At 37.2% G+C, this 288,358-nt stretch overlaps 3 protein-coding genes across 3 annotated transcripts; all 3 read left to right on the top strand.

The window, feature by feature from the left end:
* The first annotated feature begins 59,931 nt into the window (after positions 1-59,931).
* Positions 59,932-121,295, top strand: ADAM28 (ADAM metallopeptidase domain 28). The gene is made up of 24 exons (XM_067745175.1): positions 59,932-60,051; positions 67,206-67,309; positions 70,849-70,925; positions 72,414-72,492; positions 74,321-74,397; positions 76,025-76,217; positions 77,971-78,042; positions 78,941-79,012; positions 83,654-83,823; positions 86,386-86,470; positions 93,664-93,794; positions 96,858-97,035; positions 98,214-98,303; positions 101,034-101,229; positions 103,918-104,020; positions 106,050-106,209; positions 106,919-106,999; positions 107,321-107,399; positions 113,594-113,702; positions 114,623-114,701; positions 115,460-115,516; positions 115,988-116,050; positions 116,955-117,017; positions 117,562-121,295. Exons 1-24 carry the CDS (start codon positions 60,000-60,002, stop codon positions 117,580-117,582), a joined length of 2,391 nt encoding a protein of 796 aa, XP_067601276.1. The 5' UTR covers positions 59,932-59,999; the 3' UTR covers positions 117,583-121,295.
* A 21,155-nt stretch (positions 121,296-142,450) lies between these two features.
* On the top strand, positions 142,451-162,951 carry ADAMDEC1 (ADAM like decysin 1). The gene is made up of 14 exons (XM_067742458.1): positions 142,451-142,538; positions 142,771-142,889; positions 143,447-143,523; positions 151,572-151,650; positions 153,063-153,139; positions 154,314-154,500; positions 154,678-154,737; positions 155,426-155,497; positions 155,961-156,130; positions 156,495-156,576; positions 157,291-157,421; positions 158,380-158,557; positions 161,602-161,685; positions 162,920-162,951. Exons 1-13 carry the CDS (start codon positions 142,451-142,453, stop codon positions 161,680-161,682), a joined length of 1,401 nt encoding a protein of 466 aa, XP_067598559.1. The 3' UTR covers positions 161,683-161,685; positions 162,920-162,951.
* A 26,817-nt stretch (positions 162,952-189,768) lies between these two features.
* On the top strand, positions 189,769-235,541 carry ADAM7 (ADAM metallopeptidase domain 7). Its single transcript, XM_067745499.1, is given in 22 exon segments — positions 189,769-189,953; positions 200,577-200,694; positions 202,055-202,131; positions 203,169-203,361; positions 204,648-204,701; positions 208,054-208,122; positions 210,899-211,068; positions 213,107-213,198; positions 214,694-214,826; positions 215,670-215,838; positions 217,278-217,367; positions 218,394-218,589; positions 218,996-219,098; positions 220,080-220,266; positions 224,406-224,486; positions 225,619-225,697; positions 226,223-226,308; positions 226,310-226,329; positions 226,918-227,017; positions 233,680-233,773; positions 235,030-235,138; positions 235,397-235,541. Coding segments are annotated over 22 exon segments (2,550 nt in total).
* Positions 235,542-288,358: the final 52,817 nt, after the last annotated feature.

A 288,358-nucleotide genomic window follows, 5' to 3' on the forward strand; every position in this document is an offset into this window, starting at 1 on the left:
GCCAGTTTAGAGGGGGAAATATATATGAGAAAAGCATATAAGGCTTCTTAGGTTAATATTTTTCAAACAAAATTATTTACACGTATTAAAATGCCCGGCAGTCTTCAGTATATTTCTTTCTTTATTTTTATTTTTTAACATCTTTATTGGAGGATAATTGCTTTACAATGGTGTGTTAGTTTCTGCTTTATAACAAAGTGAATCAGCTATACATATATCCCCATAACTCCTACCTCTTGTGTCTCCCTCCCTCCCACCCACCCTACCCCACCCCTCTAGGTGCTCACAAAGCACGGAGCTGATCTCCCTGTGCTATGCAGCTCCTTCCCACCAGCTGTCTGTTTTACAATTGGTAGTGTATATAAGTCCATGCCGCTCTCTCACTTCATCCCAGCTTACCCTTCCCACAGCCCTGTGTCCTCAAGTACACTTTCTACGTCTGCGTCTTTATTCCTGTGCTGCCCTTAGGTTCTTCAGAACCTTTTTGTTTTAGATTCAAAATATATGTGTTAGCATATGGTATTTCTTTTTCTCTTTGACTTACTTCACTGTGTATGACAGACTCTAGGTCCATCCACCTCACTACAAATAACAATTATGTTTCTTTTTATGGCTGAGTAATACCCATTGTATAGATGTGCCACATCTTCTTTATCCATTAATCTCTCAGTGGACACTTAGGTTGCTTGCATGTCCTGGCTATTGTAAATAGAGCTGCAATGAACATTGTGATACATGACTCTTTTTGAATTATGATTTTCTCAGGGTATATGCCCAGTAGTGGAATTGCGGTGTCACATGGTAGTTCTATTTTTAGTTTTTTAAGGAACCTCCATACTGTTCTCCATAGTGGCTGTATCAATTTACATTCGCAACAACACTGCAAGAGGTTTCCCTTTTCTCCACACCCTCTCCAGCATTTATTGTTTGTAGATATTTTGATAGCCATTCTGACTGGTGTGAGGTGATACCTCATTGTAGTTTTGACTCGCATTTCTCTAATGATTAGTGATGTTGAGCATTCTTTCACGTGTTTGTTGGCAGTCTGTATATCTTCTTTGGAGAAATGTCTATTTAGGTTTTTTGCCCATTTTTGGATTGGGTTGTTTGTTTTTGTGATATTGAGCTGCATGACCTGCTTGTAAATTTTGGAGATTATTCCTTTGTCAGTTGCTTCATTTGCAAATATTTTCTCCCATTCTGAAGGTTGTCATTTCATCTTGTTTGGCTTCCTTTGCTGTGCAAAAGCCTTTAAGTTTCATTAGGTCCCATTTGTTTATTTTTATTTCCATTTCTTTAGGAAGTGGGTCAAAAAGGATCTTGCTGTGATTGATGTCATAGAGTGTTCTGCCTATGTTTTCCTCTAAGAGTTTGATAGTGTCTGGCCTAACATTTAGGTCTTTAATCCATTTTGAGTTTATTTTTGTGTATGGTGTTAGGGAGTGTTCTAATTTCATTCTTTTACATGTAGCTGTCCAGTTTTCCTAGCACCACTTATTGAAGAGGATGTCTTTTCTCCATTTTATATTCTTGCCTCCTTTATCAAAAATAAGGTGACCATATGTGCATGGGTTTATCTCTGGGCTTTCTATCCTGTTCCATTGATCTATATTTCTGGTTTTGTGCCAGTGCCATATTACCTTGATTACTGTTGTTTTGTAATATAGTCTAAAGTCAGGGAGCCTGATTCCTCCAGCTCCATTTTTCTTTCTCAAGATTACTTTGGCTACTCAGGGACTTCTGTGTTTCCGTACAAATTGTGAAATTGTTTGTTCTACTTCTGTGGAAAATGCCATTGGTAGTTTGATAGGGATTGCATTGAATCTGTAGATTGCTTTGGGTAGTATAGTCATTTTCACAATATTGATTTTTCCAATCCAAGAACATGGTACATCTCTCCATCTGTTGGTATCACCTTTAATTTCTTTCATCAGTGTCTTATACTTTTCTGCATACAGGTCTTTTGTCTCCTTAGGTAGGTTTATTCCTAGGTATTTTATTCTTTTTGTTGCAATGATAAATGAGAGTGTTTCCTTAATTTCTCTTTCAGATTTTTCATCATTACTGTATAGGAATGCAAGAGATTTCTGTGCATTAATTTTTTATCCTGCTACTTTACAAAATTCATTGATTACCTCTGGTAGTTTTCTGGTAGAGTCTTTAGGATTCTCTATGTATAGTATCATTTCATCTGCAAACAGTGACAGCTTTGCTTCTTCTTTTACGATTTGGATTCCTTTTATTTCTTTTTCTTCTCTGATTGCTTTGGCTAAGGCTTCCAAAATTTTATTGAATAGCAGTGGTGAGAGTGGGCAACCTTGTCTTGTTCCTGATCTTAGTGGAAATGGTTTCAGTTTTCACCATTGAGAATGATGTTGACTGTGGGTTTTTCATATACGGTCTTTATTATGTTGAGGGAAGTTCCTTCTGTGTGTACTTTCTGGAGGGTTTTTATCATAAATGAGTGTTGGATTTTGTTGAAAGCTTTTCCATCAACCGTTGAGATGATCATATGGTTTTTCTCCTTCAATTTGTTACTATGCTTTATCACATTGATTGATTTGCATATATTGAAGAATCCTTGCATTCTTGGGTTAAACCCCACTTGATCATGGTGTATGATCCTTTTAATTTGCTGTTAGATTCTGTTTGCTATTATTTTGTTGAGGAATTTTGCATCTATGTTCATCAGTAATATTGGTCTGTAGTTTTCTTTCTTTGTGACATCTTTGTCTGGTTTTGGTATCAGGGTGATGGTGGTCATGTAGAATGAGTTTGGGAGTGTTCCTTCCTCTGCTATATTTTGGAAGAGTTTGAGAAGAATAGGTGTTAGCTCTTCTCTAAATATCTGATAGAATTTGCCTGTGAAGCCATCTGGTCCTGGGCTTTTGTTTGTTGGAAGATTTTTAATCACAGTCTCAACTTCAGTGCTGTGATTGGTCTGTTTATATTTTCTATTTCTTCCTGGTTCAGCCTCAGAACGTTGTGCTTTTCTAAGAATTTGTCCATTTCTTCCAGGTTGTCCATTTTATTGGCATATAGTTGCTTGTAGTAATCTCTCTTGATCCTTTGTATTTCTGCAGTGTCAGTTGTTACTTCTCCTTTTTCATTTCTAATTCTATTGATTTGAGTCTTCTCCCTTTTTTTCTTGATGAGTCTGGCTAATGGTTTATTAATTTTGTTTATCTTCTCAAAGAACCAGCTTTTAGTCTCATTGATCTTTGCTATTGTTTCCTTCATTTCTTTTTCATTGATTTCTGATCTGATCTCTATGATTTCTTTCCTTCAGCTAACTTTGGGGTTTTTGTTGTTCTTCTTTTTTCTCTAATTGCTTTAGGTGTAAGCTTAGGTTGTTTATTTGAGATGTTCCTTGAGGTAGGATTGTATTACTATAAACTTCCCTCTTAGAGATGCTTTTGCTGCATCCCATAGGTTTTGGGCCATCGTGTTCTCATTGTCATTTGTCTCTAGGTATTTTTTCATTTCATCTTTGATTTCTTCAGTGATCTCTTAGTTACTATTAGTGTATTGTTTAGCCTCCATGTTTTTGTAATTTTTAGAGTTTTTTTCCTTTAATTGATATCTAGTCTCATAGCATTGTGGTCAGAAAAGATACTTGATAAGATTTCAATTTTCTTAAATTTACCAAGGCTCAATTTGTGACCCAAGATATGTTCTATCCTGGAGAATGTTTCATGAGCACTTGAGAAGAAAGTGTATTCTGTTGTTTTTGGATGGAATGTCCTATAAATATCAATTAAGTCCATCTTGCTTAATGTATCATTTAAAGCTTGTGTTTCCTTATTTATTTTCATTTTGGAGAAAGTGGGGTGTTAAAGTCCCCTAGTATGATTGTGTTACTGTCGATTTCCCCTTTTATGGCTGTTAGCATTTGCCTTATGTATTGAGGTGCTCCTATGTTGGGTGCATAAATATTTACAATTGTTATATCTTCTTCTTGGATCGATCCCTTGATCATTATATAGTGTCCTTCTTTGTCTCTTGTAATAGTTTTTATTTTAGTCTTTATTTTAAAGTCTACTTTGTCTGATATGAGAATTGTTACTCCAGCTTTCTTTTGATTTACATTTGCACGGAATATCTTTTTCTGTCCCCTCACTTTCAGTCTGTATGTGTCCCTATGTCTGAAGTGGGTCTCTTGTAGACAGCGTATGTATGGGTCTTGCTTTTGTATCCGTTCAGCAAGGCTGCGTCTTTTGGTTGGAGCATTTAATCCAATCACGTTTAAGGTAATTATCCACATGTATGTTCCTATTACCATTTTCTTAACTGTTTTGGGTTTGTTATGTAGGTCTTTCCCTTCTCCTGTGTTTCCTGCCTAGAGAACTTCCTTTAGCATTTGTTGTAAAGCTGGTATGGTGGTACTGAATTTTCTTAGCTTTTGCTTGTCTGTAAAGGTTTTAATTTCTCCATCGAGTCTGAATGAGATCCTTGCTGGGTAGAGTAATCTTGGTTGTAGGTTTTTCCCTTTCATCATTTTAAATATGTCCTGCCACTCCCTTCTGGCTTGCAGAGTTTCTGCTGAAATATCCACTGTTAACCTTATGGGGATTCTCTTGTATGTTACTTGTTGTTTTTCCGTTGCTGCTTTTAATATTTTTTTCTTGTGTTTAATTTTTGACAGTTTGATTAATATGTGTCTTGGCATGTTTCTCCTTGCATTTACCCTGTATGGGACCCTCTGCGCTTCCTGGGCTTGATTAACCATTTCCTTTCCCATATTAGGGAAGTTTTCAACTATAATCTCTTCAAATATTTTCTCAGTTCCTTTCTTTTCTCTTCTTCTTCTGGGACCCCTATAATTCGAATGTTGGTGTGTTTAATGTTGTCCCAGAGGTCTCTGAGACTGTCCTCAATTCTTTTCATTCTTTTTTTTTAATTCTTCTCTGCAGTAGTTATTTCCACTATTTTATCTTCCTGGTCACTTATCCGTTCTTCTGCCTCAGTTATTCTGCTATTAATTCCTTCTAGAGAATTTTTAATATCATTTATTGAGTTGTTCGTCATTATTTGTTTGCTCTTTAGTTCTTCTAGGTCCTTGTTAAACGTTTCTTGTGTTTTCTCCATTCTATTTCCAATATTTTGGGTCATCTTTACTATCATTATTCTGAATTCTTTTTCAGGTAGACTGCCTATTTGCTCTTCATTAGTTTGGTCTGGTGGGTTTTTACCTTGCTCCTTCATCTGCTGTGTGTTTCTCTGTCTTCTCATTTTTCTTAACTTACTGTGTTTGGGGTTTCCTTCTTGCAGGCTGCAGGTTCATGTTTCCCGTTGTTTTTGGTGTCTGCCCCCAGTGGTTCAGTGGGTTTGGTTCAGTGGGTTGTGTCAGCTTCCTGGTGGAGGGGACTAGTGCCTGTGTTCTGGTGGATGAGGCTGGATCTTGTCTTTCTGGTGGGCAGGACCACATCCGTTGGTGTGTTTTGGGGTGTCTTTGACCTTATTATGATTTTAGGCAGCCTTTCTACTAATGGGTGGGGTTATGTTTCTGTCTTGCTAGTTGTTTGGCATGGGGTGTCCAGTGCTGGAGCTTGTTGGTCGTTGAGTGGAACTGGGTCTTATCGTTGAGCTGGAGATCTCTGGAAGAGCTTTTGCCATTTGATATTACGTGGAGCCGGGAGGTCTCTGGTGGACCAATATCCTGAACTTGGCTGTCCCACCTCAGAGTCACAGGCCTGACACCCAGCCAGATCAGCAAGACCCTGTCAGCCACACGGCTCAGAAAAAAAGGGAGAAAAAAAAGAAAAATAATAAAATAAAGTTATTAAAATAAAAAATTAAGAATAAAAAATTTAGGGCTTCTCTGGTGGCGCAGTGGTTGAGAGTCCGCCTGCCGATGCAGGGGACGCGGGTTCGTGCCCCGGTCCGGGAAGATCCCACATACCGCAGAGCAGCTGGGCCCGTGAGCCATGGCCGCTGAGCCCGCGCGTCCGGAGCCTGTGCTCCGCAAGGGGAGAGGCCACAGCAGTGAGAGGCCCGCATACCGCAAAAAAAAACAAAAAAAAAACAAAAAAAAGAATAAAAAATTTAGAAGTAATAGAAAAAGAAAAAAAAGAAAGAAAGAAGAGAGCAACCAAACCAAAAAACAAATCCACCAATGATAACAAGTGCTAAAAACTAAACTAAAAAAAAAAAAAAATGGATAGACACAACCCTAGGACAAATGGTAAAAAGCAAAGCTATACAGACAGAATCACACAAAGAAGCATACACATACACATTCACAAAAAGAGGAAAAGGGGAAAATATATATATATTGTTGCTCCCAACATCCACCTCCTTAATTTGGGATGATTCGTTGTCTATTCATGTATTCCACAGATGCAGCGTACATGAAGTTGATTGTGGAGCTTTAATGCACTGCTTCTGAGGCTGCTGGGAGAGATTTCCCTTTCTCTTCTTTGTTCGCACAGCTCCTGGGGTTCAGCTTTGGATTTGGCCCCGCCTCTGCATGTAGGTCGTCGGAGGGCTTCTGTTCTTCGCTCAGACAGGACGGGGTTAAAGGAGCCGCTGACTCGGGGGCTCTGGCTCACTCAGGCCGGGGGGTGGGAGGGGTACGGATGCGGGGCGAGCCTGCGGCAGCAGAGGCGTCATGACATTGCACCAGCCTGAGGCACGCCATGCGTTCTCCCGGGGAAGTTGTCCCTGGATCACGAGACCCTGGCAGTGGCGGGCTGCACAGGCTCCCGGGAGGGGAGGTGTGGACAGTGACCTGTGCTCGCACACAGGCTTCCTGTGGCGGCAGCAGCAGCCTGAGCGTTTCATGCCCGTCTCTGGGGTCTGCGCTGATAGCCGCGGCTCGCTCCCGTCTCTGGAGCTCGTTTAGGCGGTGCTCTGAATCCCTTCTCCTCACGCACCCTGAAACAATGGTCTCTTGCCTCTTCAGCAGCTCCAGACTTTTTCCCGGACTTTCTCCCGTCTAGCCATGGCGCACTAGCGCCCTGCAGGCTGTGTTCACGCAGCCAACCCCAGTCCTCTCCCTGTGATCCGAATTCCGAAGCCTGAGCCTCAGCTCGCAGCCCTGCCCGCCCCGGCGGGTGAGCAGACAAGCATCTCGGGCTGGTGAGTGCTGGTCGGCCCCATCCTCTGTGCGGGAATCTCTCCGCTTTGCCCTCCGCACCCCTGTTGCTGCGCTCTCCTCCGCGGCTCCGAAGCTTCCCCCCTCTGCCACCCACAGTCTCCGCCCATGAAGGGCCTTCCCAGTGTGTGGAACTCTTTCCTCCTTCACAGCTCCCTCCCACTGGTGCAGGTCCCATCCCTATTCTTTTGTCTCTGTTTTTTCCTTTTTCTTTTGCCCTACGCAGGTACGTGGGGGGTTTCTTGCCTTTTGGGGAGTCTGAGGTCTTCTGCCAGCGTTCAGTAGGTGTTCTGTAGGAGCTGTTCCACATGTAGATGTATTTCTGATGTATTTGTGGGGAGGAAGGTGATCTCCACGTCTTACTCTTTCGCCATCTTGAAGGTCTCTCCTCAGTCTTCACTATATTTAAAAATAATATTAGTATCTTCTGAGTGCCAAAGTATAGCAACAATAAATTTTTTTCTTAATAATCTAATCACTCAACAGGTTGTTGGGACAAATCTCTCTGTCCCTACACTGAAAGCTGCATTGTGGATACATGAGGGCTTATGGAGGTACTGAGCAGACAATTGGTTCTTCATAAATGTTTCCTGAATCTTTCTCTTGTTTCAAGTCAGCCACTATCAAGCTGGGTGAGGTCAGATAGTTACCTGTCCTAGTTGACCTATAATTTCTTTATTCTTAAAAGATAAGCACTTAACCAAATGAGTGGTTTTTAAAGTTATCTATTGGTTTGATCCTCTGATCCTCTTTTTATAAAAGACATATTCCATACAACTTCAAAATGTCAAATAAATGGGAGTGGGACTATTCTGGCTTAGGCTGTGTTGAAGAGGCTGACTTTTACCTGTTTAGTCTTCTTTTCTTTTTATCCTCACCCCACCCCCAAAGGCCTTGATACACCTTAGAGAATCCCAGAGCTCCAGAGAACACAGTTATAAAATCATAGTACTAATTATCATTATTATTTATTTAAGCTCCAATTTAAAAACTTGTTTCAAAATATTATTTAGTTAATTGCCTTACAGGTTCCTACAATTTTAATTTTTCTATTGTTCTGTAATAAAACTTTTTTTTCACTTCAGTCATCAACATGTGCACAAAGGCAGTAAAGTAGAAAAGATGACTTTTCAAGGTTCATATCTATCCTCATGCTTTGGAGACTTTATGAATCTATAAACAATTCTATTTAATCACACACACTTGAGTATCAGAAACTCAACTTGATGTTGGATTTTGTAAGGATAAAGAAACTGGTTGAGATATCTAATTGACAAAACTTTTGAAAACTATAAAGTACTGTATCATAACTAATTGAATAACACTAAAATATATATGAGTGTTGAAATTCATGTGATAAAGTTGTCTGAATTTTATTGCTGTTCAGAGGAAAGGGAGGCCAGTATATTTTGCCGGAGTCAGAAAAAGGACAAAGTGAGGGCTTCCCTGGTGGCGCAGTGGTTGAGAGTCCGCCTGCCGATGCAGGGGACACGGGTTCGTGCCCCGGTCCGGGAAGATCCCACATGCCACGGAGCGGCTGGGCCCGTGAGCCATGGCTGCTGAGCCTGCGCGTCTGGAGCCTGTGCTCCGCAGTGGGAGAGGCCACAACAGTGAGAGGCCCGCGTACCACAAAAAAAAAGAAAAAGGGCAAAGTGAGATGAGCTGAGTCTAGAAGAAAGCAAGACTTTGGACAGACAGAAGCATCAGAGGTTGATGAGGTTCTTATACAAGTTTGGTGGCAGGACTGAATGCATGGAACCCAGCTTCGTGAGGCTGTGTGGTACACAGGAGGACCAAGAGCTGGGGTGAACAGCTCTGCTGCTGGACCCTGACTTTCCTCCTTAGTCAATGAAAGAATGTTTGTGAAGACACAAACAATATTTGGCACTTAAAACCATTCATTTTTTTCTTCTCTCTTAGAGGGGGATATGAGGAAAAAATTAATCCACTCTGCTCCCACCTATATATTATTTTGACCGTGTAAAAATATTGGAAGAGTACAATATATTTATGGTATAAGTGCATAACTTATACTTTGAAATGTGTTTAAGTTTTGACCTTTAAGCAGAGAATTCATTTTTCATATGTAGATTGGTGATGTTAAGAATTGATATAATATCTTCAAACATGAATATGTATGGTTCTGTGAAATATTTCTTACTGGCAGATAGTCATGCGTAAGGAACTCTGCCTGGTAGGTCAGTGCTGCCCAAAACAGATGGCACAAGTCATGGGGTATCAGCTGTTCTAAGAAGTGGGATATGTTATGTTGGAAATCTAGCTTTTCACATATGAGAGGTGGAATACGACTATAACGAAGGGTGAAATGTCATTTTTAAGGAACAAGCCCCAGATAGATAAGGTAGGATCAACTACTACCATGTTACCTCTTACCATGTCTATCTGGGCCTTATTCCTTAAAAATGACGTTTCATCCTTCATTTGATGATTTTATAAATCATCGTAGATCCTATTTGGTGAAGGAACAATAAAAATCTGCCCCTCCATAGAAGTTGGTGGTGTTTCTCCTCTTAAATTGCTATTATTTTTCTTTTTGCACCCTGGCTCATGGGCTTTCTGGCCCTGAAACAGGTTGAAGCAAAAACAGGAAAACATCATTTCTCCTACTCTGTTTCCTGCCAAGTCAGCACTAGGAAGTGTTAAAGGACCTGGAGGTGTAGACTCAGGTCAGTTCCTGAAATCTTCCTAAATCAGTCTGGTTCATTCCCTGAGAAGGAGACTTACTGTTAATAAGATTGTGACTCCCACCAAGAAAGAACATTGATAGAAAGTCAGTTAACATATTTTATCACATTTATAGGCCGAATGGAAGAAAAATATGATACTCTCAAACAATGCTGGAAAGCTGTTTGAAAAAAGAAACTCAACATCTGTTCACCAATGAAAAATATTTTAGGACACTTGGAATCAAAAGATGTATAATACTAGAATAAATAGGCAATATGTTTTCTAGGGAAAATAATATATAAATAATGGAAAAGAGGACAAAGAATTATTATTATATGTACATGATGCACCAACCAGGAAAATGAACAAATTACTTTGACAACTATTTAGAACCAAGAGATTTTAAGTGCATGATTATAATATTTACATATGAAAATTATTAGATGTTCTCTTTATAGCAATAACAAGTTATAATGTGAATGGGATATATTCCACTTACAATATCAAGAAAAATGAAAACATCATGAATAAAACATACCAAGAAATGTTTTAGAAAAAATTTTGAAGGACATAGTAATAGAAAATGATTTAATGTAGATATAATCTATTGTGTTACTGAAACTTGCAAAGTTTATTTCTTCAGCTGTGGCAGCCTTGGGGTGCAAGAGGTAAGAGATTATAACTATGCTAATATTAGGAAAATTCTCTGCTTTTCAATCTATGCCCTGAGCTGAGAATTCTGGACTTTTAAGTTGTTACTCCCTATCTTTAAGTTGTCAGTCACTCTTAGGAGCCACCAGTTCACCTCCAATCCCTTGAAATTCTCATGCCCTACATATTCTTCCATGCACAGACCACTCAGACTTCCAAGCTTTGCCTGTAATGGGCCGTTTATTACATGTGATCCCAGACAGGCCATGCATGCCTCTAGCTGCCAGAATTCCAGCCCTTAATTGCACCAGGATTTTTCACTGCTCTCAGCACCAACTAGGCCAGTAATACATCCTAAATTTCACCACCTTTCTTGGTGGAATGGTTGTCAGTTGTATTAGTTTAGTTGTAAACATGAGAGTCTAACTTATAATGTTAAGAGTCCAACAAAACCTTGCTATAAGCAAAAGGTTGATGGTTTGTATAGGTAGGAAAGGATTATTAAAAGGATGGTGGTAACTGACAGAATCTCTTAAGGTGCCAGACAAATAGGTGTAGAGGTTACACAGAAAAGAATGCCTCAAATCCTACCCAGTACTCTTCTGCTACTGCTGGGACGTAGGTAGTACATATGATTAAAACTGGACACTAATGCCACTAGAATTGCTGTCACTGCAGCTCTTGGAAACTAGAAGTAGCTGCTGCCTCTGCTACTACCTATCAACACAACGTGAATTTCCAATCACGAAGGGTGTGTGATTGGAAAGGGTGTGAGGAAGGGTGTGTCTGATTGGCATGGCATAAACTGTGTCACCACAACTTGAGCTGTGGAGGCTGGGAATGCAAATACTTTACATTTACAAGTCTTCTAGAGACGCAGCCTTAGCTTCTTCGGGAAAAGGAGTCCCTAAGCATAGGAAGAGGTTCTGTTTCCGGGATGCAAAAACAATGACAAATAGTAAGTAGGGGAAGTTCTTGCTCATGTATTTTCTTTCTGAAAAACATTTCTTCTCAACATTTCTATCTTATTTTTCGTTTTCAAAGGAATCATAGGGTCACATGACACATTTTGAAATAATAGAGTTCCAATTTTCATTAGAGTAGATTTAAATCAATCAGGTAACTTGAAAAAAATTTACATTTTGTGATACCCAGTATTTCCATCTAGGAATATAGCATGACTCAATTGATTTACATATTCATTTATATTTTATAACAAAGTCTGCAAATATCTTCACGTGAAGATAAATTTACTAAATTTATTCCAAGGTAGTTTTTCTGTTTCAAATGAGGTCTTCATATGGTTTTTAAACTGGCGTTTGCCAAAATATAGAGAAGTCATTGATTAGTAAGATTGTTTTATTGAAATATACATTTAGAAAAGTATACATATCACATGAATTTTCATAAATTGAATATATCCTATAATCAGCAACTAGATCAAGAAACAAAAAATTACCAAGCTTGACACCAAAGGCAAAAATCTTAGCATAATTTTCTTGAGCTCTATCCTTGTTGCTTATATGTATCGATAATTCATTTCCTTAGAGCTGAGTAGTATTTCATTGTATATATATATCCCAATATATTTATTTATTCATCTGTTGATGGACATTTGAATTGTTTCTAATTTTTGATTGTTACAGATGAAACTTTTACGAACATTATGTGTAAGTTGTTGTATGGACATATGCTTTCATTTCTGTAGGATAAATATTCTGCCCTAAAAACTTACCTCAGGTTCCCATCCCCGTCTTCATAACTCAGGGAAACTACACACTGAGTCTGCCTTCTTGTGCTTTGTCACGGAAAATCTTTCTAGGCTGGAGCAAATGTAAGGCTTACCTCTGTGTTTCTCATCATTCTGGGATCACTGTCTTTGAATTGCTAAATGTCCAAATTCTTGAAAACTGTTGCTTAATGAATTTTTTCCAGTTTTTTATTTGTGTCTGCTAGGAGGGTTAATGCTACTCCATCTTGGCTTGAAGCTGAAGTCCTAGTAGATTTTTTTTTTTTTTTAATAAATAGCTTTACTGAGAGATACTACACATGCTATAATGTTCACTATTTCAAAGTGCAGAATAATCATTCTGTAGGTTGCCTTTTCATTTTTGAATAGTTCCCTTTGCTATGCAGAATCTTTTTACTTTTAGTTAGTCTCACTTGTTGATTTTTGCTTTGGTTGCTTTTGCTTTTGGTATCAGATTCAAAAAATCATCACCAAGACCTGTGTCAAGTAGTTTACCACCTATATTTCCTTCTAAAAGTTTTATGGTTTTAGGTCTTATAGGCAAGTCCTTAATCCATTTTGAGTTAATTTTTGTGTCTGGTGTAGGATAGTGGTTCAGTTTCATTCTTTTGCATGTGGCTGTCCAGTTTTTCCAATACTATTTATTGATGAGATTGTTCTTCCTCCATTGTATATATTCTTGCCTTCTTTGTCATAAATTAATTGACCATATCTGCGTGGGTTTATTTCTAGGCTCTCTATTTTGTTCTATTAATCTATGTTTTCATGCCAATACCATACTCTTGATTACTGTAGTTTTGTAATATAGTTTGAAATCAAGATGTATAATGCTTGCAGCTTTATTCTTCTTTCTGAAAATTGCTTTAGCTATTTGGGGTGTTTTGTGGTTCCACACAAATTCAGGATTGTTTGTTCTATTTCTGTGAAAAATGCCATTGGAATTTTGATAGGGGTTGTGTTGAATCTGTAGATAGCTTTTGGTACTGTGGACATTTTAACAATATTAATTCTTCCAATGTATGGGCATGGAATATCTTTCTATTTATTCGTGTGTTCTAATTTCTTTCACTAATGTCATAATTTTCAGTGTACTAGTCTTTCACCTTTTTGGTTAAATTTTTTCCTAGGTATTTTACTCTTTTTGATGCAATTGTAAATGGTATTTCTTTTCCTCAATTTTTCTTTCTTGTCATTATTATTACTGTATAGAAACACAACTGATTTTTGTACGATTTTGTTTTCTGCAAGTTTACTGAATTTGTGTGTTAGTTCTAACAGTTTTCTGGTGCCTTTATGGTTTTCTATATATATGATATCATGTTATCTGCAAATAATGACAGTTTTACTTCATCCTTTTTAGGATTAGGATGCCTCTTATTTATTTTCCTTTCCTTGGCTAGGACTTCCAGTACTAAGTTGAGTAAAGGTGGTAAGAGTGGGTATCCTCAGCTTGTTCTGATCTTAGAGGGAAAACGTACACCTTTTCACCATAGAGCATAATTTAATTATGGACTTGTCATATATGGCCTTTATTATGTTAGTGTCCATTCTCTCATACCCACTTTGTTGAGAGTTTTTATCATGAATGAAAGTTGATCAACATAGTCTTATATATTTCTTTGTACATTTGTTTTAAATCAGATAGGAGAAGAAAAGTGGTACAAGCAAAAATACTCATATAAAAGAGTAAATGGATTTCATTTTATTGCTGTTTTTTATTTCTGCAGTCAATCAAATCTAGTATCCTTTAATTTCAGCCTGAAGTACTTTTTTAAGCACCTTGTAGTGCAGGTGTCTTACAAAAGATTTTCTCAATTTTTGTTATCTACAAATGTTTTAATTTCACCATCTTATTTTGGAGGATAGTTTTGTTAGACATAGAATTCTTGGTTAACAGTCTGTTTCTTTCAGCACTTTCAATAGATTATTCCACTGTCTTCTGGCCTCAATAGTGTCTGATGATAAATATTCTGTTAATCTTATGAGGATTCCCTAGTATATAATTAGTCAAAAGTGACCCTTGATGCTGTCAACATCCACTCTTTTTCTTGACTTTTCACAGTTTAACCATGGTGTTTCTAGGTGTGAAACTCTATGAATTTATCCCAGTTAATATTTATTGAGTTTCTCAGATGTTACATAAATGATTTTCCTTAAGCTTGGGAAATTTTTTGGCCATTATTTCTTCAACTATTTTTTTCTACCCAATTCTTTCTCCTTTTCTTCTGGGACTCCAGTTGTGCATACTTTGGTATGATTTTTGGTCCCCACATGTCTTTGAGACTGTATTTTTCTTTATTATTATTTTTTCAGGGAGAAGCCAGACAGGTCAAATAGTGACAATTTCCTGTTGGGTGTTTAATAAAAGTCTGTTATTAACAACAATAGTTAATACTTAAGTTTTATTGTATGTCATGAGAATCGATACCTGAACAATTTTGAGTCTTCCAATACATAAACGTTGTTTATTTCTCAATTCATTTAGCTCCCTTTAATTTCTCTTAGCAATATTTTATAATATTCAATGTATCAACTTTGTACATATTTAAAAAATTTTGTCCCAATTATTTCATGATTTTTGTTGCCATGGTTTATGGTATTTTTAAAATTTCACTTAAATTATTTGTTGATAGTATGTAAATATACAATAAATTTTGTATATTCACCTGTTTGCTACACTCCTCCTTAGTTGTAATACTTTTATTGTAGATTATTGAAGATTTTCTACCTAAATTATTTTGTCCTCTATAAATAAGGACAATTTTACTTCTTCCTTTCCAAACTGTTAGCCTTTTATTTCTTGCCTTATTGCACTGGTTAAAACTTCTAGATAAATGTAGTGAGCAGATATTCTTGGCTTATTCCATATTTTAAGTATAATGTTATCCAGAAGTTTTTCATAAATGTCCTTAATCATGGATATTGAATTTTTTCAAATATTCTTTTTCTTCATCTATTGAGAAAATCACAAAGGTTTTTTCTTCATTCTGTTAATATGATAAATTACACTGATATTTGTGGTAAACCAACATTGCCTTCTTAGAATAAACTATGGTTAGTCGTGACATATTATTCTTTTTATACGTAGCTGGATTAGATTGTTAATAGTTTAAAAAAATTATTTTTGTATTTGTGTTCTTGAGAGAGGTCACACTGAACTTTCGTTTCCTGTGATATCTCTGTCTGACTTTAGATCAAAAGTATTCTGTTCTCATAAAGTGAATCTAGAAGTACTTGTCTCATCTATTTTCTGAAGGAGTTTTTGTAGGGTTGGTCTTATTTCTTCTTTGAACGTTTTGATGGAATTATCAGTGATATCATGTGAGTCACCTAAAATTCTGAGGATAGATACATGTATAGATTATAAATTCAGTTTCTTTAGTAGTTATAGGACTACTGAAATTTTCTTTTTCTTCTTGTATCAATTTTGGTAATGTTTATCTTTCATGGAATTTGTCCATTTCATTTGAGTTTTCAGGTTTATTGGCATAAATTTTTTCTATAATACTCCCTGATTGCCATCTTCATTTCTATGAGACCTATAGTACTGAAATCTATTTGATTCCTGATATTGGTCATTTGTACCTTCTCTCTTTTTTCTTGATCAGTTTAGCTAGAAGTTTATCAATTTTATTGACCATTTCAGTAAAACAGCTTTTGGCTTCATGAATTACTTATTGTTTGTCCATTTTAAATTTTATTTATATCTATTTATTACTTTGTATGTTTCTTCTTACTTGGGTTTAATCAACATTTATTTTTCTAGCTTATTAAGATGGAGACCTAAGATAATTTTATAATTATTATTTATTTTCTAATATAAAATTTAAATTTAACTGTTTCTAACACATTTTGATACACTATGCTCTCATTATCATATAGAAGAGCTTCAAAATAAACAAAAAAACCCTGATATGAAAAGAGAAATAGAAAAATATGTAAGCTACAGCTGTTTTATTATTTGTGTTTGTATAATTCATTTTTCCTATTTTAACTTTAAACTTATTTGTTTCATTAAATTAAAAGTGAATTTCTTAAAGACAGCATATAGTTGGGCTCACATTTTTATTCAGTCTGATAGTCTGAAAGTCTGACTTTTAATTGGAGTATTTAGTTTATTTAAATTAATGTTATTATTGATAGAGTTAGATTTAATGTACCATCTTGATATATAAACTGCTATTTTATTTTTTTCCTCAATTTTATTGTCTTTTTTTGATTAACTAGTTTTCTTAGTGTTCCATTTTATCTCCAATACTGTGTTGTTAGCTAACTCATCTACTTTAAAATGTTAAGCATTTACAATATGTATTTTCAAATTTATTAAATCTTTTTTCAAATAATGTTATTCTAATTCACATATAATTTGGGACCTCTGTAAAAATATACTTTCATTTCGTCCCCACTGCTTTTGTATACAACCAATTTTTAAGGAATAAAAGTTTTTAAGGAATTTGATAATTAAGAACAAGTAAGTTACATTTCCCACATATTTCTGATGCTCTTCATTCCTTTGGACACCATTAGAAAATGAAATGCAAACCTCATTCTGAATTAATTTATTTACAATGTATATATATGACAAGGAAGTAGGACCCTTAATAGATAAAACTCATAAATTAATAACAAGATAAAGCAAATAAAAATGGTCAAAAGATTTGAATTGGCACTTTACTAAAGACGGTCTTGAATGGCTAACATACATGTTGAAAGATGCTCAACATCATTAGTCGCCAGGAAAATATCAAGATGAGACTGTAACAGATATTATATAGCCTCTAGATAGCCTCTAGAATGGTTGTAATCAAGAAGACTGAAAATACCAAGTGTAGGGGATCTTGTGGAAAACTGTCACTTAAACACTGCTGGTGGAAGTATAAAGTGGTAGTAATACTCAGGATACTTTTTGGATATTTCTCATAAAATTAAACATTTTGAGGATAATCATAAAATCCAGCAATTTTACTACTAGGTATTTATCCCAGATAAATAAAAATAGATGTCCATACTTGGTCTTGAACAGGAATGTTCACAGCGATTTTGTTAATAATAGCTTCAAACTGGAAAGTCAAATATATATCAACAGGTGAATGAATAAGCAAATTACGGTGCATACATACATTGGAATTCTACTTATCAATAAAAAGAAACAGTCCACCAATACAGGTATTAACATGGATGACTCAAAATATTTCACAAAGTGAAAGAAGGCAGATGTATAATAATACATACTGTATGATTCCATTGATATGTTCTATATAAAGCAAACTTGATATTAACAGAAATCAGGTCACTAATTATCGGGATTGAGGAAGAGGGATCGCCAGCAAAGGGGCAGGGAGACTTCTTTGTGTTAGGAAACATTCTCTGTCTTGATTGTGATGGTAGTCACATCGGTGTATACATTCTTCCAAACTCATTGATCAATTTAATTAAAGTAGGTGGATTTTATTGTAAGTAAGTTATAACTCAATAATATTGACCTAAAAAACAAGGAATAGAAGTTTGTACTTTAAAGGACCACTGAGAGCTGGTCATTTTGGGAGGAGAGGGTTTTAATAACTTTCACTGTTTCTTCTTTGAAAATCACTATGTTTTTAGTTCCTATGTTTTCTGTAGTCATTTGAGTATATTACATATTTTTAAAATATTTTCCATTTCATTCATATTTTCTAGTTTATTTGCATAGAAAACAAATTTGTCTTCTATGTGTCTACATTTTTCTCTTTTTTGTGGTTATTTTCCATCTTTTTAATTCTTACTTTAGGTAACTTTTCATTCTGTGTTTTTTTTTTTTTACTAGATTTAGATGGTGATTTATTTTCTTACAGAACCATCTTTCTTTGTATTTATTAATTTTACTCTGTTTTCTAGTTGATTTTTGCTTTTATCTATCAGTTTTGCCTTTTGTTTCCCTGTAATGGATTGTTTTTCCTTTTCTACTTCTGAATTTATATGCTTAATTTATTTATTTTCTTTAGTTTTTCTTAATAATGCTATAATTTTTTCTGAGCTATACTTTAACCATAGCCTACAGACTTTCCTATGTATCATCATATCATTATTTTTGGAAAATGTGAAACTTTTGCTTTATTATGTAAATGACGCACAAGTTATTTAAGGTAAAATAATTTTTATCTACAAGCAATAAGAGCTCTTTGTTTTCTTAGTAGTTTCCAGTCTATTACTTGAATCCCTTTTCCCCCTAGGATGTTTTTTTGGTTGTTGTTTTATTTTGTTTTGTTTTTTTGCGGTACGCGGGCCTCTCACTGTTGTGGCCTCTCCCATTGCAGAGCACAGGCTCCAGATGCGCAGGCTCAGTGGCCGTGGCTCACGGGCCCAGCCGCTCCGTGGCATGTGGGATCTTCCCAGACCAGGGCGTGAACCCGTGTCCCCTGCATCGGCAGGCGGACTCTCGACCACTGCGCCACCAGGGAAGCCCCCTCCAGGATGTTTTTGAAGATATTTTGCCATCTACTCCTTTGAAGTGGCTGGAGCAGTTTGGGGGAAACTTGTTGAGAATATCAGTGACATTGCCAGTAAAATTTATTTTAGGGTCCTCTTCATTCTCATTCACACTTTTTCAGAAAAAAAGCAAAGCATGTGAAACTAGACTTTTAAAAAGTTAAGAGTCAGGGACTTCCCTGGTGGCACAGTGGATAAGAGTCCACTCTCCCAGTGCAGGGGGCCCGGGTTTGATCCCTGGTCAGGGAACTAGATCCCACATGCATGCCGTAACTAAGATGCCACAACTAAGGAGCTCACATGCTGCAACTAAGGAGCCCACCTGCCACAGCTAAGACCCAGTGCAAGTAAATAAATAAATAAATGAATAAATGGGGGAATAAGAAATAAGAAAGATAATAGTCAAAAAAAAAAAAGGATAGGGCTTCCCTGGTGGCGCAGTGGTTGAGAGTCTGCCTGCCGATGCAGCGGACACAGGTTCGTGCCTCGGTCCGGGAAGATCCCACATGCCGCGGAGTGGCTAGGCCCGTGAGCCATGGCCGCTGAGCCTGCGCGTCTGGAGCCTGTGCTCCGCAATGGGAGAGGCCACAACAGTGAGAGGCCTGCGTACCGCAAAAAAAAAAAAAAAGGATAGACTCAAATAGGGATTACTAAATGTACTGAAATTGGTTCTAAAGTCAATTCAAAACAAAAAATTCAAGACATTAACTAAGGCAATGGAAGAATATCTTTAGAATAAGTAAAGGAGATAACTTTCAATGGTGAATATTTTGAAAGCAATAACATTCATATGCATCTGCAAACTCTGCATTGTTTAAAAAAATATATTCTCATTGTATCAGTACAGTCTTGTTCAAAATATTACAAATTTGGAGTTAGCTACCTGAGTTGGCATCCTGCCTTAATCAGTCACTAATTGTGTGATCTTGAGCAAGTTCTGTAACTTCACTGAGACTCAGTTTTGTCATAGTTAAGCATATAATAATAATAATGTCTCATAAAGTCATGATGTGAGGGTTATAAATGTAGTTTATTCAAAGCACAAAACCTGCCACAATGAAGACATCCTTCAAGTGGTAGTTATTTCTGTTTGTGCTGTTATCAAAAGAACCGAAGTAAGAGTGGAAGTATAAGAATCCTCATCTCACTCATTATATTGTACTATTTTCAATTTTGTGAATCAATAGTATGCAAGCTTTTTAAGAAATAGGATTTATGCATCTTCCACAGAACCCAGATATATGACTAATGTGGAAGAGTTATCCAATAAATTTATTCATTCCGCGTTATCTTATCGAGCACTTATGCTCACAGAAACATAAAACTGAAAAATAAATTGGGAGTGCTTAGATCCGTCTTGTCTTGGTGTGTCACAGAAAGATTTAACCACGAGGTGGCAGCAACATATAGGGAAAGACACTGACTTTCTCTTGTAGAAGTTAGCTGGTCTGTGTCAGCATAACCAGCGTTTATAGCACTGACACCAGCATAATCAGCTTCCCGGCTGCTGGTAATGGCCTGAGTTACTTCCTAATTGTCACCATGAATCCATTTCGTAGCTGATGCTAATAAAGGAAAGCCATAGGTTCTCTCCTTGACCATCCCAACAGGATTCTCAGAGTGATATTTGGGAATTTCTTTTTGTTTCCAGTGAAAAAAATGACTAAATGAACAATATACTTTAAAAGTGCTCCCATTACACTTGGTACTATCTCTACTTCAGCTCAAATCAGCTTGTCTTCTCTCTGTTACTGTAGCTGTGTCACGAGCCCCTGGTGAGGATATATATTTTTTTACCTTTAGCATATTTAAATTTATATATTATTATCATTCTTCAAATGTAGTTATAATATTCTCTAGGGGCATTTGTTTTAACCAATTAGAACACAGATTGTAGAACTAGCTGTGATTTTTCTAAATTTTATACTTTTTTATTTTGGAATAATTTCAGGTTTATAAGAAAGTTATAAAAATAGTACAAAGAATCCCCAACTATTCTCCCCATGAGGATATTTTAACTCTCTCTGTAACCTTGATGGCTAGTACCATTCCCCATAGTTGAGAAAGAAAATGATTCAATAATAATTACTCCAGAAATAATCTTACTTCTAAAATGTATTGTGTTGGATGATTTTAAGCAAATACCAGAGTCCAGATGAAACTTTCTGTATCTAGTCACCGTCCAGAGAAAGCCAACATCTGATAGCTACCTTTGTTTGCCCAAGGTTTTTTTGGTTTGTTTGTTTTGTTTTGTTTTAATTAATTTAATTTTTGGCTGCATTGGGTCTTCGTTGCTGTGTGTGGGCTCTCTCTAGTTGCTGAGAGCGGGGGCTACTCTTTGTTGCGGAGCACAAGCTCTAGGCGTGCGGGTTTCAGTAGTTGTGGCACATGGGCTCAGCAGTTGCGGCTCACGTGCTCCAGAGCACAGGCTCAGCAGTTGTGGCGCACGGGCCCAGCTGCTCCGCGGCATGTGGGATCTTCCCGGACCAGGGCTCGAACCCGCGTCCCCTGCACCGGCAGGCAGATTCCTAACCACTGCGCCACCAGGGAAGCCCAGCCCAAGGTTTTGAACCAAGTTGTTTCTTATTACCATTTCAAAACTCTATTCGTACCTGCCTGCTTGCATTTTATTCACAATTCTCAAAAGGATTTTCATGTATTTACTCCTTACTGCAATCTTTGTGGGTAGATGAAGCAGGCATTACTGTGTCAACTTTACAGATTTTACAGATCATTTGAGTGACAATTAGGGAGATTAACTACATGGGAACTAAATCAGTGTAGGAATTTATACTGAAGAGTTTGACTCCACTTTACCGTTCTTTCTCCTCTACCTTGCTGCTTTTTCCTCAGTAGAAATATCATGATGCTGTCCTGCAAATACATCTTAATAAGAGGTAAGAATGAATTAGGCTCTAAGGCTTTGAACAGCATTTAATCTGCAGGCTAGACACTTGAAGACAATCTCTCTTACTCTATAGTTTTCAGTAAAATGGCTCAAATTGTCCTGGCAAGAACTATCCCTTATAAATAACCTTTGAGGGCTTAGAGATATAAAAAATTTCTCTTCATCCGACATTCTCACATACCCTTTGTAACAGTCAGAGCCCTTTGATCACAAGTGACAGAAGATCCAGCCTGCCCTGCTTTACACACCAAAGGGATTATATTGATTTCTGACTAAAAGTACAAATGTGGGTCTGACTTCAGAAGAGAATCTGGACACTCCAATCATGTTTTTAAGATTCTATTTTCTCTCTCTCTTTATCCTGCCTTCTGCAGTGTCGACGTCCTCCTCAGGCTCTGTGTGTCCTTGTTCCCGTACCAATCTCCTTGTCCCCAAACAGCTCCATGAGCAAAATGACTGCTGTGGTTCCAGACCCCAGACTCTACCATCTAAAGATGGAGAGAGATCCTCTTCCAGAAGATCCCAAGCAAATCCTGGGATTTATCTTTTCTCTTTGGCCTGAATAGAATATTATGACTATTCCTCAAACCATACAGAGCAGGAGACAGGATTCGCTGATTGGCTTTGACTAACCAGGGTCCCTTCCCATAGCTGGAAAGGAGCTAATCTTCCCAAGTCCCAGGCCGGAGAACGGAGGCAGCCTCGATTCTCCAAAGTCTTTGGGCAGAAGCAGAGGGAGATGGATATTAGGTGGCAATCAGCAAATTATACTCCCTTCACTGTGCCCCTGTTTTTAGGCTTCTTCAACATATTATTTCATGAATTATTACTTCCTCATATTTCCTCACAGTTACTTCCTCTCTTTGAATTGGAATACTTGGAGTGAGATTTATGATAACTGAGATTTTTCTGTAGCATTGGGACCTTTTATCAGGAGTCATATCTTGCTGTTGGCTAAACACCAAAATATTTGGCCATATTTAGATGGTTAGCTCAAGTTTGCTGGATACAAAATTTACTAACCATCTAACTTAACCATCACAAATTCTGAGTCAACAATAAAAATACTTAATTCTTGAGGGATTGAGATAGCAGAGGTTAAAACACCTAGCAGAAAATTGGTTCCCTTTTTTCTCATGAATGACTTGAATGGCTCAACTAGACACTGACCCCTCATCTACCTGAGTTCTAATAGGGCTTGACACTAAAATGCATGTTCCAGAAAGCCCTCCATCCACTTCATCCAGGTGTCCTCAATAATTTTGTCAACCATCTCTCCCCTAGACAGACCAGAAAGGAGGACAGTCTCTGGTTAAGAGTTCACTTGACTTCTAACAAGTGATAATTTTAGTAGTTTCAGTGTGCTAAGAGAATGTCCATTAAGAGACTTTTTGGTCTGTACTAGGTTTATCTCTTGTTATCTTCAAGCCCGAGGAGGGAAATTTTGAAAACTAGAGTATGAAGAAAAATAACTAAAATTACTATTCATAGTAAGGTAAGGTCATAAACCTAGAGCAGTAGTTCTCATCGGGGACAGTTTTGTCCTTCAGGGAACAATCGGCAATGTTTGAAGATATTTTGGGGGGTCCCAAGTGGAGAAAGTTGGTGGTATTGGCATCCAGTGTTTAGAGACCAGAGAAGCTGCTAAACTTTCTATCAGTACAATGCACAGGGCAGCTCCTGACGACAAAGAATTATTCACCTCTGCTCAAAAGTATCATTGTAGAGTATGGGACAGAAAAAATATTGTTTTCCCTTCTTAGTGGATTATATCCTACAATCTGTGAGATTCGATGTGTGTCCTTCAGGAGGTGTGTGTGTGTGTGTGTGTGTGTGTGTGTGTGTGTGTGTGTGTGTGTAGTTTGTGTGTTTGACTGAACAGTTACTTACTGAATAACCAGGAGAATAAAGAGGTGTGTCTAGCTGGGCTAGATTGGACTCAATTTGGATGTCACTGCCTTCCTTATAGAAAAAGTTGAAGATCTAAACCAATACTTTCCTGTGCTTTGCCATTCAAGAATTTCCAAATATAATTGAGACTAGGAAAAATGTACTTCTTGAGAGAGGGACAGGTACTGTGGGCAAAATGGTGAGCCCCAAGTGAAGGTGGAGAGTCACATAGCAGAATTTAGAAGAGACAGACAATTTCACAGAGAAGCACAAACAGAAGGACTATGGATGGGGGGCGCGGCATACATCCCAGGTTCTCAGCAGAGTTCTAATTTACCCCTGTTGTCCAGAGAGCTATTAATAAAGCCCTCTTTCATCCTAATCATGGAGAAAGCTTAGCCCCCAGAGTGAACACATAGAGCCCACACAGGGAAGGATTATATTTCTTGAGCGCTTTGCCATTAGACTAACATAAAAGTACAATTTTAAGTGTTTATCCTTCTCCTATGTTGCAATTCATTTTTTAGTTTTTCCTAACCCTTCAATAAAATCTGATATAAAGTTGTGTCTGGAAAATAAAGAAACAGGCCTGTCTCACCCTCATTAGCAACCAGCAGCCAAGTACAGAGTTCAGTGACCAGAGAGGTCATCAGAAGCAGATCTGGGAGAAGAGGCCAGTGGGGAGAAGCAACCTGGGCAAATCAGAAGGATTTAGTTCTTTTGAATTAAAATTTTTTGACTGGGGACTTGAAAAGCTGATTTGGTTGTCAAAAGTTTTTTTGTACCTCAATCTCATTCTCTGCACACTGCTTGGCTCCATTTTATTTATTTATTCATTCATTCACTCACTCATTTATGCATTTATCATATACTCCTCATTTCCTGTAAAACTCCTATTTATCCTGCCTGAGTATTGGACGCTACGTCTCTCCCCTTGGGTGGATCTGACTGCTTAGTCCTTGCTTGTCAACCAGACATTTCATCCACTCTTTATATATTTCTTGGAATTAAATTTGTTCCATGACATGACTTTTAGGTCATGGAACAAATTTAATAACTTTCACGGTTATTCACCTACTCATGTTTCAACATACTCACATTACTGCTCATGTTTCTCCTTGAGACATAAGAAAATATAAAAGCAGAGCCCTGGCCTTGTGTGGCTGGTATAAGAGAGAAAGTAACAATTAGTTTCTGGATTGGTCCAAGGTCTGAAAAGTGGAGCTGAAAATGGAGGTCCTCCAGGCATTACAAGAAAGGAAACCGGGCTTCCCTGGTGGCGCAGTGGTTGAGAGTCCGCCTGCCGATGCAGGGGACACGGGTTCACGCCCTGGTCTGGGAAGATCCCACATGCCACGGAGCGGCTGGGCCCGTGAGCCACGGCCACTGAGCCTGTGCATCCGGAGCCTGTGCTCTGCAATGGGAGAGGCCACAACAGTGAGAGGCCCACGTATCGCAAAAAAAAAAAAAAAAAAAGAAAGGAAACCAAAACTATGGAAGCCCAAAGAACAAATCTGGGGTGGAAAAGCTTAAGGCAGTATTCTCTCACGCCTGGCAGGTCATCACATTCCCTGTAAAATTTATAACACATAGATGCCATGCCCCACCACAGATATGCTCAATGAAAATCATGCAGATTGGGATCCAAGGATCTGTACTTTTGGAAAGCATCCCAGGTGATTCTGAAGAGCGATCAAGTTTAAGAAATTGGGTTCTGGGGATTTAAGGTGAAGAGCTGCCTTGCAGGTGTGACTGCACTTATGGATCCTGCCATGTCTGGGGACAGGCTTACAGAGTTTCTGAGATGCAACACGTATTGCTGGCCCCTGAGTCCTGCTTGGGCCCAACCTAATTTGCATCATATACCCTCCTGTACTCCAGTCTGGGGGGGGCCAGGTCCTCACTGCCTGTGTTCCTGGCTTTAGGTAGAGCACTGACCCAATATATAGATCCCATCACTTTGTACTGGGCCTTACTCTATTTCCCTTGGCCTATACTCATGGCACAAAAAGAGATGAGAATAATTTTTTGAATTCAAAATTCAAAAAAATTTTTTGAATCCCGTATATATATATATTATATATATATATATATATATAATATATATATATATATATATTATTTTCCATAAAATCTGTGCCACAAGGAAGGAGTGGTTTCCCAGCCTCGGAAGCCTCTTACAGCTGGTGTGTGTGGTTTTGTTACTGAGCTGTCTCTTCTGAGTGGTTTGGAGATTTTTAAGCTACAAAATATTAATTGTATGATTTTCAGGGAAATGGCATAATTCTGTACAATGGAACCTCCTGTTTAAAAAAGACCTTGCTCCCAATCCATATATAATGTCTCCTAATCTTGCACTCATGATTTCTTTTAAAAATTTGAACATGGGCTTCCCTGGTGGCGAGTGGTTGAGAGTCCGCCTGCCGATGCAGGGGACACGGGTTCGTGCCCCGGTCCGGGAGGATCCCACATGCCGCAGAGCGGCTGGGCCCGTGAGCCATGGCCGCTGAGCCTGTGCGTCCGGAGCCTGTGCTCTGCAACGGGAGAGGCCGCAACAGTGAGAGGCCCGCGTACCACAAAAAAAAAAAAAAAAAGAAAATATTTGAACATATTTATTTGTTTTTCTCTTTACCACACTTTCTTGTTTTGTTTTTTTCTTAACTACCCTGTTATTAAGAACACCTTCCCATTATTTAAAAAAAAACAGTGATTACAGTAATGTATGATTTAGAAGTACAGTCTTCCCACAGGACCTTCTGATTTGGTATATTTAATATTCTTAATCTGGGATACTGTTGTATATTAAGTGTAATGCGTACGTATGATTAAATATAAAAACACAGAGGCTCATAATTTGAAAGCATAAAAATAAAAGCTAACCTGGTAAAAAGCAGGCTTGGCGTGTGTATCATTGAATGGATTCTGAGATGACATCTCTATACTAATTATATGAGTCAATGAGCAAAAAGATTAGCTTACCCTCAGCATTTCAGGGTCATATCTTTGGGGTTTGGTATACAAAACTAAAGCTACATGAGGTTAAAATGAAACTCAGGGGATTCCAATAGTATTTTATACTTGGTGAATTAGTGCCTTTATAAAAGAGGCCCCAGAGAGCTTGTGAGGCCCCTTCCACCATATGATGATACACGAAGTCTACGACCTGGAACAGGGCCCTCACCCTACCGTGCTGGTACCCTGACTTCCAGCCTCTAGAACTTTAAGGAATATTTTCTGTTATTTATAAGCAACTCAATCTGCTATTTTGTTATAGTAGCCAAAATGGAGTAAGACACTTAATATAGTGGTCAGTGCCTGGTCCCTATTGAATTTACGATATCATGTCCTTGCTTCAATACCATCCTTAGGTACTCATCGTCCATGGCCCAAAATTAAAATTATCTAGTTTTATATTTCCAATAACTTTCATGATCTGGCTATAATCAATCCTTCAAGCCTCATTTTCACCTAGTTTTCTCTAAGAACCCTCTGTTTCACCCAGACTACACAGTTTCCTCATTCCTAGGTAAAATACCTTTGTGCAGGATTTCCCACTTTTCAGAAAGGGCAACCAAACTTTTTTCCATATATCTGAGTCCTACTTATAATCTAACACCTAGTTTACATTGGCCCCAAACCGAAAAGCCTTTCTTGACCTCCTAAGACCAAAGTGTTCTTTCCCAGAATTTCTGTATCATTGAAGGCCCATTTCATTCTTCTGGCCCTTAACATAAGCTGTCTGCACTGTCAGTGAACTTTAAAGCTATGTTTGTATCTTGTTATCTCAGTTATGTTGAAAGTCCCTAAGGATAGAAATTTGGAGGTTTCGTCTTTGTAATCTTTCATAGCATAAAATAGTGCCTTTCATACCACACTCAAATATGTATTTAATTTTTAGTACACCCAACAGAAGTAGATATAGAGTAAGTATTACACAGTTGAATATCTAACTGTTTGTAACAGTAAGGTATTTTTTAATATATGAAAAAGGTTAGTATTCGTTCCAGTCACTTATTTTTTTATTTTCATATTATCTTTGGATAACATGTGAGTTTCTTTTCCAGTTGTTTTCAACAGTCCCTAATTTTAAATGTTCAAGCACAGTTTTTAAAGATGTTAAATGGTAATTCTGGCTAAAAATAATTCTTATTGAATGGCTCTGATTTGGGACTAAAATTTGAAAAGAAGACAATCAATGTTTTTCCTAGAGCTTCTTATTAAAAGCACAATAAACATTCCCAGAATTGTGGAGAAGTTATAGCACAGTTAAGTTTGTTTGTCCTGGAGCCAAAAATTCAAAGGAACATATGTTTGTCAAGTTAATGGAACGTGAGAAGATGGGTTTAAATAATCACAGGACAAATCTGTTGCTAAGTTTTTCAAGGATTTGAAAGTTTTAGATGAATGTGATTGGGATCAAGGGACCGAGGGAATGAGCAGAGCCTTGTAATTGTGGTCATTTAGTCTGTATTTCTTTACACTTACCATGACTGTGTGCTCCTTCCCCACAGCACACAGATGTTTGCTTTGTAGTGTTCCATTACTCAGTTGGAAAATAAAAAGCTACACATTTCCAGGATTGTTCAGTAACACACTGTGTTAGGGCCAACCATCCTAACTCATTCTGCCTTCAGAGTTAATCATGTCCGTAAGACGATTACATACATCGCTAACTTAATACCCTGACAATAACTGAGGTGGTATTTTCCAACTGCTTGTATTATAACTCACCTAAATATCCTGAGAGGACCAGACAGAAGTAAGGGGACTTGACTTTCCCGTTCAAGACTTCAGAGACTAATTTGGCATTTATTTGTTTCACTCTCAGAATTCAACTCTTTAAAAGAAGAAAAACCCATGTGGTTTTAATTAAAAACAGAGTACAGACTTATACTAGATAATTTGGAAGCAATAAACAAAGATAAAAAAGAAAAAATTTTCTCATATTTCCATCCATCTGTCATGACCCACTATTAGTATTTTGTAGTATTACTGTTTTTTCTTGGAATATATAACATATTTTTAATAAGATCTGAATTACACAATACTGTTTCATAATTTTCTTTTAAATTTAACAATACAATGTGCATGTTATACCATGCTATACATTACTTATCTTTTATAATGTCATTTAAATATTTTTGTAGTATTCCATTATCTCCCTATTCTATATTTTAATTAATATTTTAGTAAGGAATGTTTATGCTTCCATTTGTAACTATTATAAATACTTCCACAGTAAATATCTGTGCCTATTTTTTGTTTCAGTCATTGCAATTTTCTATTATATTCATATTGTATCAGATGAGTTCTTTGTTCCTCTTTGTATTTTTTCTGTGCAAGCACTTTTCTTCTGAATTCAGGACAATTTCTCAAGCTTGTTTTCTAATTCCCTTTCTTATCCAATCTAATATATTCTACCTCCTCTACACTTCAGTAGAGATTATATTTTTCGTCCTACAATTTTCCTTATCTGAGCTTTTTCCCCCCTCATAAAGGCCTGGCCTAATTTCAAGATGTAATATTTTATCAGATAACTTGATGAACAAAGATTAAATATTTACAAACATTTCTTTCATTTCACAATGTATGTGTTTCATTGAGGGCTATTTGTTAATGTCTCAGCTCAACTCCTTTCTTTGAATAGCTGTCCTTTCATGTGCAGCTAATCCTCCCCTACACAATGATCCCATGTAATAAGCCATAAAAAGACACATGGTCTGAAAAAACATTTTAATGCAACTTCTGGGTGACAAAAAGCATGCTAAGAAGTATACCCTAAATGTTAGAATTTCTGGAGTACCTGGAAGATATGTTCTCTACGATGGCAGCTGTGTGTCAAATAGTATTCTGATATTAACGGTTTCCTTCAGAAATGGACAGGATCGAAATTTATTTATAGATGAAATCACTGACATTAACAAAAGGAAGACTTATTGTTAGTGCATGTTACTATTTATGTCAGCAAATTTTGTGCAGCCTTTTACTAACATGGCTTTACAGAAAGAAAGCAAGAAATCCGTTTTATCACGTTAGGAGAATTTTTTCTAGTTTCAGGTCTATCTTGTTGTAATCTCAAGACAGTGCTATTTTTAACAATCTAACTTTAGGTGTAGGGTAAAAAAATCTCTGTTATGGGCTTCCCTGGTGGCGCAGTGGTTGAGAGTCCGCCTGTCGATGCAGGGGACACGGGTTCGTGCCCCGGTCCGGGAGGATCCCACATGCCGCGGAGCGGCTGGGCCCGTGAGCCATGGCCGCTGAGCCTACGCGTCCGGAGCCTGTGCTTCGCAACGGGAGAGGCCACAACAATGAGAGGCCCGCGTACCGCAAAAACAAAACAAAACAAAACAAAACAAAAAAACAAAACAAAAAATTCTCTGTTAATGGCTATTTCTCATTAGCTACAAATTTCTGAGTTGTTTTATGTTTTGGAGGAAAGGGGTCAGGAACATGTGTGTGTGTGCGCGCGCGCGTGTGCGCACGCTCGCACAAGCTTAGGAGGGAGTAAGGGGGAGAGAGAGAAATAGAGAAATGGGGGGGTTGTGAAGTGAAGCTCTAATAAAGAGGATCACTAAGAGACATTTTATACTGAAATCAGCAAGAATGGTACTACCTAAAAAAAGTGAATGAATGACAACAAACACTCATCAAATTATAACCTTTGTGGGAGGGCAGGTTTGATGCCGGCAACTGGAGACGCCTGTCATGCCGAGACGCTAGATGGCTGATATAAGTTTATGACTTAACGATGACAAAATTCTTTTCAACTTCTGTTAAAACTGAGTTGAGAAAAACTAACCGTATCTCTGTATCTTACAGTGGTACTGTGTTATAATGTTGTGAGTTGCTGGGGCAAGGAATAAGATAGCGACTTAGTAAACTGAGAAGATGGTGGATGAGTGTCCCCCAAAACCATCCTGCCTGGATTTGGGTGCTAGTTTCTTTTATAGAACAAAGAGGGGGTGATGAGAAGGTAAAGTAAAAAGAGGATAAGTTGTAGCAGATATTTCCTGGTTCCTGACAGACTTTTGTGGGAATGTGTTCATTTCTTCTTTCTTCCAGCCATTCACGGGTGGGCCTGGTCAGGATGTTTCCTGTGGGCTTGAAGAAAGGTGTTTTAGCTTAACATTTAGGCTTGGGAGGAAGAATTGTCACTGATGGATTATTATGTATACTTTATGCTATGGGCAACATTCCTTCAGTGATTAACTTGTGGTTAACAAAAGGCATAGAATATAAAAGTTAAAGTAAAAGAAACAGACCCAATATGGAGTCAGATTTGTTCTTCCCTATTACAATGATAAGAAATATATATCTTGATCCTGGTCCTTGACTCCTGGCCAGACCTCCTAAAACCCTTGTAATTTCCTAAATAATAAGAGCAAAAGGGGCATCTTCAGTTACATTCCTTTTTTGTCCCTAGTTCCTGAAAATGGCTTTGGAGCTATAAATGTGAAATTTGCATCTTTTCTTATTCATAACAGGCCCATTTCAACCTTTATTATGTTAATAAAGTGACTTTTGGAAAGCCTCTCAGGATGGGGGTGCTGGTTGCCAGGAGAAACGATCATATGATTTAAATAGGGTTAATCACCAATGACCAAAAAAATGGGCAGATGACCTGAATAGACATTTTTCAAGAGAAGACATAAATGGCCAATGGGTGCATAAAAAGTGTTCAATGTCACCAATCATCAAGGAAATGAAAATCAAAACCATAGGGAGATATCACTTCACACCTGTTGAGATGGATATTATCAAAAAGCCAAGAGATAAGTACTAGCAAGGGTATGAAAAAAATGGAAACCTTGTGCACTGTTGGTGGGAATGTAAACTGGTGCAGCCACTATGGAAGACAGTGTGGAGGTTCTTCAAAAAATTAAAAATAAACTACCATATTATCCAGCAATCTCACTTCTGGGAATATATCCAAAGTAAATGAAATAATTATCTTGAAGAGATAGCTGTACTCCCATGTTCATTGCTGTGTTATCCATAATAGCCAAGTTGTGGATGTAGGCTAAGTGATTATCAATGGAAAAAGAAAATTATATATATAATTTAATATATATATGTATTATATATACCTCCAATGGAATATTATTCAGCCTTAAAAAAGAAGGAAATCTAGGGGGCTTCCCTGGTGGCGCAGTGGTTGGGAGTCCACCTGCCGATGCAGGGGACACGGGTTCGTGCTCCGGTCCGGGAAGATCCCACATGCCGCGGAGTGGCTGGGCCCGTGAGCCATGGCTGCTGAGCCTGCGCGTCCGGAGCCTCGCTCTGCAACGGGAGAGGCCACAACAGTGAGAGGCCCGCGTACCGCAAAAAAAAAAAAAAAAAAAAAAGAAGGAAATCTTGTCATTTGTGACAACATGGAAGAAGCTGGAGGACATTATGCTTAGTGAAATAAGCCAGACTGAGAAAGACAAATACTACACGGCATCCCTTACATGTGGAATCTAAACCCCCCAAAAGTGAAACTCATTGCAATAGAGAGTAGAAAAGTGGTTGTCAGGGCTTGAAGGTGGGGGAAATAGGGAGAGGTTAGTAGAAGGTTACAAACTTTCAGTTATAAGATGAATAAGGTCTGAGGGTCTAATGTATAACCTGGTGACTACAGTTGATTGTATAATTGTATTGTATAATTGAAATTTGCTAAAACAGTAGAATTTAAATGTTCTCACCAAAAATAATAATTATAATAATAATGTAAATATGTGGGGTGATGGATAGGTTAATCAACTCAATGAGGGAGGCCTATGGTAAATTAAACTTTAAGGATTGGAATAATCAAAGAAGACACTTTGTTAAATTAAGTATTGACGATATGTGACAAACTGGAGTTTAGAAAATGTTCACCAAAGTGCCTGAAAAATGGCTTAATTTCCTATTCATAGGTTTAATAGGTTTAATTTCCTATTTCCAATGGAAAGATCATTGATGTTAAAAAAAAAAAGAATTACACTCACTGCCAAATGAGTGTTAGAGGCCGTAAGTATTATACAATAGGTGTTCATTAGAGCAGGAAATCAGTGTGGGCTGTGTACGGTCAGGGAATGTGTCTTGGTAAGTACAGGATCTTGAGAGATACAACAATCTCTTTCAAGTATACTGTGAGCTTACTGGAGCATAGTGGATTAAAATCATGTCAAGCTCCATGGTTTTTACCTAACCATATATTTGCAGTGAGAGTTCAAAGATGGGGGCAGAGATAGCACTTGGTCACTACCTGTACTTCCTAACTCTTCTTCTTTTTTATAGGCAATCCTCTGTTTTGTGGGTTTAGTGGTTTCAAAGAAAACAAACCGTTTAAAGCAGAAATCAAGGTGAAATAGATTAGGTTTGAACACGAGAAAATGGTTTTTAAGACTCTACTGAGTTTTGTTTCCCTTCATTCTCTTTAAGGCTCTAAATAAATCTGAAATAGCTTAAGCCATGTCTTTTATGATTACCTGAGATTTTTTTCTCAAAGTGACTAAGTCGACTTTGGAATATACACATAGGTGCCAAATAAATAGTTGTTGTCTAGTAGACTAAACTGTGGTATTAGCTCTTGATGTTGTAGACGTATGTTGTTGATTGGATAGTGTTAGAGAAAGCAACACTTGAATCTTCCTAAATCTTTCTCCCCAATGTGCTAGTAAACTTTTCTTGTAAGACAGCTTATTATTTTTTTCTTTTATTGTAATATAATTGACATATAGCATAATATTAGTTTCAGACACACAATAAAATGATTCACTATATGCGTATATTGGGAAGTGATCATCACAATAAGTTTAGTTACCATCTATCACCACACACTGTTACAATTTTTTTTCTTGTGATGAGAAATTTTAAGATCTACTCTCTTAGCAATTTTCAGATATACAATACAGTATTATAGTCACCATGCTGGGTATTATTTATTTTTTAACTGAAAGTTTGTACCTTTTGATCCCCTTCACTCATTTCACCCACCCCTGATCCCAGCCTCTGGCAACCAACAATCTGTTCTCTCTACCTATGAGTTTGGCTTTTCTTGATACATGTTTATATGTAAGGGAGAGCATATGGTTTTTGTCTTTCTCTGTCTGACTTATTTCACTTAGCATAATGCCACAAGAGCCACCATACAAGTTGTAGCAAATGTCAAGGCTTCCTTCTTTTTTAAGGCTGAATAATATTCCATTGTGTGTGTGTGTGTGTGTGTGTGTGTGTATGTGTATCACATTTTCTTTATCTAGTCACCCTTGGATGGACACTTAGGCTGTTTCCATGTCTTGACTATTGTAAATAATGCTGCAATGAACATGGAGGTACAGATATCTTTTCAAGTTAGTGTTTTCTTTTCCTTTGGATAAATACCCAGGAATTGCTGGATCATATGGTAGTTCTTTTTTTTTTTTTTTTTTCTTTTTTGAGGACCCCTCCATACTGTTTTCCATAGTGGCTGGACCAATTTACATTCCTTCCATCCACATCCTCACCAACACCTGTATTTTTCTTGTCTTTTTGCTATGGCCATTCTAACAGCTGTGAAATGCATATCATCGATATATGATACATATCACTGTGGTTCTGATATATCATTGTGATTCTGATTTGCACTCCCCTCGTGATTAGTGATGTTGAGCACATTTTCATGCACTGCTTGGCCCTCTGTATGTCTTCCTTGGGAAGATGCCTATTCAGATCCTGTGCCCATTTTTTAATAAGATTGTTTGTTTTACTATTGAGTTGTATAAATTTTTACATGTTTTGAATATTAACGCCTTATAAACTTATGATTTGCAAATGATTTCTTCCATTCAGTAGGTTGCTTTTTTTTTTAATGGTTTCCTTTGTTGTGTTGATGCTTTTTTTGTTTGATGTGGTCTCACTTGTTTATTTTTGCTTTTGTTGTCTTTGTTTTGGCATGAAATCTAAAAAAATTCATTGCCAAGACCTATGTCAGGGAGCTTACTGCCTATGTTTTCTTCTAGGAGTTTTATGGTCTCAGGTCTTTACAAGTCTTCAACAGCTTGTTCTTTGTCTACTTTAAATCTGACATTTTAAAATTTTGATTTTCAATTTCCAGTGGATGTGGACAAACTTAAAGAATAGACTTTTACTTTATTTCAAGATACATCAAAACTTAGTCACTTCCTTTTATAAAACTCTTCAGCAATACTTAGGAAAGGAGTCACAATAATAAAATAGGGAAATGAGAACAATTTATTCATGGAGAAGGGAATTTTTACAAAGGGAAGTAACGAGCTAAGACAACCATCCAACCTCTTTACCCAGATATTTTAACCAAGCAGATTTATGGACCAAAAGGCTGAGATTAATGGTTCTTAAGCCTGGCTGAGTGTTACAATCACCTGGGGAGCTTTTAACAAACACCAAAGTCTGGGCCTCACCCCTGGAGTATCTGATTTAATTGGCTTTGGTGATGTCTGGGCATTGGTGCTTCTTAATAGCTCTCCAGGTGATTCTCATGTACAGCCAGGGTTGAGAACCACTGGTCTAGAAACTGTCTCTACTGCCCCTATGAAACATACAGGTAATATAATCAGAAGTGCCTTTCCTTGGTTTTTCTACTCTACCTGTGGAACTTAATCATCTTTAACTCCTTCAGGTTTCAGGAAATGTTGTAGTTAGACATTACACACACACAGGCACAACAGAACACCCGATTGGCTCAGATCTTTAGAGCAACAAAGAGGTACAGACTTTATCATGTCTTTAAATGCTATAGCTCAAAATCTTCAAGTGGCAATACCTGTCACAGTAATAATCACTGGTCTTTAATAAAAATAGAATTTCACAGTTTGTGCCTCTAAGATCAAACATTGAATAAAGCTCTTAACTCTAGTAGTATAGACATGAATTGACAAATTCTTTGGAAGAGGCTGTCCAGCGATCTTTTATTCATTCCCTCTTGGAGGTGAAAGTGATGACACGTGGAGAGTGAAAGTAGCGATGTGGATGGGGGTGCAGTCCTCATCAAAATTTTCTTCCACATTGAGAAACTGCTATAATTCAAAGTAGTTGGGCTGAATGTAGTCAAAGACCCCTGGGAATATGCCCATAAGCTTCACAATTGAAGACCAAAGAGATAGGTAGGAATAGAGTGGCAGGATTCAGCGTGATGAGGAAGGAAGTAGGGTCTCCTTGCTAGAAACATGCAAATATTTTTTGAATAACCATTTATTATTTATTTTTATTAGATTATATTAGTAATTTAACATACTTTCAGAGATTAGTTGGAAGTCAGTGCTGGACAAGAATGAAACATTGACTAGGTAGCAGAGTTGAGGTGAAACATTTTCCACCAATATATTGGAAACCTATATCCGAGTGTTTTCACATAGATTTCTCTTGCCCAAAGATTAACATGAGTGGACTTCCCAGTCCCCTACTCCCCAGATTCTGTTATTGTGACCTAAGCTTACATCCTTTCCTTCTGTACTATCTGAATCCCTCTCGGCCATTGGCAGTGTGCCTATTGGAGATCCCATTAAAATTCTGGCTCATAATACTTATGTGACATTTGTCAACCTCAGTGTGTAAAATGGAAATGATATGACGTCCTATGATTTTTATTAGAGCAAAAATTAGATTAACGTATGAGAAAGTATACTGTAAACTTTTGCTACTCAACCTTAACCAAAGCTGAACCTAGGAAAATTCACGTTGCTTGCTTTCTTTGTTTTTTACTGCCAAAGATCAATGTGGGAAGTATTGCAAATATGCTGATCCTATTGACATATGCAATGTCAGTCTGGACCTCACTGCCGTCCTATAATTCTTTAACTTTTGTGGCCTCTCTGTTGCATTATCTAAAATGGTTGTTTCATACTTTTTTCACTTGCCTCAAATCTCTACTTCTGCCTCATTTCAGCTCCTGTGAGTAGATGGCCTTGGCTCTGTTATCAAGAATGATTGGGTCCATCCAACGGGAGGTCCCTTTAATGTTTTTGCATTTTATCTGGATGTATTTTCCTGGATTGTCATCTTTCCTACCTCTCTTTGCTCCTGCCCAAAATCTCTAGGTCCTAAAGATTAGCTTGACTGAAGCCCATCTTCTCCTGCTCCTATGAAGCCTAAGTCATTATCTTCTCTCTGCTCAGCCTCTTCCCTCACTCCCTACTCATTGACTTGTTGCCTTCAGACATGTTCAGGTCTCACCACCTCCATATAAACTCTCCTTCACCCTGGTTCTACCTTACATTACCATGACATCTCCCTCTTTCCTGGATCCCAAGTCTCTTAAGTGAGTAGTCTTTCCTCATCCCCCTTTCAATATTTAACGTCTCGTTATTTCTCACACCCTATTTCCTGTGACTTTTCAGATGTCCTTCCCATCTTTGTGGCACTAGCATCTTCTTTGGTCTCTGTGACAACGGCTCTCCTCATTTTTGTCTTACATCTCACACTCTTTCACTGACTCCCTTTTCTTTCTTGTCTTCCAAGTAGTTTTACACCAAATCCATTCCACAGCCATCTTTTCATTTTAGAATTTCTCCCTTAAGATTATTAACCATTCTCACAAATTCTAATATGTACATAACACTCAAATTTGGTCAATGCCAGTCTTTTGAATTTTATTCTTGTGTTTCTGATTGTTTGATGGTTACCCCCACCAAACTCATATTTAAAATTGAATTCGTTGTATTTCCCTCAAGCACATTTTCTCCAGTCTTCTTATTTCTATTAATGACATTATCAACTGTATAATAGTGGTGTTTCAATCTCACTCAACCACCGACTCAATCATATTTAGTCTAAATGTCTAAACGTATTAGATTCATATTTAAAATCATGTAATCAGTCTAGCCCATGCAGTGAAAGAAACCTCCTAAATACACACATTTTTCCTCTTTATCATTTATTTTTGTGAATAACATGTAAATATTATGAGTATGAAATTGGTTACTAAGGATAATCTGATTTGATGGCATTGTATTTATTGGAAGAAAGGAATGGATTTATAATAATTGGACATGCGACTATTGTCCAGGAACTAACCGAATCAAATACATATTGTACCATGAATGTCTTTTACAGTAACAAATGCATTCTGCCTTTAGTGTATTTTAAAATGTGTCTTATTTTATATCTTAGGTTGAAATGTTAAGTGATAGCAGAAATTGTGTTCCATTCATCTCTGTTTTATCTGTGGCCCCTAGAACTTGCTCTTGTAAAATAGGTAATCAGTAAACATTCACTAAATTTACAAAGGCATTCACAAAGTTCTTGAGGTATAATGCAAAAAAGCCACCCCAAATGTGGAATGGCTAGTGGAACAATTGCTGACAACAGAGTAGAAGGGTTGCAAAGAGCAATCTTTACTTATTTATGTATTTTTTCCTAGGCCCAGACATTACTGTGGCATCTTCAGTAAGAAACAAGGACATTAACACAAGGAATGCATACATTTCTACCCATAGTAACACTTTGTGTTTTTTATTTTTATATTATTTATTTATTTTAACATCTTTATTGGGGTATAATTGTTTTACAGTGGTGTGTTAGTTTCTGCTTTATAACAAAGTGGCTCAGCTATACGTATACATATATCCCCAAATCTCTTCCCTCTTGCGTCTCCCTCCCTCCCACCCTCCCTATCCCACCCCTCTAGGTGGTCACAAAGCACGGAGCTGGTCTCCCTGTGCTATGTGGCTGCTTCCCACTAGCTATCGGTTTTACATTTGGTAGTGTATATATGCACATGCCACTCTCTCAGTTCGTCCCAGCTTACCCTTCCCCCTCCCCGTGTCCTCAAGGCCACTCTCTAGTAGGTCTGCACTCTGTGTTTTTTATATCCCATCTTTTTCTTTGTCATTGGCAAGCCCTACATATTTAGCTTAATGTTCATCCTGGGTGTCCTCCTAGAAATACCATGAAATTAGCTCACTTATGAAACTTGAGCAATTGTACTACATGATTATCGCCTGTAATAATGATAATGAGTTAATAAAGAGAAACATGGATTCAACAATTCTCAAGACCAACAGAGCTCTATGGAACCATCTGAAGTCCAATTGGAGGCAGTTCTTAAAGAGCCAGTGAGCAAAATCTAGACATTTTATAAAAGCAGCCTGAGCCAAGAATCATGAAAACATAAACCTTAGGGAAACTAACTTCCTCCCATTTCAGTACTCTGTATACATTTCCTCTTTAAGTTTCAAAGTTACCTGTTTAAAAAAAATTACAAAATTCCAGTACTTTCCATTTTAGTTTGGAACTGGATTGTCTCAGAATCAAGCCACCGTTCTTATCTGACTTTTGGTTGGTCTCATACTGCCTTTTTATTAGTTTGACTGGTGTTGGTTCTAAGCGCCATGCCTAAAATTGTGGGCTTGTCAACAAAATCCGGTTTTCTGTTTTCGTTGCCGACATGTTATATATACCCTCATAGAATACTTAGTGGGTAAATGGAATAGTCTCCATTCTTTGTGGCAATAGGAATTATTTTCAAATGAGTCATTTGCTGTAAATGAATGTGGTGGTGTGGGCTACCGCTTATACCAGCAGCGTGTAAAGTTAGAAACATATTCTAAGAAACCTTAGAATATGAAGACGTGATTTAAATCTTGGAAAGTTTTTAAATTGATAGTTTGATATTTGATTTCTTAGACTCACACGTGATGTATGGAATATTTACCAGGGAAGAAATAAGGGAAAAAAAGGAAAAGAAAGGAAAAAAAAAAAACAACCCACAAATACCTTTTCTTTGACTTTTATTTTTTCTTTTAGCCTACACAGATAAAACAAAGTTCAGAATTTACTGCCAAACACTTATTCATGAGTGTAAGTCAAATTAAATGAAGACAAGTTAATAACAGCACTTTGTAAAATGATAAATAGCTAAATAAAAGGAAGGCATTATTATATTGCAGATCATTTAAAGCTATATTGGACAATATGGAGCAGTTGAGGAAAGATTTGAATTTATGACAGATTGTAAGCTCCTCAATGCCAGGAAAGAAGTTCTGCTTCATCTTTGTATCTATTCAGAAAAGCGGTATATTTTAAGTGAAGATATAGATGTGAATGTATTAATATATAATTTTATATTTATATATAAAATATATTAACATATAATTTGCATATATTATATATAAATCTTATATATATATGAAATTTTCAAAGAAGTCGTGCAACCTTAACAAGTTTTTTTTTTAATTACCTTAAGAGTCACCGGTATATGTTTCTATTGTTTTATGGAAACATAAAGAGTTAAATTCAGAAAAGTAAGGGAAAGCAGGGGCCAGGATTCTCCAGTGTGACACACTAGAAATATCCCTACAAAACAGAAATGTCTATGGATTGATGTGTCGTATCTCAAAATATGGCCCTACAAATATAATAGGATGAAGAAAACATCTTGCTGACTCATCTATTTTCAATAGATGCTCTAATGCAGTATTGTAAATGGGAGGTATTCCTGTCCCAAAATAACACACCCAAACCTGTTAAATAAATTCAACTTCATATGTCTGTTTCTCTATAGGAAATGTTAAAGCCAGTTAGTTGTTAACACACTTTGGAGACTTAATAAAGGTTCACCAAAAATACAGAATAGACTTCCTCCCCTGTTCATTAATCCTACCAAACCCTCCAAATCCAGGTCTCACCTTCTCCTGGACACAGCCACACTGCAGAAAGGAAAATTAAAAATCATCTTATCTGGCTGGTATTTCACAGGTGAGAAGATTGAGCTGTTGAGAGGTTATGTGAGTGCCCTAAAGTCACACAGTTGTTCTGAGGCCAGAACTCAGATCTTCAAGTCCAAGTCTACTTCACTTTTGCCACTTCCTCACCATCCCTAGTAAATTTCTCAGGCTTTGAAGATGACCAATAAATGCACTTTAGGGAGGTAGTGTTCTAGGAAATGGGTGAAGTGTTCCGGGACCACCTCCCCACCTCCAGTGGGGTCTTCCTGACAAAGAAAATAGATGTAAGAGGCTTCTTAGAGGTGAAACCTCACTCTTTAGTTTGAGGGGGTGATGTTGGCAGTTACAACAGAGTGGGAACAACCTCCTTGCCAACATTATTATAGCTTACCTTTGATATCAGGAATGAGTGTACGTTCTAGAACACTGGTTTTGAAAACAAATCAATAAATGGAGTTCACAGGCTCAGTACTTCTCATGAAAATCTATGCAGAATTTTCTTAATTTTTTTTTTTTTTTGCATTTATTGGCCAAGTCCAAAGATTTCCTCAAATTATCTAAGGGTTTTATGAACCAAAGAAGACATAAAAATCACAGATCTAGACTGTCAAAGGAAGTAAATCCTGCTCTAAAACTGCAGAGTTGATGCTTTTATGTTTAGTATTTCCAGCCTCTCCTTTCTGTAATATTTTGTCTTCATTAACAATATTCTGTTCCAGTCATTCCCTCCCATTTCAGTACTCCGTTCTGATGGTCTTTTTCTCCCTCTTCAAAGCCTGTCTTCAAGAAAAAAAATATTCAAACCTCTTTCCTCCCCACTGAGATGGATGTGACCCATAAAGCTGTCATTCATCTACTCTCTCCTGTTTAGTTGAGCTGGAGGTTTGAAGGCGTCCAGCCACTTCCCGCTTTGGTCATGAGAGGATGACCTCCACATTCCTTGGCTATTTGCCATCCTCTCTTTCAGACCAACTTTAATGATTCCAGATGGGATATAATTCTTTTCCTGTGTTTATCAACTTCATGTTCTAGAGAACATGCAGTTTTTTTCATGAAATGATTATCACAATCATACTAATTAACAAATCCATCACCTCCCATAGTTATCATTTTGTGTGTGTGTGTGTGTGTGAGAGAGAAAGAGAGAGAGAGAGAGAGAGAGAGAGAGATCTACTATCTTGGCAAGTCTAAAGTGTACAATACATCATTATTAACTCTGGTCACCATGTATAACATGAGGGCTCCAGAATGTATTCATTTTATAACTGACAGTTTGTCCCCTTTGATCAGTATCTCCCCTTTTCCCTTACACCCCCATTCTCTGGTTGCTATCATTCTACTCTCTGCTACTCTGCGTTTGACTTTTTCTTTTTTTAAGATTCCACATATACATGAGAAAAGGACTGCTGGACTAGCCTGAAGAGAAGGGATCTGCTTTGGGAATTATAGGAAGTAAGGCTGAACACCTACGGGAAGATAAGTTATGTAGGGTCTTCTATTCCATGGTGAATTTGAACGGTGTTATCTTTACAGATTTAGGTACAGAACATGGTCTCTTTGCGGGGACTTTTGGAAAAAAAGGATGCTCAAGAAAGTGACTTGGGTGCAAGAGGGACTCTAGAGATGGGTAAAGGGGACAGAATACGATTTGGTAAAGAATTCAGGTGGCCAGCGAATCAGGTATTCAGAACAAAATAGTAGGGAATTTAGGCAAAGATTAGTTTTCAGATTTTGGCGGGAAGGTAAGGAAGTAGTTGTTATTTGTGAAAATTCTTCCTGGATGGCAAGATTCTTCATACTGACTTAGGTCTAGAGCAGAGCTCAAGTCTTGTGGTGGGACTAAGACAGGTGTTGGGATATCTCTCGGTACAAATACACACATGCATGCTCGCACATACATTATCCCAAATCAAAGACACAGGACAGTAGGCTAGGCCACCATTTGGTTAGGTTGGAGGAGGAGTTATATCAGTTGTACAACTTGTATCCAGAACTCTTTTCTGGAAGTACAAAGCTCTGGGTTAGCAAAAGGGACTCAGAGGATAAAGCAGCAACCCAACCGGTACAACTGGACCACCCTACCCCCTTTTTTGGTAGAAACAATTCTTAATATCTAAAAAATTCCAGTGTATCACAGACAGTATTGAAAAAAAACTAGAAAAGCTCTCTGTTTCTACTTGATGTTTTAGACTGTTGCTGAAACATCTCACTAGTGGCTAAATTTATGCTTTTAGGTGCATTGCTACCTTTCTAATTTTGCCAAAAAAAGATTCTGTGCAACTGAATAAAAGCTTTTGCTCCAAGCCATCCGGTGTCCTTTCTGGACCAGTAAAGATCTTCGTTTCAAGAATGGGCTAGACAGTAAAAAAGAATGAAATAATGCCATTTGCAGTAACATGGATGGACCTAGAGATTATCTTACTAAGTGAAGTAAGTCAGACAGGGAAAGACAATTATCATATGATATCACTTATATGTGGAATGTAAAAAAAATGATATAAATGAACTTATTTACAAAACAGAAACAGATTCACAGACTTAGAAAATAAACTTATGGTAACCAAAGGGGAAAGTTGTGGGGGAAGGATAAATTAGGAGGTTGGGATGAACATGCACACACTACTACATATAAAATAGAAAACAGCAAGGACCTGCTGTAGAGCACAGGGACCTCTATTCAATATTCTATAATAATCTATATGGGAAAAGAATCTGAAAAAGAATAGATATATGTGTATGTATAACTGAATCACTTTGCTGGACACTTGAAACTAACACAACATTGTAAATCAACTCTACTCCAATAAAATTTTTAAAAATGATGTGCTAGACAGAACTCAGGGGTGACACCCCAGTTTATTAGGCTGGAATGGAATGAAACTCAGGTTTCTGGGTAGCTTGAGCTCAAATTACCTACCTGATATCTCCTGAGTGCCTTATTCTGATCTACAAGATCATGTTTGCTCAAAATGCCATCTGAAGTTTCCCTGAAGTAAACACTGACAGGCCGAAATGAAGCTAGAGTGACAGTAAGAGCATAGAACCATGGTTAATATGCACGTAGGGCTTTTGGAGAAGACCTGAGTGCTACACCATTTACGCTGGGATCAAGCATTAATGAGATGTGATAAAGAGAAGCAGAAAGTAATCATGACTCACTTTGTCATCTGGTACAAACCACACCCTCTGGTGTGCAAACATGTCCCTCTTTCCCATCCAAAACTGGTGGGAACAGATGGCTTTGGAAAAACTTGTTTTGTAAGATGAACTTCTAAAGGGTCTAGTGTGTTTTTTACATGACCCTTATCTCCAAATACAAGGCCCTCAAATCCTGTATTTTTTCTCACTGTGTGTGTAGGGGGCTGGGGGAGGGAATGCACATTCTCTCAGTCCATGCGAATAAATCTCTTGCCCTGGCCCTGGTCCATTTCTGCCTAAATGAACTCATAAGAAATACTATAATTGGAGCCAAGGTTTGCAGCAAAAAAAAAAAAAAAGAAAAAGAAAAAAAATTTTTTTGACTGAGAGAGAGAACTGACTTTATTTCGTCCTGGGACTTTTTAAAAAGATAACTTAGCCTTGTTGATTCCAGCTTTCTTATCAGGCAAATAAGTAGGTTTGGCTAGAAGGCTCACCTAACTAGTTATTCTGTAACTCAGATCCCTGATACATTCAGCATTTCTGTTGGGGTTAATAATGGTGTATTGTGCAAAGCAAGCTTGATTTTCACAGCTCAGTCTTTCCTTTGCTTGGTTCTGTCTTCTCCCTCTCCTCCAAATTATCTTCTCGCCACGCACATTATGAGTTCACTTTATAGCATCCCCGGCCTTCCTGTCCCTTCAACCTTTCATTAGTTCTGAATTCTAAATGTCTCCTTATTTCCTCACTGGTAACTCTCTCAGCCTTCAATCTTGTACCCAAGTCATGTGCAATCATTACAACTGTTCCCTTTATGTCTTCAGCCTGCTTCTTCCTCCCTAAGTCTTGTTTATTCATTTTTTTTTAATTGGGGTATAGTTGCTTTACAATATTGTGTTAGTTTATACTGTACAGCGAAGTGAATCAGCTATACATATACATTTATCCCCTTTTGTGGATTTCCTTTTCATTTAGGTCACCACAGAGCATTGAGTTTCCCTGTGCTATACAGTAGGTCCTCATTAGTTATCTATTTTATACATAGTATCAATAGTGTGTATATGTCAATCCCAATCTCCCAATTCATCCCAACCCCCCCTTCCCCCTTTGTATCCATATATTTGTTCTCTACATCTGTGTCTGTATTTCTGTTTGTAAATAAGATCGTCTATACCAACTTTTTCAGATTCCACATGTATGTGTTAATATATATTTGTTTTGCTGTTTCTGACTTACTTCACCCTGTATGACAGTCTCTAGGTCCATTCATGTCTCTTCTCTACAAATGACCCAATTTTGTTCCTAAGCCTAGTTTATTCTTATAAGAAGTTTTCTTGCCTGGACAGAAAGAATCAATAAAACATGACCAATGAAAATATTGCCTCTCCTGCACCTTCTCCCATACATAGTGTGTTATTTAATCATTGATTTTATGATATTCAGGTCGCCGGTTCTTGATGATAAATTCTCAGAGAAGAAAAACGTTCTCTACTTGAGCAGTGGGCATGGGCGAACCAAATTCTCGTGCTTATTTTGTTACTTGCTTTGTGATCTTTGGCAAAGGACTGCTGTATGATGTATGCAGATTCATGTTAGTACCTGTCGCATGATCTCAGAGTGTCATCATGGTGCAAATGAGTTGCTTTCTTCCCTTGCTCTATTTTTTTCAAAAATGCTCAGATTAGGAGCTTATGTGAGCCTCTTGAAGGTAGTTTCTTTAGTGTCTGCTGTGTGTATGTGTGTGTGGGGGGGGGAGAGGGAGAGAGAGAGGGAATGTGAGAATATAAAGAAGGTAATGAGTAATCACTTATGGAGTGAATGAATGAAACTGGTTAAAATATATGAAAATCAATGGGGTGTCATTTTCTATTAATAATTAGAACAGAGAAACACATTCACCTACTAATTTATTTATACTTAAGAAAAGCCAAAGTTCTGAAAAATTCAATGAGATTTTTTTTGTAGCTCCCACTTTTCAGATTTATTTCAGAATTTTCCAAACCCCACATCTTCTTAGAAGGTGTATTTAAGGTTTTTAAATGTAAGTAAAATAAATCGTGCTTTCAGGAAAATGTCACCATACTAAGAATTAGTTGATTTCAAATTTTCAGATGACCATGACTATTAATTCTCAGTTGATAGGGACTTTGTGAGCACACTACACTCAATAGCGTGAGATCTGCCAACAACAGGTGTATTTTTGTTTCCAGTGAAAGGTGTTGCCTATTTTGGCAAGAGTGGAACCAATTTATAAATCACTAGTTTACGCTGGTGTTGTGTTTATACACACACACACACACACACACACTTACACACATGTATATTTATATATGCATACACTCTCCCAGCAAACAGCCCAGCTATCCAAGACTGCATTCCAATTTGCCAGTGTCAGTAAAATTGGCTACAATACCAAAAGGTGTTCTAATAAAATTGTGTGTCTATCCCCAAATGGTGAGAGTGTTCACATGCTTCTGCATGAGTATTTTCTGTAATGCTGTGACAATGAAATGTTGGAAGCAATCCCAACAGAAGTGCATTAGTTAAATTGTTGTGCGTCCATCCAGTGGAGCACTGAGCAGCAATACAGATGCTTCAGAACTGTACCTATTCATTTAAGAGATTTTCACAATACATTTCTAAATGTAAAAGAAAGCTATAGAACTTAATATCATGGTCTCATTTTGGAGAAAGTAACCCACATATAGATGTGTTGAAAATTTTCTAAATGAATATACCCTGGTGAGAACTTGTCTCTGATGTGGAGAAATCAGACCCTTTAAAAGCCTTTTTTTCTTTTTTTGCTTGTTGGTACTTTGTGTTCTTCTATACTCAACAAGAGTTAATATGATAATAAGGAAAAACACTTTCAAGATGGCTATTTGGCCATATATGTTAAAGCCCAAGAATCATCATCCCCTCAGCATAAGAAAAATTTTACACTTTGGAATAAGACCCAAGAAAATGATTAGAATGTATACAACGTATCCAAAATATTGGACTAATTTCCCCTTCCTTCAGCAGTGATATCCTTGGCAGTATTAGGCACTATCATTTTAAAAATCTGTGCTAATTTGATGGGTGAAAAATCTGTTTATTTATATTTATATTTTATATATTAATCTTTAATTAATGTGGAATTAGTATATCAGACAGGAATTCTAAGTCGATGTTTTTCTTTTCTATATAATTAGCTAGACTTATTAATTAGTAAACCTACTAATTAATACCATTTATTGAGGACCATAAAGTGGTATGAAAATTTAACCTTATTATACACTAAATTTATAGATATATTATGGTCCATTTCTGTACTATCTAGTCGATCTCATGTATCTGTCTGTTACTCTGCCTGGACAAGACTTTTATTTTTATTTATTTATTTATTTTTTCTTTTGCGGTACGCGGGCCCCTCACTGCTGTGGCCTCTCCCGTTGCGGAGCACAGGCTCCGGACGCGCAGGCTCAGCGGCCATGGCTCACGGGCCCAGCCACTCCGCGGCATATGGAATCTTCCCGGACCGGGGCAGGAACCCGTGTCCGCTGCATCGGCAGGCGGACTCTCAACCACCGCGCCACCAGGGAAGCCCTGGACAAGAATTTTAAATAGTGTAGCTTCATGATTTAACTCTGGTGAAGATTTGCCCCTCCCTGTCCTCACTTTAATGAAGGGGTGTTTACTAAAATGAATAGAGAATTATTAATCAAAGAACTCAAAAGCATGAACAGGACTGTTTGGGGACCCCTTACAAAATTTTGACAGGTAAACGTGTGATGTATTTCTCTAGGTATCTGGATCAGTGATATCATTACGACTTGTCTGCACACGTAGACAGTGTTCACCTGCAGATCAGTATTTCTCCTAATCAGCTTTTCTACTATAAATGTTCTAACTCCTTGCCACCCAGCTTCTTTCCTCGGAACAAGAAATAACAATGTAGAAACTTCAGATAACTCCTTGGGTTCTGTGGGTCATGTTTCATTCTGTTCATCCTGACCCCATTCACGAGGTTGTTCCTGATAAATACCTTTCCTCTATATAGTAAGACACGTGCTGAGGTTTGCACCTAACAACTCTGGTAAGTCAAGCAACCCTGGCAGTGATTCATTAGAGAACTGCATACTGGAGACATCTGAGATTGCTTCTGCAACTCTCTGTGATCTATGAAGATAGTTCAAGACAATATTTGTACATGAAGCTCTCATCTCCCATTTGCATTCTACTTATTCTTCCAAGTATGTTCTCCTAGAGCTGTACCTTTATCTTTTTTTAATTTAATTTTTATTTTATATTGGAGTACAGTTGATTTACAATGTTGTGTTAGTTTCAGGTATACAGCAAAGTGATTCCGTTTTTATATATATATATATATATATATATATATATATATATATATATCCATTCCTTTTCAGATTCTTTTCCCATATGGCTTATTACAGAGTATTGAGTAGAGTTCCCTGTGCTATATATTAGGTCCTTGTTGACTATCGAACTGTTCCTTTTTCTTTCAAGTCCTGCCATTCGTGGTCATCTTCCAGGTGAAAACGACTTTGGTCAATTTTTTTCTATATTCTTGTCTCAAAATTTCTCTGTGCTTCTCGTGCCACCTTGTCACTACACCACTGCTCTCTTTTCAGGCTTTCCATTGAGCCTTCCAGAATGACTGTGGCATTGTTTACAAAACCTGTGTTACTTTTGACATCACTTCACTTCATTCATCTCTAGCAAGGATAATGTACATCTGTAGCTTTTTAGTAGACAGTCCTCATTCTGTTACTTCCTAAGTATGCAGGAAGCAGTGTTCAGTCTTCCTAAGTTTCCCAGCTATTGGTATCTTTCCTCTTCTATATGTGTGCAAATCGTTTTTCCTCTGAAGCTGGGCAGCACTCTATATTTGCTTAGCCTCCCAGCTACTTCTGCATATTCATCTACAAGTTAGCACACTTTTCACAGATTTTCCTCTTTCAAACCCTAGTTTCTACCACCATCCAAGTGAGTACAATGTTCATGTAATCTGATAAAAAAAGCTGAGCTTATCGCTCAGTTCCTTGACATTCTGTTGCATTTATCTTCCCCTTATGTCATTCTCAGAAATAGCTTCATCCTCAACCTGTTCATCACTCTAAAATTCTCCAGTTTTGGAACATTAAAAAAAGTTTTTGATTTCTAATTTATTATATAAAATTAATAATGTTCACTTTAGAAAAATTTTAAGAGAATTTAAATATATAAAGAACATACAACTCACCAGTAAGCCCAGGATATTGATAATTTGTAAGTTATATATCAGTCTACCTCTATATCGATCTATCTATCCATCCATCCATCCATCCATTTATTGTCTATAATGTGCATGTTATCTAGCTAGCTAGCTAGCTATTTACCTATAATTCTCCCTCTCAAAACCCTCAGCCACACACTAACACACATGTACTAATATATAGGTATACATACATCACTTTTTCTATGTCTGCATGAAGTGGCAATTGAAACTCATTCTGGCCCAAATTGCTAGGCATAAACACGTGCCCTGGAACTAAGGCTGTGTAGATGAATTCTCAAAGTTGTAATGTTGAGATCCAAGTAGATTTGAGCAAGAAACACACAGTTTCAGCCTTATTGACTCTCAGCATCTAAACAGAACACCTCTTTAACTGCCTATTGCTCTTGAATAATCATGAATAGTGTGACCAACAGCAGTGCAGCAGCTATCCTGCAAGACATCCAAGTTCCATCATGTTCTGTGTATCTCCAGGGGCCTTGTAGTGTCTGGAGCAGAAAGATTAACTCCCTAGGCTCACATGGCCATCTGACACAGGTGTTCTTTTCCATGTTTTTTTCATTACAGGTAGCTCTCTTTGCACATGTAAGTGTTTTTCCTTCTCATGGCTTTCTTCACCTGTTTATACAGACATTTAAAATATATATACTTTTCAGGGGGCAACATATGACTCCTAAATTGTTTTATATATCTTTTAAAAAATTATTTTAACAAGCATGCTTTTTTTTTTGTGGAAACTTGAGAGCAATACTTCATTGCCTCATTTCTGCATATATTTTTATAGACTTCAAGTTGGTTATTTTATCTATATTCAATTTGAATGGAAAGATATCATTCTAGTTCTGGTGTTTCCTAATATACACGCTGATGGAAACATTTATGAATCCCAATGTCCAACATGCTCCCCCAGTCCCTCACCGAGCCCCTACCCCTTCCTTGTAACACATGACTCTGCTCTTATTTTATGGAGAAAGTACTTTTCATAGTGTGTATACTTCTTCACCAACCTTCAGTCATATTTTTTAGATGTTCCTTTATCTTAACAATTTATAATCCAGAACCTTAGTTTAATCCATTTTTAAACCCTCACATAAATGATCAATTAATATTTGACAAAGGAGCCAAGAGTACTCAATGGAGAAAAGATAGCCTCTGCGATAAATGGTTTTGAGAAAACTGGATAATAACACACCAGAAGAATGCAGTTGGACCCCTATCTTATACCGTACGCAAAAAATAACTCAAAATGGATTAAAGACTTAACTATAAGACCTGAAATCACAAAACTCCTAGAATAAAACATAGGAAAATATATTCTTGACAGTGGTTCTGGCAATGATTGTTTGGATTTGATGCCAAAAACAAAAGGAACAAAAATAAACAAGTAAGACTACATCAAACTAAAACAATAAAAACTAATAAAAGAAAACTGTACAACAGGTAAACAATTGACAAAATGAAAAGACAACCTACAGAATGGAGAAAATATTTGCAAATTATGTATCTGGTAAGGGGTTAATAACCAAAGTATATAGGAACTTATACAACTCAATAACAAAAAAAATACAGTCCAATTAAAAAATGGGCAAAGACCTGAAAAAACATTTTTCCGAAGAAGACATACAGACGGTCAACAGGTACATGAAATGATGTTCAACATCACTAATCATCAGGGAAATGCAGAACAAAACTACAATGAGGTATCACGTCACGCCTGTTAGAATGGCCATTGTCAAAAAAACAATCGATAGAAAGTGCTGGTGAGAATGTGGAGAAAAGGCAACCCTTGTGCACCGTTGGTGAGAATGTTAATTGGTGCAACAACTAAAGAAAACAGTATGATGATCCCTCAAGATATTAAAATTAGAGCTACCATATGATCCAGCAATCCCACTTGTAGGTATTTATCAAAAACAATAGAAATCAAGATCTCGAAGAGATGTCTGTACTCCCCTGTTCAGTGCAGCATTATTCACAATAGCCAAGATATGGAAACAATGTAATGTCCATTGATGGATGAGTGGATTAAAAAAATTTATGCATACAATGAAATATTATTCAAGCTTAAAAAGAAGAAAATCCTATCATTTATGATAACATAGATGGACCAGGAGAAGGTTATGCTAAATGAAATAATCTAGACATGGAAAGACAAATACAGAATGATCTCATTTATATGTGGAATCTAAAATCATCAAATTCATAGAAGCAGGGCTTCCCTGGTGGCGCAGTGGTTGAGAGTCTGCCTGCCGATGCAGGGGACGCGGGTTCATGCCCCGGTCCGGGAAGATCCCACATGCCGCAGAGCGGCTGGGCCCGTGAGCCATGGTCACTGAGCCTGCGCGTCCAGAGTCTGTGCTCCGCAACGGGAGAGGCCACAACAGTGAGAGGCCCACGTACCGCAAAAAAAAAAAAAATTCATAGAAGCAGAGAGTAGAATGGTGGTTATCAGGGGCTGGGGGCGGGGGAAGGGAAATGGGGAGTTTATGGTTAAAGAGTACAAAGTTTCAGTTTTGTGTGGTAAATAAGTTCTAGAAATCTACTGTACAGAACAGTGCCTAGATCTAACAATACTGTATTGTATACTCAAAATTTACTAAGAGGGTAGATCTTATGTTAAGTGTTTTTACCACACAAACTAATAGTAGTAATAAACAGTAATTTACAAAGGAGGTGGGAGGATACTTTAGGAGGACTTGGATATATCTATGGCCTTGATAGTGGTGATGGCTTCACAGGTGTATACTTATCCCCAGACACATCAACTTCTATACTTTGAATATGTACAGCCTTTTACATGTCAGTTATACCTCAATAAAGTGGTTTAAAAAAGAATCTGCTGATTTAAATGTTAATCTCATCAAAAAAACCTTCATAGAAACATCCAGAATAATATTTGAACAAGTATCTGGGTATCATGGCTCAGCCAGGTTGCCACATAATATTAACCATCACATATTTATAAGTTAAATTCTAAATCTTAATTTCTTCAAACTCTTCTCAGTTCCTTGGCATTCAGTTGCACTTCTTTTCTCTTCTTAAGCCACTCTCAGAAATGGCTTTATTCTTGACCTATTAAGAAGATCTGTTCAACACAAAATTAATTTAATTTATGAATAATTGGATGGTTTTAATTCATACTTACAGTGCATAAATGATCACAGATTAATAAGTGCATGGGTTAACAGTTTTGCTTGGTTAAGTCCAGAGAGAAATCAGAAAGGATCACCCAGTCCTATATTCTTATTCTATCAAGCTTACAGAGTACTTCTTCTCAACCCAGAAGCATGTGACACAGAAGGAGAGTTTGTAGAATGACTAAGTTACAAATAAATAAATTTGTTTAATGTGACTCCTGGGACAATGTTCTTCCATACAGTTTGTATAAAAGTAAGGACAATGCCGGCGGACTGCACTTCCAGGTGTTTAAAGTTCATTTTAATTAACCTGTCACAGCTTTGGGCATTATTACTTGTGTGGCTATCCCTTCCTCTCTACAGTGGGCCCAAGATTTGTAATACTGAGTTGATCCTCTTTGTCTGGCAAAGAATCTCTTGGAGGGCCCTCTCTGATATGCAGATGTAGGGCTAGCAGGAACACATTTTTCTAGGATTAGAGAATTAGTGTATAACCAGTTCTTTTTTGTCTTTTTTCAGTGATGAAATAGCTGCAATGTGGAGTACATCTCTGTGGAGAGAGTGACAAATTAAATAAAAAGCCCTGGGCTTTCTGGAAGGAAAGAGTCAAATCCCAATCTATATGCCTAGTGTATGATTAATTTTCTGTGTTAACTTGGCTAGGCTACAGTACTAAGATATTTGGTCAAACGATATCCTGTTCCTGTGAAGATTTCTTTGCAGATGACATTAACATGTAAATCAGTAGACTTCAGCAAAGGAGATTACCCACCTTAATATGTACGGGCCTCATCCAATTACTTGAAGGCTTTAATAGAAAAAAGAATGACCTCCCCTGAGAAAGAGAGCATTATGCCAGTAGCCGGCCTTCAGACTTGAGCTGCAATCTTAACTCTTCTGGGTTTGCAGCCTGCTAGCATACCCTGCAGATTTTGGACTCGCCAGCCTCCACAATTGTGTGGGGCAACTCAGGGAATACTTCAGGATATGAGGACCAAAGACAGAGACCTCTGAATTAAATAGCATGTGGGAAAAGGGACTTTACGCTGGAGAGCGGGCTTTAGACAAGGTTTTAAGTTCGATTGAGAAGAGTTGATTTGAAGCAATATGAAGCTGCCACTTCCTTTAAATCTAGCTATCCTCCCATAGGATAGCAATGTGAGCGATAGCTAACCAAGTCAATGTGAACTAAGAACGTTAGTGCCTTTTTTGAAGCACCATCACTGTCCAGGGAGGGTTCAGAGCCTGTAAAAATACTTCTATATTATGGACCAGTTTTTCCATCCAGTGACAAAACAGTTGCAATAATAGACCAATCAGAATCCAGTTCTCAGTCTCTGCTTAATATCTTGATATCTTGAAAAGGCATGACGTACTTTCAGCTATGTAAATCTGTAAGAGTTTTGAATGATTTGGGGAATGGAAGGGTGTATACAGAGAAATATAATGGGTTTCCTGTTAAGTGAGTAATGGGGGCTCAAGTGGGTTACTAAAAACTTTTCTAAAGTTAAAATATACATCAGAATTTTATGTTAATAGATAAAAGAATTTTTGCTCCAATTTTTTAATTTAAATTCATCCATTTGAAAAACATTAACGAATATTTATTGAGCATTTTCTAAAACATGCACAGCTCTAAGTGTTAGAGCTAACTTATTGAACCATTACTTGCTTCATGGAATTTACATTCAAGGGGAAGAGAGAAAGGCTTTAAAAATGAATAAACACACAAATACATAATGTAGAATGTTGGTGTGTAATAAGTGCAATGGAGAAAAATAAAACAGAAAGGGTATGAGTTGTGCTACAGAAAAGAAAAATGGAAATTTCTGATTGTTACACCTCATTGAGAAGGCAACCTTTTTTTTTTTTTTTTTTTTTTTGTTGCGGTACGCGGGCCTCTCACTGTTGTGGCCTCTCCCGCTGCGGAGCACAGGCTCCGGACACGCAGGCTCAGCGGCCATGGCTCACGGGCCCAGCCGCTCCGCGGCATGTGGGGTCTTCCCGGACCGGGGCACTAACCCACGTCCCCTGCATCGGCAGGCGGACTCTCAACCACTGCGCCACCAAGGAAGCCCGAGAACGCAATCTTTGACCAAGTACTTGAACTAATCATCCAGGTACATATCTGAGGGAAGAGTATTTCAGGCAGAAGGAAGAGTCAAAGCAAACGCTGCGGCAAGCCTGTGCCTGATTATTCAAGGAATATGGAGTCATCCAGTGTGGCTTGATTAGAGTGAGCAAGAAGATGAGCTCAGACCAGAAGGGACTGAGGGGTGAGTGCCGAGTGTCGGAGTACAGGTCCTGTATAGCCTTGAAAGTCATTGTAATGGATGGAGTTGAGTTTAATTAGGGTGGTGAAGATTTTTCAGTCAGTCTGGATTTTCATGTGTAGGAAGACCATGAGGGGACGACCATAAGAAAACTTTCTCTACCTTTGATTGTAAATAAGAGGAATGAGATTTCCCTATGGGAGTTTACATGTGAAATCAACACATAATGAATCCAAACAGATATAAGCAGAATGCCTCCCTGGTCCCTTTGGAAAGGATTACTGTTTGACTAGGGGACCTTATCCATAAAAATAGAGTAGGGAGGGAAATTTGTAGTTAGACCAATCCAGGCTCTCTCTCTCTTTTTTTTTTTTTTTTTTGCCATATCAAAGCACACATATTATTGGATCTTAATTTTAGTTTTTATACCAGATGAAGGGTAGGGGAGAGTGTAGGTCAGCAGTGGAGCACAGAAAAACTAGAAGAATCACAGATATAAAGATGGACAATGTCTATTCTCATTCCACCTGGAAGACAGAGTGTTCTGACAGCCCTATCTGCTTGTTAAGTACATCAGATTATGCAAATGATGCATCAGTTTGATTGGACTCAATAAATCTCTGTGATTAGCTACTGCTTTTTAATTTAGATACTGTGTGATGAGAGGAAAGGTCACTTCATGTTACAAAGAGCCTAATGCAATGTAGCAAGTCTTAAATAATAGCTAGTAATTCAGGGTGATTCAGGGTGAGAGGAGTTATTGGCTGATTATAACAGTAAAACTTAAGGTAAAATCTTATGTAAATATAGTACCTGAAAGGAGATAACAAAAACCTGTTGGCTTTCGTAAGTAAAAATGTATTTACAGAGCTTAAAAGCCAATAGCTTTCTTTCTTTGTGTTACACTATCTACTTACCATAGGTGGGAACATAAGTTAGAAGAGGAAACCTTAAGCTTTACCTTTGTTCTGGTTTTAGAAGACTAACAGCGCTTTTCTCTCTTTTCTTCTAAGACTCAGCTGCTCATGGCTTGTAGTTCAGGGGCTCTGCTTGTTTTTTGAGTGATCCTCCTTCAAATCACTAAATCAATGTGCAAACATATATTCATTAGCTCCTGTTTTCTAAGCACTCTGTTGGGGTCTTGAGGGTGCAATGATGACTAATATGTATCCTCAAGGAGAGCTCAGTTTAGGGGAGAATAGGTCTGTTCTGAAAAAATATTTTGATTTTTGTGTTTACTTTATATAATTTTTAAATTATAAAAATAATAGTAACCACTACTTAAATATTAAGAAATACAGGAAGAAAAGAGGTAAAAACATTCATCTTCCCAGCACATACAGAAACACCTCCCTAAATATTTGGGAAATTTTTTGCTTTTTTTTTTTTTTTTTTACTCCAAATAGGTTTTTGAAATTTTTATGTAGTTGTGACCATTTTGTATATAAATTTGTGGCTTCAGTTTTGTTCCAATATTATAATGTTACAATTTCCCATAATATTAAATTTCATTGTAAGTGGTTTAATATTTTATTGAGTAGGTATGTAGTTGACTATATGCCCATCTTTTTATTTTTGGATATTTAGTTTTAGTTTTATTCCTTATAGATAATGTAATTAACATCTTGATGCATAAAACCCATTTTATATTTCAGACAATTTTCTTAGAGTGATTCTCAGTGGTTGAATTACTTGTTTAAAATAGAAAATATTTAAAAATTTTGATGACCAGTCTGTCTTCCTTTAAACTCTAAGTTTGTATTTTTGTTTGTTCTGTTATAGGGATGTGATCCAATAAATTTTCAACATGTGTACAGTATGTGTATAGAGCAGGCAGAAGGAATGTATTCAGCCGTGTTAACGCCTGAGTTCCTTATGCTCTACAACATATCCTTTAATAGCGTCTCTGGAAGCTATTTAATTTACTCAGTGCCAGCTCTGTGTAGTTCATTTCTGGGCACAGGGAAGACAAAGGTGGTGCCTCAGTATTCACTGACCCCGTAGTGTGTCTTTGGGTTGAAGGAACGTTACCTCTCTGTCTGTTCCAGAAGCAATTTGTAAGAGCATAGCAGTGTAGGAATGTTTTAATTAAATAAAAACATATTGAAGAAAGATCCTACACCCAGTGGTCCCAAGATTTGTCACACATGCTCAGAAAAGATCAATACTGGGACTTCTCTGGGAGTCCAGTTGTTAAGACTCCGCACTTCTGCTGCAGGGGGCGCAGGTTCGATCCTGGTCAGGGAAGTAAGATCCCGCAAGCCGAGCGGCCAAAAAAAAAAAAAAAAGAAAAGATCAATATCAAGTCTTTGATAATTCAATGACACTTCCTTCTCTAGGTTCTAGGTTGTGGTGAAGATGATTCATGTTAATACAAAGCAACTAGCACATTCTAATCACACAGTAAACATTTGCTCCTTTCTCTCTTCCTGCTAAGAAGACTTTGCATCCCCTTGGTCTGAGTAGAGTCAAGTAGGTGGTGACTGAATAATCCTTTTCTCCCAGTTCCAGTACTAACATCATTTGGTCTTTTTTCTACGTGATGTTCCTTGAACTAATCAGAATGGAAAGCAGAAAGAATAGTGAGAATTCCAGGCTGAAAAGAGATTTTTGTGAAGTTCTTTTGAGGAAAAATACAGTCTTCCATGTGTGCTATTTCTCTTCGCCCTTAGTGAATAGGGACAGAGCTATAATGGTCCTGGGAGGTGAAACAGTGACAGTAAGATCTTCCTGGAGCTTCAGTGAGAACCCATCTTGGGCAGAGTTCAAGACCTGATCTCTCATTCAAATGATTTGATGATTCTAAATAATTACTGTTGAAGAAATTTTGAAAGCCTTGAATGACATAAACATACAGAGAACACAGCAGAACGATTATATTTATTAAATCAGATACAATCTATGAGTCTTAGTAACCTACCCATAATTGGGTCCTTTTTTTCCCATGATCCCACTCTCGGTTTTAGGTCCATTTCCTCCTAAGAGGTAAAGATAAGGTGTTTTAAACCTTGAACACCTCCCCTACCCATTTATCTATGTCTGTTTCTCCAGAAGTTTCTTTTCTGAGGTGTGCAGCAGGGAGGAAAACAAGAAGAGAGGGTGTCCTATTGTGGTACAGACACTGCTCCAAGAAACACTTCCCAAAGCATCAATGAAAAGGCAGAGCTCAAGACCAGATCCTCCCTGATACATTACATTGATCCTCATTGCCTGTCTCCTGCTTGGTGCTGTGGGGTCCTTTCACTATCAGCCTTTCCCAGCCAGCATCCCTAAAGGATTTTCTTTTTCTGATAATCATCTCCCAGTGGACTGTGGCCCTGAAGGATGGAGTAGGATCTGAGTAACTCCAACGCTACCAAAAAACAATCCTTCATAAGCTACACACTGCTGAAGTCCCTGCAAAAACTCCCTTAATACATCTGGACCTCAGTTTCTGCATATGTGACTTGGAGTTGTTGATACATACATCGAAAAATTTTAATAGGAACTAGCGACACCACATACAATGAACTTCAAATGGCATCAGGCGTATATTAAAGGGAAGGGGCTTTACAAGTGTCTTATACATTACAATGCATAGGAACTACACAATCTGGAACACCAGTTCAAAGTAGTAATGTTCTTACCTGTAACCAGATCAGATTTCATTCCTCACTATTTTTAATCAAATGATTAAAATGGATCATCTTGTTAGAATCCTCTCTTTAGGTGACATTTAACTAAGAGAAATTTGTGTAGAATAGAGGATAAAGTAAACATTTTACAAGCGCTTTTCAAATATATATTATCATTTGATCCTTATAAAGTCCAGTGAAGTAGAATGCTGGAAGTTATTTGCTACATGACTTTGGAACTTAACTTTCTCCATAATCAAGATTTAAGAGAAAGTTATATTCCCAGTGTAATAAAGCAAGTGGCAGAGTAAGAACTTGAACCTGTATTTTCCCACTCAAGTTCCTGTGCTGATATCACAACAACATCTTCCCATTCCCCCAGACACTCTTTGCTCCAAAAACACCAAAACATTACCAGCCATAAACTAATGTGTTTATCCTCCTCACTACTTCTCACAGTTGGTTCTTCATTGATCTCATTGTTCTTGCCTCCAGGAAGCCTTCCTTGCCCTGATAGGATTTCGGCATAGAGGTCACCTCTGACTTCTGACCGCTATGCCTAAATCTATCACAGCACTAAACACAAGGTACTGTGATATACGGACAGTACTCACTTTGCACAACTTCATGGTAACTGTTCTTGCCTATCTGCCTCACCAGACTGCAAGCATCTCAAAGGAAATGATTGTGTTTTCAGCCACGACCTCAGTGTCCTACGCATAAGATACTAATGAATGTGTACAGAATTAATGGAGAAAAACCATGTAATCATTTAAAAGCAGATGTATTCTTTCTGTTCCCTGAAAAAAACAAACCAGTAGAACTTGGATGGAAGAGACAAGACACCTGTGAGATTCCCAATCCTGATGGCTGAAATGTTCAATAACTAGATTAAAAAAGTCCCTTATGCTTGTTGGCCAATATGTGTATTATCATTTAGAGATATCCCTTTTCATTGCAATCACTAGTATAAGAATGTGCTCAGAATCCGTAAAATGATGCATAATTTTAGTGGACCAGGAATGGGTTTTGTAATAATACTTCAGGGTTTTTTAGTAGGAATTGTATATTTATTTCTCAACAGAAATATAACTGGGTGTATAAATCAACTGCGTAAGTAGGAAGCATTAGAGTCTGTGAGTAGGAGATCAGACAACACCAGGTCCAAATTCCACTCCTACCACTTGCTAGCTAGGTAACTGTGGGCGAGCTGCTTACCCTTTTTATTTTATAAAATGAGGAAAACTGAGTCTTAATCTTCTGAATTTTTTATCTTTTTAAACCCCAGTTTTTTTCATATACAAAATATGGGTAAGATGATATTTATCACACAGGAGTATCGTAAGAATCAATATGATAATTAGTATAAAGGACCTGGAACTTGGTAAGCAGCTCTAATTAATATTAGCTATACTGTGTGATATCTGGGCATGCCAGCTTAGACTCACTACCACCTGTGACAACTCCTGAAATTATCCTGGAAATTACATGTTTTGAGTCTTAAAGGCTTCCCCCTACCCCCTTCTTTTGGTTGTTATTGATGATACAAATACCCTTGGAGAGCTGAAAAACCTTGAGCTTATAGAGTCCTACATTCTTATTTCATGAGAGTTCAAGCTCCCTGAGATCGCCATTGTGGAAGAACAGGCTAAGGATACAAAATAATTGGAAAAGAGAGTTTTATATAATAATGGGATTGGATCAGAAATTGCTTCACTGAACCACATGTATATGTGAGAGGATAACCTTCTCAATAAATTTTTGCCAACATAGCAAATACATATACATGTATTTATTTATTTTGCTTTTTATTTTTATTTATTCATTTTTTTATTGAAGTATAGTTGCTTTACAGTGTTATGTTAGTTTCAGGGATCCGCAAAGTGATTCAGCTACATATATATATATATACTTTTATATATACATGTATTTATGTGTATATATATATTTACAAATATATATATACTTTTTCAGATTCTTTTCCCTTAGAGGTCCTTGCAGAACACTGAGTATAGTTCCCTGTGCTATACAGGAGGTCCTTGCTGGTTACCTGTTTTATATATAGTAGTGTGTACATACACATATATTTATTATACACATAATAAATACACACATTTATCAAGCTACACTGAAGCCGTTATTGCAGTGGCTTATTGGAATATAGTATTTTCCTGGAAATGTACTACTTCTGAGTGGGGAATATGGGGAAGAAAGAAAGAGAAACAACAGCGTGGGATCAAGGGATCTTAGAGCCAGACTGCGGCCAGAACTTCCGCCTGCTGTGCCACTGTCACAGGACCAGAGCCCTGAGGTTGTGCAACACCTCTAGTAAACACTTGCTGAAGCAGAGACAACAATGAACCCTGAGGTTTCATTCTGTCTCACTTGAGAGGAAGGGACAGACCCAGTGCACGTCTGTTTGAGACAGAAGGACAGACACCAGGCTCCTGGGATCACCCAGCATGTGGCCAGGGCTTCTTTTGACAGCCACTCTCCTCCTTTCTCCACTTCCAGGTAGGTGTTTAACTCCTGTTCAGGTTCTGTTAAATACCCAGGGAACTGCTTGCTTTTCATCTTCTCCCAGTATTTTTTTTTTTAACCAATTTTACTAACCAGTTGAGCTGGTTTAATTTGTTGTTTTGGGGGGCGCTGACTGATTTAAACACTCAGTGTAAAGGAGAGGCAAGCAGACTTCTTGAATCAATATTTACACGTCTGATCTGAGAACACTTAGAAATCAGAGGGGACATTTCATTCAGCATCATTTAAACAGTGACTGTGATCTTTGCATCAAAGAATGGAATGCACCCAGATCAACCTTGTCAGTTTTTAGAGCAGTTAAGATGAGGCAGGTTTGACTGGTTATTGTGGTACAGAAGGCTTCAGAAAGTATCTGTTATTATTATTGGGGCCAGTTCGATGCGTCCTATTCCTTTCAATCACATTTTTATATTTAGTCCTTTCATTATTGCTGATGATAAATATGATGAATTAGAAATAAGTAGTGGACCCATTTCATGTTTATAAAGCACTGTGATATTACTTGATCAAAACAATGTTGCCGTTGAACTTATGTTGATCATTCACTTCCATTTTGCTGGTTAGATCAAACATTTGTCGACTGAAAAAAAAGAAAGCACAATGTGAGAGTTGTGAGTGAAGTTTTATTTGGGACAAAATGAGGACTATAGCCTGGGAGACAACTTCTCAGATAACTGTGAGGAACTGTGAGGAAGAAGTAGGGCAGGGAGATCAGTATTATGTGTTTTGGTGAAGGCGGTCCATGGACTCAAGCGTACATTTTGGCAGGAGGTTGCTGCTAGTCACGGTGAGCGGATGTCTCCATTAATAATTTTAGAGCTTTTCTAGATATGAGAAAATGCAAGAAATTGGGTTCATAACATCTTCTCCTAAAAGTATCTAATTATCTGAAGGTCTGTTCTGCCAGTTTATCCCAGAGTACAGAGTGCCTCATTTCTGATCTTTGCCGGCCCTGAACTCCTGTTTCAGGCTGTGTATTGAAGGTCAACTACTGCAGTGGCTAGTGACTTCATTTTTTTTTTTTTTTTTTTTTTTGGCGTACGCGGCTCCGGACACGCAGGCTCAGTGGCCATGGCTCACGGGCCCAGACGCTCCACGGCATGTGGGATCTTCCCGGACCGGGGCATGAACCCGTGTCCCCTGCATCGGCAGGCGGACTCCCAACCACTGCGCCACCAGGGAAGCCCCAAGTGACTTCATTCTTGTAGTGCCAGATGGTGAGCAGCAATTTTTAGTTTAAGAATTCAAAAGTAGAGTAATATTCCTTCCTAATAATCAATTATATCTAGCATATCTCTCCATCTCTGATGAATTCTCCAGTTAGATTTTGGCTAAATTAGATTGGCTAACACATTTCCTTTGTTTATTTCTACTTCGAGAGCTTATTGAAATTCAGCACGTTAGCTTCAGTGCGTGAGACTCCTTCCCTGGTAAACCTTTTCCTGGGCTTTAGAATGTTTGCCGGGACCTAGAAATGGGAACACATTATCAACAAGAAGGATGGGGTTAGGTAGGGAAATATTCTCCTACCCCTTTTGCCCACACAGTACTTTGTCACTAAAAGCGACTTTCCTTTTACGCTGGTTCCTGATTTGTTTTTCAGACTTGGGAAAGTTTTAACTTAACATCTTTTGGTATAGAACTGTGCTAGGAATTTAAATTATTGACTTAAAATTCCTATTTTTTGAGTCAAAGTTAATAGAAATCTTCTTTCCCTACATTCTCCAAAAGTAGGATCACTGAACACTCTCTGGGACACTTTGCTTGGTTGAAACGTAAGAATTGTTTGTGTACTAGCCTTACCCAACAGCATAAAGATCAAGCAGGATCTGTTAACAGAATAACATAGCTACCAGTGCGGTCCACCCACATTATAGCCTTTTCGGTGAATTTGGGCGTACCAATTGATTCTGTTCTTCTGTCTTTGCATTCACATCATTTGCCCCAAGAGACAAAACATTTTTAGAGGTCATGTCTCAAAGTGTGACATCTCTGAATACTTGGTGAGAAGGGGACAGAGGTTCTGAAGTGGCTTTTGTGAGGATGGGGGGATGAACAGAAAGCTGCCCCCTCTTTTTTATTTTCCATTGTGTATTTTCAAGAATGTCTCCGTGAATCCGCCTGCCAATTCAGGGGACACAGGTTCGAGCCCTGGTCCGGTAGATCCCACATGCCGCAGAGCAACTAAGCCTGTGAGCCACAACTACTGAGCCGGTGTGCCGCTACTGAAGCCCACGAGCCTAGAGCCCGTGCCCCGCAACAAGAGAAGCCACGGCAATAAGAAGGCCATGCACCACAATGAAGAGTAGCCCCTGCTCACCACAACTAGAGAAAGCCCGTGTACAGCAACCAAGACCCAACGCAGCCAAAAAAAAAAAAAAAGAATGTCTCCATGGTCCCTGAAATAACCCTGAAATGAAATACCCACTGAAATGTAAGACGTAAAGCAATTTCCATTTTCCCATCTCCTCCTTTTTTTGTTTCTCTGCCCCCATCATCCAGAGAATAAGTATGTGCCCCTCCAACCATGAGTCCTGCCCAGTTCTTACATATGCGAAATTAAAACATGAGGTCAAATCAGGCCAACTGTTTGTAATGAGCTTTACAATCCCCTGAGAAAAATAACTTATAAGATTTCATTGTAGGAAAGGGAAAAAAATTTAAAGAATGTGACAGGTGCTTGGGGGTGAAGAAGTAAGGAAAAATTTCTTTACTTCAGCAGAATATCCAGGGGGTACAGTACTTTTTGAAATTATTTTATTTCAAATTGCCATTTCTTCCTATCTTCATAAGTCGACTGGAAGACCCCAAAGAGTATACGTAATTTGATCTTTAGAGCCAAAGTGATAGACATAATTAGGATGTCTTTTTTCCTGTAGTGTTTGTACTCACTTTTACTGCATGAAGTTTAAAATCACCAGATAGTTTGATGGGGTAGCTTGATGGGGTACAGTGAATCCCAGAACTTAAGTCCATGTCATTGCATAAACCCTGATTCAGGGCTTCACATCATGTGTTTAGTTTGAAAAGACATTGCTTTCAACAGTTTTGAAAAGATTTGAAGAAAAATGGAAATATCAGTATTATGTACAAAGGGGCTAAACTCTAAAATGGCTCCAAACACATTAAAAAATAAAGTAGCCATCCAGACTAATGTCTAGTATATTAATCTTGTCAACAAGATTTAACTTTTCTAAAGACAGAGGGAGGGAGGCAGAGAGAGAAGGAGAGATAGAGGAAGGAAGAAAGAGAAAGAAAGAAAACGGTTGGAAGGAAGGATGAAGGGAGGGTGGAAGGAAGGTGAGAAGGTTCCAGATTAAAAGAGAGTAAAGAGGGCTTCCCTGGTGGCGCAGTGGTTGAGAGTCCACCTGCCGATGCAGGGGACGCGGGTTCGTGCCCCGGTCCGGGAAGATCCCACATGCTGCGGAGCGGCTGGGCCCGTGAGCCATGGCCGCTGAGCCTGCGCGTCCGGAGCCTGTGCTCCGCAACGGGAGAGGCCACAAACATGAAAACTAGATAAAATACCTGACCCTAGAGTGGATTCTGCACTGGAATGGGGAAAATGCTGTAAAGGATATTATTTGGTCAATTGACAAAACTGGAATACTGATGGTAGATTAGATAAAAGTACTGGCTCAGTGTTAAATTTCTTAAATTTGAGAGCTGTGCTATGGCTGTGTAAGAGAATATTCTTGTACTTAGGAAATACTCAAGTTTGTAGGGGTAAAGAACCATGATGTATGTAGTGTAACTCATCCTCAAATGGTTAGAAAACATTGTGTGTATGTGTATGTATATGTATATACATATGTATGTGTATATACACATATGTATATATGTGAGACTGAGAATATTCAAAATCTCAGTGACAACAGCCTCAAAATATTGATGGCTTACAAGAATACTTTGTCACTACATGAACGTGTAGGGTAAATCTGTGAATTAGGTAAATCTGGGTGAAGGATATAAAGACGTTATTTGTACTATTCCTATTCTTGCAATTCTTGTATACATTTGAAATTATTGCCAAATAAAAAGTGTTTAGAAGTACCCCCCCGCAAAGATTTCACTTTTCTAAAACTAATAAACAGTGAAAATAATGATCTAACCCAAAGCCAAATAACAGTTTTCTTTTTCTTGATCCGGTTTTGCTCGTCAAAACTAATCCATCCTGTGAGTTCTGTGGGAGAGAGAAAAGCAAGTATTAAAGTGAATTAGTAGAAACATATTGTGTTTCATCTCAGATTTGTGTAATCCCTGGATGATAGTTAGTTGTGTTTGTTCCACAGGCCTTAAAATGATTAGTGTGCTGTTATACAGCTGGGAGGAGACGGCAGCATCACACCTTAGGATGATGAGCCAAACAACACTTAGGTCTGTTGCCTCTCTTTAACTGCTGTATAATTTGTTGTATCTCAAATCTCATTCTTTCAGGGCCTTCTTGGTTTCAGAAAAAGAAGGCCATTAAGGGAAATTCTATCTGTTTTCTTTAGAGAATGTACCCTGTTGTAAGAATGTGAAAAGCTGGAAATCTGTTCACTTCACACTGAAGAAAGTGAGAGGTTGCTGGAGGCGTTTTAAAAAATATCCTGGTTTAGTTTATTCATTGATTTGTTTTGGTTGCCATTTGGAAGTGCTTGGCCATCAAACAAAGAGTTGGAAAGAAATTTCTCCACTGATTTACATGCTTAGACTCCATATTTCATAGTCAGTTGGGAAACATTAGCATTTAGATACTAACTAGAGGCATGGAGACCAATGTGTATATCAGAGAAAACTTGTGTTGGTTGGATTGGCCTGTCCCCTTCTCACCACTTCTGAAGGGCAGCATGTGAGTGTTATCCCTTTCTGCTTTTATAAAAAGAATTAGTTGGGTAGTTATTATTTTATGAACTGAGGGCAGCTTAGACTAATATTTCCCATCAGAATAATGTGTGTTTCATACAGCATTTTTAGAAGAGTTACTCTGGTTGCAATGTTGGTGAATATATGGCTTCATGAGCTCCATATTAATGGGACTAATTGCACTGATTGAACACAGTCCACCAGACAGCATGTGGGTGCCTTATGGTGTACTTAGAGAGTAACAGGAGACTGTACGGAATTGCTACCATCAGTTAATTTCTGGCAAGAGTAATTTTCTTACTCTTGGCATCTTATTATTTTGAAATAATTATGATAATTAGGAAAATTTTCACTCGATGGAAAGAAAATGACTGATTTACTGTTCCTTTAGGCTTTTGAACCTCGCTTATTGTTTTAAAACTAACATTATTATTTTCCTCTACCAAAAATTAATTAAATAGAAATAAAAGATGCCCAGTGATTAGCTCTATAACAGCAAGAAGTAAGTGACTGAGGGAACTTGTGATGTAATTCTTGAAGTGTGACTATGTAATGAGACATGTTATCACAAGGCTCTGATTAGAACATTATTGAAATGACCGTCACCTATTCAAAGAGATCATTGGAGATTCTGTATTTATTTGCATAAAGTTGTAGACTACTTGAACTGTTCTTCAAGATCATTTAATCTGCCCCCTCTTTTCACAATTAAAAAACCCAAACTAAACCCAAAGTTAATGTAGTCTAGTGTTGACGCCACGGCTTTAAGTGTTTCTGAATTATTTTTAACAGTAAATCTTGAGCCAGTGAAAGAAATGCCATTTCATCTCTTTAACACTCCATTTTTGACCCAGTGAGCTTTTAGCAAATTTAATCACTTTTTCTATTCTTCAAAGTTAGATATGCAAATGGCTCTTGAATGGTCAGAAGAATGAAAGCCATCCTAAAATGATAAAAGAAAATTGACATCACTAGGAATCTTGAAAAGTTTCTACTTTAGTTTCTGAAGAAACTTTGAAAAAATAAGCATTTATTCTCTGGAACATCACTGGGATAAGTGTACATTCATGCAAAGTGACTAATGAAAAATACTGTTTTATTTGCTAAAAGATCAACCCCATCACATAAATTTATGTTATCATAGAATTTAGGTTTGCCTATTTTAATGAGCTAGAATTACCCTCTAGTCATTTAAAGCCTTTCCAGTTCTAGTTAGGAAACTGCTGGGTTGGGGCCATCCTGTGGACCCCTGTTCCCTTGTACCTACATTCTCTGTGGATCTGCAGCCCCTTAACCTCTAAAGAGCTGGTCTGTTGACATTTCCTCAGGCACTTCTTTATACAGAGCAGGGACTGGACCATGTGGGCAAATAAAAAAGAAAATAGAAAATTCAGCATCAGCTTTGGGAAAACTGAATTTCTCTAAAAAAAATAACTTCTAGAAACAACATTGAAATGAGAATTCAAGATGCCAGTAGTAGGTTGAATCTTTCCAATTCTCTTTCAATATAACTGCAGGTTCAGAAGTTTTCCTTCCAGGCCAGTCCTAGTGTTCTAATTGTCTGCTTCTCCAGGTTTCATATTTTTCATGTTTTGTATTCAAAAATGAAGGTATGTCTGTACTGCAAAAGTCAGCCCATTCTATGGAGCTGATATTGGAGCCTTTTCTTACTGATTTCGTTTCTGTCATTACTGTAAAATATTGCTGTTGGAAAACCCAAGAAAAATATATTAGAATCTGAAATGGCATCCATTAGTTATTTCATTTTTATGACACTGTGTAGTTTCAGAGTGCTTCAGTTTGATTATTCTGATACTGATTAGGTTCTTAGAGGATTACTTTGGCTTCTGTTCTCCTGTCCTGGCTTTTGCCTGAACTGTTTGCTACCTTCCCCTAGGGGACACAAAGTGGTAAAGAGAAGCGGGAAAATTCTTAGTGAAGAAATATCTTCACTAAGTGTTTTTGAATTATTTTTATCTTTGAATTATCTTTTATCTTAGTGAAGATATTAAATATCTTCACTAAGCTGAGAAACACCGGTAAACTTTCAGTGGGAAAATATCTGAAGATATAGATTAAAGATCTGAGAGGAAGAGTGGGCTTCTGATTTTGTTGATCTTTTCTGGTGTCTGCACTCTTATAACTCTCTCACATAACTCAGTTAAAGCCCCTGCGTGTGGCATCATTCATCAGAAACGCAATCAACATGACCACTACCGAACAGCATATGTTAGTTCTGCTTAGCTGAATCTTCTCTAACTTTTTTTTTTTTTTTGGCTCAGTAAATTCTATAAAAGAACTCCCTGGAGTGAAAAACTATGAAGTGGTTTATCCCAGAAGACTTCATCCACTGCATAAAAGAGAGGTCAAGGATCCAGGTCAACAGGTACAGCTTTTGATTTAATAAAGAATTTTGAATACACGCACACACACACACACACACATACGCATATATATAACTATATTTAATATGTAGATATATATACATACACACATTTGTGTTTTTTAACCTGTCTTACCTTTATTAATCTTCACGATAACCCAACATTCTATTATTAGCTTTATTTTGATTTTAAAGTTCTGGCAGTTGAGATAAACTAACTGTCCAAGGTCACACAGAGGGTGAACTTTATTTATGGTAATTTATAACTTATTCTGTTACTTCTAAAGAATTTGATGCAACTTCTTTTATCTATCTCTTTATATATCTCTATCATCTATACATACACACATACAAACAAAACCGTGAACACTAAAATTGAAGTAAAAAATAAAATATTGTGGGTGAATAAATGCATATATGTGTAGTAAATTAGGATTAATTCCTGTAATTGAACATAAAATTTACCTCTGTTTTTTCAAGAGTCGGCTATTAAAGTTTGTAGAATTCTTACCACTTGACAAAACACACATTCTCAGTCAGAAGAGGAAAGCTAAAACATGATGATTCATTCCACAGCAATTTTCTAATTACCTACACCTGGAAGTCTTCTGCTGGGAGCCAGGAAAATACAAATAAATGAGACATAAATGACAGCTTCTACATCTACCTATTGTAAGATGAAACTCACTGGAAGCTCATATTCCCCAACTGGACAAAGTTCCTCACAAATTATTTTTTCTAAAGCAAACACATGTATAGCAACAGAACCCAGAGTAGACTCTGTTTCCCAAAATAATTGTCTCTCAACAAAATGTTTCTGCTAAATTTATATAGGACCCATATGCATTGGATTCCCTGTCAATATGGCTTTCTTCAAATGCTTTCTGGCAGTCTCTTAAAAATGCCAACTACATTTTCCACTGAATATTTTGAGGTGAAAGCCAAGTTGCTAGAAATTAACTTTGTGGTTTCTGTGTTGAGACTCTTGGTCTTCCTTGTGCAAATAATTGATTAGCAATTACGTGAAACATTTAGAATTTAGAGTGCATGGGACAGAGGGGATCCCTGTATCTACACAGATCTCAGTCTGGATTGATCACTTCTCAAGGCAGTGAAGAGGAGGACTCTTGTACTTACTGTTACACCACTGTGCCCTCTGCTGGACCAGAGAATTAAGGCACCAACATTACCTGTCAGGTATGCCAAGAGCATGGCCCATCTTTCTGACTTCCTCACACCTGGCCACATTATTTAAGATTTGAGCTAGAATGAAGTAATCCTCTGAAACATTTTCTGGAGGAGGCACTAACAGCCAAGACAGAATCTTAAAGATTTGATTCATGATTGTATTCTTGACTGTATTTTACATACATGGCATAAGGAGACCTGAATAGGCGTTTGTTGAATAAGTGAGCAAATGAGTAAGTAAACAAATAGACAAATGAATGAGTGTAAGTGGAATACATTTCCTATAAACCTGCATAGATGTATAGTCAACACATTCTCAGTCAAGGTCCCTGATGTTGAAACTTACATTCCAAAGGTGGTCACTGTTCTTGCAGTCTTCAGATCACATTACCCAGTGCACCCTCTTTCGTATAGTCTCTGGTTTTCTCCTTTGCTGTTTTCTTTCATCCGTACCCTCTATGATAGTATTGGCTAAAACTCCCATTACCCAATTATCTTTTCTGAAACAACCTCCAAATAATATTTTATCTGAAAATCTACTAAAATCCATTGCTGACAGAAAACAGATATCTGGAAGGCTCTTCTGTATGGACGGTCATATCTGGTATCCTCCTAATATTTTCATTTTATCTGGCCTTTCTTAAGCCTGAACAAGAAGTGGTGACAACAATTCTCCATGACGTTTGTTTTCAACCCTCAGGCTTTTTTCCAGCTCCTGTTATTCATGAAAGTGAACTCAATTAGAGCAGCTTCCCCTCCTCTAGACCCACAGCGTAGGATATTTATAGTCTGAGATTTTTGACACCAGAGACACACTTCAATAACTGAAAATTTAAAGGAAATTTTAGCTGAAATAACTGACCTTGGAGATGGCAAATCCCTGCACAATACTCTGACCAGATGGCTCTAACTTTTTTTTTTTTTTTTTTTTTTTTTTTTGCCGTACGCGGGCCTCTCACTGTTGTGGCCTCTCCCGTTGCGGAGCACAGGCTCCGGACACGCAGGCTCAGCGGCCATGGCTCACGGGCCCAGCCGCTCTGCGGCATGTGGGATCTTCCCGGACTGGGGCACGAACCCGTGTCCCCTGCATCGGCAGGCGGACTCTCAACCACTGCACCACCATGGAAGCCCCTTTCTTTTTTATCAACAATTTTATTTTTAAAAATTTTTATTGGAGTATAGTTGCTTTATAATATTGTGTTTATACTGCACAGCGAAATGAATCAGCTATATGTATACATATATCCCCTCTTATTTGGATTTCCTTCTCATTTGGCTCTAACTTTCTATTGTCCCTGGATGAGGTCAGGTCCTTTTCTCTCTCCTTCAGGAGAGGGAGGAGACAAGAAAGCTTGACCTTAGGTGTAACACAGCAGTGGAAGCGTCACTGAGTCCATAATAACTGGTGCTTTATCACGTTTGCTCTGCCACATTGGATCTCTTTAATAACAACAATGTCCTAGTACTTCCCAGTGAATTGGTAGATATTACATGTCACCATGGCTAATAACCCTGTTTTATAGGACAAAGTCAGAATTCAGTACCTGATAACATCTTCTTTAAAATTCTTCTGTATAGACCTCTCTATCTCCTCCTGTATATATAAATCTAAACTTAAAATAGTTCTCCTTTTCCACACAGTTTACTAGAAGTGACATTTTCTTCTCTTTCTGAACACCCGAGACTATGTTTTCTTCCTGATGACTTCTTCCTGCCTTAGGGTACAGATTCATGTTATTTTGCCCATCTTCTGCCCTCCATGTAGCAGTGAGAAGACCTCTAGACCAAATCATCAGTTGAGAGGCTTGCGGGTCTTTGGGTCTGTGTGCATAGTAGTACTTCTTCTCAAATAACTTCCCCACCCTGTGTCACCTGGCTAATTCATATCTCAGCTGACATGTTCCTTCCTCAGGAAAGTCTTTCCCTGCCCTTAAGACGTGAGACATCCTACCCTGCTTCCAGATTCATACCCCTTATCATATAACTCACTTCTATTGTCTGTCTTTCCACAATATTATAAGCTTTCTGACAGTCAGTACCAATTTTTCCTGCTCAGAGGCCAGTTTCCAGAACTTAGCAGTGCCTGGCATATAACCCACACTCACATCCTCTTTGTAGAATGTGAGGCTGCCTGGATGGATAGATGGGTTTGTATAAAGGTCTCAGATAACTTGTCTATTCAGTTGGCAGCTCGACTTGTTAAAAGAGGCAGAAGCAGACATTTGGAATTACAGAGACCACTGTTAAAGAAAAGCAGGCACTGCTCTCTGATGATGAGACAGATGGACATAGCCAAGTGAATCTGTGTGTGTGTATGTTTTTAATCACCAGTAAGTGTTTGTGCATTTTTGCAGGAAAAATTTGAAACTGAATTGAAGTATGAAATGACAGTTAATGGAAAAATCGCAGTGCTTTACTTGAAGAAAAACAAGTAAGAGTCTTTACTTCTGATACTATCCTCACCAACAGCCAGTTAGCATGTGGCAAGTGTGATAACTGAGTCTGTTACTACTTATGACTCCCACAAACCTTGGCTAATCATCTTTTACTCTCAAGTGACCCAAGGGCTTCCACGAGTATTTGTTTGTACTGAAGTAGCAGAGACACTGAGTAAGGTAACAGTTCACTAGTGTTCTGCCAGTTGAAGTCATAAAACACAATGAACGAGGTGCGAGCAGACGTATATTTTATCAACTTCTATGAAACAGCACATAGATTTTTAAGTCTCCCCCACTGCATTTTGTTATTTTAACACTGAAAGATTAGATATTTAAAAAATTTGCAACTATTTTCATCAGAAAAACAAGACATACATAAGTTAAGTAAACTCTAGGGCCAAAAAACAAGTCAGTGGTAAAAACTGACTCAGGGTCCCCTGATTGCAACACCAATGCTGTTTCTACCCAGCCAACCACTAACCCTCCATTTTCTCATACATTACATTTTCCTGTATTCCTTCATTCTCTTCATTCAGTTCATTGAAATTAAACATTCTTTTTCAAATTTCACTACCTCAGCTCTCACCCAGATCTTGATCATCCTATATCTAGACTATATCCAAAGTAGTTTCTTCCTAATTCTATGCTTTCAAGTTTTTTTAATCCCTCAATTGTTCAGTATAGGGCAACGAGATTTTTTTTTTCCCCTCAAATAGACTATCACCTTTTGCAAAAAGCCACAACTGTCGAGAGTTTGGAAACAGTGTGGTACAATGGAAATAGTATGGCTTTGAATTCAGACAAATCTGGATAGGATTCTTTGCCACTTGAACTGTTTAATCTCATCTGAAAAATAAGGAGAGTAATATTTATCTGGTAGGATTGTTGAAATGATTAAATGATATGTGTAATAGGTCTATCCCAGCAGCCAGGATAGAGATGGTATAGAATACATATTAGTTACTTCCTTTTCTCCTTGCCCTGCCTCTTTTAAAAATATATTCAGACTCCTATTTGCTGGTGGATAATTGAAAGAACTTTAGGAAGCTCAGTGAGAATGCTGAAAGAGCCCAAACTACCAAGTGCAAGTCAATTTTCAATACACTTTCCACTGCTGCAACTGTTAACAGTTACTGGTAACTGACAAGGACTGGGTGAAAAAGGCAGTCATCCTTAGCTGTGGGGAAGAACATTGCTCTTTTCAGTCATTTTTATCAACTTTGCCCTACTCAGTTCTATTTCTTCCTCAAATCTCTCCTCAAACAGGCAGAGTCTGATGAGGAAACAGACATTGTTCCACACTACTCAGGAATGTCCCTGCCCTTCCCACTCTCTCCAGTTTAAGCATCCCTTTCACGCTTGGATTTGCCCTGAGGGGCTAAGAGGTAAAACTTTTCTCCACACCCAGGGAAAGCTCTAGCTTTGATCACTGGACTTTGCAATTAGCATGAGTAAACATGACATTTTCCTCCCACCCTCAGGGGTCTCCTTGCACCAGGCTACACGGAAACATATTATAATTCCACTGGAAAGGAGGTTACCACGAGCCCACAGATCATGGTAAGACAGAGTATCCTAAATTCATTGCTAATTGGCGTGTGACCCACACACTCAGAAGCAGTGTCATTGCCAATTAGTGAAAGTGAAATGGTGTTATGGCAACAATGTTTTTTTCACAGTAGTAATTTCTTTTCTTTAATTTTTATTTTATATTGGAGTATAGTTGATTTACAATATTGTGTCAGTTTCAGGTGTACAGCAAAGTGATTCAGTTATACATGTATATATATCTGTTCTTTTCCAGATTCTTTTCCCATATAGCTTATTATGGAATACTGAGTAGAGTTCCCCATGCTATACAGTAGGTCCTTGTTGATTGATTATCTTATTTTATATATAGTAGTGTATATAAGATGTGGTACCTATATACTATGGAATATTACTCAGTCATAAAAAAGAATGAAAAAAATCCCATTTGCAGCAACATGGATGGACCTAGAGATTATCATACTAAGTGAAGTAAGTCAGACAGAGAAAGACAAATACCATATGATACCACTTACATGTGGAATCTAAAAAAAAAATGATACAAATGAACTTATTTACAAAACAGAAACAGTAGTAATTTCTTAATAGATCCTCTAACATTTTTACAGTTTGACAAGAACAAATGTATTCCTTGACCACCATGGTAACCATTTCCAGACTTTAAGGACTCCTTATAGGAGAGTGGGCAGAAAGGGCTACTTATTTTCATTTGAAAAGTAGAGAATTAAATGTATCTGGTGTTCTTATTCAGTGCCAATCACCTCTCAGGATCATGTAGTCTCTCAAACTCAAGACTATTTCCTCAATGGTAGAATTGTAGAATTCTGTGTTTTCCCTAAATAATTTCCACTCTGGACTCTTATTCAGAGAAGAAGACAGGATGAAGTGGTATGAGGAGTGTTTTATCCTTGCCATCTATTCTGAGGAAGTTTTTCAAGCATTTTCTTCCATAGCAATGCACAGAGGTTTATGTGGGCCAATACCTCACCTGTGCCAAAGTAGAAAGGTGAATTTGACTGAAGTACATCCATGTGAAAAAGTGCTAAGACTGAGCATTTGGCTTCGAGTGGATACAGGGATGTTAAACTAATCTAGTTAGTCTGGTGGCGCTCTTTGGAAAAATCAAGAAATAACAGCACAAACTGAATAATCCATTCATTGGAAAGAGCTCATCAGTGTTAGGAAAATTTACTGAGCAATTAGCCAAGGAAAAGAATGAATGTCTGGTGTTTTGGGGGCTCAGGTTTTAAACTTATACCTGGGAGTTGTTTTTTTCCCAAACTGTATTCATCCCTGTTATCCTTCTTTGGCAACAACAAAATTTACAACAGTGTTTAGTTAATGCCCCCTAAGCATTTGGGATCATTAGCTAAATAGTAAAGATTTTAACCACAAAAGGCTGCTTAAAGAAAATTTTTTTAGGGAGACTTCCCCGGTGGTCCAGTGATAAAGAATCCACCTTCCAATGCAGAGGATGAGGGTTTGATCCCTGGTTGGGGGACTAAGATCCCACATGCCGTGTGGCAACTAAGCCTGCATACCACAACTACTGAGCTCGCATGCCTCAACTAGAGAGCCCACACACCACAACTAGAGAGAAGCCAGCACGCCGCAACGAAAGATCCTTCATGCCTCAACGATGATCCTGCGTGCTGCAACTAAGACCCGATGCAGCCAAAAAAAAAGAAAAGAAATTAAAAAAAAATTTTTTTGTTGTTCAGCATAAAATGATTTGAAAATATTATAGATCTTGTTTCAAGATTTCAAATTCAAATTTAGTAGCGGGTCTAAAGTACATGCACACTTTTCCTTTGTCAAACCCCTTTTCCCTTTTCTCTAGGATGACTGTTATTACCAAGGACACATCATTAATGAAAAAGTTTCTGATGCTAGTATCAGCACATGTAGGGGTCTAAGGTAAGGCTTCATAATGGTTTGTTTGTACCTGTGATGATGGGTGTGTGTGTGTGTGTTAATTACCTAAAGAATCTCAACTATAATAAATTATACTATAGTTGAGTATGAATTCTAAGGACTCAAAAATTTTGAAATTTGAAGGAAACATGGCTTTTCTTGGTAGTAGTTTGTAAATTACACCTCTGAATTGCTTGCAGAGTTGTCTTTGTTTGTTAGCTTGTTTTCAAAATATAGGTTTTTGTGTCCCAGTTTTACAGTCAGAATCTTTAGGGAATGGGAACACCTCTCTTCACTCTAAACTCTCTCTAGTGTGTCCAGTCCATGCCTATGACGTCCATTTCTTTTGGGATGTTAATGACTTGTCTTGTACTTGTCTACAGTAAGATATCTCTTCTGATGCCCAGACTTCATTATCTCACTTCCTCTTCCATATCTCCATCTCTCTCCATATCTGGATATCTTAAGGAAATCTCAATCTTAATATACTCCAAATCAAACTAATGATATTCTCCCTCATGTGGCGTTTTTCCAGTGCTTCCTATCTCAATAAAAGATATAGTCAACCAACCACCTAATACAGAAACCTAGATTCCTTGATGACTTCTTGCCTTTCAAATACGCATTTTCTATCCATTTAACAAGCCCTATTGATTATATGTTCTAAATATTCCCTGAGATTATTCACTACATTCTCTCTCTACTGCCACATCCTAGTCCAAACTGCCATGATCCTTTAGGCAGACTATTGCAATAAGTCACCTAACTTATTTCCCCAATCCACTCTTCTACTTCCACGTATGCTTAGTCCAGTCTCCCTGCTATATATTCTCAGACTTTTTCTTCCTAGCAGTTATCTGCCATAATTGCATGTAGTACGTATACATCATATAATTGTATATATTTGTGGATCAAATGTGATTATTCGATCCACATCCATCTTCCTTATTTGAATATAAGCTCCATGAGATGAGAGACCACGACTCTTTTCCTTTTACCTTCTGCCCTTGCTCCAGTGTCTAATGAATAATGGGTGCTCGCTCCCTAATTCATGGTTAAATGAATCTTAGCTCAGGGCTTTAGCAGAGAGAATCGAGAAGAAATTGATAATATTCATTGATTATGTGCCTTATGTATTATCTCCTTCAATCTTTACGACTATACTATTAGGTAGATATTATTATTCCCATTTCAGAGGTGGAGAACTAAGGCTATGTGAGTTTAAGTCTTTTTCCCATGGTATCATGGATAATAAGTGATAGACTCAGAATTTTAACTCTATCTATAAGACTTCAAAGTCTCTTTTATTGTCGGTGTATCTTTAGAGCAGACCAGGCATGAGAATCGGAAGGACACTTGACTGAGAGTCAGGAATTTTCCATTCTAGCACCGGTTCTGACACAGGTTAGCTATATGACTGCAGTAGTTACTTCTCCCCAACTAGTCCAGTTTCCTCATAGAGAAAATAAGTTTAGGTAATCTCTAAGCGTCTCTTCAGCTATAATGTTATACCATATTTTACTGCCATGAGCTTGGAATGCTTTGGCATTGGTCATTTTTTGAAGTCGACAAGTCTTTAGTGCTCAGAACTGGAATATTTTTAGGAAGCTTAGATTCTTGTGTTTTTCAGGGGTTACTTCAGTCAGGGAGATCAAAAGTACTTCATTGAACCTTTAAGCCCCACAAATCAGGATGAACAGGAACATGCACTCTTCAAGCACGATCCTGATGAACAGAAGACTAACAGCAACTGTGGGATGGATGACATGTTATGGGTACCTGAAATTCATCAGAATGCAGCCCCATCGGCCACCAGTCTTCTTGTATGCCTACTTTTATTTTTTATTTGCGGTGCTCTCATGTATCTCATCCTGGCTGCTCTGGTTTCCAGTCTTAGTAGCTCCAACTGACTGAAACTTTACAGTCATTGTTGAAACTAGTAGGTTAAAGAGACATTAAAACCTTACTGTACATTGACGATTTATTTAATGAGTGTGTAAGGATCAACTATTATTAACAACATGTTGTGTGCAAGGGTTAAAAAGACGCATCGATATAATGCTGGCCTCCTAGAAGCAGACAGCTTTCGCGATGCTACAACATACAACAAAGGTGTAAAGTATTATTACTGCTTTGAGATAAAATACCCTGCCTTCTCCATGAATGAATTTATTCAATAAATCTTTCTTAAAGTACCGCCATACGTGCTGGGGATATAGCAGTGGGCAAAATAAATATCAGATCTTCCCACAGGAACTTAGAATATTCTTTCACACCTGGAATTCAGCTTCTGGTCACAGAAGGAAAATGAATATTGCTTGTGTTTGAAACTATAAAATATATACACAAAAACTTTGTCATTATTACCTTCATTTTCTTTAGGATATGCTTCACATCCAATCATCTCTTCTACTGATACATGTTCTCAGAATGCATAAGCACTGGACAGAATAGGTTTGAATAAAATAGAATCTCTGTTGGATTCAATTTGCTATGGGTTTAAATTCTACCAGCGGTATGATATCTAAGAGTCCAGGAGAATCACTCTGACATATATGTTCCTATGAACGTTGATCTCCTGGTTTAGCTTGGTACAGGCCTCTAGTCTTTCTGTCTCAATTCCTTGGTAACTGTGTGCAAATAACCTCGCTCTCATGACATCTTATTGTTTGGTTTTGCTACTTCTTCTCAGTTCCTCTCACTGTTATCCCGCCTCTGATGGACCACTAAATATTAGAGGCCTCATGTAACTCAATACTGGGTCCCATTCTTTACTTTATCTACACATTCTTCCTAGGTAGTCTCATCCAGTGCTATGTCTTATTTAAATAGGAACTGTTCACTAATTACCATCAAATGTATATCTCCAGCCTTTGCCTTTAGAGGCCAGACCGTTACAAGTAGCTACCTACTTCATGCATCTAACCCTTGTCTGAATTTCTCATCTGGCCTCTTACCAATTTCTACTGATTAAAGAGTTCAAGAACCCAGATCAGTAAAAAATCTACTGTGAAACATGTTTTGTGTTTTTGTTTCATTTTGTGGAGAGAAAGAAACTGAAAATAGGGAGGCTTGGAATGTGGGAAGGAGATCAAGCACTGTCTGAGAAGAAAAGGACAGACTGGCTGCCGCGGTGGCTCTGGACTTTGCACCATTGGTAAAGGAGGGTGTATTCACTGGGATAGGAATAAAAGGCAACCAAAACAAAACAAAACCCTAGGAGGATGCTGAAGTTAACGTGCCTCTATTTCACAGCAGGCTAGTGGAGAAAGTCCACCGTTCAAAAAATATGAAGACTTTGGTTTTATTTTTAGCACTCAGTTGTGTAATCCTTTACACTCTTTGGTAAAAATGAAGGGGCCAGACTAGAATATCACCAATGTCTCTTCTACCTCTGACATTCTGAGCCTTGTCTATAGATGATTCTGGATGGTTAGTTAGAGTCAAAATGGTAATATTGTCTTCCTTCATTCCCAGACCAACCAACTCTTACCAAATTCCTCATTTAAAATTTAAGAATGACTCTTGCAGAGAGAGATGTTGTCTTAGTAATCTTCTTTTTTATGTTTATTATAGAAATCCAAAGACCAGAAGGCTTGGGAACAAAATAAATACATAGAATATTTTTTGGTCCTGGATAATGGTGAGGTAATTATATCAGATAAATGTGTCTTTTAAAATGCTATACTACATAAATTTATTATGCAAGATATTAAATAATGGATAAGTTTTTAAAAATAATGAGTATGAGCTATTCTTTTTTACAAATTGTTTTGAACCTAGGAAATATAACATATAATTAGACTGATATGATCTTACCTTTTAAGGAATGTACACCTAATATGATATGCATAAACTGATTTTTTTGCACTATAATGTGCCTTTCTCATTGTTTGAAGAGCCCCAAACTTATTTTCCAATTAAATTCCTTTGTCACTTTGTCTTCTGTTAAGTAGTTAAATCATTGGTAAATTAAAATTTATGCTCATCAGGGAGTGGTAAATAAAAAAAAAACAAAACTAATGGATAGAATTTTCTGAAAAAGATGATTTGTTGGTAATATTCATTGTTAATCTTCTTTTATAAGAATGCATTTTATAGATTGATTGTTCTAAACCTGAAGTCCACATGTGTGCTCTCAAAAGGAAAATTTTTGTGTTATGATAATGTAAGTTAGTTCAGACCCTAAAATTTTGACCTCTCTTATTATACTAAATTCACTTACTGCTCATATTTTTTGAAATAAGTAGACTATTCCTTGCACTAGCGCTCCTCAGCTTAGGAAACTATGGTATTTAACCGAAAATATGTCTGCAATAGCTCCTTAGAGCTTTACACTGAGCTAGTACTTCAGGGGACAAAACATCATCTCTTCTTCCAGACTGCTTTAATTTAGGTAGAGAAATAAGGAAGTGCTTTGTTTTTAATGTTTAAGTGTTAACTTTTATAACTGATCATTAGTTATAATAAGTAAAATAAAGTGAAATTGCTTTTTCTTACCTTCCAATTATATTCATTTCTATCAATGTCTATATTTTGTCTGTAGTTTAAAAAGTACAATCAAGACCAAGAGGAAATAAGAAAGAGGGTGTTTGACATGGTCAATTACATCAACATGGTATGATATATTTTATTAAGTGTAATTTTAACAATTTGCTAGGTGATGCCATTGGGTGTTTCTATGAATGTTCATGAGGCAGGGAAGAAAAGCCAATAGTCCTAAGACTGATACTGCTTACTGGCTCTTGAAGGGTGACCACAACTTCGGCAACTTAATTGAATATTAATATTACATGATAGAGAAGTATCTCACATACTCACCACACTATTCTCAGGTCCATGAAGGTATAGGAGGTGGTTTTGTTTCATGGTTTTTATTTTTCTAAAACCCAGTAAGAAAATGCTGACACACAAATCCCAATAGAAAACCAATCTAAGGAAGAAAATGGAAAACCAACCCACCAACCAACCAAAAAACAAAATAAGCCAAGCTCTGGTACATAGCAGCTTTCAATACCTAATCTCATTTAATCCTTGAACAACGCTAACATATTATTAAACGTAATTTATAGCTAAGAAATTAGTTTCTAAGATGCAAAATAACTTGCCTAAAATCACAAAGTTAGGAAATGGTAGAGAGAAGATTTCAACTTAGATTGGTTAGATTTCCACGCCTATTTCCATTGTAAAACTGTTGATTTGGTTCTTTAAACGTGATTTTATTATCTAATTTCTAAAAACTTTTAAAAAATGATTTTTATATCATTTCTATTTAAATCTTGTTAGTTTCCTATTAGTTGAACATATGGTTACCTACTTAGTTGAAATGGCTGAGTCACCTGTGGTCCTGCAAATCCTCTGAGGATAGAAATAAAACGAAGGTGGATACAATGACCAAGGTCATATCTCATATTCTCACCACAAAGAGTATGCTGACTCCTCTTAAAGAGCCCCAAGAACTGGCCATATTTATTGAGCACCTACTTTGTGTCGGTACTTTTCTAGATTACGGAAATAAAATGGGGGACAAAACTGACAAATATCCTTTTTTTCAAGGAGTTATCCTTCCCTTCAGGAACTTAGCATCCTTGTTCAAGGAGGCAAACAAACAAGTCAAATAAAGAGTATGTAAGATGGTGATAAGTGCTATACAGAAAAATAAAGCAGAGTTTTTAAAAAGAGAGAGAAAGGGAGAGAGAGAGAGAGAGAGAGGAGAAAGATTGAGATATCTTGGGTGCTGTGTTAGACAGGGAAGTCATTTCTAATAGGGTAACATTTGAGTAGAGACTTGAAGGAAGGGAGAGAAGTCTGACCCTAGGCAGAGCAAAGGACCTGAGGGCAGAACCTAGATTGCCTTGTTTGAGGAATAAGGGGAAGGCCATTGTGGCTGGTCGTAATAAGCCAGGGCTAGGGTGGGAGATGGCATCTAAAGGTAGCAGTGGCCAGAATCTGAAGGCCCTGTGGGTCTGCGTAAGGACTTTGCTATTCTTTTTTTTATTGAAGTATAGTTGATTTACAATGTTATGTTAATTTCTGCTGTACAGCAAAGTGATTCAGTTATACACACACACACATATATATATATATATATATACACATTCTTTTTCATATTCTTTTCCATTATGGTTTATCACAGGATACTGAGTGTAATTCCCTGTGCTATAAGTAGGACCTTGTTGTTTATCCATCCTATATATAATAGTTTTCATCTGCTAATCTCAAACTCCAAACCCTTCCCTCTCCCACCCCCCTCTCCTTTGGCAACCACAAGTCTGTTCTCTATGTGTGTGAGTCGGTTTCTGTTTCGTGGATAGGTTCATTTATGTCATATTTTAGATTCCACATATAAGTGATATCATATGGTATTTAGCACTTTGTTATTCTTAATGAATGAGGAAGGCATTGGAAAGCCTGAGCTGAGGTGTGACATGTTCAGATCTGTGTTCTTAAAAGATTACGTTGGCCATTCTGTTGAAAATAAACTGAAGGAAAGCAAGGGCAGAAACAAGACCAGGTAGGGGAATCGTGTCATAATTCAGGGCAAGAGAAGATGGTGGCTTGAGAAAAGGCAGTGATGGGAGACCTATTGAGAAGATCTGATGTCTGGACAGAGTCAACTGGGTTTACGAGGTGGGTGGAAGATGAGAAGCATAAGAAAAAGAGTGGAGTCAGGTGACACCAAGGGTTTTGACCTAAGCAACTTCAAGAATGGGGAACAATGGTGGGGGATGATGGAAATCTATCAGAGGAAAGATTAGGATTTCCATTTTGGACACAGCAACTTTGAGATATCTCTTTGTATAAAAATTTCTAGGTGGAAATGCTGGAGATACAAGATTGAAGTTCAGGGCAAGAGATGGCAGGTCCAGGTCCATAGATATAAATCTATGACTTTAGCACATATAGATGGCATAAGACACAGGTTAGCAAACTGTAGCCTGTGGACCAACTCTGGCCTATTGCCTTTTTATAAAATAAAGTTTTATTCAAACACAGTCATGCCCATTTGTTTACATTGTTTATGGTTGCTTTCCTGCTACAATAACAAAGGTGGTGAGTAATTGCAACCAAGACCACATGGCCTCAAAGCCTAAAATATTTTCTACCTGGACCTTTGCAGAAAATGTTTGTAAAATCACCAAGGGAATAGGTGTAGATAAGTAGGAAGAGGACACAAAGATATATACTCGAAGTACTTCTCTAAGGAGGAGTAAGAGGGGAAGAGGTGAGAGAGTGGAGGTGAGACCAAGGAGTAGACAGTGAGATAGGAGGAAATCCAGGAGAGGTGGTTATTCTAGAAGCTACTTGAAACAAAAATCTATCAAAGGAAGACATGATCAATGATGTGAAATGTTCTGAGGACCAGGAACTGGCCACTGGATTTAACAAAGTAGAAGTTATTGGTCTCCTGGATGAAGCACGTTCCTGTGGAGTGTAAAAGCATGATTCCAGGGAGTCCAGGAGACAATGAAAGAAGTGGAATTAGAGACAGCAAATACAGAAATTTTGTTATAAATGGAAGCAGAGAAATGGGGCATAAGTCATTGGAGGAAGAATCATAAAGAGAAATTCCGGTCCCGCCACGATGAGGCATCCTTTATATGCTAATGAGAACCACGGCACAAAAGGCTAAACACTGACAGTGAAAAAAAGATGGAATAATTTTTGGAGGAATCTCTTTGATCTGGGGAGAGATGGCAGGTCCAGCGCATGCATGGAGAAGTTGGCCTTGGGCTCACAGTTCATTCATATAGTGAGGAAGGGGAAGCACAGGTTGTTTGAACAGGTGTAGACCAGTGGGTGGACGGGGTGGGAGCTTGTGGAGATTCTCTTCTGGTTGCATCTATGCTCTTCGATGAATGTGGCAGCAGGGACGTCTGCTCAAAGTGAGGTTTTAAAAGAAAGTGGCAGAATTTTTGAGAAAGAAGAGCAAGCATGAAAAAATGTATAGAAGGTTGTGAGAGTGAACGGGTTTCGGAAATGCAGCAGGTTTGCTGGAGGGTGGTTCAGACCACTGGAGGTTAGTGGTCATGGCTTCTAAGCGAAAGCAGCCAACATCATTTGTTTTCCCCTGTCTGTGTTCGGGGCTTGATGGGGGAGAGACAGAAGGGAGAGTTTGTTTTAACCGGGATTGGAGTTTTGTCAGGTGAGTAAGATAAAGAAGAGAGGAATAAGGAAGTTGGAAAAAAATCAAAGGCAAGATTTTAATCTGATTAGATTTTTACTTTGCTTTCGATGATAATTGCATTCCTCAACACTTTTCTTGTTTTCTTGTTTTTTTTGAAAAAATATCTCCTCAGGTTTCTCAGCAGAAAGTTGCCCCAGGAGAAGGCCTGTAACTGTGTAGTTTTTTTCCCCAGCTTTATTGAGATATAATTGGCGTATTACATTGGGCAAATTTAAGGTGTTGTGTTGATCTGATATACTTATATATTGCAAAATGATTAGGTTCGCTCACCTAATAGGTTGGCTAACACCTCCATCACGTCACATGATTCCACCATTTCTTTTTTGCGATGAGAACATTAAAGATCTTCTCTCTTAGCAATTTTGAAGCATAGAATACAGTATTATTAACTTTAGTCACCATGTTGTACATTAGATCCCCAGAACACCAGAAGCTTGTACTCTTTGACCAACACTGTGCAGTTTTATAAACTACAGTAGTAATTTAAGTTTTCATCTTTAGAGTAAGTGTATTGTCTCATAAGCTTAACTAGTTATTTCTAAAGGTTATTCTGTATGCATTGTAGATTATTTGGTTCAGTCCAGTTTCAAGTATTAGAGGTCCCTTACTTTATTGTACTCACATATGCAGGACTTTTTCATGTAGTCTGTTCCTTTTCTGATGTCCAAATCAGCACCGAGTCAGGCTTGCTAATTCTGAAAAATTATGACTCTGAGGAAGTTACATAGCATTTGAGGAAATATATTTATAGTAAAGTCATAGTCATGAACTACTAGCAGGAAATTATAATATTTTTTGAGGTTGCAAACAGGAAAAGTTTGCTTCAATAGATGCTTTGTCCCAAAAAAGGGAGTTTATAGACCTGAAATATCTAAGGGTGTCTGTCTTGCCTACAAATGGGGATGCTAGTGTCTGCCAAAAGAGATGGTAACTTCCATTTCACAAGTATGTTTGGAAAGAAGGTTTTTACAGTGCTGTTGTAAATAAGTTTCAAAATCTAAAGTACATTGAAAAGTTTAAAAGATAACACCATTATGAGTTGTTACTTTGCCATTTATTCTCTTTCAACAGCTTTATAAAAAGCTCAATACTCATGTTGCCTTAGCTGGGATGGAAATTTGGAATGACAAGGATAAGATAAAGATATCCCCCAATGCAAGCCTCACCTTGGAAAATTTTGCTAAATGGAGGGGGGATGTCCTCCTAAGAAGAAAGCGTCATGATGTTGCTCAGTTAATCACGTATGTAGAGATTTTCCCCTTTGTATGTTCTGTGGTATTTGCCATAGACATTTTTCAAAGCCTTGGCAAAGCAAATGGTATCTCAGGTTACAGGTTTACACATAGAGCGTTAAAAGTTTAAAAAGTATTCATTTGGATCTTAGGTTGCATGTGCTCTTACTTTTGTTCCAACGATTTTTCTTTTTTTTTAAGAGAGAGGCTAGTAAGTGAGCAGTGATTCATAACAAGCTTGTTTGTTTTGATTGTGTATAACAGAAAGGAAAGGCGGGTTTAGATAATGGCAAGAGGGATTTAGATTCAGTGTTTTAAAAGAATGGATTAGCTGTACGCACCAATCAGGATAAACTTCTAGGACTGAAGGAAAATTGAACATGATATTCTAATCCCATGCTTCTACCATCCTGACAAAATGACTAATTAGTGACTAATTTAAAAAATAGGGGAAATAAATCCAACAGCTATAAATGACACAAGACTGCTAAGCATATGCCTCAAGACAGTTCTGCCGGATGGTTTGCAGCTGGAATCAGATTGCAACAAAGAGTGACTTAAAATTACTTGAGTTTCACTACCTAAGAAAACAGTGGGTGTCATGGGAAATAAGTGGACTAGGTCCTGTCAGAATTAATTAATATTCTGTGCTGGTTATCTATGACTGCATCAGCACGCAACTTCCAGACTTAAAATAAGTCTTCTTCATTTATATGTCTAGTGCCTTGCCTGGGGTGCCGGTTGGTCATCTCTTTGCATATACAGCTTTTCATGTGGCTAACTTGGACTTCCTCCAATATGGCAGTCTCAGGTTTCTGGATATCTTAACAAGGTGACTAGCTTTCCCCAGAAGAAGCATTCTAAGAGGCCCAGGAGAAAACTTCAAGGCTTGTTATGACTCAGTCTTAGAAATCACACATCACTTCTGGTGTATTCTGTTGGTCAAGAACAAGTCATAGACCTATCCAGTTTTAGGGAAGGTGCTACACAGGATATGAATACCACAAGGCTGGCTCATTGGGTTATCTCTGAAGGCTAGCTGCCACAGTTCCTTAATTTGGAAAGATGAGTTCCAGACTCAGGGGCCCACCACAAGACATAGCTCATTTTGGGGAGTGGTTTGGTGATTTTCCAGGGTCTCGAAGGTAGTGAGTAGTAAGGGAATTCAACTCTTACCAGACTGGTCCCAGGACAAAGCTAAAATGGTAGTTGAATCCAGTATTGTGAAGTAATAGGGTAGAGAAATATAAATTATAGACAAGATGACAGATGTATAGATAAAAAACAGTAATCTAATATCAAGAGTAGATTTCCTGAATAGACCAGAATAAACAAGATAAAAGAACTAAAAAGATAAGGATGGAAGGAAATAATTGCCCTTTCATGTGTAAACTGAAAGCCTTACCATTTACCTGACAAATTAACAAAATATACCTATACCTGGGCATAACCGGGTATGAATCTTAGAGTCCAAATATACTCTATCCACTGAAAAGAGAAACCAAAATAGGTAATCCCATAATGGAGGAAGATTTTATTTTTTATAAATGAGCTAGTAGTAAGAATTAAATCCACAAAAATGTAGACTTAAGTATAAATAATTTCACAATATAATTTTAAAAGAGAATATAAATGCCATAAATCTTTAAAATATCATGTATGATACAAAATATCATTACAGAATAACAGATATTGAAATCTCCGTAGGGAATGGAAAGTGGCAGGAAGTTCTCTAATTTCCTCATTTTTCATGGCAAAATGTGTACTTGCCATTCTTTATGTTGATCGTGGAAAAATATAGGTTCAACTTTTTATGTAAATGCACCTACTATGGGAATTTTTAAAATGATGCCTACTTGCAAATTTCTAGATGCAAACCAGGGTCAGATTCTTAACAGACAATAATAACAGAATAATAATAACAAAAAAAGCACATGGAATTATTAAAAATTGAAAGAAAAAATGAAACAAAACCAAAATAGAAATTAAAATTACTAAAGACCAAATATATCATCTACGTAAATAAATGCAAGTGGTTCAAATGTCACTCCAATAGGACAAATATTGCAAATGCATAAATGCTTCAATAACACAAATACTTATAGAATGAGCCCAAACTTAAATCAAGCTACAGCTAAAACAGTGCTAAAATAAAAGTAAACATATATAAAAATACATGAGGAGAAAATAAATTAAGGTGAAACATGTTTCACCTTAATTTATATATTTATATAAATTTATACATACATATGTATATTATAAAGCAAAACATTTGTTAGAAAAAAAATCCCCCTTTATTTCCTGACAAGAAATGAATTCCACAATGAAAAATATAAGAATCATGAATAAGAGATATAAAATATTAAAGTGATCGCTCCCAGATGCTTGGATTTAGGTGGTATGAAAACCATTGTATTTAAAAAAATGCCTTCTGCAAACTCGCTGAAGGAAATATTTGAGTGATGATTCGCAATGTGAGTTTCTCTGTTAATTAGTAAGGGTTCTGGATGAATTGTCTATAGAAAATATACTTAGAGTCATAAGCTTTATCAATTTCTCTCTTTTTCACAGGGCAAGTGAATTTTCTGGAACAACTGTGGGCCTTGCTTTCATGTCTACAATGTGCTCTCCGTATCATTCTGTTGGCATTGTTCAGGTTTGTTTAAACTGTTGGTTCTACAGCTCAAGCCTGTCAAATGCTGTTCTGCTGCATCTGTTGAGAAGGTCATGTAGTTTTTCTCCTTTGGTCCTTTGGCATGGTAAAAAACAGTGACTGAATTTCAAATGTTGAATCAATCTTGCATATCCAGTATAAACCCAACATAACATGGTCATAATGTATTATTTGTATATATTTCTGGAGTCAACATGGTAACATATGTTGAGGATTTTTGCATCCATATTCATGAGGGATATTAGTCTGTAGTTATCTTATCCTGTAATGTGTTTTTCAGGTTTTGTTATTAGAGCAAGTATCAGGGTGAAGGATGTGCTCCCAACTCTTCGATGTTCTGGAATATTTGAGTAAAATTAGTATTATTCCCTCCTGAAATGTTTGGTATAATTCACTAGTAAAACCATATGGGTCTGGCATGTTTTTGTGGAAAATTTTTAAACTACATTTTCAATTTCCTCAATAGATATTGGACTTCTCAGGTTATTTATCTCTTCTTGAGTGAGCGTTGGTAGTTTGTGTCTTCAAGGAAAGTTGTCCATTTAAGTTGGCATATATTTGTCGATGATACTCCATTACTATCCTTTTAATATCTGTAGGATTTGTAGTGATTTTCCCTCTATCATTCATGATATTAGTAATTTGTGGGGTTTTTTTTCCCCCATTATCAGTCTGGCCAAAGGTATATCAATTTTATTGATCTCAAGGAAACAGTTTTTGCTTTACTGAGGCTTTCCTAGTTTCAATTTCATTGATTTCCGCTCTTGTCTTGATTATTGATTTTTTTCTGCATTCTCTGCATTTAATTTGTTACTCTTTTTCTAGTTACTTAAGGAAGAATTTTAGATTGTGAATTTGAGGGTTTTCTTCTTTTCACATATAATCATTTAATACTATAAATTTCCCACTCTGCACTGCTTTAGCTGCATCCAAGTTTTTTGGATACGTGTGGTTTCATTTTCATTAAGTTAAAAATATTTGCTAATCTTTTTAATAAATTTATTTATTCATTTATTTATTTATTTTTGGCTGCGTTGGGTCTTTGTTGCTGCGTGCAGCCTTTCTGTAGTTGCAGCGAGCAGGGGCTACTCTTCACTGTGGTGCGCGGGCTTCTCATTGCAGTGGCTTATCTTTGTTGCGGAGCACAGGCCCTAGGTTCACGGGCTTCAGTAGTTGTGACACTCAGGCTCAGTAGTTGCGGCACACGGGCTTAGTTGCTCCGCCGTATGTGGGATCTTCCTGGACCAGGGATTGAACCTGTGTCCCCTGCATTGGCAGGTGGATTCTTAACCACTGCACCACCAGGGAAGTCCCCTTAATTTCTTTTTGACTCATGTATTATTTAGATGTGTGTTGTAATAATTTTCATTACTGACTTTTTAGTTTAATTCTGTTATTCTGTCATGGTCTGTGTATTCATTTGTTAGGGCTGCCATAACAAAATACTATCGCCTGTGTGGTTTAAACAACAGAAATTTATTTTCTCACAGTTCTGGAGGCTGGAAATCCAAGATCAAGGTGTCAGTAGCTTTAGGTGACAAGGTGTCTGAGGCCTGTCTCCTTGGCTTGATGATGACCACCTTTTTGCTGTGCCCTCATGTGGCCGTTTTTCTGTGCACACTTATCCCTGGTGTCTCTTCCTCTTCGCATAAGGACATCAGTCTTATTGTATTAGGGCCCCACCCTTATGACCTCATCTAACCTAATTATCCCTTTGACGATTCTATCTCCAAATACAGACATGTTAGGAGTTAGGGCTTCAACATATGAATTAGTGGGCAGGACACAATTTAGTTCACAATAGTCTGGGAATATACTTCGTAGAATTTTGATATTTTAAATTTTTTTGAGGTTTGTTCTTGGTCATTGCCCCATATGAACTTCAAAAAGAATGTGTCCTACTGTTGTTGGAGTGTTCTGTAATTGTCAGTTATGTCAGGTTGACTTACAGTGTTCAATTCTTTTGAATCGTTTATGGAGAGAGTGTTTAAGTATCCAAGCAGAACTGTAGATGTGTCTGTTTCTTCTTTCAGTTCTATAAGTTTCACTTCATGTATTTTGAAGCTCTGTTGTAAAGTGAATACACAGAGTTGTCATGTCTTGTTGGAGAACTGATCCATTTATCATGTTATGTCCCTCTATTTCCCTGAGATATTCCTATTCTGAAGTCTACTTTGTCCAAATTCAGTATAATCACTCCAATATTTTGTGGCTATAGTGTACTTGATACAACCTCTTCCTTACTTTTATTTTTAGCATATGTATTTCTTTACATTTAAAGAAGGTTTCTGCTAGACAGTATATACATGGATTTTATTTTTTATCTAATCTGACAATCTCTGTCTTTTATTTGGTATGTTTAAATAATTTATATGTAATATCATTATTCATATTGTTGGATTAAAATCTTTCATTTTGCTAGATGTTTCCTATGCCATCTCTTCTATTTTTTTCTGCCTTTTTAGGATTGAGTATATAAAAAAAATTTCATTTATCTCCATTATTAGCTTTTTATTGATTTGTTTCTTTTTAATGGTTACCCTGGGGTTTATTATACATCTCTGCTTGTATGTTTTACCTTGAAATGGTATTAACTGGTTCACATATCGTATAAGGACTTTACAAGGAAACACCTCTAATTACTCCCTTCCATCCTTTGTGCTATTTTTATCAAATGTTTAACTTCGCATATACTATAAATACAATATACATTGTTACTAATTTTTCTTTAAAAGTCATCTTGCTGTGCAATTTAAAATGAGAAAAAATTAGTTTTCCGTTTATCTTATCTTTACTGGTGCTTATTTTGGTTACATTCCCAACGTTCTTCCTTTCTTTGCAGAGAGAAAATTTCTATCTGGCATAATATATTTTTTCTTCCATAAGAATTTTTTAAAAATATTTCTTATAAGACAAGTCTCCTGTCCATGAATTCTTTCCATTTTTTTAAGAAGATGACCTTATCTCTCTTTCATTCTTGTATATATATTTCACTGGGTTGACAATTCTGGGTGGATAGTGTTTTTCTTTCAGCACTTTTAGTGACCTCACTGTCTGCTGGAGTTCCTAACGAGAAATCTGCTGTAAACTTTATCTTTGTTCCTCTCTAATGTGTGTGGGTGTTTTTTTTTTTCTGATTTTAAGATTTTTCCTTTGTCCTTAATTTCTTCGATTATAATTATAATTATGTTATAACTAAGGAGTTTTTGTGGGGAGAGGTGATTTATCCTACTTAGTGTTCCTTTGTCCTGGGGCTTGGTATTTGTGATTAATTTTGGAAAATTTTAGGCCATTATGTCTTCAAATATTTCTTCTCTTCCATTCTCATCCTTTTTACTTTCTGGGATTTCAATTATATAAGTAATTGAACATATATGTATGATCATTCTATATTACCCCACAAAACTTGTATCTCCATGTTTGTTTCATTTTGTTTGGGTTTTCCTTTTTATCATTTTTTTCAATTCGTGTTACCATTTGGGTAATTTCTGTTGAAACATTAAATCCACTGATTCTTTCCTCAGCTATTCCGGATCTACTATTAAGGCTATGGAAGGCATTATTCATCTCTGTTACTGTCTTTTTCAATTCTAGTGTTTCCATTTGATTCTCTCTTATGGTGTACAACTCTCTTTTTCCATCCAGTCTTATATGATATTCATCTTTTCCACTGAAGCTTTTAACATATTAATCGTAGTTATTTTAAAGTGCCTCTCCGATAGCACTAATAGTCTGAGTCTGGTTCTGTTGATTGGCAAGGTATTGTTTTTTCTTGTTTTTTTGGGGGGGGGGGATGCCTTATTACTTTTTGTTGAAAGTTAGGCATCTAGTGAAAGGCAATAGTCTGAGGTAAATAATTTTTTTTTTGGCCTGGAAATGATCACTTCTTTCCTTCTTCTAGGACTTCAGTGTGAAGATTGGAATCAATCTAGCAGGAGTTGAGCTGGGTTCGGGATTTTTTGATTGGTATGAACATCCTCAGTGCACCACAGATGTTAAATTCCTTTCACATTATTTTGTGTTTAGAATGAAGGATGGTTTGCCAGAGTTTTTCTCACTGTGTGTTCCACACTCATCTTTAGGGCTTTACTGCATCTCACAGGGAGTCTCTTTAAGCTGTTATCCATCTCCCATCAATAGGTTGTTGTTACTTGTTACTGGATGATTGTTGGACGTTTGGTGGGAGGAGGGCATTTCCTTTTGCTCTCATTAAGCTCAGTCTTAGGCAAGTCCTGCATCTCTTAGTTTCTGGCATGGGTCCTTCTAGCGATTCTGATCCACTGCCAGATGTGACGTAACCTCTAGTGACGTAAACCCAGCAGGCATTCCTGCTCCTTCTGCCCCTCCCCTCCAGTGGTAGAGGTTTTTTGCTTTTGGGTTTTTTATTTCCCTTTCTTTTTCTTTTTCTTTTTCACAGTTGCACTGAGACTTCACCAGTGCGTTAAGGGTGGCAAGATTTGTTGCCCTTCTCTTAGAAGTTTAAGACCTTAGTTAGGGCTAGGACTAGAGTAAGCCAAGTGAGGCACTTAGCTCACCCTGGTGCTGGTCACGTTTGCTCCATTACAGGGATAAGGGAGAAGGATTGTGAAGGGGTTTCATGCCTTTGCTACTGCTGTTCTGCTCCCCCAGGTCAATACCATGATGGAGGATTTCCCAGAACTCTGACTTAGTGACGTCATGTGGAGAAAAATCTGTGAATAGGTGGGAATTTCTCTAATTTCTGAATTCCTCACATTTTGCATATTCTCTTGCTATTCCACAATCAACATTGATCAGTTTTTTGGGGTTTTCTTTTTGGTGTTTCCACCACACTTGTTTTTTTAATAGATCTTTATTGGAGTATAACTGCTTCACAATACCGTTTTAGTTTCTGTTGTACATCAAAGTGTACAACAGAATCAGCCACATACATACATATGTCCCCATATCCCCTCCCTCTTGAGCCTCCCTCCCACCCTCCCTATCCCACCCCTCTAGGTCATCGCAAAGCACCGAGCTGATCCCTGTGCTATGCTGCTGCTTCCCACTAGGTGACAGTTTTACATTTGGTAGTGTATATATGTCGCTGCTACTCTCACTTCACATCAGTTTTTAATGTTTTGTGTGAGTTATTACGGCATCTGGTAGTGTCTGCCCCAGGTAAACAGAAGTTCACGTCCAGCTCTCCCACTAGGTGCCAGCCTGTCTTTCCTTAGATTTCAGCTTTGTTGCCTTGTGACCTCAGCTCTAGGATTGGTTCTAGAAAACTGTGAATCTGACTACAATAAGTTTGGGTGGGATGCTCTGTCCAGCTTTCTGTTATCTGGTGATGAGAAACAGGGGTCAGGGAATTCTCATCTGACTTTGTCTAATTTCAGTTTTCATCAGGCCCTGGGTCTCAGCAGCTAGGCTTTCTCAGTGATCCTGCGTCCTTTCAATGGCAGCAAAACTCTGCTTTCTGACTTTTGCAGATCATTCCTGGAAGAGAGTTTCCTGGCCCTCCTGCAATGGGCAGAAAACCTCACTTGATATCAATATAGGATCCTAGGCTCAGGATTTTTGTCTGCCTCTCTCTCAGGAGTAGAGGTTTTTGTAGTTTTGTGTGTGGGGTGTGTGTGTGTGTGTGTGTGTGTGTGTGTGTGTGTGTGTGTGTGTGTGTGTGTGTGTGTGTTAAACTCATGCCCTATCTGTAACAGGTCGGCAGTTCTGCTATAGGTTGTTGCCACTTCTCCCGTCAGTGAATATGTATATATCTCTCCAATATATCTTATGAGTCTGGGTTTATGATAGGCTTCCTATCATAAACGGAGGAAGTAAAATATGTATTTTAAAACTTGAAAGTGCCTACCATAAAACTGGAAGAGAAACTAGCCCACTTAAAGCAATAGTTAATAATATATGATAGTAACATCCATAAGATGTTATGGAAAAAACCTGAACAAACTTTCTGGCCAACCCAACAGACTTAAAACTGCAGTAGGAATCCAGAGGAGAGGATTGTAGATGAAGAGTAATGTGGTCAGGAAAAGTTGCATTAAAATGAACCTCAGAGCTTGGATTGGATTTAAGGGGAAGAGAGGATGGAGGTAATCCCAGTAGAAAAAAACCATTTAAGTTATGAAAATAATTATTTAAAGGAAGGTACCCTAAATTTGAAGGAACCTCAAATAAGGCAATCTGGAAAGTGTCTATTTAAACACATTTCTTTTTTTCTTAAATTGTTTGGTTTGTTTTTGTCCCCACTGAAGACTCTCCATCTTAATAGATAGTAAGGTTACCAGGTTCACCTCAACAGGATGAAACAATATTGTGAGTGGTAGGTATTAACTTCCTGTCTCACATACGTGTTCCTTGTTTGCCAGCCTTGTACTGTGCCTGATGGACTTCTCTATTTTGCTCTTTGAAATGAAGTACATAAGGGAATCAGTTTTCTGTGGTGGGTGTTATTGGCATATTCCTGTATCCCTACTGGGAAATTACAACCAGCAATAATTCTTTAGTGTTGTTTTATTGCTTCTGGATAACTTGGATGTCCTGGTCCAACACCTTTAATCAGAAACAATCTGGTAATGAAGTTGGCTACTCGCTGAACTTCATGCAATAAGGGAAGTCTGGAGTTGACTGATGTCTAGTCTTGGCAGTAGTAGATTTGAAAAAGGTACCAGTGGTTCTAAAGTTCTAGGTTCATGAGCACTTCTAGATCCCTGTGAACTAAATACATTAAAGACCTCCAATTATTGATAAATTGGAAAGAATTTGAAAAACAATCCAAATGTGAGGGGGGAGGTAAATCAGTTTTCAAAAATTCTAATTTCTTATTATTGTTGAAAAAAAGGTTGTCATTATCCGTCATGGCAGGAAATAACAAAAATTTTCATGATAGGGACCCATTGACAAGAACAGAGAGTAGGCTGTATGCCTTGTGATGGGGATTCAGTACCAAAGGAGTGTGTGTGTTGGGGGGAGAGACAGCAAGAGATACAGAGACAGAGAGACAAAAGGGCAGAGAAAGTCAGGGTGAGAGACAGGAGAGAAGGGAAGAGAAGGAGAGAGGGGAAGAGATGGGTAAGGTGAGGAAACTGAAGCTAAAATCAGACTCTCTACTCCACTTGACTACAGTGAAAATACTTAATTATGTCCTGAGTGATAATTCAATTTGCAAACCAGAGTATCTGTCTCCCTATTCTCATCCTCAGGACCACAATCACAACATGCTTAGCACTGCAGGGACCATGGCCCATGAAATGGGCCATAACTTCGGAATGTTTCATGACACCTATGCTTGCAAGTGCCCTTCTACAGTATGTGTGATGGACAGAGCACTAAGGTGAGCCTTTCTGGGAAGATGCTATTTATCTGTGTTTTGGATTCACTCTGGGCTGTCATCTTCAATGACATGTTCAAACTTTCAAATTATTAAATAGCAGTATCAGGACAAAATCATGGATGTGTATCTATACCAAACTACCTTGTACCTCATCTATGTGTAATGTTTTTCATTAACTGAGACATAGTTTAAACATACTATCTCTTTGCTGTTGGGGTGATGTGTCACTTTATCCTCATCTTAGCTACACAAGATCTGGGTTCATAAACTCATTAGCATTTATCACATTTTCAGTGAATTCAGATTGGGTGGTGGTAATGGAGAAGTTTTAGAAGAAAACTGTAATTAAAGAAGAATGGGGCTTCCCTGGTGGCGCAGTGGTTGAGAGTCCGCCTGCCGATGCAGGGGACATGGGTTCGTGACCCGGTCTGGGAAGAGCCCACATGCCGCGGAGCGTCTAGGCCCATGAGCCATGGCCGCTGAGCCTGCGCGTCCGAAGCCTGTGCTCTGCAACGGGAGAGGCCACAACAGTGAGAGGCTCGTGTACCGCCAAAAAAAAAAAAAAAAAGAAATAAACTCAAAATGGTTTAAAGATCTAAAGGTAAGGCTGGATACTATAAAACTCTGAGAGGAAAACATAGGCAGAACACTCTTTGACATAAAGCACAGCAAGATCTTTTCAATCCACCTCCTAAAGTAATGAAAATAATAACAAAAATAAACAAATGGGACCTAATTAAACTTAAAAGGTTTTGCACAGCAAAGGAAACCATAAACAAAACAAAAAGACAACGCTCAGAATGGGAGAAAATATACGCAAACAAAGCAACCAACAAGGGATTAATCTCCAAAAATATACAAACAGCTCATGTAGCTCAATATCAAAAAAACAAACAAACCAATCAAAAAATGAGAAGATCTAAATAGACATTTTTCCAAAGAAGACATACAGATGACTAAAAAGCACATGAGAAGATGCTCAACATCATTAATTATTAGAGAAATGTAAATCAAAACTACAGTGAGGTATCAACTCACATGGGTCAGAATGGCCATCATCAGAAAATCTACAAACAATAAATGCTGGAGAGGGTGTGGAGAAAAGGGAACCCACCTATACTGTTCGTGGGAATGTAAATTGGTGCAGCCACAATGGAGAACAGTATGGAGGCTCCTTAAAAAACTAAAAATAGAGTTATAATATAGAGTTACCATAGAGTTAACTAACTCTACCGTAGAGTTAACTAACTCTAACTCCATAGAGTTACCATATAATCCCACTCCTGGGCACATATCCAGAGAAAACCATAATTCGAAAAGATACATGCAACCCCAATGTTTATTGCAGCACTATTTACAATAGCCAGGACATGGAAGCAACCTAAATGTCCATCAACAGAGGAATGGATAAAGAAGATGTGGTACATATATACAAAGGAACATTACTCAGCCATAAGAAAGAATGAAATAATGCCATTTGCAGCAACATGGATGGACCTAGAGATTGTCATACAGAGTGAACTGTCAGACAAAGACAAATATATGATACCACTTATATGTGGAATCTAAAAAAAGGGTACAAATGAACTTAGCTACAAAACAGAAATAGATACAGATGTAGAAAACAAACTAATGGTTACCAGGGTGTAAAGGGGGGACAGATAAATTGGGAGACTGGGATTGACATATACACACTACTAGATATAAAATAGATAATAAGGACCTACTGTATCACACAAGGAACTCTATTAAATACTCTGTAACGGCCTATATGGGAAAATAATCTAAAAAAGAGTGGATTTATGTATATGTATAACTGATTCACTTTGCTGTATATGCGAAACTAATACAACATTGTAAAGCAAATATACTCTAATAAAATTTTTTTTCAAAAAAGAAGAATGTTCTCATAGGAAGATGACGAGAGTCTTTGAAAAGAGATTACACATTCCTGCCACACCTTAGGCAAAACTGCCCTGGAATTTTATTTTTAAGAACCCCACAATCCCTTTTATGTGTTCATTTCCTCTTTTTGTATTTCCCTCTCCCAGCTCATTCAAGCTAGGGTTAGTCTCCCATGCCCTTCCACGAAATAGCCTATGGCTGCATGCCAGTTACATAGCTTATGCTATCTCTCACGTATATTACTGTAGTTTAAAAATTTTTTTTAATTTTAAGTATAGTTGATTTACAATGTGTTAATTTCTTCTGTACAGCAAAGTGACTCAGACAGGTAGGCATATATATTCTTTTTCATATTCTTTTCCATTATGGTTTGTCACAGGGTATTGAATATAGTTCCCTGTGCTGTACAGTAGGACCTTGTTGTTTATCCGTCTTATGTATAATAGTTTGCCTCTGCTAATCCCAAACTCCCATTCCTTCCCTCCCCCGCAACCCCCTTGGCTACTGCTTTTTTTTTTTTTTTTCTCGTTACACAGGCCTCTCACTGTTGTGGCCTCTCCCGTTGCGGAGCACAGTCTCCGGACACGCAGGCTCAGCGGCCATGGCTCACGGGCCCAGCCGCTCTGCGGCATGTGGGATCTTCCCGAACCGGGGCACGAACCCGTGTCCCCTGCATCGGCAGGTGGACTGTCAACCACTGCGCCACCAGGGAAGCCCGGCTACTGCTTTTTTAACCTCATTGTTATTTGTGGAATGAAGAGAGGCTGTCAATAGAAATCCCTCTGAAGGAAAATGAATTCTTAAACATGTAAATAAATATAATTTTAGTGCCTTTAAGACTTCAAAACCAAGACAACCGAAGGCTGAATTAGATTATCTGGATAAATTAGAACGATTTTTAGTTTATTAAATAGCAGCCTGGATGTTCTATTTTAAGATGTGACCATACTTGCTTTGTTCATTAAGCTGGAGGTGTTTATACCTGCCCGGGTGGGCTACTTCAGGAGCAAAAATAAGAGCTCATGATTTAGCAGTTGGTGAGTGTCTTCCCTTTGATCTTTTGGGTCACGTTTTGAGTGTATCACACCCAATGTCTGATATTTCCCCTTATCTGCTCAGCGTGACTGTATTCCATTTTCTTTTTCCTTACCTTTACAGCTTCTATATACCTACAGACTTCAGTTCTTGCAGCCGTGTCAGCTATGAAAAATTCTTGGAAGATAAATTATCCAATTGCCTCTTTAACGTTCCGCTGCCTACAGATATCATATCCACCCCAATCTGTGGGAACCAGTTGTTAGAAATGGGAGAAGACTGTGACTGTGGGACCCCCGAGGTACCACCAAGTTCTTTCTAAAATGATCTACTTTGTTTTTCAATTGCTGAGAGATAAACTATCAACGTGCGGTTCACTAAAAAAATCACACTTCTTGTAATTTTGTAAATGTTTGTTTGTAGACATCTGTTAGGCCAACTTTGGGACTCAGGACATTTTACCAGTCGAAGTGCCTGGCTTGGTCCCATCCTCTTGACAGGGCAGCCAGGATTCTGAATGGGACCTTTGCCCCCATCTTATTAATACCTAATGCGAGTACCAGGCCAAGCTCTCAGGGGGTTGGCCTTTCAGTACTTCAAAATAGGATTACACATTTATCCCTTCCGTGAGAAAAAGGAATCTTTCCCAGGTGATGTTTGTTTGAATAAGGGCAAGAGTTTTTTTGGGTTTTTTTGCGGTACGCGGGCCTCTCACTGTTGTGGCCTCTCCCGTTGCGGAGCACAGGCTCGGACACGCAGGCTCAGCGTCCATGGCTCACGGGCCCAGCCACTCCGCGGCATGTGGGATCTTCCTGGACCCGGGCACGAACCCGCGTCCCCTGCATCAGCAGGCAGACTCTCAACAACTGTGCCACCAGGGAAGCCCAGGGCAAGAGTTTTAACCCTAAAAATTGGTAACTGTAAATATCTCACTCTGAGGTTCCCAAAGTAGGAGTTTCCCCAAAGCCTTGTGCAGATGCCTAATTTCTCAGAAGCAAGGTGGGGAGAACAAGACAAAGTATACTGCTTTACAGAGAGCTGAATTAAATGTCAAACTTGAATAAAGAACTATATTTTTAGATTTTCAGTATATGCTCTAGAGATTAAGTTTACTGCTGGATAGATACAAAATTGATGAGCTGAACTAATTATGTTCTGTAACAATTTAGAGGAATTTGATTTTCAAAAACTGTCCCTTTCTTTTGTTTTCTCTCCTATTTCACCAAAAATAGACCATGTTCAGTATTACTATGGGAGATTGGGGGAACTAGAAAAGATATTCAAATAAAAAAATGATGTAAGTAGAATTCAGATAAACTCAGTATTTCTAACGTTAAACTTTTTTTTTTTTTAGTTTTCCCCCAAATCATTTTCAGACTGTATCAAAGGTCTGTGTGATGAATAAATTGTATTATGAATTGTGCCAAAATGAGACCAAAAGGTAATCTTGCATTTGCATTTGTTTCTGGTATTTCTTAGGAATGTACCAACGTTTGCTGTGATGCAAAAACATGTAAAATCAAAGCAAATTTTCAATGTGTGGTAGGGGAATGCTGTGAAAAATGCCAGGTAAGATTATTATTTTATTCTATCTTAATAATTATGATTACTTTGTTTTTTCTGTATTAAAATCTTAGAGATTATGTTAAATGAAATAGGCAAAGTAATATTTTTCTGTCTATAAAATAATGTTACCTACCATCTATCAAGTCCTCACTGAGTACTTTGCAAAGATGGGCTCTTTAATCCTCCAACAGCCCTTTGAAGTATATATTATTATTTAATTTTGTTTTCAAGCAGAGTCTCAGAACAGATAATGTACAAAATAATAACAGCCACTAAATGGCAGAATCCAAGTATGATCAGTTCCAAAACCAATGCTTTGTTATTCCCACCTGCTATTTCTTTTGATGCCGTGTGACCCTCCTGGACCAAATCCAGTAATTGCTTGCATATCCCTTTGTTGGCAAAAAATTAATCAGCCGATCTAAGAAAGAAATGGAAAATTTTATTCTAGCCAAATTGAGGATTATAACCGGGGAAGAGCATCTCAGAAAGCTCTGAAAACTGTTGAGCCAGTTAGAAGTCAAAGCACAGTTGTGTAAGTTTTTTGAGACAGAGGGCTATACGTTAAATGGCATATTATTGATAATTTACACAATCCATATCTAAGCATCACCATGGCCCCTTACAAGATCGAGAAGGAACGTTATCTTTTAAGGAGTTATCTTGTTGATGCTGGGAGTATGTTGGTCTTTATGGTTGAGCAGGTATTTCTGCTGATGGAGGAGGTCTGGTCAATGCCTAATGCACAGTGCACGGTATGGGGAGAGAGGAGGTCAGAGGGAGTGACAATTTCTTATGTTTAAATTTTCCTTGTCTTGCCATAAAATATGAATTTTATTTCACACTTTAATATGGTGTAGTGGAAAAGCTTTTAATTTTAATAATATAGGGGCTCCTCTATCTTCAACCTTTGAAGTCACTTGCGGGTGAAATTCTTAGAAAAAAGACATAAGATGAGGATGCTGTGTCATTTTCTCTGTGGGGCTTTTTTGACTTTCTCTTCCAGTTTGAGTTCAGCATGTTACATTCTACTGTTGCAGAGAATTCTCTATTATGATTATTTGTTTATGTGTCTTCTTAGTTAAACTGATTCTTAATGTCTGGAGTCTGATTCATGCTCAGCTAACACAGAATTGCATTCATTTTAAAAGCCCAATAACCATCTGTAAAAGGAATGTGCAGATGGCATGCCAGGTTATAGGCAGTGTTTGAGATAGGTTATTTTTGTTTGTTTCTTTTTTTTTTTTTAATGTTGGAGGGAGAGGAAAGAAATAAAGGAGGCCAAAATGAAGAAAATTTGAGAACTTAAGTAGTATTCAACAAGTATTTATTAAGTCTTGTTTGTTAGAGATTATGAGTGATAAAGAAAACTAGTATTTGACTTCAAAAAACTTGCTATTTCTTTAGGGTGATGACATACATAACTAAAACAGACGAAAATATGATACATGATTAAATGCTCAGATAGATATTATAATGACAGATGGCCATTATATGGGTAATAGTTTCCACATATATTCTCACTTAATGTTCATAATGACCTTAGAAAGTTAATATTGGATCGGGAAACGGATCTTCAGAGAGATTAAATCCATTTGCTAAGGGTACACATCTAGCCACTGGCAGAGCCAAGATTCAAACCTGTATCTTTCAAATCCAAATTCAGGGCTCTTTTCCTACCACATGTAGAAAAGAGGAACAGTGATTTGCATTGGAGAGGTCAGAGGAGATTTTAGATAAATAGAAAGAAAAAATTCCAAGTGAGCAGGCAGGGAGAAGGAAGAAAGAAAAGAAGATATAAACATGGTTTGTGTGACATCTGGTAAGAAAGCTAGTCTGACTGGAGTAGGGGGGGCTTGAATTTGGAGGGTCTCATATGCTCTGATGAAAATTTGGATTCTTTTAAAAATATTTATTTATTTATTTGGCTGTGCCGGATCTTAGTTTTGGCACATTCTGTCACCAGCGTAAAGATATGGAAAGTCTTTTGATGATATGAGAGCATGCCTTCTCACTTCAACTAGAGAAGGGTATGCTTCCAATATCCACACAGGCCTCTTAGATTTGTATGAATGGCAGAATTTCTTTTCCTAAGGTTTCTCTGAGCTCACAAGAGCAAGACTCGCAGTAATAGATTGCAATGGAATTAACACATGAAATGAATATTTGGTTGTTTCCTCCTTCTGATAAATCATTCCATAGAAAGACATGAGTTGAAAAGAAATATCTGAACATACAATAAAAGGAATTAAGGATTAGGAAACTCTATGCCTGGGGAAGTCTCAGAGCATGCTGATCTGGGCTTATAAACTTATCTTCCTTACTATGGAAGATTTACTTCACCAGTAAATCTCTGAAGCTGCAGATTTAAATCTCCTTGAAAAGCTTGTCGAAGATGCATTCAACAGAGGGAGAAATAACTTCCTTCTTTCCATCTAAGATATTGCTCAGTTTTCTTCTGTGTTTTTTCATTGTTATTTCTCTAACGTTTGCTCTACAAATTCAGAAATATTGATTGCTTAAAGACTCAGGGCTTGGCCAAAGTCAACAGAAGAGAGACTATAGGAGATGGCTTCAGCTTATACAATGAAAACGTGAACTAAAACAGAACGATGCCTCTAACTACGTTGCCAAAAAAAGGCCACAGGGAAAATGTTATTTGAATCAATTTGAGATATTAGGGTTAAGTCAGGTGGGAAAAAAAGCCTTCTCTCCAATTTTATTTCCCTATAGTTTAAAAAGGCTGGTGAGGTGTGCAGACCAGCAAAAGATGAGTGTGACCTGCCCGAAACGTGTGATGGCAAATCTGGTCTCTGCCCGGATGATCGATTCCAAGTCAATGGCTTCCCTTGCCAAAATGGGAAGGGCTACTGCTTGATGGGGATGTGCCCCACCCTGGAGGAGCAGTGCACCAAGCTATGGGGACCAGGTAGGAGGACAAACCCCAGTGATGCTGGCACTACCTTTGTACATACAAAGGAAAATCGTATCACTCCAAGTGACAGTGTTTAATCATGGCCAAAGTAGCATTCTGTCCCTTTCTTCCATCTTAGAGACTGTGCCACTGCTCAAAATCGTAGATAAGTGGAGAATTTTGGTGTTGCTAGATGTAGCAAATAAAAATAAGGACAGTCCAGTTAAATTTGAATTTCAGATTAACAATTTTTTTTTAAGTGTCAGTATGTCTCATGCAATATTTGGGTGAGACTTAGGCTGAAAAAAAGTCTTTATCTGGAATTTAAATTTAACTGGATATCCTGTACTTTATCTGGCAGCTCTAATCAAAATCCTTCCCAGTTAAGCAGACCCTTGGAATTGTGTGTGTGTGTGTGTGTGTGTGTGTGTGTGTTGTATAGGGGTGGAATGCAAAGAAGCAGTGAGGAAAATTGAAAGTTTTTAAAATGTTTATTTTGTCCATAATACCAGAATTTTAAAGGTCATATTCTCTGATTACACCATAAAAAAGAAGTTAAAAATAAAAGCATAACTTAAGACTCTTCAAAAACTTTAAACCCAAATTTAAATTATGCTAAATAACTTGATTAGAAGAGCAATTTTTAAAATATCAATTCGTTGGACTTCCTGGATATGATGTATATTGTGTAGATATATTTAATTTTCATACCATTTTCTGCTACATTTCCAGATTCCTACTTAAATGGCTGAAGGACTATTTTTAACAGGGAAAATACATATTGCTAAAAATATTTGAGGAAGGTTATCATATGCTGGAAACTTTCCATAATTCCTGAAAATATACATAAGACAAGATGAAGGAAAGCAACAAAAATCACTGATTGACAATATACCCAGAAAAAAAGACACCTGGGAAATAAATGGACAGGAACCTAGAAAAACCCCTGAATGAAAGCCTCTGTATCAGGCTAGGGTGAGCTGAGACACAATTTGAGGAGAAAGCTTGATACCATTGGTGCACCAGGAAGTGCTCTGATGGTCTGGAATTCGCTCTGGCTCTCCTCCAGTTTATAGGTAATGCAGATGGACGTGCTAAGTTACAGCTGCAAGCAAAGATGGCTTTGCTGGTTAAAGACCTTGAGCTTCCTTGGCTAACTTCAGTATATGGCAGAAACCTGGGGAAAGGAAATCTTCAGCTCAGAGATGAAGCTCTGAACATCTCCTTTGTTACTTGGCTATAAATCACTGCGATAAAAACTATTACTTTCTTCTTTTTGCCTGACCCTTCAATATCGCCTCCCTTACAAATCTGTAAATTTTCTAGTACCTAGACACTGTTCTGTTCATAGTTGTTATTCCCAGTGTATCCTAGCACAGTGCCTGACTTTAGTAAATGTTCCAAGTGATCTATTGAATTAATGTTGAATATATTTATCCAATATTGGAATAGAGAAGAACTTTTAAATCATATATTTAAAGGTGGCCTTTATAAAAGACCAGAGAAATAGATTTGCCTAAATAAAATTTCAAATTTTACAATTCACAAGGATCACACATTTATTTTAAATTAGTCTTCAAAGTTTGAAAAGTCTTATAACACATATAAGGGGGGAAAATCACTGTCTTTAACCTCCTATAAATCATTTGGAATTCCAAATATTGAAAATGTGACCAAGGAATAAACAGGCAATTCATCATAAAGAAGTACACATGTTTAATAAACATTAAAATCATTTTAACTCACTAGCAAGGAGTATGAAACACTATTATTACATCAGCACATGCACTATATGGTAAGAAATATAAATGAAGACAAGTTAATCTTCTACACTCGTTAAATTGCAAAGCTTTGTTACAGTTAATGCTTAGTGTTGGTGAGGATGTGACAAAACACTTAGTTTAATATGCTCTGGTAAGAGTATGAATTAGTACAGTCTTTTCACAGAGAATTTGGAAAAATGTGTGTGCAACCTAAAAAGAAAATGTGCTCCTTTCCTTAGCAACGGTAGCCAGGTATATTTATTTACAAAGGATTTTCAGCCAGCATTTTCTTTCTGAACCATGTACTACAGACCAGGCCCTCTCCTCAGTGGCTCACATATATTAACTCATTTAATCCTCATAATAACGCTGTGGGGGAGGTACTATCATAGAATCCTCATTTTTACACAGAGCAAACCAAGAGATTAAGGCACTTGCCAAAGATCACACAGCTCTTACTTAACGCCTGAGCTCTCAACCACTGTGTTCTGTTGCCCCAGTTGATGGGGATCTGAGGAAGATTACCTGAGAAATTAAGCATGCGATGCTCATCTCTGTGCCTGGCAGAAGTAGAAGTTTGACTAAGCACAGCAGGTACCTGTCACAGCTGCACCCTCCAGCAGGATAACATTCCAGTATCTGCCTGTGGGCTGCTACTACGATAACTACGGCTCTTCCAGCTAAGTCTTCAATCATCCAGATGTTTCCAAATATTTAGATAGCCATTATTCAAAGATAGGCTATCTAAAAGATTGTTTTAACTCTAGCCATCTCTCTTGATATCAAATTAGTGCAACCTATTTTTCCAACAAGGGTCAAGGGGATGATGCTAAAATCGTATTCCTCATGCTGGTTTTCTGTTTCATGAATCCTTTATGGCACTGAACTATTTATCTCTTTTCTTTTCAACTGTGTGCCTACTGACTATGCCTGGTCCCAGGAACCCAGGTTGCAGATAAGTCATGTTTTAGCAGAAATGAAGGTGGGTCAAGTTACGGGTACTGCCGAAAAGTGGATGACACACGCATTCCCTGTAAAGCAAAGTAAGTGGCCTTGTTATTTGAACCTTCCTGCTCATTTTGACACATTCTGATTTATCCCATTTAAAGAGAAAGTGAATTTGGACATCATTCATTTGATAAACATTCATTGAGTGACTATTATATGATATATTTTAGGCTAGGCACTGAGTTAAAAAGACAAATAGGGAATGATCCACTTTTTCCAGTCTCTCATAATGGATGCTTCAAAGGACACCAAGTACAGCTGTTGTTAAATAGAATGAATGTTTGAGACCGAGCGTGCAATAGTTAAATGGGCCTGGTTGGAAATTTGCACACTGATTCTCCAGTATACTTTAGATGCTTTTCCATCTAGTGTCTTTCATTTTGATTCTAGGGTATAAATATGTATCTACTCAGAGAAATAAGCAATATGATGATTGTACAGTTTTATTTAAACTTGCCATGGCATTCCATAAAGAAAAAATACAGTAAGGGAAAGATGGACAATTTACCTAAAGAATTTGTTGTCCTTTTTATATTGATAGTCTGAAAAAAATGATAGAACACCATAAGCAATGAACTTGAGATTTTTTCTATATATTTTCCTTTGATTCTGCAATTTTAAGATGACTTTTAAAATTCAAATGATAATAGATTAAACTTTATACCTGCTCCAAATTTTATACATACAAACTAATGTGTAACCAGAGATTGAATGAAAAAAATCAGCATTTCTCAAAGATTTTCTATTAAAATAACACTGATTTCTCTCAATGATAGATATTACCAAACAAACTGTATTTTGGACAGAAGGTCATCTCTTGGGGAGTCTAAGCCTCAAAGATAATCATACCCTGTGGGTTCTTCTTTACAGGAAATCATGAAAATTATGTAAAAGGCAATATGTGTGGGAGAGTGGGGTGGGAGTGTGGCAATATTTAGTCTGAGAGGGTGTGACAGGGAAAAGAGACTAGGGTAATTCCATCTTTCCTCTGTAGAGTGTATACACCCTTGTCCTGTAAAACTTTGTGTGAACACTGGATAATTTCTGCAACCAGAGGCACAAGCATTTCATTTCTTCCCACAGGCTGACCTCCTGGTCACTTCTTGATAGTCTTTGGCTGTAGTGGGAAATAAGCCTGAAAGTCCCTGTGTCCTAGAGCCTTCCTCATAAAGCTCTACCTAAATGATTCAAGAAAAACACCCTCTCAAGTCTGGAGAGAATGCGTGCCTTTCTCCACTCCTCAATGGTATTTTCTAAAAGCCTCAGAGACATCAGAAGAATCTGATTCTACCACTCTCCGAAGAGTTTTTCACAGCATTCCTCTAAATTCTGCATAAAGCAATTGATTCCAATTTTGTTGGCGATGACCTTCTTCCCCTTGCTAGTGAAGGCAAGGCTTTAATGAGTGCTGAGCAGTTTCATCTGAATTTGCAGGGGTTCTTCCAGTAACACACGATGCCTTGGAGTGACCACCGAGGCTCAGCCTTATACCGATACAACTACAGTCGAGAGAATTATTCTGCTGCCCTTCATGGCAATAAATAACTTAGCTGAAACAAGACAGAAACTGATTTCCTAGGTGCCCTCCATGATGTTAGACATCCATCCTCCTTATAGCTTCTTGCTCCATCATACGTATGACCTCCTTTCCCAAATGTTTCTCTCAGTCTGTGATGGCTTCTCCAACTCCAACCGTCATATTCCAATAAGCAAAAAGGAGAAAATATTGAGAAGAGGACATATACCCTCACGTAAGGGCACCCTCAAGAATCTGCAGTTAAGATTCTGCTTCCTTCCCATTGGCTAGAATTTAGGCAACTGGCCAAAATTTGGGAATATGAGAGCCATGGGATTTTTCTTTTGAGCAACATTGTGCCTTGCTAATACTCAATGGTTCTATTACTGAAGAATAAGGGGGAAATTGGTATAAAGGAGAACTAGAAGTCTCTGCCGTAGGGGAAAATACCATTAGTTAAATATCGATAGGGAGCTGATTTATATTTGTATAAAACTGCATTTTGGATCCTGCTATTTCAAAGGCAACAAATTTCGGCTTTTCTTCAGTGACGCCCTGTGTGGGAAGTTGTTCTGTAATGGTGGGTCAGATTATCTGCTCTGGAAAGGACATATAATAACGTTCCTGACATGTAAAACATTTGAACCTGAAGACAGCACTCAAGAAATCAGCATAGTAGCAAATGGAACCAAGTGTGGAGAGAATAAGGTACATTGATTAATGGTGGCTTTTACTCAAAATGTTCTGGTTGTTTGTTCATTTTGTTTGCTTGCTTCTCAAGGCCTCCTTGTGTTTCATGGAGCACAGTTTTTCAAAGTAATGTTTATGCCATTCACGTATACATGACTGCATTCTTGCCTTCAGTGTTATTTAATAAGTACCTATTATGTGCTTAGCACTAGGTTGTTAAATTTAGGTAAATTTTATTTCCCCCAAATTGGTATGGTCTCAATAAATGATAGCCATTCTGATGATAATAATGAAAAAAATCGTAACAATACTATTTATTTTTACATAAATGATAATTATCTTAATATTGGAGATGATGTGATATTACCATGTTTTCCATAGTATTTTTGTTTAGGATGCGTACCTTGTACCATGTACAATGCTTAGCTCAGTGCTCTCAGTCTTCAGAGTTGGACTAAAGAGGTGCATTAAAGATGACCCATGAGATATGACGTGAAGTAAGGAAATCTTCTTTAAAGAGGACTTCCTAAATATTTTATTATAAAAATGATCTAGATTCCATATTCCTATTTTCAAAAGGATTTGGTGATTTCCCTAATGAAAAGGCAAGTTTGATAACAATAATAGTAACTAAAAATACAAGGCTAAATACCAAAGAGTCAACAGTTTGCAGAACTGAAACCACTGGACATTCATGTCTACTTTGTGTTTTTCATATCACTTTCAGGTTTGCATTAATGCAGAATGTGTGGATGTCGAAAGAACTTACAGATCGGCCAATTGCTCCTCTAAATGCAAAGGACATGCTGTAAGTCTTGACAGTGTTTCCCCAAGCTTGCTGAATCTTGTGTCATTTTAGGTCAGACAGTTTGGATGATGTTAAAATAATGTTTCAGCGTTGAATGATTAAAATTATTATCTAACTCCTCACTAGTTTTATTCAATGAAAAATTCCTTCAAAGAACCTAGTACTGAAATTACTATTACTGATTCATACATTACGTAGACAGCTGAAAGGCTACAGAGCAGAGGTTATTCTTTTTTTGGAATGGACTTAATTATGGATGAATCAACCCTCGGGTTGGGGATTAGTCCAGTGAGAAAACTAACAGGATCATTGCTCCTCTAGGTGTGTGACCACGAGCTCCAATGTCAGTGTAAAGAAGGATGGGCCCCTCCTGATTGCGGTGATTCTTCCATGGTCTTCAGTAAGTAATACTGCACATCTAATGTGAGAAAATTACTCTCCTCTTCCAAGCTTTTATTTCCTGTTATGTAAGATTTCATTGTCTTTTTTCCACTTCTCTTGGAATTCCTATTCTGTAGATATTGAATCCACAATATTAATCCCCAAAGTTTCTACAGCAACTTTTTAATCATATTTTCCACATTCTTATGTTTTTGTGCTACATACAAAAAGATTTCTTGACATTTTATATTTGTCATTTTATTTTAATTTTCCGAATTTTCTTGCTTTATGATTGTTCCATTTTCATAGCAGCCTTGACTGAATGTGTACTAGATATAATATCCTCATAAAACTCTAAGAATATGACATAATTTTTGCAGGTTCACTTTGTTCTCTAGATTGTTTCTTTTGAGTCGAGTTGTTTTGTTTTTTCACCCTGTCTCTTTTATTTCCCTGGGCTGTTTTTCTTCAGTATGTATGATCCTTCTTTCAATGTGGGATTAGGTTGACTTGCTCTTTATAACTAATAATAATAAAATCTTTTCTTATTTTTTGGCCATTTGGATTTTGTTTTTTGCAAAGCATCTGTTCAAGCCATTTTGTTTATTCTTCTATTGGGTGTCTCCCCTGACCCCTTAATAACTTGTGTAAGTTTTAATATATTCTTGATATAAGCTATTTTTTCAGTTATATATGCTGCAAATAACTCCCTTCATTCTGTGTTTTCTCACTGTCTTCGTGATGTCATGTGATTAAAGAAGCTTTTTTTAATTATTATTATTTTTAAAATCTATTTTTGGCTGCGTTCGGTCTTTGTTGCTGCGTGCGGGCTTTCTCTAGTTGCGGCGAGCAGGGGCCACTCTTCGTTGCCGTGCGTGGGCTTCTCATTGCGGTGGTTTCTCTTGTTGTGGAGCATGGGCTCTAGGCGCGCGGGCTTCAGTAGTTGTGGCTCACGGGCTCTGGAGCACAGGCTCAGTAGTTGTGGTGCACAGGCTTAGTGGCTCCGTGGCATGTGGGATCTTCCCGGACCAGGGCTTCAACCCGTGTCCCCTGCATTGGCAGGAGGATTCTTAACCACTGCACCACCAGGGAAGCCCTAAAGAAGCTTTTAATTGTAATGTAGTCAATTTGTTAATCATTTCCTTGATTATTAGTTTTTTTTCTTTTTGTGTCCTTTTTAAGGACAATTTTCCTATCCTGAAGTTATGAATGTATACCCATATATTATCTTCTAAAAAGGATTTTTGTATTGCCTTTTCAAATTTAAGTCTATAATGTATCTGGAATTATTTTGTGTGTGATGCACACAAAGTGTGCAATTTCATAATAACAAAAGTGTTAATTCACTGGGAAGACATACAATTCTAAACTTTACTGTAGATAAGAGCATGGTCTCAAAATATATAAGTATTGATAGAACCAGAAGTAATAGCCAAATTCAGAGTTATAGTGGGGGATTTTAACACTCTTGACTCAGTCATTGGTACAACAAACAAACGAGGTATCAGTAAGGGTTAATATATTACACACAGTTAACAAACATGGCATTAAAAACATATGGAAAACACTGCACATAAGTGCAGAACACATATTTTTGTGTTCATAGACAAAACACTTACAATATGGGCTTATGCTGGGTCATAGAGCAAGTGTCAACGAAGTGTTCAATTTCGTTTTTATCTCAGCTAGATGCCCAGTTGTCACACCATTATTCATGTCATAAATGACTTTCTAATAAAGCACGTATGTCCATGCACGTGTGTTGTTCTGGGATATCTGTTCTTTGCTGGTGGCCCTATTTGGCTATCCTTATGCCAGTATAACACTCTTTTATTATTGTATCTTTAAAATAATTTTGTTATCTTATAGGAGATCCTTTAACATTGTTCTTCAAGAATGTCTTGGCTATTAGCTTTTGTATTTCCACATATATTTTATAATCAGATTCTCAAGTTACACACACAATTCCTGTTGGGATTTTAATTTAGTGTAAACTACAGCTATACATTTACTTGCAGAAAATGAGCATATATAAAATATTGAATTCCAAACCTATTGACATGAAATATCTATCCATTTACTTAGTCTTCTTTAATTTTGCCCAATAATAGTTAATGGTTTTCACCACAGAAATTTTACATATATTTTGTTTGATTTGTTTTATAAGAAATTAATTTTTATTGTATTTTTAAATGGTATTTTTTGAAAAAATATTTTTCAACTATTACTAGAATATAGGTCAACTAATTTTTGTATATTTATTTTTATATCAAGCACGTCTGCTAACCTCTCTTAATGATCTTAGTAATTTATTTGTAGATTCCATTAGATTTTCTACATATTCAATCATTCTGTTTCAGAAAAATGACAGTTTTGCTTCTTCTCTAATCTTCACCATTTTAATTTCTCATACTTGTTTTCCTTCACTGAGTAGTACTCTTGTGCAATGCTGAATAGAAATAGAGATAGCACGCCTCTTTGTTTCTTTCCCAATCTTAGGAAAGACTTTTAGTATTTTGCCCTGTTATCTGAAGGTATTCTGTACATATTGGATCCTCTTCATTAGATCAAGAAAATTCATTTCTATTTCTAGTTTGCTAAGAATTTTACCAAATACTTTTTATTTATTGGTTAAGATTTTTACCTCTTTACTGTGTTGGTATTGCAAAATAAATTGATTGATATTTGAACATTTATCTAACTGTGCATACTTTGGATAAACCCAACATGGAAATAGCTCTCACGGATACTGATGGATGATGTTTGCTATTATTTCATGTTCATGAGTGATGCCTGTACTTGCTAAATTTGAGTATCATGGTTATGCTAGACATATTAAATAAAGTGGAGCATTTTCATTCATTTAAATTCTCTGGAAGAGTTTGTATAAGAATGGAAGACTCTTTCCTTAAATATCTGGTAGAACTTGTCAGTAAGCCATGTAGGCCTAGAATTCTGGACAATATTTTAGTTAAAGATTCAGTGTCTTTAGTAGCTCTAAGACCCTTCAGGTATTTAATTTCTTCTTATGCAAGTTTTACTATGTTATATTTTTCTTAGACATTTACCTACTTCACCTAAATGTCAATGTTTTGGTTTAAGATTGCTCATAATACTCACTTATCTTTTCAATATCAATAGTATCTGTAGCATTGTTTTTTCTCTTTTTTTATATTATCCTAACAAAATTTTAAAAATTATTCTTTATGATTTGTTTTTTTAACTTTTTTTTGCTATTTCAATTTCTACTTTATACAATTCCATTTCCTTAAGTTTATTTCATCTTTAAAAGAAAAATCTTGAAAGGAATCTTTGGCTCATTAATTTTCAGTTTGTAGACCATATCGTAATTGGTGTTTTCATTATCATTTGTTTCAAATTATTTTCTATTTGCTTTCTTCTTTGGCCCTTGAACTGTTTAGACATCTATTTCTTAACATACATGCATATGGAGATTTTCTAGCTTCTGTTAAATTAATACTTAGCATAATTACATGGGGATCAGAAAACCTACTGTGTTGAGAATATGCTGAAATTTGTTGACACCTGCTCTATGACCCAGCATAAGCCCATATTGTAAGTGTTCTGTCTGTGAACACAAAAATGTGTTCTGTACTTATGTGCAGTGTTTTCCATATGTTTTTAATGCCATGTTTGTTAACTGTGTGTAATATATTAACCCTTACTGATACCTTGTTTGTTTGTTGTACCAATGACTGAGTCAAGAGTGTTAAAATCCCCCACTGTAACTGTGAATTTGGCTATTACTTCTGGTTCTATCAATACCTATATATTTTGAGACCATGCTGTTATCTACAGTAAAGTTTAGAATTGTATGTCTTCCCAGTGAATTAACACTTTTGTTATTATGAAATGCTTTTTTGTATCTCTAGTCTTCTTGCATTTTAAAGTCCACAGTTCCTGGAGAAAAATATAGCTGTACCATATTTCTCTTGGTCTCTTTTGCTTTGGTATAACTTTTTCTTCATACTTTTACTTTCATCCTTTCTGAATCCTCATGTTTTATATCTGTCTCTCATTTTAAAAAATACAGATATATTTTAAAATTTTAGTCTCAATCGTTTTTTAAAAACAGTCCATTCAAGTTAAATGTAATTACTGATATATTTGGGTGTAATCTACAATCTTATTATATGCTTTTTATTTGTCCTGCCTGGTTCCTGTTCCTTTTTCTCTCGATTCTTGTTTTCTTATGGACTTACTGAGGATTTTAATCACTTCATTTTTATTTTTATTAATTTGGAGATTATACATTTATTTTATATTCTTTTCGTGGCCAGCATAAAAATTTCCATTTTATTATTTTTAATAGAGACTTTACTTTTTAGAGCAGTCTTAGGTTCACAGTAAAACTGAGCAGAAAGTACAGCGATTTCCCCTATATCCCTGCCCCACACATGCACAGTCTCCCACCGCTAACACCCCCCAACCAGAGTGGAACATTTGTTACAATTAATGAACCTACATTGACATGTGATTATCATCCAAAGTCCACAGTTTACATTAAGGTTCATTCTTGGTTTATTTACTTTTCATTCCTTTCTGCATTTCTGAGCTTCCTTTTATGATCGTTTTCCTTCCTGTGTTTCTGAGTTCCTGCTTTCTCACTCCAAAGTAATTTTCTCTCACTCCAAAATATTTTCCCCCTATTTCTTCAGCACTTCTGTGCTTTTAGGAAGATTTTTTTTTAATTCATTAGTTGTTTTTAGTGAGAGAGCTAGTCCAAATTTCCTAGACCACCATTTCCAGAAACAGAAAGGGCTGTAATTTTTGTTCAATCACTGACATCTTCAACTGTAAACCTGCTTCCTTTTATAGTACTTTCCATCTGCCTGATGCCCCGGCTTTACCTCTAGACCACATCCTTTCAAACTATGGATGTCTGTGAAGTACTGCCAAGTTCCTCTTTATTTCCTCTGGACCGTGTCACTCGTTTGAAAATAGCTATGATTCTGTTGTTAGTGCAAGTACACTTTTAAAATTCTGAACGCATCTATACTGTTTCTAACACAGATGCTTCAGAACTTTATTTCCTTTGACGTTTTGGGTAGGAATTTTTATGGAGGGTAGAGAGTATTAGGTATTTGAACTGTTATTATCTTACCTAGAATTCTACTTCTGAGGTCTCTATCTCTCTGCACGCATGTGTGCTCACACTTGTGAACTTTTCTTGCATTTATGCAAAAATCATTCTTATTATTCATTTACTGATCTCCGCCATCTGTGTAATAAGAGAGCAGTAGCTGTTTGCATTGCTCTTCAAACTTGTACCTCCTGGTCTTTGTGCTTTCAGATTATTATAAGAGAAATGAATACATGAGATAGCAAAAGATTGAAGTTGCATTCATTAATTAGATTAGTAGGTAAAAAACACCCTATAAATCAAAAAACTTTGTTAGAACCATTCCCCAGTTCACAAGGTCACATAATTTTTTTGTCCATAATAATTCCACTATAGAGCAAATGTCAGCAGGACACTCACTTATGTCCTGTCTATCTATCACTTATCAGTTATCCATCAATTCTCTTTTTCACGTCTCAGCTTCTTACTTGCTACTAAGAGGAATATGATTTCAAGTCTTCAGATTCTTTTCACTGGTTTTATTCCAAGGCTGAATTTTAACAATGTTTCCCTCCTCTTCCGCATCCTCCTTACTTCATATTCTTTCAGCCCTTTGTTTTCAATTTATTACAAACATCATCCCTTCTAAGAATTCCCAGTAGTATGATGCTTTACCTATCTCATGTAAAATGTTCTCCCTAGACATCCTCTTAATTTCTTCTATCTAAATAATATTATAATAATCATTATCAAAATATATTTTCATTTTACTGGCTATGAGAGATGTTCCAGGGACTGCATGTCCTTTGGGGAAAAGGTAGGCGGAGTTTGTGATAAATAAATAAGGGGGCTTCCCTGGTGGCGCAGTGGTTGAGAGTCCACCTGCCAATGCAGGGGACACGGGTTCGTGCCCCAGTCCGGGAAGATCCCACATGCCGCGGAGCGGCTGGGCCCGTGAGCCATGGCCGCTGAGCCTGCGTGTCCAGAGCCTGTGCTCCACAGCGGGAGAGGCCACAGCAGTGAGAGGCCCGCATGCCGCAAAAAAAATAAAATAAAGAAATAAGGACCAGTGTGATGTATACTTGTGAATTTCCCCTATTCTCACGAGGCCCTCGTTCTCCTGGCTGCAGATTTCTCCATCGTGGTTGGGGTGCTGTTCCCTGTGGCTGTCATATTTGTGGTGGTTGCTATAGTAACCCGATACCAAAGCACCAGAGGAAAGCGGAAGGAAGTCCGGAGGTAGGCATTATCTTGCCTTGGGGACGTTTTTGGCCTTTAATTCACTTTAAATGTAAGGACCCAAATTATCCAATTTAATTTTAGTTTACTTCAAATACTCAGAAATAAGTACAGATACATTTTTCTTGGACCAGAGGCTAGTTATTCTTTTCATTGGGAAATTCTTCACAGTAAGATCTCCTTTTTCTCTTCTATTAATCACCGTTTATAATTAATAATAACTCTCATTATTAAAGATGTTTATGCTCATTATCCAAATACAGTATCTAAAATGTATCGCTCATAGCTTTATGACAAGCACTCTGCTTAGCCCTTTTACGTGTGTCATTTAATCTTCATAAGGAAATAATAGTTACTATTATTCCCATTTTATAGATGAAAAGGTGTTATAGATTGATCCTCACAACAGTCCTGCAAGGCCAGGCACTTCACTTTTTTACTGATGTGGAAACAGAAGCTCAGGGAGATAAACTAACATGTTCAGAGTCTTACAAAGTAAGTAATGGAGTCTAGGTTTGCACATAGATCAGTCAGTCAGTCTTTCAAAGATAATCTTGACACTACAGTCTCTTTCTAGCATTTTTTACAAATTGATTTATTCACCCAGAATGGGCTTTTAATAAATACTGAATGAATAAAACAAATCTTTAAGTAAATGGCATAATTTAGATAAAAGTTGGATTCAGCATCTTCATTATTAGGTTTCAGGGATTGGTAGAGAATGGAAAAGAAAATTAGTGGTAATGATTATTAATTACAAGACAAGGAAACCTGCAGGATGCCCTAGGGAGCAGATGAAAACCCAGTCAATTACCAAGTATGAAACAATGGGCAGAGGACACTAGCAGACTTCTCTTGAATCTCCCTCTCACGGGGAAGGAATTTCTAAGTCAGTTTATATGATACGCTTTCACATGCAGGCCACTGTCTACCACTGACACCGGGCCACACAAGCAGAAGAGGAAACCACAGACGGCGAAGGCTGTTCAACCCCAAGAGGTGAACCGTAGTCTGTACTGTGTTTGCCCTGGGTCCCAGTTTGTGATTCTCTCACTCTTGTCCTGACCAGCTAGCTGTCATTTCTACTCAGCAGTGTTTTACAAATCCATCTCACTAGTTAGTATGTAGCAAGGACTGTGGGCTCTGAATTACACATTCAGAAAGTTCACCTTTGCCTTTTGTTCCATGCAAAAGAGTCTCTCTACAATTCAGGGGCTGCTTTGCTGGGGTTCACAAAATGCAAAGAGAATAAAGAGAAAGGGGAGGGCAGATGCCAGCTCTCTCTCCTTTTCTCTCTGTGGGATTCTAGGTTGATTCCTTATTCCTTTTGCAATATCCCAATAATGACAATAATATGTATACTTGTATGACAACACCTGTAATATGTATAATCCTTAATGCCCTAGTTGTGTCCTGCAAGTTTAAAAATTTAAGTGGCAATTGCCTAATGACAATGACATTGGTAATAATGTTTTTGATGGAAACTTACCCATCTCTGATAGCTCTGTACACAGCAGAATGCAGCAGCTGGGCCACTGTGATTTTCCATCCAATCTCTTAGTGTCATCTTAGTTCTGAGCTCACATCAGAAAGGGCTGCTTATTTGGAAGCTGAAATTAGGACACCGATCATTTTTTAAAATTTATTTTTATTGAATGAAGCATTCTTTAAATTCTGTAGTGCTTTACAATTTTCAAAGTTTTCACACACATGATTTCATATAAACCCATTTTAAAATTTTATTTTTTTCTTTTTAGATGAAGCTTGACACACCTGACCTTCTGGCAGAGGAGGATGCGCCTCCAGCTTCTGTTGTGAGTTGGTAACGTCTCTTAAAAATCCCTTCCAATCTAACCTCAGGGGAACGCTAGTGAAAGACATAACCCACAATGCCCAATTATTTCTTCAGGAGAATGTTCAGATCTGTGTGAATATTCATAGAAAATATGGATTCTTCTGCAAAACGTTTTGAAAAGACGAAATACGAGCTTGCCTTTCCATTATACTACTAAATTTAACCCTTCAACCTGAGTTACTGGGTCTGAAAAGCTAATTCATTAAAGAAGAGAACCGATCTGCTTCATAGAATGCCATCTTCATCATATGTCTGTTGGCATTGAGCTTGTTTCTGAACTGCATGTGCGCCCCTTAGTGAAAGCAATTAAATGTACAGGTTTAGAAGATTCCTAGTTCTCCGTTTCTGAAAGTGATTTAAGCCTTTCCGTTAAGCACACCTGTTTTCGAGGCCCCATTTTTTAATTTTTTTTTTTTTACCTTCTTACTAGCTAATTACGAAGCCAGATTTTTCTCCACCGCTGATTCCTACATCTGTGTCATTCTCTTTCCTTGTAAGTATCAGATGGTCACTGGTGGTGTTTTAAATGTCTCTGGTGCCCAATGTGAAGGGTGTCTTCAGATCTCTGGGTTCCCTTTCAGGATACGCTAAGCTAACCTGAGATATCATAGCCCATAGGAATATCTGAGAAAGAAGGCCTACTCACTATCTATCTACAAATTAGAATGGCTATTAATTTTTTTACTGTTAAAAATAGTTCTACTGTTACATGATTGTTAAGAAATGATAAATGGTTCTGCTGCAGAAGTTGAACTGTCTCCTTCACAGGTTAGTTTCTAGACGCTCTTTTTGGAGGATACAAAATTGTATTATAAATTAGACTGTACTTGTTTATTCTAGACAGAATAAGGTCTATATTATTCACAGTGTTCTAGAGGAGGAAGGGTATGAAAAACGGAGCACATGAAGGCACACCCAGAATAAAGGCCAAGCACTCATGAAGCAACAGGTAGAGTCATTCGCTCAAGTGGATCCTGAACATACTCCCCTCATACTTGGTACTTTGTTGTGAGTACATGAGAAGGAATTAAAACTTAAGGTCCTTTTTTTCAATAATTTTTACATTTTTGGTAGGAAAACAAATCATATGCATATGGAGCACTTAACTCCTCATATATTACGTGTGCCAAAGCAGGCAATACTACTGAGAGAAGTATGGCGAGGGGACAATGAATGGGGTAGGAATGGGAAAGTAAGAGGAAGGTCCATTGACTAAGTGGTTGGAATTTGTACTGGACCCTGAGGGTTGGGTGGAAGTTAAAATAAGTGACAAGGAGGTAGGAAGGATTTAAATAAGGAAATAAGTAAGTAATAATGAGGAAATAAATAAGAAATAGCAAAGATGGGAACTGCACAACATTTCTAACGCCCTCCCATTATTTTTGTCCCTAATACAGCATAAAGACATAAAAGGACTTTCCTCTGCTGTTTTCAAGCATAAGCCAATGTCTGCACTTAAAGTAAGAGATCGATAACCAAACTATTCTAATCTTGTAGCCCTCCTAGAATCAAGGACAGAAGTGCTAACCATGTCTTCCTAGAAGATGCTCACTAAGGACCGTGTCTATATGAGTATATTTTGGGTTCTAGTATATGTCTTCCTTCTGAGCTTGGACAAAAACCAAGAGAAAGAAGACGTAAGGGTCTTTGCTAGAAAGTGATGATGACCCCAATAGTCTTTGTTTTCTCAGAAAAATTACCCAGGGATAGTGAGAGGGAGAAAATTCTCCACAGAAAAATTACTCAGCATGGCATAATTCTTCTCCTGATGCCCCACCCTCTACAACTGATAAGTGGCCAGGTGGATAGTTGAATCCCAGTTGTGATGTTTTTCTCTCCTTTCTCTACCCTCTTATGTTTCCACTCCTTCACTGTGAAGTATCAAGCTACAGAATAGCAAGAGTGACTACAGATAAATCATTTTAATTTCTTAATAGTTCAAAGTTATGTAATATCTAAGTTTTTAGGGAAAGTTCATTATTTAAGAGTTCTGTCTTTTTTTAGGGCTCCAATCCAGAAGTCTGAAGTAACAGCTAAACAAGGATTGGTGGGTAAATGATCAACTTAGAAGACTGGACCATCTGGATGGAAGAGAAATGTACTAATATTGCTCTTGACACTCAAGGACGTTACTATTTCTTGATTATACTTTCTTTGAAGACATAAAACTTTCAAGAGAGACATACTCTTGATAATCTTTGTATGAATTAAAATTTTCTGTTCTCTATACTCACGGGAAAGAGGATGGCTCTAAAGAAAGAGTTATAAAGCTGAAATCTCTAATTAGGTGAATTTCCTAACCTTTCCCACCCCTGCTTTTTTACTGTGATGTTGACTAATATTTGTTAAAGGGTTTTGAGCACCTTGATTTCCTCATTCAGTAGGAATTAATTCACCCTCTAATGAAATGAAAACAAAAAACAAGAAATCACAGGAAACTGGGAAGGATGGGAGAAAATTGTATACTCCTCATTGGATGACTAGCAATAGCTTAACTGTTTTAACCCTGAAACTGTCAAATTAGAACCCTCAGTTACAAAGAAAATTATACAGACATTCTCTGGTTTATATTATGTCTTTTTCCTACCCTACATTATCTTCTGGAATTCTTATTAGCTGTGTCATTGGAAGTTTACTACAACTGATTAAGACTTTATTAATTAAATTGTTTTTTCATAGAAATTTGTATAATTCAGTTACTGGTAAGCTTAAAGTGAACATTACTTTCTAAGTAGTTTTAGTAGAAACTTAGTAGTACTTTCTAACTAAGTTTTAGTTAAATAAATTAATAACGTAAACCAGAAGTTGTAAACTGCTGACCAGCAGGATGTGTCTGGACTGCAGATTTATTTTATTTGGCCTCAATGATTTTGGCCAAAAAGTATTTTTTAATGTTTTGAATGTATTGCCAATATTTAAAACTTGGGAGATCCTGCATAAACATCCAGATCTCCAGCATTTTAAAAGTAATCAAATGGTTTGTCAACACTGGAATCACATTGCCCACAGCAACCATCAGCTTAGCTGACTGGTGATGGAACAAACATTGTAGGTTGCCTTACCAAAAACTCCTTTCTTGCTTTTCAGAAGCCGAATTTTGTTCAGTTTTCCATATGCATTTCCATTTTCATGCATGCATGAAGAGATAATCTCTGTAATAACCTATATGGGAAAAGAATCAATCTGAAAAAGAATAGATAAATGAATATGTATAACTAAACACTTTGCTGTACACCTGAAACTAACACAACATTGTAAATCAACTATACTCCAATATAAAATAGAAAATTAATTAAACAAAAAAAGACAATCCTAACTCCATCTCCTGGATACATTTCTATCATCACTCTAAGTCAATCATAATAATCTCATTTCCTTTACCAGTGGTTGATTGATTGATTTAGAGGTAAGTGTATTAACCCACCCTACCGCCATCCCCCCCCTTTTTTGCCAATGGGCAAGACAGGAGATATGCTGGGGAATTTCTAGGAAAGATATCCTTGTCCCTTCTGGCTATTTGGATATCCTATCTGGTACTGTTGCAGCCATGTTGTTGTGATTATGAGGGCATGGCTGATATACTGAATAAGATAGAGCAGAAAAATGAAAAGAATAAAACCTGGTCTTTTAATGATGTCATGAACTGGTAGATTAGTAACTGCCTGCATCACCGTGTACTTTCTTGGGACTTCTGTTGCATGACCAAGAAAATCTTCTTATTGTTTAAGCCATTTCAAGTTAAACGTGCTCTTATTTGTGACAGAAGCCATCCTGACTAATAAAGTAGCTGCTCCTATTATTAGGGCACATGTTCCACTTCACCATCACCGCTATAGATCGCTTCCAGAAAAAGACCTTCCCTTGCCAGTGACAACTTTAGACATCGCTTAGCAATTAGCCCTGGACAGTCTGCTATTCTGCTCAACACTAATACAATATTACTATTCTTAATCTGCTAAATAAGTAATATTGTTATGGAAACTAAGTTCCTAAGCAGAAGAAAATTATGGTATGCTGTTTACTATGAAAGTATCTCCTTGTTAAAATTTAACTCTTTTCTCTCTCACACCTGGTGTTGAAGTCCATACTCTTTTTTATAAAATTAATTTTTAAAAATGTATTGTGGTAAGAACATTTGACATGACATCTGTCCTCTTAACAGATACTTAAATGTACATCAACGTATTGTTACCTGTAAGTACAATATTGGGCAGCAGCTCTCCAGTTCTTATTCATCTTGCATAATTGAAATTTTATACCCATTGATTGGCAACTCCCCATTTTCCCCTCCCAGCCTCTGGCAACCACAATTCTGTTTTTTGCTTCCAAGAGTTTGCCTATTTCAGACATCTCATATAAATGGAATCATGCAATATTTGTCCTTCTATAATTCACTTATTTCATTTAGCATAATGTCCTACAGGTTCACCCATGTTGTTGCATATGACAGGATTTCCTTCCTTTTTAAAGGCCAAATAATATTCCTTTTTACATGTATACCACATTTTAAAAACTCATTCATTCATTGATGTTACATTGTTTCCACATTTGGGGTATTATGAAGAGTGCTGCAATGAACATGGGATTGCAGATAACTCTCTGAGACCCTAATTTTAATTTTTTTATATAAATACCCAGAGGTGGAATTGTTGAATCATATGGTGGTTCCATTTTAAATTTTTTGGAGGAATCTTCATACTGTTTTCCATAGCAGCTGTACCAATTAACACTCCCACGAACAGTGCACAAAGTTTCCCTTTTCTCCACACCTTCACCAACTCTTCTGATCTCTGGCCTTTTTGACACTAGCCATCCTAACAAGTGTGAGGTGATATTTCACTGTAGTTTTGATTTGCATTTCCCTGATGATCAAGGAGGTTGAGCACTTTTTTACATACCTGTTGTCTGTCTTCTTTGGAAAAATGTCTGTTAGGCTCCTTTGCCCATTTTCTTAAACCTGGCTGTTTTTCTGAAAATATAGATAAAAATTTTACCATTTTAACCAATTTTAAGTTTACAATTCAGTGGCATAAGTACATTCACAAGGCTGTGTACCCATCACCATTATCCATTTTCAAAACTTGGTCATCATCCCAAACAGAAATTCTGTACCCGTTAAATACTTCCCATTACTACTTCCCCCAGGCCTGATAACCTTTCTTCACCTTCTGTCCATATGAATTTGCCAATTCTAGGTACCCTAATAAGTGGGATTATACAGTATTTTTTTTCTTTCATGTAACTGGTTTATTTCACTTAGCACAATGTTTTCAAGGTTCATCCATGTTGTAGAATATATCAGAATGTCATTCCTTTGAAAGGCTTAAGAGCCTAATATCATTTTAACCTATTTATTTTCTCCTTAAAACAGCTGGAGGCAGTTTCTGGGGTTCCACTTCCTCATGCACATTATCACTGTTTTCAGGCTTGCTCATTCCCTAACCCACTAATTCTTTTTACACGTGGCTTCTTGGTGAACATACTTTTGAATTGATCATGTTACTCACTGTATTCTTAGTATTTTAGAACGTTGTTTTAAAGCAAGGGTCTTGCTAGCCTCTTCTTAGCAAGAACCATGTCTTAGGTCGCTTTCCTAGCCTTACCAAGCATCCGCATGAGCTGAGTGTTGAAATCCTTAGTGTACAACCCCGATGGGGACCTAAAGGAAGCTGGTAAGTTTGTCTAAGTGAAAAACAGGGTGTAACAACCTGACTATAGATAATGGTCTCCTCCTGATGTCCCAGTAACTTCTGATGAAGGTGATTGCAGCCTCTAACTGCCAAAATTGTTGCATTTTTCATAGAGAAAGCCCCTGATTCAGAGGCCAAGTACATAATGACTCAGTATATAACGTTTTCCCTTCTAAGTCAATGTGTGTCACCTGTTTGGCTTTCTAAACTCCAACTGCTGTGTAGCCCCCTGAGGTTTGTGTGTCTTTGGGGACATGTTATAACCGTAATTAGAATGGAGTCTACAGCAGCCAGTTCTAGGCAGACTCCTTTAGTCCTACTTGTCAATGGCAGGCCAAGCAGACCCAGTGAAAAGCTGAAGTGTCAGATGGGGACCCGGAGAAAGTCAAGAGCAAATTTAATGGAAATGTTCAGAAAAGAATAAGAAAAAGTTTTAAAAAATACGTTATGTGGGGGAAATATACAATACACAGGGATAAAAGCAGAGACAGTTCCCCCAGCTCTTCCATTAACTAGCCTTTTAGACTTAGTAAATAATTTGAACTCTGTGGGCATCTTTAAATTTCCTATGAAATGCAATTAACAATTCATGAATTGCCAATATCTAAAGAGGGTTTTCTAAGAAATGTGTAAAGGTAGTATGAAGAACATAAAAAGAAAAAGAGAAAAGAAGAGAGATGTCCATAGTCTAGAAGGGCAGATAATGTCCATCTGTCATGGATCTACCCATAAGATGCTTCCATTCTTGGATTTGTCAAAGGTGGAGCCCTTCTCTGTACAGGCTACTGTTTCATGCATCTTTGAGCAGGAAGTAGGGCAAAGTTACTTATTATGTGTAGATATCTCATTGGTGAGCCTCTATTTTTCTTAGTGTTTTGTTGCGTCTATAAAGTGCTTTTAGAATTTGTCTCCATACCTTTATTCCTCCCCTTCCATTAAGTCTAAATCTCAGCCAGAACTTCTGGGTCAAATCAAACACTGTTCTAGATTTGGGGCTGCCATGTAAAATGACCTGGAATTGATATTTGAGGGAAATCAACAAGCACTGAATCCACAAAACTATTAGAAAAAAATGAAATCACAACTGATTGTAAATTTGATGATTTTTTTTAAAAGTTAGAATATCATAGGGTAATGATAAAAGTTTACAACTGTAGAGTACCATATGATTTATGCAAGCCTGTGTGTATGTGTGTGCATGTATGTCTTCGCTTAATCCTTACAACAGTGTCCTCATTTTACAGATGAGAAAACAGAGATAAAAATGAGAGTAGGTTATTTTTCTCTAGATTATTCAGCTAGGATGTGTTGAAATAGGGTCTCAAACCCAACTATTCTGACTCCAAGTTTTTAGTTCCTTCTACACAACCACACTGTCTGCAGCAAAACTATTTTGAACAGAAAGGCACATTTAACATTATAGTACTAAGTAGAGAAATTCCCCTTTATCTCCAGCTATAATTTCCTTTCTACAGTGTTACCAGTGAAAATTTATCTGATGTTGGTGTCAAACTTTATGCCCCTTGGCTGTCCACTCCTTCTGAAAATAACTTTTAATTTTTCTCCCCATTCTTGCCGCTATTGATAGCACAGAGCCTGGAAAATGGTAAGTACTCAAAAAGTCCTTAACAAAAGTCTTTGGTCAAGACTCTGGATTTAGCATTATGCAACTTACACTTACCTGGTTGTTTTCTTTTGTTCGTTAATGCAAACATTTGCAAAAATGGCGAGAGAGAGGCATGGACATATATACACTAACAAACGTAAGGTAGATAGCTAGTGGGAAGCAGCCGCATGGTACAGGGATATCAGGCTCGGTGCTTTGTGACCACCTAGAGGGGTGGGATAGGGAGGGTGGGAGGGAGGGAGACGCAAGAGGGAAGAGATGTGGGAACATATGTATATGTATAACTGATTCACTTTGTTATAAAGCAGAAACTAACACACCATTGTAAAGCAATTATACCCCAATAAAGATGTTAAAAAAATGTTAATTTACTATGTTGACCTTTGGGATAGAAAGATTAACCTCTTTCCCTGATGTCCTGGGACACACAGCCTCATTCTAAAGACTGGCGTAAATAAATACAGAAATAAATTTATTGCTAAAATAACAGCACAAGGGAGCATGGGGGAAATATTTATCAAAGGAGGGCATGAGAAATTTCTCAGGGAGGTGCCACTTCAACCTTAAAATAGCAGGTTTGTCAGGCCTATAAAGGAAACAAGAAGAAGGGGGCATTCTGGGGAGATAATGAGATTCAACAATAGCATGTATGAAGTCATGGTTCATCAGGTTTATCGAGGTTAGCCTGAAATGAAGCGTTTTATTTATTTATTTTTTTAAGGAGTCTCTTTATATATTTACATACACCACCCTTCATTAAACATACACACACACTGTGCACACACAAATTGTGGAGGTTTCAAAAAGTATAACAAAAGGAAGAGAAACAGTTAAGAGAATTAGAAAACAAGAAAGCAAGAAAGTTCCAGAAACCATAAAGCCATGGGTAAGATGAGACCAGTGAAATATAAAACATACAGCCCTACAAGTTTGATAAGTATGAGCTCTAAGTTTTACTCCAAACTATCTGAAGACAAAATAGTAAACAAACGAGAAGTAAACAGGATTGATAGGAGATGGATAGCACCCATAAAACAAAAACAAACATACTATCAACAAGGATAATAAAACTACATAAACAGAGCAAAGCCAACCAAACAAATACATAAAAATCAGAAGGAGCACAGCTCTTCCTGTTTCTGAGAGTTTTCATGGTGGTATCGTTATTGGATCAAACTTGAGAACCTGACTTTGCCTTTTTCCTGGGCTTTCACACTGGTATCCCCCAGGTATTTCACAGATACAGATTCTTGACTACTTGCCCTAACCCACGCTATACTCACACCCAGTAGGAAAAGAACCCCAAAAGGGAGGAATGTGTAGGCTTAATTCAGCTCATCGACCCAACCTTTTCACCAGTGACTTTAATCCATTACTTGTCACAGTAATGGAGTAATTTCAAACTAAGCTGTAAACCATGAATTGAGAAATCAGATAATTGATCTTTCTCACACTAATATATCATCACCGAACAAGTGAAATAGATATTTTAACCTGTTTTAAGAGTACTTGCAGCAATATGGATGGACCTAGAGATTATCATATTAGGTGAAGTAAGACAAAGACAAATATCATATGATATCACTTATATGTGGAATCTAAAAAAATGATACAACTGAATTTATTTACAAAATAAAAACAGACTCACAGACCTAGAAAACAAAGGGTTTTCCAAAGTGGAAAAGCAGGGAGAGGGATAAATTAGGAGTTAGGGATTAAAATATACATATTATATTATATATATATATATATATACATATTGTTACATATAAAATAGATAACCAACAAGGTCCTGTGATTGCTGGATTGTAGGGTTACTCCAAATTGTCTTCCAAAGTGGCTGAAACATTTTGCTTTCCCACCAGCAAAGAATGAGTGTTCCTGTTGCTCTGCATCCTCCCCAGCATTTGATACTGTCAGTGCTCTGGATTTTGGCCTTTCTAGCAGGTGTGTAGTGGTATCTTATTGTTGCCTTAATTTGCAATTCCTCATGATATATGATGTTGAGTGTTTTCATATGCTTATTTGCCAAACATACCCTTTGGAACTGATCCAGGAACCTTTTATTTTGTTGCAACTGAAGATAATGTCATAATAAAACTTATATTTGAGTCCTTCTAATATCTCTTGAGATGGTAAATCTTCCATGCAGTGACTCAGATGACATCAAATAATACCTCCATTAGCAACAGGTGGGTCTCACAACTAAAGGTACACAAGCTGTTTGGTTTAGACTTCTGCTTTCTTCTTAAAACACAAAATGGAGAAGTAAAGAGGGAAAAAGGAAGCTAGGCTGATAGAAATAGGTTTTGTAATTAGAAAGGGGTTTTAAAGGACCCATTCAGCTGAATGATCTAATTCTAGGTAAATTTAGTGAGGAAAGAAAACATGTATATCTTGTTTACATTTAAAAATCATCCAGTCATTTCAAGGAAATAAGCTGATGTGGCACATCTGGCTATTTCTTTAGTCCCAGGAGAATTTAAGGAAGCTGGAAGACTTCCCCAGATAATATGGGAGTGGGGGTGGATTTGTTTTTAGATTTCTGTGTGCTGCTTTGGCTTGGAACAGGAGGCAGCTTGGAAATCTGTGAGAGGGTAAAAGAGGAACAGAAGGTATTGAGCTTCTCTGGCTGTTTGCCAGATTTGCCTTGAATACACAGTGTTGTGTATTATATCTGCTCCAACTGGGATTAGTCCTGGTGGACTCAGGAATAAAATCAGGGCAATAGAGAAACCCTGAGCAGTATGATTCCAGAGGAAATGAGACTAACTAATCCTTCACAGTTGCTTTCTCACCTCACCTGCTCTAAACTGACAAAGGAAGTAACATCTAAAGAGTTTATCTTACTAATGCTATTTCTCTAGGGGCAAACGGTGAAGGTCTGAGAGCTGTCTGTGGGTGGGGAGTAATTGACTTGTTTCCTTGTATTTGAGGTTTTCCACCTTGTGAGAGATGCATCAACTTCCCACTTTCTCGCTTTTCTAGCTAACAATATCTGAGGCTGTCCTTCTCTATATGCATGTCTTAGTAGAATAAGCAATAGTGCTGTGTAAAAATGAGGTAGCTGACCCAAAAATAACACATTAGGGAAACAAACATTTCCAAAGACAAGCAATATGTTGGATTACAGATTCCAACCTAGGCAGAAATATTAGAAGAGAGGAGACAAAAATAATAATAAACATACTAATAGGAATAAAGGAAGATAGTTCAAATATGAAACTAAAACAAGAAAACATAAAGAAAGGAACCAAGGGAAAATATGAGACATAAGAAAACTTAATAGTTGAAATATACAGAATAAAATAGAATAAATAATAGAATAGATAGAATTGAGGAACAAATCAGTAAACTGCAGAGACCAAATAAAAAGTTTTTTCCAGAAATAACCAAAAAAATTACGAAGAATTTTTTTTAAAAAAAGGAGAGCCAAAAATTATGGAGGGTAGAAGTAAAAATGCTAAAGTCCAAATAATAGAAATCCCAGAAAAATGATATCTCAAAAAAGGGGAGATAAGTAAATATTTGAATAATGGAGATGAATTTTCCAGACTTAAGAAAGAGAAAAGAGCACCATATGAGAAAAGCCATGGAGAGTCAAAGGGGAAAGGGAAACAAAACATTTAAAAAAAAAAATCTTGCCCTTAGCAAATTTATGACAAATTTAGGAATATCAAAACAAAGAAAAAAATCCAGTGATTCCAAGAGAAATAGCATATCACACAGAAAAAAAATAAAAAGATTTTCATTGACCTCACATTTTCCAACAGCTGTAATAGATTCATGAAGGAAATACAATAGCAATTTTAAAGTTTTGAAGGAAAAACTTAGAACTAGGATTTTATACCCAACCAAACTCTATTTAATTATAAGGAGTTGATTCAACAATATTCTCAAGCATCAGGGGTTACAGAAATTGACTACACAAAGACCCACTTGAAAAGCCTTTTGGATAAATTAATAAATGAGACAAAAAAAAATCCAGAGTACACCACAAGAAATATATGAAGCAGAGATGATTAAACATCTTGATAAAATGTATGTATCCTAAAACAAAATAGTTATAGCCCCCCTCCCCCAAAGTATATCCATAATTGCCCTGATTGGAAAGTCTGGATCAATTCTATTCAAGAAAACTTTGTTATGATGGAAGTATTCTACATCTTCACCCTGTAAATGGTAGCCACTAGCCACATGGCTATTGAATGTTTGAGATATGGCTTCTATGACTTAGGGACTGAATGTTTAAATTGTATTTAATTTTAATTAATGTTAATCTTAATAGACACATGTGGCTAGTGACTACTTTTTGGACAGTATAAGTCTAGATGATATCAATAAAATGTAAGACTTGGGGAAGAGCAAGGAATAAGAAAGCGAGGTGAATTCTTGTCTTATTTGGGGGGAGAAATAGTTACCAACTATTTAAAAAGTAAGAAATAATTTGAAAAGATGAAAACAAGGACAAAAAATACCAATAGTAACAATAAATATAATTAAACTAAACTTACAAGTTAAGAGACAAAGATTGATGAACTGAATAAAAATAAAATGCAGATATGCATAGTTTACAAGTGACACATCTAAAATATAATTTCATGTAAAGTGAAAAGATAGGAATAGAAATATCAGGCAAATATAAGTAAAAAGAAACCTGGGGTATCTAATTATCAGAGAATATATACTTTATGGCAAAAAAGCATTATTAGGGATGGAGAGGGTAGAGAACAAAGAGAGTTATTGTATAATTTTAAAAGGTACAAAGTAAAATGTAGTATTTTATGCATCTGAACACCTAATAAATTTCTAGAACCACAAGGAGAAAGTGATAAACTTGCCTTAATTGTAAGCGATCTCAACATCTTCCTTTTGATTATGAATAGTTCAAACAGATAAAAAATTAAGAAGAATATATAGGTGATGTGGACAATATAATTAACAAGCTAAGACTAATGTAATTATATAAAGGTCTGCATCAAACAAGAAAAAAATCTAAAAAACTATTACAAAGAGATATAGCCAAAAATCCAAATACAGGGACTAAAATGTGACACTAAAAAAATTTGAATACCCAAAAGAAGGCAAGAAAGGAAAAACAAGAGAATAAAAAGCAAATGCATGCAGACTCTGGAGGGGCTCATGCCAGGGAGTGCTTCCTGGGGCTTCTGCTGCCGGTGTCCTTGTCCTCACGGTGGGACAGGGCCAACCCCCGCCTCTGCAGGAGGCCCTTCAACACTAGCAGGCTTTTAAAAGGCTACTGCCAAAAGTTGTTTACATAAAAACTCAAAAGAGAAGAGGAACCAAGATGGCGGAGTAGAAGGACATGCTCTCACTCCCTCCTGTGAGAACACCAGAATCACAACTAGCTGCTGGACAATCATCGACAGGAAGACACTGGAACTCACCAAAAAAGATACCCCACATCCAAAGACAAAGGAGAAGCCACAATGAGATGGTAGGAGGGGCGCAATCATAGTAAAACCAAATCTCATAACTGCTGGGTGGGTGACTCAAAGACTGGAGAACACTTATACCACAGAAGTCCACCCACTGTAGTGAAGGTTCTGAGCCCCATGTCAGGCTTCCCAACTTGGGGGTCCGGCAATGGGAGGAGGAATTCCTAGAGAATCAGACTTACAGAGACTCCACTCTTGGAGGGCACACAAAGTAGTGTGCACATCAGGACCCAGGGGAAGGAGCAGTGACCCCAGGGGAGACTGTACCAGACCCACCTGCTGGTGTTGGAGGGTCTCCTGCGAAGGCGGGGGGTGGCTGTGGCTCGCCGTGGGAATGGGGGCACTGGCGGCGGAGGTTGTGGGAAGGGTTTCTAGGCGTGAGCCCTCCCAGAGTCTGTCATTAGCCCCACCAAAGAGCCCAGGTAGGATCCAGTGTTGGGTTACCTCAGGCCAAACCACCAACAGGGAGGGAACCCAGCACCACCCATCAGCAGTCAAGTGGATTAAAGTTTTACTGAGCTCTGCCCACCAGAGCAACACACAGCTCTACCCACCACCAGTCCCTCCCATCAGGAAACTTGCAAAAGGCTCTTAGATAGCCTCATCCACCAGAGGGTAGAGAGCAGAAGCAAGAACTACAATCCTGCAGCCTGAGGAACAAAAAGCACATTCACAGAAAGTTAGACAAGATGAAAAGGCAGAGGACTATGTACCAGATGAGTGAACAAGATATAACCCCAGAAGAACAACTAAATGAAGTGGAGATAGGCAACAGTCCAGAAAAAGAATTCAGAAAAATGATAGTGAAGAGGATCCAGGACCTCAGAAAAAGAATGGAGGCAAAGATCGAGAAGATGCAAGAAACGTTTAACAAAGACATAGAAGAATTAAAGAACAAACAAACAGAGATGAACAATACAATAACGGAAATGAAAAATACACTAGAAGGAATCAATAGCAGAATAACTGATGCAGCAGAATGGATAAGGGAACTGGAAGACAGAATGGTGGAATTTACTGTTGTGGGACAGAATAAAGAAAAAAGAATGAATAGAAATGAAGACAACATTCATTTCTGGGACATTAAACACAGCAACATTCACATTATAGGGGTCCCAGAAGGAGAAGAGAGAGAGAAAGGACCAGAGAAACTATTTGAAGACATTATAGTCGAAAACTTCCCTAACATGGGAAAGGAAATAGCCACCAAAGTCCAGGAAGCGCAGCGAGTCCCATACAGGATAAACCCAAGGAGAAACATGCCGAGACATATAGTAATCAAACTGGCAAAAATTAAACACAAAGAAAAATTATTGAAAGCAGCAAGGGAAAAATGACAAATAACATACAAGGGAACTCCCATAAGGTTAACAGCTGATTTCTCAGCAGAAACTCTACAAGCAAGAAGGGAGTGGCATGCTATACTTAAAGTGATGAAAGGGTAGAACCTACAACCAAGATTACTCTACCGGCAAGGATCTCATTCAGATTTGATGGAGAAATCAAAAGCTTTACAGACAAGCAAAAGCTAAGAGAATTCAGCACCACCAAACCAGCTCTACAACAAATGCTAAAGGAAATTCTCTAAGTGGGAAACCCAAGAGAAGAAAAGGACCTATGAAAACAATTAAGAAAATGGTCATAGGAACATACATATAGATAATTACCTTAAACGTGAATGGATTAAATGCTCCAACCAAAAGACACAGGCTTGCTGAATGGATACAAAAACAAGACGCATCTATATGCTGTCTACAAGAGACCCACTTCAGACCTAGGGACACATACAGACTGAAAGTGAGGGGATGGACAAAGATATTCCATGCAAATGGAAATCAAAAGAAAGCTGGAGTAGCAATACTCAAATCAGATAAAACAGACTTTAAAATAAAGAATGTTACAAGAGACAAGGAAGGACACTACATTATGATCAAGGGTTCAGTCCAAGAAGAAGATATAATAATTGAAAATATATATGCACCCAACAAGGAGCACCTCAATACATCAGACAACTGTTAACAGCTATAAAAGAGGAAATGGACAGTAACACAATAATAGTAGGGGACTTTAACACCTCACTTACACCAAGGGACAGATCATCCAAAATGAAAATAAGTAAGGAAACAGAAGCTTTAAATGACACAATAGACAGATTTAATTGACATTTATAGGACATTCCATCCAAAAACAGCAGATTACACTTTCTTCTCAAGTGTGCATGGAACATTCTCCAGGAGAGATCACACCTTGGTTCACAAATCTAGCCTCAGTAAATTTAAGAAAACTGAAATCATATCAAGCATCTTTTCGGACAACAACACTATGAGATCAGAAATGAATTAAAGGGAAAAAAAAGTAAAAAACACAAACACATGGAGGCTAAACAATACGTTACTAAATAACCAAGAGATCACTGAAGAAATCAAAGAGGAAATCAAAAAATACCTAGAGACAAATGACAATGAAAACACAATGATCCAAAACCTATGGGATGCAGCAAAAACAGTTCTAAGAGGGAAGTTTATAGCTATACAAGCCTACCTAAAGAAACAAGAAAAATCTCAAATAAACAATCTAACCTTACACTTAAAGTAACTAGAGAAAGAAAAACAAACAAAACCCAAAGTTACTGGAAGGAAAGAAATCATAAAGATCAGAGCAGAAATAAATGAAGTAGAAACAAAGAAAACAATAGCAAAGATCAATAAAACTAAAAGCTGGTTCTTTGAAAAGATAAAGTTGATAAAGCATTAGCTAGACTCATCAGGAAAAAGAGGGAGAGGACTCAAATCAATAAAATTAGAATTGAAAAAGGAAAAGTTACAACAGACACCACAGAAATACAAAGCATCCTAAGAGACTACTACAAGCAACTCTCTGCCAATAAAATAGACAACCTGGAAGAAACAGACAAATTCTTAGAAAGTTATAACCTTCCAAGACTGAACCAGGAAGAAATAGAAAATATGAACAGACCAATCACAAGCACTGAAATTGAAACTGTGATTAAAAATCTTCCAAAAAACAAAAGTCCAGGACCAGATGGCTTCACAGTTGAATTCTATCAAACATTTAGAGAAGAGCTAACACCCATCCTTCTCAAACTCTTCCAAAAAACTGCAGAGGAAGGAAACCTCCCAAACTCGTTCTATGAGGCCACCAACACGCTGATACCAAAACCAGACGAAGATACTACAAAAACAGAAAATTACAGACCAATAGCACTGATGAATATAGATGCAAAAATCCTCAACAAAATACTAGCATACAGAATCCAACAACAAATTAAAAGGATCATACTCCATGATCAAGTGGGATTTATCCCAGGGATGCAAGGATTCTTCAATATACACAAATCAATTGATGTGATACACCATATTAATAAACTGAAGAATAAAAACCATATGATGACCTCAATAGATGCAGAAAAAGCGTCGACAAAATTCAACACGCATTTACAATAAAAACTCTCCAGAAACTGGGCATAGAGGGAACCTACCTCAACATAATAAAGGCCATATGTGACAAACCAACAGCAAACATCATTCTCAATGGTGAAAAACTGAAAGCATTTCCTTTAAGATCAGGAACAAGAAAAGGATGTCCACTCTCACCACTATTATTCAAAATAGTTTTGGAAGTCCTAGCCATGGCAATCAGAGAAGAAAAAGAAATAAAAGGAATACAAATTGGAAAAGAAGTAGTAAAACTGTCACTGTTTGCAGATGACATGGTACTATACATAGAGAATCCTAAAAATGCCACCAGAAAACTACTAGAGCTAATCAATGAATCTGGTAAAGTTTCAGGATACAAAATTAATGCACAGAAATCTCTTGATTCCTATATACTAATGATGAAAAATCTGAAAGAGAAATTAAGGAAACACTCCCATTTACCATAGCAACAGAAAGAATAAAATACCTAGGAATAAACCTACCTAGGGAGACAAAAGACCTGTATGCAGAAAATTATAAGACTGATGAAAGAAATTAAAAGATGATACCAACAGATGGAGAGATATACCATGTTCTTGGATTGGAAGAATCAATATTGTGAAAAATGATTATACTACCCAAAGCAATCTACAGATTCAATGCAATCCCTATCAAGTTACCAATGGCACTTTTTACAGAACTAGAGCAAAAACTCTTAAAATTTGTATGGAGACATAAAAGACCCCAAATAGCCAAAGCCGTTTTGAGGGAAAAAAATGGAGCTGGAGGAATCAGACTCCCTGATTTCAGACTATACTACAAAGCTACAGTAATCACGACAATATTCTACTGGCACAAAAACAGAAACATAGATCAATGGAACAAGATAGAAAGCCCAGAGATAAACCCATGCACCTATGGTCAACTAATGTGACAAAGGAGTGAAGGATATACAATGGAGAAAATACAGTCTTTTCAATAAGTGGTGCTGGGAAAAATGGACAGCTACATATAAAAGAATGAAATTAGAACCCTCCCTAACCCCATACACAAAAATAAACTCAAAATGGATTCGAGACCTAAATTTTATACTGGGCACTATAAAACTCTTAGAGGAAAACATAGGAAGAACATTATTTGACATAAATCACAGCAAGATCTTTTTTGATCCACCTCCTAGAGTAATGGAAATAAAAACAGAAATAAGCAAATGGGACCTAATGAAACTTAAAAGCTTTTGCACAGCAAAGGAAAGCATAAACAGGATGAAAAGACAACCCTCAGAATGGGAGAAAATGTTTGCAAATGAATCAACGGACAAAAGATTAATCTCCAAATATATAAACAGCTCATGCAGCTCAATATTAAAGAAACAAACAATCCAATCCAAAAATGGGCAGAAGACCTAAATAGACATTTCTCCAAAGAAGACTTACAGATGTCCAAGAAGCACATGAAAAGCTGCTCAACATCACTAGTTATTAGAGAAATGCAAATCAAAACTACAATGAGGTATCACCTCACACCAGTTAGAATGGGCATCATAAGAAAATGTACAAACAACAAATGCTGGAGAGGGTGTGGAGAAAAGGGGAGTCTCCTGCACTGCTGGTGGGAATGTAAATTGATACAGCCACTGTGGAGAACAGAATGGAGGTTCTTTAAAAAACTAAAAATAGAATTTCCATATGATCCAGCAATCCCACTACTGGGCATATACCCACAGAAAACCATAATTCAAAAAGACACATGCACCCCAACGTTCATTGCAGCACTATTTACAATAGCCAGGTCCTGGTAGCAACCTCAATGCCCATCGACAGATGAATGGATAAAGAAGATGTGGTACATATATACAATGGAATATTACTCAGCCATAAAAAGGAACGAAATTGGGTCATATGTTGAGATGTGGATGGATCTAGAGACTGTCATACAGAGTGAAGTATGTCAGAAAGAGAAAAACAAATATCGTATATTAACGCATGTATGTGGTTAGAAAAATGTGGCTAGAAAAATATGTGGCTAGAAAAATGGTACAGATGATCCGCTTTGCAGGGCAGAAGTTGAGACACAGACATAGAGAACAAACGTATGGACACCAAGAGGGGAAAGCCGCGGGGGGATGGGGATAGTGGTGTGATGAACTGGGAGATTAGGATTGATATAGATACACTGATGTGTATAAAATTGATGACTAATAGCCTGCTGTATAAAAAAATAAATAAAATTAAATTAAAAAAAAAGAGAAAGGAAACAGAAAAATAGCATATTCTCCCCCAAAAAATAACAATACCTAAAATGAAAATGGGCAAAACACCTAAAATAAAGCAGCCTAAGCAGATATATTAGAAGAGAGGGTCCAAAAATAACAATAAACATATTAATAGGCATAAGAGAAGTTACTCCAAATATAAAACAAGAAAAGATTTTTAAAAAATAAGGAAAAATATTAGGCATGAAAAACTTCATACTTGAAATACAGAATAAAATAGAATAAATTGTGGAATGTATGGAATTGAAGAACAAATCAGTAAATTAAAGAAACGAAGTAGAGAAAATATTTCCAGAAAAAGTTTAAAATTTGATTTACATCCAGAGAGACATATACTCAATAGTACTGTAAAGTAGAACTGACTGTAAAAACACATATCATGTAAACACTCTTTAAGAAAGGCAGTGTGGCTATATAAATATCAGACAAAATAAATTTTATACAGGAAATACAGCTGGAAATAAAAAGGGACATTCATCACAAACATATAATAATCTCAAACGTTGTGCACCAAGTAATAAAGCTTAAAAATACACGAAACATGGGGCTTCCCTGGTGGCACAGTGGTTGAGAGTCTGCCTGCCGATGCAGGGGACATGGGTTCGTGCCCCGGTCCGGGAAGATCCCACATGCCACAGAGCGGCTGGGCCCATGAGCCATGGCTGCCGAGCCTGCATGTCCGGAGCCTGTGCTCCGCAACGGGAGAGGCCACAACAGTGAGAGGCCCGCGTACCACAAAACAAACAAACAAAAATACACAAAACACAAACTAAAAAGCATTAAGGTAGAAATAGGTAAATCCACAATTATGGTAGGTGATTTAAAATACCTCTTTCAGGCATTGATGGAACAACCTGGAAAATTTTAACAGTACAGTTATAGAAGACTTGAACAACACTACCAACTAGACAACTAGTATGACCTAATTAATAATGAGTACAGTATTATATTCATAACCACAGAAAATATATGATTTTTAAGAGAACATGGATTTTTCACTAATATGTTGATGAATGTCTCATATATTTCAAAAGACTGTAATGTTACAAAAATTTTCTCAGAACACAACAGTAATATATTAGAATTTCATTAAAATGAGATATATTGGAAAGCTCCAAATATTTTGCAATTAGGCAGCATCCTTCAAAATCTCATAAATTAATAACAAAAATAAAATTAGGAGATATTTTTAACTGATGTTTTTATCTCTTTCAAATAAAAGAAATAGTGGATAGTGCTGAGAAATGTATAGCTTCCCAATGCTTATGTTAGAAATTTAAAATCAATGATTCAAATAATAAAAAATTAAAAAGAAAATAATTAAAATTAAACTTATAAAAATTAAGAAAAAATGAGGGACTTCCCTGGTGGTCCAATGGTTAAGACTTTGCCTTCCAATGTAGGCAGTGCGGGTTCAATCCCTGGTTGGGGAGCTAAGATCCCACATGCTTCATGGCCAAAAAATCAAAACATAGAACAGAAGCAATATTGTAACAAATTCAATAAAGACTTTAAAAATAGTCCACATCAAAAAAATCTTCAAAAATATAAGAAAAAATGAAATGGCACACAAAATATAATAAAGAAATGAACAAAGGAATAATTTGATTTGAAAAGAGAAATTTGGTAAAGGTTTGATAAACTTTTACCAAACATATCAAGTATAAAGAGAAAGCAGAAATTACTAATATCAAGAATCAGAGTGATTCCATCACAACAGACCCTTTAGATGTTAAAAGGATAATAACAAAGTAGTATGAAAACTTTACAGTAAAAATTCAGCAACTTAGATAAAACAGAAAAATTCCTTTAAAAACAATTTAATTTGGAAGACAGAGTAGGTGTACTTTTCCCTATTTCTCACATGAAGTACAACTAAAAACTGTATGTGGAATATATATAAAATAAACATAATAAGACTCAAAGGTGGAGAGAAGACAGAACATCTAGGACCTTGGGCTGCAAGTAAGGACATAATGGTGAGTTCCCTGGGTTTTCTTTCACCCAGACTGTATCTGAAGAAGCCATCAATTTGGAAATGTCAATGGACACAGACAAGAAAATCCTCAACAGAAGTCTGTTCATTTTAGTCAAACAACCAGGAATAAGACAGGTTAGCAACACAGAAAATTTTAAATGCTCTACTTCGGCCAAACACTACACAAATATTTATGGCTACACTCCAACTACATCAGCAAAAGCTGAATGAACCCTTTGACCACCATACTGGGGTGATGTCAGACAAGGCTAACTGGAGGCCTGCGCTTTTTTCATTCTCACCAGGCGGTAATGATCATGACAGTCCACTCCCCTTGGTCTCAGTGGAAATGAGGTAGAGAGCCTTGATTTCTACCCCTACCTGGGGAAAATGAAGGGCTCCCTCCCCACTCACTGATGCAGGGTTGTCAGAGGAAGCTTAGTGGAGAGTCAAGATTTTCATCACCTCCCGGGTGTAACAAGGCCACCTTCCCTAACCGAGGTGTCAATGGAGACCATGTGGGGAGCAGTAACAAGGTGCTCCTACCTCTCCAGAGAGGGTAGTGTCAGTGGAAACCTAGTGGGGAGCCAGAACCCCCTCTCCTACCCAGGAATGATAAGAAGCATTCCCACCTTTAGGTGTCAGTTGAGTTAGAGTGGAGAATGTGGATTTCTACCTGCAGTAGGTAGTAATGAGGCAGTGTCCCCCTTCTCCTGCCAGAGAGGTGTTAGAAGAAGTCAGCTAAAACAGAAAGTTTAAGTAATATTTAGAGTTTCAGAGCATAATATCTCCAAAGCCCAAGTTTTAGTAAGAAATTACTCATTATACCAAGAACAGTGGGTATCTCAAATTAAGTGATTAAAAAACAAAAACAAAAATCAGCCAGTATAGATGAAAACACTGAGATGACAGAGATTATAGAATCATCTGACAAAGATTTTAAACCAGTCATTAAAAAGATGCATGAAAGAGCAACTATTAACATGCTGGAAACAAAAGCCAGTATTTAAAAATCACATTAATAGACTAAATAAGAAACATCAAATGATGATATCAATCAATGAAGGAAAAATTTAACAAAATTCAACTGTAGTGCATGATTAAACCCTCAGTAAAAAGGAATAGAAGGGAATTTCCTTAATTTGTTAAAGAACTTCTAACAATTTTTAATATTTAATTATATAATATTACATTTAATTGTATTTAATGATGAAAAACTCAGCGTTTTCTCCTAAAACTGGGAACAAGGTGAGGCTATCTGCTCTTGTCACTCTTATTCATCAGTGTAATAGAAGTGCTAGCCAGTGCTACAAGGCAAGTAAGGGGGAAAGAATCAGATCAGAAAAGATAAAATAAAACTTTATTTGCAGATGACATGATGGTCTATATAGAAAATCTCAAGGAATCTACAAAACAATCCTAGAATAAGTAAGTTTCACGAGGTTGCAGGATACGAGATAAAAATAAGTTTTATTTCTCTATATTACTAATGAAAACAAGAAAGCTTAAACTAAAACTACAATCCATTTGCAGTTTCTTAAAAAATTAAACATGTGTGTAAGTCTAACAAACATATATAGGATTTATATGCTGATGAAGTACATCAAAGAAGATTTAAATAAATGGGGAGACCTCCCATATTCATGGTTAGGGAGGCTTAGTATAGTAACATGTCAATTCTTTGCAAATTGATACATGGGTTCAACACAATTCCTATCAAAATCTCATGAGGATTTTTTCTATATACAGACAAGATAACTCTAAAATTTATAGGGAAAGGCATAGAAATTAGTATAGCTAAAACAATACTGAAAAGGAAGAAGTGAAAAGATCAATTTACCTAATTCCAAGACTTATTATTTGGCTATTCTCAAACTCGTTTTAATAGGTTTTATACATTTTTTTCTCTAGCTCATGAACATATTATTAGTGGAGGACTGGTCTGATACAACCTAGTCTGCAACAGTTGGCAGTTTTCTTTGGTTGATACCCAAAATACTCTTCTCTTACCTAATTCTGTATTTTCTTTTCCCTCATGCACCATTCCACTTACTGTTCAGTGTAATTTTCCTCACAATTATACTGTTGAATCTCACCTCCCAAAACCCTTATACAAAGCCTGGAACATAAGCAATTCTAAATATTTGTTGAATGAATGAGCAAACCCAACTGAACCCTCTCTCATTCCTTTTACTTTATTCACCTGAAAATATACATACCCCTTATCTTCAATCTCTTTACCATCTGTCATAACTGAAATCCCACTCTCCATTCAATGACCTCGTTACCTTGCATGCATTTTAGGGATATTTCCAACATATTTCCCACATTAATTGGGAAAACTGCTAGTTCACCAAAGATGGCTTTTAAACGATTGCATTTTCACTTTTACTTCCATTAAGTTTCATGTTGCTCAGCTGTCACCTTCTATTTTTACTTATCTTTGACATCTAACAACTTGATGATAGCTAACAAATATACATTAAAGCTGTGTGATGTAGCTGTTCACCAAACCCATTTCCCTTTCCTCTGGAATCGTGTAGCTGGACTATTGTCCCAGCCTCCCTTACAATTAAATGTGACCCTGTAAGTTCTGGCCAATGGAGTTCCAAAGATGCGATGTTACTTCCAAGCCTAGCTCCATAAATGCTCCACTCTTTCTCTTCCTCCATCTTTCAGATGGATGTTGATGTCCATGGTAACACTGAAAGTTACGTGTTGAAAATGGCGGAGCCTCCATCATCCAGTGTCTCCGAATGACTGTGTGGAGCAGAGCCCCTTGCTGCTGATTGGATTTTAAGTGAACTATATGTTGTGTATAGCCACTGAGATTTAAGATTTACATGTTACTACCCTTAGAATGACCTTTAGTAGTGCACGTGGTACTTCTCTGTATCAATAAAGTCTGCTATAACTTTAGAACTTTTAATATTTAAAGACCCAGAAGCATACTAACATTATAGTTCTTGGATCTTACTGCAAGGCAATACTTTAACTCTAGTGGTATCAAGCCTTACTATCATTTCAGATAACTTAGGTACCTAATCTATTGTCTAATATGAAACTCTTGTACATCTAACTCTTTCTGTGATTTATAACCTTAGTTGTTTCATTAATACTAACTAAACAATCTTTTTACCTTTCCTTAGTCAGCTCCCCTTCCATTGTTTTGAATAATTATTCTGAGTACTTATTTATTTATTCTTATTAAAGTATAGTTGATTTACAATGTTGTGTTAATTTCTGCTGTACAGCAAAGTGATTCCTTTATACATATATATACATTTAATTATTCTAAACCCTCTCTTCTCATCTCAAACCTCTCAGCCAACCCACTAATTCCTATCCTCTCATATTCTTAGAATAGGCTTCTTCCTTGAAGCGATTGAAGCCATCATGGATCCCTCCCACAATAAGATATTTGAAATACTTTAGTTCTCATATCAAGCAACTCTTCTCCTATGTCAGTGACTTAGGAGACATATATTACAGAACTTCTGGATGATTTGAAGTAAGTCTCTGAGTCATCTATAAAACGGGAATCACAATCTTTGAACTGACTACTTAGATCTATTACGATTACCAAATAAAAGAATGTATGTAAAATATTCACATTTTAAGGGATTATTGTAATTTTTATCCATGTTGCTGTTCTATTTTCATTTCTAGTTAGACACTGTTTAAACATCTTCCCCAGTCATCAAGTATACTTTATTATGAAACATTTCAGAATGTTGTTAACTTTTATTGGAACAAAATTCTCTGTGGTCAAGACGTTGGTCATGATTTCTTAGTTTTGTGATCATAAATTAAGTCCTATGTTTAGTAAATCCTTGGATATTGTGTTCATAAGGGTACATGATATGTCATTCCTCATTCCCTCCAGATGCATCAAGTAAACAATCTCTTCACTATTATTTCCACAGTTTTAATTTATAGACTGATATTCAACTATTTAACAAACAGCATTAGTATCTCAGGCAGACAGTTCAGTTTACAAACTTCTTTTTATTGAATGTGAATATTTTTGAACATCTATTATCTCCAAGGTGCTGTGCTCTTGAAAGATACACCAGGAGATATATATCCTGCCTTTAATGGTTATAACTAAAACAGTCTGATCAACTGACCAAATGGGAAGATGTCATCTATAAGATTCATACAGTTGCTCAAACTGCCCCTTAGAACTCATTCCAGATTTTTCTATCTTCCTTAGTTGTTACATCCGATCAATTAGCAAGTGTGACAATTTTATGAGCTAAATATTTCTCAGATAGGTACCATTTTCCTTAAGCCCTTTAACATTTGTCTCTCCATAACTTGGCCCCCTGAATATCTCAAAAGCTTTATGCCGTATACCTATTACTTTTTATGTTATGTTCAAGTCATGGAGAACATATTGTAGTTCTACACACATATGATTTTCTACATATCCATGGCTTTTCTCACATAGTTTTCTCTCACAGAATGCTCATTCCCCTATTTCTTTTCCAGCTAATATTATCTGACTCTCTCTGTGCACCAAATGAGGTATTCTAAAGTCTACCTGAATGTAGTGCACAAGCCTCAATCATAATGTTTACCATTTGTATAAACGGACCTATTTGTAAATTAATCTCTATTATTAGACTTTGTTACGGGACTATCACAATACTAAGGATAGTATCAGGGTCATCTTGAAATGCCCAGAATAGTAGCATTAATTTAATATAAACTCAAATTTAACATGATCTCAATAAATATTTAACTTATCTTGAAATACTAGCTGTATAAGTAACCAAAAATTAATGTGGTGTTTAATAGTCTGAAAGCAGACTTTTCAACAGCAACACTAGTTGTCAAAAAAAAAAAAAAAAAAAAAAAAAAAAAACCCCAGTAAAATAGCTTACAAATGCTGAGACATTAATTGTCATTCTAAAACTGTATTCCGAGCTAAACCACCATTAAAGAATAGGGTGAAATAAATACTCTCAGAAAAAAAATTTTAAAAAAAGTAGTGTTTACTCTAAGAAATGATTTGTCAGAGAATATGTTTTATAAAGACATTAAAAAAAATACTAATACTAAAAGGATCTATGAGCAAAGAAGGTGGTATGATTGTGAGTAATTTCAAATAGTATTATCTGTATAAAACACAAACTAATGATAATGACTAACTTAGGGGTGAAAATCATGGTAGAGCTAAAATACCTGACAACAACATGTAAGATGGCAAGGGGTGAGATGTTGATAAGAGTTACACCATTCCAAAGTCTTGTACTACTTGTGAGAATTACCAGATCAATGTATACCAAGAAGCTCAAATTGTTCTACCTTTTTAACTAAATAATACCATTTCTAGTAAGTTATCCAAAAGAATCAGAAAATCAATCATAGAAATATACACAAATAACGACATATAAAACATTACATGCAAGGCAATATTCTAAAGTCATTAAAATAACATATTAATATACAATAGGATGACAATGTTTATGCTATAATGCTATGCAAAAAATAACAGGTTCCCCAAACCTTTTCTACAGTAAGAACTATAGTTTATAAAGTTTAATTTTCTTTTTTCTTTCCTTTCTTTTACTAGTGCATGGAAGAGAGATGAAAATAAGTTGTCAAAATGTTAACAGTAGTCACTTCTTGATGTTGGGCTGTTGGGTGACCAACTTCTTTCCCTCAGGATACTGATTTGATGCTTATGACCATGAAAATGTATTATTTTTGTAATCAGAAAAAGTTATTTTCCTTCAGTAGAACTCATAGTGCGTTTCAAAAATACTTTATATGCAGTATAATTTGAGGCTAGCACTGTCGTCAAGAGAATTTACATTTGCACATTTCCTTATAGTTTTACGTGTGTGCGTGCATGTGTGTGTGTTACCTTCTATGAACTTTATAAGAAACTTAGAGTAGGTATCATTATCATCATCCCCTTTTCACAGATAAGGAAAGTGAGGGTCAGAGAAATTATAATATCCTAGCTTATAAAACTTTGCCTGGTGCTTGTTTTACAGATTGTTTTCTCTGTGCCAATTTTTCAAAATATGTACAGACTACTGAAATATTTTCTAAAAGTATGGATCAATTTCTATAACACTACCGAATGGCATGAGCAATGGCTGAATTTAATGAATATGTAAACATATGCACACACATCTGTCTCAGTTGGTACTTTCTCACTACTATAGGAGCATCAGGGCCAAGCAGCTGTCCAGATGTGACTCCTTAAGCTGTAACCACAGACACAAACACCTCTCATAAATGAGGAACATTCTCACGATCTTGACACTGCAATTTCTTAGCAACTTCCCAGTGTCATTAGGAAACATTCCTCAATCTCCCAAAGAAGGTTTTAGGTTTTTATTATTTTTTTTCAATTTGTAAAGAGAAGTAGGGGCAGATAAAACTGGACAGCTGGGGAGACCAAATCTTCATGTTGTGTGGGATGTCTCAGCTACCTACAGTAGCCAGCATGTCTTTGGTCCTGCTTTCCACCCTCTGGCTCATCGTTCAAGCTCAAGGTAAGTACTAATATATTGACAGTTCCAAAGAATTGTTTCATCATTGTCACAGCTTTCCAGAATAGGGAGAGAAAACTAAAGAAAAATTCTTTGTTATCAAAGCTGAACTGGAGGAGTAACTTGTTCTTCTCAATGTTTCCCTTCTCAATGGAAATTGTCTTCCACTCAGTTTCAAGAAACCAACCGACAAAAACCTTTAAATATTTTGTCAGTATTACCTCTCTTTTTCTAGCAATAGCCATAAAGCAGACTCCTGAACTAGAGCCCTATGAAGTAGTTCATCCTAAAAAACTACACATTTTACACAAAAGAGAGATACAGAACAACCAGACAGAGAAGCATGGCAAAGAGGTAAGCAATGGGATGACCGTGGGATTTTGCTGTCATCTAAAGAGACAGTAAAGGACCTTTTTACTAGTAGAAGTGATGTCACAGTCAACATCTAGTAGTTCAGTCTTGAAGCCCATTTACACGAATGCTCCCCTTTGCCCAGGAGAGGGCATAGGATTTTTCTAAATGCTTTTACCGTTAAGCAGCAGGAAGGGAGTTAACTCCCACACTGGATCAGAAAAAATAAAACAGTTTGGGTGTTTCTCCAACTCTGTGGGGGGAACAAAAAAAAAAAAGAGGACAGAACGGCAGTATTTCTAGGAGAAGACATTCCTTGCCAAGCCCACCAAATCCATGTCTTCTCCCTACCCTCACCTCCTGACCCCCTGAATTGCCTTTTGTCTATAATAGAGAAATCATATTATCTCATTAATTAACATTTTAAAAATGTATTATAGATATTAACTTTCTGACTATTACATTTGTAATTATTATTCTATACAGCTACCTATATCATTATAATTATTTTAGATAGACTCATAAATATAAATTATCATTATATTATTACATATTTTTAGGAAAGATATGAACATGAACTTCAGTATCAGATGATATTAAATGGAGAAGACGTCATTCTTTGCCTACAAAAAGCCGAGTAAGTTGTATTTCCTGACAGTCTAATCACTGGATTATACCTAAGAGAATGTGGAAAAATAAATCTTCTTTAGACTCTATATACTGTAATTTGACATAGAAGACATGAAGCATATTGAATATTAGATGTTAATAGTTGGTGTTAATATTATCTAAGAAGTTTGATGTTTCCCTAGGAAATTATATGCAAAGAGTAAAACAAAGAGCTGCACGAATGACTTCATTCCCTGCTGCTTTTGGAATTTACTGAAAATATTTTTTACCCAGATAAACTGAAACCTTTGATGTGACTTTCCATTACTTTTTGTTGCTGTTGTTCTGTAAAGCATTTTAATTTTTTTAGCATCTTTATTGGACTATAATTGCCTTACAATGGTGTGATAGTTTCAGCTGTATAACAAAGTGAATCAGCTATATGTATACATATATCCCCATATACCCTCCCTCTTGTGCCTGCCTCCCAACCTCCCTATCCCATTCATCTAGGTGGTCAAAAGCACCGAGCTGATCTCCCTGTGCTATGCGGCTGCTTCCCACTAGCTATCTATTTTACATTTGGTAGAGTATATATGTCCATACCACTCTCTCACTTCGTCCCAGCTTACCCTTCCCCCTCCCCATGTCCTCAAGTCCATTCTCTACGTCTGCATCTTTATTCTTGTCCTGCCCCTAGGATCTTCAGAACCATTATTTATTTATTTATTTATTTTTAGATTCCATATATATGTGTTAGCATATGGTATTTGTTCTTCTCTTTCTGACTTACTTCACTCTGTACGACAGACTCTATGTCCATCCACCTCACTACAAATAACTCAATTTCATTTCTTTTCATGGCTGAGTAATATTCCATTGTATATATGTGCCACATCTTCTTTATCCATTCATCTGTTGATGGACACTTAGGTTGCTTCCGTGTCCTGGTTATTACAAATACTGCTGCAATGAGTATTGTGGTACATAACACTTTTGAATTATGATTTTCTAGGGTGTATGCCCAGTAGTGGGATTGTGGGGTTGTATAGTAGTACTACTCTTAGTTTTTTAAGGAAACTCCATACTGCTCTCCATAGTGGCTGTACCAATTTCCATTCCCACCAACAGTGCAAGAGGGTTCCCTTTTCTCCGCACCCTCTCCAGCATTTATTGTTTGTAGATTTTTTGATGATGGCCACTCTGACCAGTGTGAGGTGATATCTCATTGTAGTTTTGATTTGCATTTCTCTAATCATTAGTGATGTTGAGCATCCTTTCATATGTTGTTGGAAATCTGTATATCTTCATTGGACAAATATCTATTTAGGTCTTCTGCCCATTTTTGGATTGCGTTGTTTTTTTGATATTGAGTTGCATGAGCTGCTTGTATATTTTGGAGATTAACTCTTTGTCAGTTGCTTCGTTTCTAAATATTTTCTCCCATTCTGAGCGTTGTCTTTTCATCTTGTTTATGGTTTCCCTTGCTGTGCAAAAGCTTTTAAGTTTCGTTAGGTCCCATTTGTTTTTGTTTTTATTTCCGTTTCTCTAGGAGGTGGGTCAAAAGGATCTTGCTCTGATTTATATAATAGAGTGTTCTGCCTATGTTTTCCTCCAAGAGTTTGATGGTGTCTGGCCTTACATTTAGGTCTTTAATCCAATTTGAGTTTATTTTTGTGTGTGGTGTTAGGGAGTGTTCTAATTTCATTCTTTTACATGTAGCTGTCCAGTTTTCCCAGCACCACTTATTGAAGGGGCTGTCTTTTCTCCGTTGTATATTCTTGCCTCCTTTACCAAAGAGAAGGTGACCATATGTGCATGAGTTTACCTCTGGGTTTTCTATCCTGTTACATTGATCTATATTTCTTTTTTGTGCCAGTCCCATACTGTCTTGATTATTGTAGCTTTGTAATATAGTCTGAAGTTAGGGAGCCTGATTCCTCCAGCTCCATTTTTCTTTCTTAAGATTGCTTTGGCTACTCAGGGACTTTTGTGTTTCAACACTAATTGTGAAATTTTTTGGTCTAGTTCTGTGAAAAATGCCATTGGTAATTTGATAGGGATTGCATTGAATCTGTAGATTGCTTTGGGTAGTAGAGTCATTTTCACAATGTTGATTCTTCCAATCCAAGAACATGGTATATCTCTCCATCTGTTTGTAACATCTTTAATATGTTTTATCAGTGTCTTATAGTTTTCTGCATACAGGTCTCCTTAGATAGTTTTATTCCTAGGTATTTTATTCTTTTTGTTGCAATGGTAAATGGGCATGTTTCCTTAATTTCTCTTTCAGATTTTTCATAACTAGTGTATAGGAAAGCAAGAGATTTCTGTGCATTAATTTTGGATCCTGCAACTTTACCAAATTCATTGATTAGCTCTAGCAGTTTTCTGGTGGCATCTTTACGATTCTCATTGTATAGTATCATGTCATCTGCAAACAGTGACAGTATTACTTCTTTTCCGATTTGGATTCCTTTTATTTCTTTTTCTTCTCTGATTGCTGTGGCTAAAACTTCCAAAACTATGTTGAATAATAGCGGTGGGAGTGGGCAACCTTGTCTTGTTCCTGATCTTAGTGGAAATGGCTTCAGTTTTTCACCATTGAGAATGACATTGGCTGTGGGTTTGTCATATATGGCCTTTACTTGGTTGAGGTAAGTTCCCTCTATGCCTACTTTCTGGAGGGTTCTTACCATAAACAGGTGTTGAATTTTGTCAAAAGCTGTTTCTACATCTATTAAGAAAATCATATGGTTTTTATTCTTCAATTTTTTAATATGCTGTATCACATTGATTGATTTGCATATATTGAATCCTTGCATTCCTGGGATAAACCGCACTTGATCATGGTGTATGATCCTTTTAATGTGCTGTTGGATTCTGTTTGCTAGTATTTTGTTGAGGATTTTTGCATCTATGTTCATCAGTGATATTGGCCTCTAGTTTTCTTTTTTTGTGATATCTTTGTCTGGTTTGGGTATCAGGGTGATGGTGGCCTCGTAGAATGAGTTTGGGATTGTTAGTTCCTCTGCAGTTTTTTGGAAGAGTTTGAGAAGGATGGGTGTTAGCTCTTCTCTAAATGTTTGATAGAATTCACCTGTGAAGCCATCTGGTCCTGGGTTTTTGTTTGTTGGAAGATTTTTCATCACAGTTTCAATTTCTATGCTTGTGATTGGTCTGTTTATATTTTCTATTTCTTCCTGGTTCAGTCTCAGAAGGTTGTGCTTTTCTAAGAATTTGTCCATTTCTTCCAGGTTGCCCATTTTACTGGCATACAGTTGCTTATAGTAATCCTTCATGATTCATTGTATTTCTGCAGGATCAGTTGTTACTTCTCCTTTTTCATTTCTAATTCTGTTGATCTGAGTCTTCTCCCTTTTTTTCTTGATGAGTCTAGCTAGTGTTTTATCAATTTTGTTTATCTTCTCAAAGAACCAGCTTCTAATTTTATTGAAGTTTGCTGTTGTTTCCTTCTTTCTTTTTCATTTATTTCTCATCTGATCTTTATGATTTCTTTCCTTCTGCGAACTTTGGGGGGATTTTGTTCTTCTTTCTCTAATTGCTTTAGGTGTAACGTTAGGTTGTTTGAGATTTTTCTTATTTCTTGCAGTAGGATTGTATTGCTATAAATTTCCCTCTTAGAACTGCTTTTGCTGCAGTTGGGTGCAGCAAACTGCAGTTGGGTGATCGTGTCTTCATTGTCATTTGTTTCTAGGTGTTCTTTGATTTCCTTTTGATTTCTTCAGTGATCTGTTGGATATTTAGTAGTGCATTGCTTAGCCTCCATGTGTTTGTACTTTTTACAGTTTTCTTCTTGTAATTGGTATCTGGTCTCATAGCATGTGGTTGGAAAACATACTTGATACGATTTCAATTTTCTTAAATTTATCAAGGCTTGATTTGTGGCCCAAGATACGATCTATCCTGGAGAATGTGCCATGAGAACTTGAGAAAAATGTGTATTCTGTTGTTTTTGGATGGAATGTTCTATAAATATCAGTTAAGTCCATCTTGCTTAATGTATCATTTAAAGCTTGGTTTCCTTATTTATTTTCATTTTGGATGACCTGTCCATTGGTGAAAGTGGGGTGTTAAAGTCCCCTACTATGATTGTGTTACTGTCGATTTCCTCTTTTCTGGCTGTTAGCATTTGTCTTATGTTGAGGTGCTCCTATGTTGGGTGCAAAAATATGTACAATTGTTATGTCTTCTTTCTTGGATTGATCCCTTGATTGTTATGTAGTGTCCTTCTTTGTCTCTTCTAATAGTCTTTATTTTAAAGTCTATTTTGTCTGATATGAGAATTGCTACTCCAGCTTTCTTTTGATTTCCATTTACGTGGAATATCTTTTTCCGTCCCTTCACTTTCAGTCAGTATGTGTCCCTAGGTCTGAAGTGGGTCTCCTTCAGACAGCATATATACAAATCTTGTTTTTGTATCGATTCAGCCAGTCGATGTCTTTTGGTTGGAGCATTTAATCAATTTACATTTAAGGTAATTATAGATATGTATATTCCATTTACTATTTTCTTAATTGTTTTCGGTTTGTTTTTGTAGGTCTTTTCATTCTCTTGTGTTTCCTGCCTAGAGAATTCCTTTAGCATTTGTTGTAAAGCTGGTTTGGTGGTGCTGAATTCTCTTAGCTTTTGCTTGCCTGTAAAGATTTTAATTTCTCCATCGAATCTGAATGAGATCCTTTCTGTGGAGAGTAATCTTGGTTATAGGTTTTTCCCTTTCATCACTTCAAATATCTCCTGCCATTCCCTTCTGGCTTGCAGACTTTCTGTTGAAAGATCAGCTGTTAACCTTATGGGTATTCTCGCTTATGGTATTTGTTGCTTCTCCCTTGCTGCTTTTAACATTTTTTCTTTGTATTTAATTTTTTTTTTTTTTTTTTTTTTTTGCGGTACACGGGCCTCTCACTGTTGTGGCCTCTCCTGTTGCAGAGCACAGGCTCCAGACACATAGGCTCAGTGGCCATGGCTCATGGGCCCAGCCGCTCCACGGCATGTGGGATCTTCCTGGACCAGGGCACGAACCCGTGTCCCCTGCATCGGCAGGTGAACCCTCAACCACTGCGCCACCAGTGAAGCCCTGTATTTAATTTTTGATAGTTTGATTAATATGTGTCTTGGCATGTTTCTCCTTGCATTTATCCTGTATGAGTCTCTGCACTTCCTGGACTTGATTAACTATTTCCTTTCCCATATTAGGGAAATTTTCAACTATAATCTCTTCAAATATTTTCTCAGTCTCTTTCTTTTTCTCTTTTTCTTCTGGGACCCCTATAATTTGAATGTTGTGTTTAATGCTGTCCCAGAGGTCTCTGAGACTGTCCTCAATTCTTTTCATTCTTTTTTTTTTATTCTGCTCTGTAGCAGTTATTTCCACTATTTTACTTCCAGCTCACTTATTCGTTCTTCTGCTTTAGTTATTCTGCTATTGATTCCCTCTAGAGGATTTTTAATTCCATTTATTCTGTTGTTCATCATTGTTTGTTTGCTCTTTAGTTCTTTTAGGCCCTTGTTAAATGTTTCTTGTATTTCTCCATTCTATTTCCAATATTTTGGATCATCTTTACTATCATTACTCTGAATTCTTTTTCAGGTAGACTGCCTATTTCCTCTTCATTTGTTAGGTCTGGTGGGTTTTTACCTTGCTCCTTCATCTGCTGTGTATTTCTCTGTCTTCTCATTTTGCTTAACTTACTGTGTTTGGGGTCTCCTTTTCACAGTCTTCAGGTTCGTAGTTCCCATTGTTTTTGGTGTCTGCCCCCAGTGGGTAAGGTTGTTTCAGTGGTTTGTGTAGGCTCTTGGTGGAGGAGACTGGTGCCTGTGCTCTCTGGTCTATAAGGCTGGATCTTTTCTTTCTGGTGGGCAGGACCGCATCCAGTGTTCTGTTTGGGGGTGTCTGTGAATTTATTATTATTTTAGGCAGCCTCTCTGCTAATGGGTGGTGTTGTGTTCCTGTCTTGCCAGTTGTTTGGCATGGGGTGTCCAGTGCTGGACCTCGTTGGTCATTGAGTGGAGCCGGGTCTTAGTGTTGAGATGGAGATCTCTGGGGGAGCTCTCACCAATTGATATTATGAGGAGCCAGGAGGTCTCTGGTGAACTTGTGTCTCCCCCCTCAGGTCTGAGACCCGGCTGGAGCACCAAGACCCTCTCAGCCACATGGCTCAGAAGAAAAGGGAGAAAAGAAAGAAAGAAAGAAAAGAATAAGTAAAATAAAGTTATTAAAAAAAATAAAAAGATAGTATTAAATTTAAAAATTTTCTAATTAAGAAAGAAAAAGACGAGAGCAACCAAACCAATAAACAAATCCACCAATGATAAGAAGCACTAAAAACTATACTAAGATAAACATAAAAATCAGAAACTAGTCAGTCGCATACAGCAAACCCCAATCTACAGTTGCTCTTAAAGACCACCACCTCAATTTTGGAATGATTAGTTGTGTATTCAGGTATTCCACAGATGCAGGGTACATCAAGTTGATTGCGGAGATTTAATACACTGCCCCTGAGGCTGCACAGAGAAATTTCCCTTTCTCTTCTTTGTTCGCACAGCTCCTGGGGTTCAGCTTTGGATTTGTTCCCGCCTCTGCATGTAGGTCGCCCTTTGGCAACAGGTCTTCGTTCAGACAGGAGGGGGTTAAAGAGCAGCTGATTTGGGGGCTCTGGATCACTTAGGTCAGGGGGAGGGAGAGGTATGGAATGCAGGGCAAGCCTGCAGTGGCAGAGTCCAGTGTGACCTTGTACCAGCCTGAGGTGAGTCATATGTTCTCTCGGGGAAATTGTCTCTGGATCACGGGACCCTGGCAGTGGCGGGTTGCACAGGCTCCGAGGAGGGGAGGTGTGGATAGTGACCTATGCTTGCACACAGGCTTCTTGGTGGCAGCAGCAGCAGCCTTAGCATCTCATGCCCATCTCTGGGGTCTGTGCTGATAGCTGTGGCTTGCGCCCATCTCTGAAGGTCATTTAGGTGGTGTTCTGAATTTCCTCTCCTCATGCACCCCGAAACAGTGGTCTCTTGACTCTTAGGCAGCTCCAGACTTTTTCCTGGACAGTTGTGGCACACTAGCCCCCTTCAGGCTGTGTTCACGCAGCCAACTCCAGTCCTCTCCCTTGGGTCTGAACTCTGAAGCTGGAGCCTCAGCTCCCAGCCCTCACCCATCCCGGCGGGTGAGCAGAGAAGCCTCTCAGGCTGGTGAGTGCTGGTCGGCGCCGATCCTCTGTGGGGGAATCTCTCCACTTTGCCCTCTGCACCCTTGTTCCTGCACTCTCCTCTGTGGCTCTGAAGCTTCCCCTCTCTGCCACCCACAGTCTCTGCCTGCAAAGGGACTTCCTAGTATGTGGAAATTTTTCCTCCTTCACAGCTCCCTCCCAGAAGTGCAGGTCCTGTCCCTATTCTTTTGTGTCAGTTTTTTCTTTTGCCCTACCCAGGTACGTGGGGAGTTTCTTGCCTTTTGGGGAGTCTGTGGTCTTCTGCCAGCGTTCAGTAGGTGTTCTGTAGGAGTTGTTCCACATGTAGATGTATTTTTGATGTATTTTGGGGGAGGAAGGTGATCTCCCCATCTTGCTCCTCTGCTATCTTGAAGGTCCTCTCCTCCATTACTTTTATAATAACATATATCTAATGCTCATTCAGGGCATACAAGTTTGAGATAGATCCCAGGGTATGGGGCTCCACCAAGTTCTATAATAGTAAACTTCTCCCTGAATGCAATGGTCCTTCATGTGTATTTACGACCCAACACCCTACAGAGATCCTTTGGAGGCTATATCCTTGGTTCAAAGAATCCCAAAATAATCCATTTGAAGGTAGAAAAATTCCTATGTGATTTTTCTATCAGAAAAGTATTTCAGGGTATTTCTTTCCTCAGATCTAAGAGGTATAACTAATGCTTTGGTTTGCTTCAGGAGCAGACTTCTGATGTTGGAAAAGGACCAGTGGTCAGAATGCCAGCTCTTTCTCACTGTAGACATTATCATTCCTTTAGTACTGATGATCTTACAGGAATATTAGCCTTTACTACCACCATGAGAGTATCATGCAGCTTTCTGCTCTCTACAGGCATCTCCTGGGGCCAGACTACCTTGAAACATATTACTCACCCAGAGGAGAGAAAATCACAACAAGCCCTCAGAACATGGTAGGTTCCGAATGCTTTCTGGGACTCTTACTTGGATCTGCTGCTTACATCGTAAGATTCATAGGTTCAAGGGCAACTTAAAAAAAATTAAAGGACTTGAAAACAGGATGCTCATCTAAGACCAATGAGATAACAGATGAAAAAAATTGTATCTTTTTTAAAAGATAGGAGTAGTAGGAGGCTTCCAAGTGTTGCATTTTTAGAAGCAACCAAAAGTCTGCTTTCCCTTAAACCATCTTATCAATAGGTTAGAAATATTGTCCCCTAGGTACTTGAAAGGTCATGTCGCTGTTTACTGTTTCCTAATGATATATGCATTTATCCTGAGATCAGAAAAGGTATATTATTTAATTAATATAATTTTTTATCTGGTTAAACTACCATCATATGAATAATGCCAAGGTATAGATATCAGACATAGAGAATCAAGGCCAAGGGAAAAACAGGAAGAGAATATAAAAAGACTCATTCATGGAGTATTACCAAGCTAAGCGAGTTTCTCAGAGCCACCCTCCATGGTGCCCCAAATATCTGTTTCTATAAAAAAACAGACAAGACTTATGCCACAGAATGACTCTCCATTCCCTTCTCAAGTCAAGACTCTCATTTCATGGATGTCTGGATTGTTGCTAACATTGACCTCTGGGGAAAATATCTGATAAATTTATTCATGCTCAAGTGTGAATGGCCAGTGATATCTTAATGTGGTACCTTTTCCAAGTCGTCTATAAGAAAATGTTTATGATGACAAGGTTTCTTACAAAGGAAAGAAAGACACAGATGGATTTTCAGACCCTGAGGCAAGTCAGTTTATTCTGAGCAAGAGTTTATTCATTAGCTTTCTTGGATCATTCTACATAAGCGACCCATTACTTTGCTTCTACGAAGCACCAACCATGTGTGAATCTCTAGTTGTAGATAAATTCTCTGGGCTTCGGATGCTGGTAAAGGGATGCCACTAACACACTAGTTAAAATAATGAGTTGGACCAGTTAGTCTGAGGGGCTCAGGAGTGGTGATGTGGCCCCCTGAGGACTCCAGAATCTGGAAAAATGAATACCTCATTTTATTGATATGTGATGCACAGTGGAGCTTACATAAGGGAACTATATTCTCAAAAGTTGACACTCAAATCTGAGAGCTCTTGGGGAGTGCTATAGATCCCATGGGGGAACTGGCTACTTCTCAAATGCAGCATCCACTCTTGCCATGAGTCCATTTAGATTCAAATTCCCCATGGAGTAGTTCATGAAACCGCTGAGGTTCTCCATGTTTTTGTTTCTGGGAGCTGGTCTGGCCACAGCCACTACTTGAAGAACTTTCCTACATATTCAAGATAAGAGTTTTCAACACAACTGTGATATGTTTATTTTTGTAGTTAAAAAAAACAAACACATTTTTTCCAACCTTAGGAACACTGCTACTATAAAGGACACGTCCTAAATGAAAAGGATTCTGTTGCCAGCATTTGTACTTGTGATGGGCTGAGGTGGGTGCCACTTGCAAAAATGTTAAACATCAAGCACCATTTTGTTACACAAGGTTGAGTCTTTCTGAACACCATATCTTCTTACTATCCTGGTAAAATTGTCTCCATTGATAAAATGTTGCATATATGTGGTTAAAGTGAAGAATAATGTATCATCCTTGCACTCATTATCTGCGGTTCTAGTAACAGTTAAAGTTAGCAATTTTTAAACAAGTACTACATTCTGGAGCTTGAGGATATCTGGATCCATTTTCATGTTTATCACCCACTCTACCACTCACTCCCCAAAACCACCTGTTTCATTTTCTTAAAGATTCTACCCTGCAATTGTCATGGTTGAACATAATTTTTAGAAGTTTGTGTGTATGGGTGTGTGTGTCTGTCTGTGTGGTATTTCTGTTTACTAAAATAATTCTTGCCAATTAGGGAAAATTTTTAACGTGTGAGAAAGCACAAATACAAAACTATCCACCATAAAATTTTACCTCTGTGTATCGCTATTATTAATATTTTGTCATGGTTGCTGCCTTTTATGCATATAGACAAATATATCTTTTACATGATTGAAATATGAAATAAAATATACATGATTCTTCTGCCAACCTGGGACATACCACATGACATCATAAGCCTTTTCCCAGATCATAAAATACCTTCATAGATGTAATTTTTAACAGCTGTGTTGGCTTTCTAATATTCCATCATATGGATTTACTTTGTATTTCTGAACTAATTTTCCTTCTAAGAGGAGAAAATCTTTAAGTTAATACTAATTATAAACTGTTCGTCTGGCTGATCTGCTCATCATTCTCTCTCTCTTCTGGGGTTCTTGGTATCTAAACATGCCTTTACTGCATTTTCCATTATATGTCTGGGAACTGCCAAGAAATATTTGCTAAATGTGAAAATAAACTATGGTGTACATTCCAAATTCTTTGGGATAGCTTCACCTTAGTACTTCTTGTTCAGAATTCTCTAGGTAATTAAAATAGGCTCTATTTTAGTACTGACAAATACTGAGTACAACTTAAGTTAGCAAAAGTTAGCTGCAAGGCCTACAAATGAAAACTCTATGTGTGAGTTTGGGATTGAGGGAGAGGTATCCCTCCACACTCTGGTCAGTGGATGTGACTCTAGAAGACAATCTTGAAATATGAGCCTCTGTATCTCGCAGGGGATACTTCACACATCACAATCAGAGATACATGATAAAGCCTTTGAAAAGCACAGACCAAGAAGAACATGCTGTCCTCATATACAACCAGGAGGAGCTAGACCCAGCTAATCACACCTGTGGTGTAAGAAATGTTGGCAGGAAACAGGGCCTTATTCGAACCTCAAGGTCACTCAAAAGGCCAGAGGTGAGTGCAGCTTTCCGACCAACATTCATTTCAGCAGTGATGTATGAAATACTGGTGCACCCAGCAATGACTCGTATGAGTAAAGCCCAACCCTTCTTTACTTATTTAAATCTCTTTGTAAGCTTTTTAATCTCTTAGGTTGAAGATATTAACAATGTTCTTTCACTCTTTGTAAAGAAAGACTTTCTTCAGGCTAAGAAATACATCGATCTCTTTTTGGTGCTGGATAATGCCTTTGTGAGTATGAAATATAAGTACTTTTTGGCCAGTTAAGTCAACTTTTAAGTTTTCTTATCAAGTGGACACAAGCAATAAACTATTCTAGCTGAAAATACAAAGCCTGTCCACCTGATTGTCTTGTCTGTTCTACCTGCTTTGTCAAAAATAGTTTTCATTCATCCCGCCCTTTAAAATCTTCTGCCAAAATATTCAGATATTGGAAATATACTTAATGCCAGATAGCAACAGTAAAACAACCACAATAACTAGAAACATAAAAGAATGGGTTATTAATATCTTTTTAAAGTTCTCACTATAATACATATAGACATAAAACTATCTGTACTTTACAAATTATGTTCATATGCTCAAAAATACTAGAATCTGTGCTTCTCTCAAATACTGCTTTATAACCAAATTTTAATAATATTAGATTCATTTAAAAACACTGAAATTAATTTGATTTATTTAACTTAGTTTGAATTGAAATTTTATATGAATGCCAAATTGTTCTCCTGCCAGAAACGTGTTACATTTGAATTAGAATTTGTTGAAATAGATTCTTATATAAGATAGACGTGGAATGAACAGACATTTATTTACATTGAAACGTGTAATTTTTCTTAGAATGTAAAATCCTGTACCCCATCAGCTTTCTCATTTTAATTTGTGGTTTTAATTACTCTTTGCATTTTCTGTTTTACAGTATAACATGTATAATAGGAATGTAACTTTGATAAGAAGCTTTCTGTTTGATGTGATAAACCTACTCAATGTGGTAAGATATTTGTTCTCTAAACATATATTTCCACACAGGAGCTTAGGGCTTCCCTATGTGTTCACCAAATAAGGAGCTGGGAGAGTCACAATGGCTTAAGGCCAGCAGTTTTGGGAAATTTAGCAGATATGATCAACATCAAGGTAAAATCACATATACTGTAGAAAAGGCAACTTCTAGGTTTTCTATTTTCAAAATTCGGATACATTTATGCATCACTTGTGGTCAGTAAAATATCTAAAATACTAAAGAAATCTCTCCTACTATATAGCACAGGAAACCATATTCAATATCCTGGGATAAACCATAATGGAAAAGCATATGAAAAAGAATATATATATATAACTGAGTCACTTTGCTGTACAACAGAAATTAACACATTGTAAATCAACTATACTTCAATCAAAACTTTTAAAAAAAGAAATCTCAAACATTTTCATGAAGAAAAATGTTCTTTCCACAGATGTATAATACCATAGATGTTCAAGTGGTCTTGATAGGTATGGAAGTCTGGTCTGATGGTGATAAGATAAACGTGGTACCCAACACAGCTGTCACCTTTGAAAACTTTCTGAATTGGCATCGTTCTAACCTGGGGAAGATGAAGATCCATGACCACGCTCAGCTACTCACGTGAGCACACGCTGGACAGGGCCAGGCCTATTTTGGCAGAGAAGAGATAGTTATCCCAAATGTTTCTTGGCAGACATTCCTGTTCAATTATACCTCCCTGATCAGTTGTCAGAGAGCCTAAAGTTCTACTAATAGCAGTTCACCTGTGAGATTATTGGAGACCCATGTCAGAACACTAAAATCGACTCTTGGATGTGGGATAGCCATCTGTGGTCATTATAATGCTATAGAACAGCAGAAGCTTTTCGGGGGCCTCATGAATATGAAAAGGATAGGGGAACTAGGGAAATCTCAAACAGAGTTGAAAAAAGCTGATGGTTCCAAAGATTCAAATTGTGACAATGTACCTGTAACTTTCACACAGTGGAGTTGGCTTCAAAAATCGAATTACAGCACTGGCAGCCTTGAATTCCTTGTGTTCCCCATCGTCTGTTGCCGTTATTGAGGTTTGTAAAAATATAGCTCCATGAGATTCTATAACCTCCAGGAAGACAAGCACAATGTCTTATTCAGAGTTAGCACAATGTACACTTGCTGAGTCAGTAAATAAAAGTAGAAATGAACCTCCTGCTAGATCACTACACTGAAGATTCCTTGGATTATGAAACAGAATATCTCTTTACAGTGACTATCCCAGAGGTTTCATTCTTTAGTTTGTGTTAGGGAATGAGAACAGGAAGACTGGGACATAAAGGGAATCCAGGTGCCCTCTGGGGCCCAAGGCAACTTCAAATTAATCATCCCTAGTATCTATGGCCAGGAAGGTCAGACAAAGTGCATGCTGGTGTCATACGGCCAAACACTACCAATGTCATAGGCATCACGGCAATAGTTTTTGGAGGTCTTTGAGTATATACTATGGTGTATTTTAGTACTGCTTATAAAGAATGGAATTACCGTAATTTAACCATGGTTTATCAAGAATTCATCATTAATTCAGCAAATATTGATTGAGCACTGGCTCAATGGTTAGATTCCCAGGAGGCAATCATTTCAAATGTTTATGCAACAATTTTCAATAACCAATGACAGGGCAAGAAGCTCAATGATTCAATAATTTTCATCTGTCAAACTATTTTTTTGTAACACTGAACATTGGCAAAAATTAACAAATAACTGAATAAAATCAGAAGTAATAGATATTTCTATTCTTTTTCCAGGGTAAGAGAAAGAACAGTGTCTCTCTTGCAGGAGTGATGGCACATGAGTTGGGTCATGCCCTCGGTATGCCTGATGTTCCATATAACACCAAGTGTCTCTCTGGGAGTTGTGTGATGAATGAATATCTGAGGTGAGCCCTTGTCACCCTAGAGAAAAAATATTTCTTAAATCTTAAAAGAATTCAGATGCAGCCTATATAGTTGGATGGAAATTTTTTTTTTTTATGTATGGCTGTTTCCTGCTAATTCACCCTCCAGCTTCTTTTTTCTTTTCTTTTTTTTCTTTTTTTTTTTTGGCCACACCGCACAGCATGTGGGATCTTAGCTCCCCAACCAGGGATCAAACCCGTGCCCCCTGCATTGGAAGTGCAGAGCCTTAACCACTGGACTGCCAGGGAAATCCCCACCCTCCAGCTTCTTGATGTATAGGATTTACCAGCTAGCAGAGTTCATTATTTAAGATCTCCAAATATGCCAAGATAGAGTTTATAAGTATAGTGATGTTATTTTAACTTAAAATAATTTTAGCTTAAAATAATATATTTTCTAAAAATATTTATCTAATTAAGATGATGACAACATCCTTATAAATCCCCATCACCAATCAATTCATTTTTATGTTATTAATATTTGCCTTTTAATTCCAGGCACTTTGCAAGGACCTGGGATAGAAAAATGAAAAAACATACCTTGCTTTTGAAGTGTTCATAAATAGATAAATATGTCCATAGAACCTCTAATTCTGCAATTATTTCCTTTCACTATTCATTGTTATTATCGCCTACCTCTTAGCCCTCGGCGAGATGAGTGAATGATAACAAAAGGCGAGGCTCATCACTGCTGCCCTTTAGGACAGAAGTGAATCCACACGGGAATTTAAATTCTTCCAACTCTACAACTGGGTGTCTAGGAAAAGAATTTTTCAACCAGCAGAGTATGCCTGCTCTATGAAGCTCCACATATAACATGGTTCATTTATACTAAATTTGGAATTTTCATTGAACTACGTAATATCGTTAGACAAGTCAGATTCTCATGTTCACTTATCACTGTGTGTCATGATATGTCTCATTTTTCTTCTGGTTACAGTTCAAAATTCCCAAAGGATTTCAGTACAGTCAGTCGCTCACATTTTAAAAAATATATTTTATCTCAAAAACCAAGCTGCTTGCTGAAAACACGGGTTCCTAAAAATATGATGATAAAACCAGTGTGTGGGAACCAACTTCTGGAAATAGGAGAAGTCTGTGATTGTGGCTCTCCTGAGGTATGAAAATATCCACAGTTTAAAAAATTTACTAAAGAGTTATTGTTGCATAAGAATTATACTGTTTTCTTTTTCTTTTTTTTCCTTTAAAATGTTTTTTTGGAAATTCTTTTTAAAGACAAACTTGACATCTTAGTAAAACGTAGGCTTGCACTTGTTTTCAGTACTGCTTTTAGTAATCTTTTGAAAAGCATTTCAAAGCCAGGATACACTTATGACATGATTGTATGAAGTTCAGTGTAAAGAAGTAAATCATTAACTATAACATGTCACTTATGATCTTTCCTAAATATATTAGTCAGAAATTCCTAAATCACATAAAGTCACAGCTGATCATTTGTTGAGCAATAACAATTAAAAGTCTAGAAGTAAGTTCTCTCCATAGAAAAAGTGCTGGTCTTCTCTCATCAAACCAGTGTGTAAACGAGGAGAAATTAAAACAGAAGGAGAAAAAAGAAAAATCACACAAACCTGTAGAAAATGGGTTAACATAGAACGTCTAAGATAATTACTATACTTCTGCTAATCTTCATAAAAATCTGACCCCTTCAAGGCATCAGTGTACTCTAAAGAATGTCTCTGATAGAATGTTTATTAGCAATCCCAGATTAGGTTTCTAAAAGAAAGCATTCTATTTTCTTAGCAATCTTCTTTTACTTTTAAGATTGAGAAAATGAGTTACTATTTGAAGAGAACTTTTATGTGTCAATCTGCAAAATGCTTTTATAATCACAATCTCCTTATTACTCACAACAAATCTACAAAATAGGTTTGTTATTTTCCCAATTTAGAAAAGAAGTGAGACGCAGAAAATTTAAGTAACTAGATCCAAGGATACAAAGCTAGTAATTGGTGAAGCCTACTGCAGCCCAAGACTTATCCATTACTTTAAGAGGCTCTATGACAATGGGGAAGGCATGTAATCTCTCTATGCCTGAGTTTATTTATTCAGAAATTTTAAGCTATTGAATTATATTAAAAGTTTACATGTGCAACAATCATTTGTAAAGAATATTGCAAATATTCTCTTAATTATAATGAGATACAAAATTTTACAAATGACGTGATACCTTACAATAAGTTAGACTTATGTTTATCTCATTCTTACTTCCTTACATTCCCATATGGTTTCTTGGGTGGAAGATCATTGAAGTTGTTCACAATCCTTACTATTTCTAATTTCAGCAGGTAAATAACGTGTATTCAGTACATACAGACACACCTACAAAAAAAAGAGGGAGAGAAGGGAGGAGGAGAGGAGAGAGAGAAACTACTATATATGATGTATAATATCTAATATTCTTTAAGTATATCATCCAACTGCTATACTTTTTCCATATCTTGTTGATTTTCTTCTTCTACAGTTGAATAAAATCAGAGAGAGGGTTCAAGCTTACAAACAACTGAATTTTTAAACAACTGTTTTCTTACCCAAAAAGTAGTGTATATATACTTCATATAGTATCCTTTAGTGAAAAATCCAGTTTTCCATGATCTTATATGCTATTTTATTATTTTTATGTATATATGCAGGTATTTTTCTGGATTTAAAAAATAATCATTCTATCTATCTGTCTAGATATTATCACACAACTGAAATGCTATTTTAATGACTGTAACTATGTAACACACTTTAATATCTTTAATAGAAAATTTCTTCACTGGCTTTTTTTTTTTTTGGCAGTGTTTACATAGCAATTATCCAGTGTTCATTCTTCTATAAAACTCCCAGTATTTTTTTTTTGTCAACTTGCCCACAAATACAATTGAGATTCTGGTTGAAACGTGTTAAATTCATAATTCACTCTGAAGGCCACTGGCATTTTTACAATATTAAGTATTGTCTTAAAAGACAAGTTGCCTTTGAAGTTTTTCAGGGAAGTTATATAAAATGTTCTTCATGCAGTTCTTGCACATTTTGAAAGTTTATTTTGAAGTATTTTCAATTTTTTCTTTTTGCTATTAATATGTGTAATGTTTTCTTTTTTATTTAGGTTCTAATTTATTAGTGTTCTTGATGTTATTTTTATTGTTATCTTAAACAGCTATCTTAGTGACTCATTCAAAGTTTTTAGAGTTGATCCTCTCTTTTTTTCCTAGGTCAAGAATTGTACCACATATGAATAATGAAAGTGTGATTTTATGTTCCAATTATTATACTTTCATGTATTTTTTCACTCATAGCATTTGTCAGAATTTACATTCAGATATAGCCTATGAGTAATTTTTTTAATTACTTTTTATGGAGTATAGTTGCTTTACATAGCTTATAAATAATTCTTGTCTTATAGTTTATATTATTGAATATATTTTTGCTATTCATCAGATAGATTTTATCATAATGATGCGTAATTCTGTTCATAGTTTACTAATATACGCTTAAATAAGTAAATAATGGCTACCTAATTTGTACTAATTTTTGCCATCTATCACTATAATATTAGTTGTTTTCTCCCCTCAGCCTTTTAATATGATGGATTATATTACTTTATTCTGTAGAGCTGAGTCACTCTTGCATTTTTGGTGACCAAAAAAACCCTGCATAGTTTGTAATAGAGAGTTGTTATATTAATAAGCTAGTGTTTTATTAATATTTTATTCAAGTTTTTGCATTTATATTCATAAATGAGAATAGTATGTATGTGTATATTCATTACCAAATCTCATTATCGAAATTATGCAGGCTTGGTAAAATGAATTGAGGATTAAGAAAATTTTTTTCTCTATCTTCAAGCTGTTTGAATAGTATAGAAATACTGTCCTTTGAGCTTTTAAATTAACTTACATGTAATACCACGTGGGCAAATTTATTTGGGATAATTCTTGGATAATTCTATTTTTGTCCTTTTAGGAGGTAGTTTTCACTACTCAGCATTTTTTCTATTATTAAATTTCCTTGGTCATTTCCATTGGAATTTGTATAGCAGAGTAATTTAGTTTAGAAAGTGAAATTTCACTGTCATCTTGTACCAGAATTCTGTGCACCTAGTCTACAGGAAAAAAAATACTTGAACCCACTTTCGCATTGTGTGTGTGCTTTAAAGGAATGTGCCAATCCTTGCTGTGACGCCATGACCTGTATGTTAAAACCTGAAGCTGACTGTGGAAAAAACAGTAAACCATAACACGTAAGACTTTTTTTTCTTTCTTTGTTTCCAAATATTTTCATACTTCTATGTGATTTAAGAGAGATGTGACACTGAGTTCTACAATACACTAAAACACAATTTATTTTACATTTTTTAAATGACTCAGTTTCAGAAATGAAAAAAGCCATCAATATGAACATAAATAACTCAGAGTTCTGTGTATACTAATATAGTAATGAGAAAAGTGGCTACTTTATCATCTACTAGATCAGGACTGCTGTAATCTGTGCTAAAATTTGTATAAGTTTCTATTGGCTAGTTGTAAGTTTAATATAAAGTAATATGACAGAAAATTTTATTTAAAAATGTCTCAATTGAAGAGCAAATTTTGTTCTTAAGTGCTGATCATTGAAACTTGCAGCGTAGTCAGAAAATAACATTTAAGAACACACTACAAGATTTAGCAATTTTATTCCTTTCAAAATGCCTCAATAATTCATAATTCACTTATTACTTTTGTGTTTTACACACTCCTACATAAGTTATACTAGGAAACCTAATTGTTCTGAATATATTCCTTTCAGTGAAAAACAGTCTCCAAATCTAAAAATGGCAACAAGAACAAAAAGTTATAAATAGGGGAAAGGTTCAGGATAAATTATATTAAAGGAGTTATTCTTACAAATCCCCACCCTTTCCTGAATTTCCTGAATCTTTTCTGGGACGGAAACTGCAGAGAGATTATAAAGTGAATAATTGACTCAAAAACCATTGACTATAACTTCCTCAAGGAAAGGATCAGAGGGGTCATAAGATGAGGAACATCATTAATTCTCTCACCAAGCATCACTGCACTCAGCTGAACCCCTGGTGTGATCCACTCTGCAGGGAATGCTAGACATTAGGCCCATTTTCTTCCTCTGTCACAGTGACCAGAAGCATAGCATCACAGAAAACATCCATTCAACTCTTTAGGGGCTTGGAATGATAGGTGGGCATGCCCCATTACTGGGCAAGATTGGCAATTTAGGATCATGGAAAGAAAATTGGACTTGGACTCAGGAAACTTCAATTCTTTTCTTAGTTCTTCCCCAAACTAGGGACTTTAAGCCAAGTTATTTAATTAGTTTTCTCACCTGTAAAATAAAGCTAATGATATTGCCTTTCAGTAGGGTTGTTAGCATTTTTAAAATTCTATAAATATTTATTATTATTACATAATATTTTATAATTTATAATAACCATGGCTTCTAAACTTTTTTCTTTTGATCAGAGAATGAATCCAAAAATCCACTTCATTGAGATGCTACTTGCCAGAACAAGAATCAAGAAATCTAAACATGCCAGGAATCTTGCATATTCTCACGGTTGCCCTGAGATATATTTTGCTTTTCACTTGTCATTATGCTTCCTATAGTTTTACCACTCCAGCCAACAGGTCAATAAATGTATTTAGAGAAGCTGCATGTTTTCTAAGCCTGATCTTTAGTGTATTTTTAAGGACCCTGAAGCTGTTGTTTAGCTCTGTTCTTTGGAGAACAAAAGAAATTAGCCTTTGACTAAAACACCTCAAAATGTTCTGCTGAATTATGCAGGCTCAATTCAGAATTGTAAACTGTTAAGTGACATGTGTTTTAACCCCACTTTTTTTTTTTTTTTTTTTTTTTTGCGGTACGCGGGCCTCTCACTGTTGTGGCCTCTCCCGTTGTGGAGCACAAGCTCTGGACGCGCAGGCTCAGCGGCCATGGCTCACGGGCCCAGCCACTCCGCAGCATGTGGGATCTTCCCGGACCGGGGCACGAACCCATGCCCCTGCATCGGCAGGCGGACTCTCAACCACTGCGCCACCAGGGAAGCCCCTTATTAATAAGCATTTTTAATTTTATCATGTGTAATCCTTTCGCCATCACATTTAATATTAATTTGAAGAAGTCTGCATTGCTTACACTGGAATTTAGCCACCAAGGAATGCTTCATTCATCTATTGGCTTAATGAACCACAATGTCAATGAATAAAAGCGCAACTTTTTGAGGATTTTCTGTGTGGTCATTTTCAAAAATGAATATTTTCTAGCTTTGCCGTAGGTCTGTGTTAGACGTTAAAGCCTCACATAATTAGTTTTCCCTCTGGTCATTTGACGGCATTGCCACAGAGAGCTGGGCATCGTGATGGAGATGGAAAAGGTCACATCATATTTTAATGCCCGAAATGAAATGACTTGAGGCCAGTCACACAAGACTAGACTTCTTTTTGAAGTTTCTCTAAACCCTTTTTAACAATTAAAATAATTGCCCACATTTCCACTGATGCCTGGGCTGGGAGAACAGGAACTTAAACATACTTCTAAAGATTAGGTTTTGAAACAAGCAGCCTTCCAGAAAACCCTGCTTGCTGGTGTCGGCTGTCTTCCCCTTCCTTGCTTCCATATTATTGGTGGGTTTGTAACTACAAGTGTTACAGTGAAGCTGCACATCTGATGTTGCTGGTAGCCCTGCTGCAGCCAGGACTTGTCAATATCCCCAACTGTCCACTGGTCTGATACAAACTCCCACCCAGATCTTCCAAGGAAAAAGGGTTTCTTTAGGTTTATTTCTCCCCTACCTCATGCTCAGATAGAGGCTTCTTATAGTAAAACTGCTTGACCTACAAGGATTATAACCAGTGGCATGCTGGAGACAGCTAGCATTGGTTGTAAAACACAGCCATTACTAAAAAAGCAACCCATAAAAAATGTATAATTAAATACATTATATTAAAACCTATATTAGAGCTCCCCAGAGAAACACCATACATATTTACATTTATTCACTCTTTATGATAAATATATATATCATATACATTATATCTATTTATCATATACATATGATAAATACATATCTACATCTATATTTATAGATGTCTGTCTATCTATCTACCTACCTATGTAAGAGAGAGAGAAATTGAATTTTGTTGTGAGGAATTCGCTCACACAATTATGAAGGCTGAGAAGTCCCCAGATCTACCATCTGAAGAACCAGGAGAGCTGGTGCTGTAATTCAGTCCCAGGGCAGGAGAAGTTGGGCTGAGGTGTCCCAGCTCGAGCAGGCAGGCAGGAAGAAAAAACAGGACAATTCTTTTTTCTCCACCTTTTGTTCTGTTCAGATCCTCCACAGATTGGATGATGCCCACCAACCTTGAGGAGGAATCTGCTTCACTGAGCCTTACGACACCCCGTGGTGCAGTCACAGAAGCAAAGGACACACTGAAAACTTATCACTTCCTATCATACTACATTTTACTAACCCGTGCTCTTCTTGTTGTCTAGGTCTACCATAATCATGTGATGGAAATCTCATACAGATCTTCCTTGATTTATGATGGGATTATGTCCTAACAAAGCCATCGTTAAGTTGAAAATGCAGTTAATACACCTAACATCGTAGCTTAGCCTCGCCTACCTTAAACGTGCTCAGAACACTTCCATTAGCATACAGTTGGGCAAAATCATCTAATAAAAAGTCTGTTTTACACCAAAGTGTTCAATCTTGCAAGTAGTTCATTGAATACTGTACTGAAAGTGAAAAACAGAATGACTGTCTGGGTACAGAATGGTAATAAGTGTATGGGTTGTTTCCCGTCATGACTGCATGGCTGGCCGGGGGCTTTGCTTCCCTGCCACTGCCCAGCATCTTGAGAGAGGATCATACCGCCTATCACTAGCCCAGGAAAAGATCAAATTTCAAAATTCGAAGGACAGTTTCTACTGAATGGGTATCACTTTTGCACCATCATAAAGTCAAAAAATTGTAAGCTGAACCATCATAAGCCTGGGACTGTCTGTATACCCGTGTGCTACTCTGTGTAGTGTGTACACCTCTACTCTGTGTTCAGTGATGTCACATTAGTAGCTTTGAAATGGACCCTGGTGGGAGAATTTTATTACAGAAATAGGCAAGTGCTATAAATCACTGATTGTTTTGTGCATTGTCTATATTTCAGAAAGTGATGGAGAAGTTTTTTATAATGCAGATTCAACGTAAAAATGAGTCTTTAGGGCTTCCCTGGTGGCGCAGTGGTTGAGGGTCCGCCTGCCGATGCAGGGGACACGGGTTCGTGCCCCAGTCCGGGGGGATCCCACGTGCCGCAGAGCGGCTGGGCCCGTGAGCCATGGCCGCTGGGCTTGCGCGTCTGGAGCCTGTGCTCCGCGGCGGGAGAAGCCACAGCAGTGAGAGGCCCAGGTACAGCAAAAAGAAAAAAGAAAAAAAGAGTCTTTATAGCAATTACAATGTGAATAGCACAAAAAAATTGAGAGACTATTCTTTCAGTATTGGAAAATTATTATCCACTTAAAGTCACTCACATCTTTGACAAATGAGAGAAATTCCAATATATATTTTTGTTGTTTCATTTCTGTTCATTTGCATAAACAAAGATACAAGTTCTGATATTCATATCAGAACTACCCTCATTCATCATTTGCAGCAGCTAGTTTGGCTACAGACACAATTGTTCAACAGAAATCAAAGAAAGCATCCTGTGAGAATCCAAAGGCTGTATGAAATTTACAATAAAGAATACTGTATGCTTTATTATTATTTAAAAATATGACACATCCTTTATATCAGTAAAATTTATAATAAGCATATGTACTTATGTGCAAACATGCCTTTTTTTCCCCGAGAGCCAGTTGTTAAAAATTTACCAAGGTACCACTGATTAGAGCATTTTATATCTAAAATTTTTAAGTCATACTCATGTGACTTAAAATCACTTTGTCCAGGGTATATCAGTGTTATCAGAATGCCCAGGTCATGGGAATGGATTCTAATAGCCCAGAAATATGATCTCCATCCCTTTTCCACTCTCTTCTCACCTACTAAGTCCATATACATAGTCTAGTCCTTTCCTCTTCCTTTCAGTGTTGGTTTTTTTTTCCCTAAAAGATCCCTAGTGTTTTTCTGAAATTTGCCTTGATTAGGGCTGCTCCAGTCTATTGAACATGGGTTTATATCTATAAACCTCAAAGGCAAGAGTCGGGATTTTGATTTTTTTTTCCACCTTAAAAGATTATTCTCCCTCAGTTATTGAGACAGTATATAAATACATGGACTAGAGCTGAAATAGGGAGGACCCCTTCCAATTCTACTTAATAGCGTCTAAGCTCCAAAAGCTGATGTATATTGAGGGGGAGGGGCAACACCTAACTCCAAGTGGCTTCAGGCTGTAAGTCCCAAGCCCTTGCCTAGCTAAAATGTCCTATTACATAATTTAAAATTTCTAAACAACTCCTCATTTTGTAACCAAAAGTGGGGTCTAGTGCTCGCTGCTCAAAAGCCAATAAAGAGGCAAGGTTGGTGGAAAGGAAAGTTTGCTTTATTTTGGATGCCAGCAACCAGGGCGGACACCTGTCCGAAGGCTGACTCCCCGACACTGACAGAGCTTTTATAGGCTGAAGGAGGAGACTACATGCAGAAACAGCACAGTCAGCTCTGACCGTCATCTTGAAATTGGTCATGAGGTAGTCTGACCACTGCCATCTTGATTGTTTTAAGAACAGTTAATCTTCAGTTCTAGGGTTGGTTTGTTCCCATTTCCTTGAGGCCAATTCTTGGAATTGTGGCAGCTTATGTCATGGCTACAGTCTGATTATCATGTAGTTAGCTTCTTCCACCTGGTGAGCGTTTCAGTACCTATAAGACAGCTCACAGGATATGGCTCATAATATTACCTATAGCCCTTGAGTAGGAACTAAGGGTCCTTGACTAATGTTTAATGACTAAACTATTATTATTTGGTCTCCTTTGACCATTTTCCTTTGTTTCTTCATTTTCTCACTTCTCTGATTAAACTTATTCTTTGGCTAAAGTTTTTCCACAGATGAAAGACAGGCAGAGGACTTGGGAGACAAGGACCATAGGGTCCTGCTCCGTTTCTATCTGTCATGAAAACATAGCATCTTCAGAAAAGTGGCTTAGAGATTTGGACAATTTTTAAAGGCTGGGTATAATTGGCATATTACCAAATATCCAATTTAAATAAAAGTTTTCCCATTGAGTTTATCAGGAGTCATCAAACTATTTGGGAAAAAAATTGCTGTGATAAAGACTTAAATACTGTTTTTGGAAATGTTCAGATGATTGGCATGTTGGTAGACCAAACATCTGGATAGTTTGCTTTTGACATTTGGTAATATGCAGATAGTCCAACAGTTAAATGTGATGTGTTTTTAACATCCAGAAATTACTTTTCAAAGGCATAATTTTGTTTCCAACCAAAGCAAAATCAAAACACCACCACACATCTGTTCGACGCTGTAAGTTTTTCAAAGTATTTTTATATTTTTTACTTAGTTTGATTCTTAATGAAATCAATAAGAGATACGCATGAAAAATATTATTATTTTTATTTCATAAGGGAATAATCTGTGGCCAAAGAGGTTGTTTAGTGATTTATCTAGACTTCTGTAGGAAAGTTTGACAGAACTCAAACTCAAGTGCCCTGAGTCCCAATGTCAGATCATTTACAAATAATTTAGATGTTTACCATTTTATCCTCCTTTCTGATGGGATTATCTCTGGAATGGATGAACCTCACATCTTAAAGCATTCAGATGGCATTTATATATTAAACCTTAGAGTGTGTCATAAATCCTAAGAGAACCTAGGATGTTGGAAAATTAATTTGAGCTCAAAGGCCTAACTAATGCCTACAGATAGTGCTCAGTAATCTGCTTTCTACAGACACTGCAGATGTTACTTCTGTTTCCTCCAAAGAGCTTCCTTTTCAAATACATGTTTCAGGAAGTCTTGAAATATTGGAATCAGTTTTTACATTGCCTTTCTCTGTCTTCCTTGTGATCACGTAGTCAACAAATTCTAAGAGGAAATTGAAGGCATAGAAACAGAGGATCAGTAAAAGCTCACCAGGGACTTCCTGGGTGGTCCAGTGGTTAAAACCCCACGCTCCCAATGCAAGGGGCCCGGGTTCGATCCCTGGTCAGGGAACTAGATCCTGCATGCCACAATAAAGGTCCCACATACCGCAACTAAGACCCAGCACAGCCAAATAAATAAATTTTTAAAAAATAGAAGAAGCTCACCAGAAGAGTAAAGGTAAGAGAGAGGGAGCAGAAGGAAAAGAAATCTACTCTCCTCAATGGATATATTAGAAAATACCCTTTCTAGGGGGCTACCACTCGGTACCAGGTGACTGGAAAAATCATTCTTCATCTTGACCATCAAATATCAATACATCAGAACATTAGATAGTTACTCACAGCTATTCAGCTTTGCCTATCCCCAAGTCTACCACCACCTAGGGACAGCCCAAAATTGACAGAGCTTTTAATTTCTGAAATCAAATTAATCGGGATTTTGGGCATCTTCATAGACAAATGACAATCATCAAGAAAAGGTAAACCTGTAAGAGGGAGAGAGTGCCCCTACATATCTTAGGGGTAAAAAGAGAAGTGCTGTTTTCTCAGGTATAATAAGGTCCATGGGATACAAGAAAGCAGTGAGAAATCAGGGTCAAGGGTAGGTAATAATGTTTCTGTGGACAGACAGGAAGAAGCTGAGAGGGAGAATCAAGGTTTGAAAGGTCAGTGCTGTGGCATCAAATTAGAACTACACAGCGAGATCAGCTATATAGAGATTGCTTATAAGGAGACTAATCCATCATACAGGAAACATGTCTAACTCTTCAAATATTCTGGAGCCCCTGACTGTCCTCCTGGACTGGGCTCACTCATTTTCCTTCTGCTGATGCACCACGAAAATTCCCGATATAGCTCTTCCTCAACTGTTATCGACACAAGCCAATCTTAAATAATGAAAAATAATGACTTCTTTCTTGTTTCTCTTAGCAGATCTAACTAAAGTGCTTTTTGAAAAAACTAACTTTACTATAGACTTAATAATAGGAAGAAATAAATAGCAGCATAAAAAGGAAACATAAAAGATAGCCGTCTTCCCATAGTGTGGCTTTTCTGACAAGTGCCAGTCCAAAGGACTGTACATCTTCATGGACTTTGCCCAGGGCCCTTCCTCCTCCTCTTTATTTCCACGGGAGGGATTCCATTTTATTATCTATTAACTTTTCGTCCTGAATTTCTGATCCTTATTAATCCCTAAAAATCCCACTTAAGAACCATCTGCAACGCCCTCCCTGTAAGTTTCCAGGAAAGCCGCTTACTTCCCCGCAGGAGACTCTCTTCCAGGAAGGCTTTGGACAAGGAGCCAAGTTCCGGTGACAGGGAACAGACAGCAGATTTGCTCATCCCAGCGGCCTCAGCGACACAGAGCAGGTGGGAGGGGCTCTCCGAGGCCGGCTGATCTTCAGGACCTCCCAGGAGCAAGGACTTCTTGCCTTTCCCCATCTTTGCATCTCAGTCTAGTCCCCTTTTCTCCCGCATCAGAGGGGCTGTGACCAGTGCGCGTTGTTGAACAGAGTAGAGGACTCCAGGATCAGGGCAGGTGGACTTTAGTCTGAAGTCTGGAAGCTTAGAGAGGGGCTCAGGCAGGGCCAGGATTTGTGGACTCAATGCCGGCTTTTGCAGTTGTGGACACTATTTAGGGTTTTACGCGCCCTCGTGTGGCCACAATATATATAGCAGCAGAGCCCACCTTTACTACCCGTCCAATCTGCATTTCCTTCAAGTCATCTTAACAAAGTTGATCCACTGGGGTTGAAAGCTGCACCCCTGGCCAAGCTTTATCCATTCAGTTCAATACAACAAACTGCTCTCTGGTTAACTGCTGAATGAGGAACTCGGTATCTTGGTTCTACTTGTGTTTTAAGAGTTTCTAAGGACACTCTTCCTTATTCCTTTCAGATTTGACCAGTTTCCCACCTAAGAAGACTCTCTGAAGCTCAGAGGACAGATGGGCATGCATGCTCTGGAAGTGGTCTCCTCCCAGCACTGCTAATGTACTGCACATACACACATATTCACACACCAAGCTGACTGCACTGATTACCTGGGATAATTACCCACGGGGTTTACAGATTCCGCACAGCTGTCACTCAGAGCCTGGGCAGGGGGTATAAACCACAGGGTTATTGTCCCTAGTCAGAAACACAAAAGGAAGGGTCAAATACTGAGGACACTCTGGTTTATTTCCCAGGGATAAAAGGAAAAAAAAAAAAATTGGATCAGAGGAACTCAGAGGTCTGCAGATTGTTCTGGCACATTGCTTCTGCTCCGGCAGAGTGACATACGTCAGAGACTTCAAGCATTTGGGTTTCATTCCCAGACTCGCAGGCCCTAGAGGTAACCTGGTTCATTCAGCCAAGAGGAACCCTGCTAAGCCCTGTTGGGTGGATGTTCCATTTAGTGGGCTTTCAGAAAGATTAGGGCCAAGAGTAAACACTGAATCACTAGGATACATCCTCTATTCTGCCTAAGAATTAAAATTAGTCCAACCATGCTATCTCCTATCCAAGGGTTCATCAAACTTTTCCTTTCCCCTTCTACTCAAAAGGAAAGCTATCTTCTCATTAAATCCTACACAAGCTCCCTCCTTTCTCCTTAACCTTAGCCTGGAGACACAAGATGCAGGATGACCTGCTCCCTTGTTTTTCCTTGTTAATTCTACCTGGGACTTGAGCCTTACCCCTCATTTCTTGCCTGTGGACCACAAATCTCTTGGATTATGGCTATCCATCTACTACCATTTTTGAGTGCTAATATTCTGGACACGAGTCCTTGTCAGATATATGTATTAAAAACATTCAGATAAGTCAGAATATGAATATATATATATATACACCCATTGGGTATAGTGGAACTTGCCTTTTCATTATCTTAATGCTATCTTTCCAAGATTCAAAGTTTTTAATTTTAAGGAAGGCTAATTTATGATTTTTTTAAATGTTTGTTGTTTACTCTATATTCGCACATCCTTCTTCCCTTAGGGTTGTTAATATTTTCTCTTATGTTTTCTACCGGAATTTTTATTATTGTATTGATGCTTTTTACATTTAGCTCTATGATGAATTTCAAGTTAATTTTCATGCGTGGTGTTAGGTAAGGTCCAAAGTTCACTTTTTCCATATATGGCCTGTGGTTCCAGCACCATTTGTTGAAAAAAATTATCAGTTCCTCATTGAGTTTCCTTGATGCATTTGTATAAACAAAAAAATCAATCGTTTATATGTGAGAGCTCGTTTCTGGACTCTTTATTCTGTTTCATTGATCTATGTATCTAATCTATGACCTTGCTCAACTAACTTATTCATTCTAACAGCTTTTTCTCCCCCCTAATTTAAATACTGCCTTTTCTTGTTGTATGTCGTCTAGAGGACTACAAATCCCAAAGCTCTTTATTGATGTGTCACATTATTTAGGATCTAGCGACTATTCCTAAATCAGTTTGTGCAGCCAGTTCAGTGACAGCCATTCAGTCTGGATGTGGCATGTGTGTTCTGTTCCACATCCTGGTGCCTCACTCTTTCCTAATGCTACTATGTGATGACTTCCTGTCCCGTACACCTGGGATTGGGCCTGGGATTGAGTGCAGAGATGTATTATATGAAAAACTAGGGGCTCATTTACTTTTTTTAAAAAAGGGAAATACAAACAAACAATATTCAACAATAAAGTCTTCTCTAAGAATGTGAGCAAAGAAAGATAAAAGCTTCCGCTGAAAACTGGGAGATAACGTTTCTCATGGTCTGCTGCCAGGGTTGGGATGGTCATTGTGTGGAGATTGTTACCTGGTTTATTTTTCTTGTATTTATTGAACTCCTACTGTGGGCCAAGGGGAAAAAAAAGCACGCTCCTATTTCAGGCAGCAGAGAGAATTCTTTATCTCCAAAAATGCAAATGGAAAAGAGGGCACCACCTCCTGTGTCCATCAGCAAATACCAGGGCCCACCACCATCCTTCATCACCCCAGGCCCTGTGGCCTCGAAATTCTGATGATGTATAGCATCATGTTGTTTTCTTAAAGCATCAGCCAGCAGGTGTATTGACACTCGGTTGGCACCCTCCAGAATTAGGTTCTGTGCAAGGGAAACTGAACAGGGCAGATGTCTGGGAAACTGGAAAGCAGTGGCAGGGCTGTGAAACTCACCAGCCACTTGCAAACAGCATGTGGTTAGTGACCATATTTCCTTGGTGCTAAGGGTAACATCCTTTCACATTTTAACATTTATGAAGTTGGGATATTGCTTGTAGTATATATGGATGTATATTTTTACACACACACACACACACATTTGATGAGGTAGTGTTCTGTTTTTCTCTTCAATGACTATAATTAAATCAATGCTGTAGTTTACCAGCATGTTACTTGCCAATGCAGGAAGGCACTCATTACCATGTCAATTCTCACAATGTGCTAATGATACTAGTTGCCTGTTTTTTAAAGCCATATGTCAAAGTGATTAGTGCCTTTCTCTTTTTCATTAAGAAAACTTACAGCATGCTTCTCTTTTATTAGGCAACTGTGACACCTGCTGTCAGAAACAAAGAACTTACTTTCCAATTCCTTGCTGGTCTTTCCTATGGAAAAGAGATAAATATTGCTAGAACATGAAAACTTCTAGGAGAAAATGAGCAAATAACAGTTAATTTTTCCTGACCATTGAAATTCCAGTATTAAGTAGGTAGCATTATGTGTTGAAATATTGTAAGCAGCCCAAAGCATGTCTCTGTGTCTCCCCCTTGTCTTTACTTGAGGATTTGGTGATGAGTGATTTAGTGACCACAGATGGACAAATATTTGCAGACATCTACCCATTCTTTGAGCAGGTAGATAGCACCCTTCTATAGTTTCTAGTTCCTTTTGTATGTTTGTTCCTATGTTTTGTTTTGAGCATTTTCTTTTCTTTTCTTTTAACTTTTATTGGAGTTTAGTTTGCCCATGGGCTCTGTGGGTTAGGATTTCAGCAGGGCACGGTGGGGACAGCCCTTTACTGTCTGGGGTCTCAGCTGGAAGTACTAGGAGTGACTAAATGCCTGGATGTCAGAGCAACTGAGGCGATGTCACCCATGCATCTAGCGGTTGATGCTATGGGCAGAGACCTCTGTGCTCTATAGACTGGGACACTTATCTGCTGCTTCCCCACAGCATGGTGAGTGAGCATTAGCATGCAGCAGGTCCTGGATCCAAAGGCGTCCAGAGCCAGGCAGAAGCTGCACGGCCTTTTCTGACACAGTCCCGGAGGTTGTATAGCATCACGTGTGCTGTACTGTATTGCTTGCAAATGCACCCCTGTGGTCAGTCTAGATTCAAGAGGAGAGGTCCATGTTCAGAGAACCTGTGAACATGTTTTAAAACGACCGCATCTATTTACTTGTGTGCCCTGGCAGTCCATTTCTTACAATCAATTAGCAGAGCACCATTGTATGGCTGTGCCATGCTTAGTGTAATCGATTTAACCTTTCATGGCTATTTAGGTGGTTTCTAGTTTGTGGCTATCATGACTATAACTGCAATAAATATTTGTGTACAAGTCTTTCTATGGACATACATTTTTATCTCTCAGGAAAATACCAAGGATAAAATTACTAGGCCATATGGCAGTGTATATTTAACATGAGAAAGTAACACAATGTTTTCTAGAATATTATGACTTTGTATCCCCATCAGTTTATATGTGAGAATTCAAGTTACTCCACATCTTCACCAACAGTTAGTATCATTCATCTTTTTAAATTTTAGCCATTCTGCTACGTATGCAGCATTATCTCCATGTGATTTTAATTTGCGTGTCCTTATTGACAAATGTTATGAACACACTTTTGTACGCTTATTGGCTATATCTATTTTCTTGTGCAACGTGTGCATTCAGATCACTTGTACATTTTTATTGTGTTGTGTATCCTATTATTGAGTGATAGCAATTGCTTATGTATCTGGACACAAGTTCTTTGTCAGATATACCTATTACAAATACTTCCTCCTAGGCTATCTATCTCTTGCCTTTTCATTTTCTTAAAGATTTCTTTCCAAGATTAAAAGATTGTTGTTTTAGCATATATGTGGAACCTAGAAAAATGGTGATGAACTGGTTTGCAGGGCAAAAATGATGAACTGGTTTGCAGGGCAAAAATAGAGACACAGATGTAGAGAACAAACATATGGACACCAAGGGGGGAAAGTGGCGGGGTAAGGGTGGTGGTGTGATGAATTGGGAGATTGGGATTGACATATATACACTAATATGTGTAAAATGGATAACTAATAAGAACCTGCTGTATAAAAAAATAAATTAAATAAAATTCAAAAATTCCAAAAAAAAAAAAAAAAGGATTGTTGTTTTTAGACTTGTGGTTGCCAAAGGGGACAGAGAGGCAGGGGAGGGCTGGACTGGGGATTAGCAGATGCAAATTATATATAGGATAGATAAACAACAAGGCCCTACTGTAGAGCACAGGGAACTTTATTCACTATCCTGTAATAAACCATAATGGAAAAGAATATGAAAAAGAATAGATATATATGTATAACTGAATCACTCTGCTGTATACCAGAAACCAACACAACATGCTAAATCAACTACACTTCAATAAAAAAAGGGTTTTATTTCTTTTTGTTTTTTTAAGTATTTATTTTTTAGAGCAGTTTTAAGTTCTCAGCAAAATTGAGAAAAAGGGAGATTTTCCACATAGCCCCTGCCCTGACATGCATATGCACATAGTCTCCCCAAAGTCCTAAACCAGAGTGGCATATCTGTTACAGCCGAGGAACCTACACTGACATGTCATTATCAACCAAAATCTACAGTTTACATTAGGGTTCAGTCTTGGTGCTGTACATTCTAAGGGTTCGGACAAATGTATAACGACATGTATGCATCATTATAGTATCTAACAGAGCATTTCCATTGCCTTAAAAATCCTCTGTGCTCTGCAGATCTTTTTCCTCCTTGCCCCAACCCTTGATAACTACTCATCCTTTTAATTGTCTCCATAATTTTGCCTTGTTCCAAATATTGTATATAGAGTTAGAATCATATAGTAAGCACCCCTTTCAGGTTGGCTTCTTCACTTATTAATATTCATTTAAGGTATTTTCATGTCTTGTCATGCTTGAGATCGCATTTCTTTTTGGCACTGAATAATATTCCATTGTCTGGATGTACCACAGTGTATTTATCCATTTACCTACTAAAGAATAACTTGGTTGTTTCCAAGTTTTGGCAATTATGAATAAAAGAGCTATAAACACTCATGCATATAGGTTTTCGTGTGAACCTAAGTCGTCATCAACTTTGGGAAAGTAGTACAGAGGGCAAATGCTGTATTACATGGAAAGAGTATATTTAGTTTAGCAAGAAACCACCAAATCATCTTCTAAAGTGCTTGTACAATTTTGCATTCCCACCAACAATGAGTAACGGTTCCTGGCACTCCACACCCTCAACAGCACTTGGTATTCTCAGTGTTCTGGATTCTGGCCATTCTAATAGTTGTGCAGTGTTATCTCATTGTTGTTTTAACCTGTGTTTCCCTGATATATGGTATGGAGCATCTTTTCATATGCTTTTCTCCCGTCTGTAGATAGTATTTGCTGAAGTGTCTGTTAAGGACTTTGGCCAATTTTTTAATGTGGTCATTTGTTTTCTTACTATTGAATTTTGAGTTCTTTGTATATTTTGGATAGCAGTCCTTTATCAGATGTGTCTTTTGCAAATATTTTTTCCCAGTCTGTGTCTTGTCTTCTCATTCTCTTTACATTGTCTTTTGCAAAACAGAAGTAAAGTTTGAGGTCCAGCCTTACCTTAATACCTCAATGTTTAATCTCCACGTATTTGGGGATTTTCTGGTTATCCTTCTGTTATTGATTTCTAGTTTGTGGTCCATGAGCAGATGTATGATATCTATTCTGTTAAATTTGTTAAGGTGTGGTTTATGGCCCAGAATGCGGTCTATCTTGCTGAATGTTAGGCACAAGCTTGAGAAGAATGTATATTCTGCTGATGTTGGATGCAGTAGTCTATAGATGCCAACTCTATTGTTGATTGATAGTGCTGTTTATTTCAGCTATGTCTTAATTGGTTCTCAACTGCTGGATCTGTCCATTTCTGAGAGAGGAGTGTTGTGCCTCCAACTATCAACTATCAAGTGGATTTATCTATTTCTTCTTGCAGTTCTATCAGCCTTTGCAACACGCTGTTGTTAGGTGCCTACACAGTAGGAATTGGTATACCTTCTTGGAGAATTGACCCCTTTATCATAATGTAATACTCTTTAACTGTGATAACGTTCATTGCTTTGAAGTCTGTTCTGTCTGAAATTAATATGGCTACTCCTGCTTTCTTCTGATTAGTGTTAACATGGTATTTTTTTCTCCATCCATTTACTTTTAAGCTATATATATCTTGTAGATGACAAGTGGATTTCTTGTAAATGACGTATGCTTGGGATTTTTTTTTTTTTTTTTTTTTTTTGCGGTACATGGGCCTCTCACTGTTGTGGCCTCTCCTGTTGCGGAGCACAGGCTCCGGACGCGCAGGCTCAGCGGCCATGGCTCACGGGCCTAGCCGCTCCGCGGCATGTGGGATCTTCCCGGACCGGGGCACGAACCCTGTGTCCTCTGCATCGGCAGGCGGACTCTCAACCACTGCGCCACCAGGGAAGCCCCAGGTAGTGTATTTTATAACAACAAAATAATTCTAATTTCTCACCAGTCCCATCCTGATTACTACCATTCAATTCACACACACACACACACACACACACACACCCTATATCTATCTATCTATATCTATATATCACAACCATTATATGATATATACATAAACATAACATAATTGAATACATTGTTAATATTTTGAACAAGTTGTTATCCACTAGATCAATTAAGAATAAGAACAATAAAACTTTTTATTTACCTTCAATTACTCCGCCTTCAATGCTCTTTCCTTATGTATATCTGAGTTTCTGACTTGATCATTTTCCTTCCTTCTGAAGAATTTCTTTTAACACATTTTGGAAGGCAGGTGTACCAGCAAAAAAGTCCTTCAGTGTTTTTCGTCTGAGAAAGTCTTTATTTCTTCTTCACTTTTAAAAAGTAATTATTCTGGGTACGCAATTCTAGGATAGTTGGTGTTTTCTCTCAATACTTTGAATATTTTACTCTACTCTTTTCTTTCTTGTATAGTTTCTGAGGAGAAGTTAGATGTAATCTTATCTTTGCTCCTCTGTAGGTAAAGGTTTTTTTCCTTTGGCTTCTTGAATTTTTTTTTTTTTTTTTTTTTTATCATTTCCACTTGCTTCAAGGTATTTTTAAATTTTGTTTGTGATTTCTTATTTGATCATTGGTTGTTTAAGATTGGGTTGTTTACTTTTACTTTCCCTCTCTTTATGGGACTAAAATTATATACATATTAGAAATCTTGACTTTTTCCCATAAGCTGTTGAAATTTTGTTTATTTTTCTCAGTATTTTTACACTCTACACTCCATTATAGACATTTTCTATTGTTATATCTTCAGGTTCACTGATCTTTCCTTTTGCATGCCTAATCTACTGTAAATCATAAACAGAAATTTAAATTTTGAGACCAATTTTTTTATTTCTAATAATTCCTTTTTTGTATTCTTTGTATCATTTATCACTTTATTAACTTCGTTTTCTTTTAAATATTTGAATATATTTCATATCAATGTTTTACTATTCTAGTGGGCTAATTCCATTATTTCTGTGATTTCTAGTTCTTTTTTTATTGGTTGATCTTCTCCTGGTACTGGGTAATATTTTTCTTTATCATGTTTAGTAATTTTTATTGGAGGTCAGGCATTGTAGACTTATACTGTTGAATCCTGGGCTTTGTTGTGTTCCTTTAAAGTGTACTGGGATTTGTTTCTGATTTAATTTCTCTTTCTGATTGTTCGTTATTAGTGTATAGGAGTGCCAGAGATTTCTGTGCATTAGTTTTGTATCCTGCAACCTTACCAAATCCATTGATTGGTTCTAGTAGTTTTCTAGTGACATCCTTAGGATTTTCTATGTATAGTATCATGTCATCTGCAAACAGGGACAGTTTTACTTCTTCTTTTCCAATTCCTTTTATTCCTTTTTCTTCTCTGATTGCCGAGGTTAGGACTTCCAAAACTATGTTGAATAAGAGTGACAAGAGTGGACATTCTTGTCTTGTTCCTGATCTTAGTGGAAATGCTTTCAGTTTTTCACCACTGAGAATGTTTGCTGTGGGTTTGTCATATATGGCCTTTATTATGTTGACGTAGGTTCCCTCTATATGCATTTTCTGGAGAGTTTTTATCATAAATGGGTGTTGAATTTTGTCAAAAGCTTTTTGTGCATCTATTCAGATGATCATATGGTTTTTATTCCTTAATTGGTTAATGTAGTATATCACATTAATTGATCTGCATATATTGAAGAATACTTGCATTCCTGGAATAAACCCCACTTGATCATGGTGTATGATCCTTTTAATGTGCTGTTGGATTCTGTTTGCTAGTACTTTGTTCAGGATTTTTGCATCTATGTTCATCAGTGGTATAATACCTAGGAATAAACCTACCTAAGGAGGCAAAAGACTTGTACTCAGAAAACTAAAAACACTGATGAAAGAAATCAAAGATGACATAAACAAAAGAGAAATATACCACGTTCTTGGATTGGAAGAATCAATATTGTGAAAATGACTATACTACCCAGAGCAATCTACAGATTCAATGCAATCCTTATCAAATTACCAATGGCATTCTTCACAGAATTAGAACAAAAAATTTTACAATTTGTATGGAAACACAAAAGACCCCAAATAGAAAAAGCAATCTTGAGAAAGAAAAAAGGAGCTGCAACAATCAGGCTCCCTGACTTCAAACTGTATTACAAAGCTACAGTAATCAAGACAGTATGGTACTGGCACAAAAACAGAAATATAGATCAATGGTGCAGGATAGAAAGCCCAGAGATAAACCCACACACATATGGTCACCTAATTTATGACAAAGGAAGCAAGAACATACAATGGAGAAAAGACAGCCTCTTCAATAAGTGGTGTTGGGAAAACTGGACAGCTACATGTAAAAGAATGAAACTACCTAGCACCATACACAAAAATAAGCTCAAAATGGATTAAAGACCTAAGTATAAGACTGGACACTATAATAAAACTCTTAGAGGAAAACATAGGAAAAACACTCTTTGACATAAACCACAGCAAGATCTTTTTTGACCCACCTCCTAGAGTAATGAAAATAAAAACAAAAATGGGACCTAATGAAACGTAAAAGCTTTTGCACAGCAAAGGAAACCATAAACAAGATGCAAAGACAACCCTCAGAATGGGAGAAAATATTTGCAAATGAAGTAATGGACAAAGGATTAATCTCCAAAATATACAAACAGCTCATGGAGTTCATATCAAAAAAGCAAACAATCCAATTAAAAAATGGTGGAAGACCTAAATAGACATTTCACCAAAGAATACATACAGATGGCCAAGAGGCACATGAAAAGATGCTCAACATCACTCATTATTAGAGAAATGCAAATCAAAACTACAATGAGGTATCACCTCACACCAGTAAGAATGGCCATCATCAAAAAATCTACAAACAATAAATGCTGGAGAGGATGTGGAGAAAAGGGAACACTTTTGCACTGTTGGTGGGAATGTAAATTGATACAGACACTATGGAGAACAGTATGGAGGTTCCTTAAAAAACTAAAAATAGAACTACCATATGACCCAGCAATCCCACTACTGGGCATATACCCTGAGAAAGCCATAATTCAAAAGGACACATGTACCCCAATGTTCATTGCAGCACTATTTACAATAGCCAGGACATAGAAACAACCTATATGTCCAACGATAGATGAATGGATAAAGAAGATGTAGTACATATATACAATGGAATATTACTCAACCATAAAAAGGAATGAAAGAGTGCCATTTACAGAGACATGGATAGACCTAGAGTCTGTTATACAGAGTGAAGTAAGCCAGAAAGAGAAAAACAAATATCGTATATTAACGCATATATGTGGAATCTAGAAAAGTGGTACCGATGAACATATTTGCAGGGCAGGAAGAGAGATGTAGACGTAAAGAATGGACATGTGGACATGGGGGGGAAGGGGAGGGTGGGACGAATTTGGAGATTAGGTTTGACATAAATACACTACCATGTGTAAAATAGATAGCTAGTGGGAACCTGCTGTACAGCTCAGGGAGCTCAGCTCGGTGCTCTGTGATGACCTAGGTGGGTGGGATGGGGGTGTGGGAGGGAGGTCCAAGGGGGAGGAGATGTGGGTGTACATGTGGCTGATTCACTTCACTGTGCAGCAGAAACTAACACAACATTGTAAAGTAATTTTACTCCAATAAAATAAATAAATAAATAAAGTGTACTGGACTTCCCTCTGATAGTCTTTTCAGCATGGACTCTAGAACTTTTAGCATGGATCTAGAGTAGCCTTTTAGAGCATGAATCTAGCACTAGCTTAGCCTTACTACTAAGATGTGATCCCCCCTTACTCTACTGAATGTTCTGAGTGATGAACAAAGTCTCTCCATTCTGGTTCTGAATTTAGCTCGTAGAATTACTAGCTGAGCTTTTGTAACTGTTTGCTTTATTACTCCTCTGTAATTATTCTTTCTTCAGAAGTCACTATTTTCCTGATTCACGAAGTTTTCTGTTACACACATGCACAAATTTTTGTTCATCCATGAACTCTATGGACCCAATGTCAGATTTCTGGAGCACTTTCTCTGCTACACTGATCTACAAATCCTATCTTCCTAAGGATTCTCCCACCCAATTGAACTCTCTCCTCAATTCAGCAGAACCATAGGCTATGTTTGTGTTTCCTCTTCTTGTGCTGCATTTCAGGTTGAAATCAAGGTTACTGTGGGGCTTCCTTGTTTGTTTCCCTTATTTCAGGGAAGCCTATTGTCTAATTTCTAAAAATATCATTACATATAATTTGTTCTGTTTTCTGGTTGTCTATAGTATAAACCCAAATTTCGATACCCCGTAATGAGGAAATTGGAAATATTTGGACCTATTTTTTCTTATTCCATTCATCAGCTATCTGTGGATTTTGGAGAAAAGAACACCTAAGTTTATTTTGTCACCTTAACACCTATAGTTTCAAAGCAGTGAAGAATAACATTTTAACCATAACATATGGTATTTGGATGCAGTTATCCTAACAAAACTTTGTTCTTATTGTAAAATATAAGAAAAATCCAATCCCTTTAAATAAACGCTAAATACAAAGATAAAACGCATCATGAATTTATAAACATAAGTGTACCTCCCACTCACAGAAGCTATTCCATGTACTCCATTTCTCATCACTAGATAAAAGGGCAGGAAGAAACTTATTTTAGAGCACTGTACATCGATCTCATGATTGAAATGCAATCATTTCCAGTTCTTGAAGTTCTTATTCAAACCAGAACTATATGTCTTTTTATTCACAGTGTTTTTCCATTCAATACAGGCATACTGCAGGTTCAGTTCCAGACCACTACAATAAAGTGAATATCAAAATAAAGCAAATCACATGAAGTTTTTGGTTTCCCAATGCATATAAAAGTTATGTTTACACTATACTGTAGTTTATTAAATGTGCAATAGCATTATATCCAAAAAAGTACATACCCTTATTAAAAATACTTTATTGCTGAAAAATGCTAACCATCATCTGAGACTTCAGTGAGTCATAGCAGTAACATCAAAGATCACTGACCACAGACCACCATGACAAATAGAATGAAAATGAAAAAGTTTGAAATATTGAGAGAATTACCAAAATGTGACAAAGAGACACAAAGTGGGCAAATGCTGTTGAAAAAACGGCACTGACAGACTTGCTTTATGCAGGATTGCCACAAGCTTTCAATTTCTAAAAAAACACAATATCTATGAAGTACAATAAAATGAGGTATGCTTGTAAATATTTTTTGTTTGTTTTATGGGAATTCTACACGCCTGGTCTGCATGCCTTGGCCTGGCCACTTATTCTTTCTAAACTTCACTATTCATAGCTTAAGACATAAGGATAATTTCTATTTTACTAGCTTACAAGGTATTACCAGGATCACATGAGATAATCTATGAGGTACCTTTTTTAGATGTATTGAGCTATATATATATCATACACATGTTTGTGGAGTCCCAATGTCCTTGACATAAGGCATTATAATGTATGTGAGAATATTTATTTTACTAAGAAGTTACTTTGATAGTGTATGTCCTGAGTCTCTCTTCCTGAAAAGCATTTGATTTTAACTATATGGAGAATTGGAACATTTGCATGCATTTCATTAAGAAAAGTAATGGGATCTCCAATTAGTATAGTCAAATATTTATTCATTATCCTCAGATTTAAATTAGCTTTTAAAAAATCATATATCTCCCTTAATTGGTAATCCACAGTAAAAAAAACAAAAAGAAAAAAAACTAGTAAATATGAATATCAAGGCTTATTGCCTGGTCTCTCTCTCTCTTCTAATCTATCATCCTATCCATACCAACCTACTTATTCCTACACTGGGTAGTTAAAAAAATTGTTAAGGTAACTAATAATGATACATAATACACGAAGATGAAAACATCAATTTGAAGCAAGCAACAAAAAGTAAACCTCTGGTTTTTTAAATATTCATCTTTATTAATTTTGTCCTCAATGTGAATAAGAGGTGTTCTGGATCAGAGAGAGATTAGTTATTAGTATTTCCATAATAATAGCTGTATTGTTTCCTTTGCTCCACTCTTACCCCAAGACAACACAATGAAAGCCAGATGGGAAAACTTATTTGAGTGGTCAGATACTCCCTAAGCAAGAAATGGAGAAAAATGGATTTTCTCAGCTGTCTCATGGCTGTCTTTCTCTCCAGTCCAAAAAGAAGACACAAAAACCTTTGTTCCTTAGAGACAGGATGGAAAAGTTTCTAAGTTCTTACTCTAATCTTTTGGAATATAAATATATCACTCCAAAGGCCAGAGATGCCCCAGACTTTCAGGCTTCTATGACCTATAGATATACCTCCAAGGTCCCAGGTCTCATTTTCCATTGAAATTTTAACTCATACTTGTACCTATGGAATTAGATAAATGTCACTGGAGTTCTCTCACTCTCTATACTGGTATATTATCTTCTCATGGCTTATTCTTAGGTCAGAGTACAAAATTTCTACAAAATTTATTCAGAAGATCCTTGATCTGCAGAGACACAAAAATATTTTCTCTATATTGCACAGTCATACAATGGCAAGATCATAAAATTTATATGAAGAGCAAAAGTAGGAGAAAGTAGCTCTAGGTTAAGTCCTTGAAATTTCTCTTTTAATAAATCTCAGAAATCAACTAATTTCCTAGTTAAGAGACTCTCTCTTTAGAGTAAAATACATATACATAAGTCCTGTGCATATACACACACAGAAAACAACCAAGCAGAAAAAATATCCATTATTTTCACTCAAAAAAGTGACTATGTTTTGTTTTGTTTTTGTTTTACTTCCACTTGGGAAATTAAAATAAGCTTCACAGAAATTAGAGAACCAAAATATTTTGTTGTAAAATAGAGAGAAAAACTCATTAGGTTGACTTAAATGTTCTTTTGATTTTACTTTTTCAGATAAAGGGCTTTTTGCCCAGGGCATGTTATTGAAGTCAGATTTCCTTATTAGGAACAGAGCACTTTAGAGCTAGAAGAATCCTTCAATATTTAACAACCCTAATGGAATCAGAGCTAATTTTAGAAAATGTATGTCTAGGATACATATTGATTTGTAGTACTGATGAAGTTCGTGTTTCTTCAGAATTATATATTTCCAGTTACCTTTCTATGTTCTTATTACCCAGATGGGCTTTCTAACTGCTTTAAATCATAAATCTTTTAAAATTAGTATATCTTTTTAAAAATTTAATTTATTTTCTATTGGAGTATAGTTGATTTGCCATACTGTGTTAGTTTCACGTGTACAGCAAAGTGATTCAGCTATACATATACATATATCCATTCTTTTTCAGATTTTTTCCCCACATAGATTATTACAGAATATTGAGTACAGTTCCCTGTACTATACAGTAGGTCCTTGTTGATTATCTATTTTATATAAAGTAGTGTGTATATGTTACTCCCAAACTCCTAATTATCCCTCCCCCCACCTTTCCCCTTTGGTAACCATAAGTTTGTTTTTGAAGCCTGTGAGTCTGTTTCTGTTTTGTAAATCATAAATGTTGACAGGAGGTAGATGCTTGGGATTTTTAAAAAAGGTATTGACCTTTATTAGAGTCAGTGTGATATCCTGAAAAGCACTGGCTTTGTAGAATACAGACTTGGTTGGAATCCTTACTCTGCCACTTACCACCTGTATGAAATTGGAAAGTGAGATAGGTTTACTCACCTATGAAATTACCCCCCATTAATACATGAGGACACAGGATGTAGAGGCACTGGATGAAGTATGGTTACATGCTGCAAACTTTTGGCAGTTTAACAGAGATATATAAATTGCTAGCTGTGTGTGTGAGACACAGTAATCACTAAACCCATGGAAAATAATTTTAGTAAATTTCTAAAATAGAAATCATTTTTCTCTTTGTTCAATCTCTGATGGACCATCTAAATATCTCTGACTTTCCATAGCTCTGCCTTCTTCACCAACAGGAGGGTAACTCAAGACACAGTTGGAAAACTTCTTGTGCATCTTTTGAGAACTGCATTCGTTTGCATCACTTATACTGACAAGATCATTTACACACTTTCAACAAAGAGTGGTGCCTCAGTGTCCAGGAAAAGAATGCCTAGAAACTTCATTATGAGATTAAATACTCTAAAAGACAAGTTGGGCTTTCTTTCAACAAAAAAGATAAAGCGTTATGTAACACAGTGAGCAAAACAAATTGTTCCATTTTTGTTTCTTCTTGCTTTTCTGTTTTTTACTATGTGTGTGTGTACATGTCTGTGTGTATATGTGCAGTACTCTGTAACTTAGGCTATTTGAGAGGACTTCTATTCAACTCTTTTCTCCAGATTTCCACTTCAGTTCCTCTTAAGAGCTCTGATCGGTAAAATGTAATGCAGCAACCTCAATACTATTGAATATTTATCTCCTCAGTGGTTCAAAACTTTAAAAACAAACAAAGGAAAAATACACTGACAAAAACAACATTGCCTAAGACACGAGTTGGTATATATTTTCTGTAAGGGACTAGATAGTGAGTATTTTAGGCTTTGTGGGTCATGTGGTCTCTGATGTAACAACTACTTCTCTGCAGTAGCCATAGACAATACATAAACAAAGGGGTGTGGCTAAGTTCCAATAAAATTTTATTTATAAAACTGGTGGCCCACAGACCATCATATCACAACCCCTGGCTCATAAAATACAATGGATGCAATTTTATTTCTTAATTTTGTGGAATATCACAGAGCAACCTTCCAAATAGTGGGTTACAAATCATTACATTTAATATTCCACACTAAATACAGCTGGAATATCCTGTCTCTAGCAAGGAAAACTCCCAGGAATAAAATCCCTCTATCTGAGGGATAGGATTGAAATTTACCAATGTGAGTGAAAACTAAATTAAGATAAAACTGATAAAATTCTCCTTCCTGGTCAGAAGATCTGGTACAATCAACACCATTTTCTCCTTTCTCCACTCCAATCCATCATGCCAGATGTCCTTATCATATGAGAAACAGGTCTGACAACATTTTTTCTGTGTTTAAAATTCTAACAGCTATTGTCTTCAGGATAAAGTATCATTCTGTTACTCTGGCAAACTGACTTCTTCATATTCCATCTTCAACCTACCTGGAAAGCCTTCTTTCATGGCACAATCCACCCCCCCAATCCCATTTAACATGTTCCATTGTTAACATCTCCATTGATCACCCAATCAAAGGATCTGTCAGAATTTTAGATATGAGTTGACTTCATCTACATTGTTTTTAAACAATTTCATTTAACTTCATAGCAATACTCTCCTAGAGAGTTCATACCTTTGAGCAAATCTCATCATTCCATTAATATCCAACTAATTTTTTTTTTTGTCCTGCTTAAAAGACTATTACAGTTTCTACAAGAATATATTACTCAGTTGAAGCAACTGAGAAAGTTCAACAAAGGAATGGCAGAAGCAAAGATTAGAGGGGCTCAAGCCGTAACAACAAACAAAAGAGGAAAACATAACACAAAAACAAAACAAAAGCATACTTCCTCACTTCATAGGAAGAGAATGAGAGTAAATAATTTTCTTGGGTGACGTCTCCTTAAGAATTAGGGAAAAATAAGTATGATTCTTAAAAGAAGAAACCAATGAAAAAAATTAAAACTCTCAATCTCAACTTTCTCTTTCTATTTCTGCTTCTAACCATGGCCACTAGCAGGCAGCAGGACCATCACCAACAAAGCACCATGGAAAGCAAAGGCTCAAAATACTCCATATTTGCATGGCACGTGGCTAGAGTTTGAAACTGGAAGGGAATTTCAAACCTTATGCAGGGGCTGGTTACTTTGAAGGATTAAAAGTATTTTTTTTTTTTGAGATTATCACTACTGTAGGATTTCTCTGTTATGCTCAGAAGTGAGAGAGCAGGATAATGGGAACCTCACACATTGTCTAAGGGACTTGGGCATACACAAAGCTCCACCATTTGCTGATTACCCTTGAATGGGTGAATTTCCTTTTTGAGACTCAGTTTTTTCATCTGTACTAAATTATTATTTAATTTAACTACCACATACTGTTAACACTGAACGAGCAAGTGACTGACAGAGTGAATGCTCAGGGTATAAGTTTTATTTCACCAAGCTTTTAATTTCAAGGCTGAATCAAGACTGTGCATTCTGAGTTAAGGAATATCCAGGTGCCAATACCCCTCCCTCCCTTAATGTTCTCTTTGTGAGGTGACAACTTTGGCCCCATGCGGAGCTTCTGGCACAGGTTTGAGGGCCATTCCCAGCCTCTGCTCCACGATTAATGAAGTGCTGCTGGTACAGTAACATCGAGATCAAGCTGTGCCGGAAGGTATAACTGTGGGTGAAAGCAGTCTACAGAGTTTGAATGGGCAGACTGTAGAGATGGTATCACATTCTTTCCCATTTTCAGAAGAAAGGCACGATCGATATCCAAGTTATTCGAAATATTACTATGACCCTGACTCCTACTACTTGATGGTCCATGAATAGCCCTTAGTCACAGTGATTAGGGCGCTTTTAAGCAGGCTTAGGTTAGCTACACAGAGACCCAAAGAAGCTCCCATTTTCAGGAAAATGAGAATTATTGTGAAATTTTTGTTCAGTCCCAGTGAATCCATAATATTTATCATCTGTTCTATAAAATGAGTGTAGCAATAATGTTATGATAAATTATAATCAAGTTCTTACATTACTATTTATTGAGTACCAACAACATGCAAGGTCTGGTACTGTTAGACTCCGCAGGTGACATGTGAATGCTCGCCGTGGTCTCTGTCTTCAAAGGGCTTGCACATATTTCAGAAGATAAAGTGAAAATTATACTAATAATTTCTATGACTGCGAATATTTGAGAGCAGTGATCGGCAGAGGGTAACTTCAGATATATCACTTTATTAAGAAATAAACAAACTTACTCAATACTGTGGATTCCACTATATCTAGTCTACCATAACAAGCAGAGAAGAAAGACTCACTCAAAGGTACTCACATACCAACATGCAGACTGTAGAGCAGAGCTAGGCAGGGTATCAGGAGTCAGGGGAAGGAAGGAGCAGCGCGTGCTATGCTGGGAATAGGGGTAATAGAAGTATCATGAAGAATGTGGTACTAGATGTGTTGGGTTCAGGGAGGGTAGACAGGGGATGATGGCCCCTCACCCCAGACAGTGATTTATTATATTTGTCAAATTGGAGGCAAAGGGTGGCATAGAATGAAGCATATGATGAAGCCACAAATGACTGACAAGTATACTCTGAGTTCTGTTTAATCAACCTTGAATAAAGATGTTTCAGCTGAAATTGTAGGCAGATGAAAGGAGGGCCAACTGTGTAGAACTCCCACAGGCATGCTGATAAAAGGAGCAGGGGCACCAAGAACTGAACGGGCCAACCAACCAAACGGTCACTTGGCTAAAAGTAAAGTCCTTACACCGTTTTGTTGATAATCTTAAAATATTGTGCAAACAGTGGCTAGATAGGATAACTTATGTCTCCTTACATATGACCATCCATGCTATTAAGAAATCCTCTTCAGAAAGGCATAAGAGGCCAGAATCTCAGTCATTCATTGGTAATACTCAGTTTCTTGAAAAGAAAATATAAGCTATATGGACAATATCCTGAAATAAATGGTTAATTTACACAAAAAAGTTTATTGAGGGTCTGTTAAATGAAAGGAACAAGCCTAAGCATTGGGGGTATAGTACCAAACAGGAAAAAATCTCTACATTACATTTTAGAACAGGCAGAGGATGAAAAATAAATACATGAATAAAAAAAAGTCTTCACTGACCAGGTCCTAAGAAGCCTTCATTCACCAAGTGGGAAGGGGGGTACGGAGTGCTTAGATATTGGTTCAAAGACAGGTGCAATCTAAAATAGAGTGAACAGAGAACGTCTTGGTGAAAAGGTACTGAGGAAAGAGCTAAAAGAGGTGAGGGAGGGAGCCATAGGGATGTTGCCTTGAAGCGACAATGGGCTAGCGTGTCCATCCTGGGTACAGGGAGAAGGACAGAGTAGCTGAAGAGAGCTGAGAAGAGCCAGTGATGAGGTCCAAGAGTCACAGGGCTCCAGACCATGTAGGGACTTGTAAACCTCCACAAGGAATTTAGCTGCCACTCACCATTAGGTGGCAAGCCACTGGAGGATACCAAACACAGGAATTGACGTGGCATTGCTTCCATTTTAAGATGATCACTAACTACTTTTGGAAAAGAGACTACGAGGGAGAGGCAAGGATAGACATGGTGAAACCACTGGTCAGGAGGTTACTGTAGTAACAAACAGACTGTGGATTTGCTCAGAGTGGTAGCAGTGGAGGAGATGAGAAAAGATTAGACGCAGAGTATATTCTGAAAGAAGAGCTTTTGGAGCTTCCTGAGAGATGGTCTATGGAATGTGAGAGAAAGAGAGGTGCCCAGGCCAACATCAAGGTCTTTGGCTTGAGTAGCTATTTTGATTGACAGCATTGTCATTTCCTGAGATGAGCGGGATGTGCGGAGGTGCAGTTTTGGGGATGAAAATCAGGAGTTTTGTTTCTGTGTATACTGGATTTGTTATGCTCACTAGACATCAAAATGGAGATGCCAAACGGACAACTGGAGTCAAGGAAATAATTCTGGGACCTATGAATTTGGCAATCAACAGCAGCGCAATAGTTTTTAAGACATGTGATTTGTTGAGATCTCCAAGGGAATAAGTATAGACAGAAAAGAGAATAAGTTCAAAGAGTGAGACCTGAGACCCTCCAATGTTTAAAGGTCTGGGATATGTGGAGAAATGAGTGAATCAAAGTAAAAAAAAAAGCATCTAACGAGAGAGAAAAAGCAGGGCTTCCTTTCCAGTAAGGATAGTGTATCAAAAAAAAAGAGAGGGTCAAATGACAAATTGAATATGACCAAGAAATGAAATTGGGACTGAAAATTAACCACAAATTTAAAATATGGAGATCATTGGTGACCTTGATGAGTAATTTCAGTACAGTAGTGGGTACAAAAGAGATTGTCTCTTGTACCTGACTGGAGTGGCTTAAAGAGAGAATGAAGAACTGAGAACAGTGATTATAGATAGCTCCTTGAGAAGTTTTTGCTATAAAAGGAAAATAGCAAGGTTTCTGGAAGGGCATGAGAGATCAAGAGAGTTACTATAAATTGTTTAAAAATGAAAATTACAGCTTGTTGAGGAGTGAAGTGAAGGTGTGACATAGTTCTGTAGGAATTGGACTTATGGATAGGATCATGAATGCTATCACTTATGCAACTGGAGAAAATCTAATTGCATTTCATTTCATACCCTGTCACCACTTGGCTTTAAATCTATGTTGTTTAAACATTTTGACCTTACCGAAGTTAGTGTATTCCCTAAAGCTCTTATGAAACAGTTAAATTGAAGGTGAGAAATAATGTCAACCCTTCAACAAAATTGAGAGTCGTATATGTATTATGCACTATTCATTAATTATCTTATTAATCTACACAGTGATCTTGTGTAGGAAGCACTATTATCTTTAATTTGCCACGAGGAAACCAAAACTCTAGGAATATTAAGTAATTTGTTCAATGTCACTAGTTAAGTAATGTGACTTTCAGAATTAAGAGGTGAAATTTCTATGCACTCTTTTTAGTCTGGGTCTGCCATTCCCCAGGAATAACCTTGTCCTTTTGGGTAGCAGAGTGAGTCAATTTTTTTATGGCTCTTGTTGCATTTATAACATGACATTTACTATGCATATTAATTTGTGGAAAGTAGGGTAATGATGAAAAAAAAAACTCCGAACTTGTCATTATTCTATCAAGTCAAAATTTCTACTTACAGTGAAGAGGTCTTGGGAAAGGAGAAAAAAATTCAGTAAAAGCATGGAAACACAGCATCCTGATGTTAAAAAAAAATCTTAAAGATCAAATAATCTGATATTCCCAATTTATAAATAAGGCACTGGGGCCCAGAAAATAAGTGATTTGGCAGAGGTAGCAGAATTAGTCACAGGTGAACACAGAGTTCCTGATTTTGAATCTAGTGTTCTTTTCAATGCACTTAAAACACAATTAATGGGCTGAAACTAGCTTCTACAAAAAGAATTGCAAGTTCCCCTTAATTAACGTGGTTTTGGAGTACTTCATAATGATATTTCTTTTAAAGTCAGACAGAAAACGCTAACCTTTATTCCAGTATTTCTGTGTGAAGTTTTTGCCATTTCTATTGTAATTTGAATAAGATTTTTTTTTTATTCACTTCATTCTCTTCATTCACTTGAATTTACTGCCCCTTTTCTTCATGTTTCTCTTGGCAAAGGACATACAAGAATAAGCATTTTGAGTCTGCAGAGTGCGCCGCCGTTTCTGACTTAGAATATATTCTTTATCATCTGTCATGCTTCCTGGGCCTCCACTATTGTGAATTCACTCTGTTAAGTCCTTAAGAAGGGGGGCTTCCCTGGTGGCGCAGTGGTTGAGAGTCCACCTGCCGTTGCAGGGGACACGGGTTCGTGCCCCGGTCCGGGAAGATCCCACGTGCCGCGGAGCGGCTGGGCCTGTGAGCCATGGCTGCTAACCCTGCGCGTCCGGAGCCTGTGCTCCGCAACGGGAGAGGCCACAACAGTGAGAGGCCCACATACCGCAAAAAAAAAAAAAAGGAAAAAAAAAGAAGGGGTGAGGGATTGCTCTCTAAGTTGCTGGCTAGGAGAGGGGGAGGTGGACTGAGGGAAAGAAAGAGAGAAGGATGCTCAGGACGGCAAGTCTGAAGGGGTACCTGGATTGTGAGGGAGGTCAAAGGGAGAAAGTAGACATGCGCTTCACAAAGCTGGGAAGCCCCCAAGACACATACTGCTTCACTGCTTGTTAAAGGGTGATCCTAGTAATGATAAGGATTGGACACAAGAACGTACAACCTCCAAACCCCTCCCTGAAACCAAGATGGCATTCGATTGGAGAACCTCCTATGAGAGGTTGCTTCACTAATTTGCAGCTAAGATATGAGCGGACAGAACGTTCTCATATTTGTCTAATTTTTAAAATCTGCTTTTGTCTGATAAGCAGACTTCCCAGAGCCACTTTGACAGAAATCTGCTTCAGGGATCACTGTTTGTTTCTAAAGCTTTATATACTTTAGTGATGATGTTAATTTAAACACAGAAAGCTGTGACCTGAGAGTGAGAATAAATTATAAACCAGTTATATTATAATATTGCACTATTCCACACTAGTCACTTGATAGAGCTTTATGAGAAAAAATAAAGTTTCTTTTCCCCTCAAAAAAAGCACTAGTGTATAATAAGAACACAGAGCCATGCAGAAATTTTATCTTAATGTCTGCTTTTCACTTATTGATTATGGGTCATGAAGTAAGTTCCAAAAATTTTTCTTCTTTGAAAGTTGTTGGCTGTTTCACCTGGATTAGCCATGGATAATGTCACATCTCTAATCTTATAGACATGCTAGAAAGTTAGCTCAGCCATAACTAAAGGCATCAGACAAATGCCTTTAAGCCTTATCCTTTAACATGACACCATAAATAATTGGGATTTCACAATTGGTATTTTAAACATTGTTTATTCTAGTTTCCACAATTCAGACTGTAATAAAGGCAAGCTCAATATAGTTCCAACCTATCACCCAATTTAAAATGCTCTCTTTAACTGTCACTGTGAATGAAGCTGCTAAGTTCCATTTGATATGTGGATGAGTATTTGTTTGGTGATGGGTCAGATATGCTGAGTACGCCCATCAGTCTTCAACTATCTCTGGTAATGACCTGAAAGATTATCAGAAACTCTACTGGTAGAGATGCTCATTTGGATTAAAGTTGTTTCAATTACGTTCAAAATTTTTAGAAACACACGTGGATGTAGCCAGATAATAATCATGTTGCAAATTAGGTTTATTTCATTCAACCAATTTATATTGAATACAGTGTGTATATGCAAGGCACTGCTAGATTTGTGGTACCAGAGTAAGAAAAAGCCATTAGTTTGGTTGAGAACCACCTTGTTAGTGACTGTATATAACATTCCAAGAATCGAGCCCTGGATATCTGAGGTATTTAAATACTGAGGAGGGAAGGATGATGCAACAAATGAGACTAAGAAGAAGCAGTGAATAAGCACGGAGGAGATCCACAAATGAGCTAAACTCTTCAAAAGGTGAAAGTCATCAACAGTGTCAAAGGTTGTAAAAGGTCAAGTTAGTGAAGATTGAAAATTGACCACTGGATCTGGCAAAGGTGCAGATCAGCAGTAACATTGACAAGAAGTGTGTCATTGAGTAAAGGATGAAAAGTATGTTTGGAGTAATTTCAAGAGCAAATGGGGAGAGAGGAACTGTACATTCATCTTTCAAGAAGCTGTGCTATTAAAAGAAGTCAGGAAAGCAGTAGTAGCTGGGTGGAAGGTAGGGTGATGTAAAAGAAGAAATGCTTTTTGAAAAGATAAAAATGGCAGCATATTTGTATATATACTAATTGAGAGTATTCAGTCTCGAGAAAGAACTTGCCAGAATGATGATATTGGGGCTAGGGGACAAGAAGAAACGGAATCCAATATATTAATGGTGGGTAGACCTTAGAGGAATGGGCAGTACATTTATAGAAACAAGAGAGAACTAGTCTCTTGTCTTAAGAGACTATTGTCTTAAGACTTAATCCAGACTAATATGAAAATTTCCAATATGAATCTACAAGATGAGCCTGGACAGGGCACGAAATCTACAAAATGAGTTGGGAGCATCTTGTAGTTCTAGAAAGTAAGGAAGCTCTCAAACAAACGAAAAAACAAACCCAAACCCACATTGATGGGAATATGTCAAGAGAACACAGGGGGCCAGCTGAAAGATCTCTCAGTGGCCAAAAGGACAATTTGAGCAACAAAGGCAATAACATGGTTTTGGACCATAACACAAAGTATCAGTTAATATCCATGAGCCCATATTGATATAAATAAAAGACTGAACAAGTAAATTAATGAGGGAGAATAGACAAATCTCCCATAAGGAAGAATCAAAAAATTGATGTAGAAACGTGCCCCCCGTCCCCGCCAGGAGGAGCCCTACCCTTTGAGCATGGGCTGTGCATAGCGATTTCCTTTCAAGGAGTGGACAGAATAATATGGAAGGAGGAAAAAGTATAACTTTACAGTGGAGAAAGCTGACAAATGCTACCTCAGCAAAGCAGTCCATGGTAACATCGGTAATAAGTCATGTTGACAGCATGTACTCTTTATATGATGTGATGAAAAGTGGCACTTGATTTTGTTTTCTATCAAGTCTCCATAACTCCAGTCTAAACATGAGAAAAACATCAGAAAAGCCGAAATTGAGGGAAAGCCTACAAAAAACCTGACCAGTATGCTTCAAAACTGTCAAGGTCATCAAAAATAACAGAAGTCTGAAAAGCTATCACAATCTAGAGGAGCCTAAGGAGAAATGACAACTAAATATAATGTGTCCTGGATGGAATCCTAAAACAGTAAAAGGACATTAGACAAAAACTATGGAAATCTGGATAAATGTAGCCTTTAATTGATAATATCAATCTTGGTTCATTAGTTGTGACAAATATACCAGAGTAATATAAGGTGTTAACAACCGGAAAACCTGAGTTGTGGGGTCCATGGGAATTTTCTATATTGTCTATCCAATGTTTCTCTAAATCTAAAATGCTTCTAAAATTAAAATGAATTCAAAATTAAACAAAAATAAATATAATTCTAAAATAAAAAAAGTGAAAATGTTGTTTACTGACAGCAGAATGACAAGATGAAAAGCAATATTATCACATTTAACAATATTAACAGTTTCATTATATTAGCTAATATAAAATCCATATTCAAGCACTGAAATTTCAAAAGTCCCATTATAACATCTTGTTACACACACACACACACACACACACACACACACACACACCCCTATACATATAGTTATGTCGTAAGATGGGATTCAACCCTTCTTATTTGATTGAGCACCTAGTTTCTTGTCTGGCCATCTATGAATTCTGCATCTTTACAATAAAGTTCTAATTTTATATTAAACTTGTAATCAAAAAAGTCCTAACTAATGCGTTCCTCACATTCAACAAACACAAACCTCCCCTCTTCCTCCCTCAAAGCTGCCCCTCCTTCAAAAGATCCACCTTTCAGTGGTGAAAAAGTTAAACAAACCAGAAACCTGGGGCAACCCTTGACTCTTTTCTTTTGCCTCCTCTATCAAGCAATCACTAAGCCTTGAAGATTCTAGTATGTAAATAGTCTTTGGAATCATCTACTCGTCACTATCCCTGCAGCCACTCCCCTGCTCAAATCACCTGTACACCATCAATAACCTGTAAATTCTTTTTCTGCCTACAGTCGTGATTTCTGCTGATCCATTATCCACAGTAAGCAAGCCATCTAAAATACCAGACCAACTTCTGCATTCTTCTGCCTAAACCTTTTGCTTCTCTTTGCTCTTAGGCTAAAGTCCAAATCCTCTTAAGTGACTTAGTGGGCTGTACATGATTTGACTCCTTCCTAACTTTTCGTTTCTCATTTCTATTCAACTTACACTTGATTTTCTGGCAATATTAAACCTCTCTCTGTCCTTCAAATGTGTCAAGCTTCTTCCTACCTCAGGGCCTTTGCACGTGCTGTTCCTTGCCCCTGACCCCTCTTTTCAATATCTCTCACACAGTCACTGAATTTCTCGTATTATGATGCTTATAATACCCAATTACATTTGCTTGATTTTTTCTTTGCCAAGCTGTGGCTTCCTTGAGGGCAGTGACCTGTATCTTGTGCACCACTGTTGAATAAATGAATAAACATATACCCATAATCCCATCAAGACATACAAATACAAATATGCTCATTAACATTTCACTATATTTATTTTATATCATATTTCTTTGTCTATCCATTCCTCTATCATCCATCCATCTTCCATCTTATTTTTATGCATACCAAATTATATTGCAGACATTAGTATACTTCCCCCTAAGTACTTCAGCAAGCATATCATTAGAGTTTAATATGTGTTGACAGTTTTTCTTTCGATGTAAAATCTTCATGCAATGAAATGCACAACCTCAAGTGTACATGCATTGAATTTTGATGAATGCACATACCTGTGTTACCCAAATTTCTATACAAGTGAATTATAAAAGAACTGTCACTCAGAAAATTTCCTCCTCCTCCTTCCTAGTCAACTTCTCTCAAAACCTGTTCACAGAGATTTTACTCATCATAGATTATTCTGTCCATTCTGGAAGTTTTTATAAATAGATTTACACTGCATGTACCCTTTGTGTAAGGCTTCTTTATTTTAGCATTCCATAGACAGAGATTCATTCATGTAGTTCATGTATCAGAAGTGTGGTTCTTTTCCTTTCTGAGTACTACTCCATGATGTGTATGTATATGTATATATATATATGTGTGTGTGTGTGTGTATATACATATATATATGTATATACACACACACACACACACACACACATATATATATATATATACACATTAGCATTTTTTTATCCATTCTATTGATGGAGACCTTGGCTGTTTCCACACTTGGCTATCATGAGTAAAGCTTGAATGAGCATTCTTGTATAGTCCTTTTATAAATATATGTTTTCATTTCTCCTTGGTGAATGCCAAGGAGTGAAGTTTCTGGATCACAGGGTATGTATATGTTTAGTTTTATAAAAAATTGTCAGATCATTTTCCAAAATACTGTGAACAATGTATGAGAATTCTAGTTGCTCCAAATCCTCTTTGTCATTTTGTGTTCTCGCCCCTTTTTAATTTTAGTTATACTGGTGGGTTTGTGGTGATATTTCATTTTGGATAAGTTTTCAGTTCCCTGTTGAAAACTTTTTTATGTGATTATTTTCCATTTGTATATCTTCTGTAAAGTGTCTGTTTAAATATTTACCCATTTTTAATTGGATTAATTGTCCTTTACTGAGTTGAAGATCTTCATACAATTTGGAGATTAGCCCTTTGTCAGATATATTTCTTGTTAACTGTTTTCTCCATTCTGTTACTTTTTATATTCATTTTCTTAATATTCTTTTAAAAAGTAAAATTTATAATTTTGAAGAAATTTCAATTTACTAAATTTTCTAACGTTTTCAGGGTTTTAGCTTTTAGTTTTGGTCTATTATCATCTTGAATTTGTGTTTGTGTTTGTGTGTGTGTGTGTGTGTGTGTGTAATTTGAAGGTGGGTCAAGGTTCTTGGTTTTGCATATACATAGCCAGCCTTTTGTTGAATTGCCTTTCTTTGGATTGGATAGCTTTTGCACCTTTGACCAAAAGCAAATGACTATTTCTGAGTTCTCTATTTTATTCTGTTCACCTCCTTTTCAATCCCCAAGCTATGACCACATTGTCTTGATTACTGCAGCTTTAAAGTAAGTCTAAAAGCCAATGTGGGTAACTTATATAATTTTGCTCTTCTTTTGCAGAATTAAAAAAAATTCTAGATCCTTAGCATTTCTCTATAAAATTTAGAACTCACTTGTTAATTTTTATTTTTTAAAGAGCCTGCTAGAAGTTTGGTTGTGATTTTACTGAATTTATACATGAATTTAAAAGAATTGATATCAACAATATTGAGTCTTCGTGTTGCATCTCTATATTAATTTAGATCTTTAATTTCTATCAACAATGTTTTGTAGTTTACAGTGTACAGCTCTCAGATGTCTTTGCTTAGATGTATTTCTACATATTTAATGCTTTCAGTGCTCTTGTAAGCAGAATTGTTTTTTATTATTTCATTTTTCTATTGTGAGGTCTTAATCTACGGATTTATCTATTGTTTCATAGATTACTTAGAGATTTTCATCAGCAAGTATTGGCAGTTGTATATCTTTCTTTCTAGTCATTATTCCTTTTATTTCTATGCTTTATTGTAATGGCTAGGAACTCCAGTACAATCTGAGTAGAAATAGAAGAGTTGGCAATATTACAGTATCCCTGATCTTAAGGGAAAAGTGATAAATATTGAATGATTAATATTATATTGCCAATAGACTTGTCATTTGTGTACTTTATGAGATTAAGATAGCTTCCTGAGAAGTTTACTGAAAGCATTTCATCTGTATCCATTGAAATGTCCATATGGTAATTTATACTGATTGATATTTGAATGTTAAACCATACTTGCATCCCTGTGATAAAACTCTCTTTGCTGTATACAGTTCACGAAGATTTTCTTAAGGATTCTGACACCATGTTAACGATAGATATTATTCTGCATTTTTAGTTTTGTGTGTGTGATGTCTTTGTCACATATTTAATATTAAGAGGTGAATTGGGAAGTGTTCTCAAAAATGAATTGGGAAGTGTTCTCTCTTCCTATATTTTCTGAAGAATGTTATTTTTAGATTGTTGAATAGAATTCACGAATGAAACTACCTGTGCCTTGAGGGACTTTTTGTGTGTATGTGTGTGGAGGAGGTTTTATGATTACAAATTCAATTTTATTGAGAGGGTTATTCAGATTTTCTATTTCATTTTATGTCAGTTTTAAATTGTAATTTACAAGGAAAATGTATATTTCATGTATGTTGTCAAATTTTTGGTATAAATTATTTCATAATATTCTCTGATTATTCTTTTAATATCTGTGGTACCTTTAATGATAACCTTTTTATAATTTCTAATACTGGTAATCTGAGTTCTCCCTCTTTTTTTTCTTGACAAATCTAAAGAGGTTTATCAATTTGTTGATCTTTTCAAATAACCACCCTTTGAATTTGTTTATTATTGCTATTATCTGTTTATTTCACTGAATCCATCTATTATCTTTATTATTTAATTTATTCCACTTATTTAGTGTTTACTTTTTTATGCAAACATTTGATCTTTTTGTCATAGTATTTAAAATATTTAAAACCATGACATTTCCTTCAAGCATTAATTTAGATGCAATTCAAACACCTTGACGTCCTTTATTTTTATTATCATTCCTTTCAAAATATTGTCTAATTTCTTTTAAGATTTCTTCTTTGATTCATGGATTATTTAAGAGTGGGTTATTTAATTTCCAATATTTGGTAGTTTTTACATACCCTTTCTCAAGCTTGTATGATATCATTTTTAAAAACATGTATTGCAATTTGTTTTATGGCCAAACCTATGTTCTGATTTGTTAAACATACCTTGAAAAGAATATGTATTTTGCAGTTACTGGGTGAAGTGCTCTATAAACAACAATTAGGACAAAGTGGTTGATAGGATTATTTAGATCTTCTATTTTTACTTATATTACTTGTTTATCTGTTCTGTCAACTGCTGAGGGAGGAATGTCAAGACATTCAATTATGATTTGGAATTGTTTATCTTTTCAATTTTTAAAATATTTTCTTCATGTTTTGGAAGCTTAGCTATTAGGTTATACACATGTACTATTATTTTTTCTTTATGGTGAATTTACTCTTTTATCATTATGCCATTATGGAATGCCCGTCTTTTGGGGAACTGTACTCTACCTGATATCAATACAGCTTAGCTCCGCATTCACATATTTACTGTTTCCATAATATACTATTTTTCATGCCAACCTACCTGTGCCTTAACATTTAAAATGCGTCTCTTGTAAGATGGCAAGTAGTTGGGTTCTGCCTTTTTAGTGGATTCTGACAATCTGATTTCTAATTGGAAAGTTTAATCCATTAACATTTAATGTCATGAATGATATGGTTGTATTTAATATTGAATTTCTGTTTGCCTCTGATTTTGTGCCTCTGGTTTTCTCTTCCTGCCCTTCTTTGGATCTTTGAATTATTTGATTTCTTTTTTACTTTTATCTACTGGCTTTTTGTTTATCGATTGTTTTTATAGCAATATCTCTCTGCTTTAGTTTAAAGCTTTTGTTTTAGAGGTTACAATATTCAGTTAATATTGTATAATTTCACGTAAAATGTAAAAACTTTGCAATCATAGTAAATCCATATCTATGTACATATGATACATATATCTTAATACATATTAACCCAACAGCTGTATATTTAGATAAAATATATATAGTATATATATTTATATATATGATGCATATACATCACAATTTTTTGCATTAATTTTGGCGCTTAAGGCAAGAACATTTTTACTTAGATAATATTTTCTCTAGGTTCTTCTCAAAATGATGCCTTGTTAAAACTGCCAGAATCTTTCACCATCTTTATCAAACCATGAAATCTAGGTAGAAAGGCTTTTCATGTGACTGGGATTGATTTTGCTTATTTGCTTTTAGCATAAGAGGATCTTGCTGAGAAGTGAAAGCAGCCTAGAGCCTTCACTCTCACATAACAGGTTTTATCTGCTAACTTTTTAGAATAAGCGAATCTCACTACCTCTCTGCCCTCTTTTCCAGGCAGTTCCTAGCCTCAGATTACAGTGAGACATACTACTCCACAAAAGGAGAGCAGATCACCAAGCATCCTCAGATCATGGTATCTTATGGGACCTTCCTATGTCTCTTCTCTGAAACTATTGTTTCCTCGTATGATTTTTAAATCCCATCCTAGCTTTACAAGCAGCTTCAGAAAGTGTTACATCAGAAATTACTCCTGCATTGACTACCATCACTGAATGATTCTAGAACAGAAACTATGACATTCTGACCTCTAAAGGAGATTGATCACTGCCTAACAAGCAAATCAATGACTGCTAATGTATTTTCCTTTACCACACTGACTTCTATGTACCCAAAATGGGGTTAAGTCTGGAGGAAGGGTAAAGCAGGACACCAGAGAAGTATAAGGTACCATGATGGAATAGTAATTAAGCTAAAGGATAAAACTTCAAGACATGAAACAAGTTTAAAACTTCCATCTAACTGACCCTTATGGGAGTCAAATCCTCTTGCCCTGTCCTTCTGATGCACCAACACTGAATCCTCTCCTTCATTCTCCAAATGAATCTTTGTTCATTAATCATGAATATTATTCCAATGGATATGAGTTCTATTTTTATATTTATTCCCCTTTACAGAACATGCCCACTGCAGCCTTCTAGCCAAGGATGACTTTATTCTCTTCTATTAAATGTATACTTTTAAACCATATTGCCTCTGTTTAAGGCAGCTATCAACTATGAAATCTCAGTCATAATGCAATCTTTGTAAAATAGAACAGTAAGAAAACTGGGTAACATTCTTTTATACAGTGAGTGGTTGTTCGTCTGTGAGAGTCTGCGGTCCAGGACCATGGAAAGTGTCACACATAGGCAGGAGCTGAACATAAGGAACTGATGGAAAGAGAAATTATTTGGCGGAATCACCATGGATGGAACACCCAGTAGGGAGTAATAAAGATACCAACTTGATCGAAGCAGAGAGGCAGGAGACAAAGCCACGAGGGGACGTGGTTGGAGAGTGAGACCTAATTTCTGCGATCATCAAAAATTTTGACTTTATTTCATAGGCAACTGGGGGAAATTTATAGTAATAGCACAGGAGGGGTAGTCTGATAGGATTTTAAGATGGATTAAAAAAGTACTATTTCAAAGGAAAAGGGTCACATTTCTGAGGTTAGCATCAACTAATAGACTCTTAAATTTGTGAGAGAAGAATTCATACACTGCTTCACACAAAGTAATCATGCAATTAAAATAAAAGGCTTCTAAAGTAGCTTCGAAATTTTCCGATGAAAGAATGCAGTGAATGAATGCATGAGTGAATGCAGAAATGAACATAAGTGTAGTTTGTGAAAATGAAATAATGATGTATTGTGAACATAAAATATGTAGGTATTAATATTTATATAATATCAATACATGTACTTACATCAGTAGCCTCTTCATCTATTTTAGGATCACTGTTTTTACCAAGGATCCATCATACATGAATTTGATTGTGCTGCCAGTATCAGCACATGTAACGGTCTGAGGTATGCACCATATCTTTCTACCTTTATGAGTTTTCCTATGAATTTTCAAAGACATTCACTTCTCTTTTCTTTTTAAGACCTTTAAATAGAAAAATTAATGGAAAAAAGCTACTGTATATTTTCAGCATGAGGATCCACTCCAGCCCATTGTTTATGTTCATTTTTGAAAAAAAGATGTAAAGCACAGCCCTAAGCAAGACAAGTTTTTCAGTATATGATCAAGGGATTCAGAGTTGGAAGGTGACTGGAACTCATCCAGCCTGTCCTCTCATGTTACAGATCAGGATACTGACATCAGAGACTTGCTCCTGAGCATTCATTTTGCTGGTGGTTGAACTCTGTCCAAAAACCAGGCCTCCTAATTTGTAGGCCTGTGAATTCCCACTGCATCACACCACAACGCTTCACAGCTTTTTACTAAATTAGGCAGTGTTTCCAGACTCTGGAAAGTAAAAAATGTCAGAAGTAAAGCCTATATTGTTGTCTCTAGATCTTGGGCTCAAGGACAAAGGAAGAAGATGTGGGGTGGCAAAGAGTAAAGAGCAAGAAACCTGTGTCTTCATTTTTGAGGATTTTACTTGAGTAGGTCCCAGAATTTTAAAGAATGAGAAACCCTTTAATGACACAATTACCACATAATAGTGTCTGTACCTTCATATATTTACTCTGTAATTAATGAATGATGGACATGAAAATTCACAAAATTTTTGCAAGAACTCACACTTGCCAGAGGTCCTCAACCCTGGGTGGGAATTGTTACTCTACCTATGCTTCAAAGGAGAGGTTGGGCTGTTGAACTTCTGAAAATCCAGATGAGCTGACTCTTAGAAAAGTTATTGAGTCAAAGGTTACATGCCATCTCACCTCTTTGTCTCTCAGAATACCTGGCTACATGCTTACCTGAGGCCTTGACTCTGCAGTTTCCCTTCCTTGAAAAGGCAAACTCCATAAAGTGGAACAGAGAAATATGGTGTAAGTAATGTAGCAGTAAAATGAAAGAGATCTTAAAGAGACAATTGTATTCCCAATTTCCACAGGGCGTTCTTCAGGGTGAGTGACCGAAGGTACCTCATTGAACCAGTGAAATATTCAGATGAAGGAGAACATGTGGTGTTCAAATATAAACCCCAGATGCAGCAACCTGCCAATTATTCCTGTACAGAGCTCAATTTTACCAGGACAGCTGTTCCAAATGACAATACTAAATCCATGGAAGACTCCAAAATGGAAGTGAGTGCCTTATTTTTAAATTATCTTTATCCCAAGTCAAATGCCTCTTACTTTCTTACTGATCTCAAGAGAGAGATTATGAGCCCCATTAATGAAGTGTATAGGCTGCCTGAATCTGAATCTTCATTGTTTGAAATCTGAAATGTCAAACTTTTGTTTTTGTTATCTATACAGAAAGTGTTCATTCCCTACAGCAAATCCCAGTTTGTCTCATCAGTTTCTAAGAAGGGGCATATCTACAATCCTACATATAGATTTATAGTATTAGGGCTATAAGTGGTTGGAAAGAATGAAATTTACATCTTGAAATCTCTCTTAGATATTGTCTTTTCTTTCCTTGTCTTTCCTGCCACTTTTTTGGGAGGAGCTGTTGATGATAAGCCAGGTTATCCCCCTTTCATCACGCCAAATATTCTAATTGTTAAGGTGGAATTTCCAGTAGAATGAAGGCACAATGATAGTCCTCCATATTTTAGGCTTTTCTATACTTGTTCATATCAACTTAAATCCCCTCTACATGTTAGCCTTTAAGATGTGTGAGTGTTTATTTTCTTCACATATCCACGGTGTAGACTGTGTCTGAAACTTACTAGATGCCTAATAGATGGGGTTTTTTGACTGAATAAATCAATAAATAAATGATCACTTAGTTCAGAAAAGAATGACAGTCAAATATTTGAACAATATGCCTCTGGTTTATATTCAAGAGCATATGCATGTACCTCAATGCATGACACTGAAAGCTGAAAACTTAGAATTTCTTGGTATTGTGTTTTATAAAATAAAAGATCTATAAATAACAACTTTCGTATCTTTCCTTGGAATTGACACTCCCATAAAGGGAGACTGGGAGATAGAAGAGGAGTAGAAGGAATACAGTCACTCCTGTTGGCCAGTTATATGTCTTGCTCTCAACTGTAAATGGTCCTTTTACATGAGCTTACTTAGTAAGCATTTACTTTGTAAATTAAAAAAAACCCTAAATGTTAAAAACTGGATTCATGATTCTTTGTTTATAATCCTTATTTTACCTGAAAGACTAAACAAAAATAAAAAGGGTAATAAAATATGGAATGTTGTTTCAGGTTTACTAGAATCTGATGCATAGAACCACACGTTTTAATAATATAGTGGGTTTTATTTACCTACATTTCTAGAATTATTAGATATACTCCTGCATGTCAACTTCCAATAATACTAACATTTCTCACCTTGAAAATTTTAGCTTAAAATGTTAAGATAAGAGACATTAACCGTACTTCATTCAATTTTCCATAAATTTCCAGAGTATGGAAAAGGAAAAGTATATTGAACTGTTCATTGTTGCTGATGATAACATGGTAAGTTTTCAGAGAAACATTTGCTCCCCATTCATTCTTATAAAACTATAGTTGTGATTTTTAACAAAGAGAAAGAAGTATTTCAATCAGAATTCCATTCCAGGTTCCATGTTCTGTTTTTAGCTTCCCCAAACAGGCATATATAAGAGATGATAATGTCCTTTGGCAGTACAGCAGACTAAGCCAAAATAGAACCTCCCTCCACATCATGAACATACGGAACTGATGAACAAATTCAAAAAATTGAAAATATGTTCACCATCTATAGTTGAGCTAAAAAAAACACAGAAAATCTCCAAGTGCTAAAAATGAGGCAGAGAATCTCCATCGAAACAGTAACTAAAATTCAAAGGCATGGTGACACAACACACAGTATACAGAATATATTGCATAAGGCCCAGAGCCACAAAGGGCTGTCCCATCTCTGAAAGGAAACTGGAAAAGCTCTCTAGTGAAACTGCAGAGAGAAAGGAAACGTTTTGTTTGTCTGCCTGTAGCAATGGGCAGGGAAAATGTTATGCATGAGAAAACAAAATCCTAAGCCTGTGTCCTGCACTGATGTGGAGCATGACATACTTTTCTTTAGATACAGAAATGCCACGCCAAGCTTTCAACAAAAAAACTGATCAGAAATTCGGTAAACTGCTAGACTCCAAGTCAAAAATGCCCTATAATCATAATCCAAGGTAAAACTAATCACACGAGGAAGAGTCAACCAACATAATGAAAAGAAGAATGAGCTCTCCAAGAACTGCAAATCATCCAACGATATTTCAGATTATACATCTTACAGCAGAGTATAAAAAGATATACAACAACAACAAAAAACATGGTTACAGGGTAAGAAGGGTTGTTTTTTACATCTCTATTAGAAAATTTTAGGCTAAGCAGGGAAAAAATTCAACAAAAATAGAAAAGATCTGAACCACATAAATATAGGTTTGATCTAATCAATTGATGGATGTATACTGCAACCAGAAAAAAGACAATATGTATTCATTTCAAGTTCAAACAAAACATTTTCAAGAATTAAACTGACATTTTGCCACAAAGGAAGTAAAACAGATAGGAAAGATATATATGGAGAAGATCACCGCTTTTTTTTAACCACAACCAAACTGGAAGGTATAACAAAAAAATTGTTAAACTAGACTACAAAACGAAAATTGATTTGGAAACTAAAAGAAAAATACATTGCCAAATATTAATTGACTAAACAAGTCAAATCTGAAAGTATGAAATATTTATAATAGCAAAAAGAAAACATTAGTTGAGATAAATTTTTCTAGATGCAGGTGGCATAACAGTAATTAGAAGGACATTTATAGACAAACATTTATATTAAAAAAGAAAGAAATTTAATGAATTAAGAGTCTAACTGGAAAAGTTAGAACATAAACACAGAATAAAACCAAAAAAGAGAAGGAAAAATAATTTTAAGAATGAGTAAAATTGATAAAAAGCACGAGACAAAAAGAAACAAAGTCAAATGCTAGTCCCTTGGAAAGATAAATGAAATAGAGGAACTTCTGACAATACTTATTAAGACAAAAATAGAAGTACAAATAAAATTAGGAATGAAAGAAAAACATAACTATAAATATAGGAAAGGTTATATGTATATCATTAAAAAATATATGTACAACCTTGTGCCAATAAATTTATGAGTAGAAGAATGTAGTACAATGTTAAGAAGCTGACTTGAGAAGAAATAGGAAACTCCAAAAAGAATGTTACATAGTTTTAAAGTTAAACAAGTAGTCCACAATCTACTGACAAATAACTAGGCTCAGATGAGTTTAAAGACAAATTTTACCAAAATTTATTGTAACAGAAAACCCCATTTTTTATACACTGTTTTCAAGAATAGGAAACATTCTTCACACATTTCATAGTTATTATAACGTTCATATTAGTTATCTACTGCTGTGTAACAAACTACCCAAAACTTAGTGTGGGTCATTTATACAGTTGCAGTAATCTGGTGTTTCCACTGGGCTGGCTGGCTGGTGTAACCTGGCCTTAGCCACTTGTCTGGTACATAGTGTTGGGTTTGGCCCACGTGTCCCAAGTAGACAAGCCCGTTCTTCTGGTATTATAGCTGGGCATCAAAACATCATGAGAGACCAGGCTTCAATGTACAAGAGCTTTTCAAGCTTCTGCTTATAGGACACTTATAAATGTCTTATTAACTAAAGTCATATGGCCAAGTCTAGAATCAATGGTTGAGGGAACCACACATCGGTGCAGATACCCGGAAGAGTGATTCCTTAAGGGTCATTACCATAACAACCTATGATGATACTGATAACAAATCCAGACAAGAAAGTAAAATTATAAGCCAATCTCACTTACAAATACGACTGCAAATACCCTAAAAATATTTGCAAACCCAATCCAGCACATATCAAAAGAAAAAGTGTGCATAACAATGAAGGTTTACTCTAGTAATGCAATGGATTTGATGATTAAGAGGACATTTATGGGCCTATCAGGAATAGTTTCAGTAGAATAGTGGCATTTAAATCAATGAGTAGTAAGTTGAGGAGTGGGTAGGAAATGAAAATTAAAGGGATTCTAATGTAATATCTTTGGGGGTATTCAGATATTTAAGATAACAGGCGAGCAATGGAATGTTAACTATAGGATAATTGCAGCATTCAGAAAAGGCATTTTTAAAATTATTATTATAAAAGAAGCTTGACCACTTGCATGTATCTCTACGGGATACCTTATGTTATTATTAAGTGTATTTTATTAGGTCTAAACTGATAATGTTGAGAACAAGTACAAATAGGGAATCCATTTGTAAGAAGAGAACAACATAGAAAATTAGCTGGAGCAGGAAACTGCTTTGTCTTCTTAGCCTTTTCCTGGAGAGAAAGGAGGGGAAACCACAATTTCTTGTCCCTCTCCATCCTATCCCTGGCTCCAGGTCCTTGATTACATGCTCCTTAGTTTGTAGCCACCATGGATACAGGAGTGCGGACAAAGTTGTTTTTTGCAATATAATGGTTGCTGTGGAGCTTTAGTAAGTTTTGTTATGAATATGGACTCTAAAGCACACTTATCAGTTGGTTTAATAAATCAACGTAATGTAATATATTTAATGTGAAGAGGGAACAGAGTCATAAAGAAAACCTTAAAGTAGTGCCAAGGTGAAGCATGACTTTTGAAACTGCTATATCTAGTTACTTTATATAAAACATGTTATTTCTGCATAAGTTGCCCAGATATTTTAGCCCTCTGGAAGGAAAGCCAATGAATTTTTTTCTTCGAAATATCTCATGATGTTGAATTTTTATTCAACTCCTATGATTAATGAGTATTGATTTGATGTCTATATTTCCAGTATCGCAAGAATAATCACCCTAACAAACTGAGGAATCGAGTTTGGGGAATGGTCAATTTTGTCAACATGGTAAGATTTGATACAGTCTGAATCAAGCCAAAAACACAAATGGAAAGAAACTTTTAGGATAGATCTCTGCTGGATTTTTGTAGTAATACTGATATTAAGACAGCCCAAAACATGACAGTTCACCAAGTAGTCTAGCAAAATTCCATTGAAACAAAAATCACAGCAACAAATGCATCATAGCTCTAAGTTTTTGGTTTTCTAAGTAAATGACACTTAATATTTACATAAGTTTCAAATATTGGTCACTATCACAAAATTTATAAAGCAATGTACAAAGATTTGAATACCCATCATGAGTAGATCAAATCCACTATTTTAAATCACTCTTCCATGACCTCTGCATAGCAAAAAGTCTTTCAAGCTATAATTTATTGCCCATGTTTAGACAGAGAAATCAGGGGAAATATTTCTGTAAAATTCACTAAAATGATTAATTCGTCTAACATGAAATGAACTAGTATCCTGTCAAAGAAGCAAGACTGTGAATTATACACATCTTTTTAAAGCTGACTCCTTCCGACCAGCTCCATTACCAGGATAAAGAGGCCCCAAAGAAAGACACTGTAAGAAATCGCTCCTTTAGATCAGTGGTTTTTGCATTCACCAGCTGAAGGACATTTGATCTTTTTCTAGTTTTTCACTAGGATGTTTGGGGCCTGAATCAGACCTGAGTGCACTGAATTCCCAGGGTAGATGAGGCCACCAGTTTTGCTCCGCAGATGGGGGAAGCCACGGGCTGAACTCTGTTCAAGTTCCGCAGTTGAATGGGCTATGTAGCGTCTCACAGTGAGGGTCCCTGGTCAGACAGGCTGAAGTCTATATTCAGCAATGAGCAGGGCTGCAAATTAAATTCCCTGCTTGGGCACAGCAGGAGAAGCAGCCCTGAAACTGGTAAAGCTCTTTGTTTGCTGCCTTAACTCAAGCTGACCCCAAGTTTCCCAGCTGAATAGGAGTACTGGCTTTGCTTGCAGACTACTGGCTCTGTCTGCCCTTCTCTCAGCTTGAGCACCGCTGGGATGCATATCTTTCAGGTGTTCTCACCAGCCCTTCGGGTCAGATGGGGCTGGAAAACAGTCTCCACAGTGCGCGGGGCTGTCTCAGCCCCCTAGCATGGGCAGGAGGCGGAGGAATTGCTTCAGGGTACTCTCAATTTCCCAAACAGGACTGGAGGGGCTGAGAGCTACCATTAGCCTTGGATATAAATGAATCCCTTTCCTGGGCATAGTGGGGAGCTCCCACACCCAGTACTGGCTTTGCTCTGGGGGTGATCTCAAGTGCTGCTTCTCCTGTTTCTTATATCTTGCAATTGTCTTTATTACTCCTCTAACACTGACCCAAATATAAGACTCTAACTCTCTCCTTGGGGTCCCATCTCCAAGATTGTTGCACATTGCTGAACTTTTACTAAAGATTTTCAGTTCAGACTGGGGGCTCATACCACAAACAATTTAAAGTAGCACAGTCTAAAAGTCCTTGACTCTTCCCGTCATATCTCTTCTTACTGGCCCTTTATCCTCCACACTCATTATTTCACTGCATCCTTTCTCACTTTACTTTCATGTCTTCACCTCTTTTGTCTCAGAAATTCCAAAGTTCTTTCTCAACAACCTTCCAAATATGTATATCCAAACCCATCCAAGCATTCTGTAGATAAAATATGGCTTTATTTTATAGGATATTTTTTCACTAGAAGAGAATACATCCATAGAATAACAAATATTGTTCCCATTTGCACTTGAATCCAGTTTTATGGACCTAAAGCCCACCCACGAATGTAGAGAATTCAAAGGTTAAAAAAATTATCTTGCTTGGTGGGACCTAATTCATAAGGTTTATTCCACAATACGATCAGAGACAAAAGGAATGGACATCTAGTTAGGTTTGAGATCATGATTTAACTAAAGGTCGGCTTGGTGCTTTGTGACAGCCTGGAGGGGTGGGATAGGGAGGGTGGGAGGGAGGGAGACGCAAGAGGGAAGAGATATGGGAACATATGTATATGTATAACTGATTCACTTTGTTATAAAGCAGAAACTAACACACCATTGTAAAGCAATTATACCCCAATAAAGATGTTAAAAAAAAAAAAAGTTTATGAGAACCATAGTTCTCACGGTTATGAAATGACTTAAACTCTTAAACTCTTTTGTCGTGGCATCAAAGTACCTATCAACTAGGTGTTTACAAAAGCAGATGGGAGTAGGGGTGAGAATCCTTGGGCTACAACTATTTCTGTCTGTTTTGAGGCTTTGAGCAATCCCCAATAAGATTTCTTACACAACAAAGTAGTTCCAAAAATCAAACATGGGGAACAAACATGAAAGCTAAGCTATGGGTTTTTGAAAACAATATCAACTTTCTAATCTGCTACAGAACAAACTCATGACCTAAGTAGAGAGATGAATAAAGAACATTCATTCCATTATGTGCCACTGTTCATAAATTCATATTTTCAGGTCAGGTATAATCTCAGAGCTTTAGTAAATTATTTATTTTAGACATATCCTGAGCCCAGTGTATGTAAGGATTATAATAGTTCAAGGAGAATCAGGTGTTTTTGGTCAAGTTTCTTTGTTGGTCACGGCAATTCACCCAGTATTCTGGACGATTCAACTCTACATTCTGCTTCAATACAACTGTTTGTAAAATGAGGTCTAAACTTTTGCTTATGTACTTCACACATTAAAATTACTTTTTTTAATGTAAAGGAATATAGCCATGATAAAGGATCCTTCTGCAACTTGACATTGTGAAAAATTATTTCTCCTTTGAACAGATCTATAAAACCTTGGACATTCAAGTGACATTAGTTGGCCTTGAAATATGGACAAATAGAGACAAAATAGGTATAGATTCTAAAATAGAAACGACCTTATTACGTTTTTCGGCTTGGCAAGAAATAATCCTTTAAAAGAGGAAGAATTTTGATCATGTTATGTTACTCAGGTATGTCGCTGCTCTATTTTCCTGCACATCTTAGGTGGATTATTAAAAAAGAAAACAAAACAAATAAACCAAAATACTTTTTAAAGCAGCTGATTTTTGGATAAAAGCCACAGGAACAAAAACGTTATGTGTAGCTATACAGAACATTTCCAGGTGAGCTTGTAAATAACCTTTCTTCCTAATAATGATTAATATCAGAAATGAAAACCCTGAAATATTCATGTTGCTGGGCAGAGTTGAAAATGTCATTAGGTAAGCAAAGCACCCTTAGAATCCATTTACTTTACTTATCAGCATCCAGTTTGAACTCTCTTCAGCCTTCCACGCCATGCCATTTCAACACTGCACCGAAACCCCCCTTTCTCAGAAAGCACTTCATTTTCTGGACATTTTCCCTCAACAGAGCGTGCGCATCCAGACCAGCTCTTCAAGAGCATCTATACTTAAGATAACAGATTATTAATCTGATAAATTAAACCTGCCACAGCTTTAATGTTCCTAAGTAAAGGGTTGGATTTTTCTGTAATACTAGGTCATTAATTCCTTAAAAGGGGGGCTATTTTTACCACTTTGTCATTCAAAATACCTAGTACACTATTCAGCCTATAGGAAAATGATAAATTATGGTGGAACTGATCTGACATCAACTTTGTGTTTCACATAGTCCTGTCACCATAAGGAATGTTAAATTAGGGAAGAACAAATTTGAAGCAGTGGAGTCTTTTAGCATCTCTTTTGATGTCCTTAAAGCTACTATATAAGAGTGGTATCCACTTTAACTATTTCATCTACCTATATTACCAGTATTTCTCCTAAAGTCTACAAACATAGCCTGCAAATATGCTTTCTATCGTTATCTAAATGTTAACTTTCAGTCTGAACTCAGAACTGTGAAGCTTCCAATGCCCATAGTCAGAGGTCAGGTTCAGCCCTTTGGCAGACTGATGAGTGAACCAGACCTCCAAATATCATTTCTGATTTTCATATCCAGGATGGTCCACAACACATATCTCCAGGGGAGTAGTGGTTGGGTTCAGATATTCACGTACTACTGTGCCCCAAAATTATGGAGATACAGTAAAATATTATCATGACCTTCACAGCAGGCAAGATTAGCTCTATTTGCCTATTCCTTGGATGTATGTCTTAAAATACTTAATAAATTAGCCTAGGAAAATTAACTTGGTATAAGTAGACAATCTTTTACTTCCATGTGTGTCTCTTACTCTGAGCAGTAGCTTCACCACCAATAGTATGTCTACAAATAGAGATATGGGGGAGTGCTACTAAATGACTTTAAAATGTAGGGACAGAAACATATCAGTAGTGAAGAAAGAAATACAGCATATCTCCTTGATCAGAAAAGTTAAACACTGAAAGGGGTCATCTAGCCTGACTAGCTTTCTTGTATTTGAACCGTCTCTATTATACTCTACGTACGGCCCTTCAGCCTATGATAGTTCTTTTTAAAGTGGTCCAACTCTAAATATTCTTCTTGAAAGCATATGAAATTTGGCTCCCTTTAATATACACATGTACATCTGTCTTTTTAGATAACCCAGGAATAGACCTGTTTTCACATGACAAGTGTTTTAAATGTTTGATTATACTTATCAAATCCTCTATGAGTTTCTACGGTTGATTAATTTTTTTGTTTTAATTTTCCACCACGGCAAATTAATCGTGGTGTTGAGTCCATTCACTATGTTGCATTTTACCCTCTGAACACTTTAAACTTTTTTGGTCTTTTAAGTGGTGTTATCCAAAGTTGAGTGTAGGGCAAACTAAAGGCAAGTCAAATGGACTCTGACCTTATTATTATTTTGGGGGGGAAAGTACTCTTTTATGATTTCAACTCAAGACTACATTGACTTTCTCAATGCCTCTAAAATACCACAGGTTTAAAATGAGCTTCATATCAACCAAGGTCATCCTCAATTCCAGAACTCCAGTGCCAAGGCACTAGCATTGGGGGGGTTCACTGCACTTCAGTGTTTGTGTTAACTGAACTACAAGTTTATTTATATCTCGTTCATAGTGGAAAGTGGCTCTAAGCACATGCACAAGGAACTTCCTATTCAGGGGGTATATGCCTGCCCTATTATTCCTCCAGTGTCGTTAAGGTGGGCTGTGTTTTATTTATGTTGTATTACTTAATCAAAATGCTTACCTTAGATTTCTGTAATCTTCTGTGTCCTATTGAAAGGGACCATGTATGCATCCTGTCATACATTCCCACCAAAATGTCATGATGAAACTGTCATGTTTCCGTTATTAAATGGGAAATGTTTTATTAAAAACTATAGATAAATAATGAAGATAAACCAGTGTTTTCCGAGTTTATATGAATGTCATACACAAATTAACCTACAAAGATTAGGAAATCTCTTTTGCATATTAAATATAGTTATTTATAAGGACACGTGATGTACATAAAACTTGATGGCTGGTTTAGCAAGTAAGGATAATTGTTCTTATGTGGAAAATATCATACGTAGATGGCTTTACCATTCACTTTCAAAAAGCCTAAAACCTACATACTGCTGACTCCCCTTGTTTACCTGATCCTTTCCCAAGTCACTACACTTCTAGTAAATGCTGCCCAAATAACACTAAGACATTCTTTAAGATATCAAGGTTTGAAAGGAAAAAAAAAAAAAGGATATGCACAAAGACTATGAAAATACATTACAAAATTTGTTTAAAAAAAAAAAGATATCAAGGTTTGGGTTGATTTCCTATAGTGTCTCTGCCTAATTGTTGTTATGCTTAAGCAAGTCTTGTAAGACCTTGAACTTAAAAGCCAGTACTTATTAAAATGGCTACCTGATTTATTATTCCTATGGTTCTTTTTATGATTACGCCTTTGCCCATGGTATTTTAGAAACAAAATTTTGCATAATAGAGTCAAATTAATCTAATATAGGCTGTCCACTCCAACTATGACAGTATAACCCATCCAGGACACATTTTAAATGTCATATGAGTAAGATGAAATCACCAAATTAGGGGTGTTTTACTTTTACAGTAACCTGATATCCCACCCCTATTTGGAAATTTAATTTTTTTCATTAATATAGAGATTAAAACATGAAATAGAACTAAGAACAGAGATAACTATCAACTCTGTGTTGGATTTTACATTACTGATCTTCTGACTTTTTTCATAGTGGTAACTGCCTCTTCATGATTGTATAACATTATCGCCTAATGTGAGACTATGAATTGGAAACCCAAAACTCACATATTTTTATTTTTACTCCCTTTGAATATCTAATAATAGAAGACAATCAATAATGTTTATTTTATTGTGTAGGATTTTAATTAATAAATTTGACCTATTTGTAAAAATGAGTCTATATAAAACCAACAATGACTGCACCAAAAAAAAAAAAAATTCAAAGTGTTAGTGTTAGAGACATCCAAAAGGTTACTTGTCCAACCTCATTATATAACTGAAGAAACTAAGGTGCAAGAACGGAAGATAACTAAGTCCACGACCTCTTAGATAAAATACTAGTTAACCGGAAGCTAGAAACCAGCTCTCAACCACTAGTTCAAAGCTTTATGTACTGTAGTGTACTATCTTACAGAACTTTCTAATGCACATCTTTTTTGGCATCAGGATCTTTGACCTGTGACGTAAATGCCATTGCAAGCAGAATGGCACATCAGTTGGGGCATGACCTTGGGATGCGGCATGATGATTACCCATGTACCTGTACTTTGGGAAAATGCGTGATGGATAGTGATGGAAGGTGAGGCTTAAACAACATAGAGAATATATTTCAATATTGGGGGAGTGGCTTTGAGTAAAACTCAATATTGTAGGGACATATGGTTATTATCTGGAATTTTCCTGATATCTCCTGGGTAAGAACTCAGTAACTGATATCTAATTTTACATCATTATCTACATAATTAGTAATATTTTGGGGGGACCATAACATCCCACTCAAACGTATCCAAGACTTTAAAAGTCCATCTGTATCCAATCATTGTATCAATAATAATAACAAAGGAGTCAAAACAAAAGGAAGATGGAAGGGAGGCAAGTCTCAGCTTAAAAAGAAATATATCACATTCCTAAGATGTGTAAGAGCGTACTATATATTAATAGTTTGTTTCAGAAAATGTTTATAGAGAACTACTTTGCGCCAGGCACTGTGTTAACTAGTGCTTATTTTTAAAAACTTTGAACACGAGTCAGTCCCTGTATTGAGAAGCTTGTATTCTTGCATGGATGGTAGGCAAATATATAGATTATTTCAAGTGGGGCAAATAAAAAGTGATATGGGAGCAGCAGGCACAATTGGTCGGAACCATGGGCTTCAGGAAGGATATTCTGGAGGATATATAGTCTGAGTATTTTCACTAAAATAGTATGTGTTGGCTGTGTTTCAATAAGACATTTTCTATAATAAAGAGCCCAGCTACTACTCTGCTGTAACAGTGAGACAAGAGTAAAAAAGGTAAATGGACCTTGAGTCTATCATTTACGTATGTTTTTTTGTTCTAAATTCTTCATAGAACTTTCATAGCTGTTCTACCACTATGCATTGATATGATTAATCTTTATTTTTAACTCATCCTATCTCTAGCATTCCTGCACTAAAATTCAGTAAATGCAGCAAAACCCAGCAATATCTCAAGGATTACAAGCCAACATGCATGTTCAATATTCCATTTTCTGATAAGTTAAGTGATTATCCATATTGTGGAAACAAGAGGTTGGACGATGGAGAAGAGTGTGATTGTGGCCCTGTTCAGGTATTTGCAAATGATGTTGCCTTTACATTTACAAAGTGTAACCTCAGCTAGAATCTAGACAGGGATGTAGCCATTAATCAACCATGGTAATTCTTGTAAAGCTTTAAAAACTGTGCTTTAAAAAAAAAAAAGGAAACAAGTTGTTGGTGCAGCCTCAATGCAAGGCTTCTTACCAAGTCATGTAATGATCTTGCTGGAGATTCAAAGCATCACATTAGCCTGGTTTATACATTAATTGGCTCCTCTTGTGAGAAGGGCTCATAGGTGTCGTTAAGTCTGATCTCTCATGCACGGTAGGAATCTGTTCTACAAAATCCCTCACAGTCAGTCAATTGAGTTTTACTCAGGGTCTTATGAGGTTAGTCTATATCCCTGTTGACCAGTTCACATTATTAGAAAAGTTAATTGAGCAGAAACCTTCTAAACTTACACATATTCATTGCAGTCTCTGGTACATTTAGAATAAGCCTTGGAGGCATATTTTAAATTAATTCTTATTCTGCTTTTCTCTAACATAGGAGCTTTTTCTTTCAAGAGGTCATCATATAGGTATGTGTCCTAGATAATGACTTCTCACATTATCAAGTGCTTATAAATCACCTGGGCATGTTGTTAAAGTGTGGATTCTGATTCAGTAGGTCTGGAGTGGAACTGAGATCCTATTCCTACCAACCTGCAAGGCTGTCTAAGGCCGCCGGTCCAAGGACCACATTTTAAGTAGCTGTTTTCTAGACACTGCACAATTCAAAATTCACTCTGGCTATGAAGAGACTCCAAGATCAGAGCGGAGGCAGCGAAGGTCCAGAGGTTACAGCTTCTATTTTTCAAATGTCTCAGATTAAATGGAAAGAGAATCCTAACTTTGGAAAGTGATGCTTTTGCCTATGTGCATTTTTTGGAATAGTCCTACAGTTTCATTCCAACACTTGAAGTACCTTACATGACAGGATGCAGACAATATTTTGCAGTCTTAACTTTGTTTCAGCAGATAGGGTCTAAGTGTCCATCCTGTTATTATTATCTAACGATGCATTTTGTTAAAAGTTCAGCCATAAATATTTAGCATCTTGAGGACAATATAAAATCAGAAGTTGTATTATCTCACACCCAACATTTAGCATGAGAAGCAGCAGGACTCTTCCAGAGAACAGAAGTCATCAGGAGAATGGAAGGTCACAAACTCCGGGCTTTGTATGCTACCAGTGAGAATCATTAGCTGTGGAGTACTGAAGAGCACAAGGGAAGGAAACAAAGTAAAAGTCCCAAACACCAGTTGCACGCAGTAGTCTTTGTATACATATCATAGTCAAGGACCATGTATTGGATTTAACTCTGAAAAACAATTATGGCTAAATTGCATAGAAGCACCACAAATTAACTCTTCAAACAGGAGCCAAACTACAAACTGCTTCTAATTTTTCATTTTTGATTATTGCCAGGAATGCACTAATCCTTGCTGTGAGGCACACAAATGTATGTTGAAGCCAGGATTTAGTTGTGCAGAAGGAGAATGCTGTGAATCTCGACAGGTAAGATCCTTTGCTAGGACTGGGTTTCTCTGTTTTCAGTTTATTAAGTATACATAGAACCAAAGAGTCGTCTGGCCACTGAATGACCTTCCACCACTAATCCCAGATTGGAGCTAAGATTGCTCGTACCCAATACAGCCTCTTCTGAGATGCTCAGACTTCTAAATACTAAGCAGTGTTATGGTCTGGGGAGTGGAGAAGCAGGTAAGCAGTGCTTGGACTTTTAGGAGTGGAGTTATACGGCTAACATGATTCTTGCTTTTTTTGTCGATCATTACCAACCTATTTGACCTCAGCTGAGGGGGAAAATGGCATCCCAACAACAGTGAACTGAAAGGGAAAAGGGTTATCCTGGAATTGGAAAGTGACAGTGACTAGTAGCTGGAGATATATTCCTAGGAAAGATGACCAAAAGTCCAAATGCCTCTGTCTAAGGGTTTATTGACACTTCTTTCACGCCACTAGATTGCGAACTGACAAAGGAAAGGAAGTGTGTTTTATTCGTCTTCAAATTTTTCCAAAACCCAGCACAAATTAAATGCATATTGAATGGCTGAATGAGAGAGAATATTTCCATGTCGTGCCCTCCAGCAGTGAGAGCCTGGGTATGTTTTTAGTTCATCTGAAAAGATCTGATTTATTGGGAGTGGTGATTCCTCATTAGAGTCAGGCGTTCCCAGCTGCGCGTGTACGGTGGGGTGGGGTGTGAGAAAGGCATGTACTAAAGGGATGAAGAAGGCAAGATGAACAAAACATATGCTTCATTTCTCCATTTTATGTCCATTCCAACTCTTCTCAGTGCTGCTCTAATACCAAATTTCAAAAACACCAACTTGTCGTTCCTAAAATCACATAAAAACCAAGAATGCTAATAATTCTCAGTGGAGTGGAGAGGGAAGTCATGATCCATCCTTAAAACTTTTTTAGATAAATTAAATGGGTCAACCTCCTTACTTCCTCCTACTTACTGAACCTTTCCTAACCTATGGATGTCCAAGATTAAATCTATTCATTTTTCTTCAACAGTTGAAAAAAGCAGCGTCTATATGCAGACCAGCAAAAGATGAGTGTGATTTTCCTGAGATGTGTACTGGCCACTCTTCCGGGTGTCCTAAGGACCAATTCCAAATAAATGGATTTCCTTGCAAGAATGCAAAAGGCTACTGCTTCATGGGGAATTGTCCCACCCGGGATGATCAGTGCTCTGAAGTGTTTGATAAAGGCGAGAGACAATTACAGTGAATGATTGATAAAGATAACAGCCGTTATTTCTGTTACTGTCCCTTAGGAATCTGGGGACAAGATTGGAGATAATGCCATTTGTGGCAGATATTACCTGGCACTTTTCTGAATAATACCTTTCATATTCATTGACTTTACCTCTAATATTAATTGACTAGCTCGGTATGTGGGTTAAGGTATGTTTCTTTCTTTTTTATATTCATATTCCTTCCTAAAATATCCTCCCGAGGCAATAGGATAGTTTTTAAGTTATTTAGTTGTCCCATTCTGCTTCACTGCTACATGACACTGAAATTTCAATTATATTAGAAAAGTAAGGCATTTTATGATTTGTCATATTCATGCTTTCAATGTTTTACTTTTATCATACCATTTTTGGGTCCCAGAGGCAAAAGACAGTTCTGATATCTGCTACAAGATGAATAAAATTGGAAATAAATTTGGATACTGCAAACACACGAAACACGTATTAATTCCTTGTGAAGAAAAGTACGTGCCCTCTCAGAGTGTTTTGCAAAATCAGAACAGCTCTTGTTCTGACAGCTGCCAGCCTGTTTTTACTGAGGAGATTAGGAAGAAAGGGAAGCAAGAAGGGAGAGAGCACACATCCCTGATGGAATTAACAGGCATTTATGTTCTGTATTTTGTAACTGAAAGTCATGGAACACAAGGAGGAAAGATGGGAAAGATTTAAGATTCTTAGGAAGAAAGGGAGGAAAAGAAGCTACAAAAAAAAGAGAGAAAGAAGCAAACAGAAGGAGGGCGAAAATAAGTAGAAAAGGGGAGAAGAGGAAAAAAGAAGGAAAGCCATCAGAAGAAAGAAAGGTAGACGCTCAAGTTGAAGACAGAATGGGACAATTGGATGTTAGATCTGATTTTTAAAAAGCATGTGCTGACCCTCACTTCTGGGTTTGTTTCTGACATTTGGCAAGGCTTTCTGTGTGCCCCCAAACAGGATCTGGACTGAAAACAACAATAATAAAAACCTAGAATCAAGTTCAACTTTGCTTCTAAATATAATCCTAAAAATGGGCAGTAGCTTAACTTCTCTCACTTCCAATTGCGGCCTAATCTGTAGGGGGGGGTTATAATGATAGCAACTTCATAGATTTGTTGTGAGAATCAACTGATGTGCTCCACGCAAGAAAGAGTAAGAAGGAAATCTTAATATCCTGATTCAAGTTATGCTAATTCAAATTACTAATAAGAAATATTCTCCTGTAAACTTGAGCTAATATTGCTTTATGAGAATTACATAGATATCATAAAGAAATACAATCATTTTACATCTTTGTCTACTCATCTCAGTTTCCAGGGTCAGGAAACAGGGTCCAACAGTTTACCCAGCCTCTCCTCTCTGACAAGCCTGGTTTAGAAAAACATGACCGGGCCACTTCACTTCCAACCTAGTCTCTAACGTTCTATTGTATTTCTGGTCCCAAGTGTGAGAATACTCTTCCTTTCCTTCAGAGGTATCAAATGTGGAAAGATATTCTGCACAGGTGGGCAGCATTCTTCTGTCCTTGGAGAAGAAAAGATCTATCACCTTAAGAAGGCTCTGAAGCAGAATGCCACTGAATGCAAAACTTTTTTTTTATACCACGATTCTAAGGATTTTGGCCTGGTTGCTCCTGGAACAAAATGTGGAGATGGACTGGTAAGATGAGGGCCCTTTGTTTTATTAAAACTGCTTGTCCAGTCACTTAAAACCTCATTGGATCCTATAAATGGTTCCAGAGGGCTTATATATGGGAACACAGAAAAAAACTCTGCAGTATTTTTTTTAATTGAGCAGAGTAGCAATAACACTATAGTAAATATTCATTTTGCTTAATATTTGTTATACAAATTATGAAAATATTATAAATGTGCTTAATTAGTGTCTTACAGTAGATGCTCAATAAAATTATAGACTGATTTTTTAAAAAAATTCATTTGACTATGAAGTAGCCATAGAATCTTCATTTATTTTATTCATTCAGACATATTTACTGGGCACATACTATGGTGCCAGTGTCTGTGCAGGACACACTTGATGTAAAGATGAGTGTACTTGAGAATTTCGTAGATTAAATTAAGTGTATCACTACAATCTAACTCAACTGTTTTCATGGTGATGTGATCAATGTGCACGAGTCCAAAGGAAGTGACTGACTTTACTTGTAGAACACAGAGTGGCATCTTCTGATGCCATTAAATGAGCAACATTTCACCTTTGACTTTATGAACAACATTTTTCAACACACAGAAGATGAGAAAAGACTTTTTAAAAAGAAATATACCTACATAATACGCAAAGGTACAAGTGTATGGCATAGACAGGTAGCTGACAATTTCAGAGTGACTGGCACTCCGAGTGAAATGGCAAAAAATTAAATTGAACAGGTAGAGTGAAGCCTGATTGGAAAGGCTTTATCACTCCAAGATGAAAACGTGAGAATGTAAACTAAAAACAGTAGCCATCTCATCAAGGTTTATAAACAAAAGAATATTTGAAAAAATATAACGCCGTAGAGAAAATCAGCAATTTTGAAGTTGAGCAGTTTCTGTGATATGCACCACCCCAACACTGCCATCCACAAGCATTACAGTATCATTCATATAATGAGATAGATAAATGAATTGGAAAGTAAAAATTCAGCATGTAAAAGCAGAATCAGAATTTAATAATTTCATAGAGACCTCTATTTCAAGTCCATAGATTTAATTATACAGTTTCCCATTGAAAGACTAAATAAACATAAAAATGGCGAGGAGTTAATAGCTGTGAAAATTTGGGTATGTGTACCAACCACAAACTAGAAAGTTCAAGGACGTTCAGTAAGATAGAGTATATGAGGCATTGGTTTGAAGAAAATATCGAATAATTTTCTACTCACTTCAGGTAAGGAAAATCAGCCAGAGGTACAAAGCAAACGTACAACATCCCTTTCACAGAATGGCAGGAATTAAGCCAAGAAGTTGATAGGGGAGCAGTTATTAAGGAACACTTCGTGATTGTGCAAACACATCACGACCATGTACCACCACATTGAGTGCCTAATTCCTTCTAGAGAAATCTTAGTACAGAAGTGCGCCACTCACAATGGTACCAATTCTTGAACCAATTCCTATTGAGGGAATCTATGCATAGCAAACGCTAGTCTGTAGAGGTATCACAAGGACACTACTGACAGAATTTGTCATTTTCATATTTATTCTGAGATACTATTTTTTAGACTTGAGGAACTTTAAATGCCTAAAAACATTCTAGTTTCTCTTAGTAGTTATTCTTTCTGGGTAAATTTTAATTTGGCATGGGAAAAGAGGACAAACATATCCCATTACCCCTGGGTGCCCTTTTCCTTAGTTATACTATAGAACTTACAACATAGATAAGAAAAAAAGATGAAAAGTAAAAGACGAGAAACAGTAAGAGAGAAAGATAGTAGACTGCAGAGAGAATGAGAGTAGAGGAGAGAAGAGAAGAAAGAGAGGAAATTAGTTATTCTTTCATTCTCTACCAGAGAAGAATTGCTCAAAAACTGTCTCTGTAGTTATCTCTTTATTAAACATACAGAACAGCAAAATCAAAATAAAATACATCTCAGTATTTTCCTTTAGTTGAGCCTGAAATACCTGAAGTGAGGTCTACGTGGGTTTTAAAACAATGTTTCTCACTGTTTAATCATGTATATAGAAAACCCATTCTATAAGCATAAGGAAAGAAGATAAACAACAGACATAAGAGAATTCAGTACAGTGAACAAAGGAGACCAGTCTGAGATATCAAAGATGATAGTCTCCTATGAAACAGATGCATTTTTAAAAAGACGAAAATCCTATAGAAATAAGTTAAATTTATATTTTATACTATTTAGAAGGATATTAAATCTATAAAAATGATATAATTTGAAATCAAGAAGCACTGCCTTCAAAGTGCAAAATGAATCGTGATTGCCTGTTTATATGCAATTTATGCAGTAAGCCATGGAATAGAAACTCCAGGGGAAAAAAAAAAAAGGAAATTGGAAGCTAAACTTCTTAACACAGAAAAATAAGATAAGGAAATTTTTTAAAATAAAAGAAAATGAATAAAAGCAAGAGAAACAGTGCTAAGAAACCTGATACAGTGTTAATAGGAATTCTAGATAAAGGAAACAGAATAGAGGTAAAAAAATGTAATTAAGGAAATAATACTCAACAATGTCCCTGAGCTTAGGAATGAATAAAGTAAAAACTCAGTACCGGGAAAAAATCATAAAAATAAATGAGCATTTAGACTTATCTTCATACCATGAAGTCAACAATAAAGAAAATGTTCTATGAGCACAAAAGAAGGCAAGTATTATTTTTCAATAGGAAAAATTATCAAGTTACCATCGTATGTATCCCCAACAAAAAATGCCGGAAGATAATGCAGCAAAATCCACAGTTTTGGGAAACAGAAATATGGTGACCCTAAAACCATATATATAACCAAGCTATTATTCAGAGTGTAAAGTAACAGAACAACACCCGCACAACCTTATGATTAAGACGATATACAGTAAAATTAGACAGCATTTATTTTCTGAAAAGAAGAATAGTCAAGTACTCCAGCCAACTGGAAAATGAATTTAAATTGAAGTGATATCTGCACTTTCGTATTCACTGCAACATTATTCACAATAGCCAATGGAAACAATTTAAATGTCCTTGGACAGGTGAATGGATAATGAAAATGTGATTATATACACATATATGTGACTTTATATATATATATATATATATATATATATGAATATTATTTAGCCTTAAAAAATAGAAATCCTTTTTAACAACATGGATGAACTTGGATATTTCACTTATGCTAAGCAAAATAAGCCAGACACAGAAAGACAAATACTGTATGATCTCACTTATATGTGGAATCTAAAAAAATTAAAGTCACAGTAGCAGGAAGGAGAATGATGGTTGCTGAGGACGAGGGGTAGGGAAAACAGAGAGACATTGGTTAAAGGATACAAACTCTCTTATAAAATGAATAACTTTTGGAGATCTAATGTAAAGCATGGTGACTATAGTTAATAATACCGTAATGTGTACCTGAAATTTTCTGAGAAGTAGATCTTAGGTGTTATCACAAAAAAAGTAACTATTTGACGTGATGGGTGGGTTAATTAGGTTGTTTGTGGTCATCTCACAATGTATAAGAGTACCTAAAGTCATCACGATATACACTTTAAATATATACAATTTTTAATTGTTAATTATACCTCAATAGAGTTGGAAAAACATTTCCAGATGTAAGCTTTTTTTCTAAAGAAACAGGTAAAACTAAAAATAACAGTTGACAAATAAATGAGCTAAGATAAGCCAGGCAATAACCACAAGCAACACAACAACAGTAATTTGGTCATAAAACCTACCCCCCAAAACGAGCATAATTTAAAACGAAAGTAATAAGTATAAATAAGAAGATTAATTGATTTTGACAAAATGCCCAACCAGCAACTGTGAAATAAACGATCATAGATCCTTATCAAATCAGAAAAAAACCTCATAGAAGGAATAGAAGAAATTGCTGCAATTACAATGGTGGAATCTTTGATAGATTAACATTTGAAGAATTAATAAGGACATAGGCATTATAATAATTAATGTTTGTATACAACAGTATTTGAATGTGCAGTACACATGTCAAATGACCATTGAATATTTATAGAGGATTTCTTCTTCCACAGAAGATTCTACATGTGGTTTTTCACAACAGAACAAATGATGCAAATTCTAAGAGCCAGTAATTCTAATTCATCTTGGTGACTTCATTTCTAGGTGTGCAGCAATGGTGAATGTGTGACTACTGCACAGGCCTACAATTCAACCAACTGCTCCTCTCAGTGCAATGAAAATTCTGTAAGGTTTGACTCCTTTTAAAATTAGTGTCTTACCAGTCATTTATTTACACAAGACTTCATTCCTGAGCCCATGTATAAGTGCAGGTGTGCGCATGAGCGTGTATGTATGTATGTATATACGTACGTATAGTGATTTTTAAATAAAATATGCATTTGGGATCCATTTTTTTCATGTATCATCAATAATATTGATCCAAAAGCCAAACCAAGTATTATACATAGATAATGCCAGTGTTGCAAGTATCTGTCTTATCATTGGACTGGTAATCTAGAAACCCAGGAGCTTACATATGAATGAAGTTTAAACCTGAAGTTTAACATTGGATCTATCATAATTTCACTTACAGTTAAATTACACCAATATCAACATTAGCCTAAAGCTTTTGAGAAAAACAATAAAAGCAATTTTTTTCACTCATTTAACACTGTTCAATACTAGCAGTACCTAGCAGTTTGCATGTGTGGGTAACATCTTTCCTAAGCCAAATTAATCAGTAACACGTATACAGAGTTGTACTCTTTCAATTATTTTACATATACATTAAATTTTAAAAGCTTCATAACAACATTAAAAGATAAGTACTATTTCTATGCCCACTTTTAGAGATGGCGAACCAGTCGCACTGATGGTATGCGCAAGGAAAAGCTGAGAATTCAGGACAGAAAGAGTGTGTGTTCTTAACCATTACACAATGCTCTTTGATGAACTAAACATTATGCCATCACTCTTTTCCCACATTAATATTATCTCACTGTTACTAGGCCTAGTTAGAGTCTCCTCTTTGGCTATGACATGTCCAGCTCTAGCCGGGCTGTTCATTTAATAAGATTTATGGCTTCTGGAAAAATAAGTCAAACTACCTGGCTCATCTGGTTTTGAATTTGTCAGGATCATTCTCTTGTTCCAAGGCCATCTTCAAAGACAGCTGCTCCTTGTATTTTGTTTGCTTATTTTTCCCAACGTTGATTTTGGTATGTTTAGTTAATTAATCAATAAAAAGTTCATGAGTGCGTGGGTGTGTGTGTTTTTGGGTGTGTGTGTTTGATGTAGAGCTGGCACTAAGCTAAATGAGCTTCAAAACACAACTTACCTCAGTCCTTTGATGAATTATGATTTACGGCTCTTCCAGGTGGATGATGGTGAACTTGAGTGCCAGTGTGAGGCAGTACAGGCATCTGCGGAATGGGAGGAAACCTTAAATGTTACCAGTGAGCATCCTAGATTAATATAATATCCTTCATATATCAAAAGCCTCACCAGTGAGAATGCTTTTTGCTTATATTCTAAGTCCACTGCACATATGTTGTATTTCTGTATGGATTTGTATGGTCTTCTTGGTACATTGGATATTTAAATACCCAAGTTTGAATTTACTAAAATTTCTTTTTAGAATGAACGTATCTCCTTCTAGTTAAATTTGGATGAGTTCTTCTAAGAACCCGTAACACAGTAAGGCCTTTTCTATAGTCAATAACTGACAATCCAACTTTTCCTGCTGACTGTGATTCCCTTAAACACAATGGAATCTTGGGTGGAGTGTTAATTGTTAATACAGATAATAATTTGTGCAATGTTTTGGTCTTTTACTTTATTTAAAAAAATAACTGGTGGAGGGAGAATTAAAGCCCTTTAAGGAAGGAATAAGCAGAATTGTAACAGCTCAGTTAAGTGTTAATATTCCATCGTCCTAAAGTTGATGTCCTGGCTGAAGTTCATGTGTCTTAATGTTACAGATATCTCCATCCTGGTGGTTGGGCTCATCCTGGTTATTATTGGTGTTGTGGTTGTCATAGTATTAATTCGTTACAAAAAATGTATTAAAGTTGAAGCAAGTTCAAAGGTATGTCTGTATTCTCTCTGTGTTGAAGGGGACCATGACTGAGACTATGTAAGCTTTATGGCCATAGAGATGGGAGAAAAGTATAAGCCTCTTACTGAAGGCCAAGTAGATTAGTAATAAGTCAGGCTTTTACACACTTTGCTCTCATTGAAATGTTTATCCCAGTGACTCCCAAACTTTGCTGCACACTGGAATCAAAAGGGATTTAGGATTGACATACATATACTACTATGTATAAAATAGATAACTAATGAGAACAGACTGTACAGCACAGAGAACTCTACCCAATGCTCTGTGGTGACCTAAATGGGAAGGAAATCCAAGGAAGAGGGGATATTTCTATACGCGTGGCTGATTCACCTTGCTACACAGCAGAAACTAACACAACACTGTAAAGCAACTATACTCCAATTTTTTTTTAAAAGGAGATTTAAAAAAAATACTAAATTTGATTCCTCCATCAGATTTAATTGTTATAGAGTGTAACATGAGTATCAGTCTTTAAAAAATCTCCAAGATGATTTAATATTAACCACTGGCTTACCTCATACTTTAGCTGGTATCAACATTCAATTCCTTTCTTGACAGCCCACCGAGAGAAACCCTAGGAGTGGAGAATAAAGGATACTTTGGTGATGAGCAGCAGACAAGGACTGAGTCCATCTTACCTGGTATTCACCCCCTACATGTAAGAAAATATCATTCGTACTAGTTAATCAATTTAAAAAGTAGTTGTATGTATGTTTGAAGTGGAACTATCCCTAAGCTAAGTGAGGTGGGAAATGCAGAATGGTCTAACCTGATTCCACACCAATAACCTTCCGTTGACAGGTGGGGAAGGAGAGGACGGCAGGACTCAAACATACCAAGACACTATTTCAGAGCAGAATGGTTAAATAAAATACTAATTTGTGCATGACTGGAAAAATGTACAAGCATAAACCATATTCTGGGATATGAAACAAATCTTAATAAATTTAAAAGAATTGGGGTCATACAAAATATGTTCTCAAAATAAAATTCTATTAGAGATCAGTATGAGAAAAATACTGGGAAAAATCTTTTTCTCGTAAAAAATTTAAAATGTACAAGACTAAATGATAGTGTTAAGAGATAAATATTCGGGGGTAAAAGTATAATCACATGCAAGGAGGAGGTCACTATTATAAGTTGGGAAAGTGGCTAATTTGGGGGGAGGAAGTGGGTGACAGTAATGATAGGAAACTTGAAATGGCAAAGTTTTATTCCTTAATCAGTGCAGTGATTGCAAGGATATTTACCTTAAATGGTTCATTAAGCCATGAATCTGTTTTGTGTGTGTTTTTTATCTGTATTGTATTTTCCCAAGAAATGACTAAAAATGAATAAGGGCAACAATGCCAATTATTAGTGGGGATATAGAGAGTAAAAACTCTCATAAAAGCTAATGAAACTTTAAATGGTACAACCAATAGGTAAAATTCATACTATACCCTAAACGTGATCATACACATTCACTGTAATCCAGCAATTCCTGTCATTATGAACACACCGAACAGAAATATGTACATGTGTATATCGGAAAACATCAACAATAATGTTCCAACAGCATTATTTGCAAAAAGTGAAAATAATACGAATGTCCAATAACGCTACAGAGAAGGAAAAACGAACAAACTACCGACATTTACAACATACTATTGTATGTGATATCTTACTGTCACACACTCTTAGACAACACACCGAACCTAAAAGCAAACTGTATGATTCAACTTATATAAATTCAAACTGACAAAACTACTCTATGGTATTAGAAGTCAGGGTAGTCGTACCACAGGGAAGATTTTCAGAGGGAACGGTTAAAGTTTTATGTTTTGATCTGGGTGGGGTTCGGTTACCCGTAGGTGCTCATTTTTAAAAATTCACCCACCTCATACTTTCTGTTTGTACATTTCTTTGTGTATCTTTTACATTAAAAGAAAAGTTTATTAAAATGACACCCATAGCAATATATGAAAACATAATAAAAAAGCTGACAATCCTGTAAAAGTCCCTGCAAGCAGTGGCTTGTTCAGCACCTTTAACAACAGCTATGATTTCCAAAGCATTTGATTCAGTGGGAAAAAAAAAAAAAAATGTGAGTGCTGGTTAGGAAGCTACAAAAGCATTCCTTTTAAAAAAGTTAACCAGTGAGGAAAGAATTTGCGATAAGATTATACCGATGAAACTGCCCACTAGGACCTAAGTTTTGAAGGAAGTATGAACTGATCCTTGTTAGATGCAAATGCCAATGAAAATATAATGGTGCTAGTATTTTAAAATTAGGATTTTTTTTTTTTTTTTTGGTTAGTGGTAATCTTGCTCCACGTCTCCAGAGATTCTGAATGCTTTACCCCAACTCTTCATGTCCCAAAAGCCCCGTGCTTTTTACTGTACAATATTACAGAACAAGCTCCCACCCTACCCCCAGGAACACATATATGACATTATAGTAGAAAGGCTTTTACTGAACTTCTCTTACTTATGTCTGTATAGTTACCCTTTCTCTGGTAATATGATGCTTGATCATTTTTATCCAATCATACATTTTATTATGCCAGTGGTGACCCAAATCAACAAGTCTACATTGTCCACGCAAATGAAAGGAAAATATTGTGTAATAATTTTTTAAGCTTACACTGAGATTTTCTGATATGAGAACACAGGATGCTAATATCAGGTTTAAATAAGAAACTGAATGTAAATGCACTTAGCACTGTGTCTGGTATATATTTAGCACTTAATATGTGTTAAGTGTCTACTATGCCTCATGCACTGTCACAGTCACTTCCCTAATTACATTTTCTTTAAATTAATGTGCAAAACAGTTGCACTCCCAGAGAACGGATTCAGGTGAAGTTAGCCTGAGCGTATGATCAATGATAGATAGTCATCAGAGGTTCAAATAGAGCCTGGGGCATATTTATATTGAATACAAAATCCTTAAGGACTTTTTGGATTTTTAGTTAAATGGGGGAACTTAGAAGTAGAGCTTAATAAATATTTGTTAAATATATGAACGAATTTAATTAACCATATAGCATAATATATTATAAATACAGATTGTATAGGACAGTTTGGGTCCTTGAATCTCTTGTTTAGGTTTTTTGTATTATTTGTCATAAAATTATATGAATAATAATGATTTAGCTGACTCCTGTCTGATACATTAGTTACCCATCAAAGGCCAGTTCTCAGCAAAATTGTGGTTTGGAAAAGATCTGTGTTTGGTGTCCTTTCCCAGTTACATTAATGATATTTGGTTAGCTTTTCTGTCTGGTACCCAGTGCCTCTCCTAGGTCCTGTTTCCACTGAACCATGCTGCCTGGTTGTATTAATGTCCACGGGGCTGGGGGGGGGGGGGTTAAAAGAAAGCACTTCAAAAAGGGTAACTTCGCAGGGCACATCTGCATTACAATAGTAAGTTCTGGAAATCCTCACAGACCTCCAAGGTCCAAAGGGATGTGCCTGGTTGTGGAATTTCAGGCATGCAGACAATTAGAGACTCTAAGATTTGGAAGTTAACAGACTGACCTTGAACTACTCATATCATAACATGTAAAGAAACTCCCACTCTTATATGTATGCTTGATGTACAGATAAGTTGTTAGACTCATCCATCGCAAGAGAACAACCTAGGCAAGATATGGTCTCTGTGTGTTTCAATATCTGTACATTTACTAGGACTGTATCCTAGAGACGACTAGCAAATGTATTTTGTAGGCTCGGAAAACAGTCATAGTTGTTTGAGCCCTAACTGCAGGTTAAGAGTATCTCTTTTCGTCAGCCAAGAACTGCAGAGTCCTCGGAGAGACGTCAACCAGTTTCTTGAGTCCACACTACATCACGCTGGTATGGTCCCTTGGCTCTTTTCTGTTGGTTGTGCTGGTCTGTGTACATTTCACTAATAATCTTGGTACCTCTTAACCACTCATTGGTCCCTTGAAAATTTCCAACAGTATAACATGGCTCTCTGACTTGAGGCAGAAACAGGAACGTCCTACTTCTCAGCAGGGCTGGGATTAGGGTGATAAAGAGCACAGTGACTCTTGTAAGCACACAGTCAGATACCGTCATTATTTAAAATACTGACTGTGCTTATCATGAATTCTTGGGAATTAGTTCTGATTTTTTTTAAAAAAAACAACACATTAACGTATTATTGATTGTGATCACAGAGTTTGTTTGCACCCCTTAAATGCTGCTCCTGGGACAAATACCTCGCTCACCTCGCCCTGGTCCCAGCCCTGGTTCTCAGGGGTCAAACCCAATGACAGCTTCCAGAGAGGCCCTGATCAGCAGAGGGCTTTCCGCTAACTGAGGAGATGTCTTCCCTGAATAAATATTGATGAGAAAGAAACAAATTAGCTAAATCAGCCCACACATGCACGAGAGACACGGAGCCAAAAAAGAGATATTACCAGGTTTCTAAGAGCCCCTGTACCACTGGAATCTTTATCTACACCTGTATCCTCAAGGTCACACAGAACACTTCCTATTCAGAACTGGACGCTGAAATCACCAAGACTCTCAACTACATCTTTGTAAACTCAGCAATTCTCATTACGCATTGTTCAATGGCCAGAAGGGTGTGATTAAGGTAGTGTTCAGTCTGTGGCTCCACAGAATCTGCCTGTCACACAAAAGGGTCTCAGAACGTGCTGTATAGTCAGGGTGGCATGGAATGAGCATATCTCCCCATGCCCTGCTCCACCAGCACAGTCCCTTTTTATAAATTGGTTTTACTGGGATTTCAACTGAGATGTTTTTTGAAGGAAAGCTCTAGTACTTGAAAAATGTTTGGCAATCTTACCAAATATATTGTTGGAGAGAGTTACAATCAGGATAACAAGGAAACCTGGCTTCTGATAAAACGTCACTTATCCTGAACTATCATTGCCTCACCCCACCCCCATCCCCTCCATTCCCTAGCGATTTACAGTCTTAGGTTTTTCATGGATCAAAAAGAGGTGGTCTGTGTGTATATGTGCTCATGTGTATGTGTGCCTGTGTGTGAAATCTGGGTTGGTTCCTGACACAGATTTTTCAAATGCTAGCCTCCTTTTGTGTTCTTTGTCTACTCATTGATTGGAGAGATCCTCTGTTCTTATCAAAAGATTAGGAAGGTTGAAATTGTTTCCCCTGATATGCTTAAATTTCTAACTGATAATTCAGCAGTGCATGTTTTAGTCCAAGAGTTTTCAACCTGACTGAAGGAGCAAGCTAGAATTCAACAGTGTCAGAGTCTGAATACATTTTAGAAATAACAACAAAAACAAAATTTCTTTCTCAAACTTTTCTTGGATAGAGTATACATACCCATGGGTTCTCATGAGGTATTTTAAAGGACATAACAGTACTGGTAATCATAGAAGAGGTATCCTTTCTAATGGAACAGTTTTTTTCATGATTACTTTGTCCAAGTTTTCACTTACAAATCAATAACTGACTATGCCCCAGGAATGATTTCACTTTTGAATTATTAGGTCTGATATCAGAATATTTATCAAAAAATTGTGATTTTTGCCAAAGGGAGACAAAATGAGCATTCAGAGTTTTTGTTTTCATTCCTTCATTCATCCATTCAGTGACTTTTGTTGAGTCCCTGCAATGTACTGGGTTAATGTGAAGCTTTCCCCAAGAAAGCATTCTTACTAGAACTACTGCCCAATACACTTTCCCTGTTGGGATGGAGAAGACAAGACTTTTCTAATGGTCCCTCCACTCCACAAGGATGAACCTGTCTCATACTGGGGAGTAGAAAGAGATGCTCCTTAGTGCAAGCAAACTGGCTTCTTGTATTGAAAAATAAAATGATTTTCTTTCTTTTGTGATAGGCTTGTTGATTTTATTTTATAATGACGGCTTAATTAGCCATGGCTAAGGCGATCTGGGAGAATGTGAATAAATGAAGTACAACAGAATCCAGAAAGGTTACTGTAATTAGTAGATATAAATGAAATATAACATGCTTATAGATTTTGCAGAAAACAATCTACTTTTAACCATCGCTTTTTATTTAGAGCTTGAAATTGGATATCCAAAACGGCCGTGCAAGGCTAGGCTGAGGATTCCGGATGCAAGATCGTCTTAACCTTCCCTAGATGTTTGCTACACATATTTCTGGTAGTTTTTCCAATGTTTTTTATCCAGACAGAAAACGGTGAAGAGAAACAACATCTTCTGTAATATTTACCTGTAGAATGGCATAGACATAGGCTACCAAAAAAATCTACCATTTTTCAAATGCTCCTTAGCTTAATACAAAAAATAGTCTTCTTGCTCTAGGATTTTCTTACAAAATATTAATCTAATTACTTAAAAAAAAAGAAGAGTCAAAACTTAGAGGATAGTAAATTACAACGCCGAGTCTAAGAAGTAAAACATCTCTTATAACAGGTTATTTCTTTGGGAACATAAAAGTACTTATCTTAATTTGAACCTGACATAATTACCATTAATTATGGCTTAAATAAACTTCTCTCCTGTAGAGATGCCAAGGAAATCTGTGCAGGAAACATCAGATTCCACTAGTTAATTAAAAGGGAAAAGAATAGTCACTTTAACTACAAAAATCCTTCTTAAACTTGTGGTGGCAGCCAAAGAGGACATGAAATGCTCCTGTTAATTCTAAATGACTAGAAGTTAATTCAAAATCCCTTATTTTTTAGAATTCCTTAAGAACGTGACAGAAAAGTCAGAGCATTACAAAAATTTCAGAAAATTGACTCCAGCAGAGAAGAAAGACAATTCCCACGAAGGACTTTTGAGATCCTTACAATATACGGGTTTGAGCACTTCCTGTGCGATTTCTGCACTGTTTCCTTCCCTTCCTGTCAGTTGACGGTGATGCGCGGGATTGTCCTGGGAATGATTTCAGCTCCTTCTTATATGGGGGCTCCTCAAAGTGTTCTCATGGGTTCTCTATTTTCTTTTTTGTTAACTGCTAAAGCTATCTGCAATTATTTTTTCACTTACTGAAATAAAGTTTTCAAGGGCTAACTGCAAATTTTCTGATTCAATGAAATAAAGACTGCAAATCAAAGAAGAAAGCGGATGGTTCTTGGTGAATTTCTGTGGCTCTGCTGACTGGTTGATGGGAGAGTGAGTGAAATCAGCAAAGGACAGCAGTGACTCAGCACTTTGTACCCAGTGTGCTTTCAAAAAGCATCTGTTTTTCTAATCAAAGCTATTCCTTTAAGAAACAAAACTGGCACCTTGGATGGGCAATGAATTCATGCACCGAGGGCATTTACCAGCCTGTGGTAATGAAACAAGGTTTCACAGTATATATTGATAGGTGTTATAGATTTAATTTGTCCCATTTTCCAGAGTGACATGAGTCTGGTCTGGGTAGGAGATACAGAGTCTGCCTCCGTGCTCTGGCCTCCACAAAAGTGCCTGTCTCCTGCGTATCCTCCACAGGGTAAGTCGGACACTTAAAAAAGAGATGATGAATACTTACCTGATTAAAATAAATCTTTATATGTAAAAAGAAAGAAAGAAAAAAACAATACCGATAAAGGCATGCTTAATGCAAAATATACTAATTGAAATATTTTATGTAAATTTTTGAGAAAAGAGAAATTCCATATCATATACACTAGCCTCATTAAAGCAAACAAATAATCCTCATGTCCAAGACAAATATCATATGATATTGCTTATATGTGGAATCTAAAAAAAAAATGGTACAAATGAACTTATTTACAGAACAAAGAGTCACAGATGTAGAAAACAAACTTATGGTTGGCAGGGGAAGCAGGGGGAAGCAGGGGTCAGGGGGAGGGTTAAATTGGGAGACTGGGATTGAGATGCACACACTACTATATATAAAACAGATAACTAATAAGGACCTATTGTATAGCACAGGGAACTCTACTCAATACTCTGTAATGGCCTATATGGGAAAAGAATCTAAAGAAGAGTGGATATATGTATATGTATAAATGATTCACTTTGCTGTACACTTGAAACTAACACAACACTGTAAATCAACTATAAACAATTTTTTTTTAAAAGACAAAATGAAGGGATGTTCACATATCCATATTTGCCTGAACAATACGTGTTGATGAACAATGTACATTTTGGTGATATTCCCCCTTTAATAGAATCATTTTCTTGATTTTTTTTTTTTTTTTTTTTATTGTTCCCATATCTCTTTCAGAAAACTCCCCTCATGGTGTCCTTTCCGAGGACGTCACTCATGTCCTCTGTCTTGGGCTCCACATTCAGCTAACTACCAATTTCTAGTGATTTCTTATTTTTCAAATTTCTTCTCTCCAGTTATAAATATGTCTGGAATTCCCTAAGTCCTCCTGCTTCATTGCTTCCTGCCTAGATAATCACTCTAGTCTTCTAATCTGCTTCCCTGTTTTTCAAATAACCCCAGGGGCCTTCTGACAATCGAGCCTCTTTTTAATTTCAGGTGGTATTCACCATGCTTGCCCATACTACTCAACCTGGGCCTTAGAGACTTTACCTACAGTCCTTTCAAATGCTGCCTCTCTCTGCTCTATTTCTTAGGGATCTTCTTCTTCCAATATTGTCAACAGATTAGGAAGCATTTTCACAGCCATCCCCTACTAGTGGGCCCCTTGTAGGCCCAGTTCTGTCGCTGGTTATGGAGCCAGTTATGATTTCATAGCCTTGATATTTCTAGCTCTTGTCACCTCCCAGGGTTTGAATCCTTTCCCTTGAACCCACAGGCACTGACAGAACTCCTGGTGGGAATGGACGTACCTGCTAGACCTACTGTCCGAGCACCTCTGCCTCCCACCTCAGCCCCGTAAGTGCCTTGCTGCCCTGCCACGAATAAATAACCCTTCCTGATGCTAGTACTTGCCTCAACTTAGACGGAGCTTGCTACGGGTCTGGGATATTGTGTCTTGGGATGCTGGGCTGTGCTTACAGCTGGGTCATGTGCCCTCTGCCCTGGACAGAGGCAGATTTATCGGCAAGCTCATGAAGCTGGGGCTTCAGGGCCCATCACATGCACTGCTCCTTCCAAGACCTTTTATATAACTTTGTATTTACATTTTTTAAGGACATTCAGTGGGCTGGTTTGGGTTGGTGAGCAGGAAGTCAAACGACTGATCAGCAAAAGCGCCGACAGAAAACAAACAGGACAAAGATGCATCTTAGTTAGGCTGAGGTTTAGTCATAGGGAGGGCGAGAGTGGACTGACCTGAAATGGGAAGAGGCGGGTATGGGCATGAGAGAAGCATGGCAGGTTTGACAAGCCCCCAACACCATCCCACCCCCACCTGGGGGGTGAGTACCTGAGAGAGCACCACAGAGGAAAATCCAAGGCATGAGTGAAACCCAGCTGAACTTTGACGATGCTCCCCAGCCCAGGCACAGATCAAGGGCAGAGGGCCAAAGGTATATCGGCTCCCAGAATTTGAGCAAAACTGCTGCCCAAGCCTGTGAGTGATACAGAACCAGGGAAACCCACAGAAATCAGTAAAATATAAAAAGAAGTCAAACTGAGCAGAGACGTGAGTAGCTGTACATTGCAGGGGGTGGAGGGCAGTTGGGGGATAGATTCTGCAGTTTAACTTCACACAAAATCACTTTAAAAAATTCTCCAGGGCTTCCCTGGTGGCGCAGTGGTTGAGAGTCCGCCTGCCGATGCAGGGGACACGGGTTCCTGCCCCGGTCCGGGAAGATCCCACATGCCGCGGAGCAGCTGGGCCCGTGAGCCATGGCCGCTGAGCCTGCGCATCCAGAGCCTGTGCTCCGCAAAGGGAGAGGCCACAACAGTGAGAGGCCCGCGTACCGCAAAAAAAAAAAAAAGTCTCCAAAAAAAATAAATCAGAATCCATATTTGTTATAATATATTGTCTAAATGCTACAGTGCCAAGGAATCTCAAGTATATTTTTACATCATTTCTGCCAGGAATGCAGTGATGGTGACCCAAACGAAAACAAGACAAAACCAGCATTGCCAATAGCATCCATTACAGTCCTGCCTCGGTATCTGTGGAGGATTGGCTCCAGGGCCCCCCAAAGAAAACTCCTCCCAAGCTCAAGTCTCTTACATAAAACGGCAAAGTATCTGCATATAACCTAAGCATATCCTCCCAGTATACTTTAAGTCATTTCTAGATTACTTGTAATACCCAATACAATGAAAATAGTAGCTTTGTAAATAGTTGTAAATAAAATGTAAATGCTATGTAAATAGTGGCTGGGATGTGGCAAGTTCAAGTTTTGCTTTTTGGAAAGTTGTGAATTTTTTAAAAAATATTTTTTCATCCTCGGTTGAATCCCTGCATGCAGAGCTCATGATTACAAAGGGATGACTGTATTCTCAAATATCAACCAGCTCCATATACCCAATTTGCCTCTTTCTCAAAGCATCTGTACTGACACGAGATTGTGGAATTAAAAAAAATCCACACATTTTAGCACACACATGTGCTAAAACTGGGAAATATATTCTAAAGAAAGGTAATAACCTCCTTATAAACATGCATATATATGTGGCAGGTCTGTCTGTACCTGACAACCCATCAATGAAGTTCTTAGAATGGTCACTAGGTGGCGACATAGGAAACTCAATCTCCTGTAAGCGGGCAGCTTGTTGGACCATTTCATCCCTTTGTCAGACAACACCAGGCCGTCAAAATCATGACTTTAAATAAACGTACTAAGAAATGTGTTAAAGTCCTGTTCTTGATTATTAAGGAGGTAACTCTGTGAATTTAGCCAGACGCAACTTCCTGTCTGCCAGGGTCGCGGGTTGAGGTAGAAAAATAGGGATCATTATCACTGAACAAAAGGGGAGCTGGGCTGGCAGCCTGAAAGCTATGATTGGAGATTTTAAATTGGAAAGACAAATACTATTTATTCTCAGTTCTCCAATCCAGTCTTCTTGAAGCTGACCTGTCAATAGTCCCAAATAACCCAGTCTCCTGAAGACTCCTGTGAGGTTTTGCTTTTGTTTTTAAATTTTGTATTATCTGTGTACTTATTTTTTAGAAGGCCGGCAGATTAGCCACTTCTGCCATGGAAACTTGAAGAGCTCCCCCTTTTCCAGGGACACCTAATGGATAGAAAATGTCAGGAAAAGCCACAGCCTGTGTGACATGACTTTTTGGTGGACCCTTGATGACAACTGATCATCACCAAAGACTGAGAAATATTGATTAGACTCCTGAGCTCATTGGAAGCTTCCTGATCACTTTCTAACTGAAGGTCAGGCTTTTAAGAAACTCAAAAGCCGTTCTGTAAGGAAGTGGCTGCCTCATGGCCTTGACAGAATCCATTAACATCTTTCTCCAGGAAAAGCGGTAACCGTGAGCTATACGTAATGGATATTGATTGCTAAGGAAAGAAGATACATATAACTTTAAACCTCAGAGGTCTCCAGGAATGAAAGACATAGAAAAAGATGTCTTCAGCGTCACCCGAGTGCCAGCTCAGAAGAAATTATGCCAGAGCTGTCTTAGAGAATCTTAGATAACTGAATGTAAAACCCAGTGTTCTTGCCATGGATACCAGCAATTTGCTACAAGGAGAGCAAGTACAGCATTTACTGAGTGCACACTCTTTGTTAAGCATTATTCTAAGCACTTCATATGTATAATTTCATTTTAAAATTAAAACAATTCTGAGTGAACTAATATTATTATTCTCATTTTATAGTTTGAGAAAACCAAGGTCAAAAGTCAAATAATCCACCGAAAGAGACACAGCTGATTCAATTACATAGTCAGGACATCAACCCAGGAAGTCTAACTCCAAAGAGTACGCTTTCAATCAATCCCACGCTGCTGGTGTAAATATACTTTTGATTATATTATAGGGAAAACGCAGAGACCTCCTCCAAATTCAGACTCCTGGAAAGGAAATTAAGATATCTCACTCCCATTCTCATTTTCCATCCACCAAACTTCCCACCCTTTGCAGCCTCAGGGACAACGATTCATGGGTTAACACAGCAAGGAAAGAAAAGGGAAGCCAGGCAGCAGAGTCACCTCACGATTTAGCCGATTTACCCTAGTTGAGATGCTGCTGTCCACAGAGAGCTGTGTCTGGGGATACAGCTGAGGCTTTAATACCTTTTGCCGTTCTCCTGGCCACTCCCTAGGGGGTGCTTGTGATCCTGGAATCTTTTCTGTATTTTACAACTACTTCAGGTTCTGGACGATGCTTTCTCAACAGAACGGGGCTCTCCCTGGGTGATGTTTTAGTTCAGTTTAGCATGCCTGGGAAACTGTCTGATGCTGCCTCCACCAACTGTGTTCAGGGAAGGAAAACCAGCAGAATTATTGACACTTAGCAGCTGATGGGTCACGGGGTGGCAGGCATCAATAAAGAGGCAGAACCCTCTGATGAAGCCTTCTTTCTTGCTTTAATAATAATAAAAAAGTGCCCCAGATGAGTGGTCACCTTTCACAGGTAAGGAAAGAGAGGGTATCTGTACTGCACCCTTTCAGACTCCAGGCACCTGCTAGACCTTTACACACTTCTCCTGGGATGTCCACTGCAAAGTTCTGTGACAACTATTATTTTATAGACAAGGAAACTAACAATAAGTGGTCCCCAGACATACAGCTGTAAACGGGCCTCAGACTAAAAAAAGCATGATCTGAACTGTCACCCATTCCAGTTTTGAGGCTGGAGTGGGTAACAGTCAGGCACCAATGTAACAACAACATAACAGGTCGCCGGTGAACGACCTAAGAGTTTATTCCTGGGGAACGTGACTTTGATCTAGAAAGGGGTTGCCCAACGAAGAGCAGTAGGTGGGCCTGGGTTTTGGCCATAAAGCAACAGATATCAATTTCATTTTTTATACCTTCTCCACGTTCTTTGAAGTAATGATTAGAGGGAAGAAAATATTCAAAGGTCTGTCGTCATTCCAAAAGGACTCAAAAAAACGACTTGCTGGATAGAAAAACATGAATGATTTTAGGCAAATCCTCCAGCATTTAAAAATCATTCTCATCCCATATTTAAACTTTTCCATTCCTCACTTTATCAGGATCAGCTTCTTGATATAAAAGTTTATGATGATGGCCCGGGAAAGGTGACATTTTTTTTAAAAAAGAAGAAATCTGAGGTCCTGACTCTGGAACGTGCTTCTTCAGGTCCACCCAGCAAAGTAGCTGGAGATTAGTTTGATCTCAGAAATGTGTGTGATGCTCTCTCTGAAGAGGGACTTAGATTTAGATATCATTATCTTCTGCAGTTTTTAGGCTGCCCAGGAAAGGAAAAGAAATGATCTTCTGAGATTGGTTCAAGATGGCGGAGAAGAAGGACTTACTCTCACTTCCTCTTGCGAGAGCACCCACATCACAGCTAACTGCTGAACAATCAACGACAGGAAGACACTGGAACTCACCAAAAAAGATACCCCACATCCAAAGACAAAGGAGAAACCACAATGGGATGGTAGGAGGGGCACAATCACAATAAAATCAAATCCCATAACCACTGGGTGGGTGACTCACAAACTGGAGAACAATTCCACAGAAGTCCACCCACTGGAGTGAAGGTTCTGAGCCCAATGTCAGGCTTACCAACCTGGGGGTCCAGCAACTGGAGGAGGAATTCCGAGAGAATTAGACTTTGAAGGCTAGCAGGATTTGACTGCAGGACTTTGACAGGACTGAGGGAAACAGAGACTCCACTCTTGGAGGGCACACACAAAGTAGTGTGCACATCGGGACCCAGGGGAACGAGCAGTGACCCCATAGGAGATTGAACCAGACCTACCTGCTAGTGTTGGAGGGTCTCCTGCAGAGGTGGGGGGTAGCTGTGGCTCACCGCAGGGACAAAGACACTGGCAGCAGAAGTTCTGGGAAGTACTCCTTGGTGTGAGGCCTCCCAGAGTCGGCCATTAGCCCCACCGAAGAGCCTGAGGAGGCTCCAGTGTTGGGTCGCCTCAGGCCAAACAACCAACAGGGAGGGAACCCAGCCCCACCCATCAGCAGACAAGTGGATTAAAGTTTTACTGAGCTCTGCCCAACAGAGCAACACCCAGCTCTACCCACCACCACTCCCTCCCATCAGGAAACTTGCACAAGCCTCTTAGATAGCCTCATCCACCAGAGGGCAGACAGCAGAAGCAAGAACTACAATCCTGCAGCCTGTGGAACAAAAACCACATTCACAGAAAGACAGACAAGATGAAAGGGCAGAGGGCTATGTACCAGATGAAGGAACAAGATAAAACCCCAGAAAAACAACTAAATGAAGCAGAGACAGGAAACCTTACAGAAAAATAATTCAGAATAATGGTAGTGAAGATGATCCAGGACCTTGGAAAAAGAATGGAGGCAAAGATCAAGAAGGTGCAAGAAATGTTTAACAAAGACCTAGAAGAATTAAAGAACAAACAAACAAAGAGGAACAATACAGTAACAAATGAAAAATACACTAGAAGGAATCAATAGCAGAAAAACTGAGGCAGAAGAACGGATAAGTGACCTGGAAGACAGAGTGGTGGAGTTCGCTACTGTGGAACGGAATAAAGAAAAAAGAATGAAAAAAAAATGAAGACAGCCTAAGAGCCCTCTGGGACAACACTAAATGCAACAAAATTTGCATTATAGGGGTCCCAGAAGGAGAAGAGAAAGAGAAAGGACCCAAGAAAATATCTGAAGAGATTACAGTCGAAAAATTCCCTAACATGGTAAAGGAAATAGCCAAACAAGTCCAGGAAGCACAGAGAGTCCGATACAGGATAAACCCAAGGAGAAACACACTAAGACACATAGTAATCGAATTGGCAAAAATTAAAGACACAGAAAAATTACTGAAAGCAGCAAGGGAAAAATGACAAATAACATACAAGGGAACTCCCATAAGGTTAACAGCTGATTTCTCTGCAGAAATTCTACAAGCCAGAAAGGAGTGGCATGATATACTTAAAGTGATGAAAGGGAAGAACCTACAACCAAGATTACTCTACCCAGCAAGGATCTCATTCAGATTCGATGGAGAAATCAAAAGCTTTACAGACAAGCAAAAGCTAAGAGAATTCAGCACCACCAAACCAGCTCTACAACAAATGCTAAAGGAAATTCTCTAAGTGGGAAACACAAGAGAAGAAAAGGACCTATGAAAACAAACCCAAAACAATTAAGAAAATGGTCATAGGAACATACATATCGATAATTACCTCAAAGGTGAAAGGATTAAATGCTCCAACTAAAAGACACAGGCTCGCTGAATGGATACAAAAACAAGACTCGTATATATGCTGTCTAAAAGAGACCCACTTCAGACCTAGGGACACATACAGACTGAAAGTGAGGGGATGGAAAAAGATATTCCATGCAAATGGAAATCAAAAGAAAGCTGGAGTAGCAGTACTCATATCAGATAAAATAGACTTTAAAACACAGAATGTTAGAAGAGACAAGGAAGGACACTACATAATGATCAAGGGATCAATCCAAGGAGAAGATATAGCAACTATAAATATATATGCACCCAACATAGGAGCACCTCAGTACATAAGGCAACTGCTAACAGCTATAAAAGAGGAAATCGACAGTAACACAATAATAGTGGGGGACTTTAACACCTCACTTACACCACTGGACAGATCATCCAAAATGAAAATAAATAAAGAAACAAAAGCTTTAAATGACACAACAGACCAGATAGATTTAATTGATATTTATAGGACATTCCATCCAAAAACAGATTACACTTTCTTCTCAAGTGTGCACGACACATTCTCCAAGATAGATCACATCTTGGGACACAAATCAAGCCTCAGTAAATTTAAGAAAACTGAAATCATATCAAGCATCTTTTCTGACCACATCGCTATGAGATTAGAAATGAATTACACGGAAAAAAATGTAAAAAACACAAACACAAGGAGGCTAAACAATACGTTACTAAATAACCAAGAGATCACTGAAGAAATCAAAGAGGAAATCAAAAAATACCTAGAGACAAATGACAATGAAAACACGACAATCCAAAACCTATAGGATGCAGCAAAAGCAGTTCTAAGAGGGAAGTTTATAGCAATACAAGCCTACCTCAAGAAACAAGAAAAATCTCAAGCAAACAATCTAACCTTACACCTAAAGGAACTAGAGAAAGAAAAACAAACAAAACCCAAAGTTAGCAGAAGGAAAGAAATCATACAGATCAGAGCAGAAATAAATGAAATAGAAACAAAGAAAACAACGGCAAGGATCAATAAAACTAAAAGCTGGTTCTTTGAGAAGATAAAATTGATAAACCATTAGCCAGACTCATCAAGCAAAAGAAGCAGAGGACTCAAATCAATAAAATTAGAAATGAAAAAGAAGTTACAACAGACACTGCAGAAATACAAAGCATCCTAAGAGACTACTACAAACAACTATATGCCAATAAAATGGACAATCTGGAAGAAATGGACAAATTCTTAGAAAGCTATAACCTTCTAAGAATGAACCAGGAATAGAAAATATGAATAGACCAATCACAAGTAACGAAATTGAAACTGTGATTTAAAATCGTCCAACAAACAAAAGTCCAGGACCAGATGGCTTCACAGGTGAATTCTATCAAACATTCAGAGAAGAGCTAACACCCATCCTTCTCAAATGCTTCCAAAAAATTGCAGAGAAAGGAAAACTCCCAAACTCATTCTATGTGGCCACCATCACCCTGATACCAAAACCAGACAAAGATACTACAAAAACAGAAAATTACAGACCAATATCACTGATTAATATAGATGCAAAAATCCTCAACAAAATACTAGCAAACAGAATCCAGCAACAAATTAAAAGGATCATACTCCATGATCAAGTGGGATTTATCCCAGAGATTCAAGGATTCTTCAGTATATGAAAATCAATCAATGTGATATACCATATTAACAAATTGAAGGTTAAAAGCCATATGATCATCTCAATAGGTGCAGAAAAAGCTTTAGACAAAATTCAACACCCATTTATGATAAAAGAACTCTCCAGAAACTGGGCATAGAGGGAACCTACCTCAACATAATAAAGGCCATATACAACAAACCCACAGCAAACATCATTCTCAATGGTGAAAAAATGGAAGCATTTCCTCTAAGATCAGGAACAAGACAAGGATGTCCACTCTCACACTACTACTCAACATGGTTTTGGAAGTCCTAGCCATGGCAATCAGAGAAGAAAAAGAAATAAAAGGAATCCAAATAAGAAAAGAAGAAGTAAAGCTGTCACTGTGTGCAGATGACATGATACTATATAGAGAGAATCCTAAAGATGCCACCAGAAAACTACTAGAACTAATCAATGAATTTGGTAAAGTTGCAGGATACAAAATTAATGCACAGAAATCTCTTGCTTTCCTATACACTAGTTATGAAAAATCTTAAAGAGAAATTAAGGAAACAGTCCCATTTACCACTGCAACAAAAAGAATAAAATACCTAGGAATAAACCTACCTAGGGAGACAAAAGACCTGTATGCAGAAAACCATAAGACACTGGTGAAAGAAATTAAAGATGATACAAACAGATGGAGAGATATACCAGGTTCTTGGATTGGAAGAATCAATGTTGTGAAAATGACTATACTACCCAAAGCAATCTACAGATTCAATGCAATCCCTATCAAATTACCAATGGCATTTTTTAGAGAACTAGAACAAAAAATCTTAAAATTTGTATGGAGACACAAAAGATCCTGAATAGTCAAAGCTATCTTGAGGGAGAAAAACAGAACTGAAGGAATCATACTCCCTGACTTCAGACAATACTATAAAGCTACAGTAATCAAGACAATATGGTACTGGCACAAAAACAGAAATATAGATCAATGGAACAGGACAGAAAGCCCATAGATAGGCCCACGTACCTATGGTCAACTAATCTATGACAAAGGAGGCAAGGACATACAATGGAGAAAAGATAGTCTCTTCAATAAATGGTGCTGGGAAAACTGGACAGCTACATGTAAAAGAATGAAATTAGGACACTCCCTAACACCATACACAAAAATAAATTCAAAATGGATTAGAGACCTAAATGTAAGATGGAACACTATAAAACTCTTAGAGGAAAACATAGGAAGAGCACTCTTTGACATAAATCACAGTAAGATTTTTTTTGATCCACCTCCTACAGTAATGGAAATAAAAACAAAACTAAACAAATGGGACCTAATGAAACTTAACAGCTTTTACACAGCAAAGGAAACTACAAATAAGATGAAAAGACAACCCTCAGACTGTGAGAAAATGTTTGCAAATGAATCAATGGACAAAGGATTAATCTCCAAAATATATAAACAGCTCATGCAGCTCAATATTAAAAATACAAACAACCCAATCCAAAAATGGGCAGAATACCTAAACAGACATTTCTCCAAAGAAGACATACAGATGGCCAAGAAGCACATGAAAAGCTGCTCAACATCACTAATTATTAGAGAAATGCAAATCAAAACTGCAGTGAGGTATCACCTCACACCAGTAAGAATGGGCATCATCAGAAAATCTACAAACAACAAATGCTGGAAAGGGTGTGGAGAAAAGGGTAGGGTACCCTCTTGCACTGTTGGTGGGAATGTAAATTGATGCAGCCACTATGGAGAACAGTATGGAGGTTCCTTAAAAAGCTAAAAATAGAACTACCATATGACCCAGCAATCCCACTATTGGGCATATACCCTGAGAAAACCATAACTCAAAAAGAGTCATGTACCCCAATGTTCATTGCAGCACTATTTACAATAGCCAGGACAGGGAAGCAACCTAAGTGCCTATCGACAGATGAATGCATAAAGAAGTTTTGATACATATATACAATGGAATATTACTCAGCCATAAAAAGGAACGAAATTGGGTCATTTGTAGAGACATGGATGGATCTAGGGACTATCATACAGAGTGAAGTAAGTCAGAAGGAGAAAAACAGATATCGTATATTAACGCATATATGTGGAACCTAAAAAAATGGTACAGATGAACCGGTTTGCAGGGCAGAAATTGAGACACAGATGTAGAGAACAAACGTATGGATACAAAGGGGGGAAAGTGGCGGGGGTGGTGGTGGTGGGATGAATTGGGAGATTGGGATTGACATGTATCCACCATTATGTATAAAATGGATAACTAATAAGAACGTGCTATATAAAAATCAATAAAATAAAATTAAAAAAAAAAAGAAATGGTCTTCCATGTAGCACACTGAGCACATCTGATGCCTCAGTACTGAGGCACTGCCAAGCAATTCAGAATAGAAATCAATTCATCCCATCTCATTAGTGATGCTTTGATGTTTTAACAGGTTTCTATGCTGAAAATCTCACCAGCTGGACCCTGTGCCACTCAACATCCCACCTTCAGAACTGAATTATCAGACACAAGGCCAATGTAATGTCATACTCCTGCCTGGGTTCACCTGGATCTTCAACTGAGAGAACGCTCAGAAAGAAGAGTGAGAAATCTAAAAAAGAGTGGATATATCTATATGTACATGGATAACTGACTCACTTTGCTGTACAGCAGAAACTAACAAAATATTGTAAAGCAACTATACTCTAATACAAGTGAATTTTAAAAAAAGGGAAAGATGGGGCTTGCCTGGTGGCGCAGTGGTTGAGAGTCCGCCTGCTGATGCAGGGGACACGGGTTCGTACCCCGGTCAGGGAAGATCCCACATGCCGCGGAGCGGCTGGGCCCGTGAGCCATGGCCGCTGAGCCTGTGCGTCCGGAGCCTGTGCTCTGCAACGGGAGAGGCCACAGCAGTGAGAGGCCTGCGAACCGCAAAAAAAAACAAAAAAAAAAAGGAAAGGAGAGTGATAGAATGAACATCATTTCAGGATCACAGAACAGCCAAAATATGACCTTCTTCACTAGGAACTCCCCCACTCAGTGACACTTCTAAAAGCAAACAAGCAAAAACTAGAAACAGAGACCAATAATCCTTGTAAATTTCAGAGGGGAAAAAAATGGCATAAAAATAACAAAATGAATCACAAATATGGATTGATAGCATTTAGGTTCTTCTTGTTTCATTATCCATTTACTTCATTATTCAATAAGGATTCATTGCACACTTGCTGTGTTGGGGGTATTGTTCTAGGGACATGAAGATATACAGGTAGATAAAGCTCTGCCCTAAGAAACCCAACCCTCACGGGAAAGCAAAACAGGCCTCTAAATGGATGGTCATAAAATAGTGTGATGCAAGGCACAAAGGAGGAAGGCAGTAGATGGGGTTGCCCAGGGGAAGGAAGAGGAGGTGTGTACCATTTGGCAGAGTGGAGAAGCCTTCAAAAAGGCATGTGAGTTTCCAGATAGAAAGTACCCACCTTAAAAGTTACAGTGTAATATAGCTGATTCACTTTGTTATACAGCAGAAACTAACACAACATTGTACAGCAATTATACTCCAATAAAGATGTTACAAAGGACTTCCCTGGTGACGCAGTGGTTAAGAATCCGCCTGCCAATGCAGGGGACGCGGGTTCGAGCCCTGGTCTGGGAAGATCCCACGTGCCACAGACCAACGAAGCCTGTGCACCACAACTACTGAGCCTGCACTCTAGAGCCCACGAGCCGTGATGGTTGAAGCCCGCGTGCTTAGAGCCGTGCTCCACAACAAGAGAAGCCACCGCAATGAGAAGCCCGCGTGCAGCAACGAAGACCTGATGCAGCCAAAAATTAATTAATTAAAAAAAAGTTATAGTGTACTGAAATTTCAAATCACCAGTTTTAAAAAGAAGAACTCAAAACCTCAGAGGCAAGTTATAGGTTATAAAGAGGAATCAAAATCAGGGATATCATTATATTTCTCAATACCGTATAGGAGGTTAGGAGAAAACAGATCAATGCCTTCAAATACTGAGGAAAAATGTTTTTCAAACCGGAAGTCTAAACTCAGCTAAACTTCATAATCAAGTATGAAGGTAGAATAAACATTTTCACCATGCAAGCTTTCAAAATTTTAGCTGTTATTCACCTACTGGAAGTTGGTAGAGGAGGTGCTCCAAAATGTAAGAGAATAAAAGGATAAAGAAGACAAAAGATTTGAGGAACAGATGATTCAACATAGTAGAAAAGTAAAGGAAATTTCCCAGATGTGGGTGGAGGGAGGTCCCAGGATGACTGCTGTCCTAGGGAGTCCCAGAAAGTCGCTGGTCAGATTGCAGACAGGATAGAAAGCTCCAGAAGAGACGTCCTCAAGAGGAGATAAACAAAAACACAATAGTGGACCTGGCTGAGAACAAAGTGTCTTTACCATCCTGAGATGTGGTTTCCAGTTCTTCTAGAGCAGTGGTTCTCAGTGAGGGTGATTTTGTTCTTCAGGAGACATATGACAATGTCTGGAGACATTTTTGGTTGTTCCAACTAGATGGAGGTGTTAGAAGGAGACCAGTGACGCATCTAAATATCCTACAATGCACAAGACAGCCTCCTGCCCTTTACCATCCCATCCAAGAATTATCAGACCAAATTATCAATAGATCCAAGGTAAAAAAAAAAACCCTGTCCTGGAGAGTTTAATACAAAAAAATTTTAATGGGGCTATTTGAAATCCAAGGAAAAAAATGTACAAGGAAAGAAACGTCATCACCTATACTGTGCTGTTCAACTATGAGCGATATTTAAAACAACTGTGCTATACCTATTTTGGAAAGATTAGGAAACAAGTGGTAAGAAGAAGGAGATAAAAGAGTGGTGAGTCTTTATCGTTCTCAGATGGAAGATGGTAGATAATTCCTAAATTGACAAATGTACCAATGGAAACATAAGTGACTTATTTAGAAATATGGAGGTATCTGGTAGTGGAAATAACTTACAGTACTGGCTGTTTAGTGTATAGTGACTGGGAAAGTATGGGGCAGGAGCTCCTATCTTTCATTATAAATCTTGAATATCATTTGATATTTTAAACTATATGTATGTTTCATGAAAAAAAAATACCTTTAATGGACATAAGTTCTCTGTTCATCCTGAGACCCAGTAATCTAATTCAGAAATTAGACTTCTGGTACATGTAAATGAGTAAATAACTTAGACAATTTCGATGAAAATGTAATATTTTAATTTTCTGATTGAGACACCAAAAGATGCAATTTTTCTGATCTTTGCAATATATTTTCCTTTATACTTCAAGTTGGTTTCCCCCAGTGGAGAATTCAGGCTGGGCAGACTAAAGGGAGTGTATAGAGGGGCTGATTCATCAAGCACCAAGATGGTTCCATCAACATCCTGCCAGAGGGTCCATGTAAAATTGTGATTAAGAGACATAATTGAGGCTGACCCAAAGAGACATGTGCAGAGTGGGTCCTTAAACTGCAATACAGGAAGCATCAAGAGCCCACATAGTGAAAATCAACTGGAATTGGAGAGCTTGGCAATTTGGAGAGAACTGGCTGGAGTGAGAAGACTAGGAGGTGTCCTGGAATAACTAGAGGGGTGGGAGCCCATGACCGCCACTAAGGTTGTGCAAATTCTCCATAGACATCAGCATCTGTGAGTTCACCCAGTAAAGAGGAGGGAGCAGAGAAGAATGTCACACTATCTCATGAAAGGAAGACTCAAAAATTGAACAAATACACAAAGGGTAAATTGTTCTTTTACTGTGAAATTCGATGCATGACCTCTGTAAACCACCCTAAATTAATGAAATAGATGAGATTACCAGTCTTCAAGTGATCAAGACAGAACCCTGCTTTGCTGCAATGCTGAAACAGCATCACTGGACGACAGTGTCACTAGAAATCTGATTGACTTCACAAAGCATCCTGCTTTTGACTAAGGAGTCTAGCATTGAGGGCTTGTTTCTTCTGGCTAATGGGTTTACTTACCTCTTTGCTTTAAGGGGCACTGCTAACATAGGCCTGTTATAATCAGGTCTTCAATAATACACAAGGATTTTTTTAAGTGATTTACTATTTTAATTAGATGTGGTGGTGATTAAACTATCTTGCATTACACTACAGTAGTTAGAAGATGACAGTGCAGTTTTCTTCTTATTACTGAGAATAATTTTTATTAGCAGATTCAGAGGATGCACGCATGTATAAGTAGAGATGGCTTTTAAAAGAGGAATAGCTATGTCACAAGAAAAATATTAAAAATCCACTAAGCTAATGATGCTAATACTTGCATTCGTGTGGTTAAAATCCTTGTCTTTTTCTTACCAAATTTTTCAGCTATGCATATTGTTCAGTATATAATTTTTCTCTTAATCACAGGAGGTACAAAGTTGCTCCTTAAGACAATTGCATTTGGGCATGATATTAGAAATAGAAGAACTACAAGTTTGGTTTTAGTTAGTTTTTTATAAAGCCAATGAAAACCAAGGAAATTATGGTATTTCTAATGGCAACCAGAGTAGGGTAGGAAGCTCAAGACATGGTCTGCAGTACACCTTGGTGCTGTGTGGGTTTGGGTTGGTTTGGGAGGTAAGGATATATCTGATAGGAAACAAAAGATAATTTAAATCATCCTTGTTATCAAGTCACTTATATCAGCTTGGGAATAAAGGCTAATTTGTCGAGAAAAAAATCCCGTGTTAAGTGTCAAGCACTCACCTCAGATAGAAGAGGAACACAGTGTGAACTACCTCACGTGTGAACGTCTATGGGTTTGAACCCCAAAGACCTTGCAAAACACTGTCTTTCAGGCTCCAAACTTTGGCCATTGCAGGGAAGAGAAAGTAAAGGAGGCAAGGAAATGAGTAAATTTCTCTCTATACGTTTGCATAATTTACTAGTTAAAAGCAAAGGAGATTACTTTTTGTAATTTAAAAAGAAATAATGTGTTTTTTAAGATAGATAAATGAGTCACGCCTGATTTCCCATCTCCATTCTCAGCATAGAAAATGGCTTGTTGATGTCCTAAACAGAGTCAGAACCAGAACAGATAATCTTCTGTAATAAGGGCATCGCATCCTCGGCCTCTGCTACCACAGAAGGTGGATTGTTAAGTGCATTTTCAGCCCCACTGCCCACCCCTCTCCTAAGTAAAAAGCCACTCAGAGTTCCCCCTCTACCCTGTGTGCTACTGGGGGAGAAGCACTTAGGATGAAGATATTTGGTCATTCTTTACTTCAATGTGGCTTCTATACTGAATAATATGAGAGAGAAATCCTAGTTTTAAAAAAACTTGGGAGGACACTAAGTATACTTTAGATGCTTTACCATCTTTTTTTTTTTAACATATTTTTTGGAGTATAATTGCTTTGCAATGGTGTTTTAGTTTCTGCTTTATAACAAAGTGAATCAGCTACACATATACACATATCCCCATATCTCCTACCATCTTTTTTAGACTCTCCTGAAACCCTAATCACACATTTTTCCAAAATAGCAAATTCTCTTCTTGCTACTCTTTTCATTGACATTCATCAATTACCCACATTGAGTGCGGCATCTGTGATCTGCCTAGACCCTGTTGGCTACAACATCAAAATTCTGCTTAGTTTCACGCAGAGGTGGGGAGAATATTCACCCTTTTTCCTGGTTTGGTGCCACATGCAATTCACATGAGCCCTAAAACAGATCAGTTTCTATACAGTTAAGTCATGAAAATCTCATGAAACTCAGTTTCCTACGATCTTAGGAAACAGGCAAAAAGAAAAAAATTTAATAATTCTCTCCATCCTTCTCATTAGGCCCTGCTCCTATTCACAGCACCCCTGTCAGGCATAAAATATGGATACAAAGAGACATGGCTGACAGGGGCATGAGGAAGGAAGGCTTCGCCTAGAGGGATTGAGTTCCAATACAGAAGCGTGCACGCTGAGGGGGTAGGGAAGGGTGTAAGCGGCAGAGGTAAGAAATTCAAAATTACAAAGGTTGGACTAATCAGAAAAGCTTTGATGGAGAAGATAAAGCCAACTTGACCTTGATAGAGAAGAAGGATTTGGGACTAGAGAGCCTGGAGTGCATTTCAGGGGTGGGTAACATTTATGTAAAGATAACGAGGTAGAACATTAAAAGACTGTGGACAGCAGGTGCTGGGGAGTCAGGGGAGATGGGGTTGAATGGGTCAACAAAGCCATTCAATAGAAGAGCTTGAAAGCTAGTTAGAAATATTTAAATTAAGACTCCACAGAAAGGGTACAAAGGAACTTATCTACAAAACAGAGAGTCACAGATGTAGAAAACAAACTTATGGCTATCAGTGGTAAGGCGGGGAGGGATGAACTGGGAGACTGGCATTGACACATACACACTATGAGATATAAAATAGATAACTAACAAGGACCTACTGTGTAGCACAGGGCACTCTACGCAATACTCTGTAATTGCCTATAAGGGAAAGGAATCTAAAAAAGAGTGGATGTATGTATAGGTGTAACTGATTCCCTTTGTATACACAGGAAACTACCACAACACTGTAAATCAACTAGACTCCCATAGAAATTTTTTTTAAAAAAGAAATATTTGAATTAGATGTAGTCAGCAATAGGAAAACATTAAAGTTATAAACTAAACATGACCAGATCACTGGGAGGAATTGTTTCAGCAATTTGGGTTAATTTAATAGGATTTTGGAGTTGGGAAGGTGCTCTCCTCAGAACCACCACGTTAGACCTTCAGGAAGACGTGGGAACCAATAGAGCCAAGACAATTCTTCTATAATGGCCCATTTGGAAATCCTGAAATCTTTAGTTAAGAGAGTTATGGCATTTTGCTAAATGTCTGCAAGCAGGAGAGGTGATAGATAAATAGGCCTAGGACACAATTCTGAGTTTGGAAACTGCAAAGCTGTCCAAGTGTCCAGAAACTCACCCAAAAGTGACTGCCACACAGGAAAGTTTCCCTAATTTCCATTTCTTAAAAAATGAGTCAATAATTCTTTAGGTTTATGCTACATCTATTATGACACATTGCTTGATTGGCAGTCTAAAAGAAGCAATAGTGTAGAAAAGGGCAAAGAGATGAAAATGACCAGAATTGGCTGCAAGCAAAGTCAATCTATCATGGATGGACTCCAGTAAGATTACAGGTCATAAAATGCCCTATGCTTTTTGATCATCTAAACGGCTGCACATGACTTTTTCTTTATAATCTCATAGAGAAGAATAAGAAATACAAAATTAGTGGAGGGGAATAAAACTAACATGTTTCCGAACATTTAAGAAGGGTCGAGGTCTGTGCTATGTTCTTTGCATTTCCTCATTCACTCTCAGTTTTATTAAGCCTAGGGGTGTTAAGTAGTTTGTTCAGGATCACACAGCACCAGGTTGTAAGTTAGGATGCACCATCTTCAACAATCAGTGACTTCCACGTGCTTCTCACCTGGTATAACTGAGCAGAAGTAGTTTGTTTGAATCTATATATACTCAACCCAATAGATCTGATTTTTTTCTTCCAAGTGTTTTCAACAGGTGTGCTGCAGAGCTAAGACCCTGCCTGCTTGCAATCACTCCTATATCTCTCTGATCTGAATTAAGCCTCTAGTTAAAGAAGATCCACTCTCTATTCCTTTCCTGACACTTTCATTGGGTTTCCTTATTTTTTTTTTTTTTTTTGCTCCTTCATTTTGTGTTTGAAAAAAAAAGATTTGATGTCATTTATTCATTTATATTTTCATATATTTTAGCACCAGCTATATGCAAAACATTCACAAGAACTAAAAGAAAAATAAAACTTCAATCCCTTATTCAAGGAGTTTTTACAAAGACTTAAGGATATATTTTCATATATTTTAGCACCAGCTATATGCAAAACATTCACAAGAACTAAAAGGAAAATAAAACTTCAATCCCTTATTCAAGGAGTTTTTACAAAGACTTAAGGAATGGACAATTGTGGCAAGAAATATTATTGATCCTCTAAAATTGTATATGTATATTGAGTAATGTATGTTGAAAGTGACCCTGGAAAACATATCATGTTGAATTGATAAATTGTATGTTGTGAAGGATCTGAATGCCAGGTTTCAGGAACTTGAAATTTAGGCACTGAAGAGTCATTTTATATTTTTGAGGAGAAAAGTCATTTTAGTATCCCTTAAATCTGTGTCATTTCCAAATACAACTGAGAGATTATCAAGAATCCATGATGTATGCAGAATAAAAATATAGAATTTAGAAATGGAAGATGCTTTTAAAATTACTCTGTTCCACTCTCTCATTTGTCAAAGAAGATGTTCAAGCCAAGAGAGGTTTTTCTTTTCTTTTTTAAAAAAAAATTTTTCACTTTGTTGTAAAATCCCCAAGGTCTGGAATAACTCTATAAATGATACTGGTTAGAAAAATGCTGCTGCATCTACAAGTGACATTTCCCATTTGGAATAAGGTCATTAGTGCTTTACTCTTCAGTGACTGAGCCCACGGCTTTGCCAACAGCCGGTGCTCCAGAGACGGCTGAAACTAAATTTCCATCCTGGAAATGATAGAGGTAGGTTTCTTTCCTGCTCTAAAAGCTTATAGCTCTTCTTTAGCAGCTGGCCTATTTGTTGAGCTGTAGAAAAATCTCTCTTTCATGAAGGAATTTCATTTCACAGATTCAAAAAGTAGTTCAAGGCTATCAAAGGTCATTGGGCCATTTTCCCCATTTTTTTTCAGGTGAGGAAAGTGATACCCACAGAGCCTGGGGGACTGGCTATCTAGCAACCAGGTGGAACTAGATCCCTTCACACCTAGCACGTGTCCAGGATTGCTTCCACTGTACCATGTTTCTTTGATACCTTCTCCAATGTAATTCCACCATCATTAAAGAACTTGCAATGACCCATTATGAAGCAGTTTCAGGAAGAGTTCCATCTACTCATTCAATGTCATTCTGAGTCCCCATCGATTTTTGTTCCAAGCAGAGCAGCTAGGATGAGAAAGAATGAGACTCCATCAGGGTTTCCTCTTCTTTTGTGGCAACTTTATTGAATGCACCACTTGCTAGCCTGTCTTCTACTGAACGCTGTTTGCTCTAGTGATTTAGCATTGAAAACATTAGGAAAATTTGTAAGATAGATATTCTGCTAGACACTCTGCCTGTTATCTCATTCAGTTCTCACATATCTCTGAGGGGCTGTGTGTACGTATGTGTGTGTGTGCATGGGTGTGTGTGATTACCTTTATTATGTAGATTACAAAACTGAAGCTCTGAGAGATTAATCTGTCCAGGTCCCACACCTAGTGCATGGCAAAGCTGGAAGTAAACTCTGGTCTCTCCAAACCCAAATCCATGCTCTTTTCACTGCACCAGTTTCCTCACCGAATGCATCAATTCTGCCCCCTAAATTAAGTAAAAGTAATATTTGCTTCCATGCAAGGTTTACAATGGACAGAACTGCACTTGAATTTATATAGCATTTTGCATTTCCCAAAGGTTTGGCATCCTTTTATATTGCTTGCTCTATGGGGAAAATGTTTATAAGTGATTTTTGCAAGTCATGGTGGTTAAAAAAAAAAAGCAAGGAGTTAGGGCCCTGAGTAGCAATGGTTCTGGCATTCTATGCCGTCAGACTTGAGGAAGGATTACAACTTTTAAAGTTCCCTGGGTTTTGTTAATGTCCTAGATTGATAAGCCCATCAGTTTCAAGTCCGGAATTGGTATAGGATTGATTGCCAGGGCCACTGAGGACTAAAATACCAGGTCTCTCTATTAAAAAGCAAAATGAAAAACATTACAAAGATAGATTTGGGAGTCACAGAGAACTCATGGTTGTGATTTGTGGAAGTCTTGTTACCACCACTGATATATCAATGACTCCATGTAATCTAATGAGCCATCATAAGCCTTAAATCACCTAGCATTACAAATCCACTGGGGTGGGTAAGCAGGAGACGGTGTCACTGTGTCACAACACTTCCATGCAGTGGCCGATACAGTGACTGCTTTCCCACCCATTTCCTTTGGCGCTATTGATTAGGCTGCATGCATTTACATAAACACAACAGAGACAGTAGTCTGGTTTATACTGCAGTGACCTCTACTTAGAAACATCAATTCTCCAGAAACTCTAGCCTCACGGTTCCCAGAACTGAAAACTTGAGAATAGTATATTTAAGTAAAATTGAGGTGCTGTAAGGTTGAACTAAGATGTGGGAGTTAGTCTTCCCACCTACCTCCAGCTACAGAAATAGACTACGCAAGATGATTTAGATCATAAGCGGAAAGAAAACCAAGAAATGGAGTACTGATACAGGGACCTTACCAGCAGGCATGAAAAAGGTGCAGCAACAAATTCTTCTGTGAAACATTGTGGCTAAAATCTCTGGGGCTGGCATTTCCCTGGTGGCGCAATGGTTGAGAATCCGCCTGCCAATGCAGGGGACGCGGGTTTGAGTCCTAGTCTGGGAGGATCCCACATACCGCGGAGCAATGAAGCTGGTGTGCCACAACTACTGAGCCTGTGCTCTAGAGCCTGTGCTCCGCAGCAAGAGAATCCACTGCAATGAGAAGCCCATGAACCGCAAGGAGAAGCCCGTGCACTGCAACGAAGACTGGCCCCGCTCACTGCAACTAGAGAGTGTGCAGCAACGAAGACCCAATGGAGCCAAAAAATAAATCAATACATTTTCAAAAAAAGCTATGGGGCTGCAACTCAAGTCTAAGGCAGGTGCTAGAAAAATCTGAACTTGCTCCTTGTTCTGCACTGATTTTTTTTGGAGTAATATTAGACACAAAATCTGAATTTGGGTTCCTATTTCCACATCTGTAGTTTGGGGCATATACCTTTTTGACGTACTGGCATATCTTATTCATGTAGAGCACAGCAGTATTTAATTCATAGATGACATTAAAGTTAGGTTTATTGAATAACTTAGGATTTGGTCTTCTGATTGCCTGTAGCATGCGACATCATTAAGAGACGGCATAGTTTGGTGGTTAAGTGTATATAGATGGGACTCATAAACCCTGTGTTTGAATCTTAACTACACTGCTTAACACATGTAAACCTGGTCAAGTTCGGAAATCTTTCTGGGTCTGATTTTCCTCAAGCGTAAAATATAACAGTACCCATCTCATGAGGAAAGGAGCTAAAACATGTAAAGAAATTAGGATATATCCTGCACACAGAAAACGTTAGTACATGTCAGCAATATTACCGTGTTAAAAATAGCTTCATTAGCTCTGAGTCCTTTATTCTATTTATAATTTCTATTAAAGGTATTTATGAATACCAAAATGCCCAGTGAAGAGCAAGGGAAAGTGAAGGCAATGAAGAATAATCAAAGAGGAAGAATAAACATCTTACACATCCCAGATTCCCCGGGTTGCTGTCATGTCCTACAGTACAAACAAATCAAAGCATTTTAACAATGTGCTTTCATAAAATACAATGCATTCCTCATGAACTCAGGAATATGAAAATGAAAGGCATCTTCTTACAACTGGGAAAGAGGACGAGAGGGCAGGTTTGCTATCTAATTCCCTTGTTTGAATTCAGTATTATTGTTTGCATTCTTTCTCTGGGCGTAAGATGTTTATCATAAACTTTGTCTTTGAGGCCGTTAATTTGCTGGCTCTTCCTCCACCTGTATACTCACAACAGTCCCACTGGGGAAGCACTGTTTCAGATTCTACATCTTATGCATGACTTAGAGGTTTACACATTCCACTGAATTATTTCCAAAGGAATAAGGCAATAAAATTTCTGATTTTGTCTTTAAAACACATAAGTAATCTATTTACAATGAGACCTCCTTGAAGGAACAGGGTTGAAACCCTTTACGAGATCATGATCCTGAGCCCCTTCTGCCCTAGTCACGCAGTCCTAACTATAGCTCGTGGGCCTATCATGTGAAGACTCTGGGCCAAGTTAGACGAAACCAGAGGGACCTACAAGGAAACAGGCTGCCACTTTGGGGCTCAAGTATTGGTCTTACTTCACCAAGCCCAGGGTCTGTTTTTTCTGTAGTTATTCACAAGCAGCTGCTTGTAAATTGTGCTGCAGTCTTGCATTAACCTCTACTATCAGTTTCCAGACTATGGGCCTGGGCTTCTGTCTCTGTTTCCTGATTTTCACTCCAGTTTCTGATGGCATTGGAAATTGAAGCTGGAGCCCAACTGAAGTATGTAGGACTCTGACACACAACTGAAGCCTCACTGGCATTTACTTTGGGGATTAGATTTGCTTTCTCTACTTCCTTTGTTGGTTTCTATTTTGTTCTAAGGCAAATGGACCACCTGCAATCATAATGTTGATTTCACATGACTAGGTGTATGCCCACTATTTAGAAGTGCTCCTTATTTTGCACCATCCATCAGATCAGATTCTCTTGTGTTTAAATGACAACCCAGATCAAAAGATAATTAATGTTGCTTGTAGATAAACTCATCCAGGTTTATGTATGCTCTCAGAGATTAGCACTACATTTGGGTCTGTTAGTTTTGGCCCAGTGTCTACTTACTCTGCTCCCCACTGAGCTGTAGGTGATTTATCATGCCCCACGGCAGAGCCTCTTGTAGCCATGCTTCATTAAACATTAGAATTAAACACATGTATATGTATATATGTGTCTATGTGTGTGTATGTTTACACATGTAAGTATGTATACACATATGCAGTCTGGGTCACTATTTTCTCATGAATTCATATGCCAAATCCACTTTTAAGTCCTTTACTCATTCAATAAATATTATTTGAGCAACTGCATTATGCCAGGTACTGGAAAATAGAGGAAGAACTAAAGATTAAGGAGATATGGTCCAACACAAGAAGAAACAGAAAATCTGGATAATCTTATGTATCTTAAAATATTAAAACTATAGTTAAAAAAACAACAAATCTTCCCACAAAGCAAACCTCAGGTCCAGAAGCTATACCAATGAGTTCTATCAAATATTTGGTAATTAACTGTGTTAATTCTATACAAATTCTTCCAGTGAATACCAAAATTCTTCCACTGAATAGCAAAATGAAAACTTTTCCCCAGTTTATTTTATGAGAGGAGAATAACCCTGATGCCAAAACTTGAAAAGGACATTAAAAAAATGACAGATCAATCATGAATAAAGTTGCAAAATTCAAAAGCAAAATAGATTCAAATAAAATTAACCCGTATATAAAAAGGATAATACATCACAATAAAGTTGGGTTTATGCCAGAAAGAAAAGTTTGATTTAACATTAAAACAATATAAACCATATTAACAGACTAAAGAAGAAAAATTACACAATCATCTTGATTTATACAGAATATCATTTGATAAATTTAGCATCCATTTATGGCAAAAATTCTTAAAGTACCAATAGAGGATGTTTATTAATCTGATTTAAGGCATCTACAAAAAACCTACAGCAAAATGTATCCTTAATGGTGAGAAATATGAAGCTTTACCTCTGAAATCAGGAATGAGACAAGAATACATCTCATCACTAATTTCATTTAACATTGTATTAGATGTCTTGGCTAGCACATTAAGGCAAGTAAAAAAAACTATATGAAGATAGAGAGGAAGCAATATTATTCATTGGTAATGTGACTTTTTATTGTTGAATAAACAACAAAATCTACAGACTGTTTCAATTGCTAAGTGGATTTAACAAGGTCATGAGATACAAGATCACAGTGCAAATGTAAATTGTATTTCATTATACTATCTAAAAACAATTAGAAAATGAAACTTTGAAAAACCATACCATTTACAATACCATCAAAAATTGTAAACTTAGGAATAAATCTAACAAAATATGTGCAAAAACCTCTACACACAAAAAAAACGATAAAACATTCTTGAGAGAAATTAAGAAAAGTTTAATAAATGGAGACAGAGACGTATCATGTTCATAGTCTTCAAAAAGAAGAATGCATATTTTAAGATATGCATTCTTTCTAAACTGATTTGGAGATCTGATAGAATCCCAGATCCTTGAATGTGTGTGTGTGTGTGTGAGTGTGTGTGTAGAAGTATATGGAAAATAGCAAGCTGATTTTAAGTAGTGTTTTGCATCTGGAAATGCAAAGGATTGAAAATGGCTCAGATCAACTTGAAGAAGAGCAAAATTGGAGAACTTATACTTCCAGGTATTAAGAATTTTATAAACCCACAGTAATTAAGGCAGTGTTAGCAGACATCAAGATTTTTTTATAAAGCTACAAAAATTAAGACAGTCTGTAAATATAGATAAATAGGAAAAAACAGTAATACAAAAAATAAAGGGTTCAGAAGCAGACCCACACATATACTGACACATGCCAGAGCAGTGGCAAAGGGTAGTCTTTCTCTGAATGCTGCTGTCTTTTGATAGCCTTCTGGGAAAAGGTAAACATCTACCTCTATCTCACTCCATATACAAAAATCAATTGTTGGTGGACTGTGACCTAATTTTGAAATAATAGAGAAGATAATGTACAGGAATGTCTTTATAATATTGAGGAAGAGAAAGTTGCCCTTATGCAGGAGACACACACATGCGCGCGCGCGCGCACACACACACACACACACATAATTAATGATAAAGGAAAAGATGGATGAATGGAATAAAATTAGCAATTTCCGGTCATCAAAATATACCATTAGAAATGTCAAAATACAAGCCACAAAATGGGAGAAGATACTTGAAAAACATAAAGTTTAAGAGCACTTGCAGCACAAATTAATAAATGACTCTTACATCAATTAGCATATAGACAGATAATGGGATAGAATATCAGGCAAGAATGCTAAAGAGGCATTCATCAATGAGGATAACCAAATCACCAAACAGCAACAGACACATGCAAAGGTGCTCAACCTCATTAGTCATCAAAGAAATACAAATTGCAACGAAATACCACTTATTCTCCAGAATGACTAATATTAAAAGACTGATATAGACACTGCTGGTGAGAATGTAAATTGGTATAATTATTTTGAAAAACCCTTCGGCAGTCTGCTAAAGATATATCAGTGTGTGTGTGCGTGCGTGTGTGTGTGTGTGTGTGTGTGCATTTTAAGATCCAGAAATAACACTCCCTAGTTTAGGTCTAAGAGAAATACATGCATACATGCATCTGAAAACATGTACAAGGATGTCATAGCAGTATTATTTTTAATTTCAAGTGATTGAATAACAGAATATATTAAATATATTGTGGTGTATTCATACAATAGAATACTACAGAGGAATGAAAAATATGATTTACTGCTACAAGCAGTATTATAGATGGAGTCACAGGCATAATTTTGAGTAAAAGAAGCCAAACACAGAAGAGCGTATGCTACATGATTGTGTTTATGTAAAGGGCAAAACCAGGAAAAACTAAGTGGGAATAGTAGTAAGAGTGCCATCTGGGATGCAGATAATGTTCTATTGCAATTGCTCTGTGAAAAGACATTTTCACATTTAATATCTGTGCATTTATTTGAATGCACATTATGTTGTAATTACCTGTTATTAAAACATTAAAATATGGTCCCTGCAGTTAAGATCCTTGCAAACTTAATGTGGGGACTACAGATTCACAAATAATACATGATCTTTCCCTTGCTCATTTATCCACCTTCATTCTAGTAATATTTTCCTGTGGGTCACTAATGCCAAAATCTGTAGCCGTAGCCCTGACATTGCTACTGTGCTGTCAACCAGACTTGATGTAATGTGACCCCTTGAGCACTTCCTCATCTCATCCCACAATTCCATTCTTTCTAAAATCACTGAGTCCATTTTCTCCTCCCGTGTCTGACAATTCTGCTTGACACCCTCCTGCCTTTTCCTGGACAATTGTAGTGACCACCTAATTGACCTTCACAAAGGCATTTTATATGTATTGTAAATATAATTCCTTCAAGACTATAAATATGATGATGCCATTCTTTGGCTGAAAAATGTCAACATTCTTCAACTGCCTACTGATTGAAACCAAGGCCTCTGAACCACATGGTGTTACTATCTATTTTTGTTTCCTTTGTTCATATTTCTTCTGCCAAGAATGTCTTTCTTACCAACTGCAGAGACCTAAGTTAAAACATTCTACAATGTCCAATTCAAATGCCACCTCTTCCATGAAATTTGTTCCTTAATTCCTTCCTGATTCAACTTCTCCCTCCTTTCCAAGATCATCACTTTACTTCTATAGCTCTGGTGTGCATCTATCAATTTTCGCCTTACATAAAGGGCCGAATTTGCATAAAAATACTAAAAGCGTAATTGGAAAACATGAGTTTGAATGCTACTTTGCCACTTATTAGCTGTGTGATTTGGGGCAAGTCATTTAACTTGAGCCTCCATGTCTTTTTTTGTCAAGATATGAGAGATGCATAAGACTTTCCAAGACCCATCACAATATAACCCTTATCATCAAATAAAAGCCTTTCACATCTCTAGGGAGTCTTGGGAGTCAAATAAAAGACACTTTGTTAGGTGACCTCTAGGGTCTCTCCAAGTTTCATGAACCTCTCCATGTTTTAGAGATACTTGTGTACATTTTCCTACCCTCTGCAGTGCTGCAAGCTCCTAGAAGATGGTGTTTGTGATTTACTCATTTTTACTCCCTTAGCCCAAGTATAGTACCTTATATACTATACATGCTCAAGAAATATTTGAGTAAATCATGCAAAAGAACCATATATTGACAGGATGGTATCTTACATAGAGAGTTAGGTAACTAAGGAATTTGATTCGGAATGGTCAAAGATGCTGTAATCAATGATAACATCACAAACTAAACCCAAGTGTCATGTCTGAGTCCGAGACGATAACAACTCGATAGTTCATCCAATCACAGATAAAATAGTGAAAGGAACTCTAGTGATGATCTAATTCAAGCATGTCATTTTATACGTGAGTTCCCTCAAGTGCTGAAATGCTTTTCCCACTTAATGTAACAAGAAAGTTACAGCTAGAAGCAAGGTTTCCTCTCTTCTCTAGAGATTTCTTCAGCGTTTCACACTGCTTTCCTCTGGAAGTTCTGTTGTTCGGCAACCGTGAGCTCTTTCAACCACTTAAGTTTTAAGTGCATTTTATAAAATCTCTCTGCTTGACAGATCTGAATGATGGTGGAGTTTAGTAGGGAAAAAGAAAAAGCCTGGAAATGGCCAGTTTGTGAGCTTATGGCAGCTAAACCCAATCCATTTCCCCAACTGGCAAGTGGGACTGTCCTGCCTGTTGGGAAAAATGAGCAGGGTAATGGCATTACAACATCAAGCACTCAGCGTCCACACATGCCCTGGGAAAGCTGACTGAAGCACTCACATCTCTTTCAAGGGCAGTGGATGTTAATCTCAGTATGTCCTTCTAGAATACAGATTTTATGTAAAATTCCATTTTTAAATTATTTTCTTTAAGAGGATTTTCACTTGGGATGTTCTGTATTTAATCTGATTTTTATAGCAACTCCAAACAGTACAGAGGCCTTTCTCTCTCACGTGATTATTTTCGACTTCCCCTGGAAAATTGCCCTGGGATCCCTTCTGGCCCACTGCTGAACTCTGGTTCTCTTAGTTTCCTCGGCTGCTTGACCAAGGCAGCAAGGGGAAATTGAAGCTGATTCTATAACTGGATTCAGCACTGCTTCTCCTGTTTGTCTGCAATGCACCACAAAATCTCTTCCAAGCAGAGCTAGCCTTAATTCTGGTAATGTTTTCATTGCTGTATTTTTTAATGTATAATATCCTTCCATTTTGACATGTGGGCCACATATTTAAGAGGAGGCAGTCTGTTGTTCTTCAGAGCCTTGGAAATGATGAACAGATTGTATCCAATTACTACTCTCCTGACAACTCTTTTGGCCAAGAGGCAAACTCTGGACATACGTACTTTCACCAAAAACTGATAATTGTGGGTTTTGTTAAGATCCTAATCCAACCCTGCCAATGAGAAGTCACCTATTAAGTTACAGGTGATAAAAGAGCCAAGGCTATTTTTATACTTAAAAGTGTCCAAGTGCCATATACATTTTATTGAATAAATTCTTGAATCACCTGTAATAAAACATGTTAGAATTACAACTTATAATCATTTAGTTTTATGTAGCACTTTTCAGAATATAAAGTATTTTATTTTTGAAGTTCATAGTGACCCTGTGAGGTAGACAGCTCTGTAAAGGTAAGCATCAGCTGCAGTTTACACAGATGAGAGAACTGAGACTCAGAGAGGTAACAGGACTTGCCCAAAAGCATTCCACGGAAATGCTGGGACCTGAAACCAAGACTTAAAACTTCAAATCCACTACTGTACTAGTAATGCTTCTCTTTGTCAAGAGTCAGTAAACTATACTTACTGAGCTGTTTATCCCATCCTCTGCTTGTTAGAAAGCAGTGATAATTCTAATTATCTAATACTAATACTAAAAGTAGCTAATACTTTTGGAAGCCTGTCACATAGGCCCTATGATTATCCTCTCTTTACTGATGAGAAAACTCAGGCAAAGATAAGTTAAGTAACTTGCCAAATTTCACACACTTAAGAGGGAAAGTGAAGATTCAGACCTAGGCCAGTTGGCGACTCCTAAACACCCCTTGCTTGATGTAACACGTATAAGGCAGCTAGCTAGAAATAAGGGGCAGTGGGGATTATGGAAGCTCACGGGTTCATTTGGGGACCCATCCTGCCACCCCAAGGTCATTATGCTAATACTAAATCCCTGAAAGCTTCAAGCAAAGACGGTGCTAGGTTTATGAAGGAAGAGGCATTGTAAGCTATCAAGACTATGCAGCTAAAGAATATTAAATTCAAGCACTGGAGGTCTGAGAACACAGCTGAAGATGGGGGTAGAGTAGAGGAATGGCCCTTCCACCAAGTGTTGATTGGAACACTTGTCTAGTTTAGAGCACAATCCTGCTCTAAAATATTCCTACATCTTTTTTTTTTTCCCAGTGACATAGTTTGAATAAAACATGGTAGTTAGGATGATCATACATCCCAGTTTGCCCAGGTCATTTCTGTTTTATGTCTTTTCTTTCAGAGAAACTATTAACGGTACGCCTTTCACTCTCAAAAGTTTCCCAATTTGGGTAATACATTATGCGGTAAGAAACTTGTAGTTTCTGAGCTACCAAAGACTTTGACTTAGTGGAAAAACCTATATTTTGTTATAAAATTGACAAGTGTGGTTTCTAGTTACTAGATGTTTTAGTTTGATGAAATTAAGGATGTTATTTCAGTCTCATATCTTTCATTTGCAAAACAGGGATACCAATATAAATCTTGCACAGTTATTATGAGGATTAAGTAATGGAAAATCACTGGCTGCCAGGAGAAGTTTGTTCCCATTCTTCACTTCTGGTATCTTATTCATATTTAACACTTAACTGCATACTGACCATTATATCTTCCCATATATGCTTCTTCTCTTCCAAATTAGAGAAGTTCCTCAGTAGATATAATAAGATGTTAAATCACTGAATGTTCCAAGCACTCAATATGTTTCTGTGTACATTCTCTTTGTGTAATAAATGTTTGTTGATAGTGGATTTGTCTATTAATTGATCTTACTGAAATATTTAAACATCAATAGTATCATGGAATCGATATTGATACCAGAAAGTCATTCATTTAATAGAAGAGAAAACTGACACCCAAAGAAGAACAAATTTTACCCTCTTGGGCATAAGCAAAACAATTTTGACAGTTATAACACTTCTTTCATCTTACTAGGGTATCCCTTAGCAAGCAACTGTAAAAATATTTTACAAGAGTGGGATGCATTGAAGTCTTTTCCCATATATTATCTCTTTTTGATCCTCAACTCAACACTCATTATTTCCATTTTGCACATGAGAAAATAGTACATTCCTCATTAAGGAAGTATAAAGTATAGCATGGCCTTAAAATGAATCAGGCTCTCTGTTAGAGATAATTTCCTTACAGAAACACTGCATTGTATCTTAAGGCACTGACAAGGTTTAACTACAGAGAAAGTCAGTTCCAAATCAAAGTTTGCATAAATATATATTTGCAGAGATCTTAATAAGCCAATATGCATAGAATTCTGGGACTTTTGCCTGTAGAGTTGGGAGGAGAGTAAGACACAGTGGCTAGCTTGAGACAAAATGCCAAAGCCTTACTAGAAGGAGCTGATCTTGCAACTGAGGTCCGCTGAAGAGATAACCAGGCAGCTCCAAGCATAGTGAAATAGTGAAACAAGACTCAATTATGAGTATCTAAGTGATCAGTGTTGAGGAACAGAATCAGGTAGGGAGGACATAGTATGGGGAAATCAAAAGGGAGAGGGGCAGGACTCTTGGAAATCAGGTAAACTGTTGCTGTGATTCTAGGAAATTTCCTCATTGAGCAGAATTCAAGATTGAGCCCCTAGAGGAGACAGGAATTCTGCTTCCCCTATTAGCACTCATTACATTTTATAGTAAGGTCTTGTTAAATACCTATCACCTCAATAGACTGTAAACTCTGTGAAAGTAAGGGAAATCTCACCTTGTTCCTGCTGTAATCCAGTACCTAGCTGACACACTGTAATTATTCAACAAATATTTGTTGCAAAAATGCATGAATTGAAAAGCTACATAGAACAAGAGAATCTTAATTATGGAGACTAAATAGAAAAAAAAAAACACTTTAGCTAGAGACTAACAATTCAGGGAGAGAAAACTCTAACATAGAAATCAAGCTGGGGTCCCAGGGGTCAGCCTGAAATTCTGGTAGTGGTGTGCACTTACCTCCACATACAAAGTCCAAGGTCAACTTGGCAGAAAAAGAGACTCCATGGGACAATTGAAATTCAGACTGAAGTATATGACTCAATCCCAAATCTAACCAGAGAGGAGCAACTGCCATTGACAACCTCTCTTCTTATTAGGGCTGGCTAAGAGAACACAAGGCTGGCTGCCAATGGATCAAGCACTGGAGAGTCACAAAGGCATTAGAGTATTTGTCCTTGCATTAGGTCATTTAAAATAGACACTTCTGGCAGACTCTGTAAAGTCTACATACTGGCTTCACTGTTTATTGCAATTTGATGGAAAGCTGGGTATTGATTTTTTAAATAAAAGCAAGAAATACTTGGAAAGATTTTGATCATTTCCATTAACTTTATTAGGACTATAACAAATCATCCCACTCAAGATTAGAGCATTTGTGTAGAGAAGACAGAGTCCTGCATTATATTTTTGTCCCATGCTCTGCCTCTCACTAGGCAAGTGTAGTATGTTACCTAAAAGTACTTCTAAAGATGTTTCTGTTTCTAACTTGGTATTTTGTTTTAATGTAAATAATTCTACTTAGAAAAGACCATTTGATTATTTGTTTTGAGGTGAATTAAAGACTTCAGGAAATATCCAAACTATTCAATATGCATTTGGATCTGTTAACAACATTTTCTTCATTTCCCATTTGAACATCTTTGTCTATAAATAGTAAAATGTAGCATTTAAGGATAATTCAGGCTCAGCTGACTCGTGTTGGGATAAGTGCAGTATGAGGTGAAGCTGAGACACGGTCAGATCAGGACCAATGGTACTGACTCTGGTATACTTAACTCTGCATCCTAGAACTTAGGGAAGGGTCTGAAGTGGAGTTTACATGCTCAGAAAATGGATGAAAGAATGAATGAAAAAATGAAAGAGTGAATGAATTAACTAATCTTGAAGGATATGTATACTAATTAGCTGCCCAGCGATCCAAAGTAAAGCCCAAACAGATCAAGACAAATAGGTTACTATTAGCCACGATAACATGGAACCAGGTCAAGCCCACGGCTCACAAGAGTCCCCATACTTTGAGCGTAGCACAGCTCATCCTTGAGGAAAGGCAGGTGCCAGCAACAATACCTAGGTTAAAGGTTAAGACTAATTTTATCATGGAACTGCAACAGTTGAACAGGAAGACAAGACATAGCCATTTAGAACAAAGAGGTACACCTAAGAGGTAAAGCTGAAGGCTGTATCCCTGTGACGTTCAGAGGTTCAAGGTTCATCAGAGGTGAAACAGATAAATGACAAGAAATTTAATTCAATATCCATTAATTCAGAAGGACTGGAGGCTGTCAATATACTTCTTTCTGTCTTGATGAGAACTGGTTAGAGACTTAGAGTGTAGTTAATTTAAGCCACGAGTAAAATGTTTCAGGATCTCATGACAGAGCAGGAATGAGTAAAGTAGGAGGTGATACCAGAAAATTCCTGCTAAGAGCAAGATTTTCTTAGTTATCATCCAGAATGAATAAATTTCACCCAGAGTAAACGGGAGACGGTAAAGAAGATGGCAAGGTGGAAGGATCTATGCAACTTCTTGAAATCCGTGTAACTATTTGTGAACTAGGTTCCATTTCTCCTAGTTTTACAGACAAGGAATCTGTAGTTCATGTAATTTAAAGAGCTTATCCAAAATTATAATACAGAAAGTGACAGAGCTAAGAGTCAAATCTAGATCTTTTCCAAGATCATTATACCTTCAGCCATCTTAAAACTCAGAGGAACTAAGTCTGTGACCTGTAAAAGAGACAAAAGACTCATATCTTCTCTTCTGGAGTAAACTTTCTTAATCCAATTAGCTATTAAGAATTATGGTCATTTTCAGGTACTTACTCCCAGGTTCTGACTCAGACCATCACAATATTAACCAGTCTTCAAATGTTTATTGGGCTAGGTTCTGAGTGAGACATAAAAAATTGTAACTCCTACATCTTGACCTCATAGAATTTACAATCTAATTGACAACAGGAGATAAAAATGGTTAGATAACAATGTGCTAGGTCACAATACTAGTATAGAACTGTCATGAAACAGGACAGAAGCACTATGTGAGGGGTCAACATATGAGGTAAGAATAGTTAGAACTGCTTTAAGTAGAAGAAATGGGATTTTACTTTTGCCTAAAGCATCGGTGGGATTAGGAAGAGAGATGATGGGAAAGGCCTTCCTATAACAGAGAAGAGCAAGTATCTGCTCAGGATAAACATGACAGGAGCCTCTTACCCCTGGATCTCTTTAAAGCTGCTCCTATACCTTAGCTGCATTCAACATTCTTTTTCCACATACATAGATTTCTACTCCCCACTCCAGCAACTAAACCAAGAGTAATCCCCAAGTTGCCAAAGATAAATGTATAAGAAAGTATAATCCATGGAAAATACTGGATAGTTTGGAAGCCACGGGGTTTGATACACATAGAAGACCATCCATTTGTGATTCTCTTTGCTCTTTTTTTTTCTAGTGTGCAAATAGAGATATTACGATTCAGCAAAAAAGGAAATTAAGGTTCCTTTTCTTAAATCAAATTGACCATTAGCATTGTGATATGTTTTAAATGGAGATAAGTGGCATTTGCTTCTTTAATCATATGTTATATCACACAGAATGTCTGTAGTATCAAGAGTTAGTTCCAACACTGCATCATGTAGGATTTATAAACACAAGGGTTAAAGTATTAGAAACTATCTTTAAGCAACTTGGAAAGTGAACAGCCAATGAAACATTCTTTGGATGAGGTAATGCTGTTTGCTTGCGCTTCACTGGTTGAGTCTAAAATTCCTGTTTCCAGGAGTTGAAGGATAAGTTTCTCTGCGACCAGAAAGAACTGGATACTCTCCAATTGCTTATATAAGATATTTTATGATCACTCAATAAAAGCAAGTCCCTCCTCAACTTGCCAATAGCTTCCTCTGAATTATTTCCCAACAACACTTGTACATAAACTCGACTGTAGGGATTTTTGCTGGGTCCAAAAGAAAACCTACCTAAGATATTAAGAAAGGCAGTTAAACGCTCAGTGATTATATTTGTGTGCTATGGTGTAAAGAATACTGCAACCTTCCTCTCACCTTTGCAACCTTGTGCTGCTACTTACTACATCTAGAATGTAGTTTCTTCTATTCTCTTCTTTTTTGGGGAGGGGAACGTTGGATTTCTTAGCTCACAATGGTAATAACTGTGCTAGTCCGGCCTACTTCATAGAGTTTCTGCATGCACGGACATCTAATTAAATACTGTATGTGCAAGAGTTCTAAAAGACAGAAATGTCTACCTCAACTTCCAGACTTGCCTATCATTTTAAGGAAGACAGTATTGATGATTTCTCATTTTTGAGGCAAAATTAGCACCCTTTATAAGCAAGCACAGAAAGCCTCTTGGCTAGAAGTGGTACTTTCATATGTTGAAGAATCCCGGGAGCTGAGAAAGCTTTCTGCGCTTTAATGCTAGAGAGAAAGATGCAGGCTTTCTTTGGACAGAGTTCTATCCAAGCTGCTTTGAGTCTTAATTATCTAATTAGAAACCACTTTTACCTTTGTGAAATACAGAAAAGTCTGGGACACTGGGACACTTAACTTGCATCTTCAAACCCACTAGGGTTCGAGGCAAGTAGCCCACCTTCATGTGACAATGTCTAACCATCTAGGTGCACGACCCCCTGCATAGGTACATCTACAGCTTTAAGTCTCTTGCTATCTTGGCAAGAAAAAATGCAACAGATTCCTTTTCGAAGAGACAGCGCTGGTTATAGATTTTTAACACATTCAAAAGCAAACTCCTGATATCCTTACTACCCAACTCCCACCTTCCAAAATCACCACTCCTCCTATCTTAGTAAGTGGTAATCTTAGTCCTCATGTTGTTAAGACAAAACGCCATGGAAGCATTCTTCTTTCCTTTTTTTCCCCTTCATCCAACTGTGAATCTATCAGCAAATCCTGCAGGCCTATCTTCAAAATACATCCACAATCCAGCCCAGTGTTTGACTACACTGCTGGTCAAAATTGCTGTCATTTTTCCTCTGGATTATTGCAGTCACCTCCTAACTATTTTCTTTGCTTATGGCTTTGTCCTCATAAAGTCTATTGTTCACACAACTATTTGAGTGATTGTTTTTAAAAAGAAGACAGCTATGTCACTCCTCTCCTCCAAACCCTCCAATGGTCCCATCTTACTCAAAAATAAAAGGCAGAGGCTTTACAATGATCTGGCCCTACCACCTCCTGTCTGCCTCCTCTCTTTTATCACTGACCCCTTCAGCTCCCTGAATAATTCAACCCTTCCACCTCACCTTTGCACAGGGTGTTTGCACAGGCTTTGTACGGGATGATCTCTCTCTCTCTCTCTCTCTCTCTCCAGATTTTTCCTCTATTCCTTTTCAGAGGCCTTTTTCAGACCACTCCATATAAAATAACATCCTCTCCATAAACCCTATCTTTTTTACATTGCTATGTTATTTTACATTGCTATATTTTTCTCCACGTTTCTTATCACCATCTGGTGGACTTCATATTTTCTTGTTTATTGCCATTCTTTTGCACTACAAAATAAACTCAATGAGGACAAGAGCTTGGTCTGGATTTTTCTCCCATATTCAGCCTCTAGCAGTAGGTGTTAAAAAAAATATTTAACAAAGTACTCAGCAAAGGTACTGTTTAATATGTGATTTGAGGTAGGCATGAAATACTTTAATATTTAAGAAATACTGAAGTGCAACTATGAAGTACTAAGATATTTCCTAAAAATATTGCAATTTATATGTTCCTGGAAGAGATTTTCAGCATTTAATCAGTGTCAATACCACTGCAATAGTGTACAGCTGCTTAAGGATATTATATTGATTTGGGAAATATGGAAAAGTAGCATACAATGAATGCTTAGAATTCCTCAGACCCTGGGTGATTTTCTTTTGTTAGCATTTTTATCTCATTTAGAGAATCTCAGTGGTCAATAATTATTTAGATGCACATATTCTTTTGCATTCTTTATAAAACCAGTCTTTCATATGTTTAAGTGTGAACATATGTGCTGAGATATTAAAAATGGTATTATCCTGGATATAGAGAGACAAATTCTGACATACAAGTAAGTTACTCTCTAGACAAGAACTAACCATCATGTAGGTTGGAAAGAACATATTTAATCAGTTCTGTAGACTTTAGAAAAGGGTCTGGAAGAATCAGCATACCTCTCAGAGATCTTCTTTTATGTGCAGAGCATAGCAATCTCATAGGGAACAACATGGCGTATGTTAAAGAAAAATGTATTCTGACCCTAGTTAAAATGTTAAGGAAGATTTTATTCAGGACTATTTCAATAGGTTTCAAGACTATACCAATAGAGGAAATAGATAAGGCTCAATCCTGAATACAAAAAGACAGCTGGGGATTTATAGTTAAAGAGCAGACCTAGGGGTCAGTGGGTAGAAAATTGCTAAGAGAAGACATAAAGGGTAGGGAGATTTTTGCTAAACTTACTTCGCAGGATTCTTGCTAAAACTGAACTAGGCAGACCAAAGTCAGGACCCAAGGACAATGCCTAGTCACAAAAAGAGCCCAGAGAAGCCTGACTAAAGTTTGGGGAAAGAGTCTTTGTCACATAAAAGGTCTTCTCAAGAGCCCATCTGAAGTCCCTTTGCCTCCAAATATCAATAATTAAATAAGAATCATCCATTGTTTAATTCAACAATATTCATCCACTGAGCTTGCTATATAGGCACTGTGCTAAATAAGGAGGGAATAAATTTGAATATGATGCAATCCTGACCTGGGAGCTGCCACTCTAGTGGGGAAATCAAGGTGTTAAGTTAATAATTACAATGTAATAGAACACATGCTTTATTAAAGGGGTAAAACATTCCTGCTATGGAAACACAGGGGTGGGAAGGGAATTAATGCTAAGTAACAGAGAAAAGAACACAAATCAAGAAAGTCTTCTCAGAAGAAGATTCTTTTGGATTAGATCCAGAAGGAAGTGGAGGCACTGACCAGTTAGAAAAAAAAGATTGGCTTTTCAAGGCAAAAGCAACAGCACTTACACAGGTACGTACAGAAACATACGACATCAAAAGTGACAGCTCAGTGAGAAATGGAGGAGGCGGCTAGAAGCAGCATTGGGAGTCTGGAGAGAAACAGAAATAGATAAGGCTGGTAGTCACCTGGAGCCTGACTGTGAAAGACATTGTCCTTGAATACTTCATGGACTTGGGCTTGACCTCTGATGGTGGGAGGGGAGAGAAAGTCAAATTTGTAGTTCAGAAAGATTTCTCTGGCACGAGTGGAAGAGGATAGATTGGAATAGGAACAGGCCAAATGGAAGTCAACTAACTTAGTAGTTCAGATCCTAGGAGGGAAAATACTGAAGATCTCAAGGAGAGATAATGGGTCTGGAAAGGAAACTAAGGACTTTAGAGGAGACAGATTTCTATTAGTAATCCAATATAAAGTACAAGGAAAAGTTAGAACTTAATAATGGCTCCCAGGTTTCTGGGTTGGGTGTTTGTGAAGATAGTGGTGGTATTAACAAATGTAAGGAGTACAAAAGGCAATAGCAAGTTGTCTGTGGGATATAGAGATTTGCTTTGAAAACGTTCAATTTAAGGTGCTTGAGAGTCCAAATCTAGATGTCCAGTACGCAGATCTGTGTGTGGGTTTGCAGCACAGGAGGAGGTGGAAGTTGAGAGAGGAATTTGCAAATCACTGTAATAGAAACGGAAGTTTGAAACACTGGAGAAGGAAAGGGGATACAGGAAGAACACCAGGTAAGGAGGCAAATGGAATATGGAACCATGATGCGCTAATGCTTAAGAGAAAGCCTGGTGTGTCCAATAAAAAAAAACATGGTTTATGTTATATAATCTCAACTGTTCTTAAAGAAGGCATATTATATTAATGAGAAAAGCCTTGTTTTGAGAGCACATGGATAGGTTTGGGTAAGCAAATTTGGGCTATGCAAGTTTGCTGAATTACTCTGCACGTTAAAAAGAACTGAAATTCTTTAGAGAAAAATAGGGGAAAAGAGAACAAAAAAAGAAAGGCAGGATGCTTAGCTAGATCAGAGGGATACACCTTGGCAGGAACTTTAGGAAAAAAATATGCTGTAAAGAGATTGAAGTTCTATGTTCAGCTTTAAGTTCTCGTCCCCAAATGAAAACTTCAGTAAGTCTGCAGTCCACTGATGTCTTTATGCCTGTGGATTCACTGGCAGGGGATATGGGGGGTGGTAGTCAGTTCTCAAAGATCTACTGATTTCCACTTTTGCCTACTTAGTACAATTAAAAGATGATACATAAAATAGAGGAGGCCATGAGAGACTAGGCCTTGAGAAATGACCAAAAAATATTGTGTGGAGGGTTCCCCGGTTCTCACAGGGACAGGAATGTTCCAGTTGACCTTTGTGTTACATAGTATAGACGTATATAAATGATACATATGAATAAAATGTACACTAGATTCAGCTGGCTAGCTCTGCGATCTTTGCCAAGTTGCCAATATTTACCCATATATCAACTCTCTTATACATGTTCCCATACTCATATACCAAATTCAAATTCAAAATGATACTCTCATTGAGAGGCTTAGCATGAAGCATCATATTTGTCTATATATTTCACCACCTTTCTACATTCATTACTATGTATACATGCAAAATGTTGCCTCATTGTATATCCCAAAATAATACAGAAAGAAAAATATATATATATATATACACTCTTCTTAAAGCTACATATCAATCTCTGATTTTAGAAAATGACAATTTTAATTTTATGAGAGTTTTGTGATTAGGCAAATCATGCAAAACAGAAAAAAGAAGCTTAAAAACATTTCCAGGATACCAAAAAGTTAATCAGAAAGGCTCTTCTATACAGGTCAACACAGCAAAGCAAACCTTAAATGCATTCTGCAGGCAGATTCCTGTCAAGTTTTCATGCTGCCCTACGAGTCCCAGAGGACGCCCTTATTCATGCTGCAGATACTGCAGAGATGTGGGTGTGGTTTCTAATACAGAAGCTGACTGTCTATGAATATTCATAGACACACTCTAGCTAAAACCCTTTGATGGTTTTCTGGGAACAGTTAAAATAGAAACAGTAAATTTTCTACAGCTAACCAGATACAGTTAGTTAAGGAAGGATGCTGAGTTCCTGGGAAATGAAAGTATGCAGCACCCCACTCCAAAGAGCAAATCTCCTCTGAATCAGCCTCCCCTGAGTTATGCGGGGCATGTGACTTGAAATGAATTGGTAAGAAACAAGAAGCACAATTCAGACAGCTACAAAGCAACCGAATCCCATTCTTTCTTAAGATGGTGTCTATAATTGGATATTTCTGGATCCCCAGGAAGGGTTCCAAAATTCAGATAGCCTCAAACTTATTTATTTTGGCAGAATTGTGCAGCTAAAGGTATCATTTTTCCCCTAATTATGAGCTGATCTTTGTACAACTTGGGAAAGATACAAAGCTGTACAAAGAAAGCCCAAATGCTTTAAATCCCCTACACAAAATTAAAATTATGAACACCGTTAACACAATAGACTATTATTTATCATATATAAATTCCTTTATGCAAATTTTTAACCTGTCTACTTGTCTATCTAATCTACCTGTATACACATACACACACTATTTTTTAAGACTTTTTGAAGAGCAGTGTTAGGTTCACAGCAAAATTGAGGGGAAGGTACAGAGAGTTCCCACATACACCCTGCTTCCACACATGCATAGTCTCCCCCATTATCAACATCCCCACCAGAGTGGTACATTTGTTTAAACTGATGAACCTATGGTGACATATCATAATCAACCAAAGTCCATAGCTTACATTGGAGTTCACTCTTTGGTTTGTACATTTTATGGGTTTGGTCAACTGCATAATAGCATGTATCCTTCATTACAGTATCATACAGAATATTTTCACTGGCCTAAGAATCCTCTGTGCTTCACCTATTCATCTCTCCACACTCACAACCCCTGGCAACCACTGATCCTTTTACCATCCACATAGTTTTGCCTTGTCCAGAATGTCATGTAGTTGGAATCATACAGTATGAAGCCTTTTCAGATTGGCTTCTTTCACTCAGTAATATGCGTTTAAGTTTCTTCCATGTCACTTCATGCTTGATAACTCATTACCTTTTAGTACTGGATGTACCCCTATACATTTATCTATTTATCTACTGAAGAACACCTTGGGTGCTTCCAAATTTTAGCAATGATGAATAATGCTGCTATAAACATCTGTCTGTGTTCAGGTTCTTGCAAAAACATAAGTTTCAACTTTGGGCAGATACCAAGGAGTGCAGTTGCTGAATCCTACGCTAAGAGGATATTTAGTTTTGTAAACAAACAAACAAAAAACCCACCAAACTGTTTTCCAAAGTGGCTGTGACATTTTACATTCCCACTAGCAATGAATGAGAGTTCCCACCACTTCACATTCCTCACCAGCATTAGGGATGGTCAGTGTTCCAGAGTTTGGCCATCCTGATAGATGGGTAATGGTATTTTTTTTAATTTGCATTTCTCTCATGAGATATGATGTGGAGTATCTTTTCATATGCTTATTTTCCATCTGTACCTCTTCTTTAGTGAAGTGTCTGTTTAGATCTTAGGCCCAGTTTTAATTGGGTTGTTTTCTTTTTTGTTGAGTTTTACGAGTTTTTTGTATATTTTGGATAACAGTCTTTTATCAGATACGTCTTTTGCAAATATCAATATTTTCTCCTAGTCTGTGTCTTGTCTTATTATTCTTTTTGTCTTTCCCATAGCAGAAGTTTTTATTTTAATCAAGTTCAGCTTATCAATTAGTTCTTTCATGGGTTGTGCCTTTGTTGTTATACCTAAAAGTCATCATCATACTCAAGGTCATCTATATTTTGTCCTATGTTATCTTCTAGAAGTTTTGTAGTTTTACATTTTACAGTTAGATTTGTTATCCATTTTAAATTAATTTTTTTGCACTCATAACCTTCTTTATCACATGTGCTTCTTTCAAGTACTTCTCTAAATGCATTACAGAATGACTATCACATCTATTCCCTGAAATAACATTATTTTGAGTTAATTTTTATGAAGAGTATAAGTTCTATATCTAGATTTCATTCTTTTGCAGGTGGATGTCCAGTTTTTTCAGTACCATTTGTTGAACAGATTATCTTTGTTCTGTCATATTGCCTTTGCTCCTTTGTCAAATATCAGTTGACTATATTCATGTGGGTCTATTTCTGGGCTTTCTATTCTCTTTCATTTGCGAATACTACACTCTCTTGACTACTGTAGGTTTACAGTAAGTCTTGAAGTCGGGCAGTGTCAATGTCAGTCCTCCAACTTTGTTCTTCTCTTTCAAGAACAGAATAGTGTTGGCTCTTCTGGCACAATATACTTAAATGTATATTTTATATATCTAAATATATTAGTATCTTACTATATACTGTTGATATCTCTTTTCACGTTATATGAAGGTCATTCTCCCAAATCTTTAGCGATGATCTCAAAATTTCACATTATGGATATACTATCATATATTTAAACAACCTTTAATTGTTAGATACTAAGTACTTTCCATTTTTTGCTATCATAAATAAGAATATAATAAATATTCTTGTATGTAAGTCTTTGTGGACCTCTTTGATAATTTCCTATGAATAAAGTTCTTGATTAGAATTATCCAGGAGAAACTTCCCAAAATTTTGGAAAATTTATCAGAATTTTTACTTATAAATGAACATTTCTTCTTTCCCCACATTTTCACCACCATTAATAATAATGATGGGGCTTCCCTGGTGGCACAGTGGTTGAGAATCAGCCTGCTAATGCAGGGGACACGGGTTCGAGCCCTGGTCTGGGAAGATCCCACATGCCACGGAGCGGCTGGGCCCGTGAGCCATGGCCGCTGAGCCTGCACGTCCAGAGCCTGTGCTCCGCAACAAGAGAGGCCACGATAGTGAGAGGCCCATGCACCGCGATGAAGAGTGGTCCCCACTTGCCACAACTAGAGAAAGCCCTCGCACAGAAACAAAGACCCAACACAGCCAAAAATAAAAATAAATTAATTAAAAGAAGGCCCAACATTTAAAATAATAATAATAATAATGATGATTATGGTCATGGTCGTGATAGCAACAAACTTTGATCTACATTCTTTGATTGCTAGGGAAGCCAAACATCCTTTATGATTATTTCCTCTCTCCCTCCCTCCTTCCTTCCTCCTCCTTTTCCTCCTCTCTTATTTCCTTCTATTTCTTTTTCTATATTTTGGTAATGGTCATATTATATCCTCTCTCTCTCTTTCTATCATTATCAGGTATAGTTTTTAGGAATATGTATTTTTTTGTTAAATGAATTAGAAAAACTTTTCATTTTTTTTCTTCCACCCTCACATAATTTATTTGTCATGAACATTAAATCTTCTTGGAAGTTCAAAGTAAAAGTGGACCTGGAATTATCTGTGGGGACTATAGTATTTTTCAGATGTAATTTTTCTAACCAAAAAAGAAAAAAAAATCCCCTTTTGCTATATCCATGGTCAACTCATTTCTTCTATTTTTTAAGCCCACTGAAGTCATAAAATTTTGAGACAACTGTACATTTCTCTTTCAAGACAAATGTGTCAGAGAGTTTTATATATTTGATTATTTATTAAAAACTCCTTTAGTTTCATTAGTTATATACTCTTAACTTTGTGAAGTTTTTTCTATACCTCTTTTTAAAATGGATTACAAAAATTTTTATACTCCAGTTAATTAGTAAAGACCAGTACTTCATTCCTTGGGGCGGCATCATTTCTTTAATCTATAAATGGTCTTCTTTTTCCCACTTAAGGCTTTTGTTGTGGAATTATTTACCTGTTAATTGATGCTGTGTGTACTTTGCTTTAGTATTTTATAAATTATTCTTGGTCTAAAATATTCTCTTCATTTTACTGATGATAATTCCATCTAACCTTATTTTAGAAGAGTATGTATTGGATAACAGGGCTGTTCTTTGCTTTCGTTATCCACTCTATAGGGATAACCAGAGTACCTTGATTGAATATTTTACCATAACTCACGTTTGGTCTTTTTTTTTTCCATTTTTGTCTTTTGTCTCCTTTGCTCTTTCAGCTAAGCTTTTTTTTTTTTTAACATCTTTATTGGAGTATAATTGCTTTACAGTGGTGTGTTAGTTTCTGCTTTATAACAAAGTGAATCGGCTATACATATACATATATCCCCATAACTCTTCCATCTTGCATCTCCCTCCCTTCGCACCCTCCCCATCCCACCCCTCCAGGCACCAAGCCATCTTCCTGTGCTATGCAGCTGCCTCCTACCAGCTATCCATCCACATTTGGTAGTGTATATATGTCCATGCCACTCCCTCACCTTGTCCCAGCCTGCCCCTACCCCTCCCCGAATCCTCAAGTCCATTCTCTACGTAGGTCTGTGTCTTTATTCCCGTCTTGCCCCTAGGTTCTTCATGACCATTTTGTTTTTTGATTCCATATATGTGTGTTAGCATACGGTATTTGTTTTTCTCTTTCTGACTTACTTCACTCTGTATGACAGACCCTAGGTCCAACCACCTCACTACAAATAACTCAATTTCGTTTCTTCTTATGGCTGAGTAATATTCCATTGTATATATGTGCCACATCTTATTTATCCACTCATCTGTCGATGCACACGTAGGTTGCTTCCATGTCCTGACTATTGTAAATAGAGCTGAAATGAACATTTTGGTACATGACTCTCTTTGAATTATGGTTTTCTCAGGGTATATGCCCAGTAGTGGGATAGCTGGGTCGTATGGTAGTTCTACTTTTAGTTTTTTAAGGAACCTCCATACTGTTCTCCATAGTGGCTTTATCAATTTACATTCCCACCAACAGTGCAAGAGTGTCCCCTTTTCTCCACACCCTCTCCAGCATTTATCGTTTGTAGATTTGGGGATGATGGCCATTCTGACTGGTGTGAGATGATATCTCATTGTAGTTTTGATTTGCATTTCTCTGATGATTAGTGATGTTGAGCATTCTTTCATGTGTTTGTTGGCAATCTGTATATCTTCTTTGGAGAAATGTCTATTTAGGTCTTCTGCCCATTTTTGGATTGGGTTGCTTGTTTTTTTGATATTGAGCTGCATGAGCTACTTGTAAATTTTGGAGATTAATCCTTTGTCAGTTGCTTCATTTGCAAACATTTTCTCCCATTCTGAGGGTTGTCTTTTTGTCTTGTTTATGGTTTCCTTTGCTGTGCAAAAGCTTTTAAGTTTCATTAGGTCCCATTTGTTTTTGTTTTTATTTCCATTTCTCCAGGAGGTGGGTCAAAAAGGATCTTGCTGTGATTTATGTCATAGAGTGTTCTGCCTATGTTTTCCATTAAGAGTTCAATAGTGTCTGGCCTTACATTTAGGTGTTTAATCCATTTTGAGATTATTTTTGTGTATGGTGTTAGGGAGTGTTCTAATTTCATTCTTTTACATGTAGCTGTCCAGTTTTCCCAACACCACTTATTGCAGAGGCTGCCTTTTCTCCACTGTATATTCTTGCCTCCTTTATCAAAGATAAGGTGACCATATGTGCGTGGGTTTATATCTGGGATTTCTATCCTGTTCCATTGATCTAGCTTTCTGTTTTTGTGCCAGTACCATACTGTCTTGATTACTGTAGCTTTGTAGTATAGTCTGAAGTCAGGGAGCCTGATTCCTCCAGCTCCATTTCTCTTTCTCAAGATTGCTTTGGCTATTCGGGGTCTTTTGTGTTTCCATACAAATTGTGAAAGTTTTTGTTCTGGTTCTGTGAAAAATGCCAGTGGTAGTTTGATAGGGATTGTATTGAATCTGTAGATTGCTTTGGGTAGTAGAGTCATTTTCACAATGTTGATTCTTCCAATCCAAGAACATGGTATATCTCTCCATCTATTTGTATCATCTTTAACTTCTTTCATCAGTGTCTTATAATTTTCTGCGTATAGGTCTTTTGTCTCCTTAGGTAGGTTTATACCTAGATATTTTTTTGTTGTTGTTGCAATGGTAAATGGAAGTGTTTTCTTAACTTCACTTTCAGATTTTTCATCATTAGTGTATAGGAATGCCAGAGATTTCTGTGCATTAATTTTGTATCCTGCTACTTTACCAGATTCATTGATTAGCTCTAGTAGGTTTCTGGTAGCATCTTTAGGATTCTCTATGTATAGTATCATGTCATCTGCAAACACTGACAGCTTTACTTCTTCTTTTCCAATTTGGATTCTTTTTGTTTATTTTTCTTCTCTGATTGCTGTGGCTATGACTTCCAAAACTATGTTGAATAATAGTGGGGAGAGTGGGCAACCCTGTCTTGTTCCTGATCTTAGTGGAAATGCTTTCAGTTTTTCACCATTGAGGGCAATATTGGCTGTGGGTTTGTCATATTTGGCCTTTATTATGGTGAGGAAAATTCCCTCTATGCCTACTTTCTGCAGGGTTCTTATCATAAATGGTGTTGAATTTTGTCAAAAGCTTTTTCTGCATCTATTGAGATGATCATATGGTTTTTCTCCTATAATTTGTTAATATGCTATATCACATTGATTGATTTGCGTATACTGAAGAATCCTCACATTCCTGGGATAAACCCCACTTGATCATGGTGTATGATCCGTTTAATGTGCTGTTGGATTCTGCTTGCCAGTATTTTGTTGAGGATTTTTGCATCTATGTTCATCAGTGATATTGGCCTGTAGTTTTCTTTCTTTGTGACATCTCTGTCTGGTTTTGGTATCAGGGTGACTCATAGAATGAGTTTGGGAGTGTTCTTCCCTCTGCTATATTTTGGAAGAGTTTGAGAAGGACAGGTGTTATCTCTTCTCTAAATGTTTGACAGAATTCGCCTGTGAAGCCATCTTGTCCTGGGCTTTTGTTTGTTGGAAGATTTTTAATCACAGTTTCAATTTCAGTGCTTGTGATTGGTCTGTTCATATTTTCTAGTTCTTTAGCTAAGCTTTCTTATTTGGTTTGGTTTTCTCCAATAATTTGGGAAACATACCTATTTTTGCATTTTATGTCTCATTAACTCAAACTTTTAAAACTATCCTAGAAATTTATTTCTGTAATAATTAGAGTCAGCAATGGGAAAACATTAACTGTCTTTCATGTAAAGGGGGAATAAATTATTTTCTATTTTCTACGCTTATGGTGCTATTTTCTTGGATTTCAGACCTACTGTTTGCTTGGATTTCTCTTTGTCACCTGATTAGTGTTTTCCAAATTTACCTGATGATGGAAATCACATCAGGCTTTGGCTGCTAACCCAGATTGTTTGGTTCCATCCAAACCTACTGACTCATACTCTTCAGGAGTGGGCACGGGCATTAGTATTTTCAACTTGTACTCAAGGTGTTCTTTGTTTTAAGAAGATAAGAGTTTATTTTCAACCTTTGTATTCAATGGATATTTTTTCTGCAAACGTCAATTTTGTTCAATTCAAGAGTCTTTCTATGTTATCTATCTATTTATCTATTATTACTGCTACAGTTTTTAAAAATTCTTTGTGTTGAATGCTAATATCTGTAAATTGCATCTTCAGTCTTTGGATGAAAACTTTTGCCTTTTAGCCATCTTAATGCTTTTGCTTTTAATTGTGAAAGTTTTAGATATTTAGTTTTTTTTTATTTCCAATTTTGTACTTTATACACGATGCTATCGTGAACATCTTTGTTCAATTACCCAGACATGATTCGATAAATATTAACAAAGTTCCCTCTAAAAGACTGTATGACTTCAGAATCCTGACAACAGTGGTACAGTTGCTCTATTGACCGTTATTAATTCTTTTAATCACTGGAACTCTGAGAGACAAAAACCAAAGTTCACTCTAATTTATGTTTTTCTTAATTAGATGACTGAACATATTTTCATATAGTAATTTTCTATCTGAATTTCTTAACTTTCATACCCAAAACTTCTCTGCACTATTTATTCATTTAAAAAATAAAATGTAGCACTTAGTATGTGCCAGACACTGCTCTTGGGGCTTAAAACACAGTAATACATTTACTCTACCACTAAAATACTCATTTTTTTTAGTGTGTGAGAGATTTCATATATTAAGAATATTGAATCTTTCCCTATCATATAATTTGAAAATGATTTCTCCCATTTATGATATTGTGAGTTTTATTTTTAACTTTATTATGATAGTTGAGAAGGAGAGAACCAACTTTATTTTGTTGAAATTCCTAGCCATTTACCCACATTCATTAAGCAATCCTTCGCTTACTGATTTGGAAGGCATCCCAAAATGTACTTGTACAAGAGATATCTGCAAACACAATGTTTTTAAAATGAATTTTATAGTGCGTTTATACATCTTTTAGAGATTTAAAAAAACATAGTTAAGAGTACAGAAAAAGTTACATCTTCCCCTATATTTTAGCGTATTTAATGGCATCTATCTAATAATCTCAGATCTCTAGAATGCAGCCAAGAACCTCCTGGAGGAAAAGAGGCTTGTAAGCATCTACATTCCACATGACAAAGAGCAGGCATTAAATCTCAGCCTCTTAGAATCTACACATTGTCAGTCGAGAGTCTAGTCAAGCGACTTTGATCGTAGCATTCCTGATTCACTAAGATTAGAAAGTATGAAAGGCATTACATCTATAAGAAGGCTTATAACGAGCAGTGAGAAATTATGTTAAACCTTGACAATAACGGAAAAGAGAGATGCAGAGCAAAATACAGGCATGAGGAATAAATAACACAATGGTTGAAGGTCATTTAATAGAGTGACAAATAATTTACTCACTTCAAAATGTTATAAAAATTGATTCTCGAAGGGGCTTCCGGTAAGATGGTGGAAGAGCAAGACGCTGAGATCACCTTCCTCCCCACAGATACACCAGAAATACATCTACACGTGAAACAACTCCTACAGAACACCTACTGAACGCTGGCAGAAGACCTCAGACCTCCCAAAAGGCAAGAAATCCCCCACGTACCTGGGTAGGGCAAAAGAAAAAAGAATAAACAGAGACAAAAGGATAGGGAAGGGACCTGCAACAGTGGGAGGGAGCTGTGAAGGAGAAAAGGTTTCCACACACTAGGAAGCCTCTTCGCGGGTGGAGACTGCAGGTGGCGGAGGGGGAATCTTCGGAACCGTGAAGGAGAGCACAGCAACAGGGGTGCGGGGGGCAAAGCGGAGAGATTCTCTAATAGAGGATCGGTGTTGACCGGCACTCACCAGCCCGAGAGGCTTGTCTGCTCCCCCGCTGGGGCGGGCGGGGCTGGGAGCTGAATCTCTGGCTTCGGTCGGAGCGCAGGAAGAGGACTGGGGTTGGCAGCGTGAACACAGGTGCAGGGGATTAGTGCGCCACGGCTGGCCAGGAGGGAGTCCGGGGAAAGGTCTGTACATGCCGAAGAGGCAAGAGACGTTTTCTTCCCTCTTTGTTTCCTGGTGCGCGAGGAGAGGGGATTAACAACGCTGCTTAAAGGAGCTCCAGAGACGGCCGCGAGGCACGGCTAAAAGCGCGGACCCCAGAGACAGGCATGAGACGCTAAGGCTGCTATTGCCGCCACCAAGAAGCCTGTGTGCGAGCACAGGTCACTATCCACACCCCACTTCCGGGGAGCCTGTGCAGCCCGCCACTGCCAGGGTCCCGGGATCCTGGGACAACTCTCCCGGGAGAACACACGGCGCGCCTCAGGCTGGTGCAACGTCACGCCAGCCTCTGACGCCGCAGGCTCGCCCCGCACTCCATGCCCCGCACTCCGTGCCCCTCCCTCCCCCTGGCCTGAGTTAGCCAGAGCCCCCGAATCAACGGCTCCTCTAACCCTGTCCTGTCTGAGCGAAGAACAGACGCCCTCCGGCGACCTACACACAGAAGCGGGGCCAAATCCAAAGCTGAGCCCCTGCGAGCCATGAGAACAAAGAGGAGAAAGGGAAATCTCTCCCAGCAGCCTCAGAAGCAGCGGATTAAAGCTCCACAATCAACTTGATGTACCCTGTGTCTGTGGAATACATGAATAGACAACGAATCATCCCAAATTGAGGAGGTGGACTTTGAGAGCAAGATTTATGATTGTTTCCCCTTTTCCTCTTTTTGTGAGTGTGTATGTGCATGCTTCTCTGTGAGATTTTGTCTGTATAGCTTTGCTTCCACCATTTGTTTGAGGGTTCTATCCATCCGTTTTTTATTTTTAATTTTTCTTTAATTTTTTCTTAATAATTACTTTTTATTTTAATAACTTTATTTTATTTTACTTTATCTTCATTCTTTCTTTCCTTCCTTCTCTCCTTTAGACAACAAATCATCCCAAATTGAGGAGGTGGACTTTGAGAGCAAGATTTATGATTTTTTCCCCTATTCCTCTTTTTGTGAGTGTGTATGTGTATGCTTCTGTGTGAGATTTTGTCTGTATAGCTTTGCTTCCACCATTTGTCTTAGGGTTCTATCCATCTGTTTTTTTCTCTCTTAATAATTATTTTTTCATTTTAATAACTTTATTATATTTTATCTTACTTTATTTTATTTTACTTTATCTTCTTTCTTTTTTTCCTTCCTTGCCCCTTCCTTCCTTCTTCCCTCCCTCCCTCCCTCCCTCCCTCCTTCCTTCCTTCCTTCCTTCTACTAATTGTTTCCTTCTACTTTTTCTCCCTTTTATTTTCAGCCGTGTGGATGAAAGTCTCTTGGTGCTGCAGCCAGGAGTCAGTGCTGTGCCACTGAGGTGGGAGAGCCAACTTCAGGACACTGGTCCACAAGAGACCTCCCAGCTCCACATAATATCAAACAGCGAAAATCTCCCAGAGATCTCCATCTCAACACCAACACCCAGCTTCACTCAACGACCAGAAAGCTACAGTGCTGGGCATCCTATGGCAAACAACTAGCAAGACAGGAACACAACCCCACCCATTAGCAGGGAGGCTGCCTAAAATCAGAATAAGCCCACAGACACCCCAAAACACACCACCAGACATGGACCTGCTCACCAGAAAGACAAGATCCACCCTCATCCACCAGAACACAGGCACTAGTCCCCTCCACCAGGAAGCCTACACAACCCACTGAACCAACCTTACCCACTGGGGACGGACACCAAAAACAACGGGAACTATGAAGCTGCAGTCTGCAAAAAGGAGACCCCAAACACAGTAAGTTACGCAAAATGAGAAGACAGCAAAACACACAGCAGATGAAGGAGCGAGGTAAAAACCCACCAGACCAAACAAATGAAGAGGAAATAGGCAGTCTACCTGAAAAAGAATTCAGAGTAATGATAGTAAAGATGATCCAAAATCTTGGAAATAGGATGGAGAAAATAAAAGAAATGTTTAACAAGGACCTAGAAGAACTAAAGAGCAAACAAACAATGATGAACAACACAATAAATGAAATTTAAAATTCCCTAGAAGGAATCAACAGAAGAATAACTGAGGCAGAAGAATGGATAAGTGACCTGGAAGATAAATTAGTGGAAATAACTACTGCAGAGCAGAATAAAGAAAAAAGAATGAAAAGAACTGAGGACAGTCTCAGAGACCTCTGGGACAGCATTAAACACACCAACATTCGAATTATAGGGGTTCCAGAAGAAGAAGAGAAAAAGAAAGGGACTGAGAAAATATTTGAAGAGATTATAGTTGAAAACTTCCCTAATATGGGAATGGAAATAGTTAATCAAGTCCAGGAAGCACAGAGAGTCCCATACAGGATAAATCCAAGGAGAAATACGCCGAGACACATATTAATCAAACTATCAAAAATTAAATACAAAGAAAACATATTAAAAGCAGCAAGGGAAAAATAACACACAAGGGAATCCCCATAAGGTTAACAGCTGATCTTTCAGCAGAAACTCTGCAAGCCAGAAGGGACTGGCAGGACATATTTAAAGTGATGAAGGAGAAAAACCTGCAACCAAGATTACTCTACCCAGCAAGGATCTCATTCAGATTTGTTGGAGAAATTAAAATCTTTACAGACAAGCAAAAGCTGAGAGAGTTCAGCACCACCAAACCAGCTCTACAACTGCTAAAGGAACTTCTCTAGGAAAGAAACACAAGAGAAGGAAAAGACCTACAATAACGAACCCAAAACAATTAAGAAAATGGGAGCAGGAACATACATATTGATAATTACCTTAAATGTAAATGGACTAAATGCTCCCACCAAAAGACACAGATTGGCTGAATGGAGACAAAAACAAGACCCATATATTTGCTGTCTACAAGAGACCCACTTCAGACCTAGAGACACATACAGACTGAAAGTAAGGGGATGGAAAAAGATATTTCATGCAAATGGCAACCAAAAGAAAGCTGGAGTAGCAATTCTCATATCAGACAAAATAGACTTTAAAATAAAGACTATTAGAAGAGACAAAGAAGGACACTACATAATGATCAAGGGATCGATCCAAGAAGAAGATATAACAATTGTAAATATTTATGCACCCAACATAGGAGCACCTCAATACATAAGGCAAATACTAACAGCCATAAAAGGGGAAATCGACAGTAACACATTCATAGTAGGGGACTTTAACACCCCACTTTCACCAATGGACAGATCATCCAAAATGAAAATAAATAAGGAAACACAAGCTTTAAATGATACATTAAACAAGATGGACTTAATTGATATTTATAGGACATTCCATCCAAAAACAACAGAATACACATTTTTCTCAAGTGCTCATGGAACATTCTCCAGGATAGATCATATCTTGGGTCACAAATCAAGCCTTGGTAAATTTAAGAAAATTGAAATTGTATCAAGTATCTTTCCCGACCACAACGCCATGAGACTAGATATCAATTACAGGAAAAGATCTGTAAAAAATACAAACACATGGAGGTAAACAATACACTACTTAATAACGAAGCGATCACTGAAGAAATCAAAGAGGAAATCAAAAAATACCTAGAAACAAATGACAATGGAGACACAACGACCCAAAACGTATGGGAAGTAGCAAAAGCAGTTCTAAGAGGGAAGTTTATAGCAATACAATCCGACCTTAAGAAACAGGAAACATCTTGAATAAACAACCTAACCTTGCACCTAAAGCAATTAGAGAAAGAAGAACAAAAAAACTCCAAAGTTAGCAGAAGGAAAGAAATCATAAAAATCAGATCAGAAACAAATGAAAAAGAAATGAAGGAAATGATAGCAAAGATCAATAAAACTAAAAGCTGGTTCTTTGAGAAGATAAACAAAATTGATAAACCATTAGCCAGACTCATGAAGAAAAGAAGGGAGAAGATTCAAATCAATAGAATTAGAAATGAAAAAGGAGAAGTAACAACTGACACTGCAGAAATACAAAAGATCATGAGACATTACTACAAACAACTCTATGCCAATAAAATGGACAACCTGGAAGAAATGGACAAATTCTTATACATGCACAACCTGCCAAGACTGAATCAGGAAGAAACAGAAATTATGAACAGACCAATCACAAGCACTGAAATTGAAACTGTGATTAAAAATCTTACAACAAACAAAAGCCCAGGACCAGAGGGCTTCACAGGCAAATTCTATCAAACATTTAGAGAAGAGCTAACACCTATCCTTATCAAACTCTTCCAAAATATAGCAGAGGGAGGAACACTCCAAAACTCATTCTACGAGGCCACCATCACCTTGATACCAAAACCAGACAAGGATGTCACAAAGAAAGAAAACTACAGGCCAATATCACTGATGAACATAGATGCAAAAATCCTCAACAAAATACTGGCAAACAGAATCCAACAGCACATTAAACGGATCATACACCATGATCAAGTGGGGTTTATCCCAGAAATGCAAGGATTCTTCAATATATGCAAGTCAATCAACATGATACACCATATTAACAAATTGAAGGAGAAAAACCATATGATCATCTCAATAGATGCAGAGAAAGCTTTCAACAAAATTCAACACCCATTTATGATAAAAACCCTGCAGAAAGTAGGCATAGAGGGAAATTTCCTCAACATAATAAAGGCCATATAGGACAAACCCACAACCAACATCGTCCTCAATAGTGAAAAACTGAAAGCATTTCCACTAAGATCAGGAGCAAGACAAGTCTGCCCACTCTCACCACTCTTATTCCACATGGTTTTGGAAGTTTTAGCCACAGCAATCAGAGAAGAAAAGGAAATAAAAGGAACCCAAATCGGAAAAGAAGAAGTAAAGCTGTCAGTGTTTGCAGATGACATGATACTACACATAGAGAATCCTAAAGATGCTACCAGAAAACTACTAGAGCTAATCAATGAATCTGGTAAAGTAGCAGGATACAAAATTAATGCACAGAAATCTCTGGCATTCCTATACACTAATGATGAAAAATCTGAAAGTGAAATCAAGACAACACTCCCATTTACCATTGAAACAAAAAGAATAAAATATCTAGGTATAAACCTACCTAAGAAGACAAAAGACCTGTATGCAGAAAATTATAAGACACTGATGAAAGAAATTAAAGATGATACCAACAGATGGAGAGATATACCATGTTCTTGAATTGGAAGAATCAACATTGTGAAAA

This window comes from Pseudorca crassidens, chromosome 7, assembly GCF_039906515.1.
Source record: "Pseudorca crassidens isolate mPseCra1 chromosome 7, mPseCra1.hap1, whole genome shotgun sequence".
In the NCBI taxonomy this organism is placed as follows: Eukaryota; Metazoa; Chordata; class Mammalia; order Artiodactyla; family Delphinidae; genus Pseudorca; species Pseudorca crassidens.

Excerpts from the sequence above, each read along its gene's own strand:
- ADAM28 (XM_067745175.1), top strand. The coding sequence starts at position 60,000 with ATGTGGCCAGGGCTTCTTTTGACAGCCACTCTCCTCCTTTCTCCACTT. Across the intron at positions 97,036-98,213 it reads GTGACTGTGGGACCCCCGAG|GAATGTACCAACGTTTGCTG; the intron begins GTACCACCAAGT and ends GGTATTTCTTAG. Across the intron at positions 104,021-106,049 it reads CGCATTCCCTGTAAAGCAAA|TGACGCCCTGTGTGGGAAGT; the intron begins GTAAGTGGCCTT and ends GCTTTTCTTCAG.
- ADAMDEC1 (XM_067742458.1), top strand. The coding sequence starts at position 142,451 with ATGTTGTGTGGGATGTCTCAGCTACCTACAGTAGCCAGCATGTCTTTG. Across the intron at positions 154,738-155,425 it reads TGGTGCTGGATAATGCCTTT|TATAACATGTATAATAGGAA; the intron begins GTGAGTATGAAA and ends TCTGTTTTACAG. Across the intron at positions 155,498-155,960 it reads TGATAAACCTACTCAATGTG|ATGTATAATACCATAGATGT; the intron begins GTAAGATATTTG and ends TTCTTTCCACAG.